Source organism: Ptychodera flava, chromosome 20 (assembly GCF_041260155.1).
Source record: "Ptychodera flava strain L36383 chromosome 20, AS_Pfla_20210202, whole genome shotgun sequence".
In the NCBI taxonomy this organism is placed as follows: domain Eukaryota; kingdom Metazoa; phylum Hemichordata; class Enteropneusta; family Ptychoderidae; genus Ptychodera; species Ptychodera flava.
The window spans coordinates 33,161,599-33,384,566 of NC_091947.1; the positions used below are offsets into that span (position 1 = coordinate 33,161,599).

Below are 222,968 nucleotides of genomic sequence, written 5' to 3' on the forward strand. Positions count from 1 at the left end.
GAAAGATTGTGAAGCATTGAATGATGTTCTATCTCTGGCAAGACATAGCTTGAGGTCTGACCGTGTTCGCAAATGAAGAGTCAGTATAGTTGCACCAACCAAAAGAAGTGTATACTTTGTTTATCTTTGGTAGATATAGTACAGTAAGTCCTTTAATGCTGACTCTGCGTTTTTGAAATTTGAAAGTAACACTTTACGTGTCTTACAGTAGTTGCATACACCCTTTTACCAAAGACTCCTGGCTTAGCTTCTACGTTTGCAGTACATGGCTGTCTTTATTTGACATGACATCAATAAATCTTTTTGCCCCAAATTCTCTGAGGAACTGCCTCTTGAGCCTTGTCAGCGATCGAAAATGATTGAAGAATAATGATGTGGAGATGAAATTACCGATCACAAAGTAGTCATTGCATGGACAGATTATTTACAGTGGTATACATAGAGGGCGGAGATTTTCAAATGCCTGGTAACTACCGACTAACAATTTAACAGTTAGGCCATGACCTTGACATTGATGAAGGAATCACAACACCGCGAGGTTCGAATCTTGTAAAATTGTGGAGGGTTTGATTTGGTTGCACAGAATGACAAGACCTTTGACAGAAGTATACCACAATGTCGGCTTTTATAAAGTCACCTTGCGAGTGTACAAATATCGGTGACATGGCGGTATTGATCTGCAGATAAATCTTGCCTTCACGGTGCCATGTTGTGTATTCATCACTGCACTGATTTCTGACTCCTATTCAAATATCTGTCAAGTGGTGTTGGGTGACCTGTTTTGGCAAAACAAGTGAGTTAACCTGGCCTGACTTGGCATAGTTTTTTTTAATGAAGCTGTGTAGTCACTCGACAGTTCAGCTTATGATTGGCTATAGTTCTCATCATATTTAATAAACTTATTGAATGATGCGCAGAAACATTCGCGCAGCCATAAAAATCGGCGTTGAATTTTTTTTATGTGTAAAAACTGATAAGTGTAGTAATTTCCTTAATATTTAATGTTTAACTATCAAACGGGTGGTACCTGTCACTTTTCATGATATTTTCATTGCTTTTGTTCCATAAAAGCATTTACATTCTCTTATTCGTCTCCCCAAAGTAAGTATTAATTGAGGCAGATGAAAAACAAGGACTATTAAAACTGCGAGCTAAGTTTAATACTTTGACCAGGAGGGTGTTACTGAAGGGGCAGATACTAACATTGCACACCGTCAACACACCTCATCATTTCATCATCGAAATGTGGCCGTAATGCGTTTCTTATATTGAATGACAGTAAGGCTCAAATGCTTTATGACAAAGCCCTCGCGTGGGGGCGTACATCAACATGTCGTACCCTCACGTCGAAGTGCATTATCGCAATGCAGTAGGATATAATTATTTGATCGTGTATAGAATCGTGCAATAATAAGGTAAATATGCGCTGCGGGATCTTATCACGTCAGAATGTCGTTATGGAAGTAATCTAGAACCAGAGCACTGCATTTGATTTTACATCAATGTGTGTCATTTTCACACTGCAGTATCTATACCACAGGTGCGCGCAGCGTTGGGATCGAGGTGGGAGCAGGTGAGGCCGAAGACAGAACCTCGGTACTTGTGTAAAGAAGAGCTCTTCTTTACACTCGTACCGAGGTTCTGCCTAGTTTTGGCCTCACGCTTCGATCCCGGGCCTTCGGTCGACTATCCAACTAACGCTGAACGCACCTGTGATCTATACTGGGTGAATCTCGGCAGGCATTCTACGCCATACAACACAAATGCCGTTTTCATAAGCTTATGGCTGATGATAGGAAAGTATGTGTGTTATGGAAAAGAAATTTATTACATGAAATGTAAGCTCATCTGCTTTTCTTTTTAAGTTACCTACTTGTTTTATGAGTAATTTGTAATATCGCAATATTCTGCTATAAGGCACTAACGCTTTTGAGAAATTTGAAAAATAAGAAGATCCATTTATCCCAAATTAGATTCAATGGTGTTGAGTGTTATATAATAATTTCTGTGGATTTTTTATTGGGGTGGAGAGCAGTCATCCTGCATTGGGTACAGGTGTAACATTGTACAGTTCGAACGACAAAGCATGAACTCTTCAAATCTGAGGTCAAAAGTCTACAATTTGGCCAAAATACTGGCGTCAAAAACTTTCAGTTTTCTACAAAATGGTAGATCAAAATCGTGCTTGAGGCAATATCAGGGTTCAAAAGTTTGCATTTGAACAACATTTCCTTGGTCAAATGACTGTAGGAGGCAAAATAAAATGGAGAGTGTCAAAACCGCGGTACATCTGTGTATACGTTTCTTTTGACATTGCTCTCCCTTATTTGGATTGTGGGCACTCTTTTGTGAGCGTTATCGACATTAGGACCACTCTCCAAAAATATACGCTCAGCATTGTAGGTTTTTCACTGAACATAATAACTTCGCGCGTGAAACATCTGGTGCGGAGGTTCGAACGACAGACATTTAGACAATGTCCCGCTTTTCGTGTTTTACTTGCATGTAGTACTGCAATGTGTAGTTGGATCCTTTGAAATGTGATTTCTATCGTTCGTTCATTTGGGACACCGGTGGTAAGCATCACTGTAAGCGTTACTTCCGTATGAAAGAATTTCGGAGAAACATCTATCACAGTATTCGGTGCACTTACAGTTTGACAGTACTTTTCTTGCATGTTGCTCGTAACAGTGTGAAATGGTTAAGCTTAGGAATCCTGTGCGGTTTTGTCGTTTTAACCTACTTTTTGTGAAAACTGTAAATTTGATGTCCTGCAATTATAGTGTTAACATGGGTTAAATCGGCCATTTCGATATTCTTGCGCACAAAGTCCGTCGTTGAATGTGAGCTGTCGGTTTTAGTGGTGTTGCCAATGTGAAAAAATGCCTATGTGCATAGTTAGTGTAGTTATATATCCGAGTTGATCGTCATGTTCATTCAATCAAACCACGGTCCCTCTGGACCGTTATCAAAGCAAGTTTACTTTCTGATTTCACCATCTTTTGTTCCATTGCTACTTGACGTCGCTTTTCAATTTCTTCCTGGATTTAGGATTTTAAATTCGTCCTCATTCTTCTTGCAGGAAGAAAAGTTCGATGTAAAAGTGGTCATGCGACATGATATCAAAAAAAACTATTCGGGTGCATATGTGATGACAATTTAGCAATAGGCAAGCCTGAGTACTACTTTCAAGTGAAAGCAAACAATTTATGGCAGCAGGCCTAATCTTACACTAACTATCTCAATGAACTACAAATTTTCCATTTGAAAAGAAGTACACTCGACGCACAATTTTTAGAATTTCCGATTCTAACCATTCCATTGCAATACTCTATCCCAGGTTTATAAAATGCTGAATGTTGACTAGCTATAGAGAAAAAGTCAACAATCAGCGTCAGCCATGATACTAATTTCTTTATAATTGGTGTGGAAATGGAATGGCAGTATAGTTAAATGAGGCTCGGTTTATAGCTCAGATGAAATACTGAGATTTAGCCAGAGGAAGTGTCTAATTTGGTGTGTATTGTGTCTTTGATACAGATGGTTAAGATGGAAAAATCATGATAACGGACTTAACACCTTGACTGACCCCATCGTGTTCTACCGCGGGAAAATTATATTATAAATCTCTGAATAAATTACTATGCCAAACAAAATTATATCAAATTTTGGCTAGCTAATTGGCAATTAACTTCAATTTCCTATAAGTTCAAAGATCAAAGGACTGTAATACCAGTCATTAAAGGTGTTGTTAATAGCTATCAACCACACTGAAGATGTCTTCTGTGTCGTTACTACCAAATCTATCTTTCAAAATTTCTTCAATCTCCCTCCTGTGAAAACAAGACCTCCTCTTATAGGGTGACAGCATCATTAATGTTTTCCTTGCGTCTACTGACAACTGCACAGTAATATCTCACTGATGATAAAATGGAACGATATTATCATCTATTCTGCTACTGTACCATGTAACGTTCAAAGCATTTCCCAACAAATTAAATACTCAATTTGAAAGTCCTTGTACATCATTATTGAGTGAGGTACACTTATAGGCTATGTTGCGCCTAATTTGCAGAAGCGGAATTTGAAAGTCCTTGTACATCATTATTGAGTGAGGTACACGTATAGGCTATGTTGCCGCCTAATTTGCAGAAGCGTCGTTTCCGAGGAGCAATTCGTTTATTTTATTTGAAAGTCGCACAGACGCAGTTCCAACGACCCCCTCCCTTTAAAGCCGTGCGTTTGCTTCCCAATCATGAATGTCTAACAACATATTTGTCTACCTTTGGTTACGGTTTATGAAAGGACAATAAATGCCATTTTGGTTGAACCATGATCATTTTCATTTCATTGTAAAGTTTCCCATCGCTGCCATCTACAAAATTATTCCCATTTTTTTACCCTAAATCCACCAAAATCGCTAGTCCGTGCCCCGGGCACAATATAAATCGAAACTTAGGCTGCTTTCACAAATAACGATAAGGGGGGGCCTGGAGGAATCGCGATTGAAATCTTTTTTTTCAGATCCCCCCTCAATACACTCAAAAAATTTCAAATCCCCTCTATATGATCACAATTTTTCAAGTCCCCCTCCCAACTACCACAAGCCCGTATATCAATAAAGGATGTGCGCGCAGAAAAAATAAACACGTATCGCGCTGTTCCGCTCGCAGATGTTCAACACTACCTGTTATTAGCAGTTTGTAAAGTCATATTCCTGATAAATTCGTATATTGATTCCTTTTTAAACGCATCAGTGAACCTTTTGGATTTATCAGTCTAAGCCAACTTGAGTTAATCCAACTCTGGCCTGGTCAATTGCTCCTACTGAAGAGCACACAAAATGACAATCAAGAAAGTAGGCAAATCATGAATTCCGGCTAATTGTCATATTTCAATATTTTTTTTTACAACAAATCATACATATGTAGATTTTTTCAAGATAAAAGTCATGAAATGTGACAAAATGGTTCTAGATTTTGTTAAACTATTACAAACATTACAATAATTGGATGACATAAAAATGGTATATTAGTTTTAATTTAATTACCTACAAACACTTGGAATTGGAAAATTTAAAACGTAAAAGGCAACTAAAAAATTTTCAAGTCCCCCTTCTACTACCCCAAAAACTTTCGAATCCTCCCTGAATTTATCCAGCCCTCCCCCACCATTTTTTGTGAACGCAGCCTTACGTGTGATGTCTCAGCCTGGAAGCTCGTGATCCCAGGGTATATCGTGAGATTCTGGAGCTGAGAACAGAAAGGTAAGGTAAAGCTTTTGTTCAGAAAAAATTTCCAAGAGTTTACATGAAGACAACTTAAAAAGTCCGGCACACGGCCGTGTGCAACTGTGAAATGCATTGCCCTTTTTTAGTTAAATGAACGTTACCTGCTACTCTGAAAAATGTATCGCTTGCTGGAATTCTAACCTGCGTCTCCGCTTGAAGTGCGCCACGAGCGGCCGAGCCGCAAGCAAAGCGCAGCCGCCGTTGCGCATCATTCCAACCAGAGATAATAGAAGCCTTCTACCCGGTACATCATCAAATTTATTGGAAATTACTTGAAGTAATATTTGTCAATACTCCTTATTTGTTTGTGCACACAGAAGTGATCATTTTCATGATCCCTAAATGTTCTATTTGATAACTTTTTTCATTATTGATTCACCAGTTTTAGGGACTGGTCAGTTTCTTCAGCCTGGGGGGGGGGGGGGTGGATTCATGGGGGGGTCACCCTGTTTTTGACTTTGGTGATAGGGGGGGTCACCATGTTTTTGAAATGCCCATAGGGGGGGTCAGTGTGTTTTGAATTTTGACACAGGCTCATCATTGCCTAAAATGCTAGTGTCAGCCACAAATTTCATCATTCAGTTGTATTTTTCGGCGCGCCTTCGGGCGCGTAACTTTAATAATCAGTCATATTTTCAGCACGCCCAACTTTAACATATCAAGCATACATACATCAGAGATATCTGTATGTTCAATATTTTTCAGCGTGCTCTTCAAGCTCATTACTTTTATATATCAGACATTTTTCAGCATGCCCTTCAGGTGCATGACTTTAATATACAAGGCATATATATCGGAGATATCAGGATGTTTCATATTTTCGGCGCGCCCTTCGGGCGCCATACTTTAATATTTCAGAGATATCTTGATGTTTGCTAAGTGAAAGTGTACCATTATGAAATCTGCATTTCATATGAAAAGCATGACAAATTCCTGATACTTTTCTGTTCTCTCTTTGAGAATTCAGTATGAGAAAGCAACATGCACAAATATTTCACAATATATATTTGATACAGTGACTTATTTTAGAAATAGAAAAATGACAAGATATCTTTCCTTCTCATTGATGCAATTATTTTCCTTTGTGTCACTGGTTTTCTGTAGAAAGATGCTTTTTTATGAACAAAATAACAGTTAAAAAAGGCAGTTTTTGTCATTATTACCTGTGCTTTTATGGTTTCAATGTTACAAGAAAAGGTCCTCTCAAACACTGTACACATCAGATTTGGGTAAAAGAGCTCTCTATGGCTCCTCAGGAGATTTAATTGGATGGTTGGCAAGTCTTAACACCCATAAAAGTTTTTGATTTACTGCTTTTTCCTCTTTGATATTAATGATTGACATCCATTTCTGTACAACAGTTCAGGACATCTGGTTAAGCATAGAAAGTGTGAAATACATTCACAGCTCATTCAAAATACAGCTCATTCAAAATGTACTGTATTCAAACTTTCAGATTTACATTTTGAAATTCCTATCTTACAACTGACATATCAACAATTTCATTAAAACATAGAATGACTATTTAAAATATAAATATATGTAAAATGTAAAATATAATATATATATATATATATATATATATATATATATATATATATATATAAAATTTATGTCCACCTTTTGTTTTACCTATGTCGCGCGCCGGGGGGGGGGGGGGTCACCCTGTTTTCGAAATTTGGAATAGGGGGGGTCACCCTGTTTTCAAAATTTGGAATAGGGGGGGTCAACCAGTTTTTGACGTCGGCAAAAAATAATCCACCGGCCCCCCCAGGCTGAAGAAACTGACCAGTCCCTTATCTGCTGTTACATAAAAACCAAACACTGAATTTTTGTAATAGGGCCGTTCACAGTTTACGTCACTGTTCTCTCATTAATATGCAAAAATAAATATTTGTCCGCATTTTTAGATTACGCTTTTGAAAATTACGCATGCAAGAACGACGAAAATACATCTCAGTGGGCGACTGCTAGTGTAACAGTGAATACTAAAAAACATATTCACGACTCAGAGTACAAGCTGCAAAAACAGCCACGCATGCAACATTGATAAAATTTGTCCGCATTTCAAGCTGCGTGTCCGATGTCGCGCGCTTACAGCTATATTTAGTAACAAACCTGTAACCGTGAACAAGGCTATTAAGATGCAATGTGCCCTGAGGACAAAAATTCGGACTTTCAAGTTTTACACTGTTTTTCTGATCTACCATTTGCATTCGTTCATTGTGATGTCCTTGGGAAAAATAAAGTTTTCACTGTACTATCTTTGTATTTCACTGTACTGTCTTTGTCAAAATCAAAAAGTTTTTCCTATAGAGTTGACACATGACGGCCATTTTCAATGTAAAATATCTGACACCAAAACTTGCATGGTGACCTATGATGTTTATTCTCGATTTTGAAAGAGAATGGTTGAAAGTTTCATTTATGAAAAGTTTGAGCAAAAGTTGAACTCTTTCACTTTAAAGGCATATATTACATCGATTGCCTTTGTAATACATGTCAAAAGATTTAATTTTTGCACAGCAAAATATTTTTATAAAACCACTTTTTTATTCCACCAAAAACGTAAAGTGAAAGATCTCGTGTAGAAGGGTGATAGAATTGTCTAACTCTGCAATCAAAACAGTTTTCAAGGATTGATCCCAATCTAATGAAAATAAGATGTAGAGTTGGTGAAATTTCCAATGTTGCTTGTTCTTTGTGGTTCTTGTTTGACAGTGGCCACACTACATCTGACCAACTGCCACCAAGGACCACATTCAAATCATGCATTGGCCAGAACAGCCAACCAATCAGAAAGAGGATTACTACAACCAATTTTATGGATTGCAGCAGTGTTTGCAAAATGACACCTGATTGGCTTCTGCGCAGTGCAAAATCTAAACACAATTTTCTATGGCAGTTGGTTAAATGTAATGAGGCCCCTATCAGCTAAAATAACCAAGAACTAGCAAAGCTGGAAAAGTCATAATCTACATCTGATTTTAATCCGATTGGATTGATATCAGCAATGAAAAAAGAGACAAACAACGCCTGGGCAAATGCTACTGTGCATTCCAAAACCATGTTTTATTAGGCAGTCAATTCTCAAATACGACTCCTGTCATTACAGATTTGACAAGTACATGTAAACTGAGTAGAAATAAATATTTAATGCAAACGCACACATACAACAAAAAATGTGTTAAGAAATTGTATTCTTTGAATGCTTTTTGGCTGCTAGAGTTTTTACTGTATTTGTTTCCCCAGTAACACAAAATTTTCTTAGAGTTGTTTTCTGCTAATGTCAGTTAGTATTAGTCGTCCAGCAAGCAAGCACCTTCATTTCCGTGACAATTAAATATAAGCATACGATAAAGTTTTCTAACTTTTTTCCAGATAATATATAATAAAAGCAAATAGCAGAATTAATTTAATTCTTGAAATATACAACTACGTTGTAACTTGATCAATTACAAGAGATATTCTCTCACTGGGTACAAACAACTTTTAAATTACATCATATAATTGTATTTCTACATTTTCACTACCATTCTGCGCTCTTTTATCTCAGTCGTAGCAACTTACATCGCCCTTGGTGAAAAACCAAGTTGAATGCCTTTGCACATGCAGCAACAAAGTGAAAAACATACACAATTATAATCACAATATAAAACAGACAAAGAGAGTTAAAAAGCATACATACATACATAAACAGTGTGGTGCTAAAAAGCTGGCTTTCAAAATATGAAGCAGATAAACCTGTTTGGATTGGCTATGAGATCATTGTTTGTGTCTATTTCAGATTAGTCTTGTTGGTATGAGTGTGTGAGAGAGATACTGGTTATTAACCCCTTCATCACCATGGTTTGGTCCAAACCCATTGTTATCAATGGTGACTATGGACCTGTCAACAGGGAATTGGGGGTGAACAGGTTAAAAGGCCTTCTAAGTAAAGTCTGATCTCTCCCTGTAAATGCAGATCCTATGCCAGCTTGATTTGGAAATAACTTTGGAAATAACTTAGAAATGTTTGATTAAAAAATTATCCAATTCCCATCTCAAAGTGTCCATCAAAGCCACAGCTTTCGATATCTTGATGACACCCTTGCTTATTTCACAGAGAAATTTACTCATTAGAGCAAGATAATATCTTTCCGGAGATGATGTTTATCAGAAATTTTAATTTTCAGTGAAATAAACTTGGATTTTTGTTGATTTTTTCTGATAGGCACAAATTTGAAAGTTGGTCTTGTTGAAAACAGTCATATCCTTATTGTTAGCAGAGAGGACAGCATGATTTTACATTTCACATACAATGTTACAAGCAGAGTTAGAAATAGTTTCACATGTTGTCAAATAGTCTTCAAAAAATGTAGTCAATGTTACAATATTCACTTTGTTGTTGGAAGAGATTTGCTGTTCAAAACTTTCTGATTCAAAAGTGGAAGGATGCAAAACCACTATGATGACACCAGTTATAGAAACTTCAGAAGATCATCAGTGAAATGTTCTTGTAAAGCAGATATTTAAATTTCGTTTCAATACAACATTGCCCTTAGAATCTCCATTTGATATACAATTGGAAGTTGAATTTATTATTACCAATTACTGATATTGAAGGGACGGCTGCTAATGCACTAACTCTGTATGAACCAAGACAACATCCATGATAATAATTTTCATTTATGAAACTTTTTCAATTTCTTATCGCCCATAGATAACAGGTTACATTGACTTGCTTAAGTGTGTCCTGTCTCCCATCTTAAAAAAACACACAATGAGGCACTTAGAAACATAGGATTCAATATTGTATCTGTGTAATATTTGCGAATTTCATAGTAAAATCACAACGTTTGTTCATGGACAAATCTTGTTTTGCCAAACTCAATTCAATCAAGTCTTGTTACGTTCCATGGTGAAGAAGCATAGGCTATCAATGCTCTCAACACACTTCAAATCCACACACAGGGTGTCTGTCCATGGTGAAGAAGCATAGGCTATCAATGCTCTCAACACACTTCAAATCCACACACAGGGTGTCTGTCCATGGTGAAGAAGCATAGGCTATCATTGCTCTCAACACACTTCAAATCCACACACAGGATGTCTGTCCATGGTGAAGAAGCATAGGCTATCAATGCTCTCAACACACTTCAAATCCACACACAGGATGTCTGTCCATGGTGAAGAAGCATAGGCTATCAATGCTCTCAACACACTTCAAATCCACACACAGGATGACTGCTATACCTGATCTTCAATAACAGTGTGTTGCTCCCAGGATTCAACTAGCATGCTATGACTTCTCATCAACTGAATGAATGAATGACACACAACATAATCCTCTCAATTACATGTCATATCCCTCATTCAGTTTCACAGTCTTCCCATAATTTTCGTTTCATATTGAAAGCCTTCGGATTCAGTTCAATGAGTATGCTACTTCAGAAATCTCTACTTTGATCCAAACCATGAATTCCTTCACACAGATTATCCAAGCTAAGTAATGGTGAAATGTCACACTCCCAAAGCCAATCCTAAACCATTCTCAGTCACGTATAAATTCTCTCATGCATGGGGAAAACCCTCTCATACACATATCACTATGAGTTCCTCACAACTGATTGCAGCCCTAGCATTAATAAACACTCTCCACCAACAAACTGGTTACGACCCCTTCACACCAATGAAACCTTACTTTAGCCAATCATGGATAAGCCATGATGACGAATATACCAAACTATGGAGAAGCTTGTTAACATGAGTGGAAAACAAGAAAAGTGATCTTCTTCTGAATGGATAAAAGTAACTAAAGGAAAGCCAGCCAGCTACGAACATTTTGTCTGAAATGTAGCAGTAACTAAATTAATCACTATTGAAAGCTAGTTTTCATCAAGTTTCTCTGGTTTACTTGCTGTCTGTGTGAGTGAGTGATGGACCAGATTTGTTCAGAAGTGATATGCAGTCACACATTTGATGTAGTCTGTGTGATAGCTAGACTACGCTGTTAAACACAACACACATAATTTCTCCTGCTAAAAAGTCTGCATTATTGTCAGAATGATGTTCTCTCATCTTTGTGATTTAACTGGGCATTAAACACAACTACAAAGCACATCCTTTGCTAGAAAGATGACACAAAAATAAACTCTCTGAAAATAAATCCACTTTGTTGTGGCAGTTTGAACGATATGAAAAAAAATGCATTTTTCCACTAAACAGAACATGGAAGGATCACAATATTTATAACGCAAATGCAAAAAATTATTAAACAAATATTTTGCGAAGAAATTACAAAGTCACTGTAATATTGGCAACTATGACTGTTTAAAAAAAGAAGCAAAATTTCAAATTAAGTATTTGGTAAAGACAACACTTACAAGACATAACAAAACATTGAATATTTAATAGACAACAAACAGAAGACAAAAACACACATACACAGACTAGGCTAATATGGCATTGCTGGATCCTGTCCATTTTGTGTCTTTGTTCATTCTGGTTCTTGCTTCCACCAGATGGCAGACTTTTCCACCTCAAAACTGACTCACAAGAACTATCTGCAATTTTAAATGCAATGTTGACATAAAATAAAACTATTTACTGCAGTTGCTTTTCATAAAAAAAAGACAACTAATCTCTCTTCTATGCATTACGTACTCTTTTTCAATAAAAAAAACTGCTTCTCAAAATCAATTTTTCTTGTTTGTTTACTGTTTTTTTGTCTCATTTGTTTTAGCTCAGGTCATGGAATGCTCACATTTTTAACAAATGCAAGGCAAAGCGCTTCATTTCAAACTAAAATTTGTAAAAGTTCCATCATAACTTAAAGGCAGTCAAAAGTAAACAACAGCAATGTACTCTTTGCAAAACAAACTCAGCGTTGCCGACACTCAAACCCTTCTGTTTGTACAATTTGTAAAAAGAAAAGAAAGAAAGAAATAGAGTCTGCTGTACAGATTATGTCAGTATGTTTACAACTTTGGTACAGATATCAAATTTTCTGTTCACTTTGTTTAGTTAATGGCAGTTGGAAAAAAAAGATATTTTGACATTTTCTTTCCCTTCAGTCTGGGTTGAGTGGACATAAAAAAAGATTCTACTCACTCTTGTAATCAGAGATCTTACTTAAAACAAGACAGCACTCTCATTTCTCTGTACTGTGTTGAAAATAAAACCCTCAAGAGACACAACATCAAATATAAACATCCTTGCTACATACAGCATTACTGTACAAATTCATTGCAAACACTTCATTTTTGCATGCAAGTTGTAATACATCTACAGAATACAAAGTGAATGTGTTCAATGTCTATCCAATGATGACCATGAACTTCATTATATATCTACCTTAATTGACTACGAAGTTTTGTTTTCTTAAAAATTGAAAAACATTTTTCAAATAAGCCTACTCTGTACATAAAATGTTTGCAAGGGCAAGTCTACCCAGAAAACTACATTCTTGCTATAGAAGCTACAGATGTGAGAAATATTCCTTGTGAATGAACTCACCTGAAGGAAAGACATACTCTATTCTAACCTAGAACTAGCTACGCAAGGTTTGACATTTGTATCTAAAAGTTTTAAACCCTGAGCATCCAGTATTAGGACTAATCAGCAAGCCAAAGGGATTCATCTTTGGTTTCAGTAAAGCCCATGTTACCACCCTGTACCCCCCTCCAGTTGGATGTGGTATAGCCCTCTGTCAGATCTTACAAAACGGGGACTGATCTACACATCAACAACATCAAGGGGGGAGGGGCAACTTATTATAACCACCACCATTCACTTCATTCAGGCACAGCGGGATACTCAGACAAAAAAATATGAAATCTGAGATTTTGGAGTAGACACCATCACACTGGGTAGACAAACATTTCTCGTAAGAATCACAGTTACAAATTATCATGTCAATGATAAAATTAATCAAGCTAAAATAATGTAATATAACTCCATCTCTTCAAACAAGGATTATTAGTGGTGATTGTGTCATTAATGTGATTTTTCTCCTTTAAGGACCTATTACACTGTACTGGGTCCATCAAAATAGGCATTATCCTTTGAAACAAACAAACAAAAACATTCTGATAGGATTTCTCTATTTCCTATTACATATCATGACTTTTTTCTAATCAATACCTACAAATTCTGTTTCAAGACCATGTTTCTACTTCTGTGATAACATGACAATTCATTTTGTTTCTAAGGATAATGCTGTCACACTTGACCTACGAAATCGAGAGTTGTAATTTGTGAACAACCATTTTCACACAATAATTGAATCTTGCATGCAGCTTTCTTAATATTATGTAATCTGATTCATAATTCAACATAGGTAATGCTTTCTGTGTATAAAATTAACGCTTCCAATTTTTTGCCCTACTAAGGCGCTAGTGTCTGAGTTGCATTCCTCATAGTGTAAATCTCCCACATAGGAGCAAAAATAGTGACCATGTCACCAAACAAAAGTGACCATGTCACAGGCCACAGAGGGCGCTTCACTTCAAAAACTTGTCACTTGACTTCGACTTTGCCAGCTTTCTGAATTCCGTTTCCTCGCCATCACAGCTTTCCTTGTCTTCATACAACAGCATCTCATGGCCAATATCTTGAGCTGTCTTCTCAAATGATCTCCTCAGTTTTGCTTTGAATTCATTGGATTTCACATCGTCGTCCTTCTGCAGAAACTTACCGTTGCTATCTGACCTATTAGCTTCTTTTTTCTCTTGTTTGACCTCAGTTTCCTTTGCATCAGACTTGTTCTGTCCCTGTTCATGTTCCTGTGATGTGCTCCTGTGGAAAGCACTCATTATATTTCTCAAAGCCGTATCAATAGTTGTACTCAAACTCTGTTGGTATATTGCACTAGTATCTGACTCTATTGCACTTTTGTGTAAAGCTTTGTCTGCATCAGATTTGCTGGTAGTTTTCTTTGCACTTTCCTTCTGAAGGAAGCTGCCCAACCCTCCCTCAGCACTGCTGCTAGAACCAGCCTTGAAACTGGAATCAAAGTCAACTGTACTCAAGGGTCCGTAGTCACTGAGATGTTTCTCATATCTGAAGGCATGCCTGTCAAATAAATCACGTAGGCTTCTTGGTTGATCTGTGGGAGATGTTGGATGCACATCTCCGACTATAAAGCAATCAGAGGCATTACTGCTTTGCCCTGTTGCCGAATCCAGCATGCTTCTGGAAGATGCTGAGCCTCCCCGAAGGGCCTCCATCACTTCTTGGATCCGTCTGCTTTCATCCATGCCGGAGACAGTTAACAGAGGTGGTCTATCCAGGAGTGAGGTGAACATACTGGTTGGCATGTTGTTGCTCAGAGTCTGGGACCGGTTTTTCCGCAGAATGCTGGGTACTAATCGAGGGCGCTCTGTCGAAGACCATGCTGAGATGCTCCTGTCGATGAAGGAGGAAGATACAGAAGTTGCAAGTGAGGATGACATTGATATAGCAGCTGCTAATGATGACGATGTGGGCGATGACTTTGGCGATGTTGACGGTGATGAGGACGAAGTTTCAGCGGAAAAGTCACGGTGTCTTCTACTTGCACGTTTGCTGGGTCTCTGTAGATGTCGTTCTTTGACTTTGTATTCAAGCGTAGAATGGGGCACACCAAAGACATTTCCTGCCCTGGTTACAGTCATCTCACCCCGCTGCACAGCTTCAACAGCCTGAACTAAGTTATCCCTGTCATAGCACCTGTATCTGCCTCGCTTTGGACGAGACTGCTTCTGTGGCTTGTCAAGCTCTTCACTCCTCCTCCGTTTCAGAGTTATATCCACAAAATTTTGTGATTTGGGTACGATGGTATCCCCGTACGAGTTCTTCCTGGGGCCAAAGTCTTTGAGCAAACTTGGCTTTGACTTATCAGTGGTCTCAGACTGACCTGCTAGGGGATTCAGTGGTTTGTAGGTTGGTACTTTCAATGGTGTAGTTGAATTGCCACCTTGCTCTGAGCGCTGCATTTCTTGTTTCTCAACCACTCTCTGCTCAATAAGTTGACGGAAAACGTTAGGAGGGAAGGGAAACTTGATTTCATTTGCATAATTGAGAGAACCTCGTTTATTTTTGAGGCTGCTATACTGGTCAGATATTGATTCAACCATTCCTGTGTATGTACTATCATTCATTAATTCACCCATTGTAAGTCTACGCTTACATATCTCCTCTGGATCGGGTTTCTCCTTCAAAAAGTTTCGAAGTTTGGTGACTGGGTCGACATCTTCACCATCGACGATGGATGAGCTGCTTTCAATTGAAGTGCCAATCTCAGAGTTCTCATGTTTGTTGTTGACTTCCATGGGTTCCGCATCTTCCACTTCTTCAACCTCTTTGCTGCTTCCGTTCCATTCCTTCTCATCATTCCGTGCACTCTCCACACTGTCAGCATTGGATACAGTAGACTGTTTCTCCAGCAGATCACCCAGGGAGGAGTTGGAGTTCTCCCTGGGTGAATGTGGTCTTACTTCATCTTTCCACACATCAGGCTTGTTCAGATGGTTTCTAATGGTTGATCTGGGTATACCATACAGGATGGCTGCCCTCCTTGTACCAAGCTTACCACAGCGTACATCGCGAATGGCTTGTCTCAGGTCAGACTCTGTATAAGTGCTATTGTAGGAACTCTTGAAAGGTGGGCGTCCACGACGTCCCTCACCAGGTTGGTGCCTGCTGGAAATGAATAAAGATCATTCAATCAGGGTCTTATCTCTTGACTTCAAACATAGTTATGAAATATTTCTGTTTGCCATAACATTTCAAACTTGTGAACATTAACACTTTCAAGTCACAACATGCAATATCACCATGACAATCAAAGTACAAAACTTGTATTTCTAGCTGGCATCCAGAGTCTGTCAATTTGTTTATTTAAGATGCTGCCACTTAAGACTGTTACCTAAATTCTATACGGTTAGGATAACTCTTTAGCTAAATCAAAAATCTGCTGAATGCAATGAAAATCCAAAAATGCCAAAAAAGTTTATGATGCTTATTCAAATTGTTTTACGGTATTTAGGAGCCCACTGTGATACAGATTGTTGTCACACAAACTATTACTGGTACTGTACTATCAGGTCAAGTTAGCAAAAATCACCGTCGATGGTCAGTGAAAATCATGTTTATTGTCAGCTTTGTTACAATACTTTATATGGGGTGTATTACTGCATTATTGCCATTTGCACCAGTGATTAGACACTGATAAATGTTTGTGTACCGAACACTTTTTTTGATTAATGCCATTGCTGCTTTCTATAAGTAAAATGCTCATTCCAGTGACAGTGTTTCTAAACACAATAAATTGATGAAGGAATACCTTGAATAATTTACTCATGTGGTTATATGAAATTATTCATAGATGCTATATTGATGGTTTTTTACTTTATTTCTCATGGAAGTACAACTAGAAACCCATCTTTTAGCTATAAATGACATGGGATGGACTATTTCATATCCTTTACTAGGCTTTGAATGATCTGTCATCAAAGGTCTATAGTGTACAGCTCCTGTTGATACAATATTCCATTTATCCTGACAGCATTTTGCTCACAGTGTTTCATCTTGGCCCTCAATATTGCGGATAAATGACGGAATATGAATTACTCAAAGTGCAGGATGTGATGGACATCACACACATTCATCTACTTTCACCAAACGGAAATACTATAGCCTATTATAAAACAACCAATGTTTTTAGAGAAGTGTACAAATCAACTTCCACAGATTGGTTCGACAAAAAGAATGTATATTTCCAAGTCAAATAAAAAAATTCACTTTTATATTTGTTTGATGTGATGTCTCACTCTCTTGGCTATATGGTATAAATTTTTCAAGTCAATAAAATAAATTTCAGTTTTCATATTTGTTTGATGAGTTGCCTCACCCTGTTGACTTGACTGACGGCACTCGAAGGAATGAATTTCCATTCTTCTTGCCATTAGGAATATCTGGAGAAAGAGGCCTCTTGCTCAGATCAAGTGGCTGGGGTGATCCTGTTTCTAGGGAGACTTGTGTCGGCAGTGGAGTGGGTGGATGGGATGGAGGTTGTGATGATGAAGTCTCTGGTATACTGTACAAGTCAGCTTCTGTAATGGTTATATTAAACATACAATAGATTAGAAGTGTGCCCTCTTCAGCCAATTTGATGTCTAACTGTAACAGTTTTCTACTTGACTCATGTATCAGTTGAGCTGACTACTGAAAAATTCAAGAAATTCCAAATTTGCCTCAATGGGTGCAGAAATCTTAAAGTTATAGGGCATACTGTTTGGCTGTGCATATTATTGCTTAGTGTCATCAAAAATTTGCCAAGTCATAGAATTCAACATTCTAGCAATAAATGGCAACTTTGACAAACATAAGGCTGCAAAGAGGATGCCCCATACAACAGTACCGGTATGTCTATGCAATATTTTCACTGAAATGACAAGTTTTTTCAGTTTCCAATTTATACAAAGTAAAAATTGCACCGTCTTCCAGAAATTTGACAAGCAAAAAAATATGACAAGCAGTCTACAAAAAACACTCAGAAATAAGATAGCTTGCAAATGAAGTACAGTTCACATTGACAAAATTTCATCTATCTTTCACCAGATTTTCTTATATTCATGTTTCAAACACAAAATGGTAAAGTGGACAAGTGATGTAGCAGATAGTACCTAATATCTTAGTTATGTTTCTATAAGAAAAGCATGCTCCATAATGTTGATATGTCAAAAAAATTGTTTTCTACGAGGTTTTGGATCTAAATATGCTTCATAAACCCAGTGAGTTACACATAACTGTATAAATCAAAAAATATGAAAACAAGAATGAGAATAGCTTACCTCTAAGGATATCAGGATGCATGTACTCCAGGTAAACATTGTGTTTCTGGCTGTTATTTGCTACTTTCATGTTGTCTATGTATCGTTGATGCCTAGCCAGAGATTCCTGGAGTGAAAAAACACACAAAAAGACACCATTGCATCATTGCTGAGTGCATGCACTGTACACTAAAATAATTCCATCAATACCTCTCCTCAAAGAAAACTTACGACTACAAAACATACTTTCCATATCCTATAACTGAGGCCTGTCCATTTGCATGGAAATGATCATGACAGACTCGGATAAAGATGGAAAACTGATATTGAATTATATGCTATTCCCATTGGAGTGGGAACAACAAGGTTTTCTTTGTCAGGATCTTGGTCAAATCTATGCATCAGCAGGCAATTACATGTCTGTACCTAACCCTGTATAGCTACGTCACCTACTAATCTTTCCCTGACACACAAATCCTTCTTGTTGTTTGACAAATCCATGTAGACAACACTAAGTCGCTGAGATTGACTGGGATCGTCATAATTCCCACTTTGAGAAAGCTACAGGATCAAGTTATTTAGAAAATGTATCATAAATTATAAGCCTGCTATTTATTCTCATTTTGAAGACAGACATGTATGATACTCTGTAGATTTCCAGTCTAATTGTCAATGGGACAGTACAGCCATCATCTTGGCCTTTTCTCAGCAATTTTTCATCCAATACACATCATTTATTTATATTATAAGTCAGAATTTAAGCCAGACACAAAACTAGGCAGTTATAATTATCAGAAATATTTCCAACTGGTTTTGTAGCAAAGAGATTATTTTGCTTTCTTTTGGCAAGACTACGTCATTGAACATAATTTTTACTAAAACTGTTTCTTTTGGTATGAATTGGATAATCTTGAAATGGATAATCTTGTATGAAGAGAAAGTGCTTGTTCACTGAGCAGTAAATCCAAGTTTCTGAGTGGGACTTGCTAAAGCTGGTCTAACATCTGTAGATCTTCATCTTGGCCTGATCTGAAGATTCATGTCTGTCTGGGCACAAAAGCCTTTGAAAGATGAATCTTTTTATTTATGTACTGAAAGTATTTCATGGATCATCTGTGCCGCAACTGCATTTCAAGACTTTAAAATGTTGGTTGGTGTCCACAACCAGTGGCTACAGTGTATTTACAATACAGACATGAGCCAATTTTGTTTGCTTTGTGGTACAGGAAGTTTAGAAACATTTAGAACTGATCGTGAATAAATGTATTTTGCCAAAATTTGTAAATTGCTACAGACACACCTACTAAATCTGACAACACTGTTAGTCTTCTAAGTTTACTGAACAGTATTCTGTGCTTCATGGGGCAATCTCTTCTCTATCTCAGATTCATCTTTCAAAGATTCAAAATGCACTTAGCAAAGAATATTTCATGATTTCCTCAACGGTCATACGACTAAGATTTGTTTGTCTTTAGTTTGAGTGATAACACTTTAGGTAAAGGAATTGACTGGATGTCAGAGTGTGTGCTGTACTTGTCCAAAGGTTAGCATTCACTTTGGCAATATCTCATATTTATGCAAACTGCTCATGTGAAACTACACCATTCAACATATCTATCAAAACTATTCTCTGTCTCTTTCTCAGAAGACAGATTGCACAACGTAATTAAATTCCGTCTAGAGCAACAACATTAGGGATTAAATCATAGACAATGAAGTGTCCAGGTTGGACATGTCAAGGCTTCTTCTGATATTTTATGGCAGTTTTGTCTTCCTTTTATGTCAGCAATGTTCTAATTCAAAACACTGGACATTAGTATGCTATATTTATGGATGATAGGGTGTCGTGTTTGTGAAAACTTTAGTTTAAACTTTGTGTGGTGTACTACTGTATTATGTGATGATAGTGAGCCTTATCTTTATTTTAGTTTCTCTTCTCTTTGCTTGCACAAAAGTTTCCACGTCTAGTAATAGCTACAGCCAAATTTAAGGTTGTTCGTGCCTAAAAATTGGCAGACTTTAGCCCAAACTTTCCTCATTGAGACCTTAACCATTCCCTTTTAAAATAAAGAATAAAAATCAGGGGTCATCGCATAAACTTTGGTACTTGACAAAAAAATTACAGAATATTAACCGAGACTTAAAATTCAAAATGGCTGACAACACTGTGTTAACTCAGCAGATAAAAATAAAATTTTCAGTGTTTACAAAAATAAGATGGTGAGCTTCAGAATGAGTGCCTCTGCCCCCCCCCCTCCCCCTCCCCCCCCCCCCCCCCGGTAGACCAATAAGGTACTGTAAAAGTCTGTCACCCCAGGCACATTCTGTCTATAAGTTATAATGATTCAACTACTTGTTGCATACTTCAAGATGCCTTGAAATAATTCATCTCTTCCATTACATGTGATATTGACATCATTTGTATGATGAGTGGCTTCAAATTGAAATACATACCAGTCTAATGAACCTTCAGTAAAACAAAGTATTTTAATTTAATATTGCTTTTCAACACAGAAAATTTCCGTACAAAATTTTGGATATACATCTAGATCATATTTGCTTGAAAAACATTCCATGTATAAGCATCATCATCAATATTTTTCTCCTCAGGAATTTTGAAAAATTTTCCTGCAGCTTGATCAAAACAAATGTTTAGCAATAAAAGTAAAATTGTTCTATCCTCATTATTTTTAAAATCTTCTAATTTGACATAAAATATTTCAATGACATATTGAGGTTGGCACATATAAGATATTTCACTGAAGGTGGTAAACCTTTAGCACATTGTATTACATAACTTATTTTCAAAGCCTGATTTGTCAAGTGTTGTAGCCAAGGCCTTTGCCACAAAGAGATGGACCCCTTGATGATGAGGGTGACAATGGTTGCCATGGCAATCAATCAAATGTGAAATATTAAGCTGCTGTCGTATTTGATTGCATTGGGCCAGAATAAAAGGGAAGAAATTTGATTATTTCAGGATTGGTAATAGATATGTAGGAAGCAAGTTTTGCTTTCAAATGAAATTTAGGTCTCTTTATTGGGGGGCTTTTCAGGATTTGGCACAAAGCAGTGATACATTTTGTACAATACAAAGTCATAATGCAATCTAAGTCATGCGTCTACATGTACCTCTTCTCTCAATATAGAAAAAGAAAAAGAATATGGAAATCCTTAAACAACGTTGGATGAAAATGTTCAACTTTCTATGATTTCATATTTGCACATCCTTTCTGAACTTCCTCAGTGTTAATTCAAAGTATATGTATTTCCATTCAAGCCTGGAAAGCATTAGCATACATCAGTACATACTGAACCATTTCCTATTCCTTTGAAATTTGCAGTTCACATTCTTTCATGAATGCAAAAATTCATGACGTGCCTGAATTCTGGAATTTTTGACGCATTAAAAAATGGTCAAAGAATTGTCAAGATTTTCCTTGAGGTTACCTCTTGAACATTTTTGATCAACATCGCTTTAGTCCCTTGTAAGCAAAGTACATGATTGAATAACCTTGTGTTGGTTGATGAGGATTCAGATACTAAAATTCATGTAACCTATCAAATCCAGCTGTACAGGACTTGTAGACATGATATACACTGGTACCATGCAGTTTTATTGATTGAACAATAGAGCAATTGAGATGAGCATATCACTGAGACAGCACGCAGAACTTGTAAGTACACATTAAAAGGTGGTAGGGATTAATCAATGAATTGAAACAACCAATAATATAGCCAATAGTCACCACATTTTCAATTATCCAATTTTTGCTAATACTTAAAATACTGTCAGGATAAATTGACGAAATTAATTGTGTGCATTTGAAGAATAAATTCAATTTGCTACAGTTTTCCGAAATGTCTCACTGCAAATGCACGTACACATCTCTGTATGGTAGATGTATTTAATCAGATTTAAACATCAAGATTTTCTACCTAGGGCATCTAATCCACGGGTATGCAATACGCTGTTTGCCTTTAAGGTTTGTAAGTAGGATGGTATTAAATGCTATTGTGTAGAAGTTGTGATGAACTGGCGATACTGTTAATACATGGACAAAATTTCAGATAGTCTTTTTGGAACACAGTACACTTTCTGAACACGTCAGTTACAATGTGTGCATGGTCAATATATTCTCAGGCAATGGCGCATGGCTGTGTCTCTACTCAAGTCAGATACAAATTGAAATACAGAGAAATTCCAATAGTACAGTACCGGTACTACATCTAACTGGACACTGTAACATGTAAAAAGCTTTACCATCGTTCTCTAGTGAATGACATTTGAAGGCTTGTACGTCGACCAAAACACATAAAGCATGTACACAATTTTTCTAAGGCCATCACATTCTTGTACTCCATTTCCAAACATTGGCCAACTGATAACATTGTAACTATTGTAAAATTTTTTCTTGTGATCTTCAGGTGCGTTCACTTCCAAAAGTACAATAAATCCTTTGAACAAAATGTTTCAAAGCTAAATGCATTAGCTTGTTCTACACCTGCCGTGTTGCAGCTAGGACGAGCTTTTGCGGCAATGTCCAAAAACACTGAACTAAACCACTGTCCTGCATTCTAGCGTACTGCCAGTCACATTGGGCGCATTCATAAATCAACTGTGTTAGGTGTTGTCTGCAAGTAAATATGTAATACTGACAATGACCTTTGTTTTACATGATTATTTTGAGGCTTATATTTACCTACTTTGAGACTATGATTAGAAGCAATTAAAACCCTGCACTTGATATAATAACTTGCTTGTAGTCTGACTGAGCTTTGATTGGTGGCAGTTACAGTACCGCTGCAATTACTTGCCTGAAATTCAAGCATAGCGATGTGGTCCCGGTACATGTAGCTTGAATTTTATTTTGTAAAACTACCAGTACATGTAATTTGTTACAAAATAATACAAAATTTGATTGACATCTGATGCGTGTTGTCCCCAAAATGTGCAAAATGTCCCCAAAAATAAACGGTCGCGGGACAGTGTCCCCTCGTTTAAAATTACTGGCGGCAACCCTACACTTATGTGTAACCACTGAAGTTTCATTATATAGCAAGTTCATTATTTTACATCTACCATCAAGAACAATAGAACAATAGAATTTTGCATGCGCTAAAAAACCCATACAGAACGTCCATCCCATAACAATTACCATTTCCAATGCCCCACTCCCTACAGCTGCATCTACACGCTCTCTGTTCAGCAGTTTCAAGGGACCCATTCGACGATTGCAAGAATATGTTTCACGCTCTGTATGTGTAGTGCACAGGCTACCTGGAGGCATGTCCACGATAGCGTTCCACATTTGCACTACAAATCAGAAGAAAAATTGTTGACAATGCACAAAAACAGTCAATACTCAGACAACAGTCACAAATGAAAGATGTACATGTATAATACTAAGGTTATCACCAAAGTACCGCAAAGGATGCACTTGTATATTGGCACCTTGCATTGCCCTCCCCTTCACGTCAGTCAATATACTGCGCCAATGTCCTTGTGCATCCTTTGGGGCATTTTCGTAATAACCTCATATTATCATAGCGGTGTGCAGTCCTATAAATTTTGAGCTTTACTGGATACAATTTACCTCACAAGTTTCATGTAAACTACAGGAAACCTTGACAAGATGTCACCATTTTTCAAAAAGTATACATCTCATGATCATTGAGTCAAAACGTGAAGACAGGTTTACAACCTGTGAATTTATGTGAAAAAATTTCAGCTGAATTACAATTTCGTCACCGTGCCACTTGAATTTTGTATTTCTGTATGCTTTGTACCTGACACGCTTGAAGTCACTTACAACTTTGCTTATCATATACACAAGCCAAGTTTGTCCTCCCTTGACAAAAAATACTGGGATTTATCTTCTGGTAGTTTTTTGTCATGACAACCCACATCAATTTTGTAACATCAAAACTTTTTTTATTGATCTTCGATGAGCTCATCGATGTAAGCAAACAACATGGTGGCCGGTATTTCTCCTGCAATCAAATTTGTATCTGATTTCAAAGATTTTGTAAAAATCAGAATGAGAATCTAACAAAGTAAGCCTAGTCTGCAAATTTTCAATGCTTGTGTTTCAGTTTTGTTGCCAATGAGGTGGTTCATATTCATTGACCCAGAGCCGACCGCCTGAACTTTGGACGTACATGCCTTGGACGTTTCCACTTGAAAGAGGGTACAGAACGGCAACTAGGCTGTATCATAGCTTCTAAAGTTGTCATGACATAATTTTTTCATAGACTAAAACCAAAATTATTTGAACAATGAAAACACCAGGGTATGACACCTATGTATTCCAAACAAACAAAATAATTTGTGGAAACAAGTTGTCGTGTTACAATGTGTTCCTTTATAAGCAATGCAATGAGTATTGGGTGCCACCGGCTTTGCCAATATCACAGTGTTGGCACCACTGAGATTCAGTTGGCTTATGTTCTGGAAAACAGCAGATCTTTGTCAAAGGTAAATTTCAGGGCCTATACTATCTTTGAAATTATGTATAACTGTGTGACGGCATTGTCTGGCATTTGCCCCTTACACAACGCGAATGACGTTCGTCACTTACCTTGCTCACATGACTGACGATTCAAAATGATTGACAACGTGACGATGGACTATTGATATTATTCCAAAAGTTGTTCAAATGTTTAACCACTGATTCATTCAGGGAAACTGCATTTATTTTGCAAAGAATACCAAATTCTTGGCTTATGCATGTGATAAGTATATCATTCCCCAATATTCTTCTTCATTTGGCTCAGAAAATACCCATGACGTAATGATCATATCACCACTAGTCCTAAACTTGTAGTGACACAGTCATTATGTCAACTGTATTTTTCTTTGCTGAACAAAGAAAAATACTAGGGAAGAATATGAACAATAGTTGAACAATAACATTGTTATCCATTACAACACAGTTATTTGTGTCTTGTACTTAACAAAGGCATTATCCTCAATGGTGCACATGTCAGATATTACCTCTGCTGTACAATGTCATCTGGTATAGAATCCCTGTATATTGAGGATAACCCTATGTTACTGAGAAGCATTTTCTGTAAATTGAAAATAAAATTCTTTCAGGAGAGCTGCACTATATCTTTATTTCTCAAGATTCACTATGTTATTGTGATTTAATTAAAACAACGCAATTATTACTCTGTAAAATCTTCAAATCAAGTGCAGAAGTACTTGAGACTAGATTCTACAAAGTGCACTATAAAAAATATTTGTCTCCTAAAAAACTGCCACTAGAAGCACAGATGTCTCTGAGTGGTGATTAAGAGCAAATATGAAATGTTTTGTTAATGTCTGGGTGTGCATTGCTTTGAGTATGGTTTGGTGACATTTATAAAAAAAAGCTGTCTTTATGTCAGTGTGTGTGTGTGTGTGTGTGTATCGCTGTATGTGGTTTGGTGACACTTACAGTGACAAGCTGCTGTCTGGCTGAACAGAGGGAGCAATCTTGATACATATGCCAGTCCTGTACATCATGCTGATCCTCTTCATCTTCTGAAACAGGGAAAATATATCACGCAGAATACTTCAATGAATTTTGAATGGACGGAATAGAAATTGCTCAGGTATGGACTGAGTAGAGAGATAATGATTGCAGAGGGATTGGGGAGGGGGTAATAGAGACACAGAAATTTGGAAAAAACAAGTTTCTATCTCATAAAGAATCAATGTCCGAGACTTGACTGTTCTGAAACGAGGATTTCTTACATGTCCTGTCAAACAGGTCCATGGAATTTTCATTATGGTTGGTCTTATTCAGAGTCATCATGTGAAGTTTCACAAGTGAAAATTGAAACCTGTGATGTATTTACATATAGAATACACATACTACATCACAACATGCTGCCACTCTAAAGATTTTTCAGTTGATAACACAAAGCTTTATTGTAATATACAGATGTATGTGATATATCTACATATGTGACACAAACTAACCATTTGCTTGTTTTGACAGAGCTTCAAACACGTGGGGACTTGAAAAGTGTGAATTTCATAGACTATAGAATTTAAAATGACAGAAAATGTCGGAAGATGCAAAACTTCATTTGGAACTTCTTGCTGAGTACCTGACACATCAATGAAATACTCTGAAACATTTCATGCATAGTCCAACAGATTCTTTAGTGCTAGTTTGTAAAGATTTACAAAACATTATCATGAGACTTTCCCTATAATGATTGTTTTGTGTGAAATTCTTTGAATTCTAATATACTAGTAATATGTTGAACAGTTCAATACTGCAAGCGCTTTGACAGATCTGTAATTAGATGAAACTGTATCTCAGTCATAAATTAATACACTTTTGAAATGTCTAATTATAATATCAAGTGTATGATACAGACATCAGCTATTTGGGAAGGATACACATGTATATTTTTTAAATGGCTTTCTAGATTTCTAGCACTTGAAACTAGCTCTGTTGGTTTTGTTTGAATATGTCCTTCTCAGTACTGACATGTCACTGCAGAAAATTTATATGTTTGTTTCTAGCTAAATATTCATGAAAATTGACGGATCTGTTCAGAATGTTCACAGAGACCGTACTCAAATATTTAGGATCAATAACAGTATCTTCTTGTATGATTTGTAGGGTTGAGTCAACAGAGCTCTGAGATGCAGACTGTAAAATATCAAAGTATTCCCTTAAAACAGAGCACTTTTACAGCAAAATCACAGTTTCCATAAGATGAATACCTGCTATCAGTCAGCTTGTAAGAGGTATTTGAGATCTGCATTCATAAATTTTATAATGGTGGAAGAAATTGCAGCAATATACATGTAGTTGTTATCCCAATGTTATGGGTATACTGTACATTTTATACTGTAATACCATGTAACACCTCTTGTGTTACAGAGTGTCAGCCATCAGTTGCAGACATTTCAATTTTTCTGTTTATATAATATAAGCAATTAATATACCTACATGCCATTAGCGGTTTCTTCTCATAGACTGTGTAATGACAGGTATTGACCTCAGAAAAATCAATGTTATCCTGCATACTCTTGATGAAGATGTTGGGCAATCACACTATTGCAACTGTATGAGAGTTTGTGAGTTTGAAAAACAGTGACAGGATGCATGTCTTCACATGCTATTGTCATTACTTTCAGTTTCATCCAATGAGAAGCCACTTGCAGTAGTAGGCTAGATGACAACAGTGTGGTAACTCTTTGTATTGCAAACATTTAAGAAATATTGATGTAATGATAATTTTATTGCCATATGAAGAACAATGAAGAGAAATACATACTGTTATAGGTGTATTGAATTACCTTAGAGGGGCAGTTCTCAATGCCTGGATTTCATATTAGTTCATTGGTGTACTTACATGGTGTTAGCCCTTTGCTTTCCAGTGAAATTTTTATCAAGTTAGTCAATTTACTTTTAGATAAAGCTGATAAATGACTAGTCCCTTACACCGGTCTGATAAAGAATTAAATATTCTACCCTGGGTTTATAGCTCTGCTGATGGACAAAATTGTCCTCGAGTCTGTGTTTCACCCAGTTTAGATATGTACTGATGGCTTTGATAAAGTTTTGTATGTGATGTGTGATAGTGTGTATGTGACTGCTCCATACACTCTAAAGTGTGTGGAGAGGTCGCAGTCAGAAAAATAGCTACAATATAGCTTGGCTATTGAACCACTCTTTTTTAAAGGTGGGGATTTAGCCGAGTGGTTTTGACTGTGATGTCTTTGCTAGGTGACTTTGTGCTGTACGTTGTGAGTTCCAATCAGATTGAGAATTTACTGAATTTACAGAAAGGAAGATAGGACAAAGAATACAGCAATCACTTTCCTTAGCAAAATGATTGTTATTTTAGACTTTGATTTGACACTTAAAATTCTGACTTACCATAAAATGGCAACACCTTCTTCAGTAACTCTTCACCAAATAAAGTTTCTGCTACACATTCAAGGCCTATGGATCATGGAAAAACAGGATACAATGATTTGTTATAATTATCTCATTTAAAAATACAATGTAAAAAAGTAAAACCAGTAAAGTCAGATTGGGCAGATATTGATGTTAGTGAAAACAGTAAAGTTTTAGTAAAGATATTTATGTACTTGAGTATTGCAAACATTGAAATTTCAAGATAAATCAATGGGACAAGAGGATTCCTTCACAACTTGCATAGGAAATACACTAAACTCCCACTTCCACACATTGGACATGTGTGGTATGGGACATATCTTTTGTGGAATAGCCGGATGTACATGTTGTACACTAGGAATGGGGAAAAGCACATGAAAATTTAACCCACCAGGAAAATGCATTAACCATCAATGAACCAGCATTTTGTTTGCAAGAATATTTTTGTGAATATGAACGGTGGAGGTACCGTAGTTATTGAGGGTAACTATATACCATACATGTATACATGGAGAATGAGGTGATGTGAGAAACTTGAGTTTAGAATTCTGAACACAATGTGCACCTTTACATACAGAATAAAGCTACTGACTACATCTTACAACTTCATCCACTCCCTGCTCTTCTTATCATTTTGAATTTATTTTGAAAAAATAAACACTGTCTAGCCTCTCTTCTCTTCTCAAAATAAAAGTAAACAGTGCAGTCTCTCTCCTCTTTATTTTCAGAAACTAAATTAAAACTTTACACAAAACTCTCTGATGATTTTGAAACTTTCCTGCGCAATGCATCTCCTGGTCATTATAGATTACATCACCTGACAGCTCTGTGTACCAAGTACAGTGTTTACTTTGCAATTCAATTTGATGAGTCTTAACATTGACATGAACATGTGAGAGTAAAGATTTTCAACCATTAGGGGTAAGAACACCAACTTCTGTACATCCCTAACCATATAATTATTGGTATTCACAATTATTAAAGATTTTTTGCCATGTATAAGGGTTACAAGTACCAGCAAGAGTATGCCATTACACATATGATAAGCATATGTGACATCATTGTCATTGTAACCTCAACAGTATGTGTATCTAATCTATGATGGGAGCAGTACTCCAGTATGAACTGGGACCAATGTCGGGGTCAACGACTACGTGCCGTAAAGACAACTTGATGCGTCACTTTCTGATTTATCTACCTAAGAAGACATACTTTGCTATATCCTGCAGGAGCATGATCTGGTACTTGCACCAGTATGTCATCTTATTATTAACTGGTGAGCCACAATACAAATATCTTTGGGGACACTGGCCTGTTGCCAATTTAACCACAACTGAACTGGAGACTGCATAAATCTACTACGTCTTTCTGGAACCCTTATCCTGCTTGCTAGAAATGCATAGTCATTGACAGACTGTAATTTGAAGGTCATGCACAATACTCTTTCTGTCTGATGTTACAATTATTATTCCTGCTCTATCAGTGAGCCATCAATGTTCCATTATCTTCAGTAAATATTTGATGGAACTTCTCAAAAACCGAGGCATGTCACAAACATCTCAATGAAATCAAACAATATGGTAAGGATCAAAATATGACAAGTATATTGGTTAATTTCTGACACTATTTCTGAAGGACAATGTTTATCTCTCTATTTTTACCATTTCAACTACAGAGCCATTAAGATCAAAATGGTAACACTAATTAGGCATATCAAAATACACACGCACATGAAGTTTACTATTGTCAGAGTCCATCTAAATATTTGGCTGACAATTGATATTTTCCCCTTTAAAGGTTTCTTTTGACCTCATACTTGTTCTCGGAAATGTGAAGGAAAACAAAATTTACTAACTTCAAGGAAATCATTGCAAACTGTTTACAATGTTTTTTGAAAAAATACAGCATATATATATATATATATATATATATATATATATGTGTGTGTGTGTGTGTCTGTCTGTCTGTCTGTCTTTCTGTCTGTTTGTATTTTACATGTATGCATGTGTGTAGAAAAGTCTGTACTTTCTGTTTAGGGAAACAGTAACTAAATGGCAATGAAAATAGTACTACCACAAACAGCTCTCCTGAACTTTTTGCATGTCTTGAGGGCAGTCTATTTCTATAATGAAACTTAGCTTTTACCAAAGCCTGAACAGACAATATATGTCAGTATGTCCCTGGTACAAGTGTTATGTCAGAATGTGTGTTTGACCAAAGTAGTTGATTGACACAACCAAATGTTGACCTTACATTGGTACATTGATAAGGGGGGGGAGTATTGAGTCACGGACTGCTTTGCTAGCATAGACATTATATAATGTTATGTTCAGTCAGCAGACAACTAATTCAGTTGGAATTCATGACCTTCTTTAGACAAAACCACAGCATCAAATTGAAGAGCAGCCAACACTTTGATGTCTGTCCATCCTCTGCCACCTCTGAGTTGTCAAACTTTGGTCTCTTCAAATTGTTTTCTTCGAAAGTTGGATATATTGACCAGTAAATGGGGAGCTAGTTTTGATTAGTGATTGGGGGTTGATAGTATTGATTCGATGAAAAGGATAGTCTAAGTCTCATGTTTGGACATTTTATGTCAGAACACAACATGAATGTGACCCTATATTCTACACAAAATTCATTTGATCTTTACATGTGTTCCTGTGATACCACAAGAAAATTAATCCTAAGGAGTGAATTTGAAAGTGAAATAGTACCATTTAACTATAAAAATTCCACCCTGACATAATTAAACTCATTTTGTCTTTTAAACATTTGGAATATTTGTCTAACTAAGAGTGCTATGCCGAATTTCAAGATGGAATACTTTGGCCAAATTTGGCAGCTGACCTTATCTGACCTTTTATCAGACAGGCCAAATATTTGATTTCCTCTAGCAACAAATAGCATCTGGGGATCATGACCTGAAACTAGAGTCACATTGCCAAGAATGAAAAGTTTCACACAAATTATGACATTCCTCATTCCTGGTTAAATTATCATGCTAAAGTGCAATTTACCCACTGACACTGACAGGAAACAAATATGATCATTATTTTGTCTCATAAGAATTTATTGAGACACAGGGGAGATATATTGGAATAATATCACATCAAGTAATGTATGAGCCTTGATGATCCTACACATTTTTCATCAATATTTTGCTCAATAAAGTTTGTTTCAGACTTTGTTTACGTTGTGTTGGTACAGTTACAGTACTCTGCAATTTTGTGAAATTGAATGACTTACATGTTTTTTAGTTCATTGACCTAAACTACTTTTTGTATAGTCAGAGAGATGGGAACTTTAATAAGTATGACGCATCAAAGTTTCCCTGTATGTGTAGGTTTTGAGGTAAAGCAGAAAAACTCTACAATGTAAAGCATGTATATATGTATATCATGCCCTTGTTTGTTCTCATCTAACTTTGTTAGAAATCAACTTGCTGACTTCAAGAAGATGTACATGTACACAACCCAATGAAGTATACATTCTGTTGACTTCGTGTCAACAGATGAGTTTGCTATAAAAGTACACCACTTTATGGGACATTCATATGCCTCACAACACTTGTAAGGAAGACAGGTTATATGCAACTATGAACTATTGTATCAAAGTGAAGAAGGAATAATTCCAGTGACATTTCACAGTTCATATTAGTCATTGCTTCACACATACAAAACCACAGTATAACATGTTTATATTTGTTACAGATGACTTGTGTGCATGTGTACAGAGGGAAGGGGGCAGCAGTTTAATAAGAGCCATTTTACTCAGCAACATAGCCGCTGGTAAGATTGGAACATGTACACTGAAACTCCTATCAGACTTGCTTGGGAAAACATTTAGATGTACCACAAGTGTACATATTATCAATAATTTATGGATTCAACACTCTTCTTGTATGCTTTCATACTTAAATTGTACATACAGTGAGTATATTTCATTCATATGTATAGATTCTACTCAACCAGTATACAATGTACCCTTATACCAGTACCTTTTCACTACCATAAATCAGTATTATGCAAAGGCCTCTCCACTGTTCATTATTTCATGTGATCATGACATTGAGAAGTGCTGACTCATCAATTTTTTAACTGGAGAAAGTGATGTCTGCAAGAGATCTCAGCATTTCTTTTGCATTAGTTGGTTCACATTTCTACCTCTATCATTTTAATATATACTTTACATGTCACTACAACCTTTCTAAATTGACTGACACACCATAGGCAACTTGAACAAAGACATGAAACATGTCTGTTTAATATATTCATGAAAAGTAGATATATTAAAGTTAGCAATATTTAGAGTAAACTGAATTTGGCTTGAGGTATTCTATGAATTTCTCCTGCTTTGTAAAAATATGCTTGTTGACTATATTACGATATGAACCAGCTGGTACAATTTATACCAGTGATGCAACTGCTCTTTCATGATAACTATAATTTATAGCAAAAATATGCACATGCCCTTTGTAAACACAGACCGTCTTTGATAAAAAAATAATATATGAGAATTTCATGTTGTACACACTTATGATTGCTTATAGATTTATGGTGTTGTCTGCAAGCACTGCTAAATATGCAAGATCAGCTGAGCATGCACTAGAGTAGAATTTTGATGATTCACAATAGGTATGAATAGCAAATAGAAAATTAGGCTCAAATCTCAGTGTTCAGTCCATACATGTACCATAATACATGTATGTACTAGCGACATATGTAACACTTGATCTGTCCAAGCTCTGCAAAACATCAGAGAAACATCACAGCTACATCCAACTTGGACCAAATTGTCCCCCAGAATATTCAACTGATTGCATATTGTGCATTTAAAGTATAAAATTACCTGTTAGACTACACAATACAAGAATCATAAAAGAGATGATGTGTGCATTGAATAAAACTACATCACAATTCACATTGAGTAAAATGGCTGCCAGTCAGCCATATTGGATATTGTTGATGTAACCTTGGTTACCCTGACTGCTCTTAATGTTCAGTCCAGAGCAAATGAGGCAGTTGCCATTTTGGATGAAACTGGGTGATATTTCTAGTCATGAGTCTTAGAAAATTACAAACTGTCTAGATTTCTCTCAGTGGCCATCTGGATTTGAGCTAATTCAGCTTGAATACATTTTCTATTCTATATATTTTTGATAAACAGAATCTTTCATCAATTTTGAAACATTTATCAATTATTGCATGCCAAAAATCTAAAACAAACATTAGCTTGTCATAAAATTTTTAACTGAATTATTGTCATGATATTTAGCTTGTATCTTTGTTTATCTAATACCTTAGAGAGTGCCAACAAACTGGTAATTATATTTTAGTACATTTTGGAGGTTTTTGTTGTGGTGCTGAGAGAGCTCACGAATAGCAATCATGATCAGCTACATGTATATAAACTATAAGAGGGAAAGTTCACACACACGATGAAACCAGACATAATATACAGCAGTCTTTGTGTCTGCCTGAAACCGCCGATCAGCTTCAAATGACATGATCAAGAATAGCCTGAATACTCCATGCCTACATGCTCCAGTGCTTACAACTAAAAAGCCAACATACAACAGGTACATACAGGTATTAGATCTAAACATTCTCCTGTCCCATTTATTTTAACATCTCTAGTTTACTTTCAGGGGGACTAAAATCACCATGTCAACAAGTGAACAAACTTGCCAACTTTAGAAACATGCTATTATTCGACTGAATTAAAATTAAAATTCTTCAGCTGTGTGAATAAATATAGGAAGACACTGACAATTACATTCAATAAACCTGTCAAGGTAATTTATGACTTTAATGTGTTATTAGATGACTGCATATTTTTGGAAAGTTGACTGGTTTTCTATATTTATCAATTTTCTTCTCTTCAGATGGATATTTGCTGCTTGCATAAAGCATTGCATGATGGGTGATGGACATTGGTAGCTGTTGCCATCCCTCCTGATTTCATCTTCCATATCATTACACCCATAAAATACCACAAAACAATCTGGGTTTTCTCTACATACACTGCCAGGTCAAAACTGCTACACATATCCATAGAAATTTGGAGATTCAAAGAAAAACAATATCACTATACTGTACATGAATTACTATTAATTTCAATTAAACTATTTAAAGCAACCATACCTTTTGAGTGCATTACTTGTAATTATGAATGCATGATAAATCATTCAGACAAGGGACTTCACAGTGACAAAAATTCACATTAACAACTGAGTTAATTGGCTCAAAAATAATCCTCTTTCACCAATGTGACACATAGTAATTTTTCTATTAGTCCCTTGAGAGACTACAGCCCATCATTGTAACATCTATACATATACTCTCATGTTTTATCCTCAGTTTTGATTTGTTCCATAACGCAAGAATGTCACTGAATGTCACATATCTTGTTTGCACGCCAAAACAAAATAAACTTGATCTCATTCAATACAAATTTTGTAAATGATTATACATGGATTTACTACCACTGATTATTAAGCTTCTGAATTTGAATGTTTTACATCCTCATATTTTAACACTTTCAGTTTATCACTACTTTCCAAATTTACAATTTTAACTTAATTTTTACAATTTTTACTTAAATACAGTTTGTTTTTGTATGTTTAGCAGAGCAGAAAGATTGAGAAAATTGTCCTACAATGTCTCACCTGATATCAGTTGTACTTTCTACACTGCATGAAACTTTGCAGTAACCATACTTTAGACAGTTTAGTACAATCCATTATAAAATGAGTCACAAAACAGAGGATTGATGTAAGTGAACATGTATTAGCAGATACATATGATAACCAAAAATATCATCAATGAATATCAAACAATTCCAGGGAAAGAACAGACAGGGATACCCAGTGATAATATTGTTACAGACATGTTAATTGTATCCACAGCCATGACAGTAACAAAGGCAGCCATCATATGAAAAAAGTGCTGCCTGTTACAACCAGTGATTTTGTAGTAAAGCATGAACTCATGAAACAACACTACCATCTTCATCTGACACATACATCTTGAAGAAACACATGGACAGATGAGTTTGTGCAATCCATAGAATACAGTCACTTTCTGTGATATTGTTATGAATTTTGGATCATTTGAGAATAAATACATTGTATGTCATCTATGACTTGCTGAGTGACTGACAATTGTATGTGGACACCAATCACATAACACTGCACTGAAATGATTTCTAAACTAAGTTATTGTGTTTACCCTGACATCTATGCAACAAAGAACTGGTCAAAATATCAGAATAAAATCACTAATCTATTTCACATGGACAACATTCTGAGCACGTTACCACATATGTTTGCTGTATGTACATGTAGCATGGAAATCATGATTCATTTTATTTAGCCATCAACGGGAGTCAAGTTATGACCCTCACTTGACCATACAGGGGAATACATTTCAACATAGAAACACAAACTTAGGGACTGGTCAGTTTCTTCAGCCTGGGGGGGGCGGTGGATTCATGGGGGGGGGGGGGGGGGGTCACCCTGTTTTTGACTTTGGTGATAGGGGGGTCACCATGTTTTTGAAATGCCCAATAGGGGGGGTCAGTGTGTTTTGAATTTTGACACAGGCTCATCATTGCCTAAAATGCTAGTGTCAGCCACAAAATTCATCATTCAGTTGTATTTTTCGGCGCGCCCTTCGGGCGCGTAACTTTAATAATCAGTCATATTTTTCAGCACGCCCAACTTTAACATATCAAGCATACATACATCAGAGATATCTGTATGTTCAATATTTTTCAGCGTGCTCTTCAAGCTCATTACTTTATATATCATACATCTTTCAGCATGCCCTTCAGGTGCATGACTTTAATATACAAGGCATATATATCAGAGATATCAGGATGTTTCATATTTTTGGCGCGCCCTTCGGGCGCCATACTTTCAGAGATATCTTGATGTTTGCTAAGTGAAAGTGTACCATTATGAAATCTGCATTTCATATGAAAAGGATGACAAATTCCTGATACTTTTCTGTTCTCTCTGTGAGAATTCAGTATGAGAAAGCAACATGCACAAATATTTCACAATATATATTTGATACAGTGACTTATTTTAGAGATAGAAAAATGACAAGATATCTTTCCTTCTCATTGATGCAATTATTTTCCTTTGTTTCATAGGTTTTCTGTAGAAAGATGCTTTTTTATGAACAAAATAACAGTTAAAAAAGGCAGTTTTTGTCATTATTAGCTGTGCTTTTATGGTTTCAATGTTACACAAGAAAAGGTCCTCTCAGACACTGTACACATCAGATTTGGCTAAAAAGCTCTCTATGGCTCCTCAGTAGATTTAATTGGATGGTTGGCAAGTCTTAACACCCATCAAAGTTTTTGATTCACTGCTTTTTCCTCTTTGATATTAATGATTGACATCCATTTCTGTACAACAGTTTAGGACATCTGGTTAAGCAGAGAAAGTGTGAAATACATTCACAGCTCATTCAAAATACAGCTCATTCAAAATGTACTGTATTTAAACTTTAAGATTGACACTTTGAAATTCCTATCTTACAACTGACATGTCAACAATTTCACTAAAACATAGAATGACTATTTAAAATATAAATATATGTAAAATGTAAAATATATAATTATATATATATATATATATATATATATATAATTTATGTCCATCTTTTGTTTTACCTTTGTCGCGCCCGGGGGGGGGGGGGGGGGTCACCCTGTTTTCAAAATTTGGAATAGGGGGGGTCAACCACTTTTTGACGTCGGCAAAAGTAATCCACCGCCCCCCCCCCCCCAGGTCGAAGAAACTGACCAGTTCCCTTAAGACAAACAACACAAAATGTTTGCCAAGGCATTGTTAGCATACATGTATTCCATTTCCTCAGGGATTACAGACAATGAAATGTGATGTCTGCTGACACAGAAACCCAGATTCCTTTGTTGTGATAACAACACCATATAGTACCTTATTTAAAGAGGAACAGTGCGACTAGACTCTGACGCACCTTAGTTTATATTAATCCCTGTCTCTATAATGTATGCTCAAATATCAAAACTATACTGCATGTGTTTCGATATCAAAAGCATATTAAATTTGTCCAGACATTGAAGTCCTATTATTTGTGTCCCGATATGACACCTTATCATGTTACCAAGGCCATTGTATGTAACCCAGCACAGGATAATGAAGTCAGTTTGCACATGCTATCAGAGAACAGACACAGGGTCTCCCATCAAAGGCATGGGTCATGTTACCTTGGTGTCTGATCATCAAATCTGAGATAGCTTTGCATGTGCAGAGTTTAATGCTAAAATGCAACAGGTGGGAAGCAACATTCCAATGCATGGTAAATCTGTGGATGTGTATTTACACATACCGCTATCCTTTGCATATTGAAAAAAGTAAACATAATTTAAAAGTTTTGAGGTATGTACTATGGCTACACATATACAGGTACATACACAAATGTAATATGATATTCCGTGCTATAAAATCATAAATTCACAATGCCACATTTCATTAAACACTGATTGCTGATGCAACATCAAATACAGAACAGTGAAATCTCTGAGTATCAAAGAGTATTGGCTAAGAACACTACAGACAATTTACAGTTATCAAAATCTGTAATTATTACAGCTAATGTATAACAGGTCTTGAATAAATGATCTGAAAAATAAAAGGCTTAGTATCTAGGCAACCAAAAAAGTTTATACAACCAATTGTACAAAGACATTCTACTGTCACATTATCAGATTACTGTACACAGACAGTTATTGTAGCCAAAGAGGAGTCTACCTCAATGTTCTAGCTTTACATTTCACTCTCACATTTTGTCTCGTTTGCATTTTGATTTACACATATACCAGTACAACATGCAGCATAATTAAATTGAGCAAACATTTTAGTTTCACATGTACAACTTGTCTTTTATTGAGAAATAATGATCGATAACCAGCTGTAGTAAATTCATTTATTGGATGTCTGGAAAAAAGATGACTCTTAGCATTAACACAAACTGCCACTTGTGCCAGTTGACTGCTATTCATTTCTAAACCGCTTTGAACAATGCCAACAATAGAGTAATGGCAAAGAGAAACTACATTGTTACATTATACTAGCTTGTGGCACGTGAGACACTCAAGAAATGATTACAATTCAATGCACACATTTCTATTTTACTTCTCACATTTGAGTTCCAATCCTTTCTAGACCACTTCTTGTCTAATGCATCACATAATCAAAACTTGTTACCTTGTGATTTTCAAAATCTCTTGTCACCTTGATTTTCAAAATCTATTTCCTACTTGTTCCTTCAAGGCAGATAATTTAGAATAATCTCACAATTGAAGTGGGTGTTGGCTATTGACTGAGACTACATGTATGCATTTCGCCTCTTTTTATCAAAGTTGTAGGTATACCGGTATTAGATATTGGGGACTGAAAACTGGTATGTCACGTCTTTGAAGTAATTCTCTCTACATCATTGTACATGTTGGCTTTAACAAAAAAGACCATTAAGTTATACTTGCTTAGTTGAATTAAAATCCTTGCAATAGATATTACATCATACTTCAAATCTGTTTGACTTGTACACTTTGGTTACTTCTCCTTGGTTATGACACAATTTTGCCAATATTTTACTCTCAGAACTGATAAGTGTCTTCAATATAAACATTTGCTACAATTAACCAAACATATTTATTAAATTTCCTGAATAACTTTGTTAAATTGACAGAAAATAGACTATCACAAAAATCTCCCAAAAGTAACACAAAGTATTGCTTCTTGAAAATGTCCAATTCTTACCAAATGAGCTTTTACTAAAATATTGTATCATTCAAGTTTTGGCTGGTCGCCGCCTCAGTGACAAGCACAAAGAGGCAGGTAATGGGAAACCGCCATGTATGGAATCACAAAATCTGATTGGTTGAATCATGGGGCGCTGTCATTGGCTGTTCAATTTTACTTGGAAGTAAAGCTAAAATTATCACAGTTTCATGATGCGAACGTGGCTAGAATTTAACAAAGGATGTAATTACCATTCTTACAAGTTTTGAAATATTGGCAGGTACCAGATTAGACTAAAAAGCACACGACAAAAAATGATGCACTATGTGTGGGCATGCGCAATTAGCAACTTCCGGGAGACCAAAAACTGTCTCATTTCAAAATGGCGGTTTGCCTGTATCTGCGTCTTACTACGTGCTGCGTCTAGTCACGTGAGACGCAGTGATCAGCGTCAAGTTTATTTTTAAAAAACTTTTGGGTTTTTTTACTGTATTGTTATGATCAGTGGTACAAATTACAATAACAAACTATTCAAAAAACCTAATATTTCAATAATTTTCAATAAACATAAATGTACTGACTATTGAAAAATGAAAGTCACTACTGCATGGAGAAAAAATGTGTGTGAAGTTTTCAAACCACTTGTTGAAATATTCATTTCTGCATAAAATTTTGCAATGAAACCTGTCACACTTCTCACTATATGCTTTTTTTTCCAATCTCTGACAATTGTCTGCTCTGTATAAACACAGTCTTTTCATGTGAGTTTTAACCGAGTCCAAAGGTGTAGTCAACCATAGCAATTGGCAAACTCTGCCAACATAACATATGGTCTACAAACCATTGAAAAAAAAACAGCTTTTTAAAAGCTTGTACAAAAGAACCCCTATGGAAGCAAGACAAAGACATACAATCCACATGTATGGTCTCCACTTAAGCTTCAATCTAAAATAGACAATAAACTCATCTAATCAATATCACATCCAAACTGCACTGATTCAACAACAGTGTGGAAAGCTTTCATCAAAATTATGTTTTAAAAAAATGGTTTTCAATTCTGTTGAGCAACGGGTGTGTGATTATTGTGAAAAAAAGAATTATGAAGCTAAAAACTGCACATGCAAATTAATAAATGATTATAATGCACACAATACAATAAGGTTCATGAGTCTGTTTCATACTCTGTTGATTTAAGTTACAAATCAATGATTGCAAGTACATGCATATAACCACGTGTGTAATGAATGAACATGTTTAGATTTTGAAGATTCAATACAATATTAAATCAATATCACAAACTTTGTCACCTGTGAAATCTACTGTTAAAATTAACTGATTATTCACTATTTAATTTCACTTCATTCATGTTGCACTTTTATCATTACCTTGACCTAAAGAATTGAAAACATGCTATCAGTATCCTGTAAAAAAATCCCTGATTTTGCTTGTGGGACTAACTAACTAAATAATTTCATACTTTAACAAGAAATTTGACTGTACAGTAGATTTGAGAATGAAATGGTGCACCATAGAAACAATAGACTTGGAGAAACACTACCGGGTTGGTACTTCATCTTGTGCAGATGAAGACCAACATCTTCACATGAGCATTTTACCCCTATCATTGCCTAACTTTGGTATCAGTCATCCCTCCTCAGTTTTCTATGGAATGTGAAGAATGAACAGACACTGCACACAGGGAATTGTGAAATCAGGGACATCCATTTCTCTGAGGGAATGCCTTGCAATTACGGCAAGTTCCTTTGGGCAGTGTCTGTCCAACACTCATGAATATATGTATATTCCTTATGAATGAGCATTGGTCACACCTTTGGAGAGTTTTCTTATGAATGTCACTGTGTGTTTTGACTCAGTAAAATTTTAACACGGTTATTATGTTTGTTCAAAAAATTCATTTGTTTACTATTTAAGGTACAATGCTAAAACCTTTCAATTGACAACAAGTCCACAACCCTACATCCTTCAACCATACACAAGAAAACTCGAGGGTCTATGAACAACAAACTCTCAAAGTTCATATGGACAGAAAGTCACCGCAAGCAACTCATAATGACCATGTATTTTTATTTGAATTCAACAAACTACAACAGCTAAAGGCACAAAGTATGAGAAAACTGAAACAGATTTATTCAAGCCAATCTGGCTGTGCCTTCATTTTATCACGTCCAAAGTTGTAAATGATATACAACCACCAACCTATTTAAACATGCCTTATGGCTGAATTTCTTATATTTATAATAAAATACCTGGCTATAAACTAAGCATTGACAAGGATAGCATAAATTGTCATAATAACAAAACTTAAATTTTGTAAGAAGGCTTGTAATATCGTGTCACAGCATGAAGGCAGCTGAAGGTTGGTATGACTCAATATCCTCAGTCTTGATTAAGTGACTACAAATATATCTACAATTCTAAATTTTGTATTTCAATTTAATATTTTAAAATCTGTCACAGATTTGGCTTGGAAAAGAGGCCATTTAAATTGCAATTTCAACTTAAAATTGGCCTTGTAACACTAAGCAAGCACAATGCATATCAGAGTGACCGGTCCTTGCTTACAGTACATCAAATACTCTAATGCTTACTGAAACTCTAAAAGAAACAGTTCTACTCGATAAACACTGGTATCAACCAAGTTTACGGGTGAAAAAGGTTAACTCCAAGGAGATAAACTGGACAAGACAACGTTGATATATGATAGACTGACAATAGGCTGAAGAGATAGACTGTAGTGTATGAAACCATGTGGCATGATCACGTGACTACCAAGGGTCAAAGGGTCACATTCTTGAGATAGAGAAATGTAAGGTATGCAAGAGCATGGAAACTCACATCAAATTCAAGTAGTCAGATGAGGCTCTAAGAAGAAAACAGATTGTATGTCCACATTTGTGGCGTCAGAACATTCCTTTCCAAAAAGGAACGATTCATTTCACTGCTGCAAGAGACCATCACCTTTGTTGACATTAAAATTTAAATTAGTAGTAGAGTGATCATAAATAGAACAGCTGGGTGGCACTGAGCTGACCCTTGCAATCCTACGCTCACGCCATATCTTTCTCAGAATGCTCCTTTCACTTGCTATTCACAGTCAGGTCACCAAACAATGGGAACGGTGAGAGAGTAGAAAGTACAACAATGACACACAACTGCCAGACTCCAGATCATTAATAATTCATAACTTTATATGAAATAAAAGAGGGTATTACCCATGGGTATATTACCACTTGTTCCAACATGTTGATTTTGTCTGATGTTCAACCTGTTCGCACACTGCAGGTTGAATATTCCAAACAAAATAACCTGATGAACTGTCTGGTTTTGAAAAAACACTTGTTGGATACATACTGATTAAGACATTTCTGTGTCTATCACCACAACAATGTTACAAACATGTCACTGTACAAACATTAGTTTTTGACCTTACAATTTCCTGGAACCATTGCTGATGTGGCTACTCAAGCATTCAGGATATTGAATTTTTTTGAATCAACTTAATTTAAACCTCTTGATTTCTACTTTCCATTTCCAAATGCTTTGCTTGGTCTATCAGAGTACCGGTATTTCAACCACATGTCAACCTCATTTACATTCTTTCCTATCCAGAGTTGACCAAAGTCCATGTTTCCGAGAAAACACAAGCCTAAGACTTCCTGATTTACAGTATGAATGGTAGAAGCTCACCGTCACCCTGCCTGAGTAATTTATTGCCTCTGACCAACAAACAACTCAATAAAACCACGATGTACTAGTTGTGATGTTTACCCTCAAAAAAGCTTAAGTATGTCAAGACTGACTACTGATGGTTTATTGTATGTCTGCACATACAACAGTTACCCCAAGGGGTCTCAAAGTGGGTTTTTAGAACCATATTCTTCTGCGAATTTTCACAACTGAACAGATTTTATACACACAAATCATCTTAAAAACTTGCAGCAAACTGCAGATTTGTTGACACTTTTGGAGGTAAGGACCATTTAACAATGTCCTTTTTAAATTATGACTTCATATGGGTGGCAAAATGTATTTTACATCACATTTTTTTGATGAAAAATGTTTTTGATGATAATGTAAAAGTGGTGCAATTTATAAGTATCTATTCTGATTTCTTGTACCTCACATCACAGGAATGATTCTTGAAGTAAGTGCAAAGACAACCTGTAATAGTTTCTCGAACTCTTTCCTGTGTCTACAAGTAATCCATTTCTGAATCTATTGATTATTCAGATACAACACTGAAAAGCACCTGCCTGCCAGAGGCAAACAGTATACAGTTTCATTTCCAAATCAAGTTGTCAACATTTATTTCATTTTACAACCCACCAATTACAGTGGCCCATGAAACATTTCACTGATATGTTTTTCCGTAAATGGAAGAGCTATAAAATCATATTTTCCCCCTTAAGGTGAGAATCTATTACAGTGTACATGCATTGATGTTATCAGGGAAGTCCATTATTACACCAAAACAGTGGGACGCATGGCAATGCCTTTACCAGCAAACAGGAAGGAGCAGAGGTTAATGACATCTTGGCACTAAAGGTGACTTGATTTTGTATTCAATGGCCTTACATTGACGTCAGCAATGGTGTTAAAAACTGGGTGCAGTACGCACAACCCTCTTAGGCAATGGACTATACTTGCAACATGTTATTACATGTTAATATATCATACCAACTCTGCATATCTTGACATCTTAATAGCCCAATTCGGCTGCATTTTTTCCAGTAACACATTTTCCTTAATATAAAATTCATTATTAACCTCGGATGGCTTCATCTTTGCACAACGTTAATGCTGAAAAGTATCAAAAATTAAGCAATGGTTAAATAAGTGTATTGTTTTTTTATGTTGGAAGAGGTAGTATAGCATACGTCTGTTCAGATGAAGTACCCCACCTATGGTATCGGGGAGACATGTTACAATGTTTCCTAACAGCAACATTCCTGTTGGCTGTAGCCTTTAGCTGTCATATTTCCTCTTAAATTTTCTTTCAATCTCTAATTATATTGCTTCACTACTTCAAAAATTCAAGCATTTTCAAAACCAAGACTAACAATCCCCTTTTGTTAATTTCATGGAGTCAACAAAGAGGTATTTGTTGCCGTCTCCAGTCGCCAGTTACCAGTTTCCAGTTCATTTCTTGAAAAAGGAGATGGTGTTACTGAAGGCTTTAGAAAACCCTCTAGCTTCTTATCACTTAAATGCAAGTATATTTATATCATAACTGTTAAGAGGGCTGAATGACTGAATTTAATAACTATACGATGAATTCATACCTGGGTAGAGAAATAAGTTTGCAAATGTAGCATTGACCAAACATATGTCCACAGAACTCTGGCTTGATTCCCAAGTGCAAGGAAATAACTTGGAAACTGTCAGTAACATTCAACCTAGAAACTACACATATTGAAACTAACAGATCTAAAATAAACCAACATACTTTAAATTTCTACCATCATGACCAGACCTGGTACATCCAGATCATGCCTCAGAAGCCGTCCTTTCTTAGCACAACAGGCAAGCAAGAACTTTGAAAAGATATTATGAAATAAACAGGAAGGAAAAGTGACTAGACAAAATCATCAATGACATGAATTTACTGGGAGCAAAAACACAAAACACATCAATAACATTTTTCATTTCCGGTGACGAAGACAAGGTCATTAAAAAGACTGAGATGGGATATTCATCTCTTGGCTCCAGACAGACACCTATCATTAATGGTCTACATTACGACCATGACAAATTCCACACATAAACTACATCATGTACATTCTCCTCATTCAAGTACATATTCACAATTGTCTCATATGGAAAAATATTAAATATGATGAGAATTCTTAATACAACTCAACTATTCATAAAAAATATTTATGATTAACCCTTGAATCCCTGAGCTGGTCAACATAACATAAACTGGAGACTTTCATTGTTAATTTTCTCAATGATCTGTGAGGTGGGACAGTGAGCTTCTTTATCCATTTCAGAGAGAAAGGCTGTAGTCACAAGAATGTCAAGCCACAGAGGGCATATGAAAACCCCTAACGTAAATTTAGAATTGCATTTTCATCTGTCTTGAAAAGGATATACTTTACTGTGTCTCTAAGGTATGGGTGGTTGGTCTCAAGTTAGACTGACATTGAAAGATGAACCAAGAAAACCTGAGATAAACTTACCCTAAGTGTATTTTAGACAATTGCCTTTGACATGACGATAAATTAAGGAAGCTACCCCAATTATATTTTCACCTTCAGCACAGAAATTAACAATTTACTAATAGCACTGGCTAGAAATTGATGTGTTCTACTTTAATATTTGTTTATGATTTGCATAACTGATAAAAAATGCTGAACAATATCAATGAACAATAAAAGTAAATATTTCATAAAGAAATAATTTCATAAATAAATGCACACTAATATGTATCCTTACTCAGACTGGTGATAGAGAAAGGAATATCATTGAAGGCAAAAGATAATTACCATTGACTGAATCCAGTGACAAAAATTACACAAAAATTTTCAAGAAAAAAAATATGCTACAGGTATATGAATAGAAAAAAATACTTTATATTCCATTGAAAAATGTGGCTGCAAATTTCTGAAAAGATTAAAATATGGTAGCAGATTAAAGATCAATGTGTCACACATATTTCCAGACAGTCTTAAAAATAATAAACTGAACAGCCCTCAAAAATCCGATAGGAAAAATATTGCTTATTTAGAATTCATATTAGTTACATTATATGTCTGTCTGCAGCTCAAGGACCAAAACGGAAAGGTCAGCCAAGGGCAGTTTATGTTGCTAGGTAAATTTTTTGAGCAGACACAACAATAAATTAACAGTAAATGGGAGGACACATTCAATATCAAAATGGAAATATTATGTTCACTTATCAGAGCGAGTATGTAGCACTTAAAAGTTGTGCATTGAACACGCTCTATATTTACATGCCTATTGTTTTGTTATCTAACATGTTTTAGGTTTGTGTAATTTACCTCTTTGCCTAAGAATACTCATGAAATCACCTGACAACTGTAGGTAAACTTACTGTCAGCAATGACCAATCAATACCAGACAGACTAATTTAATGTTAGGGTGCCAATTTTTATGTAACAGTGTTGCCAGCCATGTGATACAGCGTCTGCAAGGCCTCTCTATGGCTCTTACCAGGAAATGGTCTCAAACAACTACGATAGCTAAACAACAGTGAATACACTGCTGTGCTCAAAATATTCACGCTAATCCAGTACAGACGCCTTCACGTTAATGACAATAAAATGGTGTCTTGATCGACTGACCTATCATCTTCAATTTACATTTGCAACAATGAGTTTTCAATTAAAAGACCCATTAAAACAGTCTTGTTCCTTGTCAGATAGACTGGGACAGCACTGAATACACGTTGGTAGGGATTTCCAGTACAGTTATATTCAATACGAATGCAGTTTAGCTAAATTGAGAAGGCGATCAGGTTTTATTTCAAAAATATTTATCATCGGTTAATACGCGTGATGTGTGCATATATAATGAGCCTGAAATATGATAATTTGCCCGTTGTCATTATCGCAGGGTTGGGCAATTTTACGAAATTCGCGACCGACTTGGGATCGTCATCGGCCCTGTCAGCTGCAGAAATCAGCTTGCAGACGACAAAATTTTCAAAGAATTCGTCTGAAACAACGTTAGCGAGCTGCCGATGCTCTAAATCGACTTTCCATATTTGCCAAAGCGAAAGTCCCAGTGGTTCAATAGAAATTTTGACGACGCCATTTTGCTCAAGGTCCCTTCTGTTTACCGTGCTTCCCATTTGGATTCGGTGATGAGCACACGTTCACAATCATATGAATAAAATTTGACAAATGAACATCACTTATGGTTTCTGACAGGTGAAAGGTTGATAGATCAAGTTCATGAGACAACCGGCAATAGTTGTGTCAAAAGTGTGATAACGACTTTCAAACACTAAGCATCAAGGTGTCGGCCGTGGTCTCCCGGCGGGGGTGGAAGTGTGAACCGTAATGGCTACCTAAGCCAGCAAAAACAACAAAGCGTGAACGGGTGAAATTTATCGCAATTAATTTAAAATGGCAAGCCACAAAAATATGAAAAACTCCATCAGCACGGAAGGACAATACTTACCAATACATGTGATAAGATTTTTCCTTCCCCTCTCCAATTCTTTTCTTAATTGCCGGCGCTCTTGTTGACAGCGGATGTTGCCGCAAGATACTGCGGCAGCCATTTTGAAATTGTTCTGTGTAATACGTCATTTCTTTTTGCAATACTCTTATGCAGGATACCGCTATGAATTGCGTCATTTGTGAAAAGTTCGTCTTCGTCTGTAATTAACTAGTGTACAAACATATTACATCTCTTCTTGCGCTTGGCATCCAATGTTAACTTTAAAATATGCCAAACAAAGTACGTTTAATATTTACGTAAGCATCCCTCAAATAGTGATACCCTAGCACCCATAGATTCGGAAGTAGTTGCTTCCAGACCGGCGGTCTCGGTGACGTATTACGCATCACGGACCGAACGCCAAACCCGGAAGACGAAAGTGTTTTGCTATTCACTATATTCAGTGTGTTGCCTGTGCTGGACCCAAAAGAAACACGCAATTGTGAAAGTCCACAGGTAAGAATTTAGTGCGTACACACAGAAAAACTATCTGTTAATGATACAGATTCAGAATTGTATACACTTAATCACGAACGTGTTAGTTAACAACAAGTGGACACACCTGTTCAGTGAACAGACTACGCCCAATCCCATTGCCCACCTGGGTCCGGGAACAGGTTATTGAATTTGAATCATGTGAAGTTAGAAAGTTCTAACTTTCAAAACAAATCACCATTACGCCGTATACGGAGAATATTTACAAAGTTCACTTGTCGACTTATCAAAAACAATTTTATTTAATTCTTTTTTGGTGGATGTGTGTTTTTGTTGTTTTTTTTCCGTTTCAGTAGCGATACCAGCCGTATAGTGTAAAGACCAGCGAGTTTTCACTTTTGCCAAGCCATACATTATAGGTTACCTTTCACATATACCACCTTCGGAAACGGTATCTCACAGAACAGATGTACCTATGTAGTTAGTTTTGATCGCCACAGTCTGCTTGAATCATGACTGTTAACATGCATGACTGATTTTTGTGTCACAGTGATCTTGACCTATATTCCATTCAAAGGGTTCTGTGAAATTTCAGGGGTAGTTACAAGTCTATGATAGTATCTCTTCTAACATAGTATTCTCCTGAAATAATGAAGTGATACTGAGATCGTCAGGATCAATCAAGCATTTGTAGTTTTCCTACTTCAATCACAGGATGTAGTGAAGTGTGTTGGTGTGCTATTAAAGGCTATGGTTTAATTTTACAACACACAGCCTTCCTTTTTTTTCAAAGAATACACATGTATGCTTTGGATTTTGGAGGTACCTCCATGTTTAGATGCAGGGACAGCAAATGGCCAATGAGCATTCATCAAACAAAAATATATTTCACTTGTGTGATGATAAAGAATCTAACAACAAATTGATCCCACTCATATTTTATTAATACCATAAGTGAGAATATCTTGCCATTTTCAACCTTCAACTAAATCAGATTTTGGCAAGATTGAATAAGATTGCCCATGCTAAACAATTTTGCAAATCAACATAGTCCTAGGGGATACAGTTGATTAAGAATACTGTTTGAGTTCTACCGGTACTGGATTTTCTTGATACTACTCACTTTAAATTTTAATGTAGTTGACTTTGCGTGTCAATAAATTGTGATTTGTCAAAGCAAAATACTCAAAGTATCTACTCAAATTGAATTGGAGAAAAACACATGCAGGCCCCATAGTCAGATACCACTCTGCACAAACTTTATTACAGAGTCTTATTCCCTGTCTGCAAAGTACAATTACCTATGAGGCAGTAAACTTAGCCACTGTCAAGTTTGCAAGATGGCACACTTTGAAAGTTGTACTACCTTTGTCACATTTAGTTGACCAAGTTGAATTACTCTTTTTACAGAACATGACAGCCAAAGGATTTTACAAGTATCCCGATGGGGAGGAGTATAACGGTGAATGGCTGGATGGTACGTTGTCTAAGTTTTACATGCAATGCCACTGCCCTGTGAGTAATCAGTTTACAGGATGATTACTTACAAACTTTCAATATATCTTGAGACATGATTGGTGTAATTGCCAATCATAATTGTCATTAGGTGTGTGCAGATGCATAATAATTATTGTTGTTGGCCATTCATATCTGTGACTATACCAATAGCACAGGTCCCTGGTTTGGACAGAACAGGTCAAGTCTGAGGTCAGACACATTACTGAGTACTTTTTAGAGTTGACCCATATAAACCTATGGTATCCAATGTGAAAACACCATGGCTATAAGATGGCCATTGGGGTTAGATGTCTATGAAATCTCAAAGTAAGAATGACAGTTTAATTTTCTTCATGAATCATAGACATGGGGTGCTAGATTAATGTGTGGAAGTATGTTGTAGGGTTATGGATAAAATTTAACTGACTCTGCGGTAAGTTATATATCAGATTTATCTGAATGCATATTTTACACTAGAAAACATTCAGGTAATACAAACAAAGATTATGATGATGATATGCAAATAAAGGAGGACTCAATTCCTGGGATCGAAAGTTACCCTTTTAACTTCAAAATATGAATCTTTGTACTGTTACTCTATTTGAGACTCACTGAAAGTGAACACTGATTAGACATAATATCCAAGATGTGATGTAACAACACCATCTGTAGACTGATGGAGAAATTAGCGAAATTAGTTAATGCATCATTACAATACTTTATTGACTTCAAAAATTAATTTAATCAGAGAAATGTATATGACCAATTTTGTTAGCCCTTGTCATTCAGTTATTTCAGTTTCGTTCATGTTGCTGAGTGGTGCTTAAAATAATGAATGTTGGTACCACTAGTCAATTCACTCATTGGCTTCAGTTTTCTGTCAATTTTATGGTTTTGAAATGGCCATTACAGTGAGTGTAAACATTTAGAATACCTCATTTTTGTCACAATTTTAAAACTCTGTGCATTTTCAACAGCTGTGATGTTGTCCATTAGAGTGCAAATATGTATTGTTGCTACACCAAAGAACTCCAACATGTGTAGGCTTGCAATATGGATGATGATTAATTAACTAATCGGGAACCTTATTTTTATGATGAATTCATTATGTTGAAAAAATACTGAGCAATGGGAAGTACAATTGTAAAGCCAATATTTACAATGCCATATCTTGGAGTATGTCAGTAACAGTATAACCCTATCAAGAATTGAAATTAATATTTGCTTCTAATATAATTGTATAAAAGTGATGTTCTCCAGGTTACACCGCAGATATTAATCATCAATGAAATGTTCTGGTCTTTGCAATGATCATTTTGCATATGAAAAGCTGACTTCCACTCATCATTTTTCACATCAAAATTACAAGTACTCAGAATTTCTATGTTTAAATGCAGGTAAAGTGGTTGCATAATATATTGTGACATGGAAGGGCAGGGAGTTACACCTTTGTCACAATAATTGATCCCATCACTCCAAGTTGTCAAAGATACATCTGCTATTTTCAGTCCTGAGACTGTACAGGCAGATTATTTCCAAAATATTTTTTTCTTCACTGTGCTGTAAAAATATTGCTGTATTAGAATATTTTTGGTACATTTAATTAAACCATTTCACGTTTCTGTCTCAGTAATTGATTACATTCATAGATATTTTTGTCAGCCCGCATGCCATATTTGCCCAAAGCACATGTTAATTGAAGCTTAGAACCCACCAATTCTAAACCTCTATGAATACAAGATACATTGTTGCCATTCTAGGGTCACCTGAGCAGAACATAGAATATTTAAATGCAAATTTACTGTATTATTCAGATAAAGACTGCCAATATTGAATAATAACAGATTTTCCTCTTTCAGAGCAGATGTTGTAGATTCCCTCAATATGAGAAATGTCATTTTATTTATTGTCTTTTTTCTTTTTTTTTTGCTACACCAGTCTTATCTGAGAGCAAGATAATAAACATTTGAAAACACACAAAGGTGAAATCATATTCCATTTGTACAGGGCTAGATATATGCAAATTTAAATGGGAAAGTATCGCATCAATATGAAAAAGGGTGTTAATTGTTGGTATTTTTCTAAAAAGTTGACGTGAGTAAATTAAGGGAGAAATGACAGGTTGTATCGGCTAAATCTTCACTGAAGTTACATTTTCTTTGAAATCTTATTTCAAACATTAATTTTTTTTAGCTCAGATGTGAAGCAGTTATGACATGTTCCCTCTGTTATTCGTAAAAAATATGCAGCCAACCATGTAGTAAGACTTGGTCAATTATACTCATTATGATTGGCAAGCAACACAATAGTTTAATGTCTGGCTGATTACTTGAATAATATTGTGGTTATTATGGCAGTTCAGAAACAAATCCATCAAGGGTTTATGATTATCTTTTCCTCCAGGCACGCAAAGGATTTCCTACACTGCACTGATGTAGCCTCAGGTTTCCCTGACATTTCTATGAGCAATATGTTTAGCAAAGCCATGGGCTATGTCATTTTAGCTAATACTATGTTTACTCATTGTACATTCCTTCAATAATTTGCACAAACCACTTGTAAATTGAGCCTTGTCTTAGTTGTTACAGTGATCCTGCTAGCGAAATTCATAACTGGCTGAGTTACCAGCCGATAGGGTAGTGATAGGATAAGATTGTCGTCGGCCACCTTTTTTGGTCGATCCACCTCAGAGACTTGCAGTGCCCATTAATGGTGTGAGAAAGTCCAAAGTTTTTGCTTGTGTAATGAATCTTGTCATGGTAACAGCCTTCCAGTCTAGTCAGGTGTTCTTTATACACCTCCATAAGCATAAACTGCATACCCAGGTGACACAAAGGACAAATTCACAGGTTCAGATAAAAAATTTAGTGGTCTTAACCCCTTGACTACCTATGGCGCCGGATATTTCCGGCGCCATATTGAATTACCATATACCTTGAGTGCCGGAAATATCCGGCACAGTTAAATAGGCGTATTTGCTTCGTTTTTGTCGCTAAAAATCCCGCAATTTCGGCGCTTGCACGCAGCGCAACTAAGATTGATGCATTGCGATCTGGCCTGAATGTGATTGCGCCCCCGTACGTCCGAGTATGGCCAAAATCCGGAAGCAAATGTCGTGACCCATGACCTCGACCCTGAAAGGTCAGACTGATCAATGAAGCGTCGCGCTGATTGTTTACAGTTTTCAGAAGTACGGACGATCGCGAAGATGTTTATGTTTTTTTTTTAATGAAATGAAATGTTTATTTATTGAAAACAAATGATTTATATCTAAATATTTTCTATTAACAGCAATATTCGTGAATGAAACTAGAGGAAATACAATTTTTTACTATAAGCCAGTGAAATTTTATAGCAGCCATATTATCAATATGACTGGTCACATGACTGATCATGTGTTTCGTCATGTGATATGTTGTTCCCTAAAATGTGTTTTTTAAATATTGTGAATTATTTTTTGATAAATCATAACCATTTTAGATGCATGTTTCTGCAAGGAAGACATCAAGCAGGTGTTTACAAATATAAAATGTGTTGATTTTCAAATACAGAATCATGTCAGATGCTGATGTTTGTGGTTTTTACTCTGCCTTTTGTGAGAAAAATCTTAAATAGGTACATCTATAAATAAAGTAAAGGGTAGTTATTATTACATATATGTAAAGACAATGCCATGAAAATTGCAACTGCATTTAAATTTGCATCATTTTATGGATTCAAAACACGTCCTGATGCTTCAAATATTCATATTCTTTGCCAACTCTGGTCACATGACATGTCATGTGATCAGTCACGTGACCTGGAAATACAAAATTTATGTATGAAAAAGTGGGAAATTTCATGCTGATTCAGAAAATATATGGTTTATTGGTACTTACTTAATTTTAGCTCTAAGCAGTGTTCATGCAATGACCACACCCCAGATTTTATCAATATTTACATAAGGGGCCTGGTATATAGGAATACATTGGCCTTGGTAGTCAAGGGGTTAAAGTTGAGAAACTCTGACCTCTATGTATCACTGCAACCATTAAATTTCCATATCAGTTCTTGTCTATGGCCCTTGGCTTCATACAAGACGTCTATAGAATCTTCTTCTCTATTGAGTCAATTTTCACACCTTGTACAGGTAAATGAGTATTCATTTAATTAGAAATATCCCTTAGCATTCAGAAATACTCTGTGACAGTTACATATGCCAGTCTGATTTTGCACATGTGAAACCATCAAAATAAAGTTGGTATGGAACTGTCTAGATTGAACAGAGACCTCACAGATCAGCTAAGCAATAGCAGACTGAGTGTACAATTAAGCAATAAAGCACACCCAGCGATGGTATTCCACAAGATTTTGACCAGTTCACGGTATATATGCACGAGCAATAGCAAGTGCATATACATGTATGAAGTGAAATGGTCAAAATCGAGTGGGATACCGTCGCTGGGTGTGATTTATTGCTATTATATCATATAGTAACAGTCTATTGAAATTCTGGCGTGAAACATCAAAAGCGGAATTTTCCCCAAGCTGAGAGCTCGCGCGTATGCCAGCCGTGGTATATCGCCATTATACCATGGTTCTTTTCGCGTCTCGACCAATCAGATTGCTGTATATGTGCCATCAATACACTGGTATGATGTAATACTCAATATCAATACGATGTTCTGACCACTGAATGTCCTGTGAATTCATTCCAAATTGCTGCTCTTTTTATAACAATACAGTATTAAAAACTTAGGCTGTGTGCATCAGTTGTACTAGCAGGTAATTAGTACCTTTGTCTGCGTAAGTACCTGGGGGACTTCTCAGAAATGAAATATGGAAATTCCCAATGCTCCAACAAGCAGTGTGTGTACTTCATAATCAGTCTGCAAACAATACATGCCATTGTGTGAGATCACGATTGGTATGTCAGACCTGTGAAATTACCAAAACACTGCAAAAATATCAAGTCTTTGATGAAATGAGTTGTTCAAGATAGCTGTAAAAAGTTGACAGGTAAAGTAGAATTTGTCTTACTGGAAAAACAAATACAAAAAACCTGACATTCATAAGAGCTGCTCTCTTAAAATAAATTTTTCATAGGTGATGGTCTTTTTTTATCTTTCTCATACATCACCCTCACATAGCTGCAAGCAGTAGTTATGTTACTGCAGATTTCACAATCCATATTCAATACAGTTTTGAACAAATAACTAGGTAATAGCCAGCATTTATTCAGGTTTAGGATGTTTGTAGATGTCTTTGATCCACATAATTGTATATTCAGTATATTTTATGTATTTTAACAAAATAATAAGCAGATGCTGAGGCAAGCATGGTAGTATTTTACCAACTGTCCCATATGATAAAACTGATCACCAGTATAATGAAACTTTCTCTCAAATATTGCTTTCCAACTGCTGTTGAAATTGGTATATTCCACTAAATCAGATTAAATGTACTCTTTAATCATTAACAGGCAAACGCCATGGTGTTGGTCAGTTAAACTTGGCAGATGGATCACAGTATATTGGAGGTTTTGAGAATGGTCTGTGTCATGGCCACGGTGTCATGACATTTACAGATGGATCAAAGTGAGTATTTCATCCATTATGAATCATATTCCGTGATGAATATGTTGTTTAGGACATTAAAGGGACAAAGTTGGCCATTTTTCATGAATTTTGTTTGATATGAGATACTATTTATATTGTATGACATGTTGAAAGATAATGAATGGTTGGCCATGCATATATTCGACCCTGGTTTTAGACACGATACATGAAACCATTGCGAAAATGAATTAATGGTCATGACCATTCATTCATTTTCGCCATGGTTTCATTTAATTTGTCTAAAACCGGGGTCAAATATATGTATGGCCACCCATTCATTCAGTATCTTTCAACATTTCAAACAATAGTATCTCGTATCAAACAAAATTCATGAAAAATGGCCGACTTTGTTCCTTTAAAAAGTATGAAAGTGTTGCAAAAAGATAGCAATGGTGATTTCTAATGGTACACACTGTAGAGTGTATGATCCATATACCAAACAGAATACAAACTGAGCATGCTGCAGTCTCAGACTGACTATTTTCCTGCAGGACCAAGAGTACTCCAATACAGGTGGTTCTTAATTCTGACCCAAAAAATACATACCGTATTATCTCTGTAGCCAACTATTCCCACAACCAGTTGGTTCACGCATAAATATTTGCCATTTCCCACACACAGCATTTTCCGGGGTATTATCCTCAAATAAATGTAGCAAAGCATTATAAGAAGCAAATAACTGGATGAGGTCACCATTTGCAGACTGTTAGTTATAAACCATAATAATGTTTTATTGAATTGCATGTACAGTTGTATAATTTGATTACTTGCTCATGACTTTAGTCATTTCAACCTACCAAATCATTCTGAAAATATACATGTTTCACCAAAATGTGGTTTTTCACTTTCAGTCTTACAAATGATCGCGAAAAGGGGGTTGAGATCATTTTGGCAGTCATCCTAGCAGACAAATTTTTGAATGGTTGCTGTACAATAATCATATGACATATTGCATGTCCTGCCACACAGTATTTGACACCTGCTTTGCATTGTATGCCTGTACATAAGTTGTCTTTATCTAGTAAGTCTAAGAACCAGAAAAAAGATGAAATGAAAAACCAGGAGTTTATCTTCATCCTCAGTGATGGCTTGACAGATGTTTCTGAGATTGGGATTCATGTTATAAATGGCAACATGATCAGAGTCCGATCACATTGCCATGTATTTCACAGTTGTTTTGTAACTCTTGGTATTTTTTGTACCATAATTAAAGATCAGAACAAACAGCAATTTATTTTTCAATTAATTAATTAATTAATTAAAGGAAATATTGTTTTTTAGCAGTATTAATCAATATCAATATATAGAAATCTGGAAGTTGTTGAACTTACTTTTTAACCCATATATAACAGTTTCCATGAAGAAGCTGGACTTTTACACTACCCTTGGTCCTTCAGACAAGTAGCTTTTCCTCCTTGAAGAAGTGCAATCTTGTGGTTTGAAAGTTGCACCTCTAAGGTTGTAATGAATTGAAATCAGGAAAATATTTGATCATTTTCCCAGGATTATAATCAGAGTTGGTGGAAAATTGTTCAGCAGTAGCTATATCATCATTTGACCAGTTAAACAGTTATAGTCTAGCATCCATCAGTAAAATATTGATTGTATTCATAAAAAATGTTAAGTTAGTAAATTTGCTAGTTGCAAACTTAACTCAGACTTTTTAATTCAATAAGTCACTGAATATATAATTCCATTTGGTGAATTTTTTAATATCTTGCAAATGAGAGAATTTCTAATACTCCCGTCACTATAAAGTACAGGAGAGAACATTTTAAAGTTATTTTCCTAAGAATTTTAAGAGCTTTCACAACACTGAATTTCAAAAATTAATGGCAAAAGAATAGTGATATATTTATGAATGTGTCAGTATCCATCATGGATATTATTCGTTTCCCATAATAATTGTGTATGCCAAACAAAATTGATAAGAGAATTAATCATTAAAATCATTAGTTCAAGTACAAGCCAGGTCCTTGTACAAAAACGTTGTCAATATCATTGATAGGCACTGTAAAACTAATTAAATATACCAGTAAATTTTGTCATGGTAAGAGACAACGTGGTTTTGCAGAATTTTCAAAGAAGTGATTAAATATCTGCACAAAAATGAGATGCAATTTCATGGTTCCATTGTATGTATGTTTCATGGTGACAAATTTATTAATCAAATCAGTGAAATGGGCAAAGTATTATTGGATAATTGTACTGACTTGATGTTCTTGTGAAGATTGGGTAGGCTATGTGTGATACTGAGTTTTGTTTTATGAGTCAAACTCTTAACCTGTTCACCCCAATTCCAGTAAACAGGTCCATAATCATCATAATGCGTTTGGCCCAAACCATGGTGGTGTTAGGGTTAAAGCAGCCACTGGGGACGGTGCAGCAGTAATGTTACCAGAGTTCCAAACCTATGACGTACCAGCCACATCAAAAACAGTTCATGAGTAAAGCATGTGTCAAAAATGACAAACTATAGTAAAGACATCAAATTCAGACATCTGTTTCTAAACTTTCTTTTCTGTTAAAGACAGACACATAGTAAAAGTTGTAAATTCTCCGCTGTTACTTGACAAGATAAGGCTGGAAGATAGATCAAAGAAAATGAAAACTGATTGAACATGGTAGAACACTACAGAATGTCAGGCAAAGTTGTAAAAGAAATAGTTTGGGTGCTATAAAAGGCAAATAGTGTTAAAGTGTCAAAAGTCAGTGACATTGTGCGTGTCAAAGGTCATGTAGAAATGCCAAGCTGTTAAACAAATGTCAAAGGTCATGTAGAAATGCCAGGCTGTTAAACAAAGGCTAATGTTGGGTGAAATTGAAAGAAGGTGGAAAAAGACTGGAAAAATTATACCTAAGGATAATGCAGATATGAGATATTAATGACAATGACATAATACATCAAAAACAAAACCACATTTGACATACGAGATGTAACAAGAGGTCAGTTCAATGACAAAATCTATCACCTTTTTTGGATTTTTGTTAAATTTTACCCTTATTCTGCTGATATGTTTTCTATACTTGGTAAACAGCTGCTTCAACTCAAGGTATTTTGGTATTTCTATCTTGAGGGACAAAGTTGTTTTCTTCTGTTTACGTGAGTTATGTCATGGAATATCAAAGTAATCAAGTGCCCTACAGCTTTGAGTCCCCAACATTGAAAGTTCCTCCTTTAAGAAAGCATGTATATCATGGTAATATCAAAGTGGAATTATAAACTGTCTTATATGAAATTACTCTCAAGGTATACATGATTATGGTTAGTTGTAAAAATTCAGAATGTGAGGGCATTTGAGGTCAGACTTTGTCAACTTTGTCCAGAAGTTATCAGATACTCAGTAATAAATTATCGCAAAGTGTTAAACAATGATAGGGCCTGACATTGATTAATATGCAGGTTATGTAAAGGTAAATATGGTTACAATAGTGTTCCAATACCAGAGAAGTATAATGCATGACGCAAGTACTGAATGAGTTTCAATTGATTCATACTCAAAACAATCTGAAATACTGATCTATAGTAACTATCCTTAATCAGACGGTACAGACCTTAATCAATTCGCATACTATTATACTTTCACTGTTACATATGTAAAGAAAAATGTCATCTTGGATGCGTTTAAAGAGCGGGAAGCCATTCCAGGTGTGTCTGTCAGGCTGCATTGTGTATGTCAGGTATCATTGCAATGTCTGTCAATGCATAGGTGAAGGAAAGATCTAGTATGAATGCAATTATTGAGTTTAATATAGTGAGATGTATACTAGTGCTATGGAAAACTAAATATAGGTTCTCATCCCCTTACAGATTTGGAGGTGAATTCTCCAAAGGAAAATTTCATGGTCTTGGTGTATTTCTAAGATGTGATGGAATGAAATTTGAAGGAGAGTTTCAAGAAGGCAGAGTCAGTGGCTTGGGTGAGTAATTTTAGGATTCTTTTTTGAACATGTAGCTTCTGATTTCATTGATAGTCAGTGGGCGAAACAGGGAATTCGAATGGACCACAGTACAAACAAAACCATGTGTACAAACGTGAGGAGAAATATGTGTATTTCTACATTGTGTTTGTACATGAGGATTTGTTTTTACAATCATCACTTGATCTCTTGAGTGTGTAGAACACTGCACATTGTTTTCATGGTGGAGTAGAACCATTGCCAAGATATCAGTGGTTGGTGAAGTTCCCATTCACCTTGACGTGTACTTTCCTCATACCCTCACAGCTACACTGATGCACAAATCTATATATACAGACATGTTTGATAATGTAATATTTCACTGAAATTACCCAATGTCATATACCCATCATGCATCAGAAGTTGTTTGTAGGAAATACTGCCAGTGTGATATTGATACTGCTTTATAAATTTTGCATGTGATATTTCACAAAATGTTCACACAATGTGTGATGCAAGTTCCAGCCTAGGACAATACGTATTATGCCAGAAGATATTCAGATTGATTCAACTATTAACGATGCGACTCAGGTTCAAAGGTCAATTTTAGCAATTTTTTTTATTTCAAATTTCGAACCACTGACACGTGGTCTTTCTTTTGGGGAAAGGTGTTGGGTCACATCGTACTGGGAAATTCCTGAAATATTACTAAAATGGCAAACTATCAGCTACACCGCGTGCCATTATTTCCCTTTTGTCTTAACGGTCGCGGATTACCGACCACGATTACGTATAGGCTTGGCGGTATAGTGCGCATGCGCTAGCTTCAAAGTTATGCTCAGCGTTTTGAACTCCGCATGTATCGGTACGGCAAACACGTCGAGCAGACCAAAGCCGGCGCTCGCGCGGCGCTCGCGCTCCGTACCATCGAAAAAGCAAGCAAGGTCCACAAAAGCGGACCTGAAAAAGACGGCAACGTGCGCAAAGGTCGATTTAAATGTAAAACAGTCCGACTTTGGCTCATACTCCCTGCAATAACGATCAAGAATGCAGTGAAGAGTCAGATTTGGCCGAGGACGCAGACGATAACGGAGACGTGCTCAGTTCAACAACTATGAAAGTATTTGACACACTGCTTTTCGAACATATTAGGCTATGCTGATAACATACCCGAGTCCAAAAATCAGCCTGAGCGAGATGAAACTTCTGTTAGTTGCGATAATTTTATCACTCTTGCTGTACATGCTTGGTGTTAGTATCGTGTTCTTTTATATTTTTAAACTCGAAGTTTCATCTTTCTATCGTGCAGTCTTTTCGTGTCTGCTGAGAAACCTTGAACAACACCGTACCCGACATCACGCGACATTTATGTCAAGGAGTTTCCCAAGCGAGTGCAGGAGTTCATACACACATAATGTAGATTCACAAAAGCAAGTTCACCGATCTGCAAATTTTTCGAAACGAAATGCAAATAGTTTTTTAGCTCCCATAGCCATATGTATATATGGCAATGGAAGCTATTCTTATAGGCTAGGGAAATGTCCGTATGTATGTATGTCTGTATGTCTGTATGTCTGTATGTCTGTATGTCTGTGTGTCTGTATGTCTGTATGTCTGTATGTCTGTATGTTTGTCCGTCAACATCAAAAAGTCCAAAACCGCTGCACATTTCATCTTGATATTTGGTGTGTACATGGATGATGGGCTGTAGATGAGATTTTGTTCAAATGAAGTTGTCATTGCCAAAAATATGCAAATTAGTGCCAAAAAAGGCGTTTTTGGTAAAAAATCTTCTTCTTCATAACCGCTGGTCAGACAGCTTTGATATTTGATATACAGGTCCCTAGGGATAACCCAACTTGGATTTCTTCAAATTGTGATGAAATATGCAAATCTGTATTTTTAAGGAATTTTTTTGTCATTTTTGGTCAAAAATTTATTGCATCAAAGCCGCTTGTCTGACAGCTTTGATAGTTGGTATACAGGTCCCTAGGGATAACCCAACTTGGATTTGTTCAAATTGTAATGAAATAAACAAATCTGTATTTTTAAGGAATTTTTTTGTCATTTTTGGTCAAAAATTTATTTCATCAAAACCGCTTGTCTGACAGCTTTGATATTTGGTATACAGGTCCCTAGGGATAACCCAAGTTGGATTTGTTCAAATTGTGATGAAATAAACAAATCTGTATTTTTAAGGAATTTTTTGTCATTTTTGGTCAAAAATTTATTTCATCAAAACCGCTTGTCTGATAGCTTTGATATTTGGTATATAGGTCCCTAGGGATAACCCAACTTGGATTTGTTCAAATTGTAATGAAATAAGCAAATCTGTATTTTTAAGGAATTTTTTTGTCATTTTTGGTCAAAAATTTATTTCATCAAAACCGCTTGTCTGACAGCTTTAATATTTGGTATACAGGTCCCTAGGGAAAGCCCAACTTGGATTTGTTCAAATTGTGATGAAATAAGCAAATCTGTATTTTTAAGGAATTTTTTTGTCATTTTTGGTCAAAAATTTATTTCATCAAAACCGCTCGTCTGACAGCTTTGATATTTGGTATACAGGTTCCTACAGATAAACTAAATATGATATACAGAATATATGATGAAATCTGCAATTTTGTATTTTTGGTGCAATTTTGCCATTTTTGGTCAAAAAATGGTTTCTCAAAAAACTACTTGTCTGATGCCTTTGATATTTGGTATACAGGTTCCTGGGGGTTCTCTTAGCAGTCCGGGTCAGCTCCAAAATTGGAGACTCATTATGATAATGTATTCCGGCATTCAGCCAATCATCGACCAGATTACATCATTAGTAAAGTACAGGTCACGCTGGGTCACAAATTACCCACCAAGTGTGATCGGCAGTTTTGGGCCGCTTATTAAGCCCCTGTCTTGTGAATTTCGACGAATTCCGACAGTCAACATAATCCACGTGTTCTGCAGAAGGTCATGTGCAACAAGGAGTCCGATTAGTGAACAAATATTCGAAATATTGACGATTCATTTCTACCCCCAGTTTTTCGATTTCGCTCAAGTACCGAGAATCATTTTGTGGATGTTCGTCATCTCTATTAGAAATACTGTTATAAAGGTTATTTGTGTAGGTACGCGTATAAAATTTTGCAAGAAAGAAGAGCAATGTCAGAGCTTTAAAACAATACCTGTTTTGTAGTTGTCAAACGCAGACTAAAAATGGTACGCGATTTTGAAAATGTGTTGACAGAGTGGCCACACAACTGTTCCCCATACGGTAGACTTTGTATCGCTGCCATCTCCGATACAAATGGGGTATTCTGAACGATCTGTGTAGGTACACGATTTATATTTCGCAGGACTTCAAGCCAGAGTCTAGGAATCACAGCGATATATGGGGTTTGGTTGTCTTAGCCAGAATAAAACTGGTACGCGATTTTGAAATTGTGTTTTGACAGAGTGGCCACACAACTGTTCGACATTATGACAGAATACGGCGCGGGAGGGAGTTCGACACAGTATGGCGTACGTAACGAAGGACGCATGTGGAGGTTGCCAGGAAATACAATTTTTTCCCATAGCCATATGTATATATGGCAATGGAAGCTATTCTTATAGGCTAGGAAAATGTCTGTATGTATGTATGTCTGTATGTCTGTATGTCTGTATGTCTGTCCGTCAACATCAAAAACTCCAAAACCGCTGCACATTTCATCTTGATATTTGGTGTGTACATGGATGATGGGCTGTAGATGAGATTTTGTTCAAATGAAGTTGTCATTGCCAAAAATATGCAAATTAGTGCCAAAAAAGGCGTTTTTGGTAAAAAATCTCCTTCTTCATAACCGCTGGTTATGAAGAAGGATATTTGGTATACAGGTCCCTAGGGATAGCCCAACTTGGATTTGTTCAAATTGTGATGAAATAAGCAAATCTGTATTTTTAAGGAATTTTTTTGTCATTTTTGGTCAAAAATTTATTTCATCAAAACCGCTCGTCTGACAGCTTTGATATTTGGTATACAGGTTCCTACAGATAAACTAAATATGATATACAGAATATATGATGAAATCTGCAATTTTGTATTTTGGTGCAATTTTTGCCATTTTTGGTCAAAAAATGTGTTTCTCAAAAACTACTTGTCTGATGCCTTTGATATTTGGTATACAGGTTCCTGGGGGTTCTCTTAGTGTGATATAGTGAAATTTGATGAAATCTTCAATTTTTGTATTTTTGGGTCAGTTTTTGCCGTTTTTGGTCAAAATATTTGTTTCTCAAAAGTTACTCATGTGATAGCTTTGATATTTGGTATACATTTTTATACATAATTATGATGAAATCATCAATTTTGTATTTTGCAGCTAATTTTGCCATTTTAGGTCAGGCCATCCTGAAATGAGCTATCAAAGATCTCAACCTTCTTCATCAATACATATGTCACAAAACATTGCTCTCTTCATAACACAGCAGAGCTCTGTCGACCATTGGGTCGTTTGTTAGCTCCCATAGCCATATGTATATATGTTTACAAGTTTACATTTTATTGAAAATCTCAATAGCCACTGAGCAGATTAGATGAAAAATTAGCATGTAAGTACTTTGGGCTGACCTGAAATGATTGTGCACATCTTGGGTCAGTATCTTGGACTTGCTATTTTTCATGAATTTTTTTGTAATTTTCTCCCATTTTTGGTCAAAAAATCTTCTTCTCTGAAACCACAAGTCTGATTGATTTGAAACTTGGTATGGAAGTGCATAGGAGTGACCTTTCTCAAATCTGGGCAAATCGTGGTGAAATTTGCACATTTGCATTTTTTGGCTATTTTTTTCATTTTGATCAAAAATTTTTTTAACTCTGAAACCACACATCCCATTGAGTGAAACTTAGTGTAGAGGTTTTTACGGGTGACGTCAGTAAGATTTGATCAAATTCTGGTGAAATTTGTATAATTTTATTTTATTGGGGGAATTGTTTCTATTTGTGATAAAAAAATCTTTTAGCTTGATTTTAGCTTGTTTTGATAACTATATGGGAGCGACCAGTGACATTGTCACTATTTTACTGATGGCGCGCTGGCCGCTGATTGGCTAATGAGAGGGGGAAAATATTATGGTATAGCGTCTCCAATTTTGGAGCTGACCCGGACTGCTTGTGTGATATAGTGAAATTTGATGAAATCTTCAATTTTTGTATTTTTGGGTCAGTTTTTGCCGTTTTTGGTCAAAATATTTGTTTCTCAAAAGTTACTCATGTGATAGCTTTGATATTTGGTATACATTTTATACATAATATGATGAAATCATCAATTTTGTATTTTTGCAGCTAATTTTGCCATTTTAGGTCAGGCCATCCTGAAATGAGCTATCATTAAAGATCTCAACCTTCTTCATCAATACATATGTCACAAAATGTTGCTCTCTACATAACACAGCAGAGCTCTGTCAACCATTGGGTCGCTTGTTAGCTCCCATAGCCATTGTATATATGTTTACAAGTTTACATTTTATTGAAAATCTCAATAGCCACTGAGCAGAAAAATTAGCTTTTAAGTACTTTGGGCTGACCTGAAATGATTGTGCACATCTTGGGTCAGTATCTTGGACTTGCTATTTTTCATGAATTTTTTTGTAATTTTCTCCCATTTTTGGTCAAAAATCTTCTTCTCTAAAACCACAAGTCTGATTGATTTGAAATGGTATGGAATTGCATAGGAGTGACCTTTCCCAAATCTGGGCAAATCGCGGTGAACTTTGCATATATGCAGGTATATAATGGGTCCAATCTACGTACTCTGCACCAGGTTTGCGCCAGGCGCATAGTCAAGAAAAGGCACTCTGCGCCAGGGGTTTGCACCAGGCAGCTGCGCCACCCTTTGCACCATGCAGTCTGCGCCATGTTGCACTCTCGGGCATCATCGGTACGGTCCTTTTCGCGCCAGGCAATCTGCGCCTCTTTTCTCTTTGACGGGGTCGAAGTGTAGGATGAGTGAGTCGAGCGAAAGAGATGGGAAAACGAACTCGCAAAAAAAAAATGCAAATAAAATACGTCACTTGGTACGTCTAACAGGACGTACGATGAAGTGTAGGATGAGTGAGTCGAGCGAAAGAGATGAGAAAATGAACTCGCAAAAAAAATGCAAATAAAATACGTCACTTGGTACGTCTAACAGGTACGATCGGCGACTGCCGATGCCCTTGAAACTCGAAACAACACTGTCGATTAACCACATAATTCCGATCAATAACCCGATAAGTCCTAAAACAATGTGATAGAGTGACCGTGGTGGAAACTTTTTGAGTCGGACCACAGTGTGTGGGGTAGAGTAGCGTGGTCGACCTATAGCTTATTTACCCAAGAATCGTTTCCGGGTCAGGCTTTGCACAGAAAAGGGTTAGCTGTAAATAAAGGAACCCCTGCACTGTTGTAATTGTCTCTATTTTTAATTTTTTATTCTTATGTTAACTAAATAGTTTCGCTCATGTTTTTTGTCTTGTCTGAGAGGTATGTAAGGGTGCCAGAAATCGACAAGTGCGGAGCCAAAGTGAGGGCCAGCACAATCAAAGTGCGAGCGAATGTGAGGGCTTGAAGTGAGGGCTCTCACAATCGAAGTGCGAGCGAATGTGAGGGCTTGAAGTGAGGGGCGCTTTGAACCGATTAAAGTCGGGCTCAGACATACGGAAAATGAGAGTCAAAGTCGTTTTCAACGTTGAATAAAAACTTACTATCTCCAGAACACAGTCGCGGCGCGGCATAGCTCTGTGAACAGTTGAACGGCTGAGCGCGGAACGAGTACACATGACCTGCGTACAGATCATGACCCATTACATCACTTCCGTCTTTTTCGTTAACCTTTTCGTGTTTTTAGTCATTGCATTTCAAATATCACAGATATCCTTTTTATTATTAATACATGCAACTCAAGCGAGCGATACTTCTTCTGGTACCATTGTACGACTATAGCGCGGCTGATAAATGTGACTTCAGTCAAACCAGTTCACGACCTGGGCACGTGACTCAGATACTGTTTATCCGACATGGCGTCGTATGCGGAGTTTTTGTCGGAGAATTTTCGAAGAAAGAGGAAACTTTTTTGAAGAAATTTTAGAGTGGCTAGTTCATCAGATAAAGTAAGATCATGGGAAAATGTATTTTTGGAGACTTGTCTCGTTCTCTATGATTGATTTTTTGAGGATAAAAAAATTCAATAGCTACGCAAACTGAGAAATCAGACAACAGCAAATGACAAATTCTTGTTTACGTTTCTACTGACAGTATGCTTTTTATTTTCTCTGTACACAAAGTTTGATAATGATTTCAAAAGATCAATTGCATCAGAATATCAGGGGTCATGAATGCTTGTAACCTTTACATTTTGTTAACAATGATGGATATTTTACCGCAATAAAGAATGCCATTTTGGTCAACGAGCCCTTGAATATTGTTCACTGAATCAATCTCAGTCACTGTCAATTATATTGTCACAGAAATCATAGCTATCTCTGTGTAGTCGGCGATTGACCAGTCATTAGATAGAAATTTGACTGTCTCCTTTGTTTCATACCATATAATCAGAAAGCTCTGCGACCTTGCATCACATTTATACGTTGTTTGTCTGTAGCGGAAATGATTGTGCCGTCTCTGGCTCTGAAACTTTTAAGCCAACGACTTGATGATTAGAACAAGCAATCTATCGGCGAGCAACACATCGCGACCGAATCACTTGCTGTAAAACGAATATGCATCACCGTCCTATGCATGCATCGTGTATCAGCCTTGAGATAAACATAAACTCTGTGACAGGCATGTAGGATGTCAAAGACATTTTATGCATTTACGTTTACAACAACCTAGACTTAGTCGATTGTGAGAAAGGCGGTGTTGAAACATATTTCAACTGAACGCAGTGGCTATTTCCCAGTAAAATACGTAACTTTCACTCTCTCTCTCTCTCTCTCTCTCTCTCTCTCTCTCTCTCTCTCTCTCTCTCGTGTCAACATCGGGTGTGGTCTCTCAGCGTACCGTCATTCTAATTTGTGTTAGATGGAAATGATCATTGCAGTTTAATCTTGAAATTGGCCAAATGTCATAACTAGACAATTAATTATTGTCATGGTCTGGAGCAAGTTATCAGCTTGTATAAAAGTCGGAAGTTTTTGCTTCCGAAGGGGCGCACGCGTAAAATACTGAACGTGTAACTAAAACTCACCCTTGAAAATTTTCACTTTCAAAATTAAGCCGGTTGTACTGTCAACAATAAATAAGACAGAGCAATACTGCCGACCTCAAAGACTCCGCGTATTTTTTCAAGATGATATGCAAGATGATATGCTAATATTTCAGGGCGTTGACGGACCTTGTAGGCCTAATATTGCAAGGCGTTAACGTACCTTGTCACACACGTAGTACCTCTCCCTGAGCCCTTGTCAGATATTTGCATTCAACAGTTAACACCTATTTGGTAGCCCTTTTATGAATAAGCGACTCCGCAAAGGGCGGGGTGAAAAGTGTTTGCATACAATACGGTCAAGAAGTGACCGTTCATACAACGAATGAACGGGAAAAAGTTAAGTTAATTACAGCCGTCGTTTAGTAAAGTCCTTTGATTAACCGCATACCGACAAAAGTGCGGTCCATACTCTGTGGACAGACCTTTAAGTAGCCTTCTCCCGCACTCTGTTTCAGCGTTTGATGGCAAACTCGGGAAACTGAACACAGATATTTCATTATAATGTTTCTGGAACCCGAGACTGTCACTTTTTACTATCAATGTTAGATTCGTGTCTTTCCTCTATTTGTAATGTGTTTCCTACAGCAGAGTCGTGTCTCAACCTAACAGCGATCGGGCCTACTTTTTCAGCTTGATGTCGTTGATGTTCCGACAAGGTCCAAGTGCGGTATATGCATGGACGTAAGCTTACATTTGTCAATTGCACAATCCATGGTTCTAAAATTACATATCCCCATGACCGTTTGCAAAGAATGATGGAATAAGTGTAACTCGAAAATGATGACCATTTCTGTAATTTCAAGACCACGACTGTATTGTCAATTATTGTTACTTCAACTTTGAGTTTCTAGATGGTTTCTTTACGGTCAAACGAGTTTTCGGAATACATGTATTCGTTGCACCATAAAAATCAGAGATTGGTTTGTGTATTGCTCTCTTCGACATAGATCACAGGTCAGCAGTTTATTTCTCTATAAAAATCTTACGTAAGCAAATAGTCGTTGCCAGTTTGTAACTCGTAACTACAATTTTTGCCACTCCGCTCCGGGGTAAATTACGGCATTGTGACGGTGTCGGCTAAGTGCCGCCATTAACACGTATCGGCAGGGAAAAAAGTAGTTAAATTTGTGTCGATGTCGGGATGTTCGATCACAAACGTATATGGAGGCAGTTTCGAACAAAACAATTTGAATGTGTGAAACATGCTAAAACAAAGAATGTTGTCTTATAAATATGACCCTCAAAATTTGAATCATTCTCGCTTAACCTCCATTCGAGTAACATCTCAAACACATAGCTGCAGTAAAAAGTCATGGCAAACTTCTCGTGTATCGACATGAAGAAGAGAGATGCAGAGTCCTTGGTGAAGTTATCGAAAGCAGTGGAGAAGTTTTCAAAGACCACTGGCTTTGAAATTTCATTGCTGGTATTTTATACCGGCAAAGCCAGTAAAGGTAAAACAACGTACATAGCTGGGTCAGATGCATTATCGTCATCGGTCGAAGTGTCCCTGCCAACAATTTCAAGTGCGTTTAACCAGCGAATGGTCACATCTGATTCTCAGCCCACCCCGTCAACCGTCCAGCCTCTTCCAGATCTGAGAAGCCAGCCATACCGCCCACTACATCAACTTAATATTCACTCTCTCCGGTCCCTGGTCCCCTTCCTGGTGTGCTCAACCAGCAAAAGAAGTCAGCCTAGGTGGGGGAAACTCGACCAGACACCATCCTGGTGGCCGTCAGATTTGGAATTTGCAAATCCCAAAATCGATTTTAGACCAGAAGACCGAAGGGGCGAAGAAACGTGGGCAGCTTGTCTACGAAGAGTGGTGTATGAGTGTTACAGATTTTACGAGCAGGAACCACTTACAGGTAAGTTTTTTTTAAACATAAGATTATTTGTTTAACTTTATTCGCATGGTGTAAGATGGTGTGTACAATCCGCGGCTATGATGTTATATACTTTCGTGGAAGTGGAAGATAAAAGAATACTAGTATCACATAATGCAGGGATTTTTTAAAAGTCGAATGGACTGGTACATGTGTTCATTTATATTTCATGGTTGATGTAGTTTCTAAGCACGTCTCGTTTCACTGCAGGATCTCCTTCACCCTCCGAGAGCATGGACAGTGAAACAAGGGAATCTCCACACTCTTCAAATCAAGGTAAGTCTCCCCTTGTGCAGTTGTATGGATTCATTCAGTTTACGGCAAAGTTCCGATGTCGACCCTAAACTTCATCTATGAGTGGTCGCACAGACCCGCAGAATAACAGAAAAAGAAAGCATGATCGCAGATTCAATGAGAAGATCTAGATCATAACTCTTGCCTATGTTGTTTAGCCATAAATTCACGCACTTTGTGTATGTCGGTTGTAGTAGAGTACACCGGACGATGATTTACGTATCTGAATAATAAATAAGATGAAAAGGTGACAGGTTTTTAATTTACATGTATCTTAGTCTTGAATGCCATCGATCGGGAAAGATTTAGTGCATTAATCCGTGTTTGTAAAAATAACAAAAATGACAACCGATCGTATAAAAAAGTGTTGACGAACTTATTTTCTATGGCGACCATTTTCTATTAGTATAGTCTAACTTGGCAAACTCATGATACCAACACCTTAACAGTCACGGTAACTTCAACACTTTTGGCTTTGTTATACTCTGGCCTCAAAAACTGGTAAATACCGTAACTGATGACAAGTCACGGCCTGGAGCAATATCGCCATTCACTTTTCATTTTACAACCAAGCAAAAATATACATAATATCGACTTCAGATACTCCGTGTATTTTCGTTTTTCATAGCGACTGCCGGTGAGAACGAGAAATTCTACATCTTGGATATTTGGGTTTGAATTCTCAATAGCCCCGTGCCATAACAAGAAAAGTTGTAGATTCTCTCTATAAATAAACAAGCCTTTTAAACAAGAAAGATTTGGATATCTGAACCTAAACATAAACTACGGAGCTCGAAGGTTATATTCTCCGAAACATTATCCGGCCACAGGAACATTTGTCAAAGCAAGATTTCGGATGGTAGCTGTGGGAACCGGCGGTTCTCACTCAAACAGCGTGCTATATAAGCTTACTGTCTGCATATTGCTCATGTTCCCTTGAGCCGTGCACTTGTGCCGTCTCGCCTCCGTCTCGACCTTACACCGTCAATGAGCAGGAAAGCGAACTTGCGGAGCAAAGACATCGCGACTGAGTGTGACAGCTCGACAGCGGCATACCAAACAATTTCCGAATTTGTCCTTCCGTATCCGACGCACATATCTCTGTAAGTGATTTCAATTCTCGATCGAAACCTATGTGGAACTATCGAGCTCTCGCATTTGAAGCAAGGCCGCCGAGGCCTGATGATTATTATCGCCTGTAATTACATTACGCGTGTCGTTCACTTTCCAGACAATGTATATGTCTAATTTAGAGAAGATTATTTTTATGTTCAAAAGTTGATATGCAAAGAAAATTCACTGATTATTCATCTCTGTTCTCGCCTGCAACATCAATGAATCCCCTACCTGGTTTTGCAAGGCCATGTTACCAATATTTCTTCTGGCCCATACATGGTTATTTCTTCAGCTAGTTTTACACTATCCCTTTTAGTGCACTTGACACGTCTGGTTACCGTACATTTGCAAGGAACAAGTAACATTTGGTTTAGCACATAATGTTGGTCGAATTAGAAAGGAACATGGATGATGAAAATACTATGATTGCTCGATTTACGCAGAGAGAAAATCGGTAAATTTCAATCAGCGGGATGAAATAATTTGGTTGATTTACACGATGAGAAAGAAGTACGCAAATTAATTTAATCTACGATAATAAGGTGAAGAAACAGGGATTTCAAAACCAGAAACTTTTTTGAAAGCGTTGTTTGCTTTTTTTTCAGCAGAGACTGGCATCCAAGCTATCAGTAAGAACGTTTCCCATTCGCCATATTTGTACATGTGATCCAGTGAAAACCAATCTGAACGTCTTTTACACAGCCATTTGCGGTTACACCTTTTCTGCCTTGACTGACCTTGCACCCTGGTTCGATCAAAATCGATCGGGGGTGAGCACCCTAAATATGAAAACTTGACTGACCTTGCACCTTGCACCCTGGTTCGATCAAACATGGATGTAAAAAATAGATGATCAAACAAGAACGTACGGTCCCTCCACGCTATTGTTTTCGATGCTTTGAAGTGTCGTTCACTTACCGACTAAAGTGATTTTGAAGGCTAAGGGAGCGTTCAGTTATTACGATCGGGGGTGAGCACCCTAAATATGAAAACTTCAGGGGGAATATGTTTTTTAAACAGCACAGGGGAGGAGGGTTCACTTAATTTTCATAAGTATCAGTATTCGTATCTGAACTTTCAAACACCCTTTTTGAATCAAGTACATTTGTATCAATTGTTGAAAACCTTTAAAGGCACAGATTTTGTTAGTTTAGCATTTTTCTCATAGACTCCAAATTATAGTGAATGAATCAACATTTCGGTGCAATTCCAAACTTGAAATTCAAATATTTTGTACATATACCAGTTGTAAGTACCGTATTCCAATGAAGGGGTTCCAAATTATAACAAGTCTGAATGGGAGATTGAACGTTAACACACTGCTACTTTGTTCGGCAGGTCATGTGAAAAAATCTGAGAATCTCTTTGTGGATTCTAGCGCCCCTCCCCTTACAGAGGCTTTTGTGTGCAGCTTTTTTCAAGTGATTGGGGGGGGGGGGTTTAGGGTTAATGAAATTGTTATCTTTAAGGGGGAAATCATCAATTTTCAGGGTCGATTTTATAAAGATGGAGAAAGATCTGTTGGAGGTCACAATAATAGTGTAAAATTAAGTTGTGTTTTGAGAAAAAATAGGGTGGTCGAATTGACAGAGAAATTATTTTTTGCTTGATTTTCAGAAGAAAGTTTGTTGGAGCCAGTGTGTCAAGACACATTCATTGTGAACACCACACTGAGGAGACGAGTACAGGAATTGATGGTATGTGGCACATCTCTTTATCTCTCTTTAATATGGACAACTAAAGAATCATGTGTGAAAATGTTTACTTTTGTCTCATGGTGCAAAGTAGGAACAAATGTATATACAGTAGCTTGCCTGTGTTGTTTTTTTAAAATTAAGATCATCAACTCAATCTTCTGTCTTTTCCAGAAATGCCAGAAAGTATTGCAAACAACACAGAAGTCATAAGGAGTAATGGTAAGTAGGTTTCCAACATTCCTGCACATGAGAAAGTACACCATGTTTCAACTAATATTACCATAACATCATCTCTTTTATTAACAAATCTATAAATAATCCAAGTGACTAAGTTGTAAGGGGGCTGTTCAACGGTTGCACGTGAATATAAATATAACAGGAATCAACAATACATACACCAAGTGAATCTTTTGTCATATCTTTTCAGAGACAAATCTACCAATACCAGTCAGTCAAGACACATTTATTGTAAATAACAACACAGAAGATATGAGTATTGGCAGTGATGGTGAGTATTACATTTTCTACTGATAAGGGAAATAAAAAGACGTGCAGGGTCTGCAATAAAGTTCCTGATAAAAGTTCTTGCACATTTTTTCCTGAGAATGATGAAATAACCTGATCACACCAAATGTGTTAGCCACAAAATTTCTCCCAATGTTTTCAAAACAATTCCTTAGAAAAGACCAATCCTGTGCAACAACAAAATGAACATAGTCAAAGTTAATGTTACAGTTTAATGTGTTTTATAGTCAATATTATGGTACTGCTCTTTAACGACAAAGCTGCAACAATGTGTTACAATTTGTTTTTTTTAACAGAAAATCAGGCAGTATTCAGAGAAGAGCAGCCTTCAAGCACCTCACTATCCACTATAAATGCAGAACACTTAGGTAAGTACACACAGCTATTGTGTCATTCTGGGTGTAACATAAGTAAGACATTAAGTAGTTCTGTATCAACATTCATAAGTAGCTTTGGTCAATGTCCTGAGATGCCGAATCAAGAATCCATTGTTGACATCCTGACTTTACTAATATTACTGATTAGAAATTACACTGCAAGTCACTATGAGAAAACTTAACAGGTGCAATATCTATGACTGATTTGACTGATTTCCAAATGTATCTTGTTTCAGCTGATTTGAACATTCAAAGCACACCAAACTCCTCAGTTGATGCATATCCCAGTTGTCTGTCGCTGTCAACTATAGAATTGTCACCAAGAAGATCTCACGACAAAGGAAGATGACCCAGAGACTGCAAGACTACACTACTACATTCCAGCCCAGGCAGAAGAAAGCGAGAAACCTGTAATAGTTTAATTTGTTTGGCCTGTATTTAGTGATCTTTGATTGCTTTTCTGTACAAGTTTTTCATGTGTGACAGTAGACAATAAAGATTTTCAGAAAATGTTGACATTTCAAAAAAGGACCTGTTCTTGAAAATATAGTGTTGCAGATTATGTGGATGAGTCATACAGTATGGGAATCAATATACCTACATGCTACCGACACAGGATACTAATGGCTATCTTGATGACAGCCTGTCTTCTAAATACACATATACAATTGCAAATTTGTATCACAAAGAAGGCATCAGTAAAAAGGCCTTTGAAACAAAAAACCAAATTTCATAAAAAAACTTATACAGCCATACTATGTACCTGTGTACCAGAAATTAAAATAACAGTACCATATGTCACGTAAGACCATGTCAAACAACAGTCCCTTAAATCACATATTGCTAATAGCTCCAGTACTCTTAATCCAGTCCAAAATTGCTGATAGCCGGTACAGAATCTTCTTGTATTTTTGCAAGTTGATCCATGTTGTGCAAAGCCAAAAACAGACTTGTATGAAACATGAAGTTATCCGGCAGCATGTACGAAACCTGTGCCTTGATACGGCAGAGCATTGCATTTGCTTGTTCATTCACTTGCGAGTTAATGCTGGTGATATCATAACGATTCTCATATGTGTCCAGATTATAGCCACTAGAACATCTGAAAGAAATGCACATATGAAAATTTGTTAGGGATTTCAGTCTTTATTGTTTAAATGTATGGTGTAAACAATATTGACATATCCTTTTAAGGTAGTATGATCATGAAAATGATCAAATGAAACAATTAAGAAATAAATAACGCATGATTTTCTATAGTAAATATACTGTACCTGTGAAAGGTTTAGTCCAGACGAGTCTAGTCGAGACTGAGTAATGACTTCACAAAGTTTGAAAACGTGCCTCAAATCCATACACTACCTCACTGATAAGCATAGCCGCCATTTTGCTAATGAGCTGGGCCAAACACAAAACTGCCAACGTGTGCTGTAAATCATTGATGTATTAGCTATTAGGAAAGGTCCTTCCCTTATGATTTTTCCAATGCAGTCGATCCACACAGAATATAGTGTTTTGAAAGAAAACTGGTTCTCTGTGAAAAAATAAAAAAATTGAAATTTTCACACTCATCAAAAACTGCAAAAAAACAAGAAAAGCTTTGTAATATTACATTTTTCTGTTTGTAAAAGGTGTGATACATCGCTTTTTTGTTGTCCTCACTTGGATCAAACTGGATTTCAATTTTGAGTGTATTTCCTATCATAAAGCCTTATACAAAATTAAGATTTCTCTCTTATTGTACTTTGACTCTAACAGTAGATTTGAACAGAGAAGGTTGTTGGTACTGTGGGTGTGAGACTTGTATTTTATGCATGATATCTAGATGCATCATGTCACCCTAGCTGCAACATTTTAAAGTTACAATATTCATTGTTAACAAACATGCTTTAGCTTTCTTCAATGGCCAACATACCATAGACACACAGTTTACATTGGTCGTTGGGGTCCCTGGCAACCTTTGAGCAGAGTCCCAATGACCAAGTCCCTTTAATTGTACCGTATCTGCAGACTTTATCTTTCTATAGAAGTACTGCACATAACTTACCTGTTCAAGCAATACTGATGTAGTTTGCATGCGTTGTCATACACTATGAGTTTCGGAGCTACTTCAAATCTTGTTTTAAAGATACTAAATGGATGTTCTGGTGACTCGTGTGACAGAAGAAGTTGAAATCCATAACATATCTTGTGAGGGCAAAATAATGTAAATATCCCAGGTGACAGTGTTGGATGGCCACGGTTGAATTTCTTACAGGCATCTGTGTCTGGTTTGTTGACATCCCTTGCATATTTCCTATTTCTAAAAACAAAGGTAAAAGAAAGAAAGAAATTTATTTTGATGATAAAGTCTGAGCTACTAGTCAGCACCATACACACACATATGCACAATATAATTGTAAAACCACTGTGGCACATTTTCAGTTAATATCTCATTTATGGGTTGTGTAATTATCAGCTGGGTGATAGCCGCTGCTCGGCGTCTTGTAGGTTGCAGTGAAAAACTTAAATTAACTTATTTTCAGCATAAAGTTGTCGTTCTGACTGGAGTTGGATTCCGTCATCCTAACGATTGATTTATTCCTAGATGCGACAAAAAAAAAACCAATTGCATTCCTTCTAAATAGGATTATATGGCAGTAATAAACTATGAAAATAACATTAAAGTTTAAAGTTTGCCACACTGAAGTGAAACTTTGGGGATCAAAAGTCAATATTCAAATCCAACACTGAAGCTGTGTCAAACCCGAATGAACTGCATCATCAGAGCATAGCTTCAAACCTCAAAAAGTACGTTCCAGTGTCTCATCTGATTGTCATCTTCAATGAAGCTTTTCATTTTTTTTTGTTGGACTTAATGTATATACCATTACTGTATTGTCAATTGCATAGATGTAACAAAATGAAATGGGACAACTTGAAGATAAATGACAACCAATAGAACAATCATAAGATCATATTCCATCAAAATGTCTATAAGAATATTCTTAGTCAAAATACCTGTGAAGCATTGGAAGAGCTGGAAAGTACATCAGGTCGTCACATGCTGAACTGGCTGGGTTATCATCTACGCTGTCGTCACATTCATGGTTGTAGGTTTCAGCAATGCATCTTGAGATGAGCAGTAACAAATCATACACACACCCTGGAAGTGGCCTGTAAAGCTGAGTCACATGATACAGCCAATCACCGATGATGGGCACCTCTCTCTTCAACGCAGACAATATTCTACTGATGGCACCACTACCTGCCTGTGACAGTAGACTAATAATTCGACCAACATCATTTGATTGAGCGAGGGCACAAACTGGAGAATTGCGACTCAAGTCCTTTAAAATATCCCTGCAATAATTTGGTGGTTGTCTGTTGTCATCTGACAGGATAATAAAGTCTGCAATTGGTTTGCCGTTCTTTTCTTTACGCAGCTGGCTGATCATGGAATTAAATTCACCCTGGGTAAGAGAGGCCTTTGTCTGTGAATATTGGAACAAGGCAAACCGTGTCTTCTTCTGCAGCAACAGTGTCCTATCTTTGTGTTGACTTCCTCTGACTGGCTCAGTGGATGGTGTATCCTGAGATATCAAATATGGCTTCAGATATGATTTTCTGCAGCCAATTGAAGTACCATCGCAAATGATTATGTCAGGCACTGGACCACAGGTATGGCACTGGAATACACTTGTGAAGTCAATGTTGAGGAGTCGTGCAAATGCATTCCATGCTAAACGTAATTTCTGGATATGGAGTGGAGTAGCATTTGATAACACTGCATGGTTTTTAGCAAACGCTCTGTAGATAGAAATGAAATGGATGGGAGTCAAAAAGAGCACTTGTTAATGACACAAAGATCAAAATAATTGTTACTATAGACCTACCACAACAACACCGAACAATGTATACTGTTGCTTCAGTGCTATATTTTAGAGAAAGTGACAAATTTTGTTGTTTAAAATTTTTTCTATTTAGTGCTTTGATTCCATTAATGGATGGTACTGTACATGTATATACTGAGCTCATTGGTATATTGGTCATTGGTATATACTTTTCTTGTACTAATCACAAGTATCCTGTAAACAAATATGTAACGACCACAATTGCAACATGATTAGTAAATGAAACAAATAGCTTCTCATACTGTATAAATAAATAGTGTCAATGTCACTGTTCAATTCCATATAATATAGATTACAAAACAAAATAAATACTACAATTGTTGGAGCTGTAGTTCTCAAGTTTTTGATGTGCACATGCATATATATATGAAAATTTTTCTAGCCTATGAGAATTGTTTCTATTAGCATATATACATATAGCAATTTTGGAACCAAATGCATGTACAGTAAGATAGCAACTTTGCCCATGAATCTTACTATTTATCAAAGATCTATATCCAAAAATTCGATGTCATACCTGTGACAAGCAGCCAATGGATTTCGTCCCTCAAGCATGTGATGTAGATAATTTAAGAGAAGGCTATAATGAACAAGGTCTTTATTATTCAGGTTGAATAAGAGGTCTTCTTGTCCATCATAGAACATCCGACATTTGCAGGTGCCACAACACAATCTGTAACAAACTGCAAAAAAATATTTGTTAAACAAAGGAAATTGAATACGTGTGAGCTTTCAGTAATATATTGCTTTTTCTTTTTATTTTATTTGTTTCTCACCATACGGTCAAAATAAGTATGGGTCAATCAGTCAGTTGAAACAAAAGAATGAAAATATGTCTATTGTGAAATGTAAATTTGATAGCCTCACTGTAGCATACTGCGTGCTGTGCTTTATCTCTTGAATCCTCATTGACTAAATTTATGTCTGAGGCACTTACTTTCTTAAAATGTCAAGAAAATTGATGATGTTCAACAAAATCAATCTTCAAATTGTTGAACTTGGTCTGAAAGTCATTTTTGTTTTTCGAACAGTCAGCTGTTATGGATGTGCTGTTGACAGGAAAACTGGATGAGTATGTTGGTTTATCAGTGTTGGTCGCAAATACAATTCTGTCTTATTTTTCGTTGGAGCAAAATATCAAGCTGCGCTCGATAGTGACAGACAAAAAATGCATCCTATTATAAAACATCACTATATTTCTGAACCTAAAGCATATATAAAACATCAAATACGTGACCAGGTGTCATTAAAATTTACCTTACTACATCATAAGGATAGCTGAAACCTCTTTCTTATCAGAGCTCATTTATCTTGATTTGGTACAATAATGCTTACCTTGAATTTGTTTACTTTCACCCTCTGACCATGAATGTGTTATGGAAGTTGTTTCTTTATGGATTGTAGCGTTGCCAAGTATCCATCCCATTTGTACTGGGTCAGAAGTGTCCCAATCGTGACCATTAACACATGTTGGGAAGTCTGGATCAACTCTTGGAATCAGAAAGACTGGAAATGTCTTCATGCCACTCTCATACATTGCAAATGTTTGCTTTAACTGTTCAGGTAATGGATATGATATTCTCTTGTGGACACTGACTTAAAATTGCTTCTAGGAGGTTCTTCAAAACCCTCTGCTGGACCACAGTCATTATCTGCCAACCATGCTCTACACATTTCCACATGATGACACGAATGTTTGCCATATTTGCACTGCATACACTGCAACTGCCTAGAGTAATTAGAAAATGTCACCACAGCTACATCATCGGTATCCTGACAGCAGCAAGAAAAGGCTCTTCAGACAGAATCTTCACAAGGGGTCATCGTCAACAGGGGCACCAACAACTGGACCTCGAAAGAGTTTCTCAGCTACTTTGCAGTGAATGCAGCTTCCCTGATGTTCTATCATGTTCGTTGAACTGAGTCTTCTATTCTCAAGAGTTGTCTTACACTCACAATTCAGCACATAATGTTGAATAGATACATCTTCTGTATGTGTCTGCTGTCTCTGCACAGTAACGTAATGCTTCAGCAAGTTACCACTACTGTCACAGTCGGCCAAGATGTACGTGCTACCAACTTCAAAGTATCTTCCTGTTTTCTGTAAATTGTACTGATACACATGATTTACATCAAAATTAACTTCATGACTGCTGACCCTGTGAAGAAAGAGATTAGGAAAGAACTGTTAGTGGCGATGTCACTCCCATATACAGGTACCAACATTGGAGGGACTGAAGATTGGTAAACATAAACATGCAATCAGTGTTATGCTGCACACACACTCTTACTAACCCTAAACCCAAAATCAATGTTTACATTTTTCACAAAACTGACATTCAAAAGGAAATGTGTAGAAAGCAGGTCACAATACAACTGGTAGTCTGTGATCATTACTAATAGTCTTCAGGCTTACCCCTACATTTGATGTCATGAAAAAATGTCATATTACAACCACTGTTATTGCTGATGTCATTTTGATATCTACAAAGACAAACATTTTTCACGCCTTTAAAGGGACATTAGCTGTGACTTTTGGCATTTTTGATTCTGTGCATCACTCACGATTGCAGATTTACCCCTACAATTCTACAAATTAGGACTCCCTGCTGAACAATATTGATTCACAAAGATACAGAGTTCAATGTTGTAATACCTGTGCATTAAATTCTTTGATTACCATGCATTAGTCGACATTGAGTTTTTAATGAGAGGAAATACAATAAGAGTGAAAACATACAGCAAGTGCAGTTTTCTCACAGATTTTCATCTGTCTGTCTGTCTGTCTGTCTGTCTGTCTGTCTTCTCTCTCTCTCTGTGGTGTGCCCTATATTTCATGTCTAAGAAATTCAAGGATTTTCGAATCCCATAGTCTAAAACATTATATTGCTTTGTTATTATCTTTTTTCAAGAAACACCCATATTTGACCATATTTTAACTCATAAACATCATAAACACAATTTGAGGACAATGGACTAAGGCACTCACGTTCGTGGAAGCCCTGGGTGCATCGGTCACATTTACATTTATATTTAAGCCCTGGTTCGGACTTTTGTCATAATCAAATATTCATATGTAGCCGATGGTGTAACAAACATATTATTTTCCGTTTTCGGTTATGTTTCATCAAACCACGGTCACTCCACTGTGATCAAACCATACGACCTTCAACTTCCGGTTCTTTAACTTCCGGGCTAGGGGCTGTTTGTGCGGGAATGCATTTTACATTCATTCTGACATTTATACACACGGTTTGAACACAAGAATGAAACACTTATTGAAGTTAATTCAACACCTAGACTGCAGTTTTATACTTTAACTTTTGCATTTAATACCAATAGAGCCAGACCGAAAAAGTGTGAATGACATTCAACTGTTCATGAACAATGTCGCACGTTTTTTAAGCGAGCTGGCGAAACGAGAGACACGGCGTTCCGTCCCAGCTTGCGTCCCTATCACTGATTTCTCTTAAAACTGAGCCCTACAATCGACATCTTTCACAGCAATCGTATAGATAAATAAATGTTCAAACGAGAAAAATGTCGCATAAACATAAATTTCGACAACGTGGTTCATTGTGTACTAACCTGAATGTCGGAGATACTGCTGGAGTGAGTCTTGCTCTCTTTCTTGAATCGGCGGGACAGTCAGCCGGTCGATTACGTCGCTTTCTATTTCCAAAAATACACTGAGAACTGCCGTTACTGTCTTCGTTGCGAAAGACGGGGCTGCAGTTGTACGCGTAGCGTGGCATTTTGACAAAATGGCGTGCTGAAAAGACTGTTTACGTTTGTCAGTCGAAAGCATTACCATTTATGATAGACAGAGACTTTTTTATCAGTAGGCGGGGCGCGAGGATTTGTCGCACGCTTATTGGTTGGTGTAGTGTGAATGTCGTCAGAGTAAAACACATGTGCGATCCAGCAGCAAGGTCGTTGTGTTTGCACAGAGTGTACCGTGCAGACCGTACATTGATTCATTCATTAAATCATAAGTAACATAATACAGGCTCCATAATAAACTTGGACGATACTTTCATTATAGTAAAATGGTTGGTTTTACGGAGACTTAGATTGCATTTTGCGTTGAGTTGTAATCTTGAACATTGTTTCTGAAGACACCACAATCTGAACGATCGCGATCTCCGTTGTTGAGGAGATCTCGAGAGGGACCCGGGAGAGGACTGTGTTCAAGCACGGTCCCTCCGTGGTTCAAGTTTATGAAAATAGTTTGAGGTTTTCTCGAAAATATTTAAACGCAAAACCATAGACCTTCCGTTTTTAAGGTCTATGGGAAAACTCGCCTCAAAGATAAAAATTTGGGTGGATTTCGCAAAGCAAAATTTGACTTTCGTTGTTTCAAAAGCTTATGCAATGTCTCGCTGGCAACCTCCTGCCGCATGCAAAGCTACAGCCGCGCGGCTGGCCGATATTCGCACAGCTGAAATGTCACCGGCAACATCATCGGAAAAATCAAGCTCAAAATATTGCATGTGAAGTACTAGTTGAATATTGTAACTCACATCGCTGCGATTTATTTTCAACTAAACATCAATATTTTGAAAGTTTATTCCCAAGCTGACCAGTAAAATGGTTCACGTAACACGTAACACACTCTCTGTACAACTCTGAGTACAAGTTTCATGCAAAAATGGCGCAGATTGCCTGGCGCAAAAGGACCGTACCGATGAACCCCGAGAGTTCAACATGGCGCAGACTGCATGGTGCAAAGGGTGGCGCAGCTGCCTGGTGCAAACCCCTGGCGCAGAGTGCCTTTTCTTGACTATGCGCCTGGCGCAAACCTGGCGCAGAGTACGTAGATTGGACCCATTATATAGCTCATATTTGCTTTTTTGGCTATTTTTTCATTTTTGATCAAAAATTTTTTTTTAACTCTGAAACCCACACGTCCGATTGAAGTTGAAACTTTAGTATAGAGGTTTTTACGGGTGGATGACTCGTCAGTAAGATTTGATCAAATTCTGGTGAAATTTGCATAATTTTATTTTATTTGGGGAATTGTTTCTATTTGTGATAAAAAAATCTTTTAGCTTGATTTTAGCTTGTTTTGATAACTATATGGGAGCGACCAGTGACATTGTCATATTTTATTTCATGCCTTTCTTTCTTTAAATATAACCCAAAAATTAAATTACGTCAAACGTGGATTGCGAGGTTCACAAATGATTCTTGTGTGCGTGTTGTCTAAACTTATCAATTACCCGCAGACTCCACAGCTGCTAGCTGGACCTCAACACTGAACGTAAAACAAACCCGGCTCAACTTCTAAAAGTGCTGAAACTAGCAATTTTTGCTATATGAGGTCAGTCATCAAAAGTTTGACTAAAAGTAAAAATCTCCGAAATAATTATGTGTGCGCTGGTATTGCGCAAGTCGAGTGACTCCACTGTAGACTAGTCGATACTCTGTCTCTCGGAACACGCTGTCGATGACAGCCTGCACTGTTCTACGCTACGGCGTGATTATTATTAGTTTGATAAAATCGGTACAAGAACACATATAAATAAAGTTTGAAAAAATAACACGAGTCAATCTCTCCCGTCGTAACGAAGGGCGACAAGTTTGCAGTGCGGTGCAAAAGCTAAGAAAATACGACAGACATTTTATGTTGTCAAGAGTTACATGTGTTCGTCTCATCTTGAGGTAGGAAAACTAGCAAGTGACGTCCCGTTTGCACAGTGTCGGCGCTAACATGAACTTGACAATCATTTTTCACAAAGAATATGCATAAATTGCCGATCGCAAGACAGGAAGTAGACAACTGGAGACAAGAACAAGTGAATGCCCAACGCGATCGCGCGACGACAGCACACAGGTCTCGATCAGATAGACTTTTTTACACAAGTTTGGACGTCTTAGTCTTGACTGTGAACTCTGGTAACCAGATTGTAACCGTTGAGACAACAGTATACAGTTAATATGCTAGTTAAACGTTCCAAAATGGATTAAATCGCTAATTACCCCTCTGTGTTTGTTGTGTAAATACCAACCACTGCTAGCACTAAGCATTTGCCAGTTCAGTGTATAATTTCTTTCTATTTTCACACGATCTGCAATCCTAAACATATTCAAAATTCCCAAAACTGACTCTAAATATTTCAACTTAGTCCTGGTGTAAGAAAATTCGCAGAAAATAGTGCGCGAGTCGGACTTCTTGGTCACAATGTGTGACGCATAGGTCGTTTACACAAATCGTCGATTTTCTCAGTTCCGTTTTTGGCAGTGCGTACATTATTCAAATGAGTATAAGTCGGCGGCGCCTGGACAGATTAGCCTGATTTTTCACCTGTGGACAGTGAATGAATATATCTGAAAGACCGTGTCTCAGATTTCCGATAAAGGGCCTGGAAGTGAAGATATCCTGACAAACGTGAACAAAGGCCGATAATTTATGCAAAAAACGTCAAGTTGACACTTTGAAGGCGCATTGTGCGAAAACAAAAGCGAATTTCAAAAATCCGGGACAAGGTTTTTTGCCCAGTATACCCAGCCGTCGATTGCCTTAAACAGATCACCAAGGCCGATTGGAGATTTGTACTTACACTTTTTTGTAAAAAAACTAAAAAACACGTGTTTTTGAGTAAAACAGCCGTATGCGCACTGTTTTGAAAAACTAACAAATTTTCTGAACTCTTCGGTGACCGAGCAGATAAAAAAGTACCACATGTCGGATGGTGACCACGTCTTCTTTGTGAAAATGAGGATTGAAAATAAGTGACAATGAACCTGAGTCGCTACCTTAAAATACCAGTACAAGTGTCACATCACTTGCCACCAATGAAGAAATATATGAATGATCAATAAAATCACTATGAATGCTTGGTTTCATTTACAATGTCTGAAAAGTAGATTTTCTCACTTCATAGTATTACTTGTAACTTGTTGTGATCAGCTATTGCATGCATTTACCTACGGCCATTTCAAGCACAGCCACCTTTTTTGTCATGGTTATTGGAAGGAAAAGATTGTGCTATACGTAATACAATAAGACTTCTATCCTGCATGCAGAATGTACATTTATATATGTACCAGCATGCCCTGTAGCTATGAGGGCACACTGCTCTACACTTTTTAATAGTATTATAAAATGGGTTTATAAGCCATGTGCACAAATGCACATACATAGAAATATGTGTATTTCCAAACAAATTTTTACACCTTGGTTTGTTACTTCTGCCATTACGTAATGTCTAGGATGCATTCTTAGTCTGTAGAACAACACACAACTTTTTTATTCCTGAGTAGAACCATTGAAAAAGATCATCTGCTGTAAGATTATATGCTGTTTTTATAAACTCAATGCCTAGTCAAAAGTAGAAAACATTGATCCTAAATAAATATTGCTATAATATCACTTCTTATTTATGTGCATATCAATATGTGCTCAGGAAAAATCAAACATTTTTAGCCTCAATTTAGTCATACTTTTGTGACAATGGCAGCTCAGCTGGGAAATTTTTCTTTAAAATGCACACAAAAGAAAAATCAAAAGAGCACAAAATTACAGGCAGTGTTGCTAAGCACAGCAACTACATAGAATGAAGCACTTCATTTTAATAGCCATGCAACAGGGCAACCAGCACAGATGGAGAACCGACAAAACTTGTTTTAAATTTCTTAGCTTGGCTGGGCACAACACAGAGACAAATACAATCAGGTCAATTATGCTGAAACTGTCTGATGTTTTCCAATTATTCAAATATGTCCAATAATGTTACATTCCACCCACTCAAATTGTATGTATCGGATTAAGTTATTCACACATGATATTTTTGCTGCAGGGTTGCTGACATTTGCTGATGGGACGCACGGATTACCTCGCAATGAAGGTATTTTCCAAGGAACACAGTTCATGGAAAGAAAAAAATGTCCAGAAGTCATACAGCGAGCACAGCAAGCAGAGAGTATAGCAAGATCTATGCATGTGTAATTTGTAAGTTATTGTAAATAGAATCCCAAGTCTAGTGTATCACTGTGACAATCCTAAGGGAGAAAGTGGTATCTCCTCAACTGACTAATAAAGCTTATTTCTTGAATCTTTCAGTAAAGACAGTGAAAGCCTATCTCTGAACGATATCTTTTGTAATGCTGACAGTATCAGTAAACAGACAAGTGTCCTGAATATTGTCTGAGGTAAAATTCTGTTCAAATGATATCATTAGGTTTGAACAAATCTATACTGATAAGAGAGGTTTCCATATAGAGATAGGGTTGACTGTCATTCCAACGTACATGGATTCTAAGGAAGAATTGTATTGTAATTGTTTCTTTGATGTACATACGCCATGTCATTAGCTGATACAGAACTTTATTTTTATCACGCAGGATAGTCTCAAAGATTTTACATGCAACTAAGGAAATGCTTTCTGATTGACAAGATGTTAATATTTATTATGAGGGAGCGATAGTTTATGAAGATTAATTTTACAAGAATTTGTTGATTTCCAAGTGGAAAAATTTGCAAAATTGTGATTTGATTCTGTTTTTAAGTGTTTTAGCATGATTTTAATGTTCTGAAAGACAAATATTCTTTCTGACTGGAAGACAAACACCCTTTCAAGCTATGTGACCATGACCTTTGCTACCACCATAAAATTATAGAAAAACAGCCCATACTCATAAACTTACTAGAGTTCCCATCCAAAAAATGTTAAGTGTGGATAATAGTATACAACATAGATTTGCCTAGCATTAGTTTGTTCAATTTCGGTGTTTGACCTTTTAGAAGCTGACATAGCTGTGGTGTCAGAACTTTGTGACTGTGTGTTCTATATACCGGTAGATGAGCACATTTTGAACTGTTTCAGCTGAAATTATCAGTCCAAAGTGCACCCAACAGTGCAACAGAAAGTCTCAATAAATGCATCTCAAAATTATGTGTTCACTGTCATCAGAGATTGATAATTCTGCTCTGAAGAGGATGATAAATTCACTTGACTGTGTTGACCAGAAATACTGGTTTTCAGTTTTCCTGTTTATACCTTTCAAGATTTCAAAATTACAGTTCAAAATTGAAAAAAGTGAGACTAGGAATGTTCTTGACACCGCACATTCACTCAGTCGAAAACATGAAATCTGTTACAATATGTGTATTGTGAAAGGACTCTCAGATCAGAGTGAAAGTACTGTCATGTTTGTATGACAACTGTGATGGCACTGGATGAACATGTGCAGGCATTGTCCTTCCAGCATACCAAGTGTCAGGGAATACATCGCAAAGGAGATGGCTTGAACTATGAACTTACATGGCCAAAGATCACAGAGCACTGCTTGGGTAAATACTGACTACAGTGACAAAATTGAAGTGGTGTGTTTGAAATTCCAGAAAAAATTGTATTTGAACCATGTGTTAGAAAACACGAAAGCTATGGACACTACCAGACATCTTTCAGTTGTCAACATATTCTTATCATAAATGTAGAAATGAATGGTGTAAGGTACGTGTGTAAAATTTTACATATTCAGGTAGATTTTTAAACAAAGTTTTTTTAGAGTATACATCTGACAGATTTTTATAAACACAAATGTACAGGTATATGATTTGGAAATCATATTTTGAAAAATTTTTATTGTCACATGGAAGATAAATTGTATATCTTGGCACTGTTGGTAATTTTAGGACATTTCTATCTTGTATATGAATCAGAATAAAGTTCTTAATGATTCTATGAACATAATGATTTAGTTGCGTTTTATTTCAGTCTGCCGAACTCCTTCAGTCTTGTACTACTAACATTACTTTATGATAGACAGTGGTGCGGTCAATCTGCATTCATAGCATCACATATTCAACATACTCTGTCTACAGTATGAGAACTTGCCCTGTTGTGTACTGCTGGATATTTAAACAGTCCTACATATTTAGACAGCACCTGTTTCTCAAAATTAGATTGCTGAGAACATTTTGAATCCCTATTGCAACCGTTTGAAAATGAATTTAGTTTCTTTGATTGAACCTCTCCAAAATGTGAACTTATACTGCTAAGATGGTCAAAACAAATCATGGTCCTGGAAGTTTGATAAACATACCGGTATTTCAAAAATGTGTAAATTCTGCTTACTACAGCTCACAGGAGAAAATCACACTAATGATATGCAGTAATACACAATACAAAATTGAAAAGAAACCGATAAACTGCAAATCTTCAGAGTACTAGTAAATAGCAAACAAATATTAAATGGAATTGATGTGAAGATAAAACTTGCGGAATTATCATCATTACGAACAAGATAGTTTGTATAGTACCGGTAAAATGGCTTAAAACAAAATAGAAGATTGTTGCCTTGCAATGTAAAGAGACCGCAGACTTCACATGCAAGTTCATATACAAATGTGAAACTTCCAGTACATGGCTTTGTGATATAGCGATGTAAAGTTGTTACAGGAACTCTTTCAGACTATGGTATGTTGTGAATTTTGATTGCATGGAGGAAAACGAGCGACACGATGTAGCCAGTATTTGTATATAATAAATTCTAAAATTATTTGAAACACTTGAAATGAAGATTAAGTCAACATTATTTTGATGATGTGATATCATGCATTCTTCAATATATATTTTCAGAAAATGACATGACGATAAACTCGTCTGTGATGTTGCTTTATTATTACAGCAGAAACAACATTTACCAACTCGCCGCTATAGTTTGCCTACAGTCCCACGACAAATTTTGTAGAGTAACTGTGTTTTTGCCCAAACCTATTGTATTGTTAGCAGTGGTGGTTGTGGACTTGATCACTGAGAATTGGGGTCAACAGAATTAATCCGTGATGATTCCATTTTATCACCCCTGCATGACCTTTCACCTTGGTATTCTACTAATTAGCAGCATGTGAATTCAAATCCAAGACCTGAGAAAATTTTCTTCTTAAGTTAAGTAGAATAACTTTCAGGATACAATTTGGTGGATAAGATTAGCTGTTACAATATTCAATCTGACTGGTGCAAATGGCAAGATCTAAGGTCAAGAAAGGGTCATGAAAATCACCAATTGCACGACAAAACAAAGTTTTGGATTTCGCTGACCAATTTATGAGATTTACAAATACTTCAATGTCTCTGTAAGAGTAAGTCATAACTTTTGAAGGAACAAAATACATACAATCTTAGCAGTTCTTGACTTGTACTCCTCTGTAAAGCAAATCAGTGAATTGATACAGGCCATGGTCCCTCTTGAGGACAGACCGTGTACAGGCATAGCAATACATAAACTTTGAGAAATCCTCGCAACTCAGCTGATACTTTTTTGTGTCACTTGCATCTCTTTCATCCAAACTTCAGTTTTATGTGATAACTAAAAATTGTTGGAATGTAAAGTACATACAGTAACGTTGACTTAAAAGTGACAGTGTTATGAATTCAGGCGGCATTAACTCATCGGGTTTATCACATAGCGGTATTATAAAATGAACTGTACAAACTGATGATCTCTATAAGAAGTACCTGTTAATTTCATCATTTGTCATCCTGTACACTGATATTACAGCACACATTCAGAATCAAATTCAACAAACTTCAAACTCTTCTTGGATGGAAAATATTATTATTCAGTATATCATTCCTGTACATTGATGGCGAAAATACAATAACCTGATTGGTGGAGATGTGAAGATCACCATGCGATATTTGTGATATAGCACGGTTGGAACACAGAAAGATCTCAGCTAGAGAAGAATGCTTTTTTTTTGACATTTTGTGCCAGAATTTCAATAAACTGTTATGATGTAAAAGCAATAAGCCACCTCAGCAACGGAATACCACTCAGATTTGACCGGTTCACTCCATAAATTCACTCACTATTGCTTGTGCATGTATGTCATAAACTGGCCAAAATCTCCTGGTATACCCGTCAATGGGGTGGTTGATTAGTGCACTATCCAACCTTCAAGTGTAGTAATGTAGTCTGTATCATAAGGATTTCAGGTCTGTTTGGAAGACAACTGTCTGGCCTTGGTTTCTTTATCCATGAAGAACTACGACCAATTCACTTGATGTTTACCTAATCCCAACAATGCTGTACTTGAGCGCACCTCTCAACGTTTACAGTAGGAACAAGAACATAACACGCTCTGATAAACAACTTTACAGTCATTTCTCAATGATAAATAAATGTTTATTGATTTGCAAATATGTCTACAATTAATGCCCAACAAGATTCCAAGTGAGTACATGTGAAACAAAGATCATGTTCTCTTAATGTTGTTTGAAAATATTGGCTTTCCTGAATTGAAAGTGATATATGGGCAGAAAATAACTGTGTTGGATAATCATTTGATTGACCTTTGTTGACCTCTATATCACTGACATCATCTTTTATTAAAGAACCTAAATCATCTTGGATGTATATGTCACTTTCTTATTCACAAGCCATGTTCTACCATAAAAACCCTATCAATTCGACCAAAAAAAATTACTATTTTAAATAGTTTAATTATTAGAAAATAAACCCCAAAATAGTTTTAGTGGTTGAATTATTAGGGATTTCAACCTTTTTGACTGTTCATTAGTGATATGCTTACCATCTTGGATGATTGAAACACATAAAGGTGAATTTTCTGAAGTCCCGATATAGACATTCTGTGCTGTACACTGTATTGTTCTGTGTATTTTATCAAAATTAAAATATTCAGAACAGTTTGGCATGATAGGTTGGTCCAATTATTAGTGATTGAGAAAGTTCCAATTTCCATCGGTGGTCGAACAGATAAGGGTAAAGTAAAATCATGTTTTGAGAAAAAATAGGGTGGTCGAATTAATAGGGTTTTTTACAGTATATGCCATATTGCACTTGCTGGTCTATCTGAGCACATAGCAGCTTCAAAATGTCATGTGATGTTAGGTCTGGTCAAGATATTGAACCATAAACCTGCAGCTGCTGTAAAGAATGTGGGTCGACTTGAAGAACAATAGGACACACCCACCTACTGGTAGAAATCAGTAAGTGGACTGAAGGTACCTAAATTAACCCTCGCATCCCCATCTCCCTGTACAATAGTCAACCCTTGGCATAGGAAACAATAGGGTTGTACCAACATTTGGTGCTGAAAGGGTTAATGGTACATAAATACAAACACATGCCTATGATAATATTGGACAAAGTGTTCGTCAGTGTCGCCTGGGAAACATTTTACTTGCACATCTGTTACTTTAAACTCCAGTGTGTCTCAAGCAACTACAGCTTTTACTAGAAAAATGGTAACGCATTCTGAATCATTGATACTAATACTCAGTCGTATTGGGCCATTCTGAAAACTTCAACCCTAGAAAGCAAGGCCAAAATAGCAGCTAAATATCTTTCCTTTGACAAGTTTCTTGAAAGCAGGATGAGTAGATTGGGAATTTTTATCTAATTTGATTGCTGTAACTCAAAGAAAAATTTATTTTGTTCAGTATCATCTTGCAAAAATTTGACAGAAAGTTAGGTTTGCAATTTTGAAGTAAAGTTACAGGAAACTTAAAGTTTACTGATACTGCTGTACAAAGACATATCTGATCAATTCTTACCACGACTTCAACATTCTACAGCTGGTATAAACAAACTTGGCCAAGATTTATTTATTTGGACTTTTTAACTGTAAAATCCCACTTCTGCAATCTTGAATAGGATTGAAATGATCAAATTTACTGACTTTACCAAAATAACCTTGACATTTCTTCTTTTTGGCAACTGTGTACTGACCCTCTTGAAAATTCACAAACTATGCTATCACTGAGATCATTATGAACAAAGATTGCCTAAAAACTCTGAAGCCATAGCTTTGGTAGATAAATAAGTTTGACTGTCTAATGGAAAAATTATTTGCCCTAAAATTACCTGTCGGTGTCCCAATGTTTTGGTTATTTGTGTTAAAAACACACTGAGTTTTACTGAAGGCAGTTACTTTCCAGTGATCTCTCTTTACAGCTTTTACTTTTTAAAAGTAAAATTCAACCCATTATCTACTGAAAAACGGTGTTAAGGTAGATTGCGCTTCGGGGACAGATATTTGGACTCTCAAACTTTTACAATTCTCTCCTAATACACTTGTGGGAGTTCAATTTAAAGCTCTTGGTGTAAGAAAACTTTTCATCGGCTTAGTTTACCAAAAATCCAAAATTTTATTTTTTCTACATATAGTTGACACAGGGATGGCAGCCATTTTGAATTTTAAATATCAGTAAATCTTTGGTTATTTGTTTACCTAGTACCAAACTTTGCACGGTGACCCCCGATTTTTATTCTTGATTTGGTAAGAGAATGGTTGAAAGTTTTATTAAGGAAAGTTTGAGCAAAAGTTTAAGTCTTGCACTTTCGAGGTGCATACTACCTTTAATGAGTTGTAAAAGATGATAAATTTTCTACAAAAAAGAGACTGAAAAAAGTGAAAATATAAAACTAATTTAAATAAATAAATATCATGACATGGTGAAAAATACACTATAGAAAGGAAAGTTTGAGCAAAAGTTTAAGTCTTGCACTTTCGAGGTGCATACTACCTAAATAAGTTATAAAAAATGAGAAATTTTCTGCAAAAACAAGACTGAAAAAAGTTAAAGAATAAAACTAATTTAAATAAATACATATCATGACATGGTGAAAAATACACTACAGAAATATACAGTTCAACATTTGTGTATTGTAAAAAATAAACAATCTGAATGACTGATGAGCTGTCAGAATTTGACAATTAAACATCTTTTGAGATAATACACCACATATTCATAGCACAACAGCTATAGATTACAAGTTTATAGGTCAATAAAAAGAATTAGAAAATTTTGATTGGGTGTTTTTGAAACATAATAGAACATAATACAAGTATGGTGATATCTCAGACAGACTGCTATTTTAAAATAGCACTGTAGAATCTTGCTCAGTAAGAAGTAAATTGCAGCTACACATTATATTGTACATTAAAAATGATATTTCTAAGGAAATACTGCCATCGTCAAAATAAAAAGTTGATTCCAATATTGTATTATACAATATAATTACAAATATAATTACAACACTACCATACTATTAAACCTTGACTGCTCCTTATCAGTGAACTAGTATTTTATCAAGGGAATTTGATGGCATTTTATGTTTGTCTTTGATAAGCTAGCATGTTTCTGTTGCGTAGATTGCATTATCACAGCAATCAGCGTAGGATTTTTAAGATGAAATTGAAAGGCACAAAAGATGAGAGAGAACTGATAGCAACAAATTTCTATCTTACATAACACAGGGGCCACTAGTCCAAGACTTCAAATTAAGTCAATAACATTCAGATATTTTTGCTTTCTGGCATGTCAAAACTTTCAAAATGTAGAAATATATTGTCTGTATGTAGTCTTGGTTGTGAAGACTTACAAGAATACATTTTGGGAAATTACATAAGTTTCTGCAATCTTGAAGAGAATTAAAATGATCAAATTTACTGATTAACAAAATTACCTTGACATGTTGTTCTCTTGGCAACTAAGTACTGGCTTCTTGAAAATTCACAGACTATGCTATCACTGACATCATTATTAACAAAGATTTCCTAAAATCTCTGAAACAACAGCTTTGGTAGATAAATAAGTTTGATTGTCTCATGGAAATATTATTCACTCTAAAATTACCTTGGCTGGTGTCCTAACGTTTTGCTTACTTGATGTGTGAAAAACACAATGAGTTTTACCACAGGCAGTTAATTTCTAGTAATCTCTCTTTTGGCTACACTTCTTTGGTAAAAGCCCCATTTTCTGTAATTAGCCTATTCAATTTCATGGACATAGGAATAATGGAGTTGTTAATTGTACTTCATAGTACTGCAATTCAAAGAAATGCCACAATGAAAAAGTCATGGTCAACTCTGAATTTGTTTGACCGTGATAGTTAAAAGAATTACCATGGTTTGGCTTGACCATGGCAGTTCAATATTACAACGGCTTTGCTTGACCATGGTAGTTCAAAGAATTACAATGGCTTTGCTTGACCATGGTAGTTCAATGAATTACAATGGTTTGGCTTGACCACAGTAGTTCAGTGAATTACCATGCCTTGGCTTGACTATGGTAGTTTGATAAATTACCATTACTGTAACATCAAATGGTGTTATTTACTTTGATATTTGGGACGGGCTAAATAGTTGAGGTTTAATCGGCGACAGCAATGGTGGAGATGGCTGTGGAGGTATTATGGTCATTCTTGGTACCAGCCTCTTCAGAGGACTACCAGGAGGACAACCAGAACAAGGCAATCTCTTCGTCGGACAATTCTGAATAGCCAGCACTATCCTTGCCACAGCCTCTCCTATCAACTCAACATCAGCACCTTGGTTGCCTAGCAACTGCCAGTCAGCAACATCCACACCATTTGGCACCTAATAAAAAAAGACAAATTTAGAAGCCTGAAACAAACATGGCGTAATAGCAAAGAGATTGTGTCTGCTCCTATAACAAACATACAAATTTTTATTCTTTTTACAGTAAGAAATGTCTTATAATTCAGCAAGGTAGTACAGTACAGTAATTATAAACATTCACATTATACATTTGTCTCTCTGTTAATCAGGGTCAAGAGACAGCTAAATCATATTATACGACTTTAATCACAGACCAGAAGATTATTAGCCACTATGCATAATGCCAGTTTTAGCTTCAAGTCAATGACATTAAAATATTTTTTCTCTTGAATAAACTATTCAGCAGTAGAAATGACAGTGTCTATATCTATTGATAGTGTCTAGTACAATTCAATATGGTTATGAATAAATCAGAGGAAGGGGGCAACAATTTCTTGCCATGCACAAAAGCCTGTCTATGAAAATAAATGCAATTATTTTGGTTTGCTGAGAATAAAGACTGATTTTGCAAAGCAGAATATTGCATAATATGGTGGTCTAGAAATGTCTACTCTTGAAAGAATTATCTTACAAAGACCGTAAGACTGCTAAATTACAAAGTGAGAACTAATGACGCTAATTTTAGCAACGGGGTATTTTGTACATTGTATGAAAAGACTTGTATTTCAAGTAAATTTATAAATCTTTTGTGTTTGATCAAAGGCATCACTCTGCTTTGCAGAACATATTTTGTCTGAAACCAGACAAGTATCACTTTATAAAGATAGAATTCCACTGAAGGACACACCAAGGGAGTCAACATCAAATCCTTGTTTCTGCGATATTAGCCACAATATTAACTGAGACAGTATATAATTGGACTTTCCACCAAATGGATCAAATTCTACAAAAGGAGAAAAGAAATCTTGTTCTACAGGAGCACAAGAGGTGACATATACAGGGTATAGAGTATGCCAGATACTATTATCAGGGTAGGACCCTATTCTCTGAATTAGTGCCTACAGTCTTCAGCATGTAACTTTCCTCAGAAATCGGAGTGTGTGGCTACCCAGACTCACTCCGACAGGTTAAAAAAAACACTGAAGTTCATATGGCTGGCTATCATTATGCCAATGATCTGTGGTCTTAAACTTAAATGCGCAATCTAAGTTCCTTTTCCACAAATTTCTTTTTTCTATATTTCTCATTTTGCAGTAAAATGTGGACAGCAAAGGTCATTAAATGAACAATAATCGTGTATACACATGACATACTCCTATTAGAAATTCAAATGCGATGCAATGATGCATAACTGATGAAGGCAGAGGCACAGTAAGCAAGGTGCTTGGCTCACACAGGGCCATGCACAGTGTCGGTCAAGCACCTTTGGATGTGCAGCCAGTTTCAATCACATACAACTGATTGCAATTTCATTTTTCAATAAAATAGTACATGGAGAATATTGATAAAATATGAACAGAAATGAAAAATGTTGACAACAAATAGAACTAGTCAAAATAGAAAAAAAACAAGGGCCAATGTAAGTTCACAAATGCATGGCCAACTATCTACATTACTGTCATCGTGAGGGGTTAAAGTCCATCTCAAGTTTGAAAAATATGTTGTACCACTTTACAGCAAAAGTTTATGTCCAAATAATTTTTTAATAGTTGCAATCCATGTATGATTGGACAGAATTTTATATTTTGGCAATACATTTCAGGAAAACCAAACCAAAAGAGAACACATTAATTTCATTGAATTTGTAAAATTCAAAAATTGATGAGCTTGGAACATTGTACTTCAAATCTGAATTCCATTTAGAGTCCAGACTAATTCAACTGAGTGAAGAGACATGACAGGTAGTGAATATCTTTCTACTTCTGTACCTCTGCAGACAGTCGTCATACAAGAATGATGAAGTTTCTCCTTTCAACATCTCAAACATCAATATATTCAAGTGTTAGCCTAAACTAGATGTATTTTATTGTTTCTATAAAAATATAACATAATATTTGTTGAAATTGAACTGAAATGTCGCATCCAATGATTGGCAAAAATCATGGCCTCACAAACCGCTACAAAATTTCATGTGAAGCAAAAACATGCTGTTTTTGGTCATTCTCCAAGATTCTGGTTGTCAGAGTGTTGCAACATTGAACTCTTTGTCAGTGACAAAAATGTACAATGTATGAGATTTACCCACAATGATGTCAAAGTAGTTTTTTCCCATTCCCCTATAAAACATCACGGAGGCTGTTTGCCTGAATATTTTCTCAATTTGACACTTTTATCAACAGTTAAGGCTGAGTGCTTTGCTGAGCATGGACCCTAACCCTGAGAAATGTAGTGCTATTTTGCTTAGGCAGGAAATTTTTCAAAATTACCTGCCCACGTGTGTGTAGTATATCAAATGGATTTCCTACACTAATTAACAGCAGCTTGATGATAATGGAACACATTTAACAGCACAACTTTTAAAAGTTTTCCCTCTACAGTTGCCAGTTTTTGGTGATTTGCAACGATGTTAGTCATGGCATTTCCTTTATATAAAAATTTAGCATTTGAATTTATACAACTGGTCTGAAAATGAATTCAGGTTTATCAGGATTATATTACTTCAGGCTGTTTAAAGCGTTTGATGGGAAGTTATCGTCTGATATTGGATAAACCATATGGCACATTGGGAACTGACTCCAGACAGATAAAGAATTGACAGTAGAGACAATATGAAATATCAGAAAGCTACCGATATGTGAAAGACAGACAATATGAGGCATGAAATTATAGACTTCACATCACTAATATGATGAACTTTAAAATGTCTTGTATGATCTACTGGGAATAAGGAACTATCGTGTTTGATCTGAAGCAGACCAACACACTGAGTCATGGGGGTTCATTGACCTGCTATCCCATGTACAACAGATGGTTTAGATGAGAAATTTCATTTGGATTAGACAAAAAATGTAGGAATATCACAGGTTTCAAATTATGAAACCACATTGCTAGTCTGTTTTCTATTTTTATAAAAATCTGAAAGCAAAGATGAGAGAAAACATCAAAGAGCCATGACTGAAGAAGACAAATAGCATACAGGTGGGAGTTTATTTTCAAAGAAACCAAGAGCATTACAAGACAAATGAACATTTTGATTAAGTGTTTTCTGTTTCAGACATGATAACATCTGAAATGAGTTATTAAATTAAAATTGCACCACACTACAGGAGGGTAAAATTTCAGCAACTTTCTTTTACTGCATATCCACACTCAACTAGTCAAGATGCAAGAGTTTTTTGTCTTGTAGGGTACAAAACTATTTTAGATAACCCTAGTGAGCTCTTGGACAACAAGTACAAGCATTGACACAAGGACTGTTCTCATAAAAACCAACCAAATAATACACATAGGAGCATTCTTACAAACACCGACCACCTATACTGTATATGTAGGCTACGTGGTAGAGATAGAATTTACACTCACTTCATAGATTTTCTTTGGTACATTGAATTTTCCACCAGCAGCTCCACCGGTACATTTGATTGGTATCACTGTGTGATCATTCCAAGCAAACTCCTCAGCTTCATGGGCAGCTCCTGGACCACCTGCAAACAACACAATGCAAATACCGGTACACACATAGCTTCCTTGCTGATTTCAATTGTTTATGCATAAGTCATTCAGTTTCTGTTGAAATTTTCTGTTATGATTTATAAATAATCGGACTAAACAAAATGGAAAGATCAGTTAATAATGTCACAAGTCTGTAAATATCATTGTTTTAACCTGTTCACCCCAATTCCCTGTAAACAGGTCCATACTCACCATTGATTACAATGGGTGTGGGACAAACCATGTTGGTGAAAGGGGTAAAGTCAAAAGCCTATATTACACATCTATTCTGAATCAATATAGAGATTTTTCACTTGTGAGAACTGTACTTCCTTTCAAATTTTTGCACTTTCAAAGATACGTTATATAATATTACACATTCAAGCAGTTGAGTGAATGAAGATAACATTTCCATCTAGCAAGTCAGCAGTGTTGACAGTAATTGCAGAATTTCTCTGATTGATTAATTCTCTAAAAGACAAGATATCATGCATCAGAAGACACAGTCAATAATTATTCAGGTATGAAAGAAAAGGAAAAATTCTTGAGAATAAGTGAAGGTTATAGGACAAACCTCTTAATAAAAATTAAGATTTGCCTAAGGGGTTCTTTCTATGATGCTGAAGTTATTTTCAACATACTCATTTCCGTATTCAAGTTTAATACTGACATAAAGTTTCATTTCTGCCCTCAGTTTCGGCTATTGTTACGTGCAGAGAAAACGAACAAAGGGTGAACTCAGCAGTTAACGTTTAAACAAAATTTATTACAAAATAAAACTAATTGCTAAGTCAGGGATAGAGTACAAGCTTTAAAAGTGTACAGACTACTTATCTCAGCTGGGACGGCAAAGCTCCAGTCTCAGAGTTGTAACAGTCAGTCGGATGAATGAACAGTCCTTTGGCTTGCAGGCTTGAAGCTGCACAAAGACCACAGTATAAATCCAGCGTTGACAGTGAAGGTCTTGAAAAGTCTTGAGAATGACTACTGCTGGAGTTTAGTAACACACAAGAGACACGATCCCAAAAGTCTGACTGGAAGCTGTGCACGTCCCTTTTATAAAGGCATGTAAGAACAATCTAGAACTTTTATTGACATGCTAATTACTGTTCTAAAATTATCTCCTTACACAACTAATCAACTTTCCAGAACATTCCAAACATGACTAATTGAATTCAAGGTTGTGAGGTCATTAAGGGCAGTGACCTTGGGAATGTTCTAGACTAATTGAACTCAGGTCATGATGAGTGTGGGGGAAATGACCTACATAACACACCCCCTCTTCAAAAAGAAAATTTTTCAAAGAAAAATCTTTCTTTTACAAATGTAATCTTGAAAAGGATTTAAGTACTCAAATTTTGTTTTACTCTAAAGTAAAATTTCTTGAAAGTGAACAACAATAAACTCTAAATACGAGAGAGACAGTCTGCAATTAAATTGTCTCTGCCTTTGATATGTCTAATATCAAGATTAAACTCCTGTAACATTAAACTCCATCTTAGCAATCTCTGATTTTTGCCTTTAAATTTCTGCAGAAAAACAAGAGGGTTGTGATCAATATAAACCACTATTGGCTGATTTGAAGAAGTAACATAAACTTCAAAATGCTGTAAAGCTAATATCAAAGATAAACACTCTTTTTCAATTGTAGAGTAGTTTCTCTGGGATTTGTTAAATTTGCGTGAAAAATAGCAAACAGGATGATCTACATCATGACTATCCTCTTGCAATAAAACAGCACCAGCAGCCGTATCACTAGCATCCACAGCTAATTTGCATGGCAAAGTGAAATCTGGTGCAGACAACACTGGAGCACTTTGCAGTATGGCTTTAAGTGTATCAAATGCCTGTTGGCATTGCTCTGACCAAACAAACTTTACTTTCTTTTAAGTAAGTTAGTCAAAGGCTCAGTAATTTTGGAGAAATTTGGACAGAATTTTCTGTAGTAACCAGCCATACCGAGAAAGCGCATCAGTTGTCGTTTGCAGTTTGGTATGGGAAAACTTGAATGGCACTGATTTTGGGATCAACAGGTTTTACCTCACCCTGTCCTACAGTATGTCCGAGGTAAGTTACCCTCGCCCAACCAAACTCAGATTTGGCGAGGTTGACAGTCAACATTGCTTTACTCAGTCTCTCAAAGAACTTCCGCATGAGCTTGATGTGTTCCTCCCAGGTGTCACTATACAGGACGACGTCGTCAACGTAAGCTGCACACCCGTCTAGCCCGGATATGACGTCGTTGATCATCCGTTGGAACGTTGCCGGAGAGTTCTTCATTCCGAATGGCATCACCTTGTACTGGAACAATCCGTCTGGTGTAACAAAGGCGAATATTTCACGAGCACGATCCGTCAGAGGGACTTGCCAAAATCCCTTCAGTAGGTCAAATTTCGTCACATACTTAGCTTTTCCCACTCGGTCGATGCAGTCATCAATCCTCGGGATTGGGAAAGTGTCTGTCTTTGTTAAAGTGTTGACCTTCCTAAAGTCCGTGCACATACGATAACTGTGGTCTGATTTGGGAACAAGTATGCACGGCGAACTCCAGTTACTTTTACTGGGTTCAATAAAGTCATTGTCCAGCAGGTATTTGACTTCTTCCTGGAGATATTTCGCTTTTGTTGGATTCAGTCTGTATGGATGTTGTTTTACAGGCTTACTGTCCCCAACATCAACGTCGTGATAGATGACGTTTGTCCTCGTTGGAACATCTTGAAATAGGTGTTTATATTCGTGGAGCAGTTCTTTCACCTGTTGTTGTTGTTCTGGCTGGAGGTGTGCTAACTTTGTAGACTCCAGCTTCTCCAGGATTTCTGAGTTCTGAAGCTTGACCGAGCCCAGCTTTGAGTTTAGAGTATTTTCACTCAAGTCAGTTTCAGTATCACTATCTTCATAATGGTTTGAACTGACTGCACTGACAGGCTGAGTTATAGTAGGATTATCCCTATCCAAATATGGCTTAAGCATATTATGTGACATAGCTGTTTTTGTTTTCGCCTGTCAGGTGTTATTATGATGTAATTTAAATCACTCAATTTCTTATCAATTAGGTATGGCCCAAAGTAACGAGCATGGAGTGGTTTGCCAGGAATTGGAAGTAGAACAAGAACTTTTGACCTGGTTCAAACTTCCGTTTTGAGGTGCTTTTATCGTATTTGGTTTTCATTGACTGCTGAGATGACTCAAGATTTTCTCTGGCTAATTCACATGCTTTAGAGAGTTTCGTACGAAAATCTGACACATATTGCAAAATATTCAGACAATCATCGTCGTCAGACAGGAATTTCTCTTTAACGAGCTTAAGTGGGCCACGGACTGTATGTCCAAATACAAGCTCAAATGGGCTAAAACCAAGAGACTCCTGAATTGACTCTCTAACAGCAAAGAGCAGATAATGAATTCCTTCATCCCACTGCTTCTCTGTGTCAAAACAGTAGGTCCTAATCATGTTTTTCAAAGTTTGATGAAATCGCTCAAGAGCACCCTGACTTTCTGGATGATAGGCGGATGACCTATACTGTTTAATGCCTAGCTGATCCATTACTTGTTGAAAAATTCCAGACATAAAGTTGGAGCCTTGATCGGACTGGACACATTTAGGGAGGCCAAATAAAGTGAAAAATTTGACTAAAGCTTTCACTATAGTCTTTGTCTTTATATTTCTCAGTGGTATGGCTTCTGGGAACCGAGTTGATGTACACATTATTGTCAGCATGTACTCATTTCCTGATCTTGTTTTTGGTAGGGGCCCAACACAGTCTATTAGTATCCTACTAAATGGTTCTTGGAATGCAGGAATTGGCTGTAAAGGGGCCTTTGGAATGGTCTGATTCGGCTTTCCTACCATTTGACATGTGTGACAAGTTTTACAGAAATGTGCTACATCCTGCCTGAGATTAGGCCAATAAAAGTGACTGAGAATTTTATGATAAGTTTTCCTGACTCCTAAGTGACCAGCCCAGGGGGTTTCATGGGCCAGGCGCAATATTTCAGCACGTAGGGCTTTGGAACCACAATTTGATGTTTTATAGCCCAATCGTCATCAACCAAAACATCTGGAGGTCTCCATTTACGCATGAGAATACCAGATTTTGTATAATAGGAAACAGAGCTATCTGAAGTTTTACCTTCATCATCTACCCTGTCAAACAAAGACAAAATATCTGGGTCTTTGTGTTGTTCTGCAATGAGATTTGATCTAGAAAATGTCTGACTTTGGTCAGCAGAAGTTTTACTGGAAGTTTCAAATCCACGAGGGATAACGGAATGATCCGTGTCAAACACCTGACTGAGAAAGGTGTCATTTAAGTCAACATCTGTGACATTATTTTTGAGAGTATTTTGATTCTCGGAAGTTTTCTTTGACATGGCTCGAGTAATAGCACATGAAGGAAATAAATCGGGTATCTCTTGTTCAATTGGCTCTGGATCCTGATCTAAACTAGGATTATCAGTCACAAGTGGATTAGTGATGACCTTGTCCCCAGCAAGGTCGTTTCCAAGAAGAAGGTGAATCCCTTCGAAAGGCAAAAAAGGCCTAATACCTAAAGCACAGGTCCAGAAACAAAGTCCGAAGACAAATAGACATTATGGAGAGGAACAGGAATGTAGTCATTGCAATCTACCCCCTTAATAAGAACTTTAGAACCTGAAAATGACTTTTCAGAAAACGGCAGGGTATCTGCCAACAAAAGAGACTGGGAAGCCCCGGTATCTCTTAAAATTTTGACAGGGGTAGCGGAAGAAAAATCACTAGAAAGTGATATAAAACCATCGTGAATAAATGGTTCGAAAATACCCATAATGCTATCTTGAGAAGAATTGACCTTGACCTCATTAATTGGGGATGAGAGGGTTTAACCTCAGAAAATGTGTTGCACACATTATTAGACTCTAATCGAGTTGATGAAGAAATAAAGCCGGTGGGCTTAGATCCACTTTGACCACTTTGACCTTCACGTTTTCTTTTCAATTTGAAACACTCTGACATTAAATGGCCGTCTTTCTTACAATAATTACAAGAAAGTGTACCAAACTGTTTGTCAGAAGGAGATTGAGACTTGGGATCTGATGATGTGGGAGTGTTACTTGAACTCTGTGAACTGTTGTCATTTGATTTTCTACTCTCCTTTGAAAATTCTTGGATGAAAAGGAGGAGTTAAATTTACCTGCATTGTTTCTGTATGAAAAGGACTGGGATGGTTTGCTGAGAAATGAAGATTTGTGGTCAACGAATAATCATCGGCCAAACGTGCAGCAACCTCCAATGTATCTGCCTTTTGTTCATTGATAAACGTCTTGATGTCACTCCGGATGCACCTTTTAAATTCCTCAATCAAAACAAGTTGTCGTAATTTGTCATAATTCTGACTGACCTTTTCCGAAGAACACCAACGATCAAACAGTTGTTCTTTTGTTCGAGCAAATTCAACATAAGTTTGATCCTTCACCTTCTCACAATCCCTAAATTTCTGACGGTAAGCTTCAGGCACCAACTCATAGCCCTTGAGAATTAATTCCTTCACAGAATCATAATCTGAAGCCTGCTCTACTGACAACTGAATGTAAATTTCTCTGGCTTTACCCACCAAAGCACTCTGCAAAAGCATAGACCAGGACTCCTTAGGCCAATTCAGACTCTGAGCAATTTTCTCAAAATGGAGAAAATATTTGTCAACATCCTTTTCTGGAAAGGGGGAACTAACCTGAAATGCTTAGTGATGTCAAACTTGTCCGAAGGGAAGAATTTTCCTGACTGTCCAAGCTCTAAACGTTTTATTTCTACCTGTAATCGCTGTTCTTCTAATCGCAATTCTTTTTCTCTCTGTCTTTCTTCCATTTCTAATCTTTCCTGCCTTTCTTTTTCTTTCTGTCTTTCTTCCATTTGCAATTCTTTTTCTTTCATTTCCTTTTCTAATTCCAATTTCTAAGCTCCAAATCTGCCTGTCTCTCTTTTTCCATTTGTAATTCTTTTTCTCTCATTTGTAATTCTAGTTTCTTGATCTCCAAATTTGTCTGCATTTCTAATTCTAATTTTCTGAGTTCAGAGGTAGACTTGGGCTCATAATCTTTCAGGGTGGATTCCTCAAATTGGCCTAAATCAACTAGATGTTTGGCAATACGGTACTGTATTTCCCTCTTGCGCATAGATCTTTTAACTTCTACTTTAAGGAAATTTGCCAGTGCTATGAGGTTGTCTTTTCTGAGGGAATTAAATGTGTCCTGATCAAGGTCATCCATAAATTCGTCTGGCTTGAATTCCGCCATGATTGAATTTCGCTGAGTTCACAGTATACAGTAGTTTTGAAAAGGCTGTCAAAATGTTGTCAAACGGCTCAAAATATTCGTCTCCCGGACGAGCCCCCAATTTGTTACGTGCAGAGAAAACGAACAAAAGGGTGAACTCAGCAGTTAACGTTTAAACAAAATTTATTACAAAAATAAAACTAATTGCTAAGTCAGGGATAGAGTACAAGCTTTAAAAGTGTACAGACTACTTATCTCAGCTGGGACGGCAAAGCTCCAGTCTCAGAGTTGTAACAGTCAGTCGGATGAATGAACAGTCCTTTGGCTTGCAGGCTTGAAGCTGCACAAAGACCACAGTATAAATCCAGCGTTGACAGTGAAGGTCTTGAAAAGTCTTGAGAATGACTACTGCTGGAGTTTAGTAACACACAAGAGACACGATCCCAAAAGTCTGACTGGAAGCTGTGCACGTCCCTTTTATAAAGGCATGTAAGAACAATCTAGAACTTTTATTGACATGCTAATTACTGTTCTAAAATTATCTCCCTTACACAACTAATCAACTTTCCAGAACATTCCAAACATGACTAATTGAATTCAAGGTTGTGAGGTCATTAAGGGCAGTGACCTTGGGAATGTTCTAGACTAATTGAACTCAGGTCATGATGAGTGTGGGGGGAAATGACCTACATAACACTATTAAAAGATAAATACGTTTAGTTTATAAAAACTCAAGTGTGGCAATAAAAATGACTGGTGCCTGTACATGCAGGTGCAGAGAATTCAACAACTACTCAAAAAGTTACGTGACAGAAAACGCTCTTGCCTTTATAGGAGAGAATTTAAAACATGCAAGGATGTATCACGTTTTCCATTTATTAGTTTTGTTTATTTATGTTGTCTACCTATTTGTTTATCTATTAAATTTTAATTATTTCTCTTTTCTATTTACTTTGTTTGTTTATTTGTTTTTAATTCATTCAGACTGAGTGGCCCTTGGAGTTTGCTCAGTCATTTTGTAGAAAATGTGGAGTTTTTATATCAGTATTTGGTCAACAATGTGGACTTTTGACATCCCTTCCCATTTAGACTGTCATTTAGAATAAAACTATCATAGACTTTATGCTTTGTAGTGCAACTGTCCAAGGGAACACTTTGACCAGTGTCCCTTCAAAAGGATGATGACAAAATCTCTCAAAATACAAAAACACAAATTCCATCATCATTTGACAATGACTTCATAACCTAATCTGAGGTGTCATATAAATTCAGCTTCAAACTTTTTTATAAACAGTTTAGATTTTCTTTTGAAAATGTGGGGAAACAGTATTCCTTAGAATTTATTTATGCAAATTTATGCTAATTAACAAATTTGTTTTGTGTAAGTATGAATTATGTTATGAGAATACAAAATTTTCGATTAACAGTGTATAATATTTTTAGCTGAAACCTGGGCTCCAAATACCAATTTCAACCAGTGCAGGGATTCCTACACAAATACAAAAGTAAGTCAACATGAAAATGGATGCAAAGAAGAAGATGAGAATAATTCCAGCATTATCTCTACCCCTATCCCTTACCCTAAGGACTCTCTATGTTGACCAGTACATAACTAGTAATCAAAGTAAAATGCCATCTATGTCCACTTATTTTCAAACTTGCTTTAAAATTAATGGTGATTCATACCTTCTATCAGGATGCAGATATCAAACACTCTTGCTACGATGGCTTCCCTTTGCCGTACACTCTCTCCACTGAATAGTGTCTGTCCATAAGGTACACTCTGGAATGTTCTATCAGCCGCTTGACGTGTCTGCAAACGACGATCCTAAACAGATAAAAACCAAAACACAGAATATGGGATTGCTGTTGCTGGAATAGAATCCATGAAAACATAGATGATACCGCTGCAATTATGGCTGTATGTAATTTAGATTTATGCCAAAGCATTTCATGCAAGTTTGCAGAAAGCTTGATAGAGAGCATATTTCATCCAGGCTTTATTTGAACTCACCAATCATCTCATGATTTCTGTTTGTAAATCCGTTGGATAGCTTGGATTAGTGTACATGATGGTGAAAATGTACCAGGGATAAAGTGTACAATACTATTAGTGTCTGGAAACCATGTTTAGATTTGCAGCGGTAAAATATTGGTATCGACAGTGACATCACAGACTAAAATTCTCCAGACACCTGACAAATTCAGATTGACGAAATCAACACTTTATTGATATCTTATTCTAATGAGTCATCTGATGGGCTATGCTGATCAATACCATTGATTTCCTCCTTTTTGAAATCATAAAACTTCAAAACGGAATTTCCTTTGACCTTGATCTAATAGCACTGACTTCTCCCATGAGAATTTATTTGTCTGACATGCAGATGATAATGGCATGCAAAATATGTCTTTTACTGTCTGTTCTCAAAGTATTTAAACAGCAAAAGTTCATTAGAACAGAGAGATATATAGCTAGCTAATTACTTGGGGGCTGCCAGAAACCTGCATAGATCAGACAAGACATGAGTACCAGAAAAACTACTCTTCAAATTCAATCAACCTATGACATCCCTTTTTGGGGAATATTGATAATTGATCAAATAGAGACAAATTTTTTTGCAAATATTAAATTTTAAAAGTTTTCATATTGTTAAATATCTCACTGAAGTGGCACTCCTATCAATGACTTGAAATGAGACAAAAATCAAAATTTGTGAAAAGTATTTGGTTGGAGACACATTTTGAGCATAATCCCTGGATCTGACCTAATATTACATTGTAATGTGATTCTAGTGCCAACAAAGGCCTCTATTAACATAATCCTGGCAGTCAAAATTTTCATATTATTCAAAATTACATTAAAGTTACATCTAATATCTTGGTTAAACCATTACTTCATATTCTGTGGAGTGAGCTGAAATTATGAAATATTTTGGTTTTATTATGATAATCCACTTTTGCTAATTTCTTTTAATCATAACAGAAACTGACATTAACAACACCATAAAAAAGATTTATGGGAAAAATTTCAACTCCATTTCATAAGTTTTCTTTTTTCACACCAATTTCACATTTTGCCTATGAATTTCCATTAAGTACAATTTTCCATCGAGTTGTGTTGGAACAATGGTGATTTTGACATTAATTCATCAATTGAATACAGCACCAGCAACTTTCCTTATTGTATTTGTTAAACAAACATAGAACACATGAAATTTATATTTGCTGATTGTCTTGTAGTAAGAAATGTTTCAACGATATTCAGATCAAAGATTACGGTGTGTTCAGTTGTCTGTGTTTATACAGACATGTTGAAAGAGTTTCTGGTTACTGTTTTTATCTTTTGAAGTTCAAACAATCTTTGATGGATTATAACAATGCTCTCACAATCCATTTATCAAATCCAAACAAAGGCAGCATTATAAGATTTACCAGCGAACATAAATTGGACTAATAAAAAAACGAAAAGCTTGTTTAAAAAGGACATCATCTACTTGATAAATTCTAGAAACAGCTGATCAGTCACCAAGTACCAATAGCTGTGTTTGTTTTTTTATATGATTCTCTTTTAAAAACAAGCATGGCACTATAATTGCATTCTGAATAATTCTGGATATACCGTAACCATGTCTCTCACTGCACTTGTGTATGACAACGCATTTAAAGATATTAAAAAGAAGACATTTTATGTCATCTTTTAATGTCTTTTCAATTAGTAATCTACAAATTTGTTTTTACCTTGCATTTCCAAATACCATAATTTCATTTTGGAATGCTGAAATAACAAGAAGGTCATATTCTGTATTTCCAAATACCATAATTTCATTTAGAAATGCTTTTAGCGTGATTTCATTGCCATCTCATTGAGAATGAAATTGAGAAAATAAATTTTTGCACACAGAGACATCTTTCATCTATACTTCCATTAGCTACGTAGTCTCTTCAGACAGCTACAACATTTCAATGTGATTGACACCACACATCATTTCAATGCTGAATTGACAATTTGAATAGCATTTATACACAGACATTTCCTTAATTGGATTTTAAAATGTTTGATCAATGTTTCAATTTGCTGTCTCCCTTGACCTTTGACATCTGACATCCATTGAACGATATTTTCAACAGCACAGTGTTACTATGAAGGCTGTTTACTGTTAGAAATTGAAAATTCTATCATTAAAATGCTGATCTCACACTTCATGGCCACAAAATATAAGCAATCAGATGTACGCTGGAAATGCTCCAATGCTTATGTAATGTGCACAGTTGCCTCTAAATTGACTATCTTACTAGCCATTCCCATGATAAACATTATCAAATTCAATGTAGCCATTACCAAGATAAAAGCAAAATTTGAAAATATGTGACATAATATGTAAATTGTCAGTCACTTGACATTGAATTGCAATTTGTCTTTAATGTGTTGCTATGATTAGCGATACTTGTACAAAGTTTATCAAATTTGATGTGGTCATCATTGATATAAAGCTTTTATCATAAAATTTGCAATTAGTTGACACAGAATTGCTAATTAATGTCTTTCACTATTGTCATGTATTTGTACCTTCAATATCTGCAGCAAGTTCAATTAAATTTTAAGTACTGTCAACAATGATAAACAGCTTCAATTAAAAGTATCATTAAATATGCAAATTAGCAATTAGCAGACATGAACTGGTACATATTATTCATTACTGTCACTTCTTTTTATCATCGATACATTTAGCAAGTTTTATCCACTTGGGGCAATTAATGTGTAGATATATAATCCAATAATAGTACAAGTTTGTTGAACATGCAAACTAGCAATCTCATTGACATGAAAGTGCTAAATGATCTGGAAAACTATCATGTTTATATGATCAATATTTGTAACAAGTTTCATCATATTTGATACTGTCATTCTGACAATATACAACATGTAGATGAATATGAATGGTAAATTTAGCATTAATTATGCGAGTTATAACTACAAAAAACTATTCAATTCTTGCCATTGGCCAACCAAACCAATGAACCACATTTAATTCTGATCCACCAAGCCTGTCTTAAGATATAGCACCAACAGACATACTATAGCTCATGCCTTGGCACACACAAGCTAAAAATGAACAAAATGCTATTCATGTGTAGGGAGAAAATAACATCATTGTATTTCATTGGATTTTGTTATGCTTTACAAGCTACTAGGCCACGATAATCTTTCACTGAAAGTCCCCCTTCAAGACACTCCACCCTTCATCTTCAATCTTTAGCCTTGATCATCACCAAATGCTACTAAGGCCATTTGTACAGTCATCGTCAATTCTTTAAAAAAGTGATGTTTAATACCACGCATGATCTTCTGACAAAGTAAATACCATTCTTGAATCAAAGTGAGGCTTTAATAACATCCATAGGGAAAATTATTGAACTTTTGAACTTGATGATTGTGTATGGTTATTAATAATTTCATATTTATTTCAGCATAGAATGACTGACTGCCAAAGTTTCTGTTCTGTTTGTCTTCAAAACTCTCATCCTGTTGTCTTTATGGTGTAATGAAATCAATGAAAATCAATAAGTCTACCATCATGAAGTGATTATACCCAGTTACTGGGTACTTTCTGTACAATTGAAATAACATTTATCTCTGTTTGAACTTTGGTGACAAATGTCAATGGTATGTACTTTTTGCAAGAGTTCAACTCTATATAAATATTCTCCACACACATACAACCATGCACATACCAGTACACAATCTTGCATACTACCGGTATGTACACAGGCAGACATACAGACCATGATAACAGTGAGGGCACTGTTTCACCAAGGTGCCAAAACATGATCTTTTGCCCTTACAAAAAAAAACCTTACAACCCATGAAAATAATTCACCCCTTCTATTAATCATAATTACTTGCTCATCCTTAGCCGGAATAATATGCCACACATTCTCTTCTCTTTTGTTCAAAGCACTTCTGGTATCCAGAAAGCTCCTAGCAACCGTTTCCCCAACACCATAGAAACCACCAGTGACCAGAATGATGCTGTCATGTTGAGCTAAGCTTTTTCCAATAGCTCTGAAAGATGGTGGAAAAAATATACAAATATTTCACAAGATGGCCTTTAGAGGCTGACAAATAATACTAAATACAGATTAAAACCTAGGTTCCTTTCTTTGCATTGTGATTTTCAGAGCTGAAAAATATTGACGAAATCGGTTATATTACAGTGGTGAGTTTCAAAATATTGAATACATTTAGTCATAAATAGGTAATTACAGGCAATCTTTGTTGACTACCCACTGAGAGAAACATTGCATTACTTTCTCTGATACAGAACTTGCATGATTCATATTTTTTAATAGAATCTAAATGAGCATTTTTCCTAAGGATGCCACCAACTCTGCGCATGTTAAATATTATTATATTTTAGTTTGAAGTTTTTGTGATATTTTGCATTGTTTGGTCACTTAATCGGAGTGAGACTATTATGGCCTTTGGATATTTGATAATGGCTGTCGGAAATTACGGTGGTTTATGGGAATATTGGAATGTTTGTGTCTGAAGCATCTAAGGCAGATGTAATAGAACAGACTTTGAGTTCTTTGATCAGTGCTAAAAATTCTAATTCCATTGCTATTCCCTGTCTGTTTAACAAACTACAAAATGTTGGTAATGTCTTTTTTTAGATTCTGAACCACAACACAGATCGACAGGTATTTGATGCTAGAATGCAAAATTCACAGCAGGTTTTTGCTCAATCAATGGCGCTTAGCCTTTGTCTTTATAACAACCTACAAATTTTGTTTTTTAAATTCTGTGTAATGATACTAATAGTGTAAGTATACAATTGCCAAAAACAAAACCAGCAAAAGAAATTGGTGTGTGGCATCACATCAGACAGTACACAGTATGAATAAATATATCATACAAAAATACATCAGCACACTAAACTAAACATACCAGTATTTTATTTAGAAGTCTTCTTGGAAAATGAACATTTGAAATGATTCCATTGTCTAGTCACTTATATTACTATAATATCATATTATGTCAAGAGTCAAGGCTATTTGTGATCACTGACTACTTGCAGAGAGAGAAACTATGCCATCTCACATCATGGACGACTGTCCAACCAGCATTTTACAATCAAAAATTCAGAATTGAAAAAATGGATGAAAAATGACGTCCAAGAGCAATGAAATAAAAACATCTCGGCTGGCCAGTGTAGTGGTTATTTTCCACAAACTTGTCATGATGAATTTTTTTTATGCATAACAAAATATAGCAAATAATACCAGATTACAAAGCAAAATATTTCTCAAGAAATTTTCTGCAAAAAGGTTGAGTACAGTATGGATAATGAGTTCATGGTTTGACTTGGCAAGATGCGGCACTGACATGGAAAAAGTGTTCAATCTATTTATGCTGTAAGATTAAGCTACGTCTACACTACTTCTGTACAAAACTTCAAGATGGCTGATGTCATCATTGAGACTACTTGCCTGATAAGAGATATTTCAATGAGCTGATGATTTAATTAAAAGTAAACACACAAAGTGTAAAATTAATATACTTTAATATCAACTGACAGAAAAATATCCCTTCTGTCAATATGATATATGCCAAAACAAACACTAGAACACTGATAGCTTTGCATTACTCAAGGACATCTTGATAGTGATTCTTAAACTGTCATTCCTACACATTTCAATAACAATTCTTAAACTGTCACTCATAGATATTTTCATAACCATTTTTAAACTGTCATTCATTGACACTTTGGTAGTGATTCTTAAAACATTCATTCTGGGACACTTTGACAGCCATTCTTAAACTGTCATTCCTAAGACACTTTGACAGATCTAGACAATGGCTTATATATTTGTGTGTGAAATGTATGATATGAAAACTATAAACATTCAAAGCATATCAAAAACTGTTGACAACTAATCAGATCAAGGGTTTCTAAATTGCTGAAACTAGTTGATGTCTTCAATAAAGTGATTTACAGATGTGGTATATTTGTTGAATTATTTCTCCCAGTCCTAATGAATAACTAATGAGCTATGTATCGAAACAATGTAATTTTGTGGGTGGTTCAGATAGGCTAATAAAAAGAATCTCTTATCACCTTTTCAAAATATCTTCAATATCAAAAAAGATCTTATCACTGAAATAAATAAATCATTATTTAACTAGTACCTTTGCTTGGTTTTGTTCGTTAAAATTTGTCATTTGTGAAAAAGTAATTTTAAGTAACACTGTGAAATAAGGAAAGCCTTTGGAGTTATAATGGTTGGTAGAATTAGCCAGATATGGGCTAGATAGTATCAAAAACTGTAGAATCAGCCAGATATGGGCTAGATAGTATCAAAAACTGTATTTCAACAATACTCTGAAAACTTTTTTGAAACATAGGTATGTCTGATGGACAAACTGCTGGTGACAAACCACCTAGCTGCTGTAAAAATGTGATGAGACCCCCTAGCCAGTCCGGGTAATTGAAACCCTTGGCTATTGATTTGTTTTTAATACCCTTGGTCTATTTCACAACTTGAACCACACTTACCTGCAAATTGACTCTGACTTCTGCCAAAAAAATTTGGTGCCTCCAGATATGTAGACCACATTGTGAAAGTCTGCTAGACTTCTCTTAATGAAGTTAATCTGAAAAAAGGACGCATTCTCAGTGATCAAAATTACTAACATATCATTCAAATCACGTACCAAGTAGTAATGTGAATGATTCCTAACATATTGTGCTAATTTGAAAAGAATCTCTGAATGCATGATTTCATACACCAATTTTCACTCCTTCATTATGTCTATCTTTTCTGTCTAGCTATAGTTCTACAAATATTGTCTGGAATTCTGCAGTGTGTTGATCACACAAATTCATTCCACACAAGTAACACATTCCTATATACAAGTAATAGTGAAGTCATTTTCACACACTGAACAAGAGAGAATGTTTCTTGTCTTTTGAAGCAAAAAATTTTTGTCATTGTTTTTGAGAAGTAGTTCATTTCTTTTACTGTAAAGTTTGTTAGTTCATCTTTCAACCATGGATCTGATATTGACCATGAACACACACTTATTATAATTTTATCAGAAACTATTAAAAATCTTCCCACAGATATTCATCATTAATGCTCCCTGCTTGACTAGATATTTTAGTGCAAATTTATTGACATGGTTTCAGCCTTATATTTACTTCACTGCTGTAACAGATGACAATGATTATATCATGTCTGCAAATGTAACATTTGCAGACATAATCAGTATCTATAGTACATTCTGTATGTCAAATTTACTAATATTCACTGTCAGATCTCAGACCAATATTGTTCTGAAAACTATTGGGGCAGGATATGTCAATTTTATGGTGCCTATTAATGTTATGACAATGATAAAGGGTGGTTGAAGAGGGAAGGATATCAAGTATTTTTTACAGTTTTAAGACACCACGGTAAGAGCTACCACCCCTCCTCTTAGTGTTAGATGCCAGGTGGATTAGTATTCATAATATGCAGATTACATTAATCAGCATTGTTGGGTATTTTGTTTTTTATTAATAATATTTCATTTCTCGTCTTTTCCTCCACTCACTTTGTCTCTAAGTTTTCATCTTTTTCAGTTTCACATCAAGATGGAATCAATCTTGCTTGCAAAGTTGTTTTTCATGGCTCATATCTCATCATTTTCGCAGAAACTTTTCACACTAAAATTTCCTTAAACCTCACTGTTTGCTGGTGAAGTTGAATGTTTATTGAGCAGAAAAGAGGTTGAAGAGAACCATTAGCTACCAATAATCTTACAAAGTTCTTATGAAATTACTGAGAAATTCCAACAAGTACTGCTTCTGATCCACAGCACTGCATTTTTATCCTCTTTTGATTGTGATAACAAGGCAATACAACAGACTTACATGAACAGTCATTTTAGCTTCATTGATTTCATCAAAACAGCTTTCTCTAGCCTTTGGATCTAAAGCCCTCTTAACCCTGCAACGCAGAGAATCTGTATAGCCATCTCGTCTTGTGTCCTCAAAGGTACGTGTTCCTATCAACATACTCATCCAACCAGGCATTTCAAAGTCTTCATATTTGAGTGGCACTACACGTTTCCGATGTTCACAGTAAAACACCTGCAGGTATGACACAAGTGTGAAGCAAGAACTTGATTAATACAACATACACTTGCAATAGGTAATCCACTCTATGGTGCTACCACTTAAAATGAAATTCGTATTTCAAAATTACTTTCATTGTACATTGTATTATTCGTGTTGTTGTTCGGATGATTGAACAGAAAGTCATCAAGGACTGATCAGTCCATCACAAACAAAGGAATGACATTTCACACACATAAGATTTTATGATCTCTGACAGTGATCTTCCTCTTCCCTCACATCACATTGTTTCAAAACTTCACTGTTCTCTGAGACACATTGTAATGACATGCCACTCCTGCTCTATCACACCGTGTGCATGTTTCCATTGATGAAGAAATGTTTTGCTGATGCATATTCAGATATCTTAATATTTTACAAAAACCTTAAGCACTACAGGGCTACACTGCTTTTTTTCAGGGCATCTACACTTTCAGTCCCCTGACGCCAAGTTTAAAACCAGGGCTCCCGCTACCTATTCGCCAATTCGCCAATGCGAAAGAAAGTTAAAAATGGCTACAAAAATTCCTGTTTGGCTAATGTAGTGGCTGTTGAATTCTTACACCTCCTCACAGAAAACTACACCTAAAATGTTGTGAGATGTCGAAACACTTTACCCTCCTTCCTACAAAGTTGCAATGTATTGAAACACTTTACTCTCCTTTCTACAAAGTTACAATTTCCCTGGTACGTAAAACAAACACTGTTGCTGTTCGATACTACGTAGTCCATGAATACACTGAGGCCTGCTTTGCCTCTGTGAGTCCTGGGTCATCCTTAAGTCTATCAAAAGTTATACCTACTTTGCTGTATCAAAATTTGGCCTGCAACTACTCAGTTTGATAGTAAAACCATTATTTCAAAGGAAACTTTCACAAACGGAGTCATAATAAAAGGAAAAGGAGAAAAACTGAGGTTATCTGAAAGGTCAAGTCTAGGTCATCTCATCATGTGATGTCATGCATGAAGACCCCCTAATTACGCAATTATGGTTCACAAGAAACTACATAGGGTGGTCCAATAGGTGAAAGGTAATTTTGCTGCCTTCCAAATTAAATGGCATTTTGTTGCCTTCCAATTTAAATGGCATTCAGCTTGATTGACTCCCATTCAGCCTACTTTCAAACTGCTATAACTTATACAAGAAATTATGTGATTCTGAATGATTTTAATATTTTATAGATTCCACCAGTTTTAATGATCTAGAAGTGAACATCACCGGACATTTCTTGATGATATCAAAATATCAAATGGAAATATATCTGGGCTAAAATGTTATAATCATTAAAACAATGAATGCCCTCAAACAGTGAGTAATTTAAATGAACATATATCGTTGTGTCTTGTTTTACAAGAGTTTTGTTTGGCCCAGCCCTTTTTGTCTCAAGAAAACTACTTATACTCAAGATGCTATTTCAGCCTGCTTGATCACAACTATGACATACACATAAAATCGGGGCCTTAAATACCACAATAATCGTATCTACACTGCCATAAATGCTGTCTTCTGCATGGAAAATTGTTTTACTTGTGTGGCTCAAACATTTAGGTTATGGAAGACTGCATAAATTTGCCACATGAGAAGCCTGTAACTTATCACAAGCTATCATACTGTGAATACTAACTGAATGTGGCAGAAATATTCAATCTGTACCACTTGTAATATACACCTAACATTGCTACCAGATTTTTAGAATTCAATTGCTATCTAATTTTATTTCTGGTGTTTAAAGTTTACCACCAAAAATGAAAAAGGATTTCTATCCCTGAAATGTCATAAAAACACAGATTATAAATGCAAAAACTAAACACATATTTCTTTAATGTAAAAACCATCATGAACATCATACAAAACATCTTGATTTGTAAAATTAGGGACTCCTGAATGACGAGAAAGCTGTTGCCACACTTGAGATCATAAACTGGCTAAAAGTTACTCAAAATGGCTAAAAGATTTTTGATTTGGCTAATGACTTGGCTAATCGTTTTGGTGACTTAGGGGAGCCCTGAAAACCCCCTATGGTACTTGTCCTGTAAACCAGGCAGCATTTTCATTTCTACAAACATAAGTACCGGTAATCTGCAATGAATGTTTTATTTGCTATCAATGAATGATCAAAGCGATAAGTTGGAATGTCCCTTGACATGATATCAAAGATTTCTGATGCTTTTCCAAAAGTCTGCAAATGTCAAACCTCTTCAGAGGAAGTCTTTCACACTCTAAGTACAGTAAGGCACCCACAACCCCCACCCACCTTGTCTAATGACACTCCGTATTCAACAGTAATTTGTTTAATTTATGGTCTGAGACAGAATCTGCTGATTAATGGAGTTAGAAACCTTGTGTGTGATTTACAAGGCTAACTGTTGAACTACAAAGATCTATTAATAGTTGCAAGTTTGACATGAAAGTATATTTCAATATGACAGCAGGCACCATTATAATTTGAAGTTATTTTATGATTTTGGGGGGAATTTGCATCTCATTCTCTTTAAGCAATGACACAAACGGTAAAAATATGTCTCCTTTCTGTATTGAAGATGAACTGCAGGAAATTGGGGCATAAACAAGTTCTGTAGCTTGGCGACCACATTTCGAACATCTTGCAAAGACTAACTAAACATCACATGCAGGTGGATACCGGTAGTTGGGTCGGCAACATATTGAGACAAATATTGCCACAAGCACTCCTATAATGGAAGCATTACTGTCAAATCTTGAGTCTGATAAGAGTTAAAAGAATAGATTTTTATCTACCATGGATGTAGATGAAAAAATTGATCTTCTACTTCCTGTCTGATAACACATACAGACAGATTATTATCTGTAATTGCTCTAGGAATACATCGACAATAGAGGGCGCTCTACTTATATGACTGTTTGCATACAATGCTTGCTATATATAGTAAACCTCATCGAGGGTTCATCAGAGTTGTTATGGGAACAAACTACTGACAAGATTTTCTGCCATTTTAACTGCCTCTACGGAAAACCAGAATGCCGTTCAGTAAAATAAATTTAAAACACATCCACTAACAGTATTTACTGTACTTTGATGAAGGAAATATTGCCTGCAGTAACAGACGCAAGTTATCAAAATGTGAGATTAAAACTTAATGGGCATTTGCAAAGTCTTGTCAGAACGCAGCTGATTCTTCCGTCTCTCAGTGAATACATTCTGTTGACTATCTACCTAACTTCCTGTGATGATACTCGGTAGGATGTTACAAAGTTTCAATCATTTTAATTTACTGACCTGTTGCTGGCAAGTTTTAGATTCTGCAAATGCTTTGGAAAGCACAAAGACAACAACACCAGCCTCATCCGCTTTCTCTTGAAATATACTTCTCTCATCGGATGCGTTAAAGCTGTCATTGGAAGAGTGAGACAGCTGAGATAGACTGGGACCTGGGTCAATACACACAAGACATGCAATAAGTATAGATAATCTGATTATAATACATGGGGAAGAAGAAGAAGATTATATCAATATGAACTTCACATTGACCTCTTTCTCCCAGGTGGTTACAGTTAACATTTGTCACACTAAATTTAGTTGAATGCATATTCAATTGTAATCAGTATCAAAAATAAAACAATCTCCCAAAAATTCTGCTCTATGCCCGTAAAGTTTGAATTTGGATGTTTATTTTTGAAGAATCAAAATTACACAAGTTATTGGCAGCTTTTCTGAATTTTTTACATTTTTTGAGATGTTATGGGGTCAAATCAGATTTTCCACAAAATTCAAGGAGGTTGTAAAAAGGATAAATGTTGATTTTGGTTGATGTTCAAGTTTCATGATTAAAATATGACCTTCACAATTCAAAACCCTATGTGTCAGTGAATATATCAGATCTAGATTCAGTAATCCAAATATATTGCAATATCAAAAACGTCAATTTTAAGTCAAGGTAGGAAGAAGAAAGCTGCAGTTTCTTTAGGGTGACTGAGGTCATTTTACATTTTGTAATCAAAGTAATGATGTTGATGATGAAAGATCTCCATGTGTGTTTCATGTAACTCTTTTCAACACTATTTTAAAGGCAGTGATATTTGTGTTGGTAAGCTGGTCAAAATCAAGAAAGTGCCTGGTTATTACATCAATATACCAAGGCAGTCGTCATAGGGAACAGGGTTACTAAAATCATCTTCAAAAGTTCAGTGTCTTTGGCAAAAAGACTGATGGGGCCCGTATGATTTTAATTAACAGTTCATTATGACATGTCTAACTGTGTCAGTGAAAATCTCAAAACAACTACTTATGATTGAAATTCATCTGCAAAGACACTGATACTACTATAGAATTTGAATGAAATGTCACAACCTGAGTAATCGTCACTGGCACTTCGTGGGAGAGCTTCAAATTTAAATGATCTCTCAACTTCCATCTCATTACAGTCCAACATACTGGTGGAGCACCATACTTCATAGCCATCTGTCTCAAACATTATCTTCAATTTCAATGCCTGCAGAAAGGAATAGAATTGATACAGGATGAGAATCATCCAGCAAATATGCAGGGATTATACATTGAATAGATAGTCCACAACAACAGCGATGGATTTCTTAACACTGGATGTTAAAGATAAGGGAACATAGGATCTGTACTGGGAACCAGTAGAAAGGAAAGCATGAAATATCAACTACTTACATAGTCTTTCTGAGCTGGATGAAGACTTATCACAACCAGTGGTTTTCCTTCTCTGTCTTGCTGGATGGATGCTAATTCATTGGCACCTTCTGGAAGACTTGCTGCATAACTCTTCAACATAGATTGCTGTCACAAAATTCAACATTTATATGTTCTAATTGTTTAATAAAACATTTAATATATGGAATGGTACATTTACAGTATTGTAAAATATTGAGCAAAAGCATTGCACATCATGATAACAACTCATTTCTTTGCGCTCACTCTGCACATCTGATGCTGATATGTCTGGCTTCACTGACATTTAGCGCTGTTGCTCTACAGTACACTTGACAAATAAATAGCTCTGTACACAAATAACATTTGAACAAGAATAACAACTTCCTATCTCAGACTGAGAACTTGTGATATAGTATAACCAGTTACGCACAATAAAAAATTATTTCCAATCACAAAATCTAATATAAAACATTCGACCTTCTCACTCAGTCCTCTCAAACTACATAATTATAATGTAATGCATGCTATCTTTTAACCAAGTCCAGTCAAATTACACATTATGTAACACACCCTACCTTTCGACTGAGTCCCTTCAATGGTCCATAGAATTTCAGTTTTCTTGCTTCTGCCTTGCAGAATTCACCGATGGCTTTTGCAACTCTTTGAACATAGAGTGGTTCCCAGTATTTGATGTCAGTTGCTGTCTGTCCATCCCCTCTATCTTCAGCTGGTTAACAGAGAAGATTGAGTTCATAGGTCATTCACTGTCTCTATGTTTACATAATTTTAAATCTCAGGCTGATGTGAAGAATCAGAGCTCTTTTACTTTTTGATACAGAATCTCAACAACATAAACAAAACTTCAAATTTAATATCAGTGGAAATTTGAAAACTGTCCAGCTCTGACTTTTTAGGGTAATCCTGTAAAACCAAACGGCTACAGAGATTTTCTTCTCAAGATTAATAAAAATCACTTTATTTTAACTACATTCTCTGAACAACAAGCATAGCAAAAAGTATCTTTCTACATTGCATTGCAGGACTTTTTAGGAGATGAACTCCCCTGTTTGGGAAATGCAACCGAAAATGCTGTTACAGTTATTTTCCTATATTACATGCAACAGCCTGAAATCGCAGCAGTTCTATGGATCGAGCACTGTGAGTTGTGCAGTGGTATGTAATATTCACATCACACACCAGTAACATACAAAAATGTGTAAATTAATTTGTTGTCAAAAAAGTCTGAACTTAGCATTCCATGTTAACGTGACAATGCATAAACTTGATGAAAATGAAATGCATGAAATCTGATATGAAACGTACAGTTTTCCAATACGTTTTCAATAGCAGAACAACAACCTGTTGACGGAAAAATATGAAAAGAACTGAACAAGAACAAAAGTTCAACAAACAAACAAACAAATGTCTCATTAAGATGAATTGCATGACAATTCCCTAACTTCTAACTTCATTGAGTTTACCCATTTCACCGGCAGATTTTGGAGGATCATAAATGTTTGCATGAGGACGGGAGGACCTAACATCAGGTTGAAATAGGTGAGATATCCAGTTTAAAGGTATCTTTAATTTGACAAACCTTGCTTGATTTCATCTCTAGTCTTCCAACGGACATACTGAGTCGTAGCAAACTGGATTGCAAGGCAGGGAGGAGGCCATCTTTGTAGAAAACTTACTGGTATGATTAGCTTGCCAAGAACATCAGCAAGTTTAACCTTCATGAGAGAGACAAAGACAATCAATATCTAACATTTTGGTTCACATAAACTCACTTTCAATATACTTGCCAATAGATCACAATAGCAAATCTACAAACCTTTAAGTACATCACTTTGGCACATCATCTAGGTTTGCCTTGCACTCTTCTCCAGTTGTACAATATCAACTCATTAGAATGAATTATTACCATTTTATTCAAGACTGTATCATCATCAAAATAATTAATGTGCCTAATAACTATCACAGTAACATTGTTAGAAATTATCACAAATGGAAAAATTTAGCATTTGATAACTTGATACATTAGGGCGATTTTAGGTGTAATTTGACTTACCTCTCTGTTAGTCCACTGAGTGTTTCCATAGCCTGGTGTTACCAATGGGACAAAGACTTCACAATTACTAACTGCATAATTCAATGCATCCTGCCAGTCAGCTCCACATGTAATCTCATGTACATCCTGTATTCAAAGGTAGAAGAACATCAAAGTTTAAATTTGATGTGGCACACATTGCCATAGCTTTTTATTTTACTTTCTCATGAGACCCACATTTGTAACAACTATTAAGCATTTTGACCATTTACCTCTATTGTTGGTTATTCAGCAACATACATTACCAGACTTTATATTTGGCAGTATTCAAAATGTTAAATCCTGTGCACCATGTTTCTCTATTCACAGGCCTACATCCTGGTCCCACCATATCAAACAACAGAGTAGGGGTAAAGAGAAAATGTTCAATCACTTTTCAGCAAATTTTGAACAATTATTGATAACTCCTTTGCGCACTGTTCTACTGTAAACTTCTATGTGACGTTACAGATCATCAGGGTCAAAGTTCAAACAGTACAGGATGGCGATACCAGAGCTGTACTACCTGAGATCAAAGTATGAAAAATTATCAAATTGTCTACTTTAACAAACTGTTTATGGCTTTAACTGCAAACAATTTTTTTCATTGTAGCAAAATTGCTTTAAGGTAGTATGCGCCTCGAAAGTGAAAGACTTAAACTTTTGCTCAAACTTTCCTAAATGAAACTTTCAACCATTCTCTTACTAAATCTACAATAAAAATAAGGGGTCACCGTGCAAAGTTTGGATCTAGCGAAACAAATTACTCAACATTTTGTAACATTTGAAATTCAAAATGGCCGCCATCCCTATGTTAACTCTATGGGGTAAAAATAAAATTTTGGATTTTCGAAAAACTAAGACGGTGAAAGTTTTTCTTTTTTCAAGAGCTTTAATATGAGCCCCCATCAGTGGTAGATCAGAAAAGAATTGTAGAAATTTGAGAGTCAGACTCTCTGTCCCCAAGGCGCGTTCTATCTTAATTTCAAACAATTACTTTCATTCTAGAGAAACGATGCTGCAGCATTCTTTCACATTTATGAACAGAAGAAATCTACTCAAAACTGACTGGTTCACTTGAGTAGCACTGACTGCTATGGTAAGCTTTTCATTGAAAAGAGAAAGTATGCAAATGTTGGTTATTAAAACAAATATGTTTCTGTTGCACATGTGTTAACACTACAGATCATCTTTGGATCCCCTGTTACATGGTTTCTAGTTTTTAGCAAAAACGTTGGTACCAAAAAAGAACTGCATAACTTCAAAAAAGTTTTATACAAACTTTTTAGCAACTATTGGTTTTTTCATGTGAATGATACAGCTCAGACAAAATTTGAATGTCGATCTGTAGTGCTGTTTAAATATACCAATAGGAATAAAGAAAGATATCACATGATATGTATACTTACAAGATAGACACTAAACTGTAAATTTTCTAAAGCAGATTTCAGAGCCAGAGCATGGTGGGCAGCTTCCTGTCTGACATAACTTATCAACATCTGTTTAGCAACTTGTGGAGTTTTCAGCACTGGTAGGTCTACAGTTTTAGCACCTGCAGAGTCCGTTTCACAGGTGTCTTGAAATTTGACAATTTTTGAAGGTGATTGCCCAGTAGAATGGACAAGAGAGCTAGACCTAAGGAGATTGAAAAGGAACTCTTTGTAAGCCTTACAATAAGGCCAAAAAAAGAAAAAGAAATGTTTCTGGTCAGCGCGCGCGTCACTTGAACAACAGCGCGTCACCCTTTTTTTCTGTTTGTGGCCGGCGGCCGTGGCTGACACCAAACCAAAATGGCTGAAGAAAAAAAGAGAAAATTCTTTGGGGGCATGATCAGTGACTGCATGAACAGTATATATGTGACTATATTGATAAAACTATAAAACTGACCCTCCTCCCTCCCTTGAGGGAAAAAAAAATAAAAATAAAAAAAAATAAAATGCGCGTCGCCGCACCATTTTTTAAAGAAAGACCTGACCAGAAACATTTCTTTTTTTTTTTTGGCCTAATGAAGTAAAATTTAACTCCTTCAAGAGAAGACGCTTCTGTCATAATAAATGATCGTATCCCCAATATAGACAAATGGTACAAAGTTTACTGTTAAAGTTTCTCACTGGAAAACATGTTTGTTTTGTTTCCTTCACATGCGTTCCTAGTACTGCTAGTCATCATAAAACATTACCTTGGTATCTACAAATTACATTTTGCATAAAGGTTTCATATCACCTTTCATTACCTTCAATAACTACTCTGATGAGTAAAAGAGATCATGTTAATGGTATGGAATGTGAATGCTTTAGACATCAACAAACTATAACAATATATCTGACTGGTAGAATGTTCTAACAAACATTAAATTTTTATGCTTCAGTAAGATGGAGCACAATGGATGAAGCATATCGTCTTTACTTCAAATCAGAAATTTTGTACTGATATATTGACATCAAATTAACGCAAGGTTTGCCTGGCAGTCATATTAGTTTTGGAAAGAGAAAAACTAACAAGCATCAGTAAGTCAGTGTCTTATGCTTCATACATGTGAAGTTTGACAGAATCTATTCAAGGACATAAAAGGACAAGCTTTGAATGGACAGCTGACAGAAAAATAAGTGACAATGTCACTGGTTGCTCCCATATAGTTATCAAAACAAGCTAAAATCAAGCTAAAAGATTTTTTTATCACAAATAGAAACAATTCCCCATAAAATAAAATTATGCAAATTTCACCAGAATTTGATCATATCTTACTGACGTCACCCGTAAAAACCTCTAAACTAAGTTTCAACTCAATCGGACGTGTGGTTTTCAGAGTTAAAAAAAATTTTGATCAAAAATGAAAAAAAAATAGCCAAAAATGCAAATATGCAAATTTCACCACGATTTGCCCAGATTTGGGAAAGGTCACTCCTATACACTTCCATACCAAGTTTCAAATCAATCAGACTTGTGGTTTCAGAGAAGAAGATTTTTTGACCAAAAATAGGAGAAAATTACAAAAAAATTCATGAAAATAGCAAGTCTAAGATACTGACCCAAGATGTGCACAATCATTTCAGGTCAGCTCAAAGTACTTACATGCTAATTTTTCATCTAATCTGCTCAGTGGCTTTTGAGATTTTCAATAAAATGTAAACTTGTAAACATATATACATATGGCTATGGGAGCTAACAAGCGACCCAATGGTTGACAGAGCTCTGCTGTGTTATGTAGAGAGCAACGTTTTGTGACATATGTATTGATGAAGAAGGTTGAGATCTTTGATAGCTCATTTCAGGATGGCCTGACCTAAAATGGCAAAATTAGCTGCAAAATACAAAATTGATGATTTCATCATAATTATGTATAAAAAGTATACCAAATATCAAAGCTATCACATGAGTAACTTTTGAGAAACAAATATTTTGACCAAAACGGCAAAAACTGACCCAAAAATACAAAAATTGAAGATTTCATCAAATTTCACTATATCACACTAAGAGAACCCCCAGGAACCTGTATACCAAATATCAAAGGCATCAGACAAGTAGTTTTTGAGAAACACATTTTTTGACCAAAAATGGCGAAAATTGCACCAAAAATACAAAATTGCAGATTTCATCATATATTCTGTATATCATATTTAGTTTATCTGTAGGAACCTGTATACCAAATATCAAAGCTGTCAGACGAGCGGTTTTGATGAAATAAATTTTTGACCAAAAATGACAAAAAAATTCCTTAAATATACAGATTTGCTTATTTCATCACAATTTGAACAAATCCAACTTGGGCTATCCCTAGGGACCTGTATACCAAATATCAAAGCTGTCAGACGAGCGGTTTTGATGAAATAAATTTTTGACCAAAAATGACAACAAAATTCCTTAAAAATACAGATTTGCTTATTTCATCACAATTTGAACAAATCCAAGTTGGGTTATCCCTAGGGACCTGTATACCAAATATCAAAGCTGTCAGACAAGCGGTTTTGATGAAATAAATTTTTGACCAAAAATGACAAAAAAATTCCTTAAAAATACAGATTTGCATATTTCATCACAATTTGAACAAATCCAAGTTGGGTTATCCCTAGGAACCTGTATACCAAATATCAAAGCTGTCAGACAAGCGGTTTTGATGAAATAAATTTTTGACCAAAAATGACAAAAAAATTCCTTAAAAATACAGATTTGCATATTTCATCACAATTTGAACAAATCCAAGTTGGGTTATCCCTAGGGACCTGTATATTAAATATCAAAGCTGTCTGACCAGTGGTTATGAAGAAGAGGATTTTTTACCAAAAACGCCTTTTTTGGCACTAATTTGCATATTTTTGGCAATGACAACTTCATTGTGAACAAAATCTCATCTGCAGCCCATCATCCATGTACACACCAAATATCAAGATGAAATGTGCAGCGGTTTTGGAGTTTTTGATGTTGACGGACAGACATACAGACATACAGACATACAGACATACAGACATACATACATACAGACATTTTCCTAGCCTATAAGAATAGCTTCCATTGCCATATATACATATGGCTATGGGAGCTAACAAGTGAAACCCAATTATGATCCAATCCAAGATTTCATTGTGTGGAGACTAAGTATGGAAGGCCATTGATATTTTAATTTGTCATTTGCATGACATCTAGTGACCTTACATCCTGGTAATATTGAATTGATTTTTGATAGTTCAGATGAATATCAAGTCAGTTCACAATAGCAGACTGTGAAATCAAATGAAGAACAATGACATCAGTGGAAATGCCAGTATGTTTGATGGCTCAGACAAGTATCAATTCAATCCATAATGGGTATAATAGCATCTATGATTGCGGACTTTGAAAATCAAATGAGGCATAATGACACCAATGGAAATGCCAGGATGTTTGATGGCTCAGATGAGTATGAAATTCAGTCCACACCCAGTATTATAGTAATTTTAACAACTGCACATATTGAAATTAAATGAGACACCCTGACACCAATGAAAACCCACAGATATAGACCACTCTGGGCTTACACCAATGGCTAAATGGTATAATATGAAAAATAAGAATACATGAAAATTCAGAAACACTTTGTAGCATTCATATTTTCATGGAAAGTATCAAGATCTCTGGATAATTTTTATAGAACAAATTAACTGAATAACGATAAATGGCAGAAATCAGTGGGCTTCAAAAAGTTTCTACTTTCACAACTTTTAAAAATTAAAATGCACAAACCAACATTACCTTTTGAATTTCTTTGTACTGGTAGGTGGTGATAATGATGTTGGAGATGGGACAATATCACTAATAGGAACTGTATCATCATCAGAAGGAATTCTATCTCTGATCTGGACGTTAACAATGGCACCATTCTGGATATCTAGTACTCTCAATTGACTTTCCTGGTCAATGCTTAGAGGCCACATATTACGATCAAGGAAGACAAAGCTGGAATCGTGTAAAGATGGAGAACTATTTGCAATCTGTAACAAAAAACAAATTATCAAAAGTGTTAGTTGCTGCATTCAATCTACCATAGAACAGACACATGATGTTGTATGATAAATTTTAACACAGCCCTCTTATTCCCTGGCATCCAAATCAAACTTCAAGGCTCTCAGAGTTGGAGCAAACAGCAAATTATATGTTATAAAAATCACAGCCAAATCCTTTCACTAAACTTTAATGGCTCTTTAACCCTTTCACAACCATGGTTTGGTCTCAACCCATGTTATCAACAATGAGTGAGGACCTGTTTACAGGGAATTCCCTTTGGGCAAACAGGTTACATATGGAGATGACACAATGCAGCCCTTTCTACCCATTCTTTGCACATTGATCTGACAATCCCAAATGAAAACACTGGGGATGTTAAATATTGTGAAAGCCAGGGTAGGTTTGAGATTCACATCAGAAAATCTACAACTCTGAAATCTTATTCTATCATAAAAGCTGATGTAGAAATATGGAATTTCTGATGAGATTCTTAATTTGATATCTGCACCAACCTGTGTGAGGACAGCTTCTCTGAGTTGTGTAACAGTGCACGTATTTTGGATAAATACAAATCCTATTGAAGAGCCATCAGTTGTACAAATACCAATTCTTGGCTTATCTGAAAATTAAACAAAGGAACAAGGAGGTGGAAGACCTGATGAACACATGAGTATTAATGTTGTGAGAGAAAATGGAATGACAATCAAACATTATGATAATTATATATGTAAAGTTAACATTTAGAAACAGGACAGTCAACTGTTTAAGGCTGCAATGTAGCTATCCTATCACTATATGTACAACTCAATTAAAGATTAAATCCAAAACCTACCATACTTTGTAACAATTCTGACTACACTGTCAGAATCAACTATCTGATAAACACATAAGGAAGATTCTTGATTGTGTTTCACCGGCCATCTGCAAGTGATAAAATGTAATATATGCAGCTATCATTGCTTGATTAATGTGGCTGTCAGCATTTCCCATGTGCAGTAACATATTTTAAAAATTGTGATTCTCTTTGGTCATAAATCTGATGAAATATTCAGAAGAGCTATATCCACCATCGTTGATATTGTTTTACTTACTTCACCAATAAAGTGCTCACTTTAACTTATCTGTCACAGCAAAACAAGCTACGATACTTGTCTTGAAATATGAATATGAACAATTTCTCAGTAATAATATACTGTTATAAAATGATAAGGCAGATCTCAAATTTACAACTGTACAGAGAATTGTTCAACAAACCAAGCAGCTTGATTACCTGACTCAAATTTTAAATGGTTTTGCATTCTGTATTTTTATATCATTTTTCATAATATGTGATATTTCTTTCTTCAAACAACTACATATGTACAACAAACACCTTGACTAAACTGAAAACTTTAATAAGGATCCTTGTCAAACTTTGATGGATAAATTACAGACAGAAATTATAAAGTGTACCATGTTAACATTTGCAGAGTACAACTTTCAGTAAACCTACTAGGATATGTCACATGACTACGTTTTCATAAAAAGTGGATTTTGCGAGTTTAAAGGTGAGTTCTGAAGTTAGCATCATCTCTATATAATTACAATAGGAAATATAATTTCTCCATTTATTTTATGAAACAAAACATTTCCGAATGAGAAACTATTAATTTTAGAAATGTAGTCAATGAAGTTTTACACTGATATCACTGATCAAATATTTACAAATGAAAATTATGTACCATTTCATTCTTGCTATATTTTGCCTCGAAATGAGCAAAACAGAAGAGAAAAAAATTCAATTTTTCATCAAACTTAAAGCAGAAAATGGGAGCCAGAAGTTGCAAGTATATGCAAATGTACAGTTGCTGATGAATCGTAGAGTTCTTCAATTTCTATACAATACATGGTAAATAAATAATACACAAACTTAATAATTTGTAATTCAAGTCACAACAGTATCAGAAATCAATTGACCAGGTGTAAAATGATAACCGGTGGCTGTTATTATAACTCAAGTCCATACCATATAGACTGAATGAAGCACAAACCTACTGGGCTGCAAACCAAATGAATAAAGCATTTAGTTACTGTAAAAACATAATTTTTTCCAGTGGGATTGAATTTCACTATTTTTGCTAATCAGATCCACTAAATTAAATATCAGAGAAAATGTTAAATAAAGATACATTATATAATTTTACTGGCAAATCAGCAGGGCATAGGCCCTGCCGATTTTGAGAAGATTTAAAGCATTATTTTTCTGAATTTTCAGTGACCTTTGACCTGCCCTATACCTACACAGCTAAGCTATGGAAATGGCTTGGCCTATGTGGGAGTCAGAGAGAGCTGGTGTCTACTGAACAATGATCAGTGGGGGGACCAAATTGCACACCTGAATTTTTGGAGGCCCATTGACCTTTGACTTTGGCATCTTCATCTTCACCGCACCTCATAATGCAAATGTCTAATTCAGGGCTTGTTAATCGAGCTACAGGTTTGATTTTTGCTATACAAGGGTATTAGTTGGGAACAGGTTTTTGACAAAACATCATCTCCATCCACTTCCTGTACCTAATTACTTATGCACATAATTCTGGGCTAGCCAATAGAGCTAGAGGTCTGATTTTTGGTATGTATGTATAACTTTGGTACAAAATTTTTTTGACAAAATGTGACCTGACCGTGATGACCTTTGACCTGAAATACACATATAGGTCCATAACTCAGTAACCACAAGTGCTACACCCTGCATATTTGGTATGGTGGGAGACCTTATGACGCCACATCCTCTACCTCATTAATTATGCACATATCTAATTCTGAGTTAGTCAACAGAGCTGGAGGTCTGAGTTTCTGTACACAGGGATAACTATGGGAGGAATTTTTTTTACAAAATGTTAGGTGACAAGGATGACCTTTGGCCTCGATTTCACAAATATACCCATAGCTCATCAGATATGTGCATATCTATTTCTCTTACTGCCCAAATGCACCGAGATGTCTCGAAACCCAGTCACTGCTCCTTTGCAGCTATATTTTACATATTGTTTTTATGCAACATGACAGTCTGTGAAAAGAATTATGAATCAATAATGAATCATGACTTACCCTTTTGATGTAAGAAATTTATAATCAACCGATAGTGCATCAAATTGTTTGTTGAGTCTGTTTCTCAGTTCCGCCAATGTAGTTTTGACTGGATCCAGAATGAGAAGGCCAAGAATTGTATCTGTATGACCATCTTGACGAAATCCATATGATTCACATGACATACAAACACCAACGGCAGTGGTGGCTTCCCCACCTGTAAATAAATTTATTTTTTTTTAATTAAATTTCATCCAATACGAAGGGTGAAAAGTTCAGGACTTAACTAAAATATCAAAGTTTACAATGCACTATATGCATGTCCAAGTTACTTTGGTGAAAGCAGATTGCCTGACCACCGTGCACTATGTGCATGTTAAAATAATTATAATAATGCATATATAATTCTCATCGTTACCTGAAAAGGCCTAATCATCTTACATTTGGTTATTTGACTAGACAAAATTTTCAGTAATAATTTTTGTTCCAATCAAAATAAACTTCATGTTCCATCCTACAATCTGTACAGGACGATAGGTTGGATTACTCGGAGTATCCCATTCTTTTAAAGTTTGAAATTATTGACTATGTTAATACTATGTAAAATTGTAATACTAGTATAGTACATGTAGTATATCAAGAAAATACAAACTGAAATTTATCGATTCTTGAAAGTTATTTCTTTATGATATAAGACTCTACGGTTGTCATATGACTTCTCTGTTACTGGGTACAACAAACCATTCCTATACCCTATAAAGCTGATAAGCTAGCATTAATTGCTAAAAACCGCCGATACTACTACGATTACAAACCAGGGTGGTCTGAACCTGAATAACAAGGGACAACTAACATTCCTAAACCATGATTGAACGAACCTGTCTCTCGTGGTAGGTTCATGCTAAAACCACGGTCCCTCTATCACCGAATTCGCAATCCCAAGCAATCTACATGACTTTGTAATGGTGAAGAAAAAACGAAACCTTAGGGTGAAATTTGAAAGGGCTTCAGCTTGCATGCACGCCTGTACAGTAGTATCACTGCATACTACCCGTGAATGCCCTGCTGGCAGTGCAGTGCTATACGGTACCACCCCGGGCAACCACTCACCTGTCATGACAGCCATGAGTCCCGTTTCACCTTGTTTTTGTGTATTTGTCATCACTTTTTGCGATAAGAATGGAAATTTCGTCAATTTACTTCAGATGAACGATAGTCTTCATACTTGAGGGCTGATTATATGCGAAATATGATGGGAGATCAAGTATGGAGGCCAGCGTATTACCATGTACGTCGCAGCAACAACCCCATGTGCCCGCAGCAGATCTGAAGCGCTGGTGTCGCCGCTCGTAAATATTTACACACATTTTGATGACGTCAAACGCAAGGCCTCCAGAAGATGTCGGCGGTCTCGGATCACTGGCTTATGCAGCAGTTTGCTGCTGTGTTTTTCTCGCTTTCTTCTCTCTCGCAGTAGTATTCCGGGGTAGATCTGTCAAAGTGGCGTATACGGTCGATAATCGGTACCTAAATAGCAAAGAGTGTGAATTTGTTGATCAAGTCATTCAAGATATTACCCAGTTCGGCCAACTTCAAGATTGGAACAATAGGTACCGTGAAATTATTACATTTACCGTACATATACATAGAGAACGAAGCCATAGAGTGCCGGTGTAGGGGAACTATTGGAAAGGGGAATTTATATGTTCACGAAATGGAATCGTCAGTTTCTGTCAGTTTCTGTTGCCATGAATTTCCACATTTAAATGACGCGTCTCGAATGCGACAGTTTTCCCTGATTTAGCTTTCCTCAAAATTAGAGGGACCGTGCTCAATGCCAAACATGTTTGAAGAATAGTATCCCAACATTTGACCTTGAAGTTTCCTAACATTGCCATTGTAACAGTGACAGAGGAATCAATGTAGAGCTGTAGAGATGGTTTGGATCTGTCAAGGCTACGATATGTCCACTGAATCATTACAAACTCTACAAGTAATAGAGAAGCTGAAATTATTATTGAATTAAAATGTAACACTGTTCCATTACTGTAATACCGTATTTTATATCAAAGTTGGAAAGAGGCTGCATGTGTAAAATCACAAGTTCATATTGTGCAGAAAATTAGTTATAGATCACACTGATTCACACAAAGACTTGACAGAATGTCAAATGCCAGATCAAGGCTTTCTACAGGTTATATACAGGACATTGAATTTGTACTGAAAATAGTTGTATTACCACTTTAAGATGTGCATGTAATATGAGAGTGAATAGCACTGATCGCAAATGAAGTCATTTTTTCTCTCATTAATATGCATAAATAAATATCTGTCCGCATTTTCTGCATAAACGATGAAATACAACTGCTGCGCATACAACAACAAAATTTGTCTGAATTTTAGGCAGCGTCGTCTGATGTTGCGCACATGCAGCTATATTTAGTAACAAACCTGAAATCGCGGTCAACGCTATTGTATGCACACTCAATAACTTCAGGAAGTTTTTTATTGAAACTTGATGATGTTTACAAGAAATCAAGGTGAAGAATCATCACAATGAGAAATAATATTTCCAGATATCAAAAAAGTAATATTATTTTGGCCATACAGCTGAGTGTAATATCTCAGTCATAGACTGTCAGAGAAACATGCCAACTTGGAATTTGCAATAATTTTTTGAATATTTCTTTGCTGTTGCACTTTTAATTACATTTGCCACACACTAATGAAGGAAAAATATATGGAAAAAATGGTGCACCCGCAGAACCGCTGAACCAATCTTCATAATGAAAATAATTAGGTTTCCTCAAAGGGGGCTGTCTTATAGCATTTTTTGAAGCTACTGGATCCCCAAAAGATTATGTTCATTTATTCAAGTGGATCCAGTATTCTTCAGTGTTGCAAAGAAGATGAACTGAGTGAGTTCATGCGTACAAAAAAAAGTTAAATTTCTATCATCATGTGTAACAAGGACTTTTGTAAATCTTCAAAAAATGTTGTTTCATTTAAAAACTTGAGAATGGGTATTATGTATGTTCTACTCCAGGATAAAAAATGCGATGTGTTCTACAGACACAGTATGCACAATTGAACACGTGGTGGCAGTACTAACAACCCCATGTGTACGAACATGTACAGAACTACTCATACTTCTATGCGCGGTTGTGCATGTGGGTTGGTTTGTACTGTGGTCCATTTGAATTCTGGGTTTAACCTATTATTACAGTTTCAAGTCTTTAGAAGGAATACAAGATTTATCTATGGTGTGTCCTGATGATCTTTATTTGCCCACAATGCAGTAAGATTGTTGCAATATTATCTTTTCAGGTTGCTGGTATTTCCACCTCTTCTTAGTCACTATAGATTCCTTATTCACAACGTCACTGAGGATTTCACCTTTCTTACAAGCTTTTCCATCGGAGAGAACGAATCCAGGAGAACTGTGGTTTGCCCTCAGGTACTTAGGTAAGTATACTTTTGAAATATTTTGAAAACTGAGCCTAGCTGTGTTTTCTGACAGCAAAGTTGAAATGCACCTAATAATACAACAATACACACTATATTTTGGAAGCTTCACATCAATGTCTTAGTTCCATATTGAAGCCAACACTAAACTTTTTACTATATTTTTCAGACTTGGGTAAAATAACGTAGGAAAGTATGGTTTACGTTGAAAGATACTAGGGTGACTTTTTTTGCCATATGACAGGTGTAGTTAATACTATCAGTAAATTGGCAGGTATTTTTATGGATTGCTATACTGTATTAATTTAACAACATTTAATCTGGCCTAGGTTTCTTAACAGTAGATAACACTGATTGTAATATAGTGCAATGAAGATGTAGTGAACTGAAATAGCTACGAAACACTTTCCCTACGACACTCATGTTGAACCCATCAATTTAGCTTGTAGACAGGAAATTTACAAGAAGAGTGAAACAGCCACGCATGTATCTAAAGTGGTTGTGCATCGACATTGAAGTGTTTTTGAAGTACAGATTTGATGTCTATTTGTGTAAAACTATTTTCTTAATACCGGGTATATGTTTTTGCACAGGGTAATGTCTGCAAAACAGCAGGAAGTACCGGACTCACATTGGAATCGTAGGACTTCCCCTGGACAGCACAACAGGAATCCAGGCAATAGACATGGTGCTTATCAAAGCACAGGAGAGGATGATGTGTGGAGATCAAGGTCAAGTCCTGGAAATATTCAGTTAGATCGGAAAGTCAGGAAGAAATCACCGGCAGTGAGTAGTGAGAGAGTTGACGGAACAGAATCCACAGATAGAACAAGAGAAAAGAGGTGAATGGTTTCATCAGTTGACACTGCAGGAAGGTCATTGCTGATTTCTGAAAAAGGAACATAGTCCAGTGACAATTTTAATAAGAGAAATAATACTAGTCAAGCTACTTGATATTTTTAGAGTTAAGAACTGGATCATTCCTTTTTAGTCATAAGGGCAAGGGTCATCCATTGGAAATGTGAATCTTATACAGCAGTGTGCATACTGTTGAATTAACAGCAACATTTCATTTTTACACAAAAGTTGATAACAGGTAAATTGTCCAGATAGTTGCATTCTTCTACATTCACAATGAATATAGTTGATTTCACTGTCTGACCCAGCCATCTGCAATAACTCCTGACTGAGTCAGATCATGAGAACAGTACACGTGCCAAGACATAAATATCTTCATACACATAGTAGATTGTCAAACATTTAAATTGACACTTTAAGCCAGGTAACTTTTTATTTCATAAGGCTAAAAGCCACGGTCAGTGACTCTCGAAGCAAGGATGGCTCGTGGGTGAAATGGAATAAGAAACAAGTTGCATGTTTGTAACTGACAGCCAACACCCTGCTGGCTTTTTTCTGTCAGGGCTTGACAATTTTTTTTCCAGACCACTTGTCCGTCGGACAAGTGGATTTTTAATTTCACTTGTCCTCTCAAAAATTTTACTTGTCCTCCATTTGTAATAATCAAGACCAAAATACTTGCGACGAATTCTGTAGCAGCTTTCAGGGCTTTCTTATTTTGGTAATTTTCGCCGATGTTGACGCCGATTTTTCTCAAAAGTTTACATTGAAGTAGGCCTGCATACGGCCTCCACCACAAGAGGCGGTATAACGCGGGAACACACAGATCTGTACGCAGGGCTTACATTAAATTTGAAGGTACATATCATACATCGGCTTCCTGTGTTTGGCAAGCATAAATGCCGTCGTAAAAAGATTGGTCAGTTTCTGTCGCTGGTCGTCGTCATTCGGTTCACGCATTGCGAGTGCATGCGATCGGGGTGTTGGCAAGTGAAACCGTATCTGGCTCAGCGGACCCACAAAATTTCCACAATCATTGTCCCCGTCACGATCTCATCTGCGATGCGCCAAACAGTCCAAATGCGGTTGACTAAACTCGTGAGACCTTATCGATTCAATGCGAAACATGTCGCATCCGTCAAGAAAAGCATTTCGCTTGGTTTGGCCATGGAGGTAGTCTCTTCCTACCTCCATGGTTTGGCAATGGTGGGGTATTTGAGACACAACGTACAGAACATTTTGGAACCGTCATATTTCAACCAAGGCTACTGTGCTTTCCATTTCGGCAGATAACATCTACGGCGTTTTTCCTCATCAAAACACTTATGTTTAGATCTTTTGTCAGAAACATCGTTCTAATCATCACATCGAGTCGTCGATTCTCAGACGATCCCACTCACGCTGGCCCTCGTGGCGCTGTCGTAAATCATTGCAACGTCGTTTCTCAGAGTTACACAATGCCCATCGTCGTAAACTACGCGCCTCTTTACGGCAACAGCTTTGCTTGGTTTTTGCGGAGGTCTGCGCACTGCGGAGCGGAAATTACGCTCTGGCTCGCGAAAATGCACGATGCCTTGTTTGCGTTAGTGGAAATATTACCGTAAAATACTCATATTTACAGCAATCACTCCACAAACTATCTGCCAACAATGTTCGTCTACTTCGCGAGGCTGCATAAATGATTTTGAAGTACTGCACGGTCGATCGCCGATAAGCAATATGATTGGGTTTTGCAATTTTTACCTAATTTGTTGGGGCGGAGCAGTCAGCATACAACAAAGAAATGCTGTTTACGCCAAATTTTAAGCGACTTTTTTAATTGGACGATGAAACAATTTCATGTCGATCATCGAAGAATTGCAACATTGTGTGAGTCGGCAAGTGAATATCAGAAGAACGTCACAATTCTATCTAAAAAAAGTCAGTGATTGACATTTATTTTGTGTGAACGACAACGCAAATCGGGTGACACTTGCACAAACCGCAACTTGGGTTCGCGTTGATTGCGCCAGAAGTTGTATAAACAACTTGTCCTGCGGGCGACCAGATTTTATTTTTGACTTGCCCGAACGTAAATTTCTCTTGTCCCGGGCGTCGGGCGATAGGAATTGTCAAGCCCTGTCTGTGTTCTGGTTTTTATTTTACAGTTATTTTCTTCCATTGTTTTCTTGATTAAATCATACAGGGTTATAAAGCTTGTAACGATAGGTTCCTGTTGACTGGGGGGAAAAAACTTCAGATGTACTTTTTGCCTCTCTATATTTAATTTTGAGTTCAATCTCAATGACGTGCTCATTAACTCCACTTTAAAGAGGAAGAAAATACAACAATTTTGACATTTTTTTAAATGCATTTTCTGAAGTTCATTTATTGATTTTGTAGGAGCAAAGCAAGGCGGCCTGCCCAAGAGTTGTACGTACCAAGGGCACTTAGACAACGACAACAGGAACAAGATACAGAATCTCAACCTCAGGGAGAAGGAGTGTCAAAACAGCCTCTGAATCCAGATACAACATTGAAAGAGACAAGAAAGTCTGACAGACATTACAGTGCCTCACCTGGCAGATCTGCCAGATCACAAAATGAAAGAAGACAAAAACAAGAGCACGTGAAGAGGGAAGGCAGAAATGAAGAGAAAAGGTCAGGAAAAAGCAAGGAAAAGGTGAAGGAAAGAAAGTCGAGAGAAAAACACCATGAAAGTAGATCTTCGCAACATCGGCAGAAGAATGAACGGGGCAGGGAACTCAGGGACAGTACTTGTGAGACTGAAGGTCAACAAAAGCAGGAAATGCAGGTGATCTCTGACAATTCAGACTTTACAACACTTGAGAAAGAAAAGAGCGCCTTTGATGTTGAAAGGATTAAAGGAAATGTTGAGGGTGATGACACTGATACAGTGCACTCTTTCAGTGACAGGGGAGTTCAACAAGAAAGGATAAATCAAAGTGATGGTAAAACTGTTAGAGATGCTGGAGAAGGAGTCACATGTACAGGAGTTACTGAGCAATCTGTGATCCATGGAAATGTATCCATGTCAGGCAAGGAGCATTATCAACACTGTATGGATTCTTGTCCTGGAAAGGTTAGCAATCTGATTACTGGGCAAGAACTCAAAATTGTAATTTCTGAGCCTTCAGAGTGTGATACAGTGCCTGATGACCATGAAACCATGGGAGAGGTTTCAAAGATAGATATTGAAAATGTTCCAAAGAGTGATTCTGAATCAGACAAAGGTTTTGGAACGGTAGGTCTTGCAGAGACTGAAGTTGAGGAAAAGACATCCTCCAAATCATGTCAAAATCCAGTTAGGACTAGTCATTGTGAGAATAAAACAGATTCAGAACACTCAGTGAATGAAAATGATGATAGTGAAAGCAGGGAGTTGAACAACTCAGGGAATCAAAACTCCGTTGAGACGACTGTTGATTCTGAGAAAGTTGCGGATATTGTCAGTGACAGCTGTCATAGTCATGGAATGGCTGCAGTGCAAGACAGTATGTCAGAAACACTTCACAAGGTCAGTGTCAGTCAAATTACAGATTTGAAAGTTGAATTGGAGACAACTGATGCTGCAACAACTGTTGCAGCAGACAACAGAGACAGGGAACTGCAAGATACTGAACTCAGGACAGAAATTGAAAAATTGGGAGACAGCGACCAATCAGAAACGATGTTAGATAATGCATGTGGTCTAAATGTTCAAAAGACAAACATGCCTGACTGTGCCAGCAGTGAAGAAAAAATGAGTGCTATACAAACGGACAGTCAAGAGTTTTCAACAATCAGAGGTGAGAAACATGATGATGTTGAAGTGACTGTAACAGATGGATATGAGAAGGAGAAATTAAAAGCTGCATCAGGGAGTGACCTTCCAAAAGTTACAGAAAGTGCTGCTGATCACAAAGACACTGTTTCCATGGATACCAATGAGTCTGTTCCCATGGAAATAAATGATGCAGTAGAGGAGGAGGAAGATGAGGAATCATGGGACGCCATGTTTGATGACAGTGGAGAGTGTTTAAATGATGAATTGAAGAAAGAGGTAAGGAAAAATTCATGCAAAATATGTCGATACATAAAAGCAATTTGGAAAGTAATTTTTCTTTACGAGTGTAGCATGTTTCAAATATGGGATTTGACATGTAAATTTTTTGAAGTGCATTACTTCAAATATATGTAGAACAATTACCAAGTACATTGCATTTTCTCACCACATTGCAAGTAAACAATAGTTTTTTTATAGAAATCCTTTCAAAGTCCAGTATAGCATATTTAGCAAAGAATCAAAAATTTCCATATGCTGCATATATCATATTTTCCTGTTTATGATTTTCCTGTATGGACAAAGGTATAAAACAATGTTATCTCAAAATCAACTATTATGACATATTTTTTAAATACCACTGAAATTTGTGCTTTCCTTCATGGACAAAATCAGATCTGTTCAGATTTGCATCTTCTTAACATTCCAAACATTTGAGCATATTCTTTTTATATCTTTGACAGTTTGGCATAATGTGCACCTTCACACATCAGTAATGGGTAACTTTTACCTTGACATTCACAGCTTTCAAAAGAAGTAAAGAAAACAAAAAAGAAAAAAATAGTTGTGCAGAAGCCAGAGTATGACTATTACAACTATCAACCGAAGACAACTTTGATTACTCTGGTAAGAGTGTCTCTGTCCATTTGTCTTTTATTTTGATTTAATTATGAATATATTATGATATATTAAGTATTTCAAATTACACAGAATATTGTCGTGATCACAGTAAAGAGCTGTAGACATCATTTGGTAATTGTACTGTAGGTAAGGATTGTGATTTCAATATCCAAGTTATCAATCATCTCAAATAAGTATTATATGATTTTCTTTATAATTATAATTATATGATTATTTTATTGAGATACTGTGTGCTACTAGCCTAGGAAATGCATTCTGAGACAGTCACTGATGCCATCATTATGTAATGTTACACGTAAAGTAACATCTTTTTTACACTTATTTGAATGTGCGTCCTTATCATTGGATTTTGTGACCAATTATAGAATACTTCAAGGCCAGTGGTTTCAGTATGTGAATAAAAAATTAAGTATTCTAATATCACACAGGTTTTGATACTCACCTGAGCAAATGAACTAACATACACTTGTTAATTGGGTTCAGAAAGATGTATCTAATTTCAGATGCCCATGATTAATTAATGTGACTTCTCCAGCATAGGTAATGGAATGTACCGTTGACATGTTGTTTTTTTTCATAAACATGTAGAATTCAGCCATGTGATAGAAGTGTATGACTTTCCTGCTGAATTCAAGACAGAAGATCTTGTTATGGCTTTCAACAAGTTCCAGTGAGTAAACACTTCATCCTTCTCTTGTGCCTGTGATAGTCACAGAATAGACCAAATTGATTTGTTAGTCACAGAATAGACCAAATTGATTTGTTAGTCACAGAATAGACCAAATTGATTTGTTAGTCACAGAATAGACCAAATTGATTTGATAGTCACAGAATAGACCAAATTGATTTGTTAGTCACAGAATAGACCAAATTGATTTGATAGTCACAGAATAGACCAAATTGATTTGTTAGTCACAGAATAGACCAAATTGATTTGATAGTCACAGAATAGACCAAATTGATTTGATAGTCACAGAATAGACTAAATTGATTGAATAGTCACAGAATAAGTCTGATTGGTTTGATTGTCACAGAATGAGCCAAATTGATTTGATGAGAATGGGCCAGATTGATTTGATAATCACCGAGTGGGCCAAATTGATCAAAAACTTCTTTCTAAACAGTCCGGGTCAGCTCCAAAATTGGAGACGCTATACCATAATATTTTCCCCTTCTCATTAGCCAATCGCGGCCAGCGCGCCATCAGTAAAAATTGTATTTCCTGGCAACCTCCTCATGCGTCCTTCGTTACGTACGCCATACTGTGTCGAACTCCCGCGCCGTATTCTGTCATAGTGTCGAACAGTTGTGTGGCCACTCTGTCAAAACACAATTTCAAAATCGCGTACCAGTTTTATTCTGGCTAAGACAACCAAACCCCATATATCGCTGTGATTCCTAGACTCTGGCTTGAAGTCCTGCGAAATATAAATCGTGTACCTACACAGATCGTTCAGAATACCCCATTTGTATCGGAGATGGCAGCGATACAAATTCTACCGTATGGGGAACAGTTGTGTGGCCACTCTGTCAACAACATTTTCAAAATCGCGTACCATTTTTAGTCTGCGTTTGACTACTACAAAACGGGTATCGTTTTAAAGCTCTGACATTGCTCTTCTTTCTTGCAAAATGTTATACACGTACCTACACAAATAACCTTTATAACAGTATTTCTAATAGAGATGACGAACATCCACAAAATGATTCTCGGTACTTGAGCGAAATCGATAAACTGGGGGTAGAAATGAATCATCAATATTTCGAATATCTGTTCACTAATCGGACTCCTTGTTGGACATGACCTTCTGCAGAACACGTGGATTATGTTGACTGTCGAAATTCGTCGAAATTCACAAGACAGGGGCTTAATAAGCGGCCCAAAACTGCCGATCACACTTGGTGGGTAATTTGTGACCCAGTGTGACCTGTACTTTATTAATGATGTAATCTGGTCGATGATTGGCTGAATGCCGGAATACATTATCATAATGAGTCTCCAATTTTGGAGCTGACCCGGACTGCTAAAGTGGTTTGCCATTGGTTAGACTGACAAGAATCTTCTTTCAATCTAACAAGAATCACTATCAAAAATGTGTGTTCTCAAAAGTTTGTATCAACATACATTTCAATGTACGGGGAGGGTGTGGGTTCATGAATGTTAACAATGTGAAATGTTTATGAACAACAGTTTAACGTTCAGGATGAAGGGAAGATTGATTGAATCATTCCACAAAATGAAGAATTGTTACTATGGTGATAAGTGATATTTCTGACACATTTGGAGATGCATACACTGGTAGTTTTGATCCTTCAGCAAATCTCTGCAGAAAAAAATTCCATTCATTTTATCTATGTTTATTTCTGATCTGTCCAACACACATGCCGTTTGTTCTGTAAAACTCATGATGCAATTGAAGTTTTCCTTTTTCAATTTCTGTATCTTTGAAATGTTCACTTTTTACAGGTCAAGAGGTTTTGACATTAAATGGGTAGATGACACACATGCCTTAGCAGTGTTTTCAAGTCAAATCGCCGGTGAGTTTAATCATTTATTAATATGTAGTTTAACATACACCAAAATACACCATAATGTTATAGTATTGACATTTCTCACAGCTAGAGAGAGACAGGACATGGGGTGTGTGGAGAAGTGAAACAGATGGATCATGAAATTCTAAACACTGTCAATTATCAAAGGAACAAAAGATTCAGCCATTCTGTTCATGATATTAGCATGTAAATTCATTATTGCTATTAGTCAGCCCGCCTTTGTATCCTTCTTCTGGTATCCAGTCTCTGAACTGCTTTGGCTTTTAAACAGTGCACTGTTAATGTATGTGAGTCATTTGAGGAGTTTGATCACATATCTATGGTATCACTGATGTTCACTGGGATGGTCATGCAAAAACGAGTGCATCACCAATATTGTACAAAGCTACGTATGTTCCATGATAAACGATGGCTGACATACCGGTACTAGTACAAAATATGTACAAATGCAAATAGTGACAGGGGATTTGTAAAGAAACTCTGTGACTAGATTTCAAAACACACTGCCAGACATTCCCTTTATACCACTAGTGTGTTTTCAGTCCATAAACAATGAATTGATGGTGTTTTATGTTACAGCCAACGATGCACTGGACACCCCTCATCCTATGTTGAAGACTCGTCCAATAATGATGGCTTCAAGAGATGCCAAGCAAAAAGCCAGGAAATGTGTAGAATTCATACAACCCTACAAAGCAAGACCAGAAACCACTGCTCTGACAGGTTGGTCCATGAATCTCAAAATATCTGTGTTCTATTTACTTGATTAAATCACAAGGTTATAATCTGATAACTTGCCCTCGCTTGGGCCACTTCTAAATTCACCAGATATTCCATGGCCTTAGTCAAGTCAAAATGTATGCATTCTTAAATATCTTCAGAAAGAATTTTCTAAATGTATAGAACTAATGAGCCTTAATGAAATAGTTGGCAATATATATATATATATATATATATATATATATATATATATATATATATATAATTATAAATTATAAATATTCTTAGATTCTTTTCCATTTAGTTATTCACAAATGTATAAGAGATGAGAGAAAGTCATGACTAAGACTGCAGAAATCACTGACAAGATGTCTTTCTTTTGTTTGATGACAGCACGCAGGCTGGTCAGCACTGCCCTTGGTCTTCAGTCAAGTGTTCCAAAGGAGAAGAGAGATGCAGAGAGAAAGAAAATAAAACAAGCAAAAGGTTTGTATGTTGTCTTTTGCTTCCCTCTCATCTTGGTTGCCTGTCATAAAAATTAAAAATTGTAAAGGACCACCATGATCTGGCCTGCATCTTAATCAATGTGTCCAAATATACTTTATTATCAAGGTGATAATGATGATTATGATCATGATTATGATCATGTTAATGATTACCAAACTTTCATCATAATGATGATGATGCAGCTAATGCTAATGATGGTGATAGTTCATGATGATGATGATAATGCAGCTAATGCTAATAATTGTGATATTTCATGATGATGATGATGGTTACAGTAGTGGGTGGCTGTAATCTCTTTATTGCAACGTACCTTTTAATCAACAACTTTCTCTTCCTCTGTCTCAACAGAAAAGAAACGAGAAGAAAAGAAGCAGAAAGAAGACATTTGGGAAGGAAATGTGTAACATCATTTTATTTCAGTAATATCTGATTGACAGGAATTTATAATAAAGTTTTTGTGTATTTTCAGTGTAACAAAACTTACAGCTAATTCATCTAATCACTTTTGTTCAAGGTTCACTTTTGATACTCGGTCCATTTTTGCCAATATTTGTCAGTGGAATTAAACTGCCATGATTTTACTCTTTACTTGTGTAATTAATGAATTTGACAAATGAGATTAACAAAATTAAATCACGGTGAATAAATTAGTGATATTTATTGTGCATGTGTTTTACTTGTGTTGCTTCAATGAGATTCTTTGTAAGGAAAGCATGTCAGGCAATTAAGGCTTGTTAAAGAAGTCTTTAACATTTGTGAGATAAAAACTGTTTTCTTTGCCAGTTTTGTGATATTGATGTACTCCTTATCTCAGCCACAAATCATAATGCAATTTGGCAGTCCATACAGGCTGGCAAAGTTTTATAGTCAAAGTATGTTAGATACAAAACTTTACAGCAGGGAAAAATTTGTGTTTTATTTATTCAGTATAACTGGTTCCTTATGAGAAGCTTGCCGAAATGATAAATGCCAATGCAGTGTTTTTTGTGTGTAGGGTTTGCCATTCTGTACCGTTAGCTTAATGGTTGTACATCTGATTCTATGACAGGAGGTATAAGTCAGCAAGTGGTGTTGTATGATGAATATCCAAGTCTGACTCTAAAAGAAAATTATAATGTAATAGTAGTGATAAGGGAGTTCAAGAAAAGGTTTCACCATCTTCTTATAGTGAGTGTTCTTCCAGTTTGTGAGGTGAAACGAATGTAAATATGGCATTATATTGTACTCCTATCATCATTTATTCAACGATGACTGGTTAACTTGACTTTATCATTGCTGTTTGTATAATGTTGATACTTGCAGAATTTTGTGGATATTTTTTAATTTTCCTGAATAATGTAAAATGAGTAGGTCAACATTTACAAACTAAAAGCAGTGTCATGTATATGTACATCTGATAATATGATATATCATGAACATTTTAATGTGAAAAGTTTGAATGCTGGCATTCATGTCTGTAGAGTTGGTGAAAGTATCAGTCTTGCCATATCATTAATCGTGGCAGATTCATTCAATAAATTTTTCCATAATATTATTACACTCAATTGCCAACAAATTTGTACACAATGATAAGACCACACTGGCCAGCTGTAAATAAATTTTATTGAATATTGTTGCCAGAAATTTTTGAAGACTCTGTACATTGATTAGAACCATTCTGTAGCATCAGTTTTAATACTGCTAGGCATCAATGAATTTAGTGTACTGATAATTTATAATAATATTATGTGCAGATAGGTTTTTGTATAAAATTGAAGTAGCCTAGTGTCAATTCACAAACTGTCAAGATATGTTTTTCATCATTCAAGGTTCAGTTATGAAAAGCTTTATAGCGGTAACTGTGACAGTGTTCAGTAATATTCTGAAAGTTGTCTGCATCACAGCTGTACTCAGAACCAGTCTGATTTAAATCAGATGTAACCATGGCAACGTTCAACCTTTGCTTGTTCTTTGCTGTTTTGATCTACTTATATTTGCCTGACTACACCTGACACAAATCTGTAGAAGATAGAGTCCAAATCTTACACATCAGCCAGAACAGCAACTCTTTGGAAAGGTGTTCACAACTGCCACTTGTTATGAGTTGCAGCATTATATTTAAAAACAGAGCCTAATTTGCTCCTGCAAAGTGTGAGATTGAAACGCAATATTCTATGACTGAGGTTCAGATGGAGTTAATAAGCAACTAACAAGAACGGCAAAGAACAAGCAAAGGTGGCAACGTTGCCATCTACATGATTTGGGCTAATGTGCAGCATCTCGGAAGCTGTTATCCAATTGATTGGCTGAATCTTACCATTACAATTGAATAATACAAATAGACTCCCTAATTTGCTATGAATGGTGATAACCGACCAATCAGATATAACCTTCCGAGCACGCTGCTGTGCTTTTAATCAGCTTTTACGCAGGACTTGTATTCAGAATGTGTAATGCTCAATATCAAAAGTCTTTGACCTGACAAATTCTCCAAAGTTTATAATCTGATGACCAGAAATGGTTACATTGATGTTGGAATATAAGTTTCTCTGGCACATGGATGACATTATATTTACCCAGGTATAGATTGTACCATACCTCCATATGGCAATTGCATATGATGACAACACTTATGTAACTTAATTTCTATACACAAGCTTCTTGTTCTCCATTCTTGGAAAAGACTCACACACTGGAGACTCAAAAAGGGATGTTGAGGCCAAATACTGTCAAAATGTTTGCTACATCGAGTACATGTATGCAATTGCAGATGCCAATGGTCATTTTGCTGATTGCCAAGTGAATGCAAGGGCGCCACCTTGTGGCAAAGAAGTAAAATTCCCTATCTGGAGAGAGACTCCTCCAGTGTTTGAAGTGATAGCTTAGAAAAAGATTACTGACTGAAACTGAACAATGTCTGCCAGTACCTGTTAGTTGATCTTTGTGTGTTCAGCCTTGAAGTTTTGTCTTTGTGTTGAATAGATGAATGTATACAAACATCAAAAGTATTACTTTTTGAACTTTCCTTGAATAAAGAAATTAAAAAACTAAAGCACTTGTTCCACGAGTACACGAGCAGTCAGGCTTTGTTCTGGCACCTTTCATTCTAATTCAGTTCTCTTTGATACTCGATCCTATTGTGTCGTCAAAGCCAAAGGATATATGTCATACTGACTTAGCATTACAACCTCATAACTTAGTAAACTCCTGGAAAAAGGGTAGAATACCTGAATTATTCTATAATGAGTGAAGGACTCTATAAACTCTGGTACCGTATCATGATGATTGGGGATTTGAGGATCGTAATATACGGATAAAAAGGACAAATGAGCCTTTGAGATGTAAGTAGATTTTGGCCATGAAGTAGGTTGTGAATGAACAATTATTAAGCGCTCAACTAGTTGTTGAGCCTATTGGTTTAGACATGAACTACTATTGGCATGTCATTGAAGGACATGAATTTCAAGACTGTTGGTATAGCGATTTGACTAATATGCCTGTTTAACCAAAATGCTGCAATCTGACTCTGCAGGATGTTAAAGGCGGAGCCTCCCTTTAAAAGGACGCGAAGCTGTGGCGGCGTTCATTGTGTGAGTGGACACCGAACAGGTAAAACACGGGCACACGCTCCAGAAAATGCCACTTTTTAGGTTTTTTTCCGGTCGCAAAACACAGACTGACTGCTAAGCGGTCAGCGCAAAGGTGATGCCGATCGTACTCAGTGGTTATATTCAAATTCGAAAGTGACTGTAAGACGATTTTTTAGGAAATTCGAGCGTTGTTGGTGGGGAATCATGACCGTTTGCGATTTGAACCGACCGTCAATCAAACGCTTGTATAAACTCTGTTTGCAGGATTAGCAAAAGGTGACAAAAGTTTGAGATCAGTTTGTGTAATTAATGTTATAGAAATCAAACATCGTACTGGCCAAATGTTTGACTGGGAGGAGAACTCCACTAATGCGAGAACCTGGGATTGAAAAGTGCGGCTTTAAGTGGGTATGTCTTTTCAAAGCCATACAGCTTTACAGGAAATTCTGAGTGCACAACAACCAGTGATGGTTGTGCTCAAAAAAGATGCTAACACTATAAACTAAGGTACATCTGCAACAGTGAAGATCAACACACTACAACACTAGGTGCAGAAATCAAGATCACTCCATCAAGTGGGCAAGAGTCTCGGAAACCATGTTTTTTTTAATACTTTGAGAAGATTTATGTAACGTGATCGACCATCTTCCTGAAATTTAGAGTGCAGCCAGATAATGTGACCAACTCGGCACCATGTACCACTATTGGTGTATATTACATTACACGAAATGAAACAATATATATAAATTCATAGCATACTGTAGTGGGAGCCATTATAGTGTTAAAGGTGCTATTTTTTTTAAGTTAATCTGTGTACAAAAATTACAAAAAAAGTTCTAACAAATACAATGTTCTTCATTAATCCTATTGGAAAAACTGAATCAATACCTATATCTTTGGGGAAATGTAACTGAATATTATTTAATGTTTTCTCAAAGGCCTTTAGATTAAACCATAATGACCAGTAGTTTCTGGGTAACTTTGTATTTGTGAATATTAATTCTTTTATAGTTTTGAACTAGTTTGTCCAATTTTATTGGAACAAAAGATTTTCATTCTATTGTCCCTTTAAAGACTATTTCTATAGCCAATTTAGGACCTGTATTTTGCAATTGATAAATCTTGATGGGTGTTGCACAAGTTGGTCGGTGTTGACAGCTATGGTAGCTCTGGCTTTATTAATTGATATCTGGGCATGATCAGACACCCTGTAATCAACATGAAATAGAGGGGTGATAAAGTGGTTCTCAGGTTCTTGACCTGCACGCATATACAGATTGACAGAGACAAGGCACACTTTATGATTGTGTAGGGCTATTAAACTTGATCCAGTAGAAAAAGGTGCAAATGAATCGTAATGTAACAGATTGATTGTCTAAATCAACTCATGATCAAACTATTTCCAGGTAAATACTTCTTGGAAATTTTGCACACGGAGCTGATTATGCAAATATCTGAGTTTAAGGGTCATATAGAGTCCAGCTGCCCTAACTAACTGTCACCCGGAAGTTCCCTGGACGACATATATGTCACTCTTTGTTCTCGACTCCTTATCATTTCCAAATTAGGCAGTAAGTGTAACTCAAAGATTCCAACTTCAAAGCTTTTGCAATATGTATATCTCAGCGCAATCGGATTCGGGTATGTGACAATTATATTTTGATGATGTACTATTAAACAACGATTATGAAATATGATGGCAGTTTGCTGCGGATCCGTAGCCCTCTCCCTTTGCTGGTTGTGTTGGGGGAGTGCCCCCTCCCCAACACAACCAGCAAAGGGAGTGGTAGGGCTACGGATCCGCAGCAAGATGGCAGTACGCAATTATGCCATTATCACCAGACAGTATTACAATCATGGATGCACGCAGTCCAAAGTCTGTTCAGAGTGTTAAAGCATACAGACTTCTTAGGGACGGACCATTAGATCTTGGGAGGGGGGTGGTCAAAAACAGAAAAAAAAAATTTTTCAGAGCAGAAAGTTAGGAAAAAAAAATCTTCAAACTAGTTTGCAAAATAAAAAAAAAATAAATAAGAAGACAAAGGCGTAAAAAAAAAATCTGCAAAAGTCTTTAAAATTTTGAATTTTTTTTAGATTTTACCGACAGTAAGCAACTTTCTGTATAATTTTAATACATCCTCCCGGCACATTTTTAATTTTAATTTATACATTTAGAGTGACTGTATCCCTTATACTGGAAGTTGTGATTATCTTATCTTTTCAGGACTTTTGTATTCTGATCACTTGAAAATTATGAAATTATAGAGCCTGTTTTCTACTTGTTTCCTGCGTACAAACCAAGCAGGTACACTAGGTAAAACATTGAAACTATTGTATGGTTGTCAAGACAGAAAGTTGTATTTGCTTTTTAAGATCAAGGTAAACAGATGCAGGCCACATCAGTTTCATTTTTTTCACAGCATTTTATTACAATGATGAATGCAAGAATGGGTGAACAAGTAAAAACACGTCAATAATGATAAAACAACATATCAAGTCATTATGTATTATTTTGCTTTTAAAAAGGCATTTTCAATTCTTTTTCTCAAAAAAAAACCCTCAAATAACAACAGCAACACATGTTTTAACATTCAACAATACACTACGTAGAATGCCATCTATCCAACAAATCCCAACACAAAAACACACAAAAGGGTTGAACTTTGAAAGTTTCTCGATAGCAAATACTGAATAAATCTGCATGGTTAATCGTTTTTGTGTAGCAAATTTCAAAGAAATTGGACAAGCCCTTTAGGGGAATACAGATTTTTTGACCATGAATGGCATAAATTGCCCAAAAAGACAAATATTAATATTTCAACACATCTATACACATCCAATCAATTTGGACATGCTGCTACAGAGAAATAGATGTTTTGATCAAAAAAGGGCAACAATTGCTCTAAAAACATAAATATGCAAATTTCACTATATTATTTAGCTTATTTTAGCTTCTCAGCTTGTCAAAATCAATTGTAAATCATGAGATATGCATGATGTTTGGTGGGGTGAATGTAGGCATTTCACCACGCAGTAGGAAGCCAGGAAACCAAAATAGTCAATTTTCAAAACTATATGAAGCTACTGAGGAGCAAGAAGACCATGTTTCAGAGGAAGATGTGTAATCCGAAAAAAATGCTCCCAAAGTGCCACCAAATAACACCATTTTTATCTCTATTTTCAAAAGCTCCAACAGCAGGAGGGGGGACACCCCCCTCCTGACCTCCCCCCGCAAAAATACTCCCCAAGTGCCACCAAATAACACCATTTTAATCTCTATTTTTCAAAAGCTCCAACGGCAGGAGGGGGACACCCCCTCCTGACCACCCCCCGCAAAAATACTCCCCAAGTGCCACCAAATAACACCATTTTAATCTCTATTTTTCAAAAGCTCCAACAGCAGCAGGGGGACACCCCTCTCCTGACCTCTTCCCAGTGACCGCTTGCGTGGCCGCTTGTGGTGCTTGGCACCACATGTTTGCCCTCTTTATCTTCAGACAGCGACGAACGAAAAAAAAATTATAAATCTGAAAATTTACTCTGAAAAAAAAAAATTTGCACAGCTAATTTAATTGGAAAAAAAAATTTCAGAAATTTACAATAGTAAAAAAAAATTTTCACAATTTCATTGTGACCACCCCCCTCCCAAGGTCTAATGGTCCATCCCTTATCAAACTGGAGTATTGTCTTGTGCACTGTATGCCAGTGATCTCATGATCAGTTGTGTCATTCAATATTCAGCTTTAAAATACGAAGTTGAAGATGTTGTATGATGTAACTTTTGATATTTGAAACAAAAGCATGAGTATAAGCTTGAGTTTATAATTATATTTTTGACATTTTGTTTCTCTTATGAATTTGTTTTTGTTTCACATTCTGTTACTTTCGTTTTTGCGGCATACAATGTATTTCTTACATCTGTGTGAGAATTTTACACTGACCTTTGCTAAGACAGTGTCAGGTTAGGGGGCAATATGCACCCAACACAGCTCAAAAATAACGTTGTTGCAAATTATCCATTCAATTTTAATTGATTTGTTAACCCAAGATAGAAATATTGGTTAGGTTCACCTTTTAGCTTGTCAAGCGGTTGTAAGTTGTGTGATAAGGAAGTGTTAATTTATGCAAATGTATGCAAATCACCCGATTTCCTGGCTTCTCTTTTATACAATTTAAAGATTTCCAAAGAATTTAACTCCAATCTAGTTTGGTCAAATTTTCTGAAATTTTCACAATATGTTCTTTAAATGCTATATAAAAAATGAGTATTATGTTTGGCAATAAGGTTCTTACATTTTGAATAAGAGGCATTTTAATTTTGCTAATCATGTTTTAAATCACTTTTTTGAGTGTCAGTCTTTCAACCCATGCCATTTTAGAATGAGGATAGATAATGCAAAATAGAATAGTGGTCATTTTCTATATATACTCTTCTTTCAAGATAAATGTTACATTTCAGAAAATAGTGTCAAGTTTTTGACTTAAATTAATTTTATCATTAATACCAATATTGAGGTTTTTTACCCTAAATATATGCCCCTTCATCCTTCGAGTAAACTAGTACTACCATACTAAACTTTAGATTCTCTGCTTTTTGAAAATGATGGGTTTCCCTGTCATCATATATTCCTTTGAAAAAGACTGTTGGCAACATGCAGCTCCACCTTGAATTGGGTAAATACTATTCTCAGCTATGTATATAACGTCTGAAGGAGAATGGTTTCAGGGTGCAACAAAGGGATAGTGCTGCGTCTAATAAGATTCCGACTGCAGGTACTATAAACCTTGACCAAGGTCAATAAACCTCAATTACCACATACTGTGGTAGTTGAGCAACCTTAGCCTCATGAGGGTTTATCCATCCATATACCCACTGTTTCATCACAGTGATTGTAATTTACTCACAGTTATTCTGAAGTTTTGTCATAAGTATTTGTACCAGAAGGGTCATCAAATTTTGGCAACTGTGTGTTCATACAAATTCTTGCCTGTAAAACTTTGTGCAAATTTTACAACTTTAATCAATACATAGAAAACAATAGAAGATGAAAGGTACATCTATGATTGATATTGCAAAGCAGATCTACAGTCTATAAAGTGGAAAACAATAATTTACAATCATAAATCTTGTAGAAAGAACTCTGTTTTTTCAAAAGCATAGACCTTTAATAATTCCTGTTAACTACTGAGGGTCTCTACTGTGCAGAAGCTTAAATCGTGAAAGTGACTGCTCTGTAAAAATACTTGGAATATATTGATTTCTGAGCTCTACATAGAGAGGACAAAAGAAAAAATAGCGAAAATGAAACTCATCTTCAAAGCTGTCCACACAACTTAAACTTTTAGTAGTAGTGACTTAGAAGTTGATTAACAGACACTGCTATATTTGAAAGTGAAATTATAATTATCTTTCTAAAATTACAACGTTGTTAAAGCGATTCCTCTATTTTGCACAGTAACACGCACACAATTTTAAGACTCTAAGTGTACATTCAACTGTATGAGTGAGATTGTACCACATACATCTAACCAAATTTGGTGCCGCTGTTCGAGATAATAATTACATATACCAGCAAACTAGTTTCCTTAATTACCATGTAAATTTACTATTCTTTGACAAAACAGCAAAAGATCTTTTAAAGTTCGATCTCATCTCTGTGAGATCAATATATTGAATAATATTTTTATACCAGCCATTGCAGTGATTAATACAGCATAGTAGGAAATAACCGATCGCATACTGTATATGTAATTGGAGTTAAAAGCTGCGTGGAATTCGCATTGAAATGTTTCTTCAACTGGGCGTGTATTTGTTGAACTTATACTACAAATGTTGAGATCGCGATCTGACCTGACAGATCCACTAATCTTGTGCAAATGTTGGCTACCCAGTTATATGTCTCAGCCCGAGTCGATTTACCATATTCTATAACGTTAAAAATTTTAATGATTTCTTCACAGATAAAGTTTCCTGCTTTTCTTTCCCTCTGACTATGTTTGACAACATGTAATGGGATGTGCACTGAGCATGGCATAACTGAAACAAAACAGCCATTTTCATTTTACGATAAAGAGTGCAAGATGGGTCAACTGATCTTGTCAACTGATATTTTCTTGGTCAATTTGTTGGCATTTTGATCTAGCGCGCATTTTTTGAGCCAGCCCACAACCAAGACAAAGTCAACTTCTGGAGTCATAAACTGAGTGGAACCATAGACCCTCGTTTTTCTCGAGGGTCTATGGTGAAACACAGTTAATTATTTGAATCAGTAGCATTTTAAGCAAACAACTTGACATTATGTCTTGATCATCTGTTGGAGTTCAAAGGGGTCTTCAATCTTTCTATTCAGTCAAGACGGTGGGTATATCAGATGCAGCTGATGCATTTTTGTATTTATCTAGAACTTGCAACACATTAAACTTTAAATGTGTAGGCTGCGTCTGAGGCCCGGCTTGTTTGATCGTGCTGTCATGGGTGGCAAATCTACAGTACAACGGTAGTAAGCTTACATATATTTACAATGTATATATATTTATATTTATATTTATGTATATTTACAAGATATATATATTTACAATGTATAACTTGACACCCTTGACAGTGCGATTGCAAGGTCCTGTGACACGTACGGCCTAATATAGTACCGGTCAGCAAGATTCAAAAACCTATGTATGGCGTAAATGAAAAGCAATTAAGCCTCACTCTCATGCACCATCCACTTAGGGAGCCGTAATCATTTATGACCTGGGGGTGCAGTTGGAGGAATTTCATGGGAAACTCTGATATTTCAAGTAACCCCCCTGCCAAGCCTGATGAATTTGAGTAACCCCCTCTCTAACTCAGAAATTTTGACAGACCCCCACTTAGGAAAGTTAAATATGAAGACATGTATTTGTAAAATTTGCAAAAATACAGCAATAGTAAAGACCTTTCATATCCTGGTGTACCCTGCTAGATTATCATCGGTTATCTCATGACGGTTGAAAAAGGTGAAACCAACAGAATGAAATTCAAATTCACAATAAAATGTAGATATAAAAGCTCACGCTATAACCAGTATACAACCATATAGTATTGTTTACTTTGGATGGGTACCATGACAGGGTTTTCACTAAGATATCTGGTAGGGCAAAGTTGGAAAGTACAGGGGAGAAAACACGTGGGAGGCTGAGGAGGAAACTGTCAGAGGAGGTTATACCCTCTCTTGCATGGTAAAATTTGAGAAATTGATGTATGCAATGGTGCAGTCTGGCGCAATCTGAGAGGTGTTTTCAATTTATGTTTTTTCACATAGTAAAACCATTAGAACACCCTAAGGGGGAGAGTGCGAGAGGGTATTGTCCCCCCTCTCGCATTGAAAATTTTGAGAGATTGAAGTTTGAAATATATTTTGCAATCTGAGAGGTGTTTCGATTCATTTTGCACCAAAAATTGAGTACCCCCTTCTTTCACTCCACATTTTGAGTGGCTTTCAGTTTTTTGAGTGACCCCCCTCACATTCCTCTGACCCCAAGGCCATAAATAATGATGGCTCCCTTACTGACCATAGGTCTGAGAAGGGTCAGTTGTACCCAGAGATGCATGATGAACATAAAGATTGTACTCAATCATGCTCCAATGATCGACAAGATATCAGTTGGCCTACCGGTGCAAAGCTTAGAAAATCTTTATATAACAGATTGCAAATTAACTTTAAGTTTGACCAACAATAGGTAAATTGGCGACAAATAAGTTACTGTAAATTTACTAGGGTCAAATCCTGATTTCTAGGAGCCGTACCTGACAAGGAAAACCATCAAAAGTAGTAATTTTTGGTGTACTATCCACTTGTGTCTTCTCGACCGTCCTAAACCAAAAAACTACCGAGTGCTAAAACAAAGGATTAATTAAGTCTAGCAGAAAAGTTCCAGCGAATGCATATATGTGTTGCAATCCCTTAGCCTAGATTACAACAATTAATTATTCGTGACGTTGGCGACTGAGGTTCACAGATTGATCAATCCTATATGCCATATTGAGACATAGCCCAGACTGTGAACTTTGGACCAGAAGATCTAATTATAAAAATTTAATGTATTGAATTGGATCAGAATGGACATAGATTAAATCGTCATGCTGACAGGTTGATGATTATGAGATATCCAATCAGGCCAAAGTAATTAAATTCTTTGTTTTGCGTCCACTCAAAATGAGAAAAGGTACGTGCCTTAGCGGCTGAAAAACACACACAAGAAAATTAACACAATGTAATTTGATTGCAGCAAATAAAAAATTGTAAAAATATTTTAGTTCAGAAAAGCTAAGCGGTTATGTCCTAAAATTTCCTATCCAAGTACACTGTGTGTTTTTTCTTGAAAACCTTAAAAACCTAAGCGGATGGGGACGCAAAACAAAGAATTTAATTACTTTGGCCTAAGTTCCTTTGTATCAAAGTTTTGCAATGTAATGAAGTTGATCAGACTTCGAGGATACATTAATTACAACTATAGTTACTATTCATTTACATACTTAATGAATCTCTGTAATCTAAGGCCTTTATGTATCAAAGTTTTTCGATGCACTGAAGTTGATCACCAAGGTGTTGCACTGTTGGGTATGTAACATCTTTGCCATTCATGAATGAATTTGAATTTACCTTCCATTTTGTATTATAAAGTGAGATTAAACTATAGACAGAAGAGGGGTCTTCCCTCCCCCCCCCTCCCCCCCCCCCCCCTCTGTGTATGGTTAAACACTCCAATGCATCTACTGGTTGTAATAATGACTCATCTCCCAGACTGAGGACATTATTTGCACTGAGAAAATGAAGAAAATGCAGATATATTGCTTTCCTGTAGGCTATCGTACTGAATGTTAAATTCATACAGTGCCTATAGACGGTGATATATGTAAAATGTAATTTTTTTATTCTGTTTCCCTTTCAGTATTTGAAACCCATGACATCGGCAGTCACTCTTCAGCCATGGCAGTTCCAGAGAGTGTCAAATATGCAGTGGGAAACCTTACAGAAGGAGTGCTGAAACAACTCTATGAACTTCATTTCAATTGTCGTTCACATTTTCTAAGCGCAGACCATTATGAGAAATTGGATCAAAGATTGACTTTGGTTGGGAGCATTTTCATCGCAGCTGTTGTTGCCGTTGTTTGGTGCATCAAGGAGTTTTGGAAACCTGGAACAGGAACTTTACCTTTGAAGGGAATGACATTTGTAATGATAGCATTCTTTTGTAGTGCAGCAATTACCCAGTTATATAAAAGTGCACAGTCTCCATTGGAAAAGAAGAATCTTCACTTCAAAGCTGCAAGTGAACTGAAAGGACTTGAAAAAAGAATGGAAGCTTGGATGCATGCAGAATTGTCAAGTGCCACAAACCAAGAAAAAATAGAAAAACTGCTCGACCAATTCTATAACTTCATCAATGAACAAACAAAAATTGATAAGGAGACCATCAATGCTGTGGATTGGACATTTAGTGAAGTGCATCGCACACTTCCTGAGAAATGGGTACAGTCTGGGAAAAAACTTGGAAAGTATTTTCCTGCAGATACAGGATTTCAATGGGGCTATCATTGGTATTCTGTTGAGCCATATTTAATCATTATAACGCTTGCAACAATTTCATCCTTTGTCATATGGAATCTGGTGTGTGAGCTTTATAATGAGAAGTTTCCTCAGTCAAACAAAAATTCAGACTGAAGATTCAAAGGAAGAAAATTGAAATGGTTGTTTCTTATCGTTGTTCAGAGTATTAGACTGGATACATTACCCTTTTTTGATGTTAACCACATCTCTCATTCATTAAAAGTATTACGACCAGGGGAAGTCGGCAAGGCAAATAGAAATGGCTGTCTAAAATTGTCTTTAGCTAAGTGGTACAATTCCAAGCGGACCCGCTGGCCGCAACAAAACATGGTCAATAAAGGAAACTACACGCAAGTTACTGAGAACATTTCCTTATTCTTATTGAAGAACGTCACGTAGTGACAGCAAGAAAATAACTTTACAATATTGAAATTATTTGTACTATAATGCGCGTGACCAAGTAAACAATACGTATTAGTTTTAGCTTTAAAATAAATAACAGAAAGTGTCCACAGGCGCGACGACGAGAGCTCTCTAATTTATCTTGAGACACGCTGGTCCACAGTGCCATTCCGTCTGGATGCATCAGTCCAACGAGGACAGCCACGTAGTAGCTCGACGCACAAGTACAATAATCTTCGTTGAAAGTCATAGCATGAAACTCCTACCAATAGGACGTTTGTAAATAACTGTAATGTACTCACAGGAACTCTGATATACCAGAACTTCCTCAGGCATCAACAGGCACACGAAGTTTCTAGACTGCAGTCACAATTTTGGCACCAGCGGGAAAAAATCCGTAAAGTCGGCCTCGCGGTCTTCAAAACTGGGAAACTCAGTGGACGTGGACTTCCGACAATCCCAGCACTTGTGGGAAGTCAAAGTGACATGGCAATGAACATGTTTATATACGACAAAAATACATTATTCATAAACACCTGGTCACGAAATAAGCAAAAGAAAACAAAAGGATTTCAAACTATGTCACCTGGTCACTAGAAAAATGAAAGAGGGTGTTTCCCTCGTAACAAAAGTCATGCTGTTGCATCAATAGCTACCATTTTGCCATTTGTATTAGAAAAGTTTAGCTTATCTAGTAAGTGATTCAAAAGGTTAGTATTTGTCTTGTTGTCCCATCAACTGCATTCTTTCCCAAACTGCTACTTATATTGCCCTATTTGGTATGGATATGTATTAAAGCATGAAGAGCTTCCTTTATTCAAATGAAAGTCGCAAAATATGCAAATGAGGTTGAAATGTGCAAGTGGTAAAAATTATCGGACTTGTAAACTACTAATTTTTAAGTTGTGTTACCTGAAGTGGTTTTATGTATTGTTTTCATTTGATTGAATATATTCAGTTCTATATTTTTTAAGAATTTTTTTCTTATTTTCTTAAATGTTCAGAAATGGTATTTTCTCAGAATTTTTCACTGCAGTGATTTAGAAGTCAGATTCCAATACCCTGAAGAATTATTCTTGTTTACATATATTCATATTATAATGAGCTTTGGCACCAAAACTAATTTGTGAAGATGTTTTTGGTACTTTTTGGTGAAAAAACTTTCTGTTTCAGGAACCACATGCAGTGACACTTTGAAATTTGGCATGAAGGTTCCTTTGTATGGTCATACAACTATCAATTAAGATTTTATTGAAATAAAATCAATTATTTCTATATTTACTTCTTTTTTCATAATACTATATGGTCAGAGGTCCATATATCTTTCTTTCATGAATTTGACTTGTTTTTGTACCGTCTATTTACCGTATGTTCTGTGCTGTTTTGTGTCTATGTTTACAACTATTGTCTTATGAATTCTGACCTAGTGTTATTGGATTATGGATTGGTATGATTGCGATTATTATACATACACAAACATTTGAGTATTTTATATGTAGCAAGATGATTTTTTACACATTGGACATAGAAAACTGTACTTAGTGTCAAACTTTAGTAAAATTATTCATTAAAAAAACAATGCTGAAGGTATTTTTACAGGTTTTGTCTCCTATTAAATATATTTGGTAAATTTATCAGTATTTTTTGAGTCAACTGATGCAAGTGTATTACTGTTACTTTTGTTTAGTTTAGTTTAGCCTAATAAACTTATCTGTATCCAAATTTTGAGTAGTGCTGTGTACCAAATAATACTTTTCACAAATTGCAAATTTATGAACATTTACATTGATAAAGAATTACTGAACTGGTATTAAGGTAGTGCACCTCGAAAGTGAAAGACTTAAACTTTTGCTCAAACTTTCCCAAATCAACTTTCAACCATTCTTTTACCAAATCAATGATAAAAATCGGGGGTCATGGTGCAAAGTTTGGAGCTAGCTAAACAAACTGCCCAACATTTTGTGATATCTGAAATTCAAAATGGCCACTATCCCTGTCTTAACTCTATGGGAGAAATTAAATTTCGGATTTTTGAAAAACTATGACAGTGAAAATTTTTATTCAGGTTCCTTTAGGTGACTTCTGTCAGATTTGTTCAAATTGTGGTGAAATTTCAATATCTGTATTTTTGAATCATTTCCCTGTTTTTGGTCAAAAATCTTCTCTTAAACCAAGTATATCCAATGACTTTGAAACTTTGTATGAGTGATCCTAGGGTTGACTTCAGTCAGATTTGTTCAAATTGTGGTAAAATTTTCATATTTGTGTCTTTCTGACAATATTTCCCATTTTTGGTCAGGAAACTTTCTTCTCTGGAACTGCTCATCTTAGTATCAATTGATGTACAGGTGCAGCCAGGGAGCAGACATGAATTGAATCAAATGAACATTATTAGTGTCAAAAGTATGCAAATGAAGCAAATCCTGAAAATTGCTGAAATTCTTTAACCACAGGCTAGATTGATATGCCTGCTTCTTGAGGCAACTTCTGTCAGATTTGTTCAAATTGTGGTGAAATTTCAATATTTGTATTTTCAAGTTATTTTTCCCATTTTGGTTTTAAAATCTTCTCCTCTCAAACCTTGTGTCCAATCACTTTGAAACTTTGTGTGAGTGGTCCTAGGGTTGACCCCAGTCAGATTTGTTCAAATTGTGGTTAAATTTTCATATTTGTATTTGTTGGACAATGTTTCCCATTTTGTGATCTTCTCTAAAACTGCTGGTCGGATGGCTTTCAAACTTGTTATAGCGATGATCTCATGGGTGACATATCAGTCTGATTTGTTTAAATTATGGTGAAATCTATATATATTTCTATTTTTGGAAAATTTTTCCTATTTTTTGTTTAAAAATCTCTGCCCTCAGAAACCTTTTTGCTTGATCACTTGGTATCACAGAGTAAACTTCGTTGAGTTTGTTGGAATTGTGGTGAAAGTGGTATATTTGTATTTTCAAAAAAAATTCTGAAATTGCTTGTCCAATTGCTTTGAAATTTGATATGAAGTTTCTCATGGATAATCTGTATCAGTTTTGTTCAAATTTTGACAAAACATGCAACAGTATTTTTTCGGACAATTTTTGCTGTTTTTGGTCCATTCTTGAATTCCCTGGTCAGTTTTCAAAACGTTAAAAATTTCACTTTTTTATCTGTGTGTAGATGCATGCTCAACTGTAAATGGGAATTTGTTCAAATAAAGTTATCATTTACTTGAAATTTGCTAATTGAAAAACAACCATAGGCCAACGAGCATGTAATAATTTGTTTTCTTAAACGTTAGTGTAATGAACTACCAAATATTGTTTCCGTAATTCCATGCTATACAATATTACAAGAGGACACCTTTACTTCGGTATCTGGTAAATTAATGTACAAATAATTTTGATGTACTTATGGCTGCATAGTGTTTTTGTGTATGTGTCCTTGGCAACAGTTGCCAACCATTACATACTTCACCTTTGTATTTGATGGACAGTGCATAAAAATTTATTCAAATGCATATGACATGATGAATATTACAAGCTAAGGGCCATAAAAACTAAATATAGTACTACACTCGCTCTGGCCTGTCACATCTAAGCAAATATGAGCAAATTTACCATCATAGACGCTATTTTTTCTGGTTAGTAATTGTATTTCACCTCCGTTAATTTAACCTCTTTGTGAAATTATACATATCTTTACTCTGGTATCACATTCAATCACTACTGTGCATCATATTCTATATGGAAGTTACAGCCACTTATGTTGCAATAGTAGAATTTGAATAATCTTGTCGCAGCAAGGTGACTTTTACAGATCAAGTTCAAGAAGTTAGTTTTAACTGCCCAAGTTTAGCAGACAATAAAACCACAAAAAGGGGTTTACTGGATATTTTGTATATTATTGTGTTCAGCAAGAAGTTCAATTCAAGAGTACAGGTTGAACCCCTTCATTTCCCATGAATAAGAAAAATAAAGAAAAACGGGATCTGATCGGGAGTGATTCGTACCTGCAGTTTGAGTTAGGCATATTAGTAGTACACAATTACTCTTGGCTGTTCCTTTTATACCGGCACATGCCTGTTCAATATTTACACAAACGCATGCATGACCTTAAGTTACTTTGGTTAACCTGAAATTTTGCATGGGAACTGGTGTCATTTATCAGGATTTCCTCCAACACTGCAACTTCTCTGCTCAAAACTACCATAGTAATAATTCAAAACGCGATCTTCTTCTGTCTAGTGTAATTTGATTCAGGTATGTGCAATAATGCTACCATTATAGAACAACATCCTTGCCATTAATCATTTTGAGGCATACGATCAGGGCGATGGTTTTTGTGATTTTATTACGAAAATAGATGTCAGAGACACAAGATTATTGTAACACCTTGACCTTTCCTGTCGCCACCTGTTGATATTTTTGGTTGATCGGTATTATCAGTAAATTATCATCCTATGCCTGTATTGTCATTCTCCTATTATTTAAAGAGTATCGATATAAACCTGCATTTTAATATGTTAAAGTATGAATTATATTTTCACTGTAATATGCAATGGATATTGACGAAATGAGGTGAACTGCAAAGTATTCAATATGCAATACGTGAAAAACTGACATACTTCGCTGATACTCATTGAACAAGCGCCTACAGTGGACTAATAGAATCTCACACCCCCAAGGACCTGGGATCAGATCTCTCACACGAGTTAGAAATCTGATCCCAGGTCCTTGGTGTGTGAGATTCTTTTCTCACATGACCACAAAATGCGTTAAATTCATATTGGACACGTACAATATTATCAAAAATCCTGACAACTCTGTCGTCTGCCGCTGTACTTTGACCTGCTTACTTTGTAGTTCTGGTCCGTGTGTTACTCGTCGTGCCATTGGATAACATTTTTGCGCGTGGAACAAAACAGACTGCTTATCATCCAATCAGAGGTCGTGTAATATTTACTGCAGAGTGTGGGACGGTTTCTGAGAGTGTTGGAGCGATTTTTCCCACACTCTCGATCCCGCACTCCCAGCAGCTGCAGGAATGTGAGAAGATAGAGATCCGCTGCGCTATGTAGAAAATAACTAGTTGCGAGACATGTGTTGATAAATAAGGTTGAAGTCGACTTCGATAGCTAATTTCAAGATTGGCTTGACCTAAAATGACAAATATAGTTGCAAAATACACAATTGAAGATCTCATCATCATTTAACATATCACATGAAGATCATCCCTAAAAACATGTCTACCAAATATCAAATCTATCAGAGGGTAGTTTTTGAGAAAAAATTGACCGAAATTGGGAAAACTTGTCCTGTCAGGGTATGCCAAGTCAGGGAGATACAATAATCGGCGTTGGTGATAGTTAGGAAAAAACGAAATAAGGAGATTATGGAGGGTAATTCATGGATATGGACTGTTGTCTTTGAAATACTATACAGCGATAGCGAGGGTTAAGTATAGGAAAAAGGTAAGACTTTCACAATAAAAATGTTTAATACATGACTTACATTTATCATAACTTCAAGACGGTTATTGTTTGCGATACCCTGTGGCAAAACCTGCTGTATGCAGCTACGTCTTGCCGAATTGTAGAGTTCGTCACGTCTTGACTAGGCCGTGCTTCGAGTCTAAAGGAAGAGAGCCGAAATCAGTTCGTATTTGATGAAAATGCCGGACTGAATCCATATCTCGGATAACTTTTTAACATGTACTTCTGAACCAAGGGGGGACGTATCACGTTTCCGCGTTTATTATGGAGAACTACCGCCTACCACGGTCCCTCCACAAAACCATGCGCCTACCTTCAGAAACAAGTCACGAGATCAGTTGCTGTCACAGAATATAACGCGATTGGTTCACGGACAGAGCCCCGAGAGCCTGAGTTTGTCACTTACTACACTGGAGTCAACAATATTATGACCGAGCTACAGAAGCTATGAGTTATAAGCTTCTCTCGTCAAAACAAAAACATTTTGTTTAATGTTGTGGATTTGCCCATTCGAAAATTGTAATTTCTTTACAGTAAATGGACGGCCGATAGTGAAATGGTCAGATGCTTCAGGAGTGTAGTCTGAATACTATTTTGAAAAATTGTATAACATGAATTATTGACAGTAATGAAGGGTTACAGTGCTTGCCAGATGTTTGACTGTGTAGTTCTCAGGTTATTGTTGGTAATACAATCAATCCATTTACAACAACGTATCTCCGGTTTATTTTTTTCCGAACCCATTTCTCATCCTTGGTGTTAGTTGTATTTATTTAACTTGTGGCAAATACATTTACATAGCAAATGGCTCCCTATTGTTCATTTCATGGCATAAATAAATCGTTTATTACGTACATCAGGGGTCGACCATTAGATCTTGAGAAAGTATTTCAAAATCGGTAGTCCAATTAGATCTTGGGTCACCATAGAGAAAAAAAATCTGCTGAATAAAATTCGATAACTTGAAAAAGACGTTTTTCAGTGAGTTTCGTTACTTTGAAAATATTCACCCGAACGTCTGGCCACGGTCCCTCCACGTGGAGGGACCGTGGTCTGGCAAATATGTGGAAATTTAGAAAGAAAAGTAGTATCGGTGTCAAGCTCAATAAGAAAAAACATTTTGTTACTATAAATTTTGGAACGTATACGTTTTGCAAGACAATAATAATAATAATAATAATAATAATAATAATAATAATATTTTATTGCTTGCTTGTAAATACAGGATTTACATCACATTTGTGGCAATAAAAGTGTGATACAAAAATAAGTTCAAATTTTCTTCAATAAAGATAAATGCGAGACCATTTCCTGTCATCGCATCTGTCTTCCTGGTAAAACTACCAAACAAAAGCGAGTCTCACGTAACGTATACTGGAAAAGCTTTCAGGACTACATGGATGTCGTCCGAAGGACGTATTACAATAGGAAGAGGCCTACCTGGAAAGGCTATTGTCGAATCTGGCATCACTATACGCATTGTGTATTGGCTATAGGCTGTTATCAAGGGTATTCTATGCCCTATTATATAATAGCTTTCTAAGACTTGCTTTCAGTGAAAGACCTTTGGCAAAGTCACAAGGTCGGAGTCTGGAAAATGTTTCAAAGTATTTGGACTTTGTTTTGCATTGTTATTCTGTGCACGTGATATTGGCGGAAATACTGTTATGTAATTGTGATCGAAGGCATCATCAGAGGTTAGTCAACTCTCACCCTATCCGTGGCAATAGTTTTCTGTATTGTCGTTCGTTCGTTTTTCCACTTCCATAGAGGAATAATAGAGGTTTTTCCGATTGTTTTGGCTGCATTCACATATAATGGTGAGGAATTAAATCGGCCGTTTCTGGTCGGGTTGGATTTAAAAGAAAGTGTAAATTTGAGGGTGGGGGACAAGAAAATCTTATGTCAGCTTTGCATGGTTGGCTAAAGTCTTCGGTTTGTAGATTTTCTATAAGTAATCTACAACACGAAGACCCTGCGATGAATTCTGATATGTACATCTGCTGAAATTTTATATTTGAAGAAACTGGATTGTGGCAGAGAACATTGCATTTTTCATGCTAAATGTCGCTGTAGTCGGAAGGGGAGGCCAAACTCTTCATTTCCGTAGATTCTGGATGGTAGTCTACAAAATGAAGACCCCGCAATAACTTGCGTGCAATGCAGTGTCATGTATGTGCGCTTATTGTCTGAGTATTTTCAAGTTTGTGAGATGATGGATGGCTGTTCATCTTCGTTCGCGCAAGGAATGTCGAAACTTTTTTAAGACATCTTCCATCTTCGACGTCCATTTTGTACACTACCTTAAAAATCTATGGTCTACCCAACATATACGTCCAATGGTAATTTGCATGAAGGCCTCAAGGCTTTTTCCGGGTTCTCAGAACTACTGCACGCTTCCTTGGGGATCAAAACAAAAGCTCTCATGTGGTAAACTATACACTTAAGCGCGCCCGGTGTTTCCGAGAAAACCGGACCTAGAATCCTTTAAATGGAGAAGAAGACCCGTTTATGAGCTCAGAACTCTTCGTACCTCAGAGCTCAGCACAAACACCTGAGAATTGCAGGAGAAAGTCGTTTTTACTAGACCTGTGAAGCCAACGACCGACATGAATGTGCACGTGTTTCAATTGGGATTGATTTGCTTGATGATCATTAGCTTGGCCAGCGCAAACCGTCGCACGTAAGTATTAAACTCAATTTCATGATATTCAACATATCACCAGTTCATGTTTTTGTTTTGCACTATGAGTCTCTAGACATTATACTGGTGGGTGTTTAGTTTGAATCACTATTGACATGTAGTGTGATCACTAAAGGAGAGAGAAACAATTAAATAAGTAAAACATGAACACATGACACTTACGTAAAGTGCTGCTCTAACAAGGTATTGAAATATAATGCACGGAAAGTGTGCTTTCACATCTCACCGTTCAGATTTGTACCAGAAACTTTAAATTGAAAGTCTACGGATGCTGACATAGTTTGTCTAATCGCCTTCTCGCTCATCTCAAGTTAACTTTTAGTATAATTATTCGACTTCGGAATGATGAGTGCATGGTATGGGGCAAACTTTGGTCATATTATTGGAAGTGAAAGTTTGTATCGACAAATTCTAAAAACTATCACATGCATAGCTATATATATAGATTTGGTGCTCTGGATCCCTTCGTGGAGGGACCGTGAATCCCACTAATGCTTGACAAGGTCAAGAGTTGTCGATTATGGGAATCCATGGAAACGTATGTAATGCCATAAATAAATACTCATTTCACACATGTTTGGTTTCTTCAAATTCAATGTGACAATATACCTTGCAAGCTTTGCACTGGTTTTCGGGGATGGGCTCGGGTTACCCCTAACACTATATTTATTAAACATTCAGATTTGGCCCATGGAATGGCTGTGAAATGACATTTTTGTTAGAAAAATATCGACGTCAGGTAGCTAGGATTTAAGGATGGGTTGTAAATATGCGCATAGATGCTCGCTCTTCGAAGTAAAAAAATCGAATATCATTTAAGACATATTGTAAGAATTATGCAATATTTAGAAAATTATCAAAGTATTGCTAATTTTTACCCGCGTTCATGAACACAGAACGGTAGAGGGGTTTTTAGCTTCCTGTGAAACAATAATGGTTGAAATTTCTCAGATTCGTCTTTGACTTGTTTCGTTCTTTTTTTAACTGTAGGTGTTTTTGCGAGATTCGTACCGGATCTAGCAAGAGCAGTCCTTTGCTGACTGACGTTGACGACCCGTACTACAGCCACTGGTTGCACTACAGCTGCAGGTCTGCCATAGAAAACTGTCCTAGAGACTGCCGCGCAGCCGCTGCAAGAGCACTCGGTGGATCCACCAACCCCCTCGATAACAATGCTGGATTATCAGCCTGTCAACGACTAGGCAGAACGATTCTCCCCGAAAACCGTGTTCACCTGTACGCCCATTACACAACCAGCAGCTGTGGTCACGAAGGACACACTTACCTTGGCGAAGTCTGTTGCTGGAAGCTTCAGTTCCAAGGAGTACCCTATCCATTCTACCTCTTCAATCAAAGCTGTGATGTAGATGGAGGGCCCATCCTCATTGGTTGAAGGACTGTGTGCCTCTGGAGGCATGACACGGGTTACTGAATGAAGTATATACATGGAAAAGTGTTGAAATACCTGTAATCATTGTGATTATTCAGTATATCAGTGATCTCTTAGTGAGCGATGAAACGTACCGTCAAATGACTGCTCAATGCCATATTTTATTTTATTGATGGCACACAATTTCGAACACTTGACACAGCTTTTGGTGCAGTATTTGTATGTATGTATGCATGTATGTATGACCATCGACATCGACATCAAAAACACCAAAACCGCAGCATCTCTATCATCTTAGTATTTGGGTACATGTGTACCTGGGGGTGTAGATGTGGACTGATCAAATGAACATTATTAGTGTAAGAATATGCAAATGAGGTCAAGAAAAGCAAAATCCTGCAAATTTCTTTAAAATTCTGTCACCACATGCCAAATTGGTATGCAGGTTTCTTTAGGCGACTTCTGTCAGATTTGTTTAAATCGTGGTGAAATTTCAATATTTGTATTTTTGAATCATTTTCCCTTTGGTCAAAAAATCTACTCTTCTGAAACCACGTGTCCAATCACTTTTAAACTTTGTATTAGTGATCCTAGGGTTGACCTCATTCAGATTTGTTCAAATTGTTGTGAAATTTTCATATTTGTTTTTTTTTCAGACAATTTTCCCCATTTTTGTCAGAATAGTTTCTTCTCTAAAACTGCTCATCTTGATATCAATCGGTGTACAGGTTTGCCAGGGTTGTGGATGTGAATTTGATCAAATAAACATACAGCAGAGTGTAGATTTCAAAGGACAGGTGGTTGAGAAAACAGTAGCGAGAATCAGTGTGTCAAATAACAGTCAGACTTTAAACTGAGAATATACAGAAGTAAAATAGTGTTTTGCAATTTGGTAGCAACCATAAAGGCAGAATCAACCAAGAATGACCAAAATAAGTTACCTATAGCTTATACTGGATATCAAAACTCCACATAATGCCATACAAAACTAGGTTTATCGCAGGGTCTTCAAAATGTTCAACAACAGTGTTATCGAAGATACTGACTGTTGTTTGTACCATTAAATGGGGAGTTCATGCATGTGATGTTGTCTTTTTTTCGTTACAAGTATGTAGTATTAGGGTATAATTCTACATAATTTTGTTGAGAATATTACTTATTCTAAAGTTGTTTTTTTATGTACAGAGGAAGACATTATCAGAATGCTTGATTTCCTCGTCGACAACATATTTGTTGAATTTGGAGTAAGCATTTTCCAAAAGTGTGTAGGAATTCCTATGGGTACAATTGCTTGCTGACTTATTTCTGTACTACACGAGGCAGAATTTATCCTGAAGTTAATAAAACAGAAAAATTGTCTCTGTAGCTAGATTTTTTACCTTACATTAAGATACATGGACAATGTTATTTCGATGAATAACTTCAGATTCAGTGACTATCTCGCTATGATTTATCCTCAAGAATTGGACATTAAAGAAACTATAGAAACAGCCTCTTGTGCTTCTTATCTGGGTATTGACTCAAAAAATGGTCACCTTTCTACTAGGCTATATGACGAGGGTCGAGAGACATGATTTCAACTTTACTATCATAAATTTCCCACATCTCATCATTAATATTTCACTCTCACCAGCTTATGGGGTAGACACTTCCCAGCTTATCCGATATGCAAGAGCATGCAGTTCATTTGGTAATTTTGTAGAGAGACATAGTCATCTCTCTTACAAACTTTTAAATCAAGGCTATACCAGAGAAAGACTTGTATCAACATTCACGCGCTTTTTGGCAGGTATCGCAAGCTGGTAGATAAATGCAATATCTCTCTTCGACAAATGATCGCTGATGGCATCAGTCCCATTGGTCGTCAGGGACTTGTCAGAAATTACAGGGGCTGGTGTTTTCCGAAACACCGCTGCATCAAAAATAGTGACCCTTCAAAAGTTCTTGCACAAAAATTAGTGACCCTCCCCCTTATCCGTGAATGAAAATAAGTAACCCTCCCCTGTTCCTAAAAGCATTTAGTAAAATGACGCGATATGATGCAACAACAATAGCCACTTCAGCTTCATTAGGGAGCCTTTAGTAATTACAGGGGGAGGGACGGGGGGATTCCGTGCGCACCTGTACCGAAAATAGTGACCTTCCCCCATCCTTGTGTCTAAAAATGTGACCCTCCTATTTGTCCGGCATTCTAAAACTTGACCCTACCCAATCACTGCAATATTCTCCCCAGGAATAACTGAAACAGTAACACCTAATTTACATAACAGTTAGTTTAATTGTTATGTAAGTTACGAACAGAAATTACAGTGGATAAGGGATAAGGATATTTTATTTCCCAATAGAACAGAAAAGAAAAAGAAAAATACAGACACATTAAGGATTAGTAAATTGGGTAGGGACTAGAAAATAGTATAACATACTAATCGAGTCCAGCCCCCTTCCATTCACAATCGCTGAATCTATCATTTTGCCATAGGGCGTCATGTTGAACATTGTGACCTATCCTCGATATTTGAAATAAATTCTATGTCAATGTAAGTACATAAATTATAAAACTTTGTCGTAGAAAATATACATGAGAGAAAAGAAAACCTGTCAGATAAACAAGAGATGACGTTTCAGGTCTCTTTTAACTTTTGACTTAGATCTCAAAGATCTTATACTTTCTGGGATTTGGTTCCAGAGTGTAACACCAGAGTATTTCATTGAACACTGTCCTATATTAGTGGTATATTTAGGGATGAGAAGATTTCCCTTGTCTTTCGACCGAGTAGGATACAGATGTTAAATGCTTGAAAAGTAACAAGGAATTTCTGAAGGAAAATTTCCACTTATATTATCATAAACAAAAAGTATAGTTTGATAAGTATATTGCTTAAAAACATCAAGAATTTCCAACTCATGAAACAATGGTTGTGTGTGCTCAAATCTGTTGGAGTTTGTAAGAGTACGTACTATTCGTTTTGGGTAAGATATATAGGCTTAAGGTAAGTGCGTACGTATTCCCCCATACTTCTAACAAATAAGAGATATGTGGTAAAATGAAACAATTATAAAGTAGTAACAATGTTGGTTGGGGGACAATGTGCTTAATTTTATAAATATACCTGCCTTAGAACTTATTATTTTGTTAACTTTATTTGTATGTTCTTTCCAGGTAAGTTTATTATCTAGGTCAACCCCAATGTATTGAGTGCTTTGAACTTCATAAATCTGTTCCCCTTTAATACTGATTATGCCTTGGCATTGTACTAATCTATTTTTACCCCGGAATATTACATACTCAGTCTTTTTTGTATTTATTGTTAATTTGTTATTATTACACCAGTCAACTACATGCTGTAACTTTTCATTAACATAATGTAAATTTATGACTTCACTTGAGTCAAAAGAATGAAATAAACTAGTATCATCAGCAAATAGGCGACTATCAAAGAAATCTGTACAGTTTGCCAGGTCATTGACATAAATGAGAAAAAGAGTGGGTCCCAGTACAGACCCCTGTGGGACTCCACAGGTAATTGGAAGTCTTGAGACTGAACCCCATTTACACATACAAGTGTTTCCTATCGGAGAGGTAGTTTTTAAAAAGATCCAAGGCAACCCCACGTATTCCATATGCATATAATTTGTCGATTAAGATACTATGATTAACGGTATCAAAAGTTTTTTTTCAAGTCTACAAATATTCCAATAACTGTTCTCTCTCTGTCAATTTCATCACTTAACTTTTGAACCAAATCTACAATTGCAAGTTTTGTGCTAAATTTTTCTCTAAACCCACATTGATGGTGATACAACAAAGAAAAGCTATTTAAGTAAGAGGTGATCTGCTTATTTATAATTTTCTCAAATACTTTGCTGAACTGTGGTAATACAGAAATTGGGCGATAATTTCCAGAGTCTGTGGGCGCCCCTTTTTATAGATAGGGGTGACTTTTGCAATTTTAGTTGATTTGGAAAAACTCCCAAGGAAAAAGATAAATTAATTATATAACATAGTGGCCTTGAGATATGCTCTTTAGCCCAAACTATTAATTTCGGGCTGATGTTATCGAAGCTAACAGCCTTACTTTCATCTAGCCCATTTAACGTATCTAGAACTTCTTCAATAGTTACACCATGGAGAAAACAAGAATTCTTTTGTGCATTCTCTAAGTGTGCACTATTATTACTAATGTCATTAATTTCACTTGCAAGGTTTTCTCACTGAGACAAAAAAGTTGTTAAATTCGTTAATTATTGCATGTTGATCAGACACTTTCGTCAAAAGCCCGCTATTTGGTGATGTAACCTCCAAATACTTTGGTAAGCCCATTTTCTTTTTGCCCCTGCCTAATATATCATTAACAATCTCCCAGTGGGGGTGAGGCTGGAGTTTTGGGAGGGCAATATATCACGTATAGCATTTTTGAAGGGTCATGCATTTGTGGGAGGGTCACCATATTTTGCACAACTATAAGGCGGCAAGATGTGGCTGATATAGTGCTTCACCCAAAAATATCAAATCATAATACATGGGAGTCTATCAGGCAAACTATTGACAATTTTCCCCTGCAAAACAAGCTATATTTGTACATTTATATATGTTTGATAATCTATGTAAATGTACTTTGCTTGAAGTGGGAAGTAAAACATGCATGTGTGTAATAAGAAATCGGATTTTTGGAGTTCATTTAAAATGTAGATATACTATACATGGTAGTCTATGAGGAAACTATGAACATTTTTTTTCCAATATAAAAACTAGGTAAATCTGTGTATTTATGTAAGCTTACGCTTGATTATTTATATTAAATAAATGTACTTGATTAGACTAGGATAGTTACAAATGGATGTGTGTGCAAGAAATTTGACTTTGGAATTTCACCAAAATGTCGATGAACTATACTATAATTTCCTTATCAACCAAAATACACCCACAGGAAGCAAGACATGCAAACCACTGTCCATTTTGACAAGAAATTGAAGCAGATACACAGTTTTATTAATAAAAATACTTGAAAATGGCAAAAAGATACAGCTGATGAGCGCTTCTATGACCAAACTTAGTCTCCATTTATTATTCTAATTTATGAATATTTGTGTTCAGTATTCAATATTATACAATACTTACACATGCATGTTAAGCTTTGATGCATGAAAAAAGATGAACCTCCCCCATAGGCTTGCACAAAATTTTATGACCCTTCAAAAATGCTTGTGCGAAAAATGGTTACCCACCTCCTGAGTTAGGCATATTAGTAGTACACAATTACTCTTGGCTGTTCCTTTTATACCGGCACATGCCTGTTCAATATTTACACAAACGCATGCATGACCTTAAGTTACTTTGGTTAACCTGAAATTTTGCATGGGAACTGGTGTTAGCTGGATTTCCTTTTACATATATACACAACACTGCAACTTCTCTGCTCAAAACTACCATAGTAATAATTCAAAACGCGATCTTCTTCTGTCTAGTGTAATTTGATTCAGGTATGTGCAATAATGCTACCATTATAGAACAACATCCTTGCCATTAATCATTTTGAGGCATACGATCAGGGCGATGGTTTTTGTGATTTGATTACGACGATAGATGTCAGAGACATAAGATTTTTTAAAGACCTTTCCTGTCGCCACCTGTTGATATTTTTGGTTGATCCGTATTATTAGTAAATTTTCATGCTATCCCTGCATTGCCATTCTCCTATTGTTTAGAGAGTATCGATATAAACCTGTGTTTTAACATGTTAAAATATGAATTATTTTTTACTGTAATATGCAATGGATATTGATGAAATGGGGTGAACTGTAAAGTATTCACTATGCAATCGATGCGTGAAAAGCTGACATATTTTGCCGATACTTTTGGACAAGAGCCCTAGTGGCCGGTAGAGCCCGCTGTGTTATGTAGACAATAAGTATTTGCGAGACATATGTTGATGAAGAAGATGAACGTCTTCGATAGCTCATTTCAGGATGGCCTTACCAAAAATGGCAATATTAGCTGCAAAAATACACAATTGAAGATTTCATCATCATTTGAACATATCATCCCTATGCGCATGTCTGCCAATTATCAAAGCTATCAGATGAGTAGTTATTTGGAGAAAAAATGACCAAAATCAGGAAAAATTGCCCGGTCAGGGCATACCCGATCACGGAGATAATAATCGCGTTGATGATCGGTAGAAAGGTTTAACAGTGTAGTTGTCAGTAATCGGTTATTGTTGGCAGTACTATCAATCCATTTAAAACAACGTCCTGTGTTATCTTTTTTCAAAGCAATTTAATGTTCTAGGTGGTTGTTGCATTTAACATGAAGCAAATACATTTACATAGCAAATGGCTTCCTATTACTCATTTTTATTTCATAAATAAATCCTTTGCTTTAAGTGTTACATGTCAGCATCAGGAGTCGACCATTAGATCTTGGGAGGGGGTGGTCAAAATCGGTAGTCCATTTAGATCTTTGGTCAACATCGGGAAAACAATCTGCTGAGCAATAATCGATAAAAACAAGTTTTTCAGTAAGTTTTATTGCCTAAGTTTGCAAATACTCGCCTAAACGTCGGGCAAGTACGTGGAAATTTAGAAAAGTAGCATCGGTGTCAAGCACCATAAGATAAAACATTTGTCAAATTTTGGAGGGCAAAAAATTACAGCATACTAGGCACCCCTTCAATGATCTAATGGTCCATCCCTGATAGGAAGTTCATGTGGGACAACGTCAGGGGGCGATTAGCTGCAGAGGTCGACGAGACTGCAGGGGACAGGAAAAGAAGTCGGCATGGGATAGGGTTAAAAATTTAGATGATGATAGACCACCCAGAACAGTTAATCGATTCCATGCAATCCTCGAGGTTCGATGGAATATTAGAATGTCGAATTGAACTTCATGGCGATGTATCTTATGGCAACTTCCTACAACCATTCACTTCGTGACTGACTAAAATTTTATTTTGAAACAGTGTAATTGCAATTAATGGCGACTCTGGAACATGATTGTAATCAATTGTTGTACCCTAATTAATTAATCAGTTTAATTAATTAATTAATTAATTAATTAGCACCACCAATAAGTAAAAGTAAGGAAGGAAGGGAGAGAACGGAAGGAAGTAGGCCCTATTAGAAGGTAAGTGAGTGTACTTGGCATGCATGGCCGGATCGGGGCTCCTTACATTGACTGCCATGACACCTATGCAACAAGATCGGGTCATGCCGGATGGCAAAGTGCGATAAAGCTAAAATTGATATCTTTTCAACTGTTTCCGTGTAGACGTTCCGTTTGTAGACTGAAAATTTATATGTTCCCTTGCCGAACAATATTTATTATTGTTTCCTCCGCATAAGATAAATAATCAAAGTCACATCTATTTAATTGAGCTGACACGTACACGGTCTTCATTAATATTGCTTTTTCAGTAACCCAACATTTGTTGTCAAAAGTTGTTGAAACCCATAAACAAAGAGCTATGACATTGAGTGCAATACGGCGCAGTTTGTGTCCCGTAACGGAGCCACATATATACATCCTGTCGGTTTTGCAAGTGAAGAAATGCGACACCATTTCCCGTCACCGCACCTACCTTCTTGATAAAGCCGCAAGACAGGAGTGGAAAAGCGTTCAGGAAAACAAGGATGTGGTCCTGGGTTGTATTACAATAGGTACCGTATAGACCTACCTGGAAAGACTATTGTCTTATCATAGACCCTAGGGTCTATGGTCTGATCTAGCACTACGCATTTTACACTGGCCACGCTATTATGAGGGGTATTCTTTGCCCTATTATAATATCAATAAACTACTTAACTACATCCTAAGAGTTGCTTTCAGTGAAAGACCTTTGGCAAGGTCACGAGGTCGGATTCTCGAACTTTGTTTTGCATTGTTACGTTGCATGTGATATTGGCGGAGGTACCGTAATATGATCATGGGCATTATCAGAGGTCAGTGAACTCTCACCCTATACGCATATCCGTGGCGATAGTTTTCCGTATTGTCGTTCGCTCGTTTTATTTTCCCAGTTACTCAGAGGGACCGTGTTTTTTTCCGAGAATATATGGTTCAGTTGTCAACCATACCTGCATCATCTGTAGGTAATATTATCAACTACATTCTCTTACCATCAGTCACGTGTATCAAAGCAATGCAATTCAGAAAGTGTATGGCGGCACAACAATGTCATAGTGCGTTTCGATGGTCTGTAATCTCCATAAATATAATAATCTCCAAAATTGTAAATATTAGCTACAATTGTAATAAAATCAACCACAAAGGTAATACAACAGCCAACCATTAATATAACAACCCGGAACCAGAAATGTATTATACAAATTAACCATAAATGTAATAAAACTCAACTATAAATGTAATAAACTTGACCTTTTATATGTGATCATTTATTATCAATGCCCTGAGTAAATAATACACTTTAATAAGACTAGTGCAATGTCATTCCATACTTTCCAGAAACCAGGTTTCATTTCCGAAGCACAGAATAGAATGTTAGATAAGGAAGTGGAATAGTAGTTCTAGACACTAATGATGACATTTATGGTTAATTTGTATATTACATTTGTATATTACATTTAAGAAATTTTAATAATAAATGTAATGATAATAATAATAGGGAAGAGTCAAAATAGCTCGTCAACCAGTGATACCACACAAAGTTTACAATAGACGACTCAGAACAAACAATAGAGAAACATACAACCTTATGAGAGAAACGCATAGTACAAAACATTATGGCGAGAACACATATCTATATATCAATGGAGTAAACACAATACGAACACTACCTTGAACACAGTAGAACAAAATTCTGATCCTAGCATCCCGGTGAAGGAACAAAGTTGGACAACATAATAATACAGACAATGTATCAATTATTCCACACAATTTATCCGCTGAAGATGAATTTGAGGCGACTGATGAAGAAAGTATGGCAAATTTTCGTAAAAACGGCGTCAAAAGGATCGTAGGTCTTATATACAGTCTCTCCATTCTGGAGTAGAGACTGCATCGACACATAGATTCCAGCTGTGTCTCGCCGTGGCCAATTAGCTCTGTACACAACACAGCGAAATGTAAAATACACTTTAAAAACACACGAAACACACTAAGGGACTGGTCAGTTTCTTCAGCCTGGGGGGCGGTGGATTCATGGGGGGGTCACCCTGTTTTTGACTTTGGTGATAGGGGGGGTCACCATGTTTTTGAAATGCCCAATAGGGGGGGGGGGGTCAGTGTGTTTTTGAATTTTGACACAGGCTCATCATTGCCTAAAATGCTAGTGTCAGCCACAAATTTCATCATTCAGTTGTATTTTTCGGCGCGCCCTTCGGGCCCGTAACTTTAATAATTAGTCATATTTTTCAGCACGCCCAACTTTAACATATCAATCGTACATACATCAATGATATCTGTATGTTCAATATTTTTAGCGTGCTCTTCAAGCTCATTACTTTAATATATCAGACATTTTTCAGCATGCCCTTCAGGTGCATGACTTTAATATACAAGGCATATATATCAGAGATATCAGGATGTTTCATATTTTTCGGCGTGCCCTCCGGGCGCCATACTTTAATAAATCAGAGATATCTTGATGTTTGCTTAGTGAAAGTGTACCATTATGAAATCTGCATTTCATATGAAAAGGATGACAAATTCCTGATATTTTTCTGTTCTCTCTGTGAGAATTCAGTATGAGAAAGCAACATGCACAAATATTTCACAATATATATTTGATACAGTGACTTATTTTAGAGATAGAAAAATGACAAGATATCTTTCCTTCTCATTGATGCAATTATTTTCCTTTGTTTCACAGGTTTCTGTAGAAAGATGCTTTTTTATGAACAAAATAACAGTTAAAAAAGGCAGTTTTTGTCATTATTAGCTGTGCTTTTATGGTTTCAATGTTACAAGAAAAGGTCCTCTCAGACACTGTACACATCAGATTTGGCTAAAAAAGCTCTCTATGGCTCCTCAGGAGATTTAATTGGATGGTTGGCAAGTCTTAACAAAGTTTTTGATTCACTGCTTTTTCCTCTTTGATATTAATGATTGACATCCATTTCTGTACAACAGTTCAGGACATCTGGTTAAGCAGAGAAAGTGTGAAATACATTCACAGCTCATTCAAAATACAGCTCATTCAAAATGTACTGTATTCAAACTTTAAGATTCACACTTTGAAATTCCTATCTTACAACTGACATGTCAACAATTTCATTAAAACATAGAATGACTATTTAAAATATAAATATATGTAAAATGTAAAATATAATATATATATATATATATATATATATATATATATATATATATATATATATATATATATATATATATATATATATATAAGTTATGTCCATCTTTTGTTTTACCTATGTCGCGCCCGGGGGGGGGGGGTCACCCTGTTTCGAAATTTGGAATAGGGGGGTCACCCTGTTTTCAAAATTTGGAATAGGGGGGTCAGCCACTTTTTGACGTCGGCAAAAAATAATCCAACCCCCCCCCCCAGGCCGAAGAAACTGACCAGTCCCTAAAGGCAAACAACCAAGATATGAACAACGTGTGGAGTTGCTTTTCTTTATTACATAGATAAATACTTAAGGGCTAATTCTTAAATTGTGATGACAAAATAGATTATTACATTTATGGTTGACAAGTATTACAGTAGCCTAATGGGTTATTTTTTTAATTAAATTTATGGTTACCATTTACAATTGTGGTTGATGTTTTTATTACATTTACGGTTGATTTTTGTTACATTAGGGCAATATTACATTTATGGATGCATTTTATTACAATTATGGTTGATGTTACATTTATGGAGATCATTACATTTATAGAGGTTACATGGTCTTCTCCTTGTAAAATAGGTGCGCTGGTGCACAGTTCATCCGCAGTGTCAGTGGAAACACGGCCAAGACTGCACACGCGCGGTTCGCAAAATGAGAGCGCCTGCAGCCTCGACAGAGGTATCGTGGTACCATTGTGGGAGAAATTGGCCCTGTTCAAATATGAAAAGTACGTTTGTTTACCGACATTTTCCCTGTCTGAAATTGAAAAATAATGGAACTCTGCCAGTATGGCGAAGATACAAGAAAATATCACATTCTGTTTATTCATGCAGTCTTAAGACATTTTTATTGTCTATACTTATACGACGCTCTTCTGAACCACAATCAGATATGATGCTAATAGCAATTATATGGTCCAGTATGTTGATGGCGCAAATACAGCGATCTGATTGGTCGAGACGCGAAAAGAACCGTGGTATATTGGCGATATACCACGACTGGCATACGCGCGAGCTCTAAGCTTGAGCAAAAATCCGTTTTTGACTTTCGGCGCCAGAATTTCAATATACTGTTATGATATAATAGCTTGTGCATATACATCTTCGCTTGCCAAGGTCTCCGCTCCGGGCAGCTTGATGCTTTCCGAGTGGAAGACTCCTGTCTGGCTAACGAGCCGTGCGAGCGGACGATGGTGCATATATGTCGTGAACTGAGTCAATATCTCTTGGTATACCGTCGGTGTGCTAAGATTCCGATGTTTTGAATTGAGCGGGAAATATGTAAGTCATACATTTGTGTCCGAGTGAATTCTACTGTACATCAAGATAACAAAGCAATGGTACATTGACCATCCGTGAAGTGGTTTCACAGAGTTTGTCTCAGGGTCCGTAGCTTTGGAGAGAGAGAGAGAGAGAGAGAGAGAGAGAGAGAGAGAGAGAGAGAGAGAATGGAAGACGCATATAAGAGCTGCATTTCTCTTATTTGATATGTCATATAATTTATTGAAGAGTGTCTTTTCACCGATCCCATGTAACTAGGCCACAGTGGTAACTTTATTAAAATAGTCGGTAGTATTTAGAACGAAGATTGACGACGGAAGATCGGCCGATTAGTCACAAGTCATTGTAGGGTCCTTGTTTTGAAGATTTGGTCACGTGTACAGTTCATGGTATGTTATTCTGGACGGGTTGGCTTTAAAAAGTCTAAAATAAGGGGAAAACAAGAAAATTTGATGTCAGCCTAGCAAGGTTGGTTAAAGTCTTCATTTGTAGATTCGGTATAGGTAATCTACACCTCGAAGACCCTATTATATACATCGGCCGATTCTGATCGGGTTGGCTTTATTTCAAGGGGTGTAAAATGGAGCGGAAAATGAAGAAACTTTGGGAGGGGATCATGGCATGCCGGAGTTTAATAGAGAAGGGAAGGCTAAAGTCTTCGTTTTGTTGACTCGGTATGGGTAGTCTACAAAACGAGGACTCTTCGATAACTTGCTTATTGTGTGAGTACTTTTGTGAGAGGATAGATGGCTATTTATCTTCGCTCGCGCAAGGAATGTCGTGAGGCATCTTCCATCTCCTATCTTCCGTCTCCGTTTTGTACACTTCCTAAAAAATCCATGAAATCTAATAAAGCATATACGTCCAATGGTAATTTGCTGTCTAGAGGTAATGAAGTTCAATCCAGGGTTAACCTTTCTCGGGTTATCAGAACTACTACATGCTTCCTTCAAGTTGGGGATCCAAACAAAAGCTCTCATGGGTAAGCCAACACTTGAGCGCACCCTGTGCTTCCAAGAAAACCGGAACAAGAATTCTTTAAACCACACTCAGATATGATACTCATGGCTATCAGATTCCGATGTTTTGAATTGAGCGGGAAATTTACATGTAAGTCATACATTTGTGTCACATGGTTTTACATCAAAAGAACAAAACTATGGTACATTGTACATCCACTAAGTGGTTTCACACAATATATCTCTGGGTCCGTAGCAAGGAATGTCGAAAGACATCTTCGATCTCCATATAATCTCCGTTTTGTACACTTTTTAAAAATACCCATGGAACTACTCAAACATATACGTCAAATGGTAATGTGCTGTCCAGCATGAAAATTAATCCAGGATTTTTTCCCGGGTTCTCAGAACTAATGATGCACGCTCCCTTGGGGTCAACACGAAAGCTCTTATCGCGGTACTTTTGTAAACCAACTTGCACTTGAGCGCACCCTTTGTTTCCGAGAAAACCGGACCTAGAATCCTTTTAAATGGAGAGGAAGACCCGTTTATGAGCTCATTATTCTTCGTGCTCCAGAGCTCGGCAGAAACGCCTGAGAATTCCGGGAGAAGAGTTATTTTACAAGGTCTGTGAAGCGAACGTCCGACATGAATGTGCACGTGTTTCAATTGGGATTGGTTTGCTTGATGATCATTAGCTTGGCCAGCGCAAACCGTCGCACGTAAGTATTAAACTCAATTTCATAACATATGATCAGTTCATGATTTTGTTTTGCACTATGAGTCTCTAGAGATTATATTGGTAGATCTTCAGATTAAATCTTTACTGTCATGGAATGTGATCACTGAAGAGGAGAGAGACAACTGAATAAGTAAAAAACGAACACGTGACACTTACGTAAAGTGCTGTTCGAACAAGATGTGGAAATATAATGTTTACACAATGGAAAGTGTGCTTTCACATATCTCAATTCAGATTTGTACCAGAAACTTTAAATTGAAAGGCCCCGGACGCTGACATAGTTCGTCTAATCGCCCCAAAGGTTAACTTATAATAGCATGATATTTGACTTCGGGGCGATGAGTGAACGCACCTTTGGGTAAACTACGATACCTAGGGTTATCTTATTGGAAGAGAAAGTTTGTGACGACACATTCTAAAACTATCATATGAGCAGCTATCTGTAGATTTGGTGCATTGGATCTGAAATAGTTTAATTCTACCAAGCTCACCTACGTCAATGATGACAACAAGCAAACCCGACAAATTCCGACAAAACCATAAACTTTGTGATGGCACATTCTCCATGGTGATCTATACTATAATGACATGAACTCAGTGGATTGGTAAATTTCAAGGGGAAGTTGCGATACTTTTGGCACATTCCTGACTCTTCCATTTACATTTCCCACGTGGAGGGACCGTGAATCCCACTCATGTCCGACAAGGTCAACAGTTGTCGAGTATGGGAATCCACGGAAACGCATGTAATGCCATAAATTAATACTTATTTCACAGATGTTTGGTTTCTTCAATTCAGTGTGACAATATACCTTGCAAGCTTTGCACTAGACTGGTTTTCGGGATGGGCACGGGTTACTCCAAACACTATATTTATTAAACATTCAGATTTGGCCCATGGAATGCTCGAGTACGTTAATGCATGGGATGGGCGCTGAACGATGGCAACGGACACTGTACATATACACCCACGTACGAAATTGTGGATTTTTCACAATTTAGTGGGCCAATCTTCACCAAATTTCCCATGCATGTAGGATATTAGTTGCCTTGACGATTAATTTGATGGCATGTCATCGTTATGTTGTCACGTGACTTCAAATTGCCCCCGAAAAAGCGACATTTTGTGAACGCCAGTATACCTCAAATTCCAACCGTGAAATGAAATATATTCATTGAATAGTTGATTTTTTGAATAAAGACGAATGTATTCTGTTCATTTTTTGTATGGCACTTGAGCATTTATGATTAATACCTCTCAAATGCAGCTTATTTCCTTACGATTTGAAGTATTCACGCGGTATCGCCATTTTAGGGGTTGATTTCCAAACAATAATAATGCGTTCCTCACATTGCCAGTACATTTTTGCATTAAAGATTCCCCCAGTAACCTAAATGGGAATATGAATCCTCAAAAATGTTGTTTAGCGGTTGGAATTCATGAAAACGTGTAGACTTCTGACCTGGATATTTCAGCGATCGTACGACCGAAATCCTTGGTAACAGGGCTACACAGTACGCATGCTCTGTATCTAAGCAAGCCAAAACAAATATGGCTGCGCCCACTGATTTCCCTTTCGAAAACCTTACGGGCAATTTTTTTGCGTAGACGGCTGGTTTCAGTGGAATTCTTTGCAAATTAACAAAAACTACGAAATAGGTATAGTATATTTTAGCAATGTTCTCGCTCATTTTTGAAATCTACAATAAAATAACTGGTCATTTACACGTACAATGGGTGCTGTTGTGATGGTTATTTTCAAACTCAAAATAAATCGTCATGAAAAACTCAAAATACACGATTTTCGTCAAAAATTCCGGTCAATGCACGATATCACGATGCAAGCGTATGGCTATTTCGCATTCTATTTTGCATATTATTTGCATAAAGTACGAGATTTGCTACAATTTTGGCGGACTTTTTCAAAAAGTTGTCTGCTGCTCATAAAAAGCTGTCTGCTACAGAGGATTTCCCGTTGGCATTTGATGTAAATTTCCGGATATTCTTGTCATAATGGTGTGTTGCGGATTCCTTATTGTTATTGCTGCACGAAGTACAAAGGAAGTCATGACAAGTAAGAAGTCTATGGTGTATCAACCTTCTAAAAATATCAGCATGCAGGAAAGGTATGGACGGTATTGTAAGACAATGCATATTCATCACAGTATGTTAGTTAGTAGGGACAAATTTCGGCGGCAAATTCCAACTTTCGAAAAAATGCTGTCAGTAAAAGGCAATTGGGAAAAGTGCAATGCAAATGGAGAGAAACAACGTTTTCTGACACATTTTTCATTGAGTGCATGGCAAGGCTTGCCAGATTACAGGAAGCGAAGACACACTGCTTTGGATTGCACTGCTTGCAAGACAACAGAGGCTGATGTTTACAGACTTAACAGGGTACTTGGAAAACAAGTAGTTGTTCCAGTGATAAGTGAAGCCACTGCTGCCTTATCATCAACCACTGAGACATCACCCAAAACGAATGAAAAATCACCAAAAGTTATGCAGAAAGAAGTAGCTAGGGCAGCAGGATATATTTATGACAAACTGAACAGTGCATTTCAGCAAAATTACAATATTGGTTTAATAAGGCTTTAACAAAGGTAAACTCAGCACAACTTCAAATGAGAAAAACACCAAATCAGATAAAAGAACTCAACAGAAAAAGAAAGAGACTGTACAAACAAGAAATAGAAGACAAACTAATTGAAAATGATAAAGATCTGCAAAATGTTCTTGCATCTGGTCAGTCATTTTCCAGTTATGACCGTACTCGTCTTGCCAACCATTATGAGTGTCTCGATGATGCTACTGATAGAGTATTTAATGCAATTCAGCTGGAAAAACTGGGTAAGAAGTCTCCTCGCAATGCGGTTGGGCATCTGGAAAAAAGAGAATGGGATAAAGCATTATTCATGAAAGAAATGTCTGAATATAAAGAGGGAGCAGATGTCAACTGGTCAGCCCTGGGACGAAATACAATGTGACCTGTCTTGGTAATCCAACTAAAATTGCTCATAATGCTGGTCAAATCTTAAAGGCATATGCAGAGTCACAGGGTATTGATGTAAAGAAATTTAACACAACAAAGGAAGTCCAAGGCAGAGAATATGAAAGGAGAGTAAGAAGAAAAAAGTTGAAGGACCAGGGGGAGAGGTGACCGTACCCAATCAAGGAGTGCTAAAACACTGCAGGAAACCCTGAAAATGAAATCCTCAATGGTGAGGTTGAAATAGGTGAATTGGTGGCACCAAAAACATTTCTAAAGAACAATTGATAAAGATGGCCACCTGAAGGAAGAAACCTTCACAGTATTTGCAAGGAAAATACCATTAAGGAAAATACAAACAACAGAATTGAAGAGGCAGGAGAAACTTGGTGTGTTGCGGGCAAATACTGATGATTATTTGACCATCTGGAGGATGAGGAACTGAAACAGCGGCTTTTGGATATAAATGAATATGACAAAAGTTATAATATAACCCAAATGAAAGAAAAGCTTAAAATGTTGCAACGGAGGCGTCATTTCAAGATGTGGCATGATCATAGTAGCATAGCAAACCACTCACACATTGTATTCATGGTCACCTGGCTGTATGACCCAGCCACATTCTACACCCGTGCAGAATATAAGCAGATCCATGGTACAGATGTTGATGTTGAAGCCATTGTTGAAAAACCCCACCTTTATATCATGGGAAGATCAGGTCCAACAGATGAAGAACAACTTGGATACATTGACACCCGTATAGAGGACTTGAAAGCTTCAACAACACCAGTGTCCATTGATGAAATTCCTGTGAAATTTGATGACATCAACAGGTTTTTCCATGGAGATGGTCCAGCACAAGAGTTTGAAGAGGGTCAACAGAAAGGTGGCCATTATCAATGTGTGTGTGGTATCGATGTACGTCGGAATAATGATCTTGTGCATGCATTTAGAATTCAACCCCTCTCAATGTCAGAAAAAAAGGAACTGGTCACCAGTGGGTACACCTGGAAGACAAAAAATCCAGGAAAAGTAAAGCCATACCAAAACCTGAAGGTTGATTCACTGAGAAAAGAACTCTCAAGCAGGGGTCAGGAGTATGAAGAGACAGCACTGAAAGATGAGCTCAAAGAAAGCCTGGACAAGATACTTCATGGTATGCAGAGAGTTCATTCACTTCTCTACAAGAATGAAGATGAGGACTTAAGCAAAATAAATTGCAAAAACTATGAGACTCTAAAGGCGAACCACTACACGACATCAAAGGTCATGCCAAAAACATCCTTGATGAATTACCACATCTTGTGAGTAAAGTGGAAAGAGATGAGTTGGAGAAGTTCATTCAGGCAGCATTAGGCAATGCAGATGAAGTACGGGGATCTGACATAAGAAAAGCAGTTATTCTAGTTACCAAGTATATAGAAGACAAACAAGTAAGAGGCAAAGTAAGTGAAGATATATCAACCTTAATGAAAACTCTGGCTGAAATAAGTCACATCTCCTACCTGCATGACGTGTACAGATGCCCAAAACGTGTCCTGCGCCTGTACAATATCACATTCTTACATGGACTTCTGTGCATCAAATTAATAAGTAAACCAAAGACCATGACACAGAGAAAATTCTATGGAAGATATTATCACAATGTGGTTGTTCACTTACCAGAGCAGTACAGGATCATTTCCCTTTATTCCTCCAACACTGAAAGCCAGGAAAGGGTTTTCAATGCCATCCGCAGGATTACCAAATCAACATCTTCAAAACGGCCTGGAGAAATTATTGGAAATGTCTTCATCAGATTACATGCAGAAGAAGAAGCAAGACTTCCATCTCTCACACTTGATTCTGAAATTTCAAAACTGGGCAAGTCTCTTTCCTTTGGTGGAAATACAGTCTTTCCATTAAACTTGATGAGAAGGCATACCTTGATACAAGCTCACATGGAGAGAATTAGTGACTACATCATTAGAGGAGCAGACATTTGGTGGACCCAGAGAGATGATGGAGTTGAATTCTTTGATGGGACTAATGAACAAGACAGTAAACCAGTGAGTATCAAAATCAATTAACTGCTGGAGAAATTTGATCTGTTTATCAGAAATTTGGAAATTAAATGGCGTTCGGAAAGATGTAATGATCATTCTTTTAATGTGTCATGAACATTTGAGAGCAAAATAATTAGAAAACAGTTGTTCAGCACAAAACGGTAAAGAAATCATGATAAAAATCATTACAATGAAACATGTCAGATTCAATGGTATTGAAAATAATTGACAAACATCACAAATATACTTACCTGGTTAAGTAATACTGCATTCATCCACAATAATTTGCAGGAGGGTCCAATACTCAAACACTTCAGGTCATCCACTCTCAGTGATGTCATGACCTCTGTGAAGCTGACCTGGAATGACATCACAGATAAGGTTAAGAAGGGGCAAATAACCATACCACTTAGACGTGTCAGGATATATTCTAATGACAGACTGGTTGAAACTCTTGACCTCACACATGTACATGGTGGTAAGTAATCTACCATATACTTTTATATACTCTGATATATTGTGTATTGTCTAAGTTATCAATCAAAATTATGAAAAAATAGAACAATATTTTGTCAGTACTGTGTAATACTGTTTATGAATTGGTTATACAAGCACAAAACTATGCTAATTTAATTGGCCTTGCATTCCCACACACTCTGCCTCTGACCTCCATGGACTGTAAAACAATTGTTTGTCTGACTTTAACTCTGAGCAAGAAAAAATACCAAGGGACATGAACTTGTGTAAAGTTTAACAAAAATGGTTCAAGCATGATATAAAATTGAAGAATGCCAGAGATATTCCCATTAGATTTTGTCCATTAAAACTATTCATCATAATTGTCTCTACACAGGATTAAAATATTAAGTGTATAATTAAAATTTTGACACACTTCTAGATTGCCATGAAGAACACGATGAACTTCCTGTATCAACAGATGATGCATCAGAGGAAAGTTACAGAACAATTAATAGTGACAATGAGCCGCATGTTATAATGACAGAGGTAAATTTCTTCAAAATGTCCATTATTATTTTGCTCCGTAATCATAACAACTGAACACAGTACTGGTATATCATTCTTTGTATATTACTTTACTATCAAATTACATTGACCTTTTGGCTATATACACTAGCCTGAGTGATGCATATGTCATACAAATGCTTTAATGTGCATTTTCACTTTTACTTTTTTCCCGTACAATTCTTTGTGTCTCCAGAAAATGTATTACTGTGGTAGTGCCTCACAATTGTGAAGCTGTAATATACATATGGATAATTTCACTTGAGTTTTCAACTTTTATGTTTACTTTGTAAAACATAAAAGATCAGTATAATGTCAAGAGAATGTACATAATTACATGCAACTATCACTAACAGTGTTATTATTATAAATTGAAGTCATTTTAAGAACTGCAATCCCTTTAGCAATGATAACAATGTCAGCTACACATACACAATGTTGACAAGTAATTCTGATTTTTTGTCACTTTCAAGAACAGTCTTATTGAACAATACTACTGAAAAAGGTCTCAGAATTTACACCCATTACTTAAAGAATAACTTAACAATAACCATAAGAAAAACACTTACCTTACATGTAGATTACTACAGAAGATACCATTGGACCAATTGATGATGATGGTGATGATGGTGATGATGGTACTTGTGATGATGACCTGTCACCTCCAGGCACATCAACAGCACACAGCACTTTGAATGCAAGAACAGCTGATGCAACACATCTATCGTCAGTGTTGCCTGAAAACAAAAGGCAAGAAACAGTGAGCAAAACAAGTAAAACTGTTGAATATCTTCAGTCTATACTGGGAAACATCACAGAGGTTGAACACTTTACCAAGTGTAGAAACAAAGTTGATACTTGCAATGATCAAATGTATAAGGAGGAATACAAAACAGCTAAAGCAGTCATTGGTACTAAATTACTCAAATATCACAGAGAAGCTTCTCAGAAAATTACAAAATGGGAGCGCCAGTTTTGTGTAGATCACAATGGACAGCTACCAAGTATTGATAACTACAAACAAAATAAAGAAATATATGACATACACCAGAACAGGGAAATTGCAGCAAAATTTCTTCAGCATTGGGAAATTAAATATTGATCAGAATTAACAAACGAAATGCTTACCATGTGAACAGGGTTTTGTATGCTACTGGTAGCATATGGTATTGTAATTGTCATAATTTCTGGTGTGTGTTCTGTAGTAAACACCAGTGTCAGCTCTGAGCTGACTCAAATTAATCTAGTGTGACTTGAGTTATTCACACTTGAGTTAAAACAAGTTGTGTGCCAATGTGAAATCAGGGTAGGGGAGGGTAGACTCTGCCAGTTGTCAATGGGTGATCACTTATACATGCATTTGCATAAACAAGTGTCAGTCTTTTTATCAGTTGATCATCCTTCATAAAGATTTTGTGGCAGGCCTCATTATCATAACTCAGGTACTGGTAAATCACTTGTTTTATATGAAAAATTATGACAGACAGCCTTGAATTTTAATTTTGTTAGGATAGGTCAGAGGGATTGACACCTTGTGTTTGTCTGGCTGCAGGGCTTGAGCTGTTGAATGTTGAATGTTGTCACTGAGGCCTGACCTGGTCCCAGTCAATAGATCTGAACCTAAGCTATTTGTAATATATTAGTAATTACTAAGGAATGTACATATTTCTTATCATTGTCTATACTATTTCTGTGTATTTTCACAATTAAGATATCTAAGAGTGGGAATTTTTCAGGCTGCCAGTTGGTTTCAAACCAGAATTGAATTAAATACTTTTGATTATTTCACTGTATAATAATAATACCTTCCCTTCCTCCTTGTAATATAAATTTACTTCTGAGACTAGTCAATTCAGTGGCAAGACATACATGAAAACATTTTGTGTTTGATATGTGTAAATCACATGGAAAATGGTATGATTGAATATGACTCTCATTGATTGAACTAAATAATAAATTGATATTCTGTACACATACCTCTTTATCTTAGTCATAGTGACATGTTGATCATGAGTTGTACATTCGTATTTCTTAAGCTCCTGAGAGAACACTTTCTGAAGAAAACATCAAATAAAAAGTAAGAGAAATTGTATTGAAAATCGAGCTGAGTACACTTGTTATTACTTGAGCCAAACACTTTTTCAAAGGCTTGGGGACCATCACACACACACACACACACACACACACACCCACACACACACACACACACACACACAATCACAAATCACCACTCAGCAATATTAGAAGAATATGCTGGCAAAATGTAACATGTGCTTTGATGACTGTCTGAAGTTGTCTCTTGTCAGCTATCATGGTTTGGGTGTACAATATTGAACTTCACATTGTTATGATTGTCCTGTGTGGATTTTGCTAATGATGACACACACTGCATACAGAATTATGAAGAAAAGGACAAAAGGTGGGAAACTAATGGATGGATCATGGTTGAGCCTACTCATCAAAGCACCTCTATAGGCAGAAAGATGTGTGTGTGTGTGTGTGTGTGTCCCTGTGGAGGGGGTACAGGAGCTCATACCGCCATCAATGAGGGCTAGAGCTCGGTCACAAGTACGGTACTTTGCCATACACTGCAAACGATACTATGGCAAGCTTTGCTTTGCGCAAACGTCGCTGCTTTCAGCAATCGGGCGCTTCTTGCCGCATGTAGACCACGAATACGTGTATAAATATATTCATAAGTCGAATCTTCCACCAACAGGCTCAGTAGGGGGCTATCCGATGACGGATAAATTGGTTTATTGATCCAGAGAGAGAGCATGCGACTACCCGGAACAAGATTACAGAGAACTCAATACTAAACTTACCTCGAAAGCAAGCGCCTTCTTCTTTGTTGTGTCAGGCATCTTGATAGGACAAAATACCTGGGTAATTGGTGTTTTTCTAGGAAAAGCGCTCAAGTTGTGTAGTTCTCCAGTACGCTGGCGTGTGCAGTGTTGACGTTACGTACGTACAAGGTACAGAGGTCAAGTGATAAATTAATATTCATAACCTACTGTTCGTAGCTCATGAATAATTAATGATGCTCATGAATAATTCATATCGCAAAGCGCCGCCCCTGCATTAACGTACTCGAGTGGCTGTGAAATGACATTTTTAGCTAGAATTTGAGGAGGGAATTGCAAATATACGCATAGATGCTCGCTCTTCGAAGTAAAAAAATCGAATATCATGTAAGAAATATGCAAGATTTAGAAAGTTATAAAAGTATTGCTAATTTTTACTCTCATTCATAAATGCAGAAAAGTAGTGCAGTTTTTGAAAAGCTAAAGGGTAAAATTTCCCACTTTGTCTTTGACTTGTTTCGTTCTTCTGTTTCACTCCAGGTGTTTTTGCGAGATTCGTACCGGGTCTAGCAAGAGCAGTCCTCTGCTGACTGACGTTGACGACCCGAGCTACAGCCACTGGTTGCACTACAGCTGCAGGTCTGCCATAGAAAACTGTCCTAGAGACTGTCGCGCAGCCGCTGCAAGAGCCCTCGGTGGATCCACCAACCCCCTCGACAACAACGCCGGACTATCAGCGTGTCAACGACTAGGCAGAACGATCCTCCCCGAAGACCGCGTTCACCTGTACGCCCATTACAAAACCAGCAGCTGTGGTCACGAAGGACACACTTACCTTGGCGAAGTCTGTTGTTGGAAGCTTCAGTTCCAAGGAGTACCCTATCCGTTCTACCTCTTCAATCAAAGCTGTGATATAGAAGGAGGGCCCATCCTCGTTGGTTGAAGGACTGCGTGCCTCTGGAGGCATGATGTGGTGACTGCATGATATACATACAAGGAGAATTCGGATAGTTTTCAATCGGAAGTGTTGAAATACAGTTTGTAAGGGGTGGCCAACTTGATTTCGGGGGGGGGGGGGCCGGAGGAAGTGGGTACGGCGCCATTTTTTTTACCCCAGCCTTGCAGCAATTTCTTTCGAAAAGTTGCTTCAAAGCAATTGGATCTGACTAGTAGAATCAAAGCAATTTTTTTCCAAAAAACAAAATCATTCAATCTCAATCTTGTAAAATGGAAAGCACATAACTTGTAAAAAATCCAGAAGGTGCTGAATGGTCTGTGCACTGCTGCAAGTTTAAAAATTATAGCAAAATTATCAGTATCATACATTTTTTGCAATTTTTATCATTTTAGTCAACATTTTATTCTTAGACACCATTGTTTTAATTGGAAAACGAGTATAAAGTTAATATCTAACAGGTAGACATCAGTGGACTGTTAGAAAAGTGTTTCACAGAGATTTACATGCTTTGTTCAGTTTTTCCTTTTTTAAACATTTCCATTCAAAACATTTGTAAAATTATTTGAGTATAATGCAGTTAATTGTTCACTTATTCTTTGATACTTTTTTACGAAGGATTTATTTAAATACAATGATATTATTTGTTTTGATCCTATCAGGAAGTTTACAAATCTTATCCTTTACATTTCCAGTCATTGTTTAAAGTATACCATTTAGGTAATGTCAACAAATGCAACAGAAGACGTGAGTGAAATCATTTATACACCCAATAAATATCACAAATCATACATATTTACTGAGATATGTATGGCAGATTAATATTCTTTTGTTCATCATGAAATATTTGATCAGATGGCATACAACATGACATTGACATTCACCTGTTGTTTTGTTTTCTAGTAAAATTTGAGACAAATGTTAAACTTTAATAGACATATACCTATTAATAAAATGTTACCACTTTGTAATGAGATTTATTTGTTTATTGATTTCAATCTCTTTTGTAGACTTGACAAAGATTCTCACGTTTATTCTAACACAGGCAGCATTGTAGTTATAACACAGTGCAGTCGGGGAGTGCAGCAGCAGAATACAAGTACACATTCATGTACGGTCAGCTGTATGCACGGTCACTCCACACAGAGTGACCGTGATTCATGCTACTGAGAAGAGGTTTCTGCTTCTATAGATACCCATTCAAAAATGCCGCCATAGGCGGCAGCTCCAAAGGCAATGTAATTCTGTTTTCAAAGATTCTTGTTCAAAAATGACGCCGTAGGCGACAGCTCCAGAGACCAATCAGCCAATCTTTTTGCCGCCCTCCTAGAAGGAATTTTTTCCCTTCCTTTCTGCAGAGACAATTTCTTTTCCAGTATGTGGCCGGCAACAATTTTTTTCAGAAATCCTCAGGCCTTGCAAAATCAAATGGACCACCCCTAATTATTGTGATTATTCAGTATGCCAATGACCATACAATGAGCGATGAAATTGTTTGAAAGCCGTGCGCAAAGGAAACAACCTGTTTTGCACACCACAGTATATTTTACCATACGCTTACTAACAACGCTCTAACTCTTGCTTTTTTATGATTCAAAAGCAAATATTAAACATTTTATAATACCTGTTCTGGAAATAAAAAAACCACATTTTTGTTACAATAACCAATGTGTATCTTCTTTTCAGCTTGTGACAGCAGAGCCGGTGTATATACCCCTCTCCCAGTACAAATGCATTAGACTACATTGGCATAGGTTACTTTGATTGATGCTCATCTCCTATTAAGGGACGGTGTTGCTTTTTTGAGCTCTTTTCATGAATTGTGTTTGATATGAAAAGTACTGTGTGTTGTTTGACTTCTTGCAAAATGCTGGAATATTCATCAAATGTGCATGGCCTCAACTCTGCTTGCAGCAGGACATGATTAAACATTCAGTGAAACATATCTTTAACCATGCATTGCTGAACATAGTCTTGAACATGAAGTTTGGACCTCATGCAAGATTTTGTATAGACTGTAGACATTTGTTGGCACCATTTTTGTCGCTGCAGTAACACAGGACACAGCTGAGTCTATGAGTGTATTTGTCCGGGCAGAGTAATAGTTCAAACAGAGTGTGTGTGCTGTTCTGGCTTTAATTTTACATCTTTTCACACATATCATCATATTTCAGCTTTATTATCACTTTCTCTACCTGTGTATTTTGTCAACAAACAAACACTGACAAAATATTGGAGATCAGACCCCCTGTGATAAGTCTGACAATTTTTTTCAATACACAAAATATTGCAAAGTATCATTTTGCTCCAAGGAGATGGCTGTAATGGCAAATTTGATACAGCCAAGGAGTGGAGTCAGAATTTGCCAGTTTTGAGCACATGTGATTTCAAATCTGCTATTATACCTTGCATTAAACACAGGGAATCTGAATGCATGTGTCACCAATGAAAACAACTTGCCTCTGACAAAAGATGCCTACAAATTCAACAATAGACTGCTTGACTGTCTACAGTTGAAATTGACGTGACTACAACAGTTGCTGATACTTCTCTTTGAAAAGCACATTTCAAGTGTACAGAAACTTTGGTTTCAAGTTCTGTTATGAATCTTGCCATTCAGATTATTTATTCACATGATATTTGTATAACAAATTGAAACTTCTAAGAAGTGTTTTGAACAGCAGTGTTTTTAGTGTTCAGCTTTGACTCAGGCATCAATATTACCATCATGAGCAACATCCCTAAGGTGTGCAACAACACATCTTGTTTTTGCTAAGTATTATTATGTAAATAGTACAGAGGTAAAAGTTAGGATGAGAAACTGTATTTGTTCTTGTTGTGAGTTAAAACTGATCAATCATGTTGGGGGTGGCCTTCACTCAGGTATGTAACTGAAGTACATTCTTCACAGACATATGCAAGCATTGCAAAAGCCACTCTTTTCAAGAATAATCTCTGCCAGTTAATAAACTTCACCAATATTTCAGGAATTATTATCCATACTGGATTGCCTTGCTAATCAAATCAAATTGCATGTACAACCTCAACTTGGTGTGCTATCACAAAACCAATTTTCATGAAAATTTGTTCAGGCTTGTCACACTTATAGCTGTGGGTAAATGGATACATAGACATCTCAGACCCTGAATACCAATCTAATAAGGGCAAAAAATGTCAGAATCAAATCATGTTGAAATGTTTAACCCTTTGAGTGCTGTAATTTTTCTCACCAAAATCTTAGTGCAACATTTTCCAATTTTCACGAGTTTTTCTGTTATTTGCTTTTATAGTTTGGACCAAATAGACACAAGTTTTCATTTGCTATGGTTTTTGACCAGAAGTTTGGGAAAAATCTGAAAAAAGATGTGAAGATCTGCAAAAAATTGTTGGCATATTCTATAAAGGTAACAAGAATTGACACTCACACTGAAGGGTTAATGATTGTACTGTGCTATAAAGAAAGGATTTTAAACAACAAATAAAAGTATCAAAATGGTTCTCTCTTTATTCTAATAGATACACTCTGGTTCATGAATACAATTGTGTTGACATACATCGATTGACACAAAACTCTGGCACAAAAAGTACTTTTCAACAAGATACATGACAAAATGGTTTTCTCCTTTCTAAACTTCTAAGAAAACTTGAAAGAAAAGGTTTATCGGCCTTCTTATTGACGAAACTAATGTCCAAAAATGTCCTTGGGATGGCAAACCATAAGATTCTGGCAGTTCCTTTAGTCCTCCAATGTATCAGGTAATAAGAGTTCAAATACATGGCGGAAACTGTTCTCGGAATAGATACTTCATGATTCAGACGTGATAAAAAAATACACAAGACAGCCTGGGCAACATTGGCTACGACACTCTATCCAACGCTTCTAACATGATGATGCTGTTTCCTCGAATCACCTGAGCAGAAAGAATGAAATGAAAAGTGAGAAATAAAGAGTTACACAGGATATGAAAACGTTTATGGTTATCATTATTGAGAACATGATCATCAATGATGGCATATCCGTTGTCTGCACTATAGAATAGCTTGCATCAGATGTGATTTTACCTGGAACAGATCACTTCAAACTGGATTTTTATTACTAAACATCAGGGTACAGAACTTTACTTACCACCATTCCAATTTGATGCTTTTCACCTCCTGAAATTTCTTCTACAGATTCATCCAATACAAGATTCATAAATGGATCATATCCCCGGAGTACACCGGTTACTTGTCTTCCACCATTCAATTTAACTACAAATAAAGTAAGAAATCCAAGTAAGACTTGCATGGACACTTTGTACCGAAAGGAATTAGAAATTGGGTAGAGAAGCAAAAATAACAAAAAAGTGTTTACCCATGCTTGTCTATACTATGTAGTATATACACAAACTTGATGGTTCTTATCATGCTTATTGTTTGAGGTAAACACTGGTCATTCATCAGTGTTGTACTTGTTCAGAGTATTCAGCTTTGATGCTATGATAGAGGTTATATTTTGACTCATGCCTAGGGATGTCAGCACATCCACGGGTCAAAAGTCCCAAGATTATCAATTCTCTTTTTCAGTCAGGACTTATAAATTTAGCATTGCACTGAAGAGAAAGTATGCAGCACTAGTAAGCTACAAAGGATTTATATTGAATCTGATCAGAGCAGAGGATTGACAAATCATGGTGACTAGATTTGCTTACTGTGATGCAAATAAATTATTGAAGTAAACGAAAGATTACTCACGTGACAGCTTTTTGTCCATAAATCTGTAATAGATTACAAGAAAGAGAGGAATGATGTTAATTGTTTCAGGTTTAAGTAATGAAAGATCAGTCTAAATATGAAAGTATGAAGTGGATCACATAACACTCTAGGGGTAAGGTACATTACTTCTAAAGGTCAACTCAGCAAAAATCACTGTGTACATGGGTTGTGTCCTTTCAAATCATATCAATAGAAAATGTTTATGAGTAATTAGGGTCAAATGATTAGTGAATCAATTTGTTATATGAGACATTTTATGCCGCACGGTATTTCACCATACATGGTGGATTGGAAGATACACTGTCTATGATTTAAGCAACTTAAAGCCCCTGTAGCTGTAACTCTTGAAATTTATTGTCCTGAAAAAAGGCTTTCTTACATGGTTTTCTTTAAATTCTAAAAATTTAAAGGACATAGTCTTTTACTACTGAAAAATTGGACAAGTAAATTTAAATTTTAACCGTTATTTTGTTTCCCCGCCATTTTTAAAAACTGATAATATTACAAAGAAAACGAAACATATAATGTCCCAGTGGAAAACAGTCAGCACTGCGCATTATATTGGACTACTCTGTTGTTTCTGTGAAGATTCTAATGCATATATATGCACAACATCAGGGCTCGACATAAGCGCTAGCCCACTAGCCCGAGGCTAGTAATTTTCAAGAGGACTAGTAAAAATGTCTTCGGAGGTAGTCCTGCGGACTAGTGCAATTTTCAAGTTCCGTAGCTAGGAAAGTTTATCGCTACAAAACTAATGGGACGCGGGCCACGCATAGATAAGAGTGAACCAAGCCTCGATCATTTATATAAAAATAAACTAACTTTTACCCAAACAAATTGGACAGTGAAACAGTGAAGCAAACTTTATTGATCACCAACTTAAATGAAACAGTTTACCTGCTACGGAGAATCAAATTGTACTGTACATGCCAGTAACATGGCCCCGGGAAACATGGCTCAATGCAACGCTGAGCATCAAACGGAATTGTCTGCACGTCGTGTATTTGGTTTGCTTGAAGCTCATCACTTCGCCTAAAAACATGAGCAACCCCACAATTTCGTTCAAACACTGTATCCTTGCCTTTCAAAGAAGATTTTCTCAAGATTTCTTCAGGGGCATTCCCAAACAACACCTCCGATAGTTCGTAGCCAGCTTGACCCTGCTTTAGAATGCCGCCACATGCTGACCTCCATATATAGTCAAGACCCCCTAGCTTGATTAAAGCAGATCTTAAAAAGAGCCATCTAGCTTGCCAAAACAGTGCTATGGCAAGTTGCTACTGCTTGTACAGGTGAGGGAATTCCTCACAGATAATAACTTGGTGCTAGCAACTTATTGTTTTGACATTTTAGTGGAAAAGTGTAAATTATTGGGGCAATAACAGTGAAGTGAACCTTAAAACAGTAGTGAAAAAACAACGTATGAAATGGGTGTATCAGACTGTTGTATCCAATCATTTCTGGGAGTCATTGGTTATTTTTGTGCTAATCACATTTTGTTACCAGTAACTGGCAAAAACTTATAAAAGACACAAGCACATGAAATGGTAAAATGCAACATTTTTACTATTAAAAACAAAATTTTTCACAAACCATTATTACAAATGAGAGGTCCTCCCCACAAGCTGGTCAATTTTAAAATGTGATAATATGTCAAAAATATGAAGGCACTCCACTGGAACATTTGTGAATGGCAGTATGAATTTCAGTTCTGGAGAAACAAATCTGTCCCCACCATGAACAAACATGTTCTTTGCAAATTAATGGCGCACTACCTGAGCTATGAAGGATTTTCCAACAAATTCATCCCTACCTCTGATTTTATTCTTGATGGCAATAGGCTATTTTCATGACCTCTCCTCCTACACAGGACATTTCATTCAGGTTATTTTTGTGGTTTATATATGATTCAAAGTTAAACATTTTGCAGTAAGCAAATGTGCTAGTCTTGCATGAAAGTTAGTTATTGGGTTTAAAAACATTTGCGACAAAAAATATGAGGATGGTCATATACACCTCTTTACAACATGAGAGCAACATTTGGCTTTGCTTGAGCAGGACTAGTAGATTTCATTTAGGACTACTAAAAATGAGCTGCTACTAGTCCTTCGGGCTAGTGGATGATTTGACCTTACGTCGAGCCCTGAACATACAGTGTTTTTGCTGTATTTGCATGAGGGCGCCATTTTACGTTTGGGCAAACGTTTATTATTAATCTTGCTCAAAATTTCACATGAAGTCCCAGTGGACAGTTTTATTATACTTGTATAAACACTCTGCAATGAGTACATTCCCGCGACTTGTTTTAGTTTGGAAGTAATATCACAAAAATAATACTATTGGGCCTTTAATCTGATAGCAACAGATGTACTGGCACGAAAGGATTCACACTATGATCCTTGTTATTGTTAATATATTGCATGTAATTAACAGTGTTTTTGCTAAGGTTTGGGAACACTGGTAAATGATTTGGGAACCCAGGTAACATTTCTTCTGTCCCCTAACCTGATTGCATTGATATACTAAGGGGAACACCCGGTAAAATGACTAGGGAACCCTGGTAACATTTACCTGCTTACCACCCTTAGCAAAAACACTGATTAAACAAATAATGCAATATAAGTACTAAGAAATGATCTTCCAAAAGAAATACAGACATTTTCATTAGGTACACAGTAGCATACTGATATCTTATGCTAGATTGGTATGTGTGCATTTTAGCATTCGCTGAAGAACTGAATCACTGTACACCTTTAGAGCCAGAAAATTCCTGTGAGATTATGTACATGTTCATAGTCTATTTGGTACAGCAATTTTAGCACCTTTAAGTCAAGCGGTTTTCGTTTTGTTGTTCCTAATGGGTGTGCGATGAGTTATGAGGAAATTATGGAAGCATGGGTAAATTTTGTGCAACTTGGACTAACTTAGTATATTATTATTTTGCTACATTTCCTAGTGCTGTAGAGACAAAAAATATCAACATAAAGAACTGCATGGTTTCATTTCATCCGCACTGTATTGTCCCTTGACTGAGTGGCTATAGCATTTTTCTGTTGTATGTCAGTAGGGTGACCGGACGAGAGGCCCTCCTATTCCCTACTATGGGGCTGACACAAGTTTTCTGAGAGTGAATGCTCGAAATCGAAGGCATAAAGGGGGACCCAGGTAGTGATAAATTGTACAAATTCACCTTAAGTATGCAACAGTTGTGCACATTTATGTCTATGAACAAGGTTATGACGTGAAAATCTTGAAGTTTATGAACACATTTTGTCAACAAACGTCAGAGGGGACGCCATCTTGGAAGTCGTCTACTCGTACACGAACGGTCACTATGAGAGATCGCGTGAACGGAAACACTTGCATTTCACAGTGAATGTTGTGAAGACTAGGAAGTCAAGATGAGTGCAAAAATTTCCTAAAAAGATCTTTTTTCTTCCGAGAAACTGCTGACAAAATTTTTACTTTGAAACGGCTATGACTTTTGGCATCATTTTCCAGGAGGGAAGGAATGGCCATGCGGGCAAATTGTACTTTAGATATTTTTCTACTTGTTTTGTGCTCTAAAAAAGCTCAGCTATGCAGCGCAAATTAGCGCCCACGGTTTTTCCAAAGCAGGAAGTAAAGTTCGCAATAGTGCCGTACTTGAACAACGTGCTTTTTCACCGGTGCGCACCTGTCTCTGACCAGAAACAATGGCTTGTATCCATGATACTGTAAACACAAAGGTCAGCGTGAGGACAATCTTCCATTTCTTTCACTGGGACTTATCAACCCATACAATATTCTCACAGAAATAATTTGGAAACTATCAATGCACCTTCCACCAGACTCATTATTGTACAGTTAGTCATCTTTGAGCCATTTTAACAATATTTGATCCGATTTTTGGTCACATTGTCTCATTATTCCTCATTACAATATTCTCAGGGAAAGAATTTGGAAACTTTGATTTTCCAGAGGCTGCCAAATTGTGATCATGCTAATTAGCCAAATTATTTTTTTCAGATTTGGACTTTGTACCAACACTTTCAACAGGTGCCATCAAGATTTTGGCAAAACAATTCAGTTTTAAAAATCGTCCGGTCACCCTAGCTATAGCACTTTTCTGTTGTATGTAAGATTGTTCAGTCAGGCACGTCAGGGGTTTTATATAGCAAAAAGTATTCACCTATGAGATAGTGAGTTACAATGCTAAACAAGGCAGTGAAGTGCAACTTTACCAATATTGTTGCCCTAGTTAATATTTACTGCGTTGCCTATCGGCTACCATGATGATTGTCTGATCATTTACACTGTTACATGTAACTTCAAGTTCTATTATCTATATACGTGTTTTCATTTCGACATCCAGAATCGAAGTCGGATTCTCCGGCGGGGGCTCAGTGACTGTGTCTTACAGTAACCAACGTCCGAGGAATGATATAAATATTCTTAAGATTGCATAGCCAACCCTTAAACGCCAAATAGCTCCACAAAAGTTATAAATTTAACCACTCAGATGAAAACAGGACAGCCATCATACTTTCAATATTTGAATGCATGGGCGCAGCCATTTTGAATTGACATCCGCGCACACGAACTTTTTTCTGCGCACCTCGCTTTATGCAAGATAAATCGAGAATTCATATCGATGGCGCAACTATCGATAAAAATACTTACTTCTTCAGCTCTGGCGGATGGGCTTTACTCATCGTGGATTTCTCGGATTGTAGACCAAGTCAGATGTACTATCAATAAACAACAACGCTTCAATGTCGTCGAGGAACTCATTACTTTCTGTGGGTGATGTGGGTGAAGATTGTGATATTAAAATGTAATGATTACGCGATATGATGTCACAAAAGTTTACATATACCAGAGGGACCGTGTATATACGAATCAAATTGTTAATAAAATAATTTCAATTAATAGAGAGTTAAGCAATACCGACAAAACGAATTTATTAAAATAACAACATTCGCGTCATTACCCAAACAATTAATGGTTTATTCCACAAGTCGACCGTTCCGATTGTTACCGACTATCCACGAGTAAAAACGAATGGCAGAAAGTAGCAGCCAGGGCGAAACGCGGCAAAGGAGGAGACGGTAAGAGCAGCACAATATTCCACAAATCACAAAAGTTTAGCAAGATGTACACTTTGAATATGTGAAAGAAAAGGGATTTACTTCCTCAATGGTAAACCTTTGAGTCTTAATCCAAAGGACAACAGATAAAACGTTTTTTGCTATTGGTCGTGAGTTGAGTGACGGCCGACCAATCAGAAATAAAAACATCAATACCCCGCGAAATGTGAACTGTATGTGTTAGCTACGTAGAGATTATTGCATGGTTTGAAATACTGTTAACGTATAAATTCTCGCCTTAGTATAAACATGGAGGTAAACTTTTACTCCCTTTTCATGGTACCATGGAGGTAGCAGTCTCTGCTACCTCCATGATGGTACCAAAGAATCCGGGTAAAGAATAACGAACATGACAGCTGCGGAGATTCTGTCAAATATTTTTTTAAATGTATCTATTGTGAAAGGGATTAGCTTGAAAGTTGATACTTTGCTCCCCAATAGATTTAATGTAGAAATACCAGTGGATAGGTAAATATGACTTGTCAACAATCAACAAATTTACTTTTTATATTATACCATAGCTGTAAATGGTGGCTTTTGTTGCCCAATTGTATTACCAATGTCAGAATCTGACAAATCTTTAACATTTACACTCTGAAAATATGTGGCACATATAATAAATAAAGTCCAAGCTAGGCCCTGATAATTGCAGACTCTGTCTTCTTGGGCAATTTAAAGTACTGAAACAATAACTGAAATGTTCTGCAAAACTTTTCATCAGACACGGGGCATGAAATAAATTTTGAATAGATTTACAGGAGATATATGAAATGTATATATGCATAATACTACACACTGTGTAATTGTCGATCCTACCGTTCAACAACAGGTACACAATGAGTAACTATGTTGGCAATGAGCATTTGCAAGTTTTGGATTTCACTAAAATCAGTCCAACATGTTTGCCAAAAACAAAATTTGTCAGTTTTTTATCAACTGATTTTGTTATTTAATAAAGAGTATTTCTGTTTCAGGTATGGATGAGACAGACAATACAGGGGATCTAACATATGCATGTCTTACATCTGTGAATAACTCAACTAGACAATACGAGAATACATTTCACAGTCATACTGCAACACAAGCTCAGAACAGCACTATGTATGACAGTACCTCTACTTCACAGGTAAAATTATTAAACTTTAAATTATATTTGGTGAATAGCCTAAAGTACTCTATTACTCAGAAATATAGTATTGTAAAATGTGCTGTATATGATAATGGCAATACTTTCTATTGTAACATGTTTATGTCAGTCTGGCAATTTGAAGGCATCTAGGACCTTCATTCATGTACATACATTTCTTCGAATAATCTTGTTAGTTAGAAAAAGGGATGTTTATGGTGCTACTATATTACAGCCAATCATTTTACTATACCTATCCCAAGGTGACCTTATTTCTTTGAAATTTTATTACTGTATTATCACAGTATTTCAATAGTTTACTGTAACCCTTTACCTTAAATGACATGGTCCTTTCCAGAAATAAAGTGATCCAAAAGTATAATATGATACAAGACAACTATTGAACACTATAATGTGTAATGTAATGTATGGACTTAGTTGTAAACTATACTAATTTTATTAGACTCTGCTGTTTGTAAATCAAGTGTTAAGAAAAAATGTCAGACACAGGGATTTCTCTCGACTGCGCGATTGCGCAAATTGCGCATTTCGAGTCATTGTCTGCCCTGAAAAAGTCACTGACTGCGCGAAAATCGCGCACAGAACACAGCAAGCAAAGGCGTCCACATATATTGATATTTGAGGATGACCAAAGCACATAGTACAGCGAACTGTGTGAATGAATGATGGAAGTTGGGAAACTTCGAGCTTTAGCATTGTGTAGGCACGTGTATAGCAATGCAACACTATCGTTTGATCGGCGCATGGGGATCGGTGCATATTTTCATGGATTTAAGCCCCCTAAATTCGGACCGAATCGTATCCGAGGGAACATGTATGTCAAATCCTGAGTCGGGGAAACTTGTAGGTGACAATTAGACAGAAGATAGACAGCAGCCGAGCACAACAAAAGCTGACAAACGTCATCATGTCGATGTTTATGCATATGTGCTGCATACGACAAATACGACACAACTGAACTGGGTGACGATCGTAATGATATCAAGGAAGCGCTTCATAAGAAGGCAAAATTCACATCAAAAGTGACTGCCCCCTAAAATGTCAAGTCTGCCCCCTAATTTGATGAATGGGGCAGAAAGTGCCCCTTTTAATGAACATGCAGAGAAAAAATGCAGACATTTTAACCTTAATTACTCAACATGATACATTATTTTCAAATTATCACACTAGTGCTAAGTCCATAAGCCCCGGCAGCTATTTAATTTCAATAACGTGACAGTTTATTTTGTTGGCAGTAGATGAGTTTGCATAAAGATATTTTATGATACTCCTCTTCATCACAGGTGTTGATAGCCTCGCTGGCATCACATGCATCATAGCAGCTTGCCTTAGACCAACTACTCAGCATGCTCCAGAGTAATACATCTGCCAGCGTGCAGCATGTGGGCACAGCCCAATGCTATTGGAACAGTGTGATATGTTTTATCCAGCACAAAAATATATCAATGCTTGTTAATTGATTTCAATTGTTTTCAGTGAATGTAGTAGTTTTGTGACTATATTGCTTGCAAATTTTGCTCAAAGTAAAAACTATTAAAGCTGGGCCATGACGTACAATGATGCAATCACAAAATCATTATCATTGGATTGCAATGGCAGCGACCATACTGTCAAGAATTTTATTATTATCATACTGCACTCACACATGCATGTAAGTGAACCACTTGTGGCTGCTTTTGGCACCCACTGTGCAAGCTAGTACCATTTTGAGAACTCAAAATGGCAAAACAACAACTGTGATTCATTGTGTCTTCTTCTTCTTTGAATATCTTTCTGTCAAAGTTGTTGGAAAGTATTTCTTTTTCCATGGATCATGTGATATGCATCACAACAACTGCAAAAATACATACATTCAGAAACATAAAAGAAATCTGGGATCAATAAAACGGAAGACTTTCTGTAAGCCTATGGAATACTATTCACCTGCATCCATAGCTACATGTAACATACATCTAGTGTGCCCTCTTAAGCAATTTGATGCACCATTTACTGAAGAGTGTATTCTTCAGCCGAAGAAATGTTCACATAATACATGTATTTGTGTAGGATTGACTGAAGGAATTTCAAGAAAGTTCTAAAATTGACTCAGAAGTCTTATGAGAAGGTCCAATTAAAGGTATACTGTCACCTGTTCCAATTTTGCCACAGTTACCATGGAAAGAGGAAATCTAACCAATCACAGATTTTAAGCGGATGGCCGCTTTTTAAAAACAGTGCCCTCACATGGGCATTTTGAATACCAAGGAATGCCCCTTTGAATATATATGGGCATATTTAGATTACAGGTGACTGTATACCTTTAATATACAAAGACCAAGTAGCATTTTCATATACTTTCATACACTATTATAGTGTTATTTGAGTACCTATGTTATGAATATTGTTGACAATGTAAATTGCTGTATCACAATTAGGATATATTGTGTTTCTTTTATCATCAGAGCAATGGTCATTTCCAAACTACATCTACTCAATCCAATGGATTCCATGATGGGAATGCAATGAATTTCATGTCACAGATTGAGTCAGGTCATGTGGAGAATTGTCAACAAAATGCACCGATAGTTTACCCGAGTCCTACAGAGAATTCTTCATCTCAAAGTACACAGTCAAAGGTGTACGCTGCAGCTAACACCAATAGCGTGAGTAATTCTCAGTTTGTAGCCATGATGCCAGTACCAGAACAGTCACAGCAAATGTTTCAACAATCTCAAAATAACGAGAACACCAATTCACTGAACAGAGGATATGGAAATACTGGACACTGCTTAGTTGTAAACAACAGTAATGCTCAGTGGCAAGCTGATGAAAACCAAGCATTGAAAGTACAGCAGAACGTGAATTCCCTAAACCAACACACTCAAGTCAGTCGGAAGATGGATGCAAGAGTTGTGACCAATGCAAGCAACACTGTACAAAATCCTGGTAGTATGATGATCCTTGTGGGACAAAATCAGATGCCAGTACAGCTACCCCAAGGTGATTGCATACTGTACATTTGGTAAAAATAAACTTTTTAATGCAATGTAGTAAACACATAGATGTTAGTATCAATATTCATGTGTATTCAATGTATAAACAGGAACTTAAAATTCCATTAGTTGTAACTTTTTGATTTTTTTTCCAGTGTTTTTGTTCTGTCTGTGAAACATGGTTTCTTGTTCCTATTTCAAAATTACACCAAAATGCCAAGTTTTCAACTTGTCAGACTGCCTTTATGTGTGAAGTTCAATGTTCCTGTTGACAACTGAAATGTGGTCAGGACTAAAATTTATGTATCAACAGTAACACTGCATATTGAACATGATGCCTTATGCGTAAATGGCTAGATCTGTGCATTTCATCATATTGCATCATAAGGAGATGAATAAGAAAACGATTTTGATTTGTAGAGAAAAAAGCAATGAAAATATATCAATAGTCAAAGTAAATGGCCCTCTAAGTACTATGGAAAGGGTAAACATACATTGTCAAATTATGAGCTCTTTGTCTTGATAAAATGTTCTTTTTAACATAAGTAATATTTATACCCCAAAAGATACAACTTTAAATAATGGAATAGTTTGCAGTTAGATGTATATTCTCACTACTCATACATTCTGTTTTACCTTTTCTAGGAATGCAGTTCATGACTCTACCTCAGGAACAGCGTGCACAAGTCTCTCTATTCAAAGAATTGGTGAGTATCGCTGTGTATGGTTGTCAACTTCTGAATCTGGTTCTACCCAGCATTCCTACCATCAGATTTACATACGCTTTTATTGAAAGAAAGACCGTTTTGCTTTAATGATGCTCTAATTTATTGATAAGTTTTAAAACCCAGGTAAGCAAATATGTACTGATGTTGAGTTTGCATTTGAAATAACCTTCAAGTGATGGCTGGCACACCAGTATTAGGTCTGTGTAAAGCATGTATTTTTCATACAAGATACTAGGGTGGAGCTGGAAGATCTTCGTAACATTTTATTAGTAGCATGTGAAATTTGATGCCTTCCTTGTCATGTTGGTCAGTAACTCAGTCAAAGATAATTCTCAAGGCCCTGATTATTGCCACCATAAATGATAATAACAAGTTGTCTCTTGCAGTAATCATTGTGTCTGATATAGAAAACCATTCACGGATGCACAAGGAACCATACATGTATTGGCAGTGTGATACATTTATTGTCATTGCTCAGTCCTAGTGGTACAGTTTCTGTTGTCATGTGCCACATGTTTATGATCTAGTTTCTTTGGACCACTGTCCCTCTCTTTGGACACAGCTTATTATATGAGGAATTTACCAGACTAGAGTACAAATGTTATATACACTTTTGAAGTATACAACACATATGCACTGTCAAAAGATGTCCGAGTTTCATTTATCTCCAATTATATTATTGCTTTGTCAATACCAGTGAATTTTGTGATGCCATATGCTCAGCTTATTACTGATAATGTATCCGATTATCCAGCATTGTGACCCAGATGTTTTCTGCATCCACAAATTCACCGGCATTGCCAAAACTATAAAATAATAGCAACAATGTACCCCCTTCTGGGCAATAATGGACCCAAGAAAACTTTGCACTCCATAATGTATTTGTTTTTGCCTTATGTTGTGCAAAGTTTGTTTTCGTCCATTATAGGCTGGGAGGGGGTACATTATTGCTTAATGCACACTATGTATAATCATAGACCCTAAGGGTCTATGGTATGATCAGCCTTGTTCAATTGACCAACAACTGTACTTTATACGCAAAGTAAGAGTACCCAATTGACAACCGACAGTTAAAGCAGTGTTCCATAATTGTCGTAACTGAGCTACCTCAATGAACCAAAACTTCATGAGAATACCTGACATTCAACATATGCCAGATGTCTGCCTCAGAATTCAATCCTTGTTGAAAAGTGTCACTACAGGAAGACCTTAAAAATATTTTTGATGAAATGGCTATGAAAGATGTGTGTAGGTACTCTGAAGTACCACTTCCTTGCATAAAATAGGCATACTGTAATTGGGTAGTTAAATCCCTTTTGTAACTGAAATTTTTTCTTCTAATTTTCGTCATCAGCATGAAAATCAATCAGAGGAGCCTTTGTATGTGAATGCTAAGCAGTACCATAGAATTCTAAAGAGAAGGGAAGCAAGAGCCAAGTTGGAAGCCGAGGGCAAAATACCAAAACAAAGAAAGGTGGGAGAATGGTGTTCTATGATCCTTATCTGCAAGGGAAATCAACAAGGCCTGGAACAACACAAATATTTCCATTAATATCACCATCAACTGTCCATATTTTAATTTTGCAGAAGCCAATTAGAGTCAGCTACAAACTAGAACCTACCTACAGAGTCCAGTTTCAAAACCCCACATGTCTAATAAAAGATGTAAAATATCAAAAAAATGTTTATGCCTTGCCAAGAAATGATTTCTCTGTAGTTATATTGGTTTTCCATTAGATCATGAAGTTCGGCAATAATACCGATGTAATAATGACTCTTGCATGTATTTTATTTTTGCAGAAATATCTTCATGAATCTCGTCATCTTCATGCTGTCAAGAGAAAGAGGATGGACGGGGGAAAGTTTGCAACTAAGAGTGATTTGTAACATGATAATAAACTGCATGACCAATATGAGATTTAAAAACATAAAATTCCAATAATGGACAATTTTGTCAAACTGCTTTGTAGTTTTGTTATGTGAGGGGGCCGTCTCAGATTGTCAAATAAGTTCAAAAAACAAAATTCCTTTGTTTAGGCCAAAACCCCCTCCCCCTTCCCCCAAACGAAAGTCAAAAGTGCAAAGTGTTCATGTCTGCCAGCAGGTGAAATGGTAACACTTTGCTTCTGCTACTACATAATATGTAACCTCTGACAACACATCATCAAATTATCAGGGTATAAATCAACCAAATTTGAGAAAACTGACGGGATATTTACTCTATTGAAAAGTATCCTTTCATTTTACTTCCCCTTTCTGCTTCTCTTGCGCTATTCTTTGTCTTTGTGGACGCGTAATTTATACTTCCTTGGTGCAGTAAATAAGCATATTTCACCCCTTGCAAGTTTCTAGTTGCACCTATGTCTTGCAATTGTCACGTTGTCATTTCTGCTCATTTCTATGGCCTTACACGGTAAACTTTCCTCGTCTCACTCTGCTCGTCTGCCTTTTGCTCCGAGAAGTTGACAAGAACGTTTTGTCATTCCTGTCAGTCTGTATGCGAGTTGTAAATGATACTTTTTCATTACAATTAATTACAAATTTAGGTTACAATATAATAATTTCACTTATGTATGTGTTGCAGAATAAACCCATTGAGCATTACAATTGCGAAGGAAGCAGTGAGATAAAATTTGTTGCGATGAAGGAGCAGTTTTTATTACATATACGCATTGTCAAAAAAATTGTGATCACAAAAATTTAAGCGCGAAAGTGAAGTTCACTAACCCAATGGAGGTCAGATCCCTCCCCTCCCTGAACGAAGGAATTTTGATTTTTGAACCTGTTTGAAAATCTGACTCAGTCCCTAAGACTTTCTGTGTTGCAGTACCTACTAGTATTCTTATTTATTAATAAAGTATTGTATGTGTCTCCTTTCTGAAAGCAGACACTGGTATGAAGCCATACAACATCATATTTTGATTTACTTTGTTAAAGAAGGTGTACAACAATATGTTTTGTGAATGACAAAAATTGACTCCAGTAATACGGGTGTGTGATATACATGATCACAGCATACTATGCATTTCATCAACCTTGATTCCTGTCTGTACACATGCCTGGCTGTTTTAAATTGATTACAGTTTACAAGTCAGGTTGAGAGGGCAATATCAGTCTTATTAATTTGATGTCAATTTATGGCATTTTAATTTTAGTAAATCATATATTCCTCTGTAAGATGCTAAGAGTACTATCATATTAACCCTTTGAACCCGGCTCGGACATAAATGTCCGTTGACGTCATAGAGTACCAGGGGGTCAGGGTGCAAAGGGTTAATGCAATTGACCTTCCACAAGGTTTTATCCCATTGTTACCATGGCAACAGTGGGTCTGCAAAATATTGATGAAAGAACATTTGTCTCATATTCAGGTTACTGATGTCTATTTATTGTACCGGTATATTCTGATACTTGGGAATAATATAACTTCATTTGTATGTTTAAAATAGACATTTTCTTTGATTAACATAGATCAGGAACTCGGTACATTTTGCTGTACAGCTAGCCAAGACTGAATTAATTACTCTGGTTCAAAAGCAGCTCATTTCAACCTTCTGATCGTCAAGTGTAAGCAAGCCTTTACCAAGGCCTGGCCAGTGTAGAATTCAATTTACTGAGAGACTACACCATATACTGTACTTTCTGCGGTGAATTGTATCTTTCTCGGATAACACCACTGACAGGATCGAATCTCACAGATTCTCGTACAGCTAAATTGTTTTTCTGTTCTCATAAGCTAGCAGTAGACGTACTATCAGTGTGGTTCAACTTTGTATGATTTCAATGAAGGTTTGCTTTAAAAATGACAGCAAAGTTTGAAAGTAATCACAAAGTGAACAGGCAGTGATATTTCACATATTCTCATATTTATTAACCAAGAACGACCAAAACAGTGAAATGAATGATCTTCATGTGTTATGTTAGATGAGTGTTAAGACATTTGTCAAAGATTACAAAGTTTGATGTTGGTTTTTATAAAAAGAACATAGAATCATTATCTCAGTGGTTTACTGTTGCTTTGGAAGACCATGAAAATTTATTGGTAGAATGATGGTAAAAACTTTTATCCATCACTTTTTCATTTTGAAACAACTCAGGTATTGAGAGAAATGATAACAATGATTATTGAAAAGTTTCAATCTTCCTGACCTGTGCAAATACATTTGGAAGTTTTGTATTTTATTGTTAATGCCAGGTAGACTACTAAATTGTAGGTGATGCATTCCTGGGTTTTTGCATGAAATATTGGATTTACGCTGCAGATATTGCATTGACATAATTTATCATATACATGTACATTGTTTGTACTCATGTTTTCACAACAGGGAAAGGATTGCTGTTTATAGCAAAATTTGCATTGAACACAACACAATTGTAAATTTTGACAACATGAAAATATTGAATGTACTTCTTTACGGTACAAGTTGTCAGAAATCTGTATAGTCAGTAATGTTATGTTTATCATAAAATATATTTATTTGTAATTTGTAATAATTATTCATACAAAATAAAAAGGAAATGCAAAACTATTGCAAATCAACAAGATGTAGTTTTCATAATAATTTTTCATGTTGTTTATGCACTTCAATTCTCATAGAGTTCTTGCAAAAGCAAACCATAGGTCTACCATAGTAAAAAAAATTGATAAACTGATCAATCTCAATCACTCATTTTTACAACATTTAGTGATTCATACTTTACAGAGCTTGTTAGCAGGCATGTTATCCAAATACTATTTACATGAGTTTGTGAAGTATTGAAAACAGCAATGTTTGAAGTTTGCAACATTTTCAAAGTATATGTAGATCACTGGCATGGTTTGAAATCTTGAATGTACAATGGTAGGCACATTCACAAATATTTTATAAATGGTCAACTTTGTTTGTGAAAAGTGAAAAAGTAATCATAAATCACACCTACAGTCCTGAATTTGAATGGGTTCTTCATTAGGAATTAACAGTTACCAAATTTGAAGGTTCTGTACTTTCAGAGGTTTTATGATCAAAAGTCACATGGAGAAAATAACAATGATTTCTCCACAATTTTTGTAAAAGTCTGAATGTAACTTTATACCAAAGTCCCTCCAGGCCAAACAAATGATAAAGTTATCATGGGTTTTTGAAGAAATATTTTCGACATAAATGAACTGCAGATTTCCATAAACAAAACTGATGATTTTGTCACTGAACAAGTCAGAAATCTGATACAGACCAATCAAAGTGACACAGAACTGTTGTATCCTGGTCAAGAGGGTTATGGTACTCCTTGCATTATGAGAAATGTATTGCCATTTCTCTCAATGAAACCGCACTGTTTCTTGTAACACACAGCCACAAGCATCAAAATAGGGCACTACAGTCCTGGTATAGACTAGTAACGTAGGGATGTTTTATACAGCACATGCTCATGCTAGCTGTTCCTTCTTTGATGTGTGTGCTCTAATGTATGCAATGCACCAATGTAAGAATATCATTGAAAAGGTCATCCTTGCCACAACTACATGTTCTGTTTTCGGGAAGCATCCAGCTGCCTGGACAAGAGACCATGGCAAGCGAAGATGCTTGGTGCATGGTGATCGGTTGAACAAATTAATGAAGGGGATTATGGAGGGCAATTAACAGATATGAATTGTTTTCTTTGAAATACCGTAATAGAGATAGCAAGGGTAAAGTAATAGGCACACACATCCGACACAGGTGAGGCTTGATAATGAATACAAAGTTTAATACATGACATTTATTGATACTATCATGGAGCTACCTCCATGATACTATTCATAGCTTCTTGACAAATAATGCTCGTGGTACTACACTCGGTCTTGCTCCCGAAAAACATCACGTGATACTGCTGTGATTGATATCAATGCAGCTTCCGGATCGATTCCTCGGTGACCTCACAGGCTGTGACGTAGCAAACCGGTTTTGGCTGGATGTCGACCAACCCTGAAACATTTGAAACATAGTTTTTGATTGGATATACTTTAGCCTAGCTCAAAAGAAAACCAATAGAATTGAGTGTAGTATATTGGTTTGGCAGCATCATTATTGAGATCAAGCGAGCTCGTCGATTTGCTACAGGACAGCGAAACGAGTCATAACAAAAAATAGAGAATCTCTATTCTTACGAATTTCCAGTGCCAGTCAAACAGAAGCGGCAATAATCTGCCGACTTCTAACACGTTACTGTCATTTACAATTTCAACGGACGAAATGTCGTCTCTAGCAAATGGAAATTTCCTTTGCGGAGCTGTTGAAGGTGAGGTTGAGAGAACGGATGTCTGTTGTCAGTTTTTTTTGCATAATTAGCGAACGAGTGCTGTACAGTCAGTACCCTGGGATGCATTCCCTGGATATACTGTAAACTGTTTTCCCTTCGTTTCCAATGCAAATGAACGTTTTTGCGGACAACTTATCATCTACACCGATCTGTATTGTCTTATTTAGCTTTTAATCATTTGATTGTCAATATGTAAGGTCACATTTACATGTCGTCATGCGATAATGACTGTCGTTTCAGTAGAGCTCTCGTAATACATCATGTTGGCGTCGAACAAGATGGCGTACAAAAATATTCAGGGACATCAGCAGTATATGCATTTTAACTTCATCAGAATGGTCGGAAATGCCCGACATACTTTTATAAATTATAACGGAGAATATCTGACAAAATCGACCACAACGTCTTACTTACTTTTATCGTTTGAAAATACACAATGTAATGTAACAGAGGGGAGAGGTGCTGGTTGGTGCCACCCACCACGGCACCCCCTATCCCTTCTTTCTGAGGCTAACACTAGCCTCTCACTTAGAAGTTAGATGGTATTCTCGATTTTTATCCTATAAAACCTAATGAAATAGCATATTGTCTGCTACCGTCTCTCCCTTTCATCTTTGCTTAAATATGGACAGACATAGTACCATATCTTAGTAGTGTTGTTTTTTCGACAGGATTTTATGGCCGACCATGGACAACGGAACAGAGGATCAGGCTTTTCCAGACAATGAAAAAAATGGGGTTGAAACATTACATGTATGCCCCAAAAGATGACTGTAAACACCGATCATACTGGAGAGATATGTATTCAGTTGAGGAAGCAGGTATGTGGAAAAGTTTTTGTAGCAGCATTTGCAGACCCACTACATCTGTAATTATCAACAGCTTCAGATAATTAATTTAAAGCAAGGTATTGAAGACAGTGCCAAAGCATACGATGCATAAGGACATAATTCCAATATTTTGCAAACAAAATGTTATTGAACACCTTCTCTAGTCGAATTTTACTGGAATAGTTGAAAGTATATAGTGTTCTGCAAATGCCGTAAACACACAGAACGAGGATTCAACCCATGCTCTACAGTTTACATGCTAAAAATTGTAGTTAGGCAGCATATTTTCACATAAATTACAGAATTTGAAGAGACCACCATTCACTGCTCAACCTGGTGATCGTAAGATGTGTAGTTTTACGAAAAATGCAGTGAAATATTATTGTCTTGTTTTCTTCGTGTCTTAATGAAATGTGGTCAACGGTCAAATAGAATCCAATGACACCCAAAGTTAGTATACTGGATGTCAATGTTATTGGACTCTTGTGTCTACTATGCCAAAACTAATTGCACAATGAAACTCCAAAGGTTACATATGTAGGTGTATAATAATATGTATTCTATATCTCATGTTGTCTTCCAGAGCATCTAACATTTCTGATTGAATCTGCCAAGGATAATGATGTGCAATTTATATATGCTCTGTCTCCGGGACTTGACATTACATTTTCCAGTGCAAAAGAAGTCACTAGCCTTAAAAGGAAATTAGAACAGGTATGGATAACTTTGTCTCAAAGGGATTGATTTCTAAATTTTGCCATTCTTTTTTGTGAGAAGAATATTTATATTGAACAAATATTTGATAAAACAGTGTCTGAGTCTCTGATTATGTAATAAATAGTAAAAGTAATGTCGTAACCTTTATCTTTTTCAGGTTAAGGAGTTTGGATGTGATGCATTTGCCATTTTGTTTGATGATATTGACACAGATATGTGTGCTGCAGATAAAGAAATATTTCAATCATTTGCTCATGCTCAGGTATCAGTTACAAATGAGGTTTACCAGCATCTTGGACAGCCATTGTTTTTATTTTGCCCCACAGGTAAGATGATAACACATATTTCTTATACATATGACAGTTCTCATTTCTTGCTCACTAAGGGTAACATGCTCTTTATCAGGTTTGTTTTTGAATTCCAGGGAATACCTACCATACCTTTTCCCATCAATATGAAAAGGTACCTCACTGAATGAAAGAATACTATCATGAATAAGCATAACTTCATCTGTATGTTATGATACATCATATGCACAAGCAATCATTTATACTTGAGTCCTCCAAGAAATTGCTATACCTTCTGATCACAGTCACTAACGTAGTTTTAAGCAAGGTAACCCATGTCTGTTTCAAAAAATGTATAGATCTATGTGAAACCTCTATTAAATGCCAAGTACTGCACAAACCTATCTTATAAGAATCATAATCTTATAAGAATGATACCAATCTTTGCTTCCAGAATATTGTGCAACTAGAGCTGATCCAGATGTTACAAGTTCTGAGTATTTAGGCACTATTGGCAATAAGTTACTTCCTGGTATTAATATCTTATGGACAGGTAAGTCATCATCATTTCTAACTCTAATATCTCAATGCACTGAGACGTATGTGTAGTGCGTTTGTTAAGAATTAAATAATAATAATAATAATAATAATAATAATATGAAAAGTGATTACATTGTATATCTATTGGATGCTGTTACTCCTGACTTGATTTGATTTCAGATGATCAGAAATTGAGTATTCTTCATTTCAACTTCATTGTCAGTAAGTGAATGTTTTCATCCATACATGTATTTCTCTCTTTGTTTTCAATCTTCAGGACCAAAGGTAGTTTCCAAAACTATCAGTGTGGACTCCATTACTGAATTAAATAAAGTCTTGAAGAGACCACCAGTCATCTGGGATAATATCCATGCAAATGATTATGACATAAAGAGGTTGTTTTTAGGCAAGTTACAAAGGCGGTTCTTTTCTAATAGAACAGGAACAAGTGGTAGCTATATTTATTTTTGATTATGAGTGTTACATTTAGCCGTGGTGCAGTCTCCTGACATGTACAGTTCTCAGTTCTGATTCTAGCTAATGACAACAAATGAAATGCTCAACAAGAATGGTTTCCCAAAGCACCTTGAAAATATGTCTGTTTTACCTGTACAGATTGTAATTTGTTGAAACTTGGATGATGAATGTAAATTCTATATTATCATCAAATGAATGGAACACTTCCTGCAGGACAGTTTGAAGTACCAATTGATCACTGCTTTCTGAGAGCTTGTTTTGCGTGGGAAGGTTTTTCCAAATGATCTACGTGCAGCACATCGTGGGAATGCTTAGCAAAACTAACTGAGAATACGAGAGAAACTAAAGTGGCATGTTATTAGTCATGTCAAATAATGGCACTCTTAAATTTAGGAGAAAAATGATTCCATCAACCAGAGACTGATATTATACCAGATTAGAAATTAGTTTGTGCAGTATCAAAGAATGACCGTGACATCTGACATAGCATGTCATATGAATCACAGTCAGCTGCATGGTTTCTTGTTCAGTAATTTAGTCTTCACTCAGCAGTATTGATCATCAAAACAATTCATTCAGTCCTGTTAAAATTGGGTACTCTGCTGTGTTGTAGACTCGAACAAACATCTAATAGCATAGATCACTGCAAAGCTCTTACATCTGTCATATGAGTACAAGTACAGTTGACTGTAATGTGTCTGTGGTACCACAGGCTATTGAAAGTACCTCTTATGAATGAAGACAGTCACCTGAACATAAAGTTTAACATTGTGATTTACCTTGTACCGTAGGTCCATATTGTGGCAGGTCAACAGACCTTATATCTCATCTTAATGGAGTACTCACCAATCCCAATTGTGAATATGAAGCAAACTTCATTGCACTACATACCCTCAGTACATGGTGCCACTCATCCAACAATACTGATGGAAAGAAAGATGTTGTCAGTGAGTATTCACACACTACGTATTTCTGAATGGCTTGACTTCCACTTCATTGAAGACAATCCATGGTGGCAAGCTTTATAGTGTGTTTGTGTGTGACTACAGTAGCCATTATAACAATATTTATCTTGACAGTCATCCTTGGAACAATTATTATCCATGTTCATTGTAACACAGTGACATTTAAAAAAAAAAATTAAGGTAATTTCAAGGATATCATCAGTAAGATATGTATGTAACAGATCACCAACTAATGCAAATTTTAATTTCAGATGATGCTTGTAATCCTGCCATAAATGCTGACATAAAGCTTGAAACAGAAGGAGAAAGTGAGACAAGTAACTCCCAGTCTCAGCATTTGGGTAACTACAATCCCAGAACTGCCCTGAAAAAGGCCATAAGTGATTGGCTGGATGAATTTAAGCATCCACGTAGTGCCTCTGGAAAGGATATGAGCAGGACTTTCAGCATGGCACCAACTCCTGATGCTCAGGGCCCACTGACTGGTGTTACCACATGTATGTCTGTGACCTCTACCACAGACACTGTTAACCCAAATGCTCCTGTACAAAATTTACTTCTAAGTGAAGCACAGAATGCGCTCAGGACTCTTGAAGTGAATAAACTTGCAGCAAATAACAGGGAAAGTTGTCTTGATGAGAAAGTAGAGCCAATGGACATAGGTAATGGAGAAGAGTCATCACAATCCACAGATATCCGAATTCCAACGAAAACAAGTTCCTCAATCTCAAGTAACACTTCTACAACCACAGCAAACAAAGTTACAGATGTGCCAATGCAGTTAAACAGTTCAGCAGTATCAAAGGACAATAACGCTGTCCCAATGATTGACGGAGACATGTCTAGTAATGAACCTGAGCCTGGACATACCAGGCACTCTCAGAGACCAGAGCTGCCTACCTACGAGGACGTTGAACTGTTAGTTGATCTCTTCTACTTACCATATCAGCATGGAACAAAGGCAGTGCAGATGTTGGAAGAGTTACATTGGTTGAAAGTTCATGCTTACCATGTTACAGAAGCAAAGAGTTCTAAAGAGCCAACACCAGAAGTGAGTGCAATTTTGTTTTAAAACCCTACCTACTGTGTCAAGAAATCTACTTGTGAAAAATCTAAACATTTCAACTGCTCTAAAGGTAGAAAAATTCTGTAATTTGTGTTCACCTGTATGTACGACCATTCCTGCAGGGAGGATGGCAATGTAATTTTCAGTGGATGTAGAGATCATTCCTGAGTAGTATCAAGTCACCAAGTTTTAATTTACTTTCAAATCCTATTTTACTACTTGGTTGCATGGTTAAGTTAAAAGCTGTGTGTGGATGAAATTCTGACTCTCAGTCAACAGATCACCCAATAAGGAAAATATATCCATGCTAGGATCATTTGCCAATACCTGTAGAGTTTGATGACATGTAGGACAGCTGGATATTCTACACCAACAAAAAGAGTTGTTCAAGTTATTGTTACTATGCACCTGTGGATTTATCGTCTCAGTCATGCTTTTTCATACATGTTGCCTGGATTGAGATCAAATATATCGTTATTTCCCGTTTTGGCCTTACATTTAGCCATGCAGGCTATTACATAGTACTGGCAAATTAAGAGGCACTTTGCAGTCTGTACAGTCATATCTTACAATAAGGGTTGACATGAAAATATACAGTAGAGCATCAACTCTTACAATAAGTATTGTTCCATGCTTTGTAATGCTGTAGCAGCTTTAGTGATCAGTAACGTGGAGACAATAATTTGTTACATCTTGGGATACAAATTTATACAGCACCGTATATGAGTAATGCCAATCATTTCAATACACGTTTTAGAATGAAATGATCCTTAACTTGTCAATTTGTTTACAGGCAGTTGAGTGGGCAGATCGTGCATGCAAATTCTCAGATGCTTGCAAGGCTGTGATTGGAATTTACCGAAGACTTGTAAATATTCCAAACAGATCATTATTATATGATCTGTACCCATATGTGTGTGACATAAGGGGAGTGGCCTCCCTCATCGACTCCTTTGTCAAGTGGCTAGGTAAAGTAAACATTAAAAGCAATGCCAAGTCAAGCTGTGCCAAAAATGCCCAATTGCTGATTGTTATATTACAAATTAACTGAAAAACATTGCAAAATATGCCTCACCCTGAAATTGAAGTTTCACTCTGAAAGCTTTTACAAATTCCTTTATCATGCATTTACATATTTTTATTTGAAGACATTAGAATGCAATTGGGTTTCTTTACTTGTTTCTCCAATTTCATAGAAAGTAGAAAAGGAATCTAATGGTAAAGGGGTAGTCTATGTTATCCAGGTGACTGTAACAAGTCAGTGCTGGTACCTCAGACTTCCCGTTTGCCAACTGCGGTTACTATTTATCTCTGCATAGATCATAACAAGGAGGAAGATTGCTACGGTGGTTGTTACATCAAGTGGAATTGTTCAAAAGTAGATAAAAGCACATTTAGAAACTAGTTGTTTTCAAAGTTGAGCACCATCTCTCCAGTTGTGTTTGATAGATGAGATCTAGCAAGAAATCAGTATTCTTCCTCCTTGTATTACACCATTTATATAATTTTTCTGTCTCTTGATATGTTGTCAACAATAAGTTTGATCCAAACACAAATGATAAGATAAAGATGTAGCTGTCATAAAATAAAAGGGTAACATTGCCACGTCTTCAGTCATGATATGGGATCAGATGTTTGTTTTTGAATCAAACAAATTGTTGATGCCAGTTTCTTCATAAGAAAACAAAAACTAACGAGTACAATTTCAATTTTTTCTTTCGTTTGTATACAGTGATGGGACAGGTGCCTCGTATCTCCTGTACCTACATGCAAGCAAGCTTAACATGTATGCAGACTCGATGTAATCTTTTTCATTGTTACATTTTAGTTGTGGTTGTGTATTTGAGCCCCCTTGATGGTGGGTAGGTAAAGTGGTATGAGTATGTAAAAGTGCAGTCGTTGAATGGCGAATCAGGAGCTGCGCGTGTAGGGTCGGCATGCGCAGCATTTGCAAGACAGCAACGCACTGGCCAACAGGTTTAGAATTCAGTTTCAGAAATTCTAATTGAGTTTGCTGTTTTCAGGTTGGAAAAGATGCGAAATAAGTGAGCAAGAAAGCGCTGCGCAAACGTTATCGGCAATGCGCGCTGCGCTCAATAATGTTAGATTTGAGTGATAGATGAAACCAGTCAATGAAAACAAGATTTCATCGGTCAACTGGAGCAGCAAATTGCACAGATTGCATTGCCATTCGCTTTATAGCAGAGAGTGGATTAATTAAGTTTGCCTTGTTTTCCAGTGCAAAGATGATGAAGTTTTGTGTTGAGTATTGAGATAGAAATCAGTGTTCTCTCCCTGTCAAATACAACCAAGTGTGTACAAAGAAAAATTTTATGTAGCAACAGTGATATCAGTGAAAAGCTATGAAATGTCAAAGATTCCAACTTTAGAGAAATATTGACCGGGGAAGAACACTGATGTCTTTTTGTTCTGTTACTCACATATGTTTGTGAAAAAGAATCATCATAAAACAATCTAAAGACATTTCTAATGTTACTCTCTACAACGTTTCCAGGGTGTTCCACAAAGTACAAAGAGTTGTTCATGAGTGGTGATCACGAGCCGTGGGTCTTTCGAGGTGGTCTAACAGCAGAGCTCCAAGTATGTTAGAGAGGTTATTTCTGCTGACGCTGTTGTTCAGTTGTCTTATTTTTTCCTAGAAGCTCAAGTGAAGCCTGATTCCGCACACAGACATTTGCTAACATAGCAGTGCAAGCCATGTTTTCTTGGGATGAGCTAGTAAACTTGAATTTCAGTGAGAAATGGTCTTTACAAAGAGTGTACTGAAACTGACTGAACAACAGCTCAAAAGCTAGCTTATTCTCTTCATAAACAGGTGTGCACTGCCTGGGAAAAAGAACAAGCAACAATGTGCTATGCGCGTTCATGTTGTCTTGGACTTGTGCGATGGCATGATGTGCTGAAAGACAAAATTTTGCGCATTTCTTCAAAACTGTTTATGTGAGCGCAGATGCAAGGACGTCTAGATGCGTTGTTTTGGTTCATGCGCTGTGTGTCCTCACAGGCTTGGTGTTTGTGGTCCTCATTGTTTTCTGTGATAAATGTACACAAAAAGTTACGATCCAATACAGTCTAAGTATTCTTCCACTCTTTGATGCTATTCTGTATGTCAGGGAAATTTATCAATATGTAATTATCATTATCATGTGGAACTGTAATCACCAAATGTTTCAGAGGAATTGATATACTCTCATGAATGCCTTATTAATAATTTATATCATTTGGCCATTTATTTGTTGTCCTTTCATCACGTTAGAAGAGGATTATGGACCCAAGTTTATGAAGAGGCCACATCGTTCATTACACCAAAACTTTTAATTTTGGCGAAAACAAAATGACTGTGTGCTATCAGGCTTCAGATTGGACTTTTATTTTACCTTGTAGGACATAGGCTTGAAATGCAAATGTGTATCACAGTTTATAATTCACAGTCATTGAAAGACAATGCTGTCATTCTCAGTGTTCCTGTAGTGCTCACAAAACTCCCATGTTCCCATCTTTGAGGATTGTAGACATGTCCCCTTTGTAATTGGACTCTAAATTGGTTATCATGTAGTTCATATCATTTCATGTGACTGACCTTGCTCAAAAGGTTTTCATGGTTTCCTTCCAGAAAGTGAAGATCTCCACAAGTGTCATGTGATTATAAACATGTGATTTACCCATTTCCATTTATCCTAGTGAAGGAAGGTCACAGTGCCATAGGTTTGAGTTAAAACTATGGCTTAGCAGGTCCATGGAAAGAAATGCTTTAAATGTGCTTTCCAGCTTGCAATCATCTTCTTCAAAACCAAGTCTTTATTGTGTGCATCCTGTTAAAAGTACAAAGTAATATTGTAATTCTATGCTGAAGGATAGTTTAAAGTGTACTTCCTTTTGCACATGACAGCATTTCTGCTCCATGTAGACTTTGAACATTTTCAGTGTGCCGTTTTAGGTGTGAACCTCTGTGTAAGGCTATGTTGAAATTGAAAAAGGGTACAATGTCATTTAATTCTGATTATTTGCAAACATTTTTGTTCCTGATTTCACAAAGAGATTCACACCAAAAATGATCACTGAATATAGTGGAATGTTTATTTTCATTAGGTTATTAGAGTTGATAGCTTTACTAACTTGTGACTTTGCCACTTTTATAGCGAATGCTTCCAATAGATGGTGCTACAGATCTGTTCAGTCAGAGACCACCAGAATCTGTTACAAGCAAAGTTTACACCATCAGGCCGTACCTGCGTACAGACGAGGTGAGTTGGCACCCATATGTAAATTCACTCCCACTAGTAGTTGTAACGTAAAGAAGAATCAAATCTAGGGTAGACACAGTCTTTGAAAAAATACTCCAAGACTTTAAATGATGTTATGGACACACCATATAATATTGTTCTTTGGTGAATTTAAAAGAAGTCAGCACTTTTCATTTCCCTTTGTCATAGATTTCAATGCATTACCTACAAGAGCATGGAGGTGTTAATCTTTTCAAAATGTTTATATGTTTACAGGCTAGTGTTTACAAAATCTGCAGACTAACGTGTGATGATGGCAGTGATGGTACAGACCACTTTTCTGATTATCCAGATCTCATTGGAGATAAGTGAGTAGAAAATCTTAAAAACTGGTCTGTTAGCCTCCTGAGTCCTTGAAAGGCCTTGAATTTTATAAACTGGAAAAGTCCTGGAAAATCAAATTTATTCCGTGAAAGTCCTGGAAAATTGATAATCCACCTACAGTTTTCAAAAATGACAAGATGATGTGTTGTAATATCATATAAATGATATGTAGAATGGTATACAATAATGATATGGTAAAAATGATATCTGGTAAATGGTATTATTGACTTCAAAAGTCCTTGAAAATTGCTGTACAAGTCATTGAAAGCCCTTGAATTTTTGATGACTTTGAATGGACCCAGTCTAAGGATAACTTTGAATATATTGGCGGAGTCTGAGAAACAATTCATGGTTTTCTGAAACTATTGGTGTATTTTGCCAAATTAAGTTTAAACTGTGTAATCACAGTGTGCTATCAGACTTGACTTCAGTAACTATTTTGTATAATATTAAACATACAACAAAAGTAACATTTTAAATATGACATGGTAAAACTTATCATTGTAGGTTGATTGGAGGGTTGGTGACATTGAGTCCTGAATACTGCTTTGTATTAGAAGATGAGAGTGGTGTCTGTGGTTACCTATTAGCTACACTGGATGCCAAAAGTTACTACAAGATGTATGAAATGGCATGGATACCTGAAATGCGCTCCAAGTATCCTAAACCTTCTTCAATGGAAAACCACACTCCGGCTGAGGTGAGACTCATCAGATTACTGCATGCTGGTACAGTGTTAATGCATTCTATCCATATGGTTGAGATCATCAAAGTGTTGTAAATATTCTCAGTGTCTAAGATTTAGCCCAAGTTAGTATGCTATTGCTTGTTATTATATGACCCAGTCTGAATACTCAATGTATTCACCTTTCAAAATGACAAAGTACAGTTTGTGATGCTGTCAAATGTTTCAACACTGTTTTGCTCTCTCCAATTTGTTCTGATTTCCTGGTACATTTTTATTTTGTCTCTTCTCTGGCCTTTTTGCCCCCATGCGGGACATTGATGTAGCAGTCAATTGCTAGTTCGTTGCCGCCTCTGTAAGACTAAAATACTTAATGTTCATACTTCTGTGGACTCAAGTTATTGCCCAGATCATGCACTCGGAGATATTCAGTCTAGAAGATATTGTTGACCTTGAATATTTGTACATTTAATAGGTCAAACCCGCAATTTCAATGGACCACATGTATTTTTATACGCATTCGTACACATGGGTTTGTTTATACCTCCATAACGTGATCTCTTTGGTGTACTGAGTCTGTAGAACATTCCATGTCCTTTATTCTGGAGTAGAACCATTCATTACCTGATTCAGTCATGGGTCTAATATTGAAATACATAGAGCTCTTCAGAACTCTTCATGTTATTAGCTGAACAACGCTAACTCCAAGACTTTTTAATATTTTGATATTATGTTAATTTTTTTGCAGGAAATAATCCTTAGTTTCCATGAATACAAGACATATCTGCCAGAAAATGTCTACAAACATCATCGTTCCTTGCTGAAAATTGATGTGCTACAAACAGTAGAGGATAAAAGTGTTGTGAAAAATATGTTAGCGTGTGCTCTTGCTGCTCTCAAGTCAAATGGTAGGTATCATTTGATAATAGATAGTTGATTGTGTTGAAAGTGACCAAGTTGTTTAGTAATTGGAGTCAGTTGTGTGGTATGTTGTTTGTAAAACTTCAAACGATCTGATCAAAACAAGCTGGAAAAAAATACCTGGACAATCTTAAGATATCAAACAATACAGTAGCAGTCAATGTTAATAACTGGCTTTCTTGGGCTTATTGTAGTACTTGATGTATATTACCCTATGAATAGAAATCTATGTACTGATTGTGTGTTGTATTCTCTTTACAGGGTCACAAGGCGCATTTGTTGAAGTTGGCATAGGAAATAAACAAATGCTTGAATTTTACTCCAAGCTTGGATTCTTTGAGATTCCTAACATGGACCATGCTTCAGATGATGTCATGATACTTGGACGGGCAATGTAATATTGAACAATAATTTTGCTTGAACTGGCAAATACTACAACTTGAAAACTACATAGTTCTTTCATACATTGAAAATAACATTGCAACAGAAGGCTGAGGGGAAAGATTACACCGGTATTGTTTATGGTGAAGAAGAACGATAACAAATTGATACGGTGCTGCTCTGCGTAGACAGACTTAAATATTTTACGATATATAGTGCATTTTAATTACTGAATGCCCTACCATTGGTAACACATTGTCTTTCTACATCTGCAGTGTGTTGACTGATAGGCCCAGGGTATAATTTGAATGGAGCATAAAAAAAACTATCAAAACTTATTTAAGTGTATCAGTAACAATTTGTATGAGTGTCCAAATTAAATTCAAAAAAGTGTTTCTTGTATCGTTAATTTTTGATAATGCTTAAACTATTTCCTTGTGCATTGAGTAGTAATTATACAATGTTCATGGTGAAAGATTATCATTGCACATCAGACTTACAAAAATGACCCGGGTGATGTGTGATGCACATCTGATGTACATGATATGAAGTTGCATATCTTATGTACATGATGTGAAGTTGCACATCTGATGTACATGATGTGAAGACAGACACAAGTCCAATCTTGAACTAATACTCTGCTACTAACCATTGAAGAGTATGAAAGCATACTTGTTGATTTGTCATCCCAAAAATCTAGTTGACATGACTTTGTTGTCATGCAAATACTGCCACCAAGTGGTGGTGTGTATTCTCATGTCATTTAGGATGTTTGGAACAACATCAGAGATTCAAGGTTACGGATTTGGTTCAACAGAGATATACAACTAGCCAAATGCCATGTTGAATGATTTAGGATGTACCAAGACACTCAAAGTAAAAATGCTGCCATGCAGTAAAAAAAATTCTCATACTTTCCATAAATTTTTCCTCACAAGAAACTTAATTGCCGAGCATCATAGCTAATGAACTGGATATGAGAAATTTGTGAATCGAAATTTCTCATAATTAATGGTATGAATATCAGGCCAAAGGAATACAGATTGCAATAATTATTTGCAGGATCTTACTCAACACCTGCTTTTCAACCAAGCTGCAGTTATTAACATGGAACGAGGATGTAACAGGAGTGTATCTACTTTTAAAGTAGCAATTTTGAATGGGGCGTCTCAGAACAGTTACATGGAATTATTATGTCAGATTTTGTGTCATGTCATAATTGTTCATACCTGTATATCGTTGAAAACGTCAATAAAGTGGTATAAACAAAAAATCCACTTGCTGTGTGATTAATTGCTTTGAGATGCCAAGCTGTCTTTAATATAGTTGAGAGAGTTTGTTGATATCCAAATTGAAACTTCATGATCAGTTTCCTAGTCAATACAGACACTTGATACTGAAATGCATCAATTATAAGTGTAAGCCAAGAAAAATAGTTCATTTATATCAGCTTGATCTTTATGATGGCAGTGTAACCACACTGTACATGTAGGTTTAGTTTTCTTCAGTAGCTATCACCTCTGTATTACAATGGATTCTCTCTGCCGCAGCCTTGTGTGGTTGCTGAGGGTACATTTTTGTTTACTGTTGTTGCAGGGTTTTAAGATCAAGATCAATGTGACTTTACTGATAACACAATATTGACAAAAGCAATGTCCCAAGATTCCAGCTTTTGTAACTGTTTACAAATGTGTATGGTAGACCCATAACAATTTACTTGTCTCTCCAACTGATGAAAAAAAGGTGACAGTACTCCAGAATAGATTGCTTTGTCCCCTTTCTGAGTGATATGTTGCAGAGATCCCAATCTTTGTTTAGTATGACATAGACCCTACCCTGACTAAAGTGTCGGTGTGTTAGCAGCTGAACATGATGTGCATATATCACAGAAGATGGCTCCTCTTCTTACCAATCAGGACTTATTTGTCCAGTACATACCTACACCTGTCTCCAACCAGTCAGGTGCTGGCAGAATGTCCAGGGATTAAGGGGTTTCAAGATGGAAATTGTTACTGCTATGTGACATTACTAAAATGCCTGATACCAGACCTTGTCCGGTGACGTCACAGTTGAAGGAATGGAGTCACAATAAAAGTGGAAGAATGATGCTGAAACACTTCGTCTTGACAGCTTGCATGCTAGATACTAAATTGCAGGTCTGTTTCATACTATATGCAGTTTCGTCTTGTCCAGGCATACTATTACTCACTACTTGATAATGCAGGACAGATTCATACAAAGATTGGTGATGGTTTTTATCACAACTGGAAGTTGTGATATAGAGGTGGTTTCAACCGGTGTTTGATGTCGTCCATTTCCGTAAACGACAAAAAGTCAAAAACTGCTGAACAGACTGCGTTGATATTAGATACCGATACATAGACTGGTTCCAAGGTTCCAATTCCGAAAAATGGAGCCAAACGGAGCGCCGGTTAGATAGTTTTGGGAAATTTCTAAACCCCCTTTTTATCTAATTGATTTTAGGGGTCTTTCATATATGTAGTTTTGGAATGTACACCAATCCTGCATTGTGGACTGTTTTATGAGTTGTTGAACAGAAATGAGGTTTTGATGAATGTTAGAAATATGCAGGATGGCTGATTCGAAGTATAAGAGATTTCTATGGTCTTTTGGGCATCAAAAGCATTAAAAAAAACATATTTCATAGTTTAGATTCTAAATTTTTAAGATGACCCTAGGCATTTGTTAAGTAAACATCCTTGAGTCAATATACAGACTTTGACATTCCAGAGATTAAGTATCCACAACCTCACATGTTACAGTCTTTCACTACAATGGTATGGCCCAAACCCATTGTTATCAATGGAGAGTGTGGACCTGTCTACAGGAAATTGGGGTGAACAGGTTAGACAATGACGTTACAAGTTGTAGGTTAGTTATCAAGGTAGCACCAGCATAGAGTCCTGAGCATCTGTCCATGTGTTCTCACAGCAAATTACAGGGAAAAAAATTATTTGAGAAGTTTCTCTCCTTTAAATAGAAGTATATTACAATTTAAACCTGTCATGGATAGATTGCTCTCAAATGATCTGAAACACAGTTATTGCCCATTAGCAACAAATCTATAGCAAGATTTATGTAAAGTTCAAGAACTTACACAAGGTATTAGACAAAAGATGACCATGACTTTGCTACTTTTCAACATTTATTTCAATCAGATTTCCCCAGCTTAGTGTATAATTTTGTAATCTTAATTACTGTCAACTTAGCTTTACTAACTTATTCATACCTCATTATTCTTACACTACTGTTATACCTTATAACCACAAAATTTCAAGAGATGCATATATAATTGTCACTTAACAAACAATTTACAAATATGTCTTCTGCTTTTTCTCCATATACATATACATGTCTCTTTTCTCATAAAAAT

General features: G+C 36.4%; 11 protein-coding genes and 2 long non-coding RNA genes across 18 annotated transcripts; 9 read left to right on the forward strand and 4 right to left on the reverse strand.

Moving 5' to 3' along the window:
* Positions 1–11,665: 11,665 nt before the first annotated feature.
* LOC139120743 (ligand-dependent nuclear receptor corepressor-like protein) lies at positions 11,666–47,097 on the reverse strand. 2 transcript variants are annotated; one of them, XM_070685291.1, is made up of 6 exons: positions 46,960–47,097; positions 27,975–28,040; positions 25,527–25,612; positions 18,106–18,211; positions 17,163–17,364; positions 11,666–15,949 (listed from the first exon to the last, which is right to left on the reverse strand). In XM_070685291.1, the coding sequence occupies exons 1-6, from the start codon at positions 47,060–47,062 to the stop codon at positions 13,774–13,776; spliced, it is 2,739 nt and encodes a 912-aa protein (XP_070541392.1). In that variant the 5' UTR covers positions 47,063–47,097; the 3' UTR covers positions 11,666–13,773. The 2 variants fall into 2 exon arrangements, with proteins under 2 accessions (XP_070541392.1, XP_070541391.1); XM_070685290.1 differs by having other exon boundaries at positions 11,999–15,952.
* On the forward strand, positions 47,090–86,126 carry LOC139120747 (MORN repeat-containing protein 4-like). Its single transcript, XM_070685296.1, has 5 exons — positions 47,090–47,457; positions 48,847–48,913; positions 54,395–54,509; positions 58,342–58,451; positions 84,231–86,126. Exons 2-5 carry the CDS (start codon positions 48,850–48,852, stop codon positions 84,377–84,379), a joined length of 438 nt encoding a protein of 145 aa, XP_070541397.1. The 5' UTR covers positions 47,090–47,457; positions 48,847–48,849; the 3' UTR covers positions 84,380–86,126.
* Positions 63,696–73,422, forward strand: LOC139120721 (DNA-binding protein Ewg-like). The gene is made up of 7 exons (XM_070685258.1): positions 63,696–68,508; positions 68,737–68,802; positions 71,554–71,633; positions 71,805–71,852; positions 72,061–72,141; positions 72,455–72,526; positions 72,772–73,422. The coding sequence occupies exons 1-4, from the start codon at positions 67,950–67,952 to the stop codon at positions 71,841–71,843; spliced, it is 744 nt and encodes a 247-aa protein (XP_070541359.1). The 5' UTR covers positions 63,696–67,949; the 3' UTR covers positions 71,844–71,852; positions 72,061–72,141; positions 72,455–72,526; positions 72,772–73,422.
* LOC139120720 (uncharacterized) lies at positions 71,910–78,215 on the reverse strand. Its single transcript, XM_070685257.1, has 5 exons — positions 77,764–78,215; positions 76,946–77,111; positions 75,536–76,324; positions 74,583–74,837; positions 71,910–74,069 (listed from the first exon to the last, which is right to left on the reverse strand). The coding sequence occupies exons 1-5, from the start codon at positions 77,963–77,965 to the stop codon at positions 73,982–73,984; spliced, it is 1,500 nt and encodes a 499-aa protein (XP_070541358.1). The 5' UTR covers positions 77,966–78,215; the 3' UTR covers positions 71,910–73,981.
* A 2,405-nt stretch (positions 86,127–88,531) lies between the features above and the next one.
* LOC139120742 (uncharacterized) lies at positions 88,532–129,391 on the reverse strand. 4 transcript variants are annotated; one of them, XM_070685286.1, is made up of 18 exons: positions 129,169–129,391; positions 128,080–128,275; positions 125,822–125,910; positions 125,502–125,608; positions 124,738–124,976; positions 120,921–121,146; positions 119,494–119,619; positions 119,020–119,155; positions 117,998–118,149; positions 117,423–117,548; positions 117,096–117,237; positions 116,025–116,176; positions 112,525–112,743; positions 111,166–111,263; positions 108,509–108,671; positions 104,291–104,432; positions 96,227–96,348; positions 88,532–92,782 (listed from the first exon to the last, which is right to left on the reverse strand). In XM_070685286.1, the coding sequence occupies exons 1-18, from the start codon at positions 129,218–129,220 to the stop codon at positions 92,519–92,521; spliced, it is 2,751 nt and encodes a 916-aa protein (XP_070541387.1). In that variant the 5' UTR covers positions 129,221–129,391; the 3' UTR covers positions 88,532–92,518. The 4 variants fall into 4 exon arrangements, 3 of the variants coding, with proteins under 3 accessions (XP_070541387.1, XP_070541389.1, XP_070541390.1); XR_011549140.1 differs by lacking the exons at positions 88,532–92,782; positions 96,227–96,348 and adding exons at positions 96,948–97,087; positions 102,756–102,944; XM_070685288.1 differs by lacking the exons at positions 88,532–92,782; positions 96,227–96,348 and adding an exon at positions 102,724–102,944.
* A 23-nt stretch (positions 129,392–129,414) lies between these two features.
* LOC139120744 (protein starmaker-like) lies at positions 129,415–140,824 on the forward strand. The gene is made up of 9 exons (XM_070685292.1): positions 129,415–129,668; positions 131,386–131,523; positions 132,117–132,365; positions 134,764–136,423; positions 136,949–137,050; positions 137,654–137,735; positions 139,533–139,603; positions 140,198–140,341; positions 140,732–140,824. The coding sequence occupies exons 1-6, from the start codon at positions 129,430–129,432 to the stop codon at positions 137,666–137,668; spliced, it is 2,403 nt and encodes an 800-aa protein (XP_070541393.1). The 5' UTR covers positions 129,415–129,429; the 3' UTR covers positions 137,669–137,735; positions 139,533–139,603; positions 140,198–140,341; positions 140,732–140,824.
* LOC139119581 (coiled-coil domain-containing protein R3HCC1L-like) lies at positions 137,716–141,249 on the forward strand. Its single transcript, XM_070683425.1, has 5 exons — positions 137,716–137,735; positions 139,533–139,603; positions 140,198–140,341; positions 140,732–140,824; positions 141,194–141,249. Exons 1-5 carry the CDS (start codon positions 137,716–137,718, stop codon positions 141,247–141,249), a joined length of 384 nt encoding a protein of 127 aa, XP_070539526.1.
* Positions 141,250–162,316: 21,067 nt separating this feature from the next.
* Positions 162,317–165,454, forward strand: LOC139120724 (uncharacterized). Its single transcript, XR_011549138.1, has 2 exons — positions 162,317–162,553; positions 163,565–165,454. It is a non-coding gene; the product is annotated as an uncharacterized lncRNA (long non-coding RNA).
* Positions 165,455–176,773: 11,319 nt separating this feature from the next.
* LOC139120725 (uncharacterized) lies at positions 176,774–188,399 on the forward strand. The gene is made up of 2 exons (XR_011549139.1): positions 176,774–177,230; positions 186,653–188,399. It is a non-coding gene; the product is annotated as an uncharacterized lncRNA (long non-coding RNA).
* On the forward strand, positions 180,784–185,161 carry LOC139120508 (uncharacterized). Its single transcript, XM_070684970.1, has 5 exons — positions 180,784–181,396; positions 181,483–182,288; positions 182,577–182,763; positions 183,184–183,290; positions 183,889–185,161. Exons 1-5 carry the CDS (start codon positions 180,784–180,786, stop codon positions 184,408–184,410), a joined length of 2,235 nt encoding a protein of 744 aa, XP_070541071.1. The 3' UTR covers positions 184,411–185,161.
* Positions 188,400–190,546: 2,147 nt separating the features above from the next.
* Positions 190,547–196,604, reverse strand: LOC139120727 (small nuclear ribonucleoprotein G-like). The gene is made up of 4 exons (XM_070685262.1): positions 196,488–196,604; positions 191,802–191,824; positions 191,194–191,318; positions 190,547–190,978 (listed from the first exon to the last, which is right to left on the reverse strand). The coding sequence occupies exons 1-4, from the start codon at positions 196,517–196,519 to the stop codon at positions 190,925–190,927; spliced, it is 234 nt and encodes a 77-aa protein (XP_070541363.1). The 5' UTR covers positions 196,520–196,604; the 3' UTR covers positions 190,547–190,924.
* A 260-nt stretch (positions 196,605–196,864) lies between these two features.
* Positions 196,865–206,339, forward strand: LOC139120726 (nuclear transcription factor Y subunit alpha-like). Its single transcript, XM_070685261.1, has 6 exons — positions 196,865–196,915; positions 197,929–198,080; positions 200,543–201,080; positions 201,719–201,780; positions 203,156–203,275; positions 203,602–206,339. Exons 2-6 carry the CDS (start codon positions 197,931–197,933, stop codon positions 203,686–203,688), a joined length of 957 nt encoding a protein of 318 aa, XP_070541362.1. The 5' UTR covers positions 196,865–196,915; positions 197,929–197,930; the 3' UTR covers positions 203,689–206,339.
* Positions 206,340–207,833: 1,494 nt separating this feature from the next.
* On the forward strand, positions 207,834–219,967 carry LOC139120729 (protein O-GlcNAcase-like). 2 transcript variants are annotated; one of them, XM_070685263.1, is made up of 16 exons: positions 207,836–208,056; positions 208,749–208,898; positions 209,491–209,621; positions 209,782–209,950; positions 210,366–210,464; positions 210,729–210,857; positions 211,720–211,875; positions 212,145–212,944; positions 213,753–213,927; positions 214,692–214,745; positions 215,475–215,560; positions 217,120–217,224; positions 217,480–217,571; positions 218,095–218,287; positions 219,021–219,180; positions 219,455–219,967. In XM_070685263.1, the coding sequence occupies exons 1-16, from the start codon at positions 208,011–208,013 to the stop codon at positions 219,589–219,591; spliced, it is 2,682 nt and encodes an 893-aa protein (XP_070541364.1). In that variant the 5' UTR covers positions 207,836–208,010; the 3' UTR covers positions 219,592–219,967. The 2 variants fall into 2 exon arrangements, with proteins under 2 accessions (XP_070541365.1, XP_070541364.1); XM_070685264.1 differs by lacking the exon at positions 214,692–214,745 and having other exon boundaries at positions 207,834–208,056.
* Positions 219,968–222,968: the final 3,001 nt, after the last annotated feature.

Coding starts and splice junctions, on each gene's coding strand:
- LOC139120743 (XM_070685290.1), bottom strand. CDS start 47,062: ATGGCTGCCGCAGTATCTTGCGGCAACATCCGCTGTCAACAAGAGCGC. Junction 28,041..46,959: donor AAATCTTATCACATGTATTG/GTAAGTATTGTC, acceptor CATGATCCATAG/GCCTTGAATGTGTAGCAGAA. Junction 15,953..17,162: donor CCGTCAGTCAAGTCAACAGG/GTGAGGCAACTC, acceptor ATTCATTTCCAG/CAGGCACCAACCTGGTGAGG.
- LOC139119581 (XM_070683425.1), top strand. CDS start 137,716: ATGGCTTTCAACAAGTTCCA. Junction 137,736..139,532: donor ATGGCTTTCAACAAGTTCCA/GTGAGTAAACAC, acceptor CACTTTTTACAG/GTCAAGAGGTTTTGACATTA. Junction 140,342..140,731: donor AGAAACCACTGCTCTGACAG/GTTGGTCCATGA, acceptor GTTTGATGACAG/CACGCAGGCTGGTCAGCACT.
- LOC139120508 (XM_070684970.1), top strand. CDS start 180,784: ATGTGGCATGATCATAGTAGCATAGCAAACCACTCACACATTGTATTC. Junction 182,764..183,183: donor CCTCACACATGTACATGGTG/GTAAGTAATCTA, acceptor ACACACTTCTAG/ATTGCCATGAAGAACACGAT. Junction 183,291..183,888: donor CGCATGTTATAATGACAGAG/GTAAATTTCTTC, acceptor CCTTACATGTAG/ATTACTACAGAAGATACCAT.
- LOC139120729 (XM_070685263.1), top strand. CDS start 208,011: ATGTCGTCTCTAGCAAATGGAAATTTCCTTTGCGGAGCTGTTGAAG. Junction 213,928..214,691: donor CTCCTTTGTCAAGTGGCTAG/GTAAAGTAAACA, acceptor GTTTGTATACAG/TGATGGGACAGGTGCCTCGT. Junction 217,225..217,479: donor CGTACCTGCGTACAGACGAG/GTGAGTTGGCAC, acceptor ATATGTTTACAG/GCTAGTGTTTACAAAATCTG.
- LOC139120747 (XM_070685296.1), top strand. CDS start 48,850: ATGACAGCCAAAGGATTTTACAAGTATCCCGATGGGGAGGAGTATAAC. Junction 48,914..54,394: donor TAACGGTGAATGGCTGGATG/GTACGTTGTCTA, acceptor AATCATTAACAG/GCAAACGCCATGGTGTTGGT. Junction 54,510..58,341: donor ACATTTACAGATGGATCAAA/GTGAGTATTTCA, acceptor ATCCCCTTACAG/ATTTGGAGGTGAATTCTCCA.
- LOC139120720 (XM_070685257.1), bottom strand. CDS start 77,965: ATGTATGAGAGTGGCATGAAGACATTTCCAGTCTTTCTGATTCCAAGA. Junction 76,325..76,945: donor CCATTGGCTGCTTGTCACAG/GTATGACATCGA, acceptor TTCTATCTACAG/AGCGTTTGCTAAAAACCATG. Junction 74,838..75,535: donor GCTCTTCCAATGCTTCACAG/GTATTTTGACTA, acceptor CTTTGTTTTTAG/AAATAGGAAATATGCAAGGG.
- LOC139120742 (XM_070685286.1), bottom strand. CDS start 129,220: ATGACAAATACACAAAAACAAGGTGAAACGGGACTCATGGCTGTCATG. Junction 124,977..125,501: donor GAGAAGCTGTCCTCACACAG/GTTGGTGCAGAT, acceptor TTTTTGTTACAG/ATTGCAAATAGTTCTCCATC. Junction 111,264..112,524: donor AAGCTAAAATGACTGTTCAT/GTAAGTCTGTTG, acceptor TCCTTTTTTCAG/ATTAACTTCATTAAGAGAAG.
- LOC139120726 (XM_070685261.1), top strand. CDS start 197,931: ATGGATGAGACAGACAATACAGGGGATCTAACATATGCATGTCTTACA. Junction 198,081..200,542: donor ACAGTACCTCTACTTCACAG/GTAAAATTATTA, acceptor TTTTATCATCAG/AGCAATGGTCATTTCCAAAC. Junction 203,276..203,601: donor AAATACCAAAACAAAGAAAG/GTGGGAGAATGG, acceptor TTATTTTTGCAG/AAATATCTTCATGAATCTCG.
- LOC139120721 (XM_070685258.1), top strand. CDS start 67,950: ATGGCAAACTTCTCGTGTATCGACATGAAGAAGAGAGATGCAGAGTCC. Junction 68,803..71,553: donor TCCACACTCTTCAAATCAAG/GTAAGTCTCCCC, acceptor CTTGATTTTCAG/AAGAAAGTTTGTTGGAGCCA. Junction 71,634..71,804: donor GACGAGTACAGGAATTGATG/GTATGTGGCACA, acceptor TGTCTTTTCCAG/AAATGCCAGAAAGTATTGCA.
- LOC139120727 (XM_070685262.1), bottom strand. CDS start 196,519: ATGAGTAAAGCCCATCCGCCAGAGCTGAAGAA. Junction 191,319..191,801: donor TATGGACAAAAAGCTGTCAC/GTGAGTAATCTT, acceptor CTTTATTTGTAG/TTAAATTGAATGGTGGAAGA. Junction 190,979..191,193: donor AGCATCAAATTGGAATGGTG/GTAAGTAAAGTT, acceptor CTTTCTGCTCAG/GTGATTCGAGGAAACAGCAT.
- LOC139120744 (XM_070685292.1), top strand. CDS start 129,430: ATGACGTCAAACGCAAGGCCTCCAGAAGATGTCGGCGGTCTCGGATCA. Junction 132,366..134,763: donor GATAGAACAAGAGAAAAGAG/GTGAATGGTTTC, acceptor TTGATTTTGTAG/GAGCAAAGCAAGGCGGCCTG. Junction 136,424..136,948: donor ATGATGAATTGAAGAAAGAG/GTAAGGAAAAAT, acceptor TGACATTCACAG/CTTTCAAAAGAAGTAAAGAA.